This window comes from Calonectris borealis, chromosome 1 (genome assembly GCF_964195595.1).
Source record: "Calonectris borealis chromosome 1, bCalBor7.hap1.2, whole genome shotgun sequence".
In the NCBI taxonomy this organism is placed as follows: domain Eukaryota; kingdom Metazoa; phylum Chordata; class Aves; order Procellariiformes; family Procellariidae; genus Calonectris; species Calonectris borealis.
Window position 1 is genome coordinate 9,952,405 of NC_134312.1, and position 288,358 is coordinate 10,240,762.

Here is a 288,358-nt window from a genome sequence, read left to right on the forward strand (position 1 = left end):
TTCCTCTTTAGGGAAGTATTTTTAAGCAGTTTCTCATTCAACTCTTTACTAGCTGTTTTAAAATGCTTGGGAATGAAATAGTCTGCTTGCAACTAAGTGGCAGCACTTGTCCTGGAAATGAAATTCACATTGTTAAAGTGTTTATGGAATACATGGAATGAGAGCATATAAATCATGGTCTCTCTATGTATAGTTCAAAACCAGTAATTTCATATATTGCAGGCATTACAATAAGTTGTGCCGAAAAATAATGCACCATTTCATGAGGGCAGGTGGGATGGCACTGACAAAACTTTTACCATGTGTAGCAAAAAATCTAGTTTTATGTGCACCTAAATAAAGAATACACTTGATCAAACTTCACTTGTGAGCCTCTTTTAAAAACTTCAAAAATATCACTTATAACAGCACTGAGACATTGGTGGTCTGAAGATCACACACTCACAACTAGCTCTTCTTTAAAAAAAAGGGGAAATAAAACACCATATTTACAGTAATAAAAATAACTAAATTCCCACAAAGAATGACTCAGAGTGGGACAATTTTGTTCTGTTCTTTCTTTGGCAAAACTGTCAATTAGTTCCAATCTTTTCATGAATTTGGTTTTATAGCAGAAAATGAAAGCGGTCAGATGAGATTATAATTATGTCTGTTCTACTGAGTACATAAATGAATTATACTAATTTTTACCATTTCCAGAAATGGTGTAGAAAGACTGGCTTTGTGAATGCAGTCCTTAGCAGCCATAACCAGATGGAAATAAATTACAGCTTAGACTAACCCAAAATCTAATGGGTAGAAAATGGAAATTATTTGTCATGAACTTTGTATTTAAGACACTAAAAGAATTAATTCCTTTGTAGACAAATATATCTTGCTGTGGTATTGCTTTAAATAGCATAATTAGTTTATACTTTCAAACTAGAAGGTTCTGTACTCTGGTTTTGGGATTCCCCTTATCTTCCATTGTTTTGTAAAAATGGATTGCGATTTCCAGTCAAGAATACCTGAAGTCGGCTTCCACATGCTGTTCCCAATTGCTGTTAGATAACTGTGTTCAACAGGAGAGTATTTGGCTTCTCACTGTACAGTACATAAATCTTATGCAATTGCTGTTTCAATTTTTCTCTTTCCTTTGAACTCTTGAATGGAGGGAAAGAATTTCTTAAAGAGTTCAGTAGGAATGTCCCATTACGAAACATCAATCATCAAATGCCCATTGTACATGGAAAGTGAGGTGACTGTAATAAAATTGACATAACTAAGCAAGCAGCATCTGACCTTTAGGAGCCAGAGCTTATGATCAGAAGACCCAGTCTTCCAAACCTTTAGGAGTTAAGAGTTATCATCTCCCCCAAAAAATACCTCAGTAAATGAAGTGCTACATATGAATGTATATGATAAAAGAGGTGGAATAAATTCTTCCCTGACCCTTAGTAGGGGAGTGTTGACAGAACAGAGGTAGAGAGTGATTTTTGAAAGGAAGGGAAAAAGGAATGTATCTTTGGGTCTAGATGGGAGCAGCTGCTCCCCTTATCTTGCATCAGTGTTAAAGTAGTTGCTGTTCCTGCCATGTCAGCCAAGTCACAACACAGCATGCAATGCTGCCTGCAGTTGTTGCAAAGAAAAGGCGCAACGGGTACCGTCCAAATGTTGTATCCACAATGTGAACATAAATCTTCCTTGTGCTTTGTCAACCTGTTTGCTTTTGTCTACGCTCTGTTTTCCATGTAACATGCTGTCACTACCATATTATTCTTTCCGAGCTTGCCAGTCCTTCAAGTATTTCCATGGCTGATTAGAAGAGACAGAGCTACTGTGAGTTCTGACTCAGCATCAGACTGCTGAATTAATGCCTTTTTAGTGCTCTGGTTTTTTATTTAGTTGCTTCCTCCTGCTTTTCTGCTTTATTTAAGATGAGTCAACACATACACAACTGATGTAACTGATTAGTGCAAACCAAAACATTTGGTGATTTAAATCTTAGCAGAAGGCCTCCAATCATCCCTTGAAAGGATTGCTCTTCCCATTCAGGTGCCACATACTTTTGCAGAAATGTGTGATCATAGAGCAGGAGGTAATTGACTCTCTGCACACATACTTTGCAAGAATATAAATGCTACAGGGTTATATCGGTCCCTTTCAAAAGCTTTCATGTAAATTCATAATATTGACCAAAAGAAAATTACAAGAATTTTGAATGTAATATTGCCAAAAATCCTTGAGAAAGTTCTCTCCTCTCATTATGGAGACCCTACTTAATTAATCCCTGGGTCAAATATGTAAGCTTTTAATCAGATGATAGGGCATTACAGCAATATACAATAGAGTTGAACTTCATAGGGACTGTTCACTGAAAACTAAAAATTTCAAGGAATTCTAACACAACCTTATGAAAAAAAAAAAAAAAAAAACCAAAATAAACCAAAACCCAAAACTTAGTCTGTTTTTGATGTGTGCTTGACATTTATTACTTCCTTTAGGTTTTTCTGTTAGAAATACTTTGGTGATTTAGGATGACTTGACTACTGGCTTCTGGAGGTTAACAACAGACATAGGTGGCAAGTGATATTCCCTTATTAACTCTTTGATTCATGAAAAAGTATGGAGATACCAGAATGAGAAGAAAGTAATAGTTAAATCTTTCTATTATTCTATCCTGCTGTTTGTATCTGAGACACCAGTGCCCTGAGAAATATTATAAATAAAGAAAGAAAAAGGATAGTTTGCCCTCTTTGTGTTTTTACCTCCATCCCTTTGTCTCCATGCTTACATGGCCTCCATTCTTGAGGTACTACAAGATCTGACAATTTACATAACAGACTCAGAGAGCAATTTGTGGCAGACAGTTACTATGGTCTCCGTTTTGCAAACAGGAAACTGAAGCACAGAGGAACTAAGCTGCAGAGCAGGTCATCCAAGTAAGCTGCTAACAGAGCAATGCATTAAATTCTTCCTTGGTCTGTCAGTAAAGTCCTGCTTGAGAGAGCACTTCAGGAGGTGCTTATTAGCTCTCTTTCTCCTCTTTCCCCCAACACACTTTTTTTTTCCCCTTGAGCACAATGTTATAGGAAGGATCCTTTTCTTGGCCTGGCTTGCTAGTATTTCTGTTCGGGGTAGATTTCTAGGGTTCAGAATTAAGTGTATTTATAACTCACAAACAAGTTTATAAATAAAACAAAAAGAGGAGCTAACCATATGCCATCTTCCAGTTTGTGTTTTCAGGGAATATTGTTCCAAGAACACTTTGAACTTGAGACCAAACATGCGTTTTGTACTCTGCAGATGTTACAGCAAACTATAACCCATCATTGCTTCTCTGGAGTACAGTGTACTGTGGCTTTAATTCAACAAAGTACAGCATGTCAAATGTCAGGTTGTTATGACAGCAATAAACTTGTGATTCCCTTGAAGCAGATGTTTTAATTTGTTAGGTGTTTTTTAGGCAAAAAATCTGCTTGCATTTAAATAGATGTTCAGATTGAGAAAGGAATTTTCTTGAAAACATCTTTTCCACCTGTATGAAAACTTTATTAGAGAGGCTTACGACACATGTGTGAAGCAGCGCGAGAAATCATCGCAAAGATGGCCAAATTACAGAAATCTCCTTCACACCTAAAATATGACCTTTCTGAAGTCACTTCAGTATAGGAACCAGATCTGGATCATGGAAGGACCATGTTTACCATATCTGATATTACAAAAAGGACACTGAAACCAAGAGTCTGCTGAGGGTTCTTCCTCCCGGGGTGGATTTCCAGGGTGTTGATGGTCCTTGCCGCTGTGAATTAACATCATACTCTTCAGATCCTTCACTCCTTAGTGTGCTGTTGCTTTTATCCTTGTTTGTAGTGATCAATGAGGACTATGGTTTTAAAGCAAGTGCTAAAAGTGAAAACCTTTGATGGTTTTCAAAGGCAGGGAAGAATTATGTACCTATCTGAGCTGCAGGTAAAGAATGTTACAGCTGTGGGAGCACTAATTCAAATAATTAATTGATCTCACTTCACACTGAAATACTTGTTGGACCTTACTCTATCCTCAAAAGATGGCAGGGTTGTCACCAGGCATAAGTCTGATTTTAAAGTTCATAACTTGCTGGATCCATGTGGAAGGCAAAAGCTTAGGGAACAGCCTGCCCCAATAAACAGAGTACGCAGACAGATGCACTCTAAAGATCAGTCTAGGATTCCTCTTGTGCTGGGATTACACACGTCAAATTTGGTCATTATTGTGTCATATATGTTGGCAGTTAAAGTTTTTTTTCTCTAGTTCTTTATACGAGCTGGTGTAGCCCTGGTTGCTGAGGAACACATGCTGTTTAAATTTCAGACTTCTCACCTTTCTAAAGTCTGGTAACCCCAAAACAAGTAAGAAAATGTAAACCTAAAACCAGGCAAGGACATTTCTAGAGTTTCCTTGAAAGAAAAAGAAAAAAAAACGAAACCAAACCCTGCTTTGTTTAATGAGTCTTCTGTCTCTGATAATGTTTTTAGGAGTTAACTGCAGTTCACCTAGGATTAAAACGATTCAGCAGAAGCGGCTGTGCAGAGTTAAAACCCCACAAACTAACCTGATTCAGCCCAGTGTAGACTGATCCCAGCCACAACCAGCCACTCAGCAGTATTGTAGGGACAATGTGGATCCATCAGCAGTGGGAGTATGAGCATTTTTCCACATTATTTTGAATGGCTTATGTGTTGGTATGTCTGCCTACTAGATACCCCTAATAACTAAATAAGGGGTCAGGTTAGATGGTTGTACAGCAACTTTTTTTTTTTTTTTTTCTTTTATGGTTAATATTGCAGCCTATGAAAAATTTTTGCATGTTTCTTTCATCTCAAAACTTATGACCACTCGTATCTGAAAGCAATGGATATATCTTGCAGCAGCAGGCAAGGAGCCCGAATGGCAGAAGCCTTTGAAAAGAAATCTACCTGTTTCTGATTTTGAAATATGTTTGAAATAAGAATTTGGGTCATCTGTAGCACTAACATTAACTTAATGGGAATTTACTTTGGAAACTTCATTTTCATCACACAATACGGCTAGTAATATGTTTCCAAGCACAGCAAACTTGACGAAACATGGACTGTAAGTAGAGTGGACCCTCTCATTCCTGCTCTCTCCTCCCTACCACACACATACATCTGTGGTCAGTTTGAGGATTTTAAAACTTTACTAAATGGATGGCCTCCCAGATCCGTACATCATTGCTGTTTTGCTGGTAGTGTGTTTATAATTAAAAATCATGACATTTGACCTTTAGTCCATGGCCACAGCATAATTGCATTCACCCTACCTCATTTATGAATGCAAATCAGGTCAATTTAACTCAGCATTGTGTTTACTCTGCATATTTTTAAAAGACTCCTCTTGCCACGGCATGTCTTTCTCCTAGACTCCTGCACTTTGTGGTAATTGCAGAGCACGCTGTCACGCTGGAATTGCAGGTATGGATGGTTTGAGTGGTGATAGAGTTTGAGTGGTCTGGAGATGCCTTGGATCTGTCAGCAGCCAAAAGTGATGAGATAATTTGAATGGGACAACTTTGTCTTTGAACGGCTAACAGTACCCCAGAACAAGCTTTAATAAAACTAATATACCTTAGCAATAAAACTAATACATCTTCACTGAAGTTATTTATGCTAGCTGAGGATCTTACCCCCAGCTTGTTATACAAGCGAGGAGACTGCAGGTTTCAGAAGGCTTTGCCCTCAAAACTTGTCTACAGAAAGCCATTCTTCACTGTGCCTTTGAACCCTCACCATGCCTTGAGGTAAACTCCTCCCAAGTGCCAGTGGATTAAATCACCCTTGTATGGAGGTACACAGGGAGATGCGAGGGGAATTTCAACTGGTCATTATCAATCACACAGCACAAACAGTTTGGAGGAGTAATCAGTCTCTCTGTCCTTCACACAAAGAGGTTTACAACACCAGAGGAGTTTATTATTATTGCTGGTCTAAGATCATCAAAGTCATTTTGTTTCGTCCTGAACAGTAGTCAGAGGGGTTAAAGTGAGGTTAAACTGCCTAAACAAAATGGAAGCAATTACACAGTGGGATCGTGGAGGACTGTTTGCTTTAACCCTCACTGACAAAAAAGGTACTATGAGGAAAAAGTTCCCTAAGTCTTTACAATCATTAAATGCATCTGTCTGTTTAAGTTCATGCCAAACTTCTTCACCTAAATCTTTTTGGGAGTCACCGTTTTAAACACTATCAGTTTCTTCACAGTTCCCAACACAGCCCCCCTTCAGTGTCTGATCCTTGCGGCGTTGTCATCACTTTGCAAGCCGCTTTGCAGGACAGGACTTACACTGTGCTGGAGATGTGCCTGTAAAAGTTATGCCTTAGCTTTTTCTACTTGGTGACTTGGCAGGAAAACACAAGGCGATGTGGAAGAGCAGTATGATGGGGAATGCAGATTTAGCCCATTCCAAGCTTTAAATTGCAAGATGGGGAATTGACTCTTCTACTCCATTCAAGGTTATATCACAGCTGAATTGTCAAACTTGGCCTTCCAGTGACCTACATCATGTGATGGGATGAGATCTGCCCTTTGCTAGTTTTGTTTTTTTCTGTTCCTTGAAAATGGAAGGTAGTAGCATAAACAGCTTTCACTTACAGTGTAGCACTGCTGTATTACAGGTCTAAATGGAGTCTTTATTGAATTCCCTGCAGGTTCATTGCTGTTAAGCAGAAAAACACATCAAAGAGTCCTAGAAAGGTGGTGTGTTTAAAGAAAGAATAGGAAATAAGTTCTTCTAATTCTATAAGCAAGCATTGACACAGTGTTTATTGAACCTTGTCTGTCTGAAAGGAGACTAGGGCTTCTATAGATAACCCAAATGAAGAATTGCATACCTAATTTTATCATTATGTAAGATGCTTGCAAAATGGTTCCTCTGTACCCTGAAGGAATGTTACTGAAATAGCTCCTGTATAGATGTGAATCTTTGCAAAGTTAATGGTGAAATATTTCTGTGATCCTGTGTCACACCTCCAAACAAGGGGTGACTCTTTCAAAGAGTTCTCTGTATCCTGTGAAGTGTTTATCTTGTTCAAGCTTGTTGCGAGGCTTAAGGACAAAACCAGCAGGGAATAGGAGAACACTGCGTTTACAATTTGTAAAAGAGCTTGCAATTATGTGGCATATCTTCTGCTGGCAAAAAAAAATATTTTTTTTTATGCAGAGAAAGCAATAAAAACAGCTTGTCAACGGAGCCAAAATGCTCAAATACAAAAAAGATTTAATGGAGTCCCAGTAATAGAAGTGGGTTTGCACAGGGATGAATCAGGCTCTTACTTCTCAAAACATTACTGTAAATGGTAAAGACTAAATAATATTCTTACACAAATATCTGTGCATCTCTGATAATTAACCACAGCCAGTCCGTGAAGGATCATATTTCGATCTGTCTTGCTCCAGATTTAAAGCAATGGAAATCTGTCAGATTCTTTATTTAAAACTCTAAAGTTTCAGTGTGCTATTAGAACAGAGCATATAATTTATGAGGAGCTGCTTTGAAAATGTTGAAGCTATAGATGAAAATACGGGTAAAGCCATGCAAAGAGGCACTGATTTGACTGAGGTTCTGAATGGGAGGAGGGCAAGATTGGCATCTGTTATGGCTTATATGTTAAAAGAAAAAAAAGTCTAATTTTTTCTGACTTGCCTGAGAGAAGATAGCATGAAGGCTTAGTAGAAATGTGTTTTCTCTTACAATTCAGGGGCATTTGAATCTGAATAGTTAATAACAGAATGCCAGCCGACCATGTAACAGCAGTGTAGTATGCCACTTGCTTAATTAAATAAATTTCCTTTCCTTCCCCCAAATGAATGGACTACTGAACCACGGCATGATTTATGTATCCTCTAATACTGGCTCCTTAGACACAAGAAGGACATAAATGTGATAGTGCAGACACTATTTTATCAGCAAGCAGACAACTAGATATGAGAACAGAAATAGGCAATACTTCCATCATCTCATGATCACGATGGCAAGATTCTTGTTCTTGTGTCATGTCAGTGTAGTATAGAGGGCAGTCTTATTCCTTTGGCCTCTAAAAGCAGGATATCCAACGTATGTGTGAAGCTGCACCTGCGTTAGGAAACCTGCACAAGCTCAGATTCAGCAGCTTGTTTAATCACATCTGGCACGGAATCTTTATATCAAATTTCTATCAATGATTTTTCCTTGTACAGTCCTAAAATATAAATTATATTAGCCTGAATGTAACTGAAGGTTATCCTGGAAGGTAATTTAGCTTGGCAGGGGTCAATGGTGTTTAGTGACGTTCAGACTGTAACTTACTGTCACTGTCTCACTGCTGGCAGCAGAGAAAAGAACTACTGAACTGCCCTGCAAGCTTCCAGTCACCCATGCACCTCCTCCTGCTGAACCCATCTTCCAGCAGCTGCCTCGTCCAGGTAAAAGGGCACCGTGAATTGCTACACTATACCAATGAACTTAGTTCAGAGTAGGACGCACCAGGAAATATTGCACAGGATAAAGTTACCAGCAGGATTCATTTCTTCGGGCAAAGAACACCTCTGAGAACAGCACATGGGTTTCGTACTCAGGTCTCCCAAAGAAGAAATTTCCCAAACTTTCACTGAGGATGTCTGTTGGATGGCTGATGTGTGAGCTGATAAACCAGGTTACTCTCAGTAAACCCTGAGACTGGGTGTCACTGATTTTCCTGCTCTGTACGAGCTGGATATCCATCTCCTGTAAGAACGAGATCAGAGAGGGATGCTGCACTCAGGATAAGGACAGTATTTTTGTCCTTGATTCTAGCACCAAGAAGGAGGACTTATTTAGCAAAGAAAAAGAAGAAAGAGTCATTTTGTCATTTGAGGTCTTTAATCCTGATACATACTAGCTTGTGCAGAGAAGAGAGAGGAGACTTTTGGACTGCTCCCCAATAATTCGTTGGGATTTCATTCTTTCCCCTTAAATGGGCAAGGAGGATAAGACTGATAGATATTTTCAGGGCACTGCTTTGAATTAACAGTTTCAGTAGCGGGCACTATAAACAGCCAGTCTGGGTTGCGCCTTCTGATCTCACCCTCTGTTTAGATGCTCTGAAGCCAGCCGGTGCTTTTCTTTTTCTTCTTTTTTTTTTTATTTCCTTTCACAGACCAATTCCAAAGGATTCTTAAACTATAAAAATGAAATTGCTCCCTATAAAATATAATTGGAGCTGCATTGTAGTTCAAGTGACGACCAGATGCTGGAAAAAAACCCTCAAACTGTTGGTCCAATTATATACGTTTCTTAGTACTCTCACTGCACGCAGTCTTGTCCAAAGGAGATTTGCTTCTGCTAAGATCTTGCTGGTAATTTTTATTCACTCTTAATGGTCTTTTTGGTAACTTTCCTCCTTCTGTATCTACATGTTTTCTCAATAGACTGACACTAAACATGTGTGTGTTCTGTAGGCAGGGAAGCAAATTCGTAAGTGTTCTAGGTATTAGAGCAGGCTATATAAAACGCATAGCGGCAATTACAGTGGCTGTATTCCCACCACCCCTTTAAAAGCACAAGTCACCTCACCAAGCCAATGGATTACCATCAGTGTCTAATAAAGACAAATTAAAGAAAATCAAGCCACTTAAGTTTGCAAATCTGGATCTTTTTATTGACTAAAAAAGTATGTGTTTTGTGCTAATTAAATACTCTGGGGTTTTTTTTTTTTTTTTGTGGAGAATTCCAGTCCCTGGCTTTGAGTGGCTGCCCGACCCACCCAAACTCTGTTACAAACAGTGATACTGTTCCGTCTAGTCTAGTTATCTAAGCTGAAAACAGTCTTAGCAAATTTGTTTACTTCCAGGTGATTGCAATAAGCTGAGTAAAATGGTTGCCCTGTCGTTGTTAACATCACTGAGCTGGTGGCACAATTTTTTTCACAAATTTGGAGTTTGTGTGTTCAACTCCGGCATTGGGTACAGGTATCACAGGGTGCACTGAAAGGGGGATTTTTGGACTTCCCAGTGTCTCACTTTACAGGGATTTCCAAGTTCTTTCCATTGGATTGTTGTGTGAATTAGTACCTTGAGCAAGGTTAGTGAAAGGGGCTGTAAAAACAAGACTCAGCTGAAGTGCTGGGGAACGCTGTGCTGAGAGGAAACATTGGATAGACATGGGATTAGGCTCTTGCTGCCCAAGTCCGATGACGGTCCAAGTGAAATTAAAAGTCCTTTCTTCAAGTGATAACTTCAAAGTCATATTCTTCGAAAGCTCAATGGACAATATCTCTGTTTTCAAATGTCAGAACCATACAATAGTTACTCTATTTATTTATATAAAATCTTGATTTTCAGAGTTCTTGTTTAATCAGTGAAACCTGTTAATGACAGCACTTGTGAATTATGGCTTTTTGAGCCAATAACAGGACTATTGACACACATTACATAAGAAAGTATGTTTATTTTTTTTTGAACCTGAGTATCTCCTTCTGTTTCTCACAGGAGAGCACTGCACAAATGACCAGGTTTCTCCAACAATTTGCATTACCTGAGGTGAAAAATATCATATAAAAATTTAGCCTGGAATGCACCAGTTTGTACTTAGTGAATATCAACAACAAAACTGTTTCTGTATTAAATATTTCTTGTAAAGCTGCACTAGCAGCAGTTTCAAAGTGGTTTATAGGCACAGTCAGAGATGGAGGGCTGAGCAATAATTCAGCTTCAAGGTGATAAGGACATGAATAACCGTTGGATGGTTGGAGTCCAACAGCAAGTGTCATAGCCTGTGCAATAGGGTTCATGTGCCTTTTGCAACCGTTACTTCTTAAATACAGCAATGTAGTTTGCTGTGATCAATGGGCAAGTTCATAGTCCTTTGGAGGGCTGAGAGTGCCCTCCATCTCATTAACTGATAGTTCACATCTCTCTCTTGTGTCTCTTGAAGCACTCAGAGATGATCACAATGTGTTTTCAGTCCCTGCAGGCGTGGAATAAAAATTTTTACTGAAAGAGGAGAAAATGTTAAGAGTGGGGGAATGTAAAAGGAGCCTTTGGATTTTTACCTTGGGCTGCTTTTGAATGAACTTTAACCACCAGGGCTGGAAAACCACAAACATCTAGCTAACAATGAAGAAAAATCAGAACCACTTGTTTTCTGGTGACTGAGGTGCCTTGGTATCAGCTGTCAGATGTAGCATTACAACAGGAAGAATAGTTATTTTAAAAAAAAGGGAAAAAACAAACAAACAAAGGAAATTGCTTTGAATGGGCAACAGTGTATGTGACATTCCTTTGCAAGTTGTTACCATCTACATGATACACATCATCTGCAGCATGAATTATAAACAACCAAAAGCAAAATCAGGAAAACATTTGCAATGTTTTTAACAGGACTTCTTGAGTATTTTTTGATTTCATAGTTCTTAATCTTTTGAACAGAGCAACTTGTAACTAGCAGTGCAGACCAGCCTAACTTTATCAGATACTGGCACTGGAAATACATTGCGTCTCCATACATACATACCCTTTGATGCCTGGTCTGTCTTTCCATGTATCCATCCAGAACTGTATGGATATTGGATCTATAACACAGTAAGCAATATGACATACTGTTCATGTCCCTGTATAATTGTCCTGTGTCTCCCTGGGGCTATATCCTCATTAAAACTCTGTCTTTTGGGTGCTGGACTAGACGATCTTTAAAGGTCCCTTCCAACCCAAGTCATTCTATGATTCTATGAAAACAAAATCAGAAAACTCACAGTATTCAAAGCAGTTTTTTTTCTTTTTTTTTTTTTTTACAGTGACAGCATCAGCATAGACATCCAAGCTGGGCTGGAAAGGTGAAATTTAGATGTGAAAAAGGATTTTGCATGACCAGATTTAATGATCATTTTGTTTACATACTTAAAATCTGTGAATGGTGGTTATTCTTTTGTTTGTCTTTTCTGGTTCCAAAGCTGCTAATATCTTCAGCTTTCAGGCACAAGTAACCATTTGCATTGATATCTGTAGGCCTAAAAAAAGTATGAGTTATGCTCTAATGGTCCAGAGGTTTATACTGCAAACTTTTTGGGACAGGCATTGTATTTTACTTAGTGTGTGTAACATCCGAGTCTCTGAGGACTCTGGATCCCAGTGTTCAGTGAAAGCAATTGGAATATAATATTTTGCTTAACTGGGCTTTGGATGAGGCTGTCTTACTCCCTGAAATGCAAAATACAAATAGAATTAATAATCTTTTTTTTTTTCACCCTCCCCAAGAAATGCCTATAATCCGACTGTTCTTTGTCTTAAAGTCAGGCTATAAATTTTATGATAGCGTACATGCCAGAGAGCTTTGCACATAGACAGGTTTCTCTGTTGTCAATAACGGTTTGCATCACAATGGGAATGCTGTCTTCAACACTCAAACGTAAGTGGTAGAATCACAGTTCACAGTCATAATTTTATGAATAAATTTACTTTTTCTTCAGATCTGAGGGGAGTTGTTTTGTTTGGATTGAGCTTTGAGCACCAGCTCTTCTGGGTGGTTCATATTTAAATTCAAGTCAGTTCATTCATTTGCAAATATTGTGCCAGGGGCAAGTGGAGCAGAGTAGCTGGCCTCATACGTTGTTACCCAAAGACGGGTCCATGAAGGGCAGTTACAGTGCTCCGCAGAGGCACCATGTTTCCATTCATAATTAACGAAAGTGTTCCTGTAGCACCTGTCTCGGCCGCGAGCATGCCACTCTCCCACTTATAAAGTAGCTGAATCCTTCACTGCCTTCTTCTGATACACACCATGTACCATGAACTGCTTGGCAACCCTCCACACAGGTCATCTTGAAGGAAAGAGTTTCTGAAAGCCACATCCTTGTCTTGTCCATCCCATAGACTCATAGTGTAGCTCAAGCACAGAACAACAGAAACATAGTATGTCATCAAGATGGTTGTGATTGCCATGAATTATAACAATATCTCAGTACGAATCTATCCGGGATCCATTTTTTCCCCCCAGACATTCATGAACGGATCAGATAGAAACTCTTTCAAGTGTTTGCCAAGTGAATATAAATATGAACAGCTGGGGCCAGGGAGGGAATCTTTCCATTTTTTTTCTGTTATGCATCCACATTTAATTGGTTTGTTTAGTTGGTTTGGGCTTTTTATTTTGCTTGTTTATAGATGTATGAATTTTAATGAACAGAGCTCTCTAGTATGAATAAAATATCAGGTGAGAACACAGACTAGTATTAAAAGACAGTGTTGGTGTTCAGGTTATTTAGATCCCATTTCAAGTTCTCTCACCCTGGAAAATCTCTTCATTCAGTTCTAAGCATATGTCCATCACCAGTCATTCTCTCATCTTTGCTTTTTTTTATAGTGTTTTTGACAATTCTCTTTTTCCTTATTTTTGTTCCATCTTGTTTCATTGTTTGACCTTCTCTCCATGCTCAGTTCAAGTCTTTAAAAACAAAAGGATATAGGAAAAATCAAAAGCTATTCATCATTTCCCATAACCTAGGGTTTAAGAGACAACAACAAAATTACCAGGTAATATAGCTTTTTTTAAGGAAGTGTCTTTTTGCATAGCAAAAAATATAATCTGAAGTCTGTTGCTACTGGATTTTGAGAAAGCCAAATTAGTTAAGTGAAAACGGGTTCAGAAAAAACCCATGGAGGAGAGCCTCACCAGCTGCCCACTCAGAAGATCTGACTACACGATGCTGGGAGGATGGCTCCCTTAATTCTTTCCATTTTTCTTATATTATTTCCATAAATATCTACTGACGTCTTCCACAGATAGGAACTGGGCTCTTGATCTGAACAACTACGGCAGTTTTAAAGGTTTTAAGTGCAGAAAGATTAGAGTAAAAAATGCAAAGATCAAGGTGAGGAAGACATTCCATCTTCATTAAATACCTATGTTAAGAATAGGAAGAAAACTTGCAAGAAATGCAAAACAAAGGGAACAAAAATTACAAAGCTCCACCAAAAATATTCCAGTTGTCTTGTCACATAGAAGGAGTAATACCCAGACAAGGCTTTAGACTTATTCCTGCCAATAAATTTATTGTAAAGAGACCAAACTGAAACACAGATGTCCCATCTCATCACATGTATGTCATGACTGGCCTTAAGCCATGCTGGAGTCTTGCTCATAAGTGATTGGGCGTTTCAGAAATCCCTGTCTCTCAATTGGAAGAAGCAGCTTTAGGAACAAGAATGTGCATGACCGGGAGCTGCCCTTCAAATACTACTGTTTTTTTTTTTTTCTTACAAAGTACACATGCAGGGCCAACCACAGCGTGAACCTAATGGCAAAGTGCAGTTAAAACCTGAAGTTAAAACCTGCACAGCCCTGATGAAGTTGTGCCCGGACTGCGGAGTTTGATTTCACAGCACTTTTTTCAATGTTAGCAGGAAAACATATTGTTTGGCTTTCCCTGTCTGTGCTGAAGAGTCTTTGAGGGAGCTTGCTCTCACTCCCACTCTTTGGATAGGCTGAGCCTGCATCACACAGCTGACTCAGTGGCACCTATGACTTCAAATGTCTTACAAGAGGTTGTACAGGAGCAGAAAATCTTTTTTTCCCCCCTTTTTTCTGTAGTAACATGATTATCGGGGTGAACTTCTGTAGCACAAATAGTGCTTTTGTGGGGATAGAAAATGCCCCAGTAGGTTTCTCTAATCCTTCTTGAGAGAGACATCCTGGGGCAATCAACTCATTTATACATTCTCCACATTTTTTTTCCCCCTTTTTGTTGAAGAAAAGGGCTGGTTTGCTGCCAAGACCTGTTTAAGTGGTAACCTATGCAATTCATTCTAAAAACACTCATTTATCATTCCCAAATTAATCTTGTAACAGGATAGCTGCTCTTATTTTCATTGTCATTTTGCCCTTTGGATAAGAGATCACAAACACATAGATATCCAACCCAAAGATTCTAGAAAGCATATAAAAAAAAGGGAAAATAGGAATGGCATTTCTATAATTATAAGCAGAAACAAGTAGCCATACATCTTCATTTCTCACATATCACATCTATTAATAATAGAATGAAATGTAATTTGTGCTGAATATTGTTCAGAGTCTTGTGCCAGAAGCATAATTGTTTTTAATCAGATTGCTAGTTGGGAGGAAAAGGCTTTTTTAAAACCTGCAGTAAACACTCACAATTTATGCAAAATGATTAAAATATGATATATTCCATTTTTTCTGGCACACAGAATGCATTTTGACATGAAAAATTATATAAACAATGAACAGTTTGGTATGAAACTACTGTGCAGAATTTTAAAACCATACATACACTCTGTTGTGAGTGTAGAAAATAATATCTTGGCACTGGCAAGAACAGCTTGCTACAATGAAAAAGTTATAGATGTAACTTTTTTACTGCAAGCATGCAGCCTTTTTCAAGCTATGTCTTGTAAAAGCATTGCAGACAAATTTAAACGAAGGGTCGAGGTTTCTGTGGCAGGTTTGGACTCTCGATTCTTCCTTTTTTGGGGGGGTGGGTGTAAAATTTTATGGGTTCTGCTCACACACTTAGAGGCTTTTCTCTCAAAGGACTTTCTTGTAGAGGAACGCACTGCAAAATGTGTGATTTCTGACACCTCTCCTGTTCCCAGCAGCACAGGCCTAAATTTATGTTCTCTGTCCTGCATCCCACTCTGCAGGGACACGAAGAAAATAATGTCTTATTTTTCCTTCATTTCCCCACACACCCCCTTTCCCTTCATGCACTGACATACCTCTTCAAACTGACTTTCCTTGTCTTTGGATCTTGCATATCTCTCAGCGTTTTGGAAAAACGGTCCATCTCCTTGTATAGCAGGAAGGGCTAGAAATTACGGTTTTTCAAACGCACTTGAAAGTAGGAAACATTCCCAAAACCCACTAACACTGAGTCTTTCCATTGACTGCAATGAGCTTCAGACCAAGACCTTGATCTTCACTTTTCACTGTTAATTTTTTAAAAAATGGGTTTCTTCACTAAGCTGCGAGTTGTTATTCTTTGAATAGTTTATGTAAACAAATTTAAGCTCATGGATTTTTTATTATTTTTTTCTTAAATGAGAATTTGCTTTCTTTAGCCATCACTGACTGCTCACTGGTTTGTCTGCGATGGGTCGCTGAGGTCAGTGGTACTCTTTCTGCTCCATGAATGGAATGAATCAAGTGTTTGAAAGAGACTAATGACTCTAATAGCCGACAAAGGATGAATTTGCTTATGTATAAACATCCTTGTTTGTATGCCAGTTAGGACATTTATGCACAGTACATCTATTCTTCAAGCATAGGTGTATGCAAATTGAAATAAAGCTGGGGGGGAAATTGCAAACGGAGCTTACATCTCAGACGCAGAGACTTGGGAGCAGCCCAACTCCCTGGCGAGAGAGACAGCGTGGTACAGCAGGCGCCTCCGGTCCCCCTGTCTATGCCCTGGGTTTCCCACAAAAGAAAATTGCTGCAGGTCCCATCCAGCCTGCATGTCCCAACAAGTCCCTAGTTAGGATATTCGGAGGGGTAGGACTCCAGGACACAGCACCGCACAGGCCTACAGGTCACATTATAATGAGCTGGAGATGATCAGAGAGACGTAATGGACAACTCCAGTTCCTGAAAACAGCTTGAGAGTGGTTTTGGTGTGCACTAGAAAGAGAAAAAATAAACATAAAAGCAAAAACCTTTCAGAACTATCCCCCATGCCCCCGGAGTTGGAAATGTTGTAAAACATGTTTTCCTATCATAAGGATCTGCTTTTTGGTATTTTTTCTTCTTCCTTTTTTCTTCTCTCATCAGAAAGTGACCTCAGAAATCGTCTAATTTAAAAATATCATCAATATTGAGATGTTTCTGTGGAACATTTTAGCTGAAATAGGCTAGAATATATTGACTAAATTCTCTTTGGGTGAAAGCATTCAAATTATCTGTAAAAGCAACATTCTTCCAAAATTATTTTTCAACTGAAAAGATTAAATGATCATTTTTCAATTTTTTGTGGTCTTTTTTCTTCTGTCTTTGCATAGTTTGAAGTATTTTTTTTGATTTGTTTGTTTTCTCAAGCATCTGATTTCTTTTAATAAGTGTATCCATGAAAATGTTACATAAAAAAGAAAAAAAAGAGGAAATATCTTACATTAGACCAGTGACTATATTTGCGGGGGCAAAGTTAAACTTCCGTAATTGCTGCAGCAAATCACAAATTGAATATTTTCCATTGAAAAAATATTTACATTCATTCTGTCTTTTCTCTTCTGTCTTCGCTCTTCAATGCATTCTTCCACGTCTTCATCTTCAGTCTTGACTACAGCATATTATTTTATCCTAACTCATTTCCTTGGTAAACCACAAAACAGAAGCTGGAGCTCCATAGCTCACATCTTAAAACCTTCCAGGGCTCTGAGGGCCAGACAAAGATTTTAAGAACCAGAAGTAGAAGCAGCAGTGCAGGACCCACTCAGGTGAGAACATCACAGACCCCAGACCCACCTCATGCCTTCAGCTAAGGGCAACGCTGCTGAGTGCCGCTTTCTCGCAGAAACAAACTGATGCCCGTTACTGCTTAAAGTCAAACCTGCCAGATCGTAAGATCTGTCGGAAATCAAACGTCTCTTTGGAGTGGAGCGGGAGCATTTTCAGAGGTAGGCAAGAGTGTCAGCAGCTGGGACCGTCATCTCCCACAGCCCACCAGCATGACGTCTGCCTAACCTCATAATACATCCAAACTAGTGAGCTCAACACACCCGAGCCCAGAGCTCCAGTCCAGGGCAAATGTTTAATGCAGATATTGCCATAGAGCGTCTTTTCTCTCTGCAGTAGTGGTGATTCCAAGCTTCCACCCACAGCCTGCTTTAACGACAGTATTGTGGAGGACAGTGACGCCCACAGTTTGGTACGAAGTCTGTTGTCAGCTCTCAAAATTTCTCACAGAGTTTAGCTCAGTTATTTAGGGCTGATGAGATCATGCTGTTTAATAGACCAGAGACCACATACGGATGATTTACCGGCACTTTGGGGAACCACAGTTTTAAAATCGTTGAGCAAAGCTAATCCTGGGACTTGATTCTGGCAGGTAAGATCGGTCACCAGAATTGCTCCTATCTAAGAGGTGCAAAAAGCCTTGACTAAAGCAGTATTTTCCAGATTTTCTTCTGAAACACTGGTATGACTTCACTGATGCCTGCAGTAACGTATGGGAATGGGAGAACAAACACAGCCGTGATTACTACAGATCTCAGCTTTGGCATCAGCCCTTTCAGGAACCTACACTTTCTTCTTGTTGGGTACCTGCTTTCAGTTTATCTAAAACCGCCTCTTTCCTCCCAGTCTATGCTGTGTTTTGCCTGTGAATAGAGCTGTGAATTCCCCCACAAGAAGACATCTGTCCCTTCTGAGTGAATGGGTATTGGTGGCATTGTATAAATAAAAAGCTATAGGAACCATTGCGGTATAGGTGATTTCTCACAGCTCACAGAGGGTGGTCGGTCATGTTGGATATTGAGAGGAGGGGATCTGGCCTAATTCTGGTTTGTCAGTGAGCCCCATGCATGTTCCTGCAGGAACCAGGGCAGGTATCTGTGCTCCGGCGGGTTTCCTCGCAGAGGCGTCAGGGCTGGGTGCGTATAAAGCTGCACAGCCGCTGTATTTGCCTAACGCTGTGCGGTGCAGACCCCAGCCAAGGCTTGGATTTGTGGCTAGGCTTGGAGCCTGCAAAGCGAAAGATTCAGGATTTGGCCTGGATCTGTCTGTGTATTTATATAATGACAGAAAAAGCAAATTCCTTACAAGCAAATATGAGTCAAAACAAAAACACTGTGAAGGTCAGCTGAGCACAGCAGTGAGATGATGTTATCCCAGCCACACGTTCAACTCTTGAGTTGCCAGACCAGCCAGAAGGACTCTCGGCCAAAAGTCATGAGAAGATGCCAGCTGGGAAACCACCCACCGACACCCCAGCTGGCTTCTCAAAACAACTGGAACCTCAGTGTTTGACACTCCGCTCCAGGCACAGCTGCAGGGCATAGCCCAGCCACAGAGCAATACCAAAGGTTTCTCATCGAGTTTTCCAACAGAAATACTGTGTATGGGCAATACTGTCATAAATCCTAATTTGTAAGGATTTCCTTTTTTCATGAGAGGAACAGCAATGTATTTAAAGCTAAACTTTTTTTTTTTTTTCCTGCAACCTAGCTGGCATAGCATTAATCCAGCAAGTCAAACTCTGTTTTAGAGAATTTTTTTTCCTAAATATATTGTCAGCCAAGATACTATAAACAATTCACAGACACAGATCCAATCCAGAGTTAATTAAGGTTGATCAAAGCTTATGTTCAGTCCTCAACTCCTAGTGTTGAGGATAAAAGCACTGAGGTCTTTGTTAAGGATGTACTGTCCTTGGAACTATATATCCCCCCTTATTGGTTTGAATTTAATTTAATTTCATTATAACCTCATGTCTGTAAATGCCCTTCCATTAAGTAATAACAATTTCTATGTAACTCTTGCTTGGAAAAGTTTCGAAACTATCTGGAGGCATTCACCATAAATGTGTAATTCATTTTTAGAGATGTAGTAATGTGTTTGGTATAGTCATTTTGAGAAGTTACATTGCATTGTGATCACTTTTCTTATAGGAAGGCTCCGGCTTTGACCAGTCCTGTTGAGTTAGGCACCGTACTTAGGGGGATACAGTCGATAACTGGGAAAGTTTCCAGGCTACATGAACAAGACAGGCAGGAAATCCTGTCCACGTTCTACAGACAGATTGCAGAGACATCAGGGCTAAATCTAGAATTAAAATCGAAAATCCTGGCACTAGGGCTGCCTGTCTGAGCTCCCCGTCCACCCCTTCCTCACCCATTCTGGGGCAAATCCTGCATGAGCACCAGCCACCTACGCTTGCGTTTCCAGGTGAAAGAGAACTGAACCCACCCGGTGGAGGACAATTTAGCAAAAAGCAGCTAGATCCATTGCAAATAATTTACAATTTGCATGCTACATATTTGCTATTCAGTTTAGAGAAAGTCGAAGAAATTCAAATCCAGACTTCTAATAATAGCTTTGTTTGTTCGATGTCATACAGAATAAGTAAGGTGGCCAGTGCCTCCAGTGTGCACCAGCTTTGTCTCTAAACTAGGTTGCCTTTAGTAGACATAGCCTGTTATTGCAGAAACTGATATGGCACTTCACAGTCCTGGTAACAATTTCAAGTTGCTTTACTTCCTCGCACTTGCAGGAAGATTACCCAGAGGCATTACCCTCTGCATTACTGCCTAACAGGTCCTAAACCATGCTGGTCTTTATGATCTTCAAACTGTTCTGGGGCTAGAACATGCTTGTTCCTGAAGGACTATACACAGAGTCTGTGTATCCTCTACTCAGGGGAGTAGTTTTGTCTGTGAGGGCAGAATCTGGCATGGAAAGGCCCTGTACCCCACCCGCTGACAGGACAAGCTCTCATGTGCAGTGCCCCACAAAAAAGCTCTTTCATGTTACGTACAACTATGGACCAAGTGCTTTACCCTGATCGTAGCCATCTCCCAGTTGTGTTTATGAGCCTACTCACTTCAGGACAACTACTCATTAAATTGCTGTAATACAAAATTAATAATGTTGGCTGAATATGGCCATGGGAAATGGAAAATCCTAGATCCAGCCTGCCTCACTCCTCATGAATGTAGCCGAAAGCCTCTCAGAGGTTTTATGCCAATATGCTAAATTATGCAGCCAGATATTTTGCTTTTCTTTTTCTTCACATTTTTTTGTGTGTGAATTTTGCCAATTTGGTAGTCTTCAGGACAAAACTTTCTCCTTATACTATAGCATTGATAGCTCCTCACAGAACCTTCATTACACGTAAAGGTAATTACCTACTCTTTTCCTACTATTAAGATTTTGCAATATACCCCTGAGGCCATGATAAACGTCACCAGACTTATTCCAGTGGGCCACTGAAAGCCATTTCTAGGCCAAAGCAGAGTCTCCATTTGGAAATGGAATATGATTTTGAACTGGAAACCCAGAAGCAGAAGGATTTTCATTTCTATTCTTCTGAGCCATTCATCGGTCTTCAATTAGTTTTACTGTCAAGAGGAAAAAAGATTATAGTAAAGTATAAAGCAAAATGTCAACATTTATTGCCTGCCTGGTTTTGTTGTTGTAATGGGAGTTGATCAAACTGGTAATGGGTAGAAGCTTTGTGCTCACAGCTATTAGAGGGCCAAACTTCTTGTTGAACTTTGTGTTCTGCCTAGAAAAGCACTCTGGGCTACATGGCTACTATTTCATGCTCCTCTGTAGAAGTGAAACTTTTTTTTCCTTAACTGTTGAAGCAACAGAAGTATTCTCTTCCATGGGGGAAAAAAAAAAAAAAGAAATTTAAAAAAAAGGATGCCATCACTTTGTTGACAATATTTCTTTAGTTAAGAAATTGTAAACATTTCCTTTAGGCTATATTTAAGGAAATAAAGCAACTCCTTGGGCTTGGATGAGTTTGGAGTTAGAAAGAGGGATTCTGTTATTATCTACTGTAGATAAATGAAAAATCTCTAGTGGAAACATGACACAATGAAATGTCATGTCATGTCTCAAATTTGAAATAGGAGAAAATGGCATTTTTTTCATTAGATTTTTTTCCATCTAGGTTTTTCAAGGAAGATGGTGTCTGATGCCTTTAAACTGAATTTCTCGTTCCATGTTTCCTTCTAAATAGCTTTCTATCTATTAGTCCTCTCTTCAACATAATCTGTGAGGACAGCTCTATATACATTTAAATTCTTCAGGTGTTTTAATTGGAAGTGTCTCCAGTGTGGTACTGTAAGTATCTCATTTAACATCAGTGGTTTAACATCCTCTGGAGCAAAGTGAACCAATGACTTAATTAACTTCCACTTGGGCAGTTATCTGCTCTGGGAACCTGCAGGAAGTATTATTCTATTTGAGGGTGACAAATGAACGTACATGAGGTACCACACGCCACCCAGTGGGAGATCTGACAAGAAACATAATTTATTTCATTAGTGGTGCCAAAATGGTCTTTCAAGCTGAAAACCTAAATACGTAGCAGTGTCTTAGGAGAAGAGGAAACAGCATGGGCTTTGTCTGAAATAATTGATTGTGTACAGTTCATAACATATATTTCCATGGGAAAGTTTAAGTTTAGTGTCACTCTTCATCCATCATATTGTAGTTTGTAAGGTGTTAACCTAAGTGGTGTATAAAATAAACAGTCATAAATACTTTTGGATTTGGTAATATTTATCAATTACAGTATGAAAAATAGATTTAGAAGAAAATAACTAGTCTTGAGTCAGAATTAACTTTGGCATTTTAGAACATATTTATAATTGCTCTAAGTGTTGTAGATATCAAAACATGGCTACAGTCTCAAAGATCCTTGGCTTTCTTCAGATTTATTGTAATTTATAGAGTAAAAGTTAGTGGCAGCCTCTAATTACCCACAGAACCAAAGTTTCCTGAGTGAAAACTTGAGATCAAAGGGCATGAATAATAGCCTTAAAGGCATGTCCCCTTACACAGGCTACTCTTAGCCCCTCTGCTGTCCTTTGGTATAAATTAAGTACCTTAGGATGAATAAAACATGAAGCACAGAAGGTTTAGATTTCACAGAAGATGAATGGTTGGATTATTGATGGGAAAAGGAGCATGGGAAAGTATAAACCACGTAGACCTAAAAATTTTAAACTGTGTAAGCAATCACCTTTGCTTTAATAATTTTTTTTAAATTTCTTTTTTGTTGTTTTGTCCAAATCCTTTCTGTTGATAAGGCAGCTGGGTTATTCTGTGTCACTGAGCTGCACTTTTAAGCAAGCTCAGAAGCCTTTCACAGTTCATTCTGTTGATTTCAGTGGGCATACGACCAGGCCATAAAACCACAAGAGCAATCACTGGTTGTTAAAAACCATACAAGCACTTACATTCAATTATAATGAAAAAGGTGCATACCTCTTGTGTCTCATGAAACTCAGACTTGAAGGCTGTTTGCTTCCTCATATATATAGCATGAATCCAGTTCCTTCCTGATGTAAAGTTCATTGCCTTTCACTAGTGTTACACATGCTGAATTTAATTCATTTCATATCCCGTCACGGTATAGATGTACGCAACTGTAGGAATTTGGAAAGTAGGATCAAAACCCTTTCTACTGTAGATATTTGTTCATAGAAAAATGTTTTGAAGGGTGAATGGGTGCATGAGGCAAAAGCTGTGTATTTGTTTTGAACAAATTTCTGTATTTGCTTTCTATGAAAAATGTTTTCTTTGAAGGAGAAAAAACAAAAGAACAAAAAGGCAAATTAGTTACTGTTCTGGGAAACGGTAAAATGAAATGTTTCTCCATGAGCTGTAAAAACGTCTGACTCTTCATCTTGGCCATATTTTGTTAAGAATCAAAACCTTAACTTTTTGAAATTTGGACATTTGAAAAATTATTGTTTTCATGTTTACCTGTATTAAAAGCAATCACAGCAGTCTCTTTCTACTGGCAGTCAAACTCCCAAATCAGCTTCCCTTGCAAACCAGAGAGATGTACTATTATAATCATATCTCATTAAATCCTATGGCCCAGCTATCAGGTCAGTCATACAAACATAGGAAAGGGGCTTACGTACTCCTTCTGCTTGATTAACATTAAGGCTTTGAACGAAGGTCATCTGCTTTCCGGGAAGTTCAGTCAGGCTTTGTCTCTCCTCTTAAAGCTGTTCCACTTTTTAGAATACAATTAAAAATTCATTGGACTGGGAACAGGAACCCAGGTGTCTCACATCCCTTGGGACTGGTCTGACCACTGTCTTATAGAGTCATTTTCATGCTCTCTCGCTGGCTCAATAAATATTAAAGTATTTTATGCAAAGTGAAAGACCTTCTGTATGAGAAATGGAGAAAAAATGCATTCAAAGAATACTGTAGATTTTTATGATTACAGCAGCCTCAGGGGAGGTGGGACTCCTGCCTTTAATCCTTGCTCTGAATCAGGAAAAAAGAGTTTTGAATCTCTCCCGCCTCATGTGGGATTGCGCTTATTTTTGGAAACCAGATAAAAATTAAAAATTTAAATAAAAGGGTGCACTGAAAAGCCCTCATGCTATCTCTCTGAATGGGTTTTCTGATTCTAAGTGCAGAAAGAAAATAATTTAGAAAATTGTAATGGCAAGGTTGGAAGGGTGGTTTTTTTGTTGTGGGCGTGCTGGAATTTGACATAAAATTTTTGTTCAGCTCAGTTTATTTATGCCAAAAGTCTTAGAGTGACCTAAACAGCATTTTTTCATATTTATCTTTTTTTTTTTTAAGGAAATAGATAAATAAAAACTCAACTAAAGAAATAAAGCAAAAACATTTCCATGCCTTTCTAAGCTTTTGTTAATTTTTTTCTCAGTCCCGTTTATTTGAAGGAGGAGCTGTGAGTCAGAGTTTTTTTGACTGGATTGTAGCCAAAAAATTGAAAATTGATTTTTTTTTTCCCCTGTGAAGCACGACAGGAAAAAGTACCATTTTTCAAGTAGTTTTAATCTTATCTCTGAATAGGTGTAGTTATGCTTAAATTGTCAGGTTTCAGGAAAACTTTGAGCTCCCAAAGCTGATCCAAAGCCCTCTGAGTAGGTGACAGTCTTTCTGTTGACTTAAGCTGTCTATAGAGGGGACGATATCAGAGTTAAAACTTACTGACTGAGAATCTGTGTCTGTGTAATCTAGTATATTAAGACAGAGGTTCACAGGAAGGAGAGATACCTCAAAGTTATCTCAATATTACAGAAATTTAATTAATTGTGCTTTTGAAGTAAGGATATTTTTATTTATTGTGTGGGTGGGTTTTTTTTTCCTGCTACGTTACAGACATAACATATTGACGTTGAGGACACTGTAGAGGCTAATGAATTCCAATCAATACAGGCACAATGAGCCAGGCAATATGCACACTCAGAAACCCTCGGCGGTCAAAGAGTTCTAGCAAACAAAGCCATTTTATAATATATCAGCACACTCTTTGCGTTACACTGTGGAGTAAAAGGAGTAGTTAGTTTAGGCAATCATGAAAAAATAAATCTCGAGGAGCAAATATTCTCACTTACAACAGTTTTCTGACAATAAGACCATTTCAAAAGGAAAGGGAGTTCACAGGTTATTCTTATTAAGTGCTTGACTGATTTATTTTAACACAACTCTCCCTTCTGCTGGAGCTGGGAGAACTGAGGTGTATTTTTCCTCCAGAAAGGCCTGCTAATGCTGTGCTGGGCTGCTGGATGGAGAGGGTGAGCACTGCTATCCCATCACATTAGTTGCAGTATGCTTCCATCAACGTGGCCAAACTGCTCTAGGAGGGAGAATTCTCTGACTTGAATCCACTCCCTTTCTGCCTCTCCCTGACCTCTAGAGTCTGCCAAATGCCCCTTTAGGAACAGTTAGGTGGTTGCTGTGCTTGTCCTTGCAAGCTGGATAAACTGTTCTCTCTATCCACTGCCCTTTCCTACAATATTTATTTAAGGAACAGCCCAATTCTGCCTCTGGAAGCTGGCATTTTTTTATGTCTACCTTAAAGCATTTGTGATCTCTTGCAAAGCCAGACTGTATTGAATATCAAAAACATAATAGGGGATAAAATTCCTCACCCATATCATAAACTATATCTTTTGGGACTCCAGCTTCGCTTTTAATTACATCATTACCCTAATTATCTTATTAACATCTTCTGGTGTAAGCAGCCCATTATGGAAGAATAAAATAAAGGTTTTTTTCTTTGCCCCTGTGGCAGGCTCCTGATCCAATGTTCGGAAACTATTACACTAACCATAACCATTTCACTGTGATCTTCCGCTCTCCCCATCTGTTTGCCCATATCCACTTCTCTCCTGCCATATCTTCAGACTATAAGCTCTCTGAGGCAGGGTGTCTTACAGAGCTTTGCACAGTATTTGTTCCTAATTGGGATGTGTGGGTGGTGGGACAGTTACAATGATAGATTTGTTTTCCAGATTATCAATAACATAATTACATCATATTAAGTTGTAACATTTTTGTCAATGCACTTTCTTACCTTATAATCTTGGGGTACTGTAGCATTTCCAAGACAATTGGGACCAGCAATATATTTATTAATTAAACAGATTGATAAATAGCAACTGAAGCAGTTTGGGTACAATAAAGGCAAATGTTTCTTCCTTTAGTGATAGACATTCATGAGCTCAACATACTTTGCACAAGTGAGATATGAAACACTGAAAAGAGAATTTGATTATGTGTTGTCACCCCAATTCATACTTCTCATTTCTCTCAATTAGTTCAGGCCCTTCATCTGTTCATGTCATCCACGCAGCATTTCTACAGTCATTGTTTATCGCCTTCTTCATTTATTCCTGCTTTGCAAACGTAATATTTTTTCAATATTGCTTAGAAGGAAATTATAGATCAGACTAGCAAGTCACACTTTTTTTTTTTCTTCTTTCCTTTTATTTAAAGCAAGAAGAAATATGAATTGAAACCCATGTTCATCAAAGAGAGCATTGGTTTGAGAACACTGGATGTTCGTTTCAGTAGTAAAGGAGAACAAGCTGAAAATATGATACAGCTGTGCTGATCTCTTTGCGATTATTTTGAAAAGCTGGCTATCTGCCCCATCTGACAGTCTGTGAACATGGCAAATAATTTAACATTCATGCCGCTCCTGTTTTGGCATAATGTATATGAATCATGTGGTCACCATTTTCCAAATTGGTAGTAGATCAGAAAAGAGTTAATGACTAAAGTTTTGGTCATGACTTGTTCCATTGTTCCATAATAAAAACCATTGTAAAATGAAATATCAAGGCATAAAGGACATTTTGTGTTGTGATTCATAAGTTATGGAGGACCTCTTTTTTAGTACATCTTAAGAAGTTGATTTTTAACTTTGGAAGTTTCCTGGAGAATTCAGGAACTCAGTATCCCTGAATGCCAGACATGGTCCAAGTATTCACGGATTCTTCTTTGACTCCATAGGCTTCTACACCACTGAATAATCAGCCATTTACTACCGCTTCTAGCGAGTCGCAAGAGAATATGCTAAGTCATATTTCATTTATGCTTCAAAAGTCTATGGAAGGTTTGTAATCAGATTTTCTAGTCACAAAATACCCACTTATTATTTGCCTGGTTTTTTTTTAGTGTAGCTGAAATATGTGAGAAGGGCAGCCCTCATTAACTTACGTGGTGAAAGGATGATTTTTATCCTGAACACTGCTCCAGCAAAGATTGTACGGCCTGGGATCATTTCTAGGTGTGGGCCTTCATTATACTTACACCATTTGTGTTAAGCAAGTTTGAGTGTGCAAATCCCCCTGGGGAGTAGCACTCTTGATCCTAAGTCCACCTGGGCACTGTGCTTATCTGCATGTCATTTCGGAGCAAAGCTGATAACCTAATTAGATGACATGCTGGGCGATTCTCAACACAGCAGTGAGCCATATTACTTCACCAATTCTTCCTCCGTGATTCATCATTAGCTCTGAGCACGTGTGTGACCCCAATAGCTGACTTGAGAGGAGCTTCTGTGTATCAGCATCACAAATTGGCCCTGTTAGAGAATCATGAGTTTCTGCTTATCTGAATTTTAGCTTTTGTCCTTTTTTATGGCTGAGCCAGCACAAGTTAAAAGCAGGAGTTTGTGTGGAGACAGAGCTAAAGTTAGACTTAATGTCAAGTAAACTGGGAGTTTTCAGGTCAGGAAAAGCACAAAAGGGCAGCGAATACTGATCCAGCTATGGCAGACATGGCCTGTACATCTGTGCTTTGCAAGCAGATAGCCCATATGCAGCATGAGTCACATGGTCCTTTTGCTTGTGTTTGAGAATCCCTTTAAGCTGTATATATGATCACATTTACAAAGAGGGGCAGAAGGAGGTTGCCTCTATACACATTAGCATAACATCCAATTTCTTTCCTTTCTGTCCTAGTAAGCAGCATCCACAGTCTTGGTTCATGACTGCATGGAGAACAAGGAGGGAGGAAATAGTGTCACCAGCCTTCCTAGACCCCATGGAAGAGCCACCTTACATTTCACACTAAAGCCAACAAGCTCGTGAGGCAACGTGCACCAGCCTTCTCAAGGACATTGTGGGAATTCAAACATTGTCTCATTGCTACCCAAATAATAGCCTGCTTATTTCATCAAAGGTCTCTAGTTTGCTCGCTGTCAGTGCAGAACATATGTGTACACCTGCCATACATTTGGCATCAAAGGCATTGTAGAGCTTATGTTCCAAAGCAAACATGCAACTGATAGCAAAACACAGCAATCAAAAGCAGACAGTGCTTCAACTTGATGTAATGTAAGAAACATGAATTTGTAACAAATACACGGATTTTATTTTTGTCTTCTAGTGCTATACAAGAACATTCTTTTGATGATATTTTGAGCAAAAAAGAAGTCTGTCGAAACTTCTGTAGTCAGAACAACAGGAGCTGGATAACATTTTTGGCTTGTGGGGTTGTTTGTTTGTTTTTTTTGTGTTACTGGTGGCAACTGGAAATGCTCACATTACCCAAAGTGATGGGAAAAATTGTCAGCATCGCAGCAGCATCCACTGCCCCCCTCCCCCCAAAAAACCACTCTCCTTATGCATCTGTGAAAATTCATATACCTACAGCCTTGATTTCAGATTTGCAAAGTCAGTTCCTTAGGATTAATAGTGTTGCTAAGGATTGCATGAAAGGCTTAGAATCCTTGACTCAGACTTTATCCACCTAATACCCAATCTGTTTTACCCACCCAATCTACCTCTCTCTAAATAGATATGTACCTGTCATAACTAGGATAAAACAAGCTCCTAGGTAGAAGCACAGTCATACAGTAAACGTTAGAAAGATTTGAGCATAAATGGGAGCAGCCTAAAATTTAAGAGGTCATCTTAGCTTCCTAGTCCAGCAAAAGCTATGACGGACTGGAGGTTAATAAAAGGAGGTAATGATTTACAGCTTAGTCATTGAACAATTCTTTGAAGTTATCTTTACATGGAGATTTTTTTAATTCATTAGTTAGCTCTGTTAACATGTCCCTTCCAAAATATCATATTAGTGTGAAAATAACAAAGAAAGAATCACAATGAAGCAAAGTTTTTATGACTGTAAAATTAATCTCCATGAAAAAATAGAATTCCCAGATGAAATAGGTAAGAAATCAATAAAAGTACTGAAATGATAAAACACCATTGTCAGGGCAGGGGGTCTTGGAGTACGTACTCTACACAAATGTCATTCAACGACTGTAGTGGGATTTTTTGTCTCGGGATAGTAATCAGATGACTAATGTGCTATCCTATAGATTAAATACAATTGGTTTCATCTTCAATATACTACTTGGTAAATTATTATCATGTATGGATACACATGCATCATGTATCAGGTATGATACACATACACACACACATTAAACTGTAACCAGATCAACTGCAAAAACATTTTTGAAACCCTGGCTATACAATAGAAGAATGAGGAGAAGTTGTTATTAATGATCTAAAGAAACAAAGATAAGAGATCGTCAGCGATTTTTCACAGCAGGATAAAAGCTCCAGCTATGTGAACTGCAGAAACTAAGACCTGAATAATTGCTTTTGCTGTGTTTATAACACAGCTGATCTTCTGATGATGGTGGAAGTAGAATACTAGCATATTTTAGACTTTTGGATTAGAGTAGCATTTTTCAAAGCAGCAGCACTAAATATTTCTACTGTTAACAAAGGTGTCGGAAAATTATTTAGATAAATCTTTTTAAAAAAAGATTAAACGTCTGGGTGGCACACTTTTATTTTCCTGTTGCTCTGGCTCCTCTACTGCTGATGTTTTAACCATGAAATTGAGTCTGTTCATCTGCTTTTTTGGGCTTTTCTTAAAATTCACTCTCAGATGGGCAAGAGATGAGAAATAAGGATATTGCCCCTGCTATTTTATAACTTTGTTACCGCTGTATTCATTCAAAATTGCCCAGAGTCCAGATATTTGAGTAAACTGTGCACCATTTAGCTCCTGGGTTTTCTAATTGAGCAGTACTATTTATATGAGGCACCATGTAAGTTTAGCACTAGTTCAACAGACGTGAAAAGGCTTATTAGAAATATAGAATCCCATGTCTTCTTTTCACAGCCAAGCATCAAAAAAAATTAAGGATCATCATTAGCATAATACAGAATTTCAAATATTTATAACCTCTTTTTTACTTATATTTTATTCATTAGTTGTAAATGCTCTAAAGTGACCAGCAGCCTCTGACATGCTGTCCCAGGAATCTTCATGCCTTCCCGCTGGGACCATCAGTCCCATTTATTTTTGGTTATGCCGTGGTCACAGGTTTCACTGTGTCAATTTACTGCAACTCTTACCCAAGTGACACTTCCTTAGGGGAAATGACCTTTTCAAATATCTCTCCAAGATTTATAAAGTTATTACCCTTTCTTTAAAGTATGTGTCAGTTTGGAGTGACAGTTTCATCCAAAGTACGCCACTGGTGACCATCTATTCTTACAACATATTCTCACTTCATTTTCATAAAATGGTGACTTCTCTTGGTGGCACCAGGTCAAATTAAGTTTTTTTTTTCCCCTGTCTCTTTACTTTTAGTGTTGGGTCTGACATCTTATTAATGTTTTCTATTCTCTGTGGAACAAATAGCACCCCATGTCAAATTCATTGGTAGCACTCCACAAGACAGTCATCTTAGCATCATCAAGAGTATGACTCCACAGGTTTTTTATTAGGTTGGTTTTGTTTTTTTTTTTTTTTTCATTTTGGCACCATTGTCTTGCTTACTTATAACAGTAGAGATAGTATCAATTAATGGTTGAATTCTAAACCTGTACTAAAACTGCTTACAATAATACTAGCTAATCTGTGGCAGAATTTACTATGTAATAGGTTTCCATTAGACATAGAGCTGGTTTAGCAAAAAAAGATTTAGTACATATGGCTACATGTTTAGTTGCAGTATTTTATGCTAAAGTAATCTCTGGTGAATCAGCATTATATTTAACACGAGTGTATTTGTCCTTGCCAATTTAAACAATATCATCTATGTCTGCTTTCTTTCAAGGTGATGATTTTCCTTTATCATTAGCATGACTTTATCACTCTTTCACTTAGTTTTGGCTCATGTGGTAATCCCTGCCGATGTTCTTTATTTCACTGTTCGCTTTGGGTTGTTATAAAATATTTTTGCCCTTCCTCTATGGTGTTTTTGGACCATAAAATGACTTTTACATATCCTTTTGAATATATATTCCTGTAACACCTTAGAAATTGCCAGGTTGTTTCCTTTAAATAAAACCCCAGCTAGGACTGAATAGTCTCCCTTGAAAAGCTCTTGGAAAATTCTGATCCTACCATCCCATGCGGTAACTTTGATGATTTTCCACAGTGTTATCTCAGATGTAACTCTGGCAATCTCACTCCACATCTAACCCGAGACCTGATGAGTTTGGTCATGTGTTGACAACTCCATAATCTAGTAATAGGCATTGTTTCATTGCACGTTTGCCCAGACAGTGTTACTGTAGTTATTAAATCTTTCCCACTTTTTAATCAGTTTGAAAGTGTAGTTTTGTATCTGAAAAAATAATCATTTCCAGTTTCTCAAACACTGGAACGGTTTGCCAGATCCCCTTCTGATAGCAGTAAATAATGTCTGACCAATTTCATTTTAAAAGGGCATAAAAAGAGTTAGAAAGAAGGACGTGAAGCTTCTTATTTCGATTGGTTAAGGTCAATGCCTTCTTTTGAGCAGACTGAAACTCATTTTTGGTTAGTGGTTAGTGTGGTTAGTGTGATACATGAACCAGTGCCGATCACGTTCAATCACGCTCCTGTAAGTAGACTCTGCCAGAGCCTTTCTTAGAACTTTCATAGAAAAAATTAGATTTCTGCTTTCTGGCATAGTAGCTAGCATTACTGGGCTTTTTAATAAATCCATCAGTTTCAGAAACTCTTTAATCTTTTCTATGATAACCATTAGATTTTTTTGCACAGTTTAACTTAGGCAGCAAGATTTATCACAAATGTCCCTGTATGATTTAGCATTGAGAGGAACTTGGGAAACTTTTTGTTGCATCAGGCATTTTAGTGATGACTTCAGCTTTATTATAATCTGCACATATACCTAGTCGTGTTAAGGTCTCCACCGGATATGTTATGTCTATTATACAGAACCTGCATTATGGTTATTCAGATTTGGGCCACAATCTCTGTTTCTTTTCAAAATTCCAACAGCTCAGAGCTGTTGGTCATGGCTGTCTAATGTTTTATTTTGTTTTTCTAAAGCAAAATATTACTCGGGCATGTCTTGCTATTGTCTGTAGCGTAGATGTACAACTTGTGTTATATAAACCAGCTACATACAGCCTAAAGAAATATATCATTTAGTCCCTGGCCCCTTTGTATGTTTTCTCTTTTCCTGGTTAAGCTGGAAAAAGTCTGTGAGCCAGAAGGATTTCCCAGGTGATGCACTGGTCCAGGTCTCTACTTTCCTCAAGAGTCACTTAGGTCATTCTCTCTGTCATGTCATTTAATATGTGTATAATTAATGTAATTATTATTTTAGAAGTGTTCTGTGAATCCATTTTTCTCAGGAAGGCCAGTTTTAATGAGGGTGCACTGTGCTTTGGTTCTGCACTTGCATAATAAATCTGATATTCCTGGGACAAGTGTACAGTATATCTGGACAATGAGTGTAGCGCACTGAGACCTCTCATTGCCCATCTTTTAGCTGCTGGCACTACATCAGCTCAGTGGTGGCAGGGACAAATATTCAGATGTACCCAAAAAGACAGCAGGGGAAGCAGGCAGAGAGCGCCATGAATGGCATCCTGAAAAATGTACTTTGCTTGGCGTTATTCTTACAAGGGTGCTAGGGGAGTCACTCTCTTTTCACTGCAAACTTGATTTTTGCTACCCCAAGACAATGTTGGGAGGAAAAACTTAGACAAGACTTAGGCAATCAAAATATATGAACTCGGATATCACCAATGATTATTCTGCCAAAGTTAAAAACATTGGTTTTCTTCTATGTTTATATTGAAAAATCCTCCCTCACGTTTAAAAGTTTTCTGCTTTTGCTCAGATATATATGTTCAAATGACTTGTGAGTCTCACTGTGTAGGGTGGGAACATTTTATGTGAAGCCAAGTCAAGAACTCCTTCCTCCTAAGTTTACCTACTTATTCAGCTACTTTCTTCAACTGTAACTGTACTGGCTCATAGTTATTCCAGATTTCTTTGGCTCCAGTACTGCATGTGGTTCCTTTATGCTCACAGGATTTTGGGTATACATAAATGTAATACACAGATTATTCATGACAGCCTCAGAAGCTCCATGGTGGCTGGGAGGAGGCCTCTACCTCTACCCTCAAAAATTAGAAATGATTGGATGGGGTCTTTTCATGGATAGATGGCACTATTTATCACCACTTCAATAATTTTTCTGATGTTTTCAGTCTTCTTTTCAGTTCCTTATTAAGGCTACTGCTTTTGCATACGGCAGGTGTATTATTTCTCGTGAGCATAAATAGGATCAACCTTCTAATCCTGCTATTTTTTATGTCCATATCTCAGAGCCATCTCCACAAGCAAATGGACAGAGTATCCATTTGTTTTTCAAAATAAAACTGTAAGACAGCTTTTACTCAAGCAATCAGATTTCCATGATATAGATTATTAATGACAATTATGCATTGCATTAAGGTGATGCATAGAAATGTCACCTGACAGTAGTATTCCATCTTGCCACATCCCCATAGAATCACTAACGGTTCACACAGCTTTTGGTCTGCATCTAAAAAAATGTCACAGAGAGAATATATCAAAATATATTTTAAACACAGATAACTAAAGCCTGAAATTCATCCAAAACTCTGTAACACTTCTCTAACAAAAATAGTGATTAAATTTCTATCATTACTGAAAGAACTTTCTTTGTTGTGAAACTCAGTTCAGGTTCCAAAGGATGTAGGTAGAAGACAAAGATATTTCTTCAGTGTTGATTTTTTTCACCATCTGCCTCCTCAGCCCTGGAGGCTGTTCACCTGTGGTCAGTAGAAACACAGAGCAGAAATGCAGAACTGTAGAAGCATAGTAGAAACAGAGAATCTAGATATTATTTTCTTTTCTCCTGAAGTAACTCTTCATGTTCCAGAGACACTGGAGAAATTACATTTGAAAATTAGGTGAAATGGTGTGTTTGAAATGTTCTTCATAAAAACAAATTCAGTGAAGCTAAGCTAGTTTTTGAAAGGGAATTTATTACTCCCTGAAGAATGACATTCTTTTAAATACATAGAAAGAAACAGCATGGACATAGCAGTGTATACAGCAAATCTTGTCCCATTCACTAAGCTGTGTTGTGGATGCAGCTCCTTCTGGTAATACAGCATAAGACAGCCTCTGTGCTTGTACAGTTTTTGTTTCTCCTTTGACAATCAATGTTATGACAGAATTTTTTGTAGTGTGAACTGTTGCCCCAGAAAAAGTACTAGAAAATCCTTTAAATGGTAAATGCCATCTGCCTTGGCCAGATTCCTTAGCTGACCGACAGATCTGTGACTCATATTATTGGCTGTTCTGAGTTGAAGTTTGTGTTACTTATTTATCAGTATTATAACATTAACCTGTCCTGTTCCAGACACTGCTGATATTGTGGTTTACATGTGCATATCAAAGACTTTCTTCTGACTGAGAGGTGTCTTAACATAAATTGCTGAAATGAAATTACAGCATTTCCACTAACTCCCAACTGCTGTGAAGGAGGCAAAACCCTGCTTTCTCTCCAACACAATTTTCTTGGTTCCTGAAAACAGCTTTTATCTGATACTAACTATGGTAGTAAAAATTCAAAGTCGGAAGTGGATCACAGCCAACTCTTCCACTTGTGCACAAGATAAGTATGCCATTAACTATGTCTCTTAAAGTTATTTATCTCATGCAAGCAAATGAGTTCAAAGCCCTCCATTTACTGTTATATGATTGTAGATATCTGTTATCAGGTCTTTGCTGGCTGAAGCTGGGCACTTGACAGGGACAGAAGTGAAGTTTGCAGTCCAATATGGCCCATGAACATAGCTTGTTTGTAAAGTAATATATGGCAGCTAATAAAAACATATGCCCTCTTTCTCTTTTTTCTCTCACTCTCTCTAAGTGTATAAGAAGCACAATATTATCAGCAGCTCTCTCCTTTACAGGTATGTATCCTGACATTGTGCTTTCCTCCGTTAACTTGAGACCTCTCAGAGACACAAGAGGGTCTAATATACGTAATACTCGCATTGGATTGAATTTATAGCATTTCATGGGAAAGTTTCTTCACCTCTGTATCTCTATTTCTCTCATCATTTGACTCTTTCAGACTTTTTTCTCTTAGAGAATGTACAAGATATAGTACAAGTATCAGCTCGAACATTAATGGCGTTACTAATCATAACATTCTCCAGGAAGAGTTTCAATTTCTTTCCCCGCCACATAAACAGCCTCTGAACTTAGAGAACTTCCCTAGGTTTTGGGGATTTTTACCAATTCCTTTCTCTATTCTTTTCCGTCTCTGCTGAGATTTCCAACTAGGATCTTCGTGCTAGGCAAACTGCTTCTGCGGTGTGCTGCACTGAGAAGAGTAAGGCTTCAGCAGTGAATGGAGTTACTGTGCAGTGGAGGGACAAGAAGTGTAACCCATAGGTGCTTTTTGCATTGGTGACAGAGGTATGAGCTCACACATTTTCACCATGCACTAACAATAGGCTGAGTGTTCACACAGGCGGTTGATGCATAGCAACTCACAGTTACACAGTCCTACACCTCAGCCCTACGTCCTGAGCCTCAAAACACACGGCCTGCTGAGTAGTCTTAAGATGTTTCATATTTCAGAAAAAAAATGTATCTAACTATCCAAGTGCTAAGCTACCTGTTCTGCTCCCCAGACTGTTTCCATACATCCAGAGCTGTTTCTAGGCAAATAATATTAGTGCCATTAAAGCCTGATGCTCAAAGGAGCTTGCTACACCCCACTTAGCGTGAACAAATACTGCTGATGGCCTTGCAGGTAACTCCATGCCTTAATCCTTCCAAGTCTTGCTTCCACCTCAAACCAGTTTTGAAAGGCCTTTGGAGCTTTAGCTTACATGAATGGAAAGGAAAATGCTCCATGAAAGGTACCAAAAGTCCATAGAGAAAAATGTTCCCTGTAATTCCAGGTATTGAAAAGAAAATCCTTCCTTATTTGTCTACTTGCATACAGAGACCCAATAGCACAGAATTATAAATAGTTTAATCCCCAACTTTAAACCCACAAATAATGCTTTCCAAGAGGTTTTCAGAAGTGGTAGCTAATTTTACTTGCCTCCAAATATAACATTCTATGAAAGACATTTTTCAGGACACCCATTATTTGAAATTGAGGCTCTTTTAATTTGATTCAGACGGAGGCACTCAGAATTAATACACGCTTATGAAGATGATGGTACATATTGCACAAGAGCAGATGTGTCAAAGGGAGCTATGTAATACATTTTTCAACTGCCAGCAAGAGTATGTTCATGACGTGACTGTGTGCAACTACAGTGTTTCAACTTAGCTGCTCAGTGATTTTGCCTGTAACGTGCTAGGTACAACCATGATAATATGTAAGCAAGAAAAATTCTTGAAATAACAATAATAACAGCAACAGCAACAATAATAATATCACTTTAGGTATCTTTATTCTAAATGTTAGAAAAAGATAAGGAAGAACTACAATCACACACACACACAAAAGATCTAGAATGTTTTATCATACAAATCAACGCAAGATAAAATTAAAAGGTCAAATGTGTGAGGATGAAATAGCGTGCACAGAAAGCTTGCAAACTATTTCCTAGTCTCCAGACTTGAAAATGGCAGAGAAGAACATGTGGCAATTAGAGAACCATTTTTATTGCTTTAAAACAACACAGTTTAATTGGTTTGATATAAACATTGAAGCATATCTCAACTATGAGCAAAGCAGTGTACTCAATCATGTTACTTTTAATGGAAATAGTCTTGAAAATAGGTTGCGCAAAGAACGTTTGTCATAACTGCTGGCCTAGCAAGTCATGCGAGCACAACTAGATAAATAAGGTAACGTGTCCTGCCACTTGTAACTTAATCCTCCAGTATATTTCATTAGAAGGGTCTTAATTCTCATCTGAATGTCTCCGTCTTAATGAGACTTGCATTTGGCTGGAACCCAGATCAATTTCATGCAATAACAACACTAACCATCTCAAACTTATCCTTTCCAGTAATTGAGCTATATAATACGTTAAAAAAAGAAACATATAAGCAAGCAAACAAGTTAACAGTCTCTATCAAACTGTAGTTTGAAAGTTTTGTTTCAGGAGTCTTGAAAACGTGATCAGTGAAGAAATACAGCTTTTGAGGCAGTGGCTGTTGCATATACAAAATGTTGGAAGAGATTAGTGAAATAGGTTTTGCATTTTTCATGCTGTTTCCACAGGAGATGTGTTGAAAGCCATAAAGATATGCTTCTTTCTCCAACTAATTTATTTCACATATACAATAATTTGCGGTCAATAAATCTAGGATAGATTTCCATGGTGAGGCATTGGTGTGGCAAGCAGAATGGATAACTTTATCCATAATGTGGTTGTTGTATTTTTATAATCAGTTTTGTAATGTGATATCACTGGAGAGTATCATCAACCAGTGTTCAATATTAAACAAAGTTTTCCAAAGCAACACATGCTATATACTAATTCATGTCATCAGAGATCCATCTTATGGTGTAAAAGACTCATCTTGTGTGCACATGGCTTTCAAGGAGATGATAGCACAGAGAAATTTACTTTTACAGTTCTGTAGCTGGGTACTCCAGATGGAACATTTTACCATAACAGGACATTTTAACAAGAGGAAAATAATTCCTTCACCAGCCAGAGTTCTCTTGACTTAGGAAAACAAAACTTGTGGAAGGGTGGCAACTTCTGAGCTCTTTAATGAGAAATAACAACTTTAAAATAACAATTGTAGACAATATTCACAAAATACTAGTTTATTTCTGCCACCTGATGGTTTGTATGTTTAGCATCTTACAAAAAGGAAAAGATTTAATTTGAGGCAGCAATTTCCTTAGAAATATGTATTTAAGAAGGAAATCTGTTGAAATCCAGTCATTTAAACATTCCAGAGTTTAATATTTTTTAAAAATAATTTGCAGCTCAAATCTCTATACAATAGTCTACTTATACATGAAACTTTGAGATACTAGCAATCTTGTTCCTGCATCTGGCTGAGTTAGTCATCAGACTTAAGTTTAGGCATAGTCTGCCATTTTTCGAGTGTTTCAGCTGTCAGGAAGAGAAGGTTCCAGCTACACAGCATCTGATAACCTGTTCCCCTAGATTTCTATTTTTCCCGGAGCTCCTTCCTTAAAGTCCAAAGTGCGCTAAGGAACAAAAATTGGCTCTCCATGATTCTGGATTGTGCTGGCTGTCCTACTCATAACAAAATTTCAACACACATGGGCGCAGATCCAGCAAAGCATGTGCATAATTTGAAACCTATGAATAACTCCAGTTAAAGCTGCCAAAGATGGTAGGATGAACAGAGAAACCACTGAATTTCAGAACAAAAATACAGGATGAAACTGTATCCTCAAACATAAGACTGCAAGCTTTGGAAGGGTACTCACTCAGCACTTGTCAAGAAGGATGTTGCTTTTCAGGTTATTCTCATAAATCATTATGGTATCTGAAATTCATTGAACAATTCATGAGAAATATATTTGCATTTGATTTTCCTTTTCTTAAGCTTCTGCTTGTTGCGGCTTTTAACTCCTGTGGGAGACTGGACTGAATTGTATACGTAATGGTTTTCTACTTCAGCAAAATCATTAGACTTGCATAACCAAGCATTGGATACAGAGTGGAAATATTTTTAAAGGTCAAATCATAAAACCGTAAACTCCGGAGGGAATTATCTCTAGGGAGTTATATCAAGTGTACCACTCCCTTGTATGAAAACTTAATTGATGTCACTTGGTTGAAATTATTATCTTTTGAGCTGAAAGTTGATATGATGTTATGTAAGATATCAGAGTAAAATGCATTTTTCGGATCAGATTTTAAGCCCAGCTTGTAGTATCACAATTGGTCATTGTAAAAATGATTATTATGTCACAAACAGAGGATTATGATGTCAGGTGGGGAATAAGTGCAGAAGCAGATAAATTCTTCAGAAACAACAGTGATTCTGTTTTAAAGCACTGTCTTCAGAAAGAAAGAATGAGAGAAAAGAAGTACAGGGAAATACACTACACAGAAGAACGCTTGTTTCCAAATAAGATATTTCATAAAGTTTTCCATAAGGTGACAGCTGCTTTTTCAAGCACCACATTCTGTTCTCTGTTATATCAGTGTGAATCCAGAGGAATTGCATTTGAGTTGTTGTTTCTTGGGATTGACATCAGGGTAACTGAGAGTAAAACTTGGCTTTAATACATTTTCTCAGAAATAGAACCCATTTATTCCCTTCAAAATAGAGAAGGGGGAATTAGCACACATCATATGACGTCATGTATCGTTCAACACTTTGGAAGAAAAATGGAGAGCAAGATTTGTTTGAAGTCTGGGGTGCTGGTTTTTTCCTCTTCTTCTCCTTCCAATTTTCACAATTTATTGTGAAACCCCGCTTTGCTGAAGCACAATATAGACCTTTTGGGCACAAGGGAGCTCTCCTAACAGTTGGTTTTGCCATCATAATAAACCCTTTAAGGACACTAATTCTAGGCTTTGGCACACTGTTCCCTGTCGTTAGCAACATCACGCAAGGAGTTTCAAGGCTCTTTAACAGCAGCTAAAAGAGACTGTTTAGAACAAAATTGTCGCTGGTAAACTTAGGGGGAACACTGCTTCAACTGGGTAAGGACTGTGCTTTTGTGCATCAGCTTTTGCAATTTCACATAAAGTCACCTTCTTGAAGTCACCGTGTTTTCCATAACTTTGTCCCATGGCGGGGGGGGGACACGAGGAGAGTGAATTTTCAGCTGCTAAAAGCAAATGACAAGTAGCTTCAGAACCTAAGTACTCACACACCAACCTGCTGTCTTCATTTGTATTCAACAGATGCCTCGTTTTTTCCCCCTCACTGCCTAGTCTGTGCCGATCAGTATAAACAATGGAATTTTTGTCTTTATGAACATATTCTTGTTCTGTTTTGCTTGAAGGTAGAGACAAATGTGGGGGAAAAAAAAAAAAGAAAGAAGAAAAGCAACCTTCATAGACATATATTTAGAGTTTATATGATTGTTATGTAAAGCTTTAAGAAATACTCTGGAATTTGGCTGAGAGATTCATGAAACCAATACATGATGCATATAAGCTTTAAACAGAAAGAAAAAACAACAAAAAAGAAAACCTGAAGGATCCATCTGTGTGATATTGTGAAATGCCAGGGAAAATTAAGATGGCTAATTATGCTAGTTTTATGTTCTATTATCCCTGTACAACATGTATAGTCTCTATATGTGTATAGATACATAGTGTGCATGTATGAGTCCAGCCTTTTTCCCTAAATATTTTGGTATAACATAAAATATGCTTTAATTAAATTATTTTGCATGTACAGAATACCTGGCTTATCAGTACATGAATTTTTTCCTGCCTAGCCTGATCACAAGTCACTAAGGTGTTGCTAAGTAGCTAATTCTGGTCCAGAATTAAGAATTTCTCTTGTCATGGGAAATATTTACTGGCAGTATCAGCATCTTTGTCTTTCCTTCTCCTCAGGTACAGGGAACAGGGCAGGCTCTGAGAGAGCAGAAGGATGTTATACAGTGTCAGCAGATCTCCATTATCGTATGATCTCCAACAGGGTGTCAGGCTGCCGTGGTGCAGCGCTCCTCCCCACATCTGGCCGTATGTTTCCTTTACCACTTTTACCACCTTTACCACTGCCATTAGTCCTCAGTCACTGGGTGAGCTGCTCCAGGGAGCTCTGAGTACTGAAACTGCAGCTTCATACCCTGCTTTGGAGAGAAAACGGGGAAGATGGACCGCAACTGTTCAGACTTAGGTTTGACTGCACTTTCACCAATCCCAAGTGCTGGTAGAAAAATCTCATAGATTCAGGGATGTGTGTTTTATTACCTGGTGCTCTTTGTAGTTATGCTCTCTGTATGTCAAAGTAGTAAAGTATTTGAAGTATTTCTAGAATGCCTGAGAAACAGAAAACAAGCTGGGTTTTCAGTTATTTTCCTAGAGGATTGCTCTGCTGGTATATGTGTGTGCATGTGTTCAACCTACGTTTGAATTTCCACAGACAAGATTTATGTGACTGACTGGTCCAGCTCCATCCTAACTTTGTCTTGGTTTTCAGCACTTCAGGAGACAGAAGGAATCTTTCTTTCCTGTGTCTATATTTACCTGCCTAAAATATCATGAACTCTGATGTCAGAGAAACAAATAGGAAAATAATGTAGTGGAAAGCTTTTCTGAAATGGTTACAAATTCAGTCCAGAGGAGGGATAATGTTCCCCTCCCCTGCTGAAATCCCTATTCACTGGGGATTCAGAGAGGGAAAGAGAGAGTTAGTTAATGCTTTCTTAGAGCTTGTTTTTCTTTGAATTCCCCCCCTCCTCTTCTAGCACACCCTTCTACATATTGCTGACTCTAAAAGCATACGCAGAGGGCAAATTATTGAAAGTTCAACCAAGTTTTCCTAAGCTATCGCAGTTTACCTACCATTCGCAGTTTCCACAGACTATCTGAGTAGTGATTAAATAGCTATCAGTTTTGGCATCAGAAGCCATAAATTGACTCTTTAGCCCCTACATTTTGTGTGATATTGTTTGATCTTCCAAAGACGATTTGCACCCACACACTCTGTTCAATAGAATCAGACTTGTAATTTGTCTATGAAAAAATATCCTCATTAAAAAGTTTTTCAGTCCAGAAAGTCAAATAGGGCAGACGTATGAAGATGACAGCCGGTGGTTACGGTTTTGTTGGTCTTATATTTTTGTCATATACTAATGAACCACTCAGCACAAGAAGAAAAAAAAAAAACAGAGAGAGAAGAAGAAAGGTCCAGAAAAGAACAATGATCATAGCAGATGTTGCATACGCTTTCAGTTTGTGGTTTTCTGCAATTCACCTGGACTATTTAAAGGCCTGTGATGAATGGGAGGCACACAAGATAATGTTGTGTCTTTCAAGTCTTTGACAGTTGGCAGTAAAGGTTACTAAGCAAAATTACATAAGGCCAAAGGTTGGTCATGATGGATCCCAGATACAATAGAATTGGGGATTTTCTGTATACGGAGTGATAAGGAGGGACTTTTAGGTTGACTTGCATACTATGACAAATGAAGAGGTAAGGATGCGACTGTTGGCATAGTACGTGAGAAACGCAGGATCAATTTCTTGTCACGTTAACGTCTTAGTGTGTGGCCCTGAGCAAATCCCTTAGGATTAGACCTTGAAAGGTATACAGGGGTCTAAAGATGCAAATCAGAACATAAGGGGACTTTCAAAGACAAGTAGGAAATCCTGAAAACCATATTTTGATATTGATCTGTGTCTTATTTTTCTGAGTCGCAGCAGTTCCTTGGGTTTTGAGCAGGAAAATATTCTGTGTACAGTCAGTTGTTCCAATTTTGAAAAAATGTGGGTGATAAAAGCCAAAATTGGATTTGAATGCCAAAGTAATTTAATCTGTAATGCATGTGTGTGTAATACACCTTGCAAGCTGGCTCTTCAGCCAGTGGTGGGGAAAAGAACAGGACTGGTTTCTTATCTATCTTTTCAGAGATCCACCAACCATTAAATCTGTTGGGTTAGAGGAGCAAGTCATTCTGCAGCCGGTCATTTGGGAGGACACCTTCTGGCTTGATTAGACAGACAACAAAGTTCAACACATCAGGCCTGGAATAGATTTAAGGAGACAAATGCTTCATGGCTGCTGTTGCTTTGTTTTCCCCTTTATATTGATATTTCTTCAATTGGCTTTTCTCTGATGAATTAAAACATCAAATATTTCTTTGCATTTCCCTCATCTCCTGTAAAAAAACATATGTCCTTGCCAGTATTTCCTCAAGGAAGGCCCAACAGCCAATAAACATAAGCAATCAGAGGGACGGAAGTCTCTGTACTTGAAAGTTAATAGACTTGGAAGTTTTGTTCAATTTGGAGGAGTACCCAGAGCTAATCCATTGGAAACAGAAGCTACTGACCCATACCAGGAGTTGGGGAAAATAAGCTTTTCGTAACTCTTATTAATGTCACATGCCTGGCACTGAGCTATTAAGGTGGGTTTCTTACCATGGCTCTGGGTATCACAGTTGCCATACATTTGCGTATGAGATGAACATCAGGCAGCAGAGGCCAAGGGAATAGAAAAGGTTTGTTTAGGTTTGAAGAGCAATCTGAAAATGCTGCTGTTCAGACAGGCATACAACCTGTCTACAGAACAGGATGCAAAGAATATTTTTGAAGAATTTGATGAGGTGTTTAATAGACCTGAAAGCATTGTGAATAAAACACATCATACTGATACAGAGCCCATTATGCTGCCAAAAATACAAGCATCACATATAGTACAGTCTCATTAGTCCTGAGAAATGAAGGAAAAGTTGATTGTGACAAGATGGTAAGATGCAGTGTTATTGAGAGAACGCAGATACTAACTGGTGTGGTTAGCAACCCGATCACATGCAATAATAAGAAATGTTACGGATTTATGTAGATTCAGGAGATTTGAATAAGGCTACCAAATGCAACATAGCCCAAGGGAGCGCTGGGGAAAGACATGTCTAGACTTCCAACAGCAAGAATATTTCCAGATCTAGATGCAAGCCCATGATTTAGGCAACTCCAATTTGATAAAATATTAAACTCTACACCTTCAACTCCTTTTTTGCTGATGCATTTTTAACTTTGCACTGTGTTTGCTTCAGAATTTAAAAAGTGCCACTCTACAGAATTTTAAATCCCTTAAAATCCAGGTGGAAGCAGCTCTTTATAACCTCTTGAGCTAATGTGATAATCATCAACACTGTAAAAATAATAGCTGATATCCAGTTCAGCAGGTCTGGATATCAGAAGCATTTTTCTTCACTGTATAGGCCCTTTATAGGTTTCTTTTTTTTTCTTCCATAAGAAAAAGACAAGAACAACTGTGTTAAAATTAAGCTCTATGTCAAATAGATTCCAGGTTTAGATTCCTGCCTGATATAGGCACTTGAACCTAGAAGTAGAGCTTCATGACATGTTGCCTTCAGAAGCGAGGCCAACATCCAAAGTTCCTCTGCATTGCTGCTTTTCACAATTCTTTCTACTCCATTAGCTGGTGCATGCACTGCGTCTGTGTGAAAAACAGCTCTTTTCATATGCCCACAAGGATTATTTTTAAACATTCTTTTTCACCGTGTTTCTAGTATGTCCCCACAAAAAGTTTGTATCATCCCAAATGGGAGAGCGGCAGTCCGTGACATAAAAGCAAAATGTGGTAGACGATGTCTGGATATTCTTAAATGGGATTTTGCTTCTGGAGTCAATATGTTGTGAAACTGCATCCTGGGTTTCTCACACATCACATGACAAATGCACTTATAATTGGGCTCTAGACTGAGCCTCCTTTTGGGCCAATAATTATTCAGTTATTCTAAAGCATGTTACAAGTATCATTATGTATATAATTGGAACAATTTCAAAGGGACCCTTTGCAGAATTGTAAATATTCTGCTTATCAAGCAAGTCACCTGCTACGGAAGAAAATAGCAGGGAGTGTATCCGAGCTAAGATTTCACATTTCCTACAGGACTGTGTTCTCTAGGGAGGTTTTTAGCAATCAGATACAGACTAAGAGGGTTTTTTTTTCTCTGATTTTAACCAGAAATTGCACACTCAACCCAAGAAATTTTTCCCTCAAAAATTACTGGATTAGTGTTGCATATCAAAAGTGGATTCTGGTAATTCCTGTGTAGTTCTGAGAAGGACCTGATCGCATCAATGTAAACAAGTAATGACTCATCTAAAACACAGGAAACGATTCTGAAAACATAAGTACATTTTTAAAGCACACAAAGACTTTCTTAGAGCATTTAAGCTTTCAAGACCTTCTAAGTATAAAAATCACAGCAGCAGCAAGAAGGTTCGAAGTAATCATGAGTCAAGTAATACCATTTCTGAGTAATGAGAAGCACCAAATGATGCCAACTTGTAAGTGATTGAAAGAGTAATTCTGCATGGATGGTCAACAGTGAAAGCCCAGACACACCCAAGTATAACTTTTTGTAGGATCTATCAATGTGAAGTTGCTGCACATATTGAAAGGTGGTATAAAAAACTCCAAATCGTAATGCCACACAGCATGAGACCAGAAATGTTAAACAGAGCCCACAAGTGCCTATCTGGGTTTTGAGACGTAAAACACTATATAGAATGTCATATAAATGCCATTACAGGAAATAAAAATAAAATCTGCAACAAATATGGGAAACGATGCAGAAGAACTGTTATTCCTTTTGAACTTGCTGAGCAATAACGGAATAATTAATTAAGCTAATAACTGTGGTCTTCTTTTCTTCAGGGCAGAAGAACTGAGGAAAGTTTGGATTTTACTTTTTCCCTCTCTCTAAACTCAGCAGCTAGATCGCTTTCAAAAGACCAAAGAAAAAAGGTGAAAAGATTGTAATTTGAAAGTGAGTTGTTGCTCACCCTAAATTCCCAGAGTTGACGTTTCTGGCACTTGCCGTAGGAGCATTGGCCAAATCATTCCTTCCAAGCAGAGCCCAGTTTCGCCTTGGCAGAAGCAACATATGGCAATGGGTGTCTTTGAGATATAAAGCCTCTTCAAGCACCACTGAAGTGCTGCCATTGCCCCTCTCCTTATAAGGGGGTGCAGCATATGCTATCCTGACTAGCTGATTAGCACCACTTAGAGCTAAATAGCAGGAGGACGACCCACAGGATCAGTTTTTACCCTTCTCTGTGTCTTTAGACTGGCATATCTCACAGAGGAAGGCAAAACGTGAGTGGTCTCTCACATGAAGGATGCCAAAAGATAGTATCTCTCATCTCTCTTAAAATGATGTTGTATTTTGTCTCTTAAAATGCAATCTCGGATAAGTTAGTACTCATTGTGTCTAATCCATATGTTTTCTGGGCAAAATATACATTGTCTGGGGACCATGACTTTTTTTATTTGGTTGCTGTAAAATAGTCTGGAGTGTTATACATTCATTCTACATGAGAAAGATAGAATTTTAGCTTCGTACTCTCTTTTCCTTATAAGAAAAAAACGTAGTTGTGCCTTCTTTATGCAGCTAGAAGTAAATTGAGTGTAACAACATCATTGTAAAATGATGTGCTTTATAAAGTCCTGAATATGGTGCATCTTTTGTGTTTTGTTTCTAATTGTTTGCTCAATACAAAAGGGTAATTCATTAGGCCAATTCTTCAAATAATCTCAAAGTGACATGAATTCCTTTGCAGAGTGAATGTCTGTAGCAAGTAATCCATGGAAAACAGACAGGCGTCTCTTGTCATTTTGGAGCTCTAATCCACTGCCTGGAGCATGAAAATGCTCAGGATAACAAGTGTGGGAATGACCAAAATCAACATTATTTTTGGATTTTATTTTCTTAACAATGCTGCTGATCAATAGAATTGCTGAATCTGGCAGATACAATGCCACGGGATTAATGAATTAAGCTCAGGAAGCAGAAGAATTTGTTAAAGAGGAGAGGGGAAAAGCTCCTTCTTTTCCACTGGTGTGTGAATATTAAGCAATGAAAGCAGCAATGACAGAATTTTAGTCCTTGCTTTACTGTAGCACCGAGTCTTGTTCTGCATGAGTCTTTGCATTTTAATTAGAACCATACTGACACCCGCATTTTCAACTATGAACTTCAGTTTTAAAGTTAAGACTATTTCCTAGATGCTGGTTTAGAAGCTAGGTCTGAACACAGAAGAGAGATGCTGTGTTCTGTAAAATTTGGAGTGTGGAGTGGTCACCGTCAGTGGGACTAGGTAACTGTTTTTTAAGCCACAGTAAATAATGGTAAAAGGAAGGAAGAGATCTCACTGAAATACCGTAGACTCTGTCACCATAAAGCACTCACAGGCTCTTTTTCCTAGAAAAGCATAGAACAAAATAAAGAGGGGCCGTCACACCTCTTTGATGATGCCAATGTGTTGTAAAGGTCGAGTGCCAGCGTTTCTGTCAATATTGCATTAGGAAGGTAATGCAGGGTACATATCTGTGTAAGACATTACATTCCAAAATGCACATTAAATTGATATTCAGCACAGCACGGAAAATTTAATAAACCGTCACTCACTAGAAGGGGGTTGTTCAGATGTGTGGGAGGGGAGAGCTTAAGTTGGCTTATACGGTTTTATTTACAGCTCCTTAATATTTAGAAGACCTCTGGGGATTTTTTGTGTCCTTTTGTTTAAACAAACAAACAAAAATCATTATCTAGTTCCATTGCATAAACATATAAGATTATAATAATCGCACAGTCCTAGAAATTGGGAGGTTTGGAACGTTTTAACTTATAAGAGCACTTCAGAGAATACTCCAGTGTAATTTATAAGCCCCTCTAGACCTGTACATGTCTTGAACTGATTGTTGAAGTGGGCTTTACTAGGAATTTCTTTCGCTGAATTGGAGTAGTGCAGGAGGTGGGGAGGGCGGGAGGGTTAGAGCAACCTTCCCTAACAAGGCTTTAAAAGCTTCAGTGGTAAAGTTATGCTGATGGAAGACTTTGTTACTTGTTTTTAACTGGGAGAAACCTGAAGAGGATTACGTTATGGGCAGGAGATGTTATTTATGTGGGTAACAAGGCTGTGGGTTGTGTTGTGCTGTTGTTGTTTTTAAAGGGGGACGTACATCTTTTAATTAGAACCGTAAAATGAAATTAAAAAAAACCCCAAACCCAACAACCTGGACAATGACATGAAATAGCTCGTGAAATGTATAGTTCCCTGCCTTTCCCAAGCTCGGCGGAGGTTTCTGTTCCCTCCTCTCATCTCTGCCGCGATGTGTTTCTTCTTTTCTGCTATTTTTTCTTTTTTTTTTTTTTTTTTTTTTGCATGTGCGGTGTGACAGCCGGGGGAGGGGGGTCGAGCTTCCCTGCGCTCCCATTGTCAGCCGCTCTCGGGAGCGCGGGGAGCACCGCTGTCCCCCGTGCCTCCATGTGCGCGGGGAGCGCGGGGCCGCCGCCGCGCCGCGCCCGCCCCTGCCGCCCGGGACCCGCCCGCCGCGCGGGGAGCGGGGCGCCGGCCAGCCCCGGCCCGGCCCGGCCCCGGCCCCGGCCCCTGCCCCGGCCCGCGCCGCCGCCCGCCGCCGCCGCCCGCATCATGCCGCCCCCCCGCCCGCACGCCACTCGCGCCCGGGGGCTGCCTCCTTTTCCGGCCCGCGGCGTGTGCGTGAGAGGGGCTTGAAGTTGCCCCGGCGGCGGCGGCGGCGAGGCGGGGGGCCGGGGCGGCTGGCGGCGGCGGGGCGCGGCGGGGCGCGGCGGGGCGCGGAGCCCACCCCCATCACCTGTTACCTCCGCTCCCCAGGTTGCCTGAAGTTCCCCGGCGGCGCCCGGCAGGACGGGGAGCGCCGCGGCTCCGGCTCGCAGGGACCCTACAGTGGCTGCTGCAGCATGGGCTGGCTCAGGGGGATTGCCTTGCTTTCCTTGGGAGTATTACTAGCAGGAAGAGTGAACTGCCAGCACGTGAAGAATAATGTGCCAAGGCTCAAATTATCTTATAAAGGTAAGTCTGTTGTTCTCTCTTATTCTCGGTTTTCCTCAAAACCTCTCCTCCTTGCCTCGTCGCTCCCCCCTTCCCACCTTCCTCCCTGGTTTTCCTTATCTTCCAAAGGGGAAATTGGCATTAGGAACGATTTCTGAAAAAATACTTCAAGAACCACTCCGTGCTACGCTCGGTACCAGGCAGTTTAAACACAGACAAAGAAGAGTTAGTTGCATTTGCAGACAAGGACTCCGGATCGCGCTGATCCGTGGAAGAGTATTTTTCAGTCTTCTGCTATTTCATCGGACTTTACTCTTTAAAACGCTAAGACCTGTTTGGCCACCCAGCTAATCTCTCCCGTGCTGGGCATGTAGTGCAGCCACAATACCAGATCTGTTTCAAACGGCATGGAATAGATGAAGATTTATATTTTCCTTTTTTAGGCATGAAGTGGTTAATTTTCAAGTCATGAATATTCAGTTTGTACAAATCTGACAATCAGATGCCTAACATAAGCAGTAGATGGTGGGTTTGCCAAGAAACTATAAACTGAAAGGAACAGATCAGTCCAGAAAAGGAGGAAAGGACTGTTATGCACTAGAAAATACTGCCTATGGATGTTTAATGCAGTGCAATTTATTTGAACTGGGATTGTTTTCGGTGTAGTCTGATGTATTTCTTAAGAGATCACAGGGAAGGTGTAACTGAAGAAAGAGAGCTCTGAGATTACGTTTAGGTTTGGAATTGTGTAATGCCATTCACACTGCAATTGTCAGTAATTAACTTTTGTATAATACTGCCAGTATTAAAGGAGGACTCTGAAGTAGGCAGACTTTTCTTTATCAGCATAGTTCCTCTCTAAGTACCTTTTCAGAAGAATTCACCGAATCTGGAGAATGTGCAACTGGGAAAGAAGTTTAAAATGTAAGAGCTGTAGAGTATTATTTCTAAATGGGAGATCTATACATCTATGTATATATACACATCTCTCTGAAGAGCTGCCTTCTCATAATTCTCAGATTATTGAAGGTCGAGAGAAGGAGCAGCAGCTACGGTTCTGAAAGAAGGGAGGAAAAGTAACCCACTGCTGCTCCAGTGGAAAAAAAGAGAACATGTGTGTGCATGCCTGGTCATAGATGTCAATCTCAGTTTACAGTATAGTGTCAATACATCTCTTGCCAGTAGAAATACGTTTTCCAATTTTTTTTCATCTTTCTTGTGCTGCAAATGAGAGGGGGAAAAGTCCTCTCTGATACAAGGCAGACGTCATTTTCACACTCCAGATGAAAAAAAAATATTAAACACCTGCAAAACTTGGATGCACTGTGTGAAATAAACGCATGTGCAAGGTTTTATTAAAGAACATATATATGCATATTTGTGTGTGTTTAAACTTGAAAAGATACATATGAAAAGAACAGTTTAAAGGGTTCAGAAACTGTTAATTTGGTTTTCATAAGAAAAGCCATTTGTGTTTAACTCAGAATTGATTATTTTGAATAATGGAATCTGAAGAAAGCTTCTACCATAACTACATGTCGTGTCAAAAACTCATTAAAAACCTCTTAATTGCTTCCAAACTTTTACAATCATACTGAAACTCAGATTAGTATATAGAAACATAAATGCTATAAAAATATCCTGTAAAGGGGTTTAACAGCTATTTTTTTTTTTTTTTTTCACCCTTTTAAAGTTTATTGATGGCTCAAGTCTGCTACCCCTGCTCATACTGACTAAATTCACAGAAACTAATTTCAAAGGATGGCCAAATCTGACTGATAGTGGTTTTCTTTTTTTTTGTTTTTGTTTTATTTTTTCACCCCGCTGGTACTGTATCCATGTACAGTTTAGCCACATTTTGCTACTCTGCTGATTGGTTGTTTTCCAGTTCTGCGCTTGTTGGGAGAAGGGGTCTCATTTTCATTTTTTAAATGTATCAGACATCAAATTTTAATACAGAGTCAGTCCTACATGAGCAAAACAGGAAACTGAAAGGAACATTGAAACTGTTTATAATTGGCAGATCATTGTACAAAGAAAATGAGTTCAAATGGTGAGCAACCCTGTTTCCTATCTAGCAAAGAAAGTAAACGCGTAATTAATTCAAAGCAAGTTAAAGTCTGAAGACTTACAGGAATTCACACTTTGGCCTTTGATTCACATATTTGACTTGAAACACGTAATCCTGAAAATCAGATCAGACTACTCACATGCTTAATGTTGAGTACCAATGCAAATGCTTGGCCAGGTCAAGAGGAGCATGTTGCCTGTGCTGCGGCATTGATCCCGAAGTATGGGGATATCGTTATTAGTCAGGGAAAACTAAGCCTTATCAACTGGTGCTTTTCCAGGCAAATTTTGCTTCCAGCACAGTATTCTATGCACAGATCAATGTTAACACCTTGCGTAGGAACAACCTTAAGAGCTGTAGGTATTGAAAATATGTCTTTTAAGCACTGACTGAATACCTTACATGTTAATTATTATCTCTCAGGGTATACCTCACTGCTATATGACTGTGTGATAGTACGCGATTCATCTCTATTCAAACTGCTTGCAATTAGGAAAAGAAGCTACCCAGTTACTTACCCGTTCTGCCTCTCCATGAAGAGCTGTGGTTGAGTAAAATAAACTTATGATATTGAAAAAAAAATGTGCAGGGTGAAAAGAATGACGCAAGTGACTTCTCTTTTCAGTGACTGTCATTGTGCTTTCTTTTAACATGCATGCTTGTTTTTTGCCTAAACAAATAGCTTGGAGCTAATTGTCAGTGCTTTATTTCAAAAGAAAAGCAAGGTTGTATTTTAACTTCTCATTTTTCTCAACTAATTAGATGTCAAACATGGTTAAAAAGCTCAGGCATTTGCTTTAAAAGTTAGCAAAATGAGTCATGAAGGGTTAAATCCCTGCCAACCTTGATTTCCTATGGTCACTTGTTTTCAAAGGTCCAGTATTAGCTCTGCCATTTCCCAGGTTGCTGGACAGAAGTTTCAGTGAACTCCCGTTTTGCTTCCTCGTAACTTCTTGTCGCTCAGTCTTGCAGAAGATTAGAAGCATCCTACAGGGCATGTTACGGACAGGAAGAGGAAGAGAAAGTGTATAAATGCATATATTAAGGCCACATCTGCGGTCTGAAAAGGTTCATTCTGTTTATTGTAAAACAGAGTTCTGGTTATTTGGTTTATATCACCTTGATTTTGGTGGCATATTAAAGGAAGGAAATTTGAGGAGAGCACTAGGGAAATCCTTGTCCAGCTGAAATCTGTGGTGAAACTCCTGTTTGGTAACATCAGGGTTTTGCTCCGTACATTTTAAAGTTTCCAAGCATTTTCATCTTAGTGCATGGATTGGAAAGGTCTTGCATAGATGATATTTATCTCCTTATTTCAGTCAAAGGTAATTAATCTGATTAAAGGCCTGATCCAAAGTTCACTGAAGTCAGTAAGTTCTGGATCATAGCCTAAATGTGGTAAAACCAGCTGTAAAACTGAAAGCTCAGCTGAGCCCGTCAACCTCTGAGCTCCTCTTATTGTGTCCTTCAAAGACTTTATGTCCTTATTGTAAAGTAACAAGAAATGTCATTGTTGATATGTCAACTTATCTTTCCTTAAAGAACATAGGGGAGGTTGTTGGTTTTTTTGTTGTTGTTGTTGCTTGTTTGTGTGTGTTTTTTTAAACTCATTGGCTTCAATTTCGGCGTCGGTTGTAAGTCTTTATATTGTGTCACTAGGTCACAGATTCTGTTCAGAAAAATTCTATTGAGCACAGAGTTCTCAGAAACATAGTGATCAAGCTGAGTGTGCAAAGTTTAAAACAATAAATATAGTCTTAAGTCCAGATGGATTTCTTGTATCATTTATTGTTTCCTATTTTCTTTTGCTGTCCTCTGGATGTTCCTCCCTATACAGAGGTGGAACCAGCTACAGTAACCTTTAAATATAAACATATAAGCCCAAAGAAAGAGAGAGTTTCCAATATGATTCATTGATTTACAGATTTTTCCTAAGGCAACCCCGATTTTGTTCTCCACATGAGTAAAACTTGTGAACCCAACTTTCTCAAAGCCATCTGTCGCGTCCTATTTGTCTATTGAAAATTACTAAATGCTGTAAGTATGTTTTGTAAGAGTACATGTGTGGTTCTCCTTTGTTATTGTTGCTCAATTGGATACATATTACTTGAGAATAAGTAACTGGAAAAGCATTGCACACAGATTTAGCTCTATTACTCCCTGGCTCCAATTCAAGCCATATTAAAAATAAGTGTTTTGTTTAAAGTTGCAGTGATAGTGAGAACTACTCCATCCTTGATGTGCAGTTGATTTACAATTTTATAGGATGGATTTTTATACGGATGAAATGCTGGCCCTAGTGAAAGCAATGGCAAAACTTCTGTCCGTTTCAATCAGTCCAACATGCCACGACAAGGGAGGAATGACACCGCACCGAATTACCTGTATGTACGCTAGGGTAAATATGATACCTGGTTTGTAGTTTGTTGACCCAGGGTGGTTGTAGCTGATGACCTGCTGGTGGGTTTGATTGTGGTTTTTCCTTTCCATCAAACTCTATAACTCACAATTCAATACCTCCACAAATATTGGGAAAGCAGGGTAACGTGGGAGAAGGAAATGGGGAGAGAAATATTGGCAAGGGAGACTGTCTTTCTTGAGTTGGGACCAGTATTAGCATTTGTCTCAGATTTTGAGGTATCTGCTTAAAAAAACTTTTGCTTAAACTATGTTGTAAGAGTACAAGTACTGTCTGAGGGAAAGGCCTCTCTACCGTGCCTGAAAGGGAGAGAAGGGCAGTGCAGACTTGGGAAGACGACTGTGAAGGAAGGCAAACTGGTGATGTTTGCAGTCTAGGCACGGGTTTGTAACACTCTTCAGCTTCCACCGTTCCTGACGGCGTTTCTGCACGGCTCCAGTGCTCTCGGACCCTCTCCTCCTCTGGGAGGCAGCGAAGAGGTCAGATGCAGGCACAGCCTCTTCAGTCTTTTTTTTTTGCCCCAAAATGATGAGTACTTCAGATAAGCTCTGTGTGTTGGTCTTTCTAACGTTGGTTGAGTGGGGTCTTCACGAGACCTGAGAACTGTCAGGGGAGATGGTAGGACTACCCTGCTTGCCTCTGATGTGCCCCATGGGCTGACAGGAGGGAGAAGCTGATGAAGGAAGTGCCTAAGCTCAGATCTTGCCTATATAGGGAAATTTTCAGCTAGCTAATTAGGGCCTGAGACAGGCAGTGTAATTGAAACAAGGAGGGTGAAAACCTAGCCCAACATTTTCATTTTGCATTTCCAACTTTCCCATTTAATTCCAGTGGAAAAAGTGGTTTCTGGATTACAGAGCCTCCCTTTTCTGGGAAGCTGGAGTTCTCTATAATTATTTGTGCTGTACGGTTTGCAAATGACTGAATTATTCATGGAAGGTGCCGGATTGACAGCAATGGAAACTCTACTCTTTTGCTGTGGACAAGGTGTGCAGCACTTACCCATGCTGTTTGTTACAGCATCTTTAAAACTCTGACCTAGTGAGGAATTTAAACATCTGTAGTTTCACTGAGCTCAATGGATCTACTGATATGTGAAGTCTGCCTTGAAATTTACTGCTGTGCTTGAAGTTTTTTGATCAGGACTGAAGTACCTATCTGTTTGCTTAGGGTTTATTCAGGTGTGTATTTATTCCATAAGGTTCAGCAAAACAATATTTAAAATAAGAAACCCAGTCTTTGCAGGTTGCTACAATGTCAATGGGTTATTTATAATAATCTCTCCTGCGTGTGCATCTGTATATACATAAAGCATTTACATGAATTTCCACCTGAGAAGAAACCACTAAATGATTTGTATTTTTAACTCTTTCTTTTTGCTTGGAAGTGTTTCTTGGTTTTTATTTAATGCATTGCTGTACTCTGATCCTTTTAATATGGTTTTGGCTTGCCTAATCACTGATTCTGCATATAGCCTTTAATGCCCACAGCTGGTATTAGAGACATCTTTTTTATTTACTTCCTCTGGCCCACAGGCTTTTTCTCTCATGTGCTTACCTGGAACATTGTAATGGAAGCACAAGCAATGCAAAGTTGCTCCAATATTTTGAACATTTTCTACATCAGCTGGAGCCTAACTTGACCCTAGTTCAATCTGAAGCAAAATCACAGCTTCACCTGAGGCAGTGCCTAAGTGACTGAGAAGAAAACAAATCCTTCTAAGTGGTGTCAATGGTTGTGACACTTTCCAGTTGTTTGAAAGCTAAAAAGGGTAAAATTGTCTTCAGGCTCCCACACACTTATTTTTAAGCAAATGTGTGGGGTGGACCCTGGCAGCTCTACGTCAAAATTTTAAATGGAAGTCCTGTAGCTTGTCCTGGTGCTCTTGTTAATTAAGGTTACATGTGAAAGTTTCTGCTGGTGGTGTGTTGGTGCTGGTGGGCGATTCAGCGAATTCCTTCCCTTGCAGGATTAAAGCTCCCTTCAGGAATGTCTGCAAGTTCACGGTCCTCCCACATACAGCCTTCACATAGGTTAGCTGCTCTCTTCCAGTAACAGCTGTGGATGGTGAGAATAACTGCGAGGGTAGTACATTTACTTGACTTTTCCTATTTTTTTCCAAGTGGGATAGTGCCCCAATGTACAAGAGAGAAAAGGATGGCCACAGCTGTTGAGAGCATCAGAAATCTTTCTCCTGCACCACAGGAGGTTCTCTGTGGTGTCTTTCTCTTTCTTTTTGACTGACATAGTCAGCCACATTAGGCTCTTTTCTCGGTCAATGGAAGGAGAGGTACCTCCGGAGAGCTAATCTTGGGTTAGGCAGACTGAATGAGACTTTAAGGGTGCTCATGGCTTTTCAGTGACTGTAAAAGGAATTAAGCTCCCTGTTCATTCATTTAGTTTCTTTCTTTCTGGCAAGGTATCAAAAGAAGGTACCAATTAAATGCTATGGGAGAACTTAGGCTGTCTGATCCAAAGCATCCTAATTTAAGAAACTGTCTCTGCTTAAATGAGTATTTAAAGCTGTGTAAAAATCCAACTGATTAAACTTATGTATGCCCTCAGTATCTGTGATCTTGAGGTCACCTGTGACTCTATCTAAATTTGCATCATTTTGTAAGAAATATACAGTACCACCACATTCTTCATATTCTTCAAACAATTACCTAACTTAAATCTCACATTTCCCATGTCTCTTCTCCTTAATAAGCTCATCCCAAATCCAGTGACACATGCTGGAAGTGACTGTCTGGGGCTGCAGAGCTTTACTAATTTAATAGCTTAATCATTCGGAGCTTTCGATAAGCTGTCCCCTGAGCAGCTCTGTTACTTTCTGAATGTTTCTACAATTTAAAAGAAAAATGTATTCAAGACTCAGTTTCGTATAGCATAGTTTGCAAATAAAAATACTTATGCATATGCGCAACTCAGAGGACAGGTGCCTTGACCCTGATTTTCCCCTTTTTCAGCTGAACTATTTCAATAGTGAGAGCAGGATGAAACCTAATTTAAGTTCATTTCTAAAAATTTTAAACAGACTTACAGTTTGGGGAATTCTTTTCTCACTTTGGGGATTACAGATTCCCCTTGAGCTGGGCACATCTACAGCAATCCTGAGCATTAAGTGATCATTAGTCTACTAATGTGAGCACTAGTCTACTTTGTGTCACATCTAGTTTTTATCCTTTGCTGTTTGATAGCCAAACACAGTAAAGTCAGAAGTTTTCGCCATTCTTCTAATGTTTTAAAGTTGTTTGACATTTGTTGGGCCGCCTGCTTATCTCTCCAGCTGGATGTTGCAGAAACTTTAGAAGTGAGCAGTCAAATAAAATTCTCATCTCTTATAAATATTTTTGTGCAAAGTTGGATCTCGCGGGGAACAATCTGAGGAATGAAGTAGTTATTTGCTTTCATCTAACTTGTGGAAGGAGGAAAAAGAAAGCTCTCCTTTACTCTCCACCCTAATGAAGCAAAGCTCATGTTGGTTCTGACGGCCCCTCTTGGCTCCTTTTGAAATTCCAGCCTTGTGTGAGAAAAGGACACAAAAAAGCTCTGTGAGATAATTTAAAGGATTTAGAGCTGCCTTTCAAGGGGGAGGGGTTGGTGGCCTTTTCTAGAGGCAACAGACGATAAATACAGCTCACAAGCATCCAAAAGAGCTGCAGAGAGTGCAGGGTACAGCTTTCATCACCAGCTGACACCGGAATGGCAATAGCTTTCCTTTGCTAGACACAGATCCCACACCTGGCCAAGGCATAGGGTGAGGTCCCTTAAGATGAAGTGGAGATTTCAGGGTGTTAATATTACTTTTATTTCCTTCATGGATTTCCCAGTGCAATTTTACTGCTTCTGTATGAATGTATATTCTGAAATGGTTCTGACCTCTGATGAAGCTCTTTTTCTAAAAACACAAGGGTCATATCAGTGCGGATGAGTGTTGTAGTATTTGTAGGCCAACTTGGTTTCATCTCCGTCATGCTAGGTCTGTACAAGGTCCCCGTTCTGCTAGGTGCATGTGGTAAATGCCAGTTCCTGTTGAGTGATAGGAGGGACAGCAGAAATGGTGTCTGGGGATCTGGGAAAGAAAACACTATTTTCCAGATTGCTTTTTTTCTCATATTCTTTTCTACTACAGCAGATGAATGGCTCTATCAAAACTTCTTGCTCTGAAGGCCTAGCAGACAACAATATAAATGCATTCCTGAGCTACCTGCAAATGGTATAGAGAATCGCTTTATTTCTAAATTGCTGCTCTTCCAAGACGTGTCAGAGTCCATCCACCAAGACCAAGTGTATATTCAGATGCATAGGAAAGTATGATAACATTTTCAAAGAGCTCTAGCTGGCACTTCTCTGAAATGTCCTAAACATCAACAAAGCAGTATTTGCAGGATGTTGGCTGTGAGGTTATCAATACGGTAAACCTCCGTCCATATTGCTGTTCTGAATATGTATCCTCAGTCGTTTGTACTCTAGCCATAAAAACTGAGCTCCAACAAATAGGCAAGCAAGATTTTATCTCCAGTGAAAAGATTTAGGGATTTGTTAAATTTGAAAGAAAATTCCACATAGCTCTTTTTAAAGGAGTGTTATGAAATGAAGTAGTAGTAGTAATAATAATAATAATGATAATGTATATTGAAAATTTTGTTTTTTCTCTGCAGCCTGGGCTATTGAGATCAAGATTAACATAGATTTCTAATTCTACTTTTTCAGATTTTTTTCCCATCTGTAGTGGAACTATAATCTACTGGGTATTCTACTTCCTTTTCTGGCACCCATCTTTGATCATTCTTTTAACCCCCACTGGAACTCACACTCTTTACTGGACAACAGTCATGCAAATTAGGAAAGTTTTGTTATCCTCACCTACAAATGGAGGTTGGAGGTTAACAGAAACCCAGCACCACAGCTGATGATACGCAGGAAGTCTGTATTGTAATGGGAATCAAAGAAAGTACCATAAATGTGAAATCCTATTAATTCTTTGGCTCTTCTGTGTCAGCTTCTTCACCTGTAAAGTGGTATTAAGTGATCTCATGAGGAATTGCTCGAGGTCAGAGACTTGCCATGCTTATTCAGAGCTGTATCCTACTCTGAGAATAATCCCATTAATGTATACATTCAAAGTTCAGTCAGACCTTATTTTTGATGCACATACAAAGGCCTTACAGGTACTTTAAAGTGATTATAATAATTATATTCACAGCTGTGTAAGCCTGTGACATGAAACACATGTCTATTATCCAGAAAGCATATCTAATTTAATTCAATTTGGATATTCCAGACAATTCTATACAGGAGCCCTTCACAATGTTTTTTGCAGTATCCACCTCTGTTTCACACTAAATACACTGTGAAGGTGATTACAGATGACTCTGGAGAAGAAGAGCCTTTGTGTTTTGTTAGTCTTTGCAATACTGTCTACCAAACATATGTGAGTGCTTACAAGATGCTGGCCTCTCTGAGTTTAAGCTAGGCTTCTCTTTTTTTCTAATCATAGCTGATAATCATATTTTAAAATTAAGAGGGAATTAAAAAGTGTATTTTTTTCCTTGTGCTTGTCAGACAAAACTAAAGACCTCACTTTGGGCACTTCCTGCCCTTTCCACCCAGTCTGAACATTACCAGGCCACTGGTGTTTAATGCTCCTCTGCCCCTACAAGTGTTTGTGCTTTCCTTCCCAACAGATTCTGGACACAAAACTTGTATTTCTTCCTGCACATAGCCCTTTTTCTGACTTTCCATACCCAAAATGCTTCCCAACCTTTTCCAGGACGAGGGCAGCCTTCCTCAGCCACTTGGGGAAATATTTAGTAATCAGTTCAGTCAGTTATAATTGCCTATCATTTGTGACTCGCTTACTGGAAAACTGTTGCTTGACAGCCCTAGTTCAAACTTAATAATGAGGATTAACTGCTATAACAAATTCAGAAGTAAAATTCTGCATCTCTGTAAGATTCACATCCTCATTCCTAAAATAAGTAAGAAAGCACCTGTTCCCCTCATCAGCCTGACCTAGGTGAAAATAAATTTGGTGTTCATATATTCCACATACCTTAAATGCAGCATTTAAACATTAACTTCAGTGAATTAACTCAAGGAATTTTTTTTCTTTGCTTTTATACTTCCTCATGCCATCTACATGATGTAAGGGTTGTTCTGAATTACATTCTTTTCCATAATAAAGTACTAGTTTTCATGCCATTAATTAAGAAATACAGAGCAAATACAAGATTTTGTATGATTTTGGTGTACCTTTGAACTGAAGGCACAAGTTTGTAGTTTGACTTGTTAGACTATGGTGTCTTATTTGACCATGTGCTGCATAGTTTTCTGACAGTTTTGCTGGTGCTGGAAGAGCTAAGTCCAATTCTTGAGGCTGGCAAACAGACCGACAGAGACCAGCGTAAAAGGTTCTGTTTACTGGAGTAAAGAATCTTTTCCATTTGTCTTCAAAGAGATCAGTGCAAAGTCTCATGTGTATTATTATTCTATATTAGAAATTTTAAGCTATCATCAATTATTCTGGTGTAAATCAAGTGTAACTTCATTAAGTGAGTGTGACCGCAGTGATGCATGTTTAGACCACTGATAGTGCTAATTGACATTGCATCAAAGAGGCTGAGGGCAAGACCGAGCAATGCAACTTCCAGTTTTTGAACACAATTTCCATAGCTGAGACCATAAACAGCCTTTTTAAGGACATTTCTCATAACTGCCACTCTCTTAAAAACTTTTTCTATCAACATGTAGGAATATGACAAACGCTGAATTTTGTTTCACTGTAGGTTCGCCCCCATTACTATGCATAGAAAGTATTTTACCTTATGCCAGACATATGGAAGTGATCAATGTATGTAAATTATATGAGGAGAGGTGAAATACAGCTTTTTAGACTAGGAAATGTGTACTTATATCTGGTTATAAGACACTGAAACCACACCAGAAAAGGAGACTTTCGGTCTTAAGACAAGTTTTCCTTTAAAATAACAACTGGCGAGTGGGTAGAATAGCAATGATTTTTGGTAATCACCATGAAAGCACAATATTGTCCTGAGCTGAACCACCCGGTCAGGTCTCTTGGACACCGGGGTTTAAGAGACTGTTGCTTCCATGTGCAGGGCCAGACCATGAACCTGTTTGTGCAGAGGTGGACTGTTCTGGGACCCACTTATGAGTGAGTACATACTGTGGGCAAGTGCTCAGTAGTACAAGTCAAGTTTCTTCAAACATGGGGTTTAACAACAGGGCCAGCTTAAGTGTCTGCTCTTCATTTTGCTCCCCTGATGTCATGGTGTGCCCATGGTGCAATGATTTGAACCTACTCTAAAAATCAAGGGTTTTGAGGGGCTGAGATATTTTGTTGGGTTCTGAATGACCAAGGGAGGAAAAAGCAAGAACCTAAGTCAGCCTTGCCTTTCAAATAATTTGACCAGCTGGTCTCTAAGAAATCAATACTTATTTTGTGACCAAAATGCATTCACTGTGCTCCCAAAATTTTCCATTCCAAGAAAGTTGGATTTCTTTTTTTTTTTTTTTTTCATACTCAGTATTGAAGAGTAAGAACCTAATCTAGAGTCTGGCAGGGCTTTATTCTAAGGCATTGTCATATCTTTCATTCTGAGTTGAAAAATGGACAGATCACTGGGTTTCATAAATGTGTGGAGAAGCTGTCAAAGCTCCTATTTGCATGTGAATGGTCAGCTCAGGTAGGAAAGGAGATATGTAAATAATTCTCTAGCTGGCTCCTGGTAAAGATCATTGCATTTCAAAGTGCTGTGAAAAGCAGCACCATAAAACTTTAACCTATTCACAGGTATGGAAACTCCCATGCCTTAAACAGATCTGCTGTAATAATGACCACTTGGGGAAATGTGAATCTTAAAAAGCAATATCAGGTATCCCACTACTATACCTTTTCTGCTTCTTTTAATATTTCAAAAAAGATAAGCTAAAAAAGCCATCCTCCCTCCCCACCCCAGGGAAAGAAAAAAAAAAAAAGGAAAAAAAAAAAAGAAAAGAAAAAAAAGCACAAGATCTAAGCAGTAAGCAGATGTAGACCTTCACTGAAAGTCTGGCAGACAAGTGTGATAGGAGTGGAAGAAATGTAAGGGATTTGAGTATTATTCTGAATTGTGTCTGTATCTGACCCTGGAGGCACCCAAAATAATCATTACTTTAATCTGCCTTACAGACTGCTCAGCATTGCACTATTCTGCTCCGCTGTTGTACTCCAGTACATGCTGAACTGGGTAGAATGGGTGAATGCTTTCATTTAAAACTAAAAGTATCCTTCAGAAGATACTGTTCTTAGTGCATCCAAAAAGGTGAAAAAGTGAAAGTAAACAGTAGAAAAATGTGGAACACAGAGTAAAATAAAAATCTTAATAGGCTCTGAGCCAAACGATTTTCTATATGTTTTATTGTACCTCGTGTCTGCTTAGATAGAATTGGCATGTGTATATATGGAGAGAGAAAGATTTACTAAGCCATTAATGCCTGAAACAGCTCCAAGAACTGTGATTAGGCAGGCGCAAGGACTAGAAAATGTTTCCAAAGTAAAGTTCACCTCCAAAGGTGATGTGAATTACGTACCTACCTCTTAATCATGAGATAACACGAGACTGTTGCTGTAGTTTACCAATACCATTTCCCCCAATATTGTTTTGTAGTTGCCATCTACTTACCTCGAAATACCATGATGTATTTCATTCAGGCTCCATAATTCACTAAATAGCTTGTGTCACCCTTGTAATCATTTACAGCACACATTTTCTTTCTCAAAAAGCTTTTGCGCACTAATTTGATCTGGTTACATTGTGCTGAAAAGAACTCACAAAGTTAAATGCAATTTCATTCACTGAATTTATAAAGAGCAATTATTCAAAGGCTCTGGGATTTGCTCAATCACACTAATATTCCTGTAATGAAATGTGATTTGTCTTGGTATTTACCAGGAGATTAAAAATGAAAAAAAGAACAGATGTTACAAACCCCTACTCACATGAGCAGTCCCATTGATTTCAATGTACATGGCACTTGTGGCGTGAAGTGCCCTTTTGGGAGGTTATACAAGTTCTTCTTTACTTATGAAATGATAAACCAACAACACCAAGCAATTGTAAGGATTGCTTGAAATTTTTGAGCTCTGCCCAGTTAATGGGAAGAAATGACGCAAAAACTGTTCAAAATATTGTTCTGTTCCCAAATGAAAGTTTTCATTCAGTAACAATCCCTCTTGATCCTTCTTATCCCATGGCTCCACTGTGCTCTCCCACAAGAAGAGCATTCATTGCCTTGCTGTGGTTCATTGCATCCTCATGTCCAGGATGTAGGATACAATGTCAACTGGAGTCACTACGAAAGACCCTCACTCAGTCTGGTGGATCTTTGAGTCCTCTTAAGGATGCCTATCAATATGAAATTTGATCACATATCTTTGAATGCCCAAGCAAGTTTAAACTGAGTTTTTGAGCAAAGGAATGTCATCTCTTATCCAAGCCCTCTCCCATTTTCCCTGTTAATAGGTCTTTCCATTAAAACCTTCTGTGCGGAAGTCCATCTGTGTGAATGTAACATAAAGCACACATTAGACACAAATCAGCCTTGAAGAAGTTCCGCTGATTTGAGCACCGTAACTTTAGATAAGTAACACCGCAATGTTGGGATAGAGTTTCCATAATGCTGCTGTTCTGTTTCAATAACCGTTCCCATATCTATCAAAAAAGGGCACAGCATTGTGAAAATTTTTATCCTTTACTGGAGTATTACTTACTTACTGCAGCTATAGCTCCAGGCACTTTGAGTGAAAGTTGCTACTGCCTGCTTCTCACATGAGCTCACCAGAGAGGGCCCAGGAGCTCTCCCCACAGCAGGAGGCTCCAGAGCTGCTTTCCTGCCACTCCAAATAGCTGCTGACGCTAGCAGGAGAGCAAGGGATCCCTGCTCCTTTTCAAACATCAGTCTGACAAAGTGGGACAGTGAGCACGGGGCCATGTGCTCCCTCGCCCCAGACATCTTGTCAATGGGCTCTCAGTGCTCTTTGCAAAACAGCAAGAGAAATCTCAAATTGCAGCCACTCACGTGTAGCCATTTGTGCAGACACTTCTATTATCCTAAAATTTATTGTCGCCTATGTCACCTGTTAAGAAAATGCAGAAAGTCTCAAATGCAGTACGGGGTGGTGGGGCAATAAAATTTTTCCACATTTTATGATGATAGGTATACATTTAAAGAAGGAAGCAAAAAGAATGTTTTCTATTAAAAATAGGAGCGGAAACCATTTGTAGCATAAAATCCAGTAGGAAATACATTTGCACTACTTCTGATCTCTGGTGCTGTTGGCTGCGAAGTCCTTCACTAGTCTATAAGGGGCAGCAATTTAATTAATTGGAGCTGATACTTAAACTATGTTAGCAATTAGAGAACAACCCACAAAGTAGTAAACACGTCTGTGATGTCTTGGAACAGAGGCATCCTAACGCTTCTCTAGTGCTGGCCAAGGATGATGTTAAAAGGTAGAAATTGCATTATATGTTAACATATATACAAATGATTCATATATCAAGAAGGCCACTTACTGTAAGAAAGTCTCTGAGCCTGTTCAAGCGATAACTAAAGGACATGCAGACATCAGACATCTGTATAAAGTTGCTAGCCAGGGCAGGGTATGTGGAGCATAAATGCAACACGGGTAACTCCTTCCTCTGCTTTGTCCTACTGAGACCAGGAGCTCTCTCCCACCCAACTTCTCTTCCAAAGGGATTTTTGGGTCTGGCTAAGCTCAGCCTATGCCTCTGTGAAGCTAAGCTGAGGGAAGAGACTTCCTAAACTCTCTGAATTCTGAAAGTATCCTTAGGTGCATGCATGCATTTACCTACATAATGTATACAATTATGAAGCTATTTACACACCCCTACTTGGACCAGACCCATAAACAGTGCAAAATTACGCCACACCCTGCTGCAAGTTATTTTTAGCTGTTCCTCAATGTAAATGTCTAATTCAAAATTAAGTTTCAAAATAATGAATGATGTGTTTTGTGTTTCAGTGGGTATAAATGTTTGCATTGCATAGTAGATGATTTAAGCATGAAAGGTCTTGCATTCCTAAATCTGTTACAGAATGTGGGTGGGAGGTGGATCTTTTCTCCTTTGCTCATACCAGGAAACAAAGAATGAATGAATATTTGTCATGATGTTTCATCAAGACAATGTTAACATTAATTGAAGATACACGTGTACGTTGTGGAGAGAATGACAGATTGCTTACAGTAAAAATTTCTGAAAACCAGGACATTGGCTTTTAGTATTCATACAGGGTGTTAGCAGTGTTGGTATTGAAACTACCCGAACATGAGCCTTCTACAGTAGTCAGTTAATTAGGCCAGACATGGAGGAGATCAAATGCTATTTAAAAAAAACCCCCAACAACAAAAAACCCAAATCCAACCCAACCAAAACCAAACCAAAAAACCCACCCAAAAAACTTAGCACAATTTTCTTCAGCTCTGACAAAAGGGCTATCGGGAACTATGTCTTCTCCTGTTCTCATGTTCTTTCCTTAATCATCCATGGCTGGTCACCAGTAGTCACTGCATTAGACTGGCTTTTGGTCTGGCTGGATATTGCTGTTCTTATGTTCCCATCTCCAAGATCAGACTGGAGATTTCTCCATCAGCGTCAGGATTCATGCTCAGTCCTGCCCCTGGGCACAAGATGTTCCCCATGTATACCTGTTAAGGAACAGTTATAAGAAAGAAATAAGAAATAAAGAAGAAATAAGAAATAATTATCAGTGTCCCTGTGTCTTAAACTGGAAATGGAATGGTATTTTATCCTTACGTGCATTTAAAAAAGAAGTACAAAACAAAACAAAACAAAAAACCCAACAACAACAAAAATCCCAAACAGAGCTATTTCTAATAAAAACATTACTCATACTAGTATCATAGCCCTGACTTTACATTTATTGGCATAAATGCAAACTTATAAAGCTGCGTGGATGTTTGCCATATGCAAATCCGTCCATCCATAAATCAGCGTACAGACTGGAGACTGCACAGCTGAAGTGACTGTAATGGTAAATGAAACCTTTCACCACCAGGTCAAATGCAGTTCAGCATATGTGGTAAATGAAAAAGCGCTATCATACAGGAATTGATCTGTGGTGTGTGTGAAACGAGTGACTGACCAGTTCACACTGTTGGCCACCTCAGTTGGCACCCCAGGCTTGAGCTGGCACATAAGACAGAGCTGAGCTGTGATGGCAAAGCACTGAAGTAACCTGGCTGATGACCATCCTCTCTAAGTCATGCATAAACAGAGAATTTGCCTTGTGGGACTGTCTGGTAGTGTATTACAAGGATTAGGCAGGCGTTTTCCATCAAAATGAATTGTCAATGAAGAAGGAAGTTTCCATTTAATCAAAATTTTCCACCAGTTCTATCCAAATGAAAACATTACTTTGGATCGTTGTGCTGATCTAAGGCACACAATATTGTATTCATCTGACATTAACCTCTGTGTGTTCAGGGTAACAGTGAGGTTTATAAGAGCTTCGTGTGGTTTTGCTGCTTTCTTCCCTTCCCTATTCTTTCCTGCACAGGACCATAACTCCCATTAAAATATTTGAGAGTACCTCAGAAATCAGCTTAAGGCTTATACAATAGCAGGACAGCATAAAACATATAGCCCAGTCTCCAATCCTGGCTAACAGGTCCGAATCAGAAATGAGGCATGTTTATCCTTGTATAAGATGCAGTTCAATGTCAGAGGATGCCATGTAAGACAGGAGACACTCGGAAGCGTTTCCAGGTTTCTCGATTTGGGGGTATGTCCTGGCCATGTCTGGGCTGTGGAGTACGTGCACTGTTTTTCCCCATTACAGCCTGGACACCCAGACCAGAACAGACATACATAAAATGATCAAAAGCAAAAGTTATACATTCCTGGATTTCATTTTTTTCTAAGTTGTCACTCTGTGAAAAGTTCAGCATTTTGACTGTTTGTCTTAATTTGAAAACAGATGTTGGAATATTGTAATTTCCCTTGAGACAAAAAAAACAACCCTTGCTTTTCTCAGCTTTACTTATTCCTGCTATGAAACTGTGTCGTCCCAGAGAAACTGTGCTTCATAAAGCTCCTGTGTGAGTTGTGAAGCTCCAAACCATCTTGACACATACAGCTATGTGTTAATGTCCAAACATAGTCCTCAACATTTATTGCAGCAAAAACAGCATTAAAAATTGATGTCTGATTCTTTAATAGAATTTACTACATTATTAAAAAAATAGTATTGCTATTGGTTATATTTTGCTTAACAGAACTTTTGTTCTGCTTTTAAAGAATAAAGCTTTTAAGACATTGATAAGTTGAGATATGTGTTTGCCTTTATGTTTCAAGGATGTTAATAATGTCAGGAAGATTGGTCTTGTGGATAGAATTGATAGATGATCTTCAATTCCAGGATCTTACACAAACTTTCTATGTGACGTCAGATGATATCTCTGTGCCTCAGCTTCCAATCTGTAATTACTTTTTGTACACATTTGTTTTATTTTCCGTTGACATTGCATGTTTTTTGGAGGCAAGGACTATGTTTTTGCGCAATGAGATTCCATCTGGACTTTTCAGAACAAGTAGTACGACAGATAAATAGCACAAGTACTTAGTTCAAGGCTCAAACAAACATCAGAGTACCAAGAAAAAAATCTTACTCTTGCTTTCTGGTAAGAAAGCAATAAAGAAAATTAAATATATTTTTTTAAAAAACTTTGAACAATTTCTTAACAATATATCCAGCCTAATTTCACAAACCCAAGAAATTTAGTCACTTGAAAGATACCTTTCTGACTGCATTACTTTTGCAACTGAGAAGTGAATTTTTTTAGAAGCATGTTCCTTCTAATGGAGGGAAAAAAAGCTGTTGTTAGTTAAAAATATCACTTTTATAATTTCCTCTTGGTCTTAAAGATTCTTTAAGTGATTATTCCACTACACATAAAATTCAAAAGCTGACAATTTTAGTTTTCAAAATTTCTCCCTTACATGTAGTTCCTAGATATAAAGGCTGCAAAATTATTCAAGTTTGTTACATACATTCATTTCAATATGAAGACATGTTTATCTCACATTGCTGTTGAGGAGAAGCAGTTTCATTTTCATTCTGATTGGTGCTGAAACTCTTTGTGCATTCTCCTCTTTTTCTTTTTTTTTTTTAAATTTTTAATCTGCGGTTTCAGGTGTAGTTTGTTATATCAGTCGACTGGAACACTACAGATTATCAGGGGACTTCCAGGTGTCACACAAGAAGAATGACTGTTTTCCAAAACAAGCTGTGCAGTCCCCTAGGCTCTGGCATAGATGAATATATGAGTGTTACTAGGCATAGAAAACATTTCTGAAAAGTTAATCCCATGTTGTGTTTGAATGTTAAGGAAACCATCTACTCATTCTGAGAGGTTTAACCTTTCTTCAGGAGGTAAGTCTGGAACAATGGTCCTTATTTACAAAAGGTTTCCTTTATTTTCCATAAGGAATACAAAACCAGAATTTCTCCTTTGCTGGAGTTGCTCCTTTCTTGATGTAAGTACGCATTGCCATTGCTGACTCATTCAAATACGGATTATTACAATAATAACAAGTGACAAGCTATGTGTTATTTTGAAATAATACACATTATGGTTCTCATCATGTCTTCAGAGACCCAAGCAATGTGTTATTTCACATTTACAAATGCTCCAAAGTGTTTGTGCTTATGAATAAAATATTCTCCATGTAACTCGATTTTCAAGTGTGCATTGTGCAACAGCATTAGGATGTGGGCCTCACCACAGTCATCCTAAACCTCTGTCACCTTCCTCTTGGATTACTGCTCTCCCTTCTGTGGCACTTGTTCAAAGCTTTTGGAAAGACATCAGTGGACTTTGATCAGTCCTTTAAACCGGTTGTGCCTGCTTGCTACTGCCTTGGTCTGTATGAGATTCTGGATGTAACTCAAGTCCTTGGTATTGCTCTGTGGAGGTGCAATCTGAAGCCTATTAAATTCAATAAGAGTCTTCCTATTGATTTCGGTGGCCTACAAACCAGGCCACAGTCTTTGGTTATAACTGATGTTACAACACTAGTTCTCTTTCTGAGCTCAACCCCAACATCTGGCCTTACCCGAGGGGACAGGCCAAGGTGCAACATTATTGGATTGCCCGGGATTTCTGACAAAATCTTTTTACGTGGTACGTCAACAGTGTTGGATCTTGCTATGCAAGCTGGAAAGTGCTTTAACATACAGGAATGATGCAAGGGCCAATTTTTGCACAGGCTCTGCCAGCTATACGCAACCCTTGGTTTGGTCCCTTGAAACTGAGTTATTCAATATGCGTGATAACTGAGAATTAAGAATGGTAACATAAAGCAGCATAGGACCTGGTGTTACACAAACTACCTTGGGCCTTGAGCGAACTGTATTGTGTCTTTTGTTAGACTATTCGGGGTGCTGCAAGTCTTCTGGGGCAGATAAATGTACAGTCCAGGCATGCCCACCGAGCCAATTCCATCAGATGGATAGTGAATTTGTTCTCACGTAAGAAATATCCAGGACTGTGTTTTGTTGCAAAATCCAGAAAAAATGTGAATCAAATCATCAGCACATCTTTTCCAGTTCCAGTGAAATTTACCTCCTACATAACATTTCCAATATAGAAAGTATTTCAAGAGGAAAATCTCACATGGATTAATGTTTATTCGTTGCCAAGGCAATAGTTTGGAGACCTCTCTAGCACAAAACAGATAATATTATAAGCAGAAGTAGATTAGTATGAGGAGAAAATTTATTGACTTCAGGGAAGACAATGTTCTGAGTGTTTGTTATACATTTTTGAGATTATATTAATTTTGCTTTCGTCATTTTTCCATTCATTGCTGTACTTTTGTACTGTTACTTGTATGACAGGAGAAATTAAATATCCCCATGAAGACTGAATGCCACTGTACAATGCAAAACAGTGTTTCTGTGTGGAAAACCTGACAGTTCATTTAACAAGACAGCCCTAAGGTAGGCAGGGAACTGAGGCACTGTAGAATAAGTGGTCAGGCCAAGGTCATACTGTGGCTCTTTGGGACATGGGGAAAGGACACAACCACATCAGTCCTGAATTATCTAAGTTTTGAATGGGGAAAAACTAAAAAACCAAAAGTATTAATTGATTTTATTTTTGAGGAGTAAAAATAAGGAGCTTTAGCAGATGCTACTAAGATTGACAGCTGAGAAAAAACAGTTGAGAAATAAAGAAGGAAAATAAACACTGAGAATTTCTGTATCTATTTCTTTTCAGCAAATAAAGTCTTTAAATTCTCTTTTGTAATCATAAGGGAGTATCAGTATATTGGACTTTTCCAAACCAAACATGACTGTGGATCTAAGCAAAAGAAGGCATTTAAAACAGCATTCACTCTGAATCATTTCAAGCCTAGCAACAGATTACCAGGGCATTTCAGACAGGAACGGGAGCTGAATCCTGCACAGTTCTGTTCCAGAGTACATCTGTACCAGCTCTTCCTCCCTTTTTATAGTCTCCCGACCACCATCACGATCCAATCTGTGTTATGGAAGAAAGCGAGAACTTACCATGTTCCTTTAGAGCTGAACATGCCCAACTCCTTGCCAATTATTGCCAGGTTTTGTTTTCTGCCATTTTACCTCTGCAGCTCTTTTTTACAGTTCTTCTAAGAAAAACCAGGACAAAGTGATAATGAATTTTTAGATTCTTTGATTGACTGATTTCAAATTACATTCAGTTTTATCCATACCCTTTGATATTTCTAAAGCAGCTCTGAACCTTGATTTTTCAAAGGTTGTAGTCAGCAGAAGTGTTAGATGTTTAACACCTTTGAAAGTACTGTCTTTTAAGAGAGACAAGCCAAATCAAAATAATATTGCTCATTCATCCTTTAAAAGTTGTGTTCTTCTCATCTCTGCCCCACACTATACATTTTTTAAATCACATCCATAGTTCATAGATCACTTTTAATCAGATGTCAAGGTAGTCCCTTGTACTTTCTAGTGTATATATGCATATGTATATTCTAATATAACTATTACAAGGTAAAATCAAAATATTACAAGTACATTATATTATAACATCTCCTGGATACTAGAGAGAGATAAAAGTGAATCAGAAAAAAAAAAAAAAAAAAGAACCTTCTGCCAGAAATCCAAGCCAAAATTTTCAGACTTGGAAACATATTACCCAATCTTTTTTCTTATGTAGTAGTTTCTTTTACTTAGCATAGTGGTTTTCACTGTCCTGAAGAAGTAGGCCATACCAGTTTTCTGATATTTTTCACTCCACTGCATCAGGGGGCTGCTCATCTCTCTTGCCATGAGATTCTATTTACATCTCAAGTACAAATTTTCTGTCTTGTCATCTTGATTATTTACCTGAGAATCTTTCAGGTGAGATCATCTCACTGTCTTTATCAGAGAGATCTGGCAAGATACTAATGTTGTCCAACATTTTCCAAGGATGGTGCACAGTACCCTGACAGGGTCTAAGAGTGATGACAACAAACAAATTTTGATATCTAATTGTCAGAGATCTCAGATATGGGATGCTTTCTAACTCAAGGTCTGAATAAACTTTTGCAAAGTATTTAGTGCAGAGGTTTCTTAATTGTTCATGACCGTGGTCACCTACTCCTCAAGTTGTAATTATGTCATACAAGCAGGTGTTTTTTTCCTCCTGCTGCTGATGACCCCGATGAATTCAGCACATTTTTGTTTAGAATATGGGTGGCTATTTCTATTTCCATTGTAGATTTGGCTCAAGGTCATATTTGGTCAATCAGGAGGCAGGATTCCAGTGGCACCAAATGTGTATTGAAGTTAAAAGTGTTTGCACTGCACAACCCAAATGTCACCTATTTAATCACGCTACCTTTCTTAGACGAGCTTCCCAGCATGGATGACTATTATGGATTTGTGGCTATTTGCTTGTTTGCTGGACAAACGAGATGAGTATGAAGGTACAGGGATTCCAGGCAGGGCTACCAGAAGAAATCTGCATATTACAGTGGTCTGGAAAAGCAGTTTGATTTAGGATCCACTCAAGCCACTGTTAAAAACCTGAATATGCAGTGAACAGCATATTTTCTTGCATGAGTGCTAGAAGATGACCCTAGATGTTAGTCCGTCACGCTTCGTAGGAAACATATACAGGTATGTTACAACATTTGGTAAGCCCAATCTTACTATTCTCTGTGACTACAAAACTCCCAAGAAATGCATGGCGTTATGCCAACGCATTTGTTGCATCCACAAAATGTGCTCAAAGATCAACTCTGAGCTTGCTAAGATGGCTAATGCAGTTGTCAGTGTGCTTTTGCCATACAAATTGTTCAAGAATAAGGAGCTCTGTCTACTGTAGGGCTCAGCTATACAGAAAATATTCTGTCTGGAGACAGGCATGCTAGGCCCAGAGTTTTGGAAATTATTCCAGTCATACAGACGGTATCTGTTGGTGGGGCCTGATGAAGTAAGTGTTGACTAATGGTCCAGCAATACCTATTGACTGACATTGATCATCCCATCCCTGTGGGGCCATGAGGAAATGCAGCAAGAAGCAGAATAGGGAACTGGTGCTCTGTCAGAAGAGACATAGGCCTAAAGTATTCCTATGGATGTGAATATAGCTTCTCTAAGTGGGCCTTGAAATAAACAAAGTAGAACTGGATAGTGTAAACTTTGGGAACATGGCTCCATGTTTTAAAAATCCCTAATAAAGTGAATCCAGACATTTTGGTATTCATTTCTTCTCCACATGTCTATTTCTTCTCCACATGTCTATAAAAAGCAAGTACTAAAGGAGAGTATGGGCTTGACAAAGTGACTTTTCCATGGAGTTTAAAGCAGCAACCTCACAGAAGCGGAGTGCAAGGCTTCAGACCAGTTTTTAGTAAGAGGAGCTTAGTCCCCAACCATGATTTGTACCTTCAAAACCAAATTAAACTGCTTCATGCTTCAACTGTTAAGTGGAGCTAGTGCTACTAAATCATCTTTGAACTGTGTCTGGAGGCTGAAGGACGAAAAGTATTGATATTATTAATAATGAATGATAACCATGTATATTAAAGGGGATTTATCTTCAATAACTTAGGACAGAGTTATAATTCTCTTGAGGCAATTACACTGATATTAGACTTCTGTTTACCACATAGTGTTGTAGCTTGGGGGAACATTAAGTTACAGAAAGATGAGAGCATTGTGAGGCAAAATCATTTGCAGTATGTGAAAAATAAACCTCTCCACCACATTTGATAATATGCTTATGACCCAAATGCTGATTAGGTCACATTAAAAAAAAGGAAGTGTTATCACTGAAGAGTCAAACTGAGAAATCCTTAAAAGTTATGCTTCTCTACTGAAATTAAGAGAATTGCAGTCACTTTACCAGGACAAAGTTTGGCTTTGTAATCTTGCTTCTGAAAATAGATGGAATTTAGGTTTACCCTGCACAGCAGTTCTTGGCCACTCACTCACATGAACACTTCTTTCTTTTTTTTTCTTAAATGTATTGATTTTTAACAGTAAGAGTTTATTGTTCTTAAAGGCTAAGGATATAAACAAAGCAAGATCTCGAAAGGAGAGAGAACAATTTTTTACTAAAACTGGAAGAGTTGGAAAATGTGTTCAAGGCTTTGGCCATAAACAGACTACTTCAAATCTGCAATAAGGAATGAGGACTATTAAGAAAGAAAAGTATAAAGTTTTTGTCTGATTGGTTTTACAATACATTTTAGAACATTACTAGAAGCTCTGGCTTATGGTTGAACACAGTGAAAAGGACACCTTTGCATCTCTTGGATTTCTGTTTTGAATTCATATTGGAGTTTGTATTGAAAGTAAAAACACTAATAACTAGAAAATAAACCAAAATAATCAGATATGAACTTCAAGAGTATGAACCTCTTATACTGAGTATAAGTGCCTGTTTAAAGGGATTTCTGTTCATCATTCTTTATAATTCAGTGTGATATTGTATTCCATCACTAGCAACTTAATTTATTTCTTTCACCATCTGTTCTTTTTTTTTTCTTCTTCCATGCCAAAAAATCAATAGCGTTCAATGAACAAAACAAATCTATTCTGAAATTCAACTAAACTGCTTTTATGCTGTTTTTATTCAGAATATATTGACCTATTTCTTACACTGGTTTTGTTTAGCTAACCAACACTTTTGTTTTCTAAACCTGTGAAATCTGAAACAGTAAATACTGTATGTGAGCTGTTAGTGCCAGCACTTTTGTAGCCGTTACTTGATGAGACATATATCAGGCCAGTTGGTTTTTAATTATAGGCAATAGCTAAAGCTTAATAATAAGTGTGGATACCCTTGCCACAGCTCTATCCAGCTCATCCCTTGTACAGAGCAGGCTGAGCCACTTGCACAAACACAGACCAGTAGTCAAAGCACTTTCCTTGCCAAGCCATATTAATCTAGCGATATCTCCAAATGTCCTTGTGTGTTCCCTGAACCGCCAAAATAATTATGTAAGTTTTGTGAGCTCCTAGAACTACAACTGTGCTCTCATTAACACCTTCTGTCCCTGTGGAGTTATAAATATATACGAGTCTTCAGAATACAAAGTTTTAGATGAGAGCACTTTGTTGAATACAGGACCAAATGAAAACTAAAATCAGTAATGCAGAAACTCTCTTGGGGGTCTGAAATAGAGAAATGGTAAGGACCACATGTGCTTGTGCATCAAGGTGATGTCCATTCATCTGTGATAGGCTTACATAGAGGTCTTCATGCCACATACTGCAAAGAAATGATAGTGAATGAGAGAGTTTAGAAACCTCACACTGGAGCTTCAAAACTGTGATCACTCTTCTGGCCTAGATTAGAATAAGTTGGACATAGGTAATTTAGCCATTGAAGTGCCATGTCCCTCAAAGCGCTGTAGTATTTAGGCTGGGTTTGACATTAGATTTTTAAGACTAGATATTCTATAATCTTAACCTTGTTGCTTCTTCTACATAACATGATGTCACCAAATTTCACATCATGGTGTCATTAAGTCCATATTTTCATCTGACTACTTCTAAATGACATGCAAATGATGGAGAATATGATCAGCCAAAAAATGCCATGGCAAAACTCTCATAATTCTTATCAAACTAGACCCATGCTCTTCTATATAAGAAATAAAGGATAATAAAATGTATTTTACTGTGGAAAATATTGCTAGCTGTACAGAATTCCTTTCCACATGCACTTATAATTTAATACAATTCATTCTTTCTACCAAATATTATTACTATAATGCCAGGAATTATGTTGGATTTCAGGTTCATATCCCAACTGTGCAATTCAGGATATGCTTCAGACCTGTTTATTCAAATAATTTTATTCAGACTGTGGCTAAAATAAACAGAGAAGCAATTTGAAGAAATTCAATGCAGGTTTTTCTGAAAGTCTAGTAGACATAATGATTAATATTTCCAGGAAGACTGATGATTAGACAAAATAATGTTATAGAGAAGAGTTTTCAGAAAAAAGGAAAAAAAAGATGGAAAAGAGCTCTTACTGAAAATTACTGGTAACCTAAACCACCTGCAAAAATACAGTATTTGCAATAGAAGTCCTTAAAGTTGAAACAGAAGTGAAAATAATACAATTATTAAATTAAGGATAATTGAGAGATAAAACAATGTGATTGATAAGTGGCAATAGTGTGCTTGCTGTTTTTCCTCTCCGATTTCAAGCAGAACACGATATTCATTAAGGATTCACTCAAACGGGTGCAAAAAAACCTAGCAGGAAGAATATATCATGGTTTTACACAGTTAACATTATAAGATGTAGCTCTTTGTCAGCTACCAATTCATCAGCACTGAGAGTGCTTGCCTTCTGCACCTAACAACATCCTCATGCTAACAGTGCTGTTTTCTCTTGAAGTCTCATTTATCTTCCTACACAGGTCATTAAAGTTTGAACCTGCTTGCTTGAAGTTGTGTCTATGGTTGCCACTTTCTCTGTATCCACCCCCACAGTGTTCTTGTGCTCCTGAGATCTCTTTATTTCAACAACAGCAGCAGCAGCAAAAGTACTGGAGTTTTCGCTGATAGAAAACTGAGGGAAGATTTTGTTTTAGTTTCATCTGAGTTTCTAATTCTAACAAGTTGCAATAATTTTCCCTGAACTACAAGATCTCACTTTTAGTGGGACTTGATAAGTCTTAGAGTGTCTACTCTTAGCTACATAAAATGTAGTACACATATACTGCCATTATCTTGGATATTTTTGCTTGCTTTGCTAGCTCACTGATTCTGTTTTAGGTGCCATGACAGAAAACCCTAATTCATCATCATGCTTGTGCCTTCCTGCTTGAGGAAAGAAGTCTACCATGTAGTCTGCTGTAGAAGTGGTGGGCTATATCAAAAAAGAAGGTTCGAATGTCTATGTGAAATCTACATTAGCTGTTAAAAAGAGAATATGAGTAACTGTATGGGAAACTGAATATCAGAGATGTCCATGTGATCCTAAGTCTTCAGCTTTCTCCTAGTAGATGGTGACAGTGGGAAGGTGTGTCAGTTATTATAGAATCACAGAGTAATTTAGGTTGGAACGGACTTCTGAAGGTCATCTAGTTTAACATCTAACCCCTACTCCAAGCTGGGCTGACTAAGTCAGGTTGCTCAGGGCTCTGTCCAGGCAACTTTTGAGTATCTTCAAGTTGGAAATTCTACAGACTCTCAGGACCTCTGTGCCAGTGTTTGACCACCTTCATGCTGAAGAAGTTTGTCCTGATTTCTAATCAAAATTTCCTGTCTTGCTTCTTGTCCTGTCACTGGGCACCTCAGGGAGAGTCTGCATCAGCCTTTTCTGTAGCCTCCCATTAGGTAGTTGAAATCAGCAATAAGATGTGGCCTTAATAGGCAACCAGTGCAAGTGTTTAGGGATCAGTACTGAAACATACTCTAGCAGAAAATAATCGTAAAGATTATAGGACATCAGCTAGTACAGGAAGTGCCAGCCCAAATTTCTGACTGGAATAGAATAATTATATATGTTCTGTATTGGTATACCTACTCCTGGATGACATACAAACTAAATTCCTTGATTAAAAGCAGACATTTAATTTTAATATAATTTTTAGATTATTATTATTTTTAATCAAAATGTATCTGGATTCCTTGTAAAACTTGAGGTTATTAAAATTTTTTCTAGTCCTCCTGTGTACTGATACCACCCAGCGTGTATTTTGATTCCATGCTTTTTTCTACTATTGTGCTACTACAATTATTTGGCACATGATTTTTCCAATTGATTGGCGATATATATTCCACCTCTAGTTCACATATACTGTATATATGAGATCCGATTATTCTGGCAGCTGCTGAGACTGCATCTGGCTTCTGAGTAACGTCGCCTCTTCCTGCACCCAAATTGGATGGAGTGAAACCAACGTTCCCTCGGTTCCTTCATGCTATCATAACTCATTTTGACTTCTCTGCATACAGTATGACTTTTGATACCAATACATGAATAGCAGGGTGGACAGTAAGGTTATTCTAGCTAGTATATTTTGTATGGAGGAGCTTAATTCTTACAGTTTTCTCTTTTATTGCACTGCTTAGTTAGGTAAAATGAAAATAAATCTTATTAATGAAAATAAATCTTATTAATAGTAGAGACAGGTTTGTTTCTCACTCTGGCTCAGAATTGTGGAGATGCTGAAGGAAGACAGCTGGTGTAGACAGACACTCCAGTAAGTCAAGAAATTGAGGAAGAACATCTGTAAGAGACAGAAGAATATTTGATTTCAACAAGGCAGACATAGCAGTGTCATCTTCTCTTCTTAGCCAAATGACTTAAGAATAATTCAAGAACATTACTATATGTTGTGCTCTTTAGAAAAGTATGTGGGAGTAATTCAGAGGAATCTGAACAGGCAACTGAGTGTTCTGCTCTCCTCCACATGAGTGCTTATTAATTACAGGTTACTGGAATAGGCAAAAATGCATAGCAAAATCTAGCTTCTGTGGCACATATCTTTAAATGTGGTAAAGAGGAGCTCAGGTGTGCCTTATTAGAGCTCTAAAAATATTACGTACTCAAAGCATTCCAAGATTTCTTGGCTTTATGAGGCCACAGTTGGCAAACATCATGTGGAGTCAAGCTTTATTTCCTCCTGCCTTCATTTGATATCCTTTGTTCATGAACCCAGCTAAGAATGCTCGTCTTTCCTGGAACCACAGTACAATCTTGTTTTGGTAAAGGAACTTTTACTCTCTAGCAATTTGCTTTTTATACCATCTATTCATTGAAATTTCCTTTTCAGTAGGTAAAATGATCACTTGAAGAGCTATGGAGATTCCTAGTTTCTACTGTGATCTTAATGACGAAGCTAGGCCATGCCCTATTCTCTTTTCCAAAAAAAAGTCACAGATTTTGATTTTGATCAGGTCATCTAATTCCCATTTTTTGCCACACCCTTGGAATTTACTCCCCATGATTACATGGGGAAACCAAACAACATAATTTCTTTTCTTTTTTTTTTTTTTTTAAATTAGTTTGATAGAGCAAGACTTCTTGGGAGCTTCTCCAGATTCTTGATACAAGTCAGGTCAATGCAATACTGATGAAGTACAGCTTGGTTATGTGTATTCTAGACAAAAACTGAGTTACAAGGCTGGGGCTATAGACACTCAGACTTTGAGAAGCGTCTGTCTCTCAAAAATTTTCAGGGCAGCAATATGGGAACCAATCCTTTTTTTCACCTAGCACTGTACCTTATCAGATGCTAGAGGCTTTTTAAAAGTCTCTTAGCAGCCCGTTTTCAGTTGCAAGGTCACTATTTGCTCATCAACAGAACTAGCATCCATGGAAAACAATGGTAAAAGCATTTATTAACCTTGAATAAATCTGTTTCTTCAAAACATCTCTCTCTAACTGTTGCTATGAGCCATGCTTCTTCCCCACTGCTACAGAGTCTATCTGGAGTCTGAACTGTCAAAGGAATTTAAGACTGGTTGAGCCTGCTCTTCCCAATATACCTCTGTGTGTGGGAGTCAGGAGAGGGTGAGATCATCCAGTGCACAGCAGAGCCCCAACAAAGACTCCTGGCTTTCAGGGTCTGAACTCACATTTATGGGTCTAACACACACACCAGAGTGAAACTGCCAGAAAGAGCCCATTCTCAGCTGTTCTTTTGCTAAGTAATTCTTCTTTTGCTATCTCTAAGGTAACTGGAATCTTTGTGCTTTTTATCTTTCAACACATCAAATGTATCAGATAATAGTTAAGTTAGAACAATAGGAGATGAGGTGCTGTGTCAGCATGTGGGCTGCAAATGGAACAAAAGAGTCTTCTTAAATTCAGTATGTTCTGAAAATACAAAGTTAGTGGCAATGTTCAGCCATGCAGTAACAGGCCATAAAAGGAAAATGAGTTACTCTTAACGCTGCAGTTCTTTTGTCTTTCTATATCAACATTCCCTTGTTTCTTAAACAGCCGTAATGTATTACAATGTTAGCACAGTATTATATTTTTTTTTTTATTCTGAACTCAGTAAGTACCTTCACTGTTTCTTCCAGACTATTCTTCTGCAAAACAGACTAGTTGTGTTTGTGAAGTCTCACTGTGCTCTTCGTGGCTGCGGTGCACATGCTGTCCAGCAGCTAGAGTGAGATTTGGGGAAAGCTGAAGTCAAAAGGATCAAAATTTGTTCAGTGTGCAGAGATTGTTACTTAACTGCCATTAAGGTGGTGTTTACCTATGCCCCCTTTATCTGATATTTACCACATTGTCTCATGAAAATTTTTCGCAGGGACCTTTAATGTGGTAATGTAATAAAGGCAAACAACAGTAATAACAATGCGGTGTGTTCTTTCTACCTGAAGACTAAATTTAGATTAAAGAAATGGAGGACTATTTTGTAGAAAATATCAATCCAGAACAGCTATTGCCTGTTCATGTTTGCATGATTTGTAAATATTGTTACTTAAAAAGAGATTGTGTTGAGAATATATGAGAGGACGACAAATGAAAACATGGTTAGTAGATGAATATGTACATAGCTTTATTGCAATATACTTATGCTATTTGAGAATCTGGCCAAAATTACATCTGAATTCCTGCATCTGACATATCTGACATGCATATGCTACAATACAACATTTGAGATTTCAATCCTCTCTCTTTCAATGAAAGCTATGGATCCTCATTTGCCCAGTAATACAGAAGCAGTAGTATTTACACTTCACTGTATCCCTCAACTGCTCCTCAAGGATCAGTATGTGACATATCTCCCGTTGCCCATTTGGTTGCTTTCTGCTGTTGCTTACAGTAAGGAAATTCTTACCCTCAGGAATACCTCAGGAAAAATCAGCTTTAAGAGAGGTCAATGAGTTTTGGGGTTTTTTTGTTTTTAATAACAGGAGGAACATGCCTATAATGCCCTGTTGTATTTTGTTAGGACCTAATTTGTCAAAGCTAAATCAGTACACTTAATTCATAGGGAAAAAAAATTATGATTGGAAGGGACTAATTCAACCTCTTCCTATATCAAGACTATATTAAGAATTAAGTCAGGATTTTTTGTGTCTGATTCAGTCAAGTTTTGAAGATCTTCAAAGGAGAAGGGATCTTCAAAGAAGATCCAAGGATGAAGACTCCATAACCTCTCTGGTTATTGTTCCAGTCAAGACTTTTTTCTTTATATCCCATTCAGTATTTCCCTGTTGCAACTTGTGCATGTTCCCTCTTGTCCTTTCACTGTGCACCTGTGGCAAGAGTCTGGTTCTCTCTTCTTTATAATCCCCCAACAGGTAATTGAAGACAACAATTAGATCACCCCTTAGCCATCTCTTTTTTTCCACAGACATTACTTGTCCAGGCACAGTAAGTTCCAGTCTTGTGATGCTGTGTCAGCCTAAAATGGCACTCAGCATTGCAGGTCCCCACGCTTCAGATCAGCACAACTTCAGGATATTTTGCTTCACCTCATGGAGATATTCCACAGTTAGGGTAGTGCAAAGAAGGTTTAAAACATTTATTTCCATTTTGAAACACTTCTGTGCTGCCCAAATAAATGACTGAGAATGAGACTCAGGTCCTATTGTTTATTAGAGTGTGGTTAGATCTTTGTATGAAGGGTAAAGCACAGTGTAGTTAGTATTATTAGCTGTGAAAATAATAATGTTTACTAAATTGGTGTCTGGACAATAAAGTATGCTTACTTTCTTTCACACAAAATGCTCATCTTCATATTCACACTCCATGGGTAGTAGTAGTGCAGATAAACATTTCAATGAATCAAACTCTGGAGCGGAAGGATTGGACACAATTAGAGTATTAACATTAGATAGTAATTGCTGGCATAGTTAAATGTTGGTTTATTTAAATATAGCCACCAAATTATAATGGGCTTTAATGCATGGGAATGAATTGCACTCTTGTTATGTTCAGTGAATACTTAGCTATATCCTTTATGTAAACATCCTACTCACAGTAATCCAGTAAGGACATAAGGTAGAGTCTGTTTATTTTAAGAGGTAAACCACTCAGGATTATACAGGAATTAGGATGTGCATGCAGATACGGAGGTTTCCGACGTGAGGAAACTGCAGGTTGTCCATTTCACTTTGCTTTTACTCCACAGTAAAATGTGGAGTATGTTCACCTAACTATAAATCAGTCTATATTCCTGATTTACAGAAACGTTTTAGTGTATATAATCTAAATCGGGAGTTAAATGCTGTTGACTTCAGTAGGAGATGAGTGTGTGCTAATTTTCAGACTAGAAAAAGTCATACATTTCTTCATAGTAAATACCTTATTATTTGAACGCTAACTAAATGTGCCTGGTACTTCCCTTGATAACCCGATGGGTTTAGTTTCTCATAACCTGTAACAGTTTGGACCGAAAGTTTGCATGCTGAGTGTCCTGGTTCTTTCTATTTAGAATTTTTTGGCCAACACAATCACTTCTGGATGTGAATCTGTGGCATAAAGCCTGGACTGCCACTACCACTAGGTCTGAATTCCAGAGAGGAAGCCTTGCTCTCTTTGCATGACTGGGGGATCCAGCAGCCCATTTCATATTGGAACTGCAGCAACCTTTGATTACACAATTTTTGTCTATTATTTCTAAGGGACTTCTGCTTCCCTTGATGCACAGGATGGGTAAAGCAGTAAGGTTAAACCAGAGGTGCTTGTGTATAACATCCCTACTTCATTTATTGCAGAATCTAGTATCTGTGTGACGAGTGAGGCAGGGGACAAAAAGGTTAAGGTACTTGATTCCTCTCCTGGATATCTAAACTATCATCTTGCTGCTTTATCATTCCTGTGTGCTGTGTGCTAGATGGTCCCTGACCGAGAATTCATAATTTTTCTGGCTATCTAGCTACCTTCCCTGTGGATCCACAGGGATATTTCTGCACTTGGCAGGGTGTGGGGTTGTGGGTTGAAATCATGTATCTCATCATGCTAAGTATTCTCAAAGATCAGGGCTTGTTGAGTCAAATCGAATGCCTATTATTTTAGGGTACTTCTATTTTCTTTCTTCCTGTGTCTACGTAAATTAGGAATCATAATGGCTTCTCTTCCATTGAATCATGTTTCTGACTCAGATTTTTGCCACAGGAATGATGAAAAGCAATTTAATAATTCTCTCTTCCAGACCAACATTTGAAGGCTATGTAGTCATTAGGGCAAATACTGAAGAAACTCAAAAAGAAAGATAAGTTTGATGTTCCATCCATTCTGCACACTGAACAAAGTAAGGATAACATACAAAAAATATACATATTAATCTAAGTCATTAATATGACAATTAATGCATATCTACAATTAAAATACTTCAGTCCAGTTTACTGTTGATATCTCTTTTGCAGAATGAAATGGGATTTGATTCATTTAATTTAGGTTCTTAAATGTAGGCAGATTTGATCCCTTTGTGGAGATCCTCAGGGGCACCTCGTGACTTCTGCTGACCTACATACCACTTATTTTAGGCAAACTGCTTCATGACATAACCAAAACTTAGGCCCAGATCAGATATCCAAGTTAAGTGTAGTGCATACCATACTTTATTTTAGTATTACTCTGAAACAGAGTTCTCAAATAGCATGGAGACAGTAGGACATGCATATAAGATGCATGAACCAACACCAAGTCCTACTTCCCAAAAACCACTCTCAACTCACATGAGTTAAACTAAGGCAAAACAGAAAACTCCCGCTGCTTATATTTTCCCTACAGAGATCATTGCAAAGCATGTTGGATTGAACATTTAATCACAAGATAAGAAATGTATTTGGAGCACTGTGCATAAGAGCGTTACCTAGTGACATCCATCGGGACCCTGTGTTTTAGCTTAAAGTGCATACTTTTTAAAAAATATTTCTGAGGTTATAAGGGTAAATGTTTTGGAGGAAGTTCCTGAAAACACAGGTCCTGTAGGAACCATACCCTTAATCCATTGGCTTGATTCAGTTTTCAGCACAATCAGTAAAATCCCACTGCCTTTGCTTGGCTTTGGATTAGACCTCAAGGGTCATGAACTTGTTGAACTCAGCAGTGGAGCAGATGCAAGCTTCCTCAACTTGCAGACCTTTCTACCAGATTTCTGTTCAAACTTGTTAGCATCTGAATCTCAGGAGTGCTTTCTGAGATATACATCTGCAGAAACAAACATATACAGCAAATGTGTAAATTATTGTCTTAAATCTCAAAGCTTATTCTTCTAAAAAGGGCAACAGTAACTTTCATTTTAGGAAACTGGGTTCCCTACGTTCATATATACCTCCAAGCTTGAAGACCTCCTCTTTTGTGGGGTGTTTATGCACTCCTTATTCAGCTGTTGTACTACAGTTTAATTAAGCAATATGCCACTTAGACTGCAGTCAGCCGCTATGGTCAGGGTACTTTTCCTCTGACCACCGTGGAGAGTTGGCTGTTCTAATTTCATTTGTTCAAATTAATGTGTTAACTCCCCCTGAGGAGGTAAGTAGTGTGTCACAGCTTGAGGCAGGACCTCTGCACATGAATCCTTTTAGTTCATAGCAGGGTTCAGGCATGCAAATGTTGACATTTTGAAATTGTTTCCCCAGTAGGTCAAATTAGTATTAGTGCCTACAAAAAGAAAACACATCTACCCTGATGCCTTTCATAATTAGACTAGCTAGAAATAATCCCAAATGTTTGCCATTATATTAGAAGCCAGGTCAGCTGCTGCTGGAATTACATTTGTTTAAGGAAAAAATAAAACAAAACAAAATACTTATTCAACAGTACAGGAGACAGAAATAGTTACAATAACTTTTGAAAACTTTGGAAAAGTTTAGCTTCAGAAAAAGTGGTGCATTTGTTGTACACTGGTTGGTAATGCTGCATAGAGGCTCAGGATTCACTGATTTCAAGACTGTGAGATATCCATTCTTGAAGATTTTCCAATATGTATGTGTCAATAGGAAACCTCTTCATCATCAGGACAAGAAGTCAGCTATTTTAGAAGTATGAATGTAATCTGCAACAGTATGTCATGATGCTGCTTTGTAATGTCTTTCTTGGGTATTACTTAGTCTTCAAACATTATAGATATGTAGAAACTTTACTGTGATGTTAGTTTATTCCAGATTTAATCAAAATCCTGTTAGATGATAAGGAGTTTTAGAGACACACTTAGTACATTTCACTTTAAGACATTAAGTTATATCTGCATCTGCTGTAAATTAATTTGGGTTTACTAAAAGCAATAGAGCCATAGAGTTATACCAATTTCTGTCAGCTGAAATCTGGCTCTTTAGAACTTATTTGGAACCACCCAGTGTTGCTTTAATTTGGAAACACTGAATCAGTGTCCTGTTCAGTTTTAGGTGAATTGCAACTTTAAAATATTATTTTAAATTTTTTTTTTTGGCAAATCTCTGGAGTACACCATTAACCACAATGTGTTAGTGTGTGACCATCAAGGAAAAATGTGAGTTCTCCTTTAACTTTCAGTGGGAGTTTTGTGTGAATGTTCCTCATCTGTCAACAGTGACTCATGGTATCTTGGATCAATGTGGGCATTTGGAAGCCTGTGCGGCAGTTGACATACATATACACTTGAATATTGCACCCAAAGGAGCATTCTTTTGGAGGCAAATTAGCAGAGTAACCAGCGGAGCTGCTGAGAATGAATAATATCATTGGGTCTGGAAGGGTAAGTGGAAAGTGCCCTGCCTTTTCCCCCAAAACATTCCAATTTTTAATGTGTCCTTTACATAAACCAAACTCACACTGAGGCTACACAACCTGCGTAAGCAATGCATTAAACTCATTGTGCAGGCGTGGCAATTTGGTGCCAATGGAGAATGTTTCCTGAATTCAGGAGAAAAATGGTCCTGTTTTAAATCAGTCAAAGTGCAAAGAAATGTAGAGTGTGAAACAATGAACTAAATTAAAATTCACAGTACATTTTGCAGAAATTGTTCTGTTTTGGTAATTCTCATTTTACATAATAAAGAAAAGAAAGCAAACCCTGCGTTCCATTTCAGTGTGCCTGGGTCGTTTCATTAATACCTACAGTCTACAGCCTCTGAAGGCTTCTGTTCTGACAGGGACACGAAGTAAATGATATGAGTGTGATCTCTGATCTCTGTCTTGGTAAGAAAAGTGCCGGTTTTGTGGCTTGAGCAAAAAATGATATACTGATTCTCATTGATATTCCACTGGAGCCTCAGAAACATAAAACTTGCATTATTTCTCTTCCCTGTTGCAAAATTCCACTGAACTTTATTCCTGATGCTAACACTGAGGATAATGAGCTATTGTGTTGATGCAATGAATAAACTATTATTTATTTAGACTGACGAGACACCTAGGATCAGTGGTGTGGACTAGACCTCCTTTGTGCTAGTACAAAGAGAGAGGAAAAGAATAAAAAAAGATTAGCTGGGAACAGATGAATTTTTAGCATGGTAGGCAGTCACACCAGCTTCCTCCCTCCTCCCCTCCCATTTAATTTAATTGAACAAAATATGCTTGGTTTTGTTACTTTTGGAACAGTATTTTCACTTTTTCAATTGTAATTTGTATGCATGTCACCTGTCTCTTACTGACATTTGCTGCAGAAGGTGGGAGGAGATGTGGCTGGACGTGCTGCAGTTTGGCCATTTCAGCTGATAGCATCCACCAGAAACCTGCTATGAACTGGTTCAGGTGGGATTGGCCAAGTGTGCTTGGAGTCAAAACATCCTAAAGTTACTTTCAATTATCTTTGAATCCACTTCTGAGGCTGCTCTTAAATACAGCCTGATGCACCAGGTGATTCGGTGTTCAAACAAATCCAACTATATTTACACTGACGTCTTTAAGCAAATGAACTTGTGATCTGAGGTCAAGCACCACAAAGTTGTATCCAAATCTTGTCATGCATTAAGCCCAGCCAGACAGCAGGTGCTACCTGAGTGCTGATAATCCACTCACTCTCCCTCTTCCATCTCTACTGGAAATTGCTGACGGGTCTTTCTGGTGTTCACTTAAAAGATGAGCAAGTTCACTTAAAATATGGACAAGTTATTTCAAAACAAAAGGTATTTAGAAGGAATTAGAGGTTGAAATGCTGTTACAGAAGATGGTGTCAATCAGCATGAAATGATGTTGTTTGCAAATACTTCCACTCACCCAGGGAGGCCCCAAAGGCTTTGAGGAGGGGAGACGAAGTGGGGAGGAGGACGGGTCAGGGAGGCCCCATCGGCAGCCACAGAGCGTGGTCCGGGTGGAAAGGGAGTGGCAGCAGTTATTTTGCTCAATTACATTTCATGTCTTGCAGCTTGACTTTTCTTCTCCAGACTTACGTCATGGCTGCCCTTTTATCCACATGTGACTAGGAGGGAAATATGCTGTCCCCAACCACAGCCAAAGCAAACATATAATACGGGGTTCCCATAATAGGGATTCTCCATAGTAGGAGAAGACAATAGGGTTAGGTCAATCAGATAGTGATAGTTCCCCAGAATACTCCCTAAGTCTCCTACAATTTGAATTTCAGGAACTTGGTGAGCTAAAGGCTGTGTCTCTAAGTTTAATAGCCTTTTAAGGATTTCTTTTTCTTGATCTTATCACTTTGCCCCTTGAAACTATAAACAATTTTACCATCTACAACAGCCCATGTCAAAAATTTCCACGGCTTAACTGTGTGTTGTGTGAAGTGGATTAAGACATTTTTGGGGAGATTTTAAAACTAGTTAAAGCACCTTACACTATAATTTCCTAGTGTTATCAGAATTACAGTTCAAAGTTTGCTTGCATGTAATGAAATTTTAGGTAGAAACGCCCTCCTCCTACCCCCTTTGGAGTATGCCCAGAATCCAGAAAATTAATGTAAAAATTGTATTTAAGGTTTATTTTCCATTTTGAATCTAGTGGTTAATTAGAAATTTCTTGTTCCCCATTTGAGTGTGTAATAACCAGAAAAACATTGAAAGTAGAACTAGTTTGGTTTGTGTAATCTGAAATAAATCTAAAACTTTGATTGATAGAGCAGCATAAAGCATAAGAAAATTCACTTTGAGTTGAAAAATGGTATTGGGGGACATTGCTGTTGTTTGATTATTAATTATGTTTATGATATTTGGATGGAAGGGGAGAACTGGAAATTCCTTTTTGATGTACAGAACCTAACCTAACAGATTGTACATACTACTGGAAACATTTGATAAATAATGGTAACTAATTTGAAGTAATATTTAATGTACTGGGCACTAAATATATTCCACACATTTCGGAACCACAGCAATCAGATTCTTTTATCCATGGTGTAACTCCACTGATTTTCATTAGGGTAAATTAAGAGCAAAATTGGGCATCATCACATACTCTGTTTTGGCACTGAATTCTGTGCAAGGAGCGTCAGTGGTTAGAGGAAGTCCCTCCTTTATTTTGCTGCGATTAAAGTGCATTAGCAGAGCTCTGTGTATCTGTATGTGAGCTACACAGACTTTAACTGCAGTCAGTGCTTTCAGCCCCTTGCTGAAATTCACCCCAACCCTCCTCCGTGGATTAGAAGAAACAAGAGCTATCAGAAGAGAGAAGGATGTAAATCCAAGCATGAACTCATCCATTCTACTAAAGTGAAAAGACAATTCCTCAAAGTGCTGGATATGTGATCAAAGTGAAGGGTGGATCCCACTCTGCAAAAACAAATTTTAACAGAAGGAGTGTTGATAGCTATGTCTGAAATTGAAAATATGAGGTCACTGATTTGTACCCATATAAGAAAAGCTGGACACAGTCCATCTAAGCCAGCTGCTATGTAAAATATAATGATTTACCTACAAGCAGAGCTACCCCAAAGTCTACTTGCATCTTATTAATCACAGGACTTTGAAGAGTTGTTAGACAGATAGACACAAGAGTTTCATACATGATTTTCAAGCATAAAAAGACCTTTTCTTGAAGCAGGTCAAATGCTTTTTCCATCATAAATCTGTCCCTGAAGTTCTGAAAACTCAAGTACTACTTATTCTATTTTGCAATTTTGCATATGCAACTAAATTTCCAGGGAAGCTTCCTAACCCTACTGTGCATATTAACTAATTCACCTTAGTAAATAATTTATGCAGTTTTGTATTGTCAGCTCAGTAATAAAAAAAAAAAAACCACAACCAAAAAAGACTTGTTTAATTTCACACTGAATCTACCTCTGCTGGATTTTCCCTTACATCACAGTATTTTAGGCTGTAGAGAGACACTCTCTCATGCAGCCTCTTATGCCAGTGAAAGAATTCATACCTTGACTCGCTGATGGCTGACCCGCTGCATGTTACCCTCAGTCTCACACTGTCTCAATTTTGACATCTAAATCCTTCACGGACCTACCCCATAAGTCTCACTAAAAGTCAGAGGTAACTTGGTTGTCAAATACCAAAGTCACACTTGAAAATAGAACCACTGGGCTTTTTGAAAATTTCTGCTGATATCCCTAACAAACTTAGCACCTCATATTTATTAATTCTTTTAAATGAGCTCACTTGTTTTTGAAGTACATTTGTTTGGTACCTGAAACCATGATTTCTTGAAGAGTTAGAAAAAACTTTAATACTCTTTGCCCTGAAAAAAGTATAGACTTGCAGGAGGAAGGATTTTTTTTATCACAACTGCAACTCCAATACATTTATTGAAAACGTTGTTGCTTTTGACTCCTAATTGTCCATGATACATGTATCGTAAAGACACTGACAGGATTTTGGACTTTCAGGTTCAATTGTTAGGAATTTAGAATAAAGGACAGTGTTGTTAAGAGATGAATGAGAAAAAAATGAACTAATCTTCTCACTAGGCCAGCTTTTCGGAAAAGAATTTTCTAAAATAATACGGTATTTTAAGTAGTTTGTTGCTTAATAGTCCCCAAATATCTTGACAGGTTTTGACATTACCCAGTTAGTTTTATTTTCACCTGAGAATTTTTTTTCAGAAATAATGGTTCTTTGGAAGAGGAACTGACTTTAAAAATAAATAAATAAACCTAAAACTTCTCAAATTGTACTTGTGCAAAAACCAACATGTGGACATTTTCTCTTTGCGTTGAGTATCTCTGACTTTCATTCATTATCATGATTATGACAAAGTATAGTCATATTCCCAAGCTAACTTCAAAGTAGCTTGCCTACTTAGCCTGATGTAACACCCTAGTTGTCCAACATGCAGCTTCACTGAGGCACAATTAGATGAGGAGCAAAATCAATTAATCTTTGCTGGCCTCTTAGCCAGTGGTTTTAGACACCTCAAGTACATGAGTTTCAAGCTAGCTCGGTGTGTCTATACTGCAGCATGGTCAGTATTTTGAGCAAGTAGGTGTGCCTATAGAGCAACAGTTCCTTTCCTGCTTTGCTTTTGTTCTGGGAGAAAAAGTTCATGAATTGGAAATCTGTATCTTGCTTTTTTGGGGAACAGCCAATGAGTAAAAACTGTGCTTTATGCTACACTTGGACCCAACGTTTGGATAGGTCATGCAGAGGATAGGATGTGACAGTCTTCCCATCTCGTCCCCACGTGGCGAAATGAAATACATTTGTGCCCTGGGAAAACAACTATTATCTGTGTTGTTAGTCATTGAAAAGGTGTTCATGCCTCTGTGATATGATATTTAATAAGACAAGGATGGTACTGTTTATAGATAAAGTAATCCTTGAAGCGACAACTACCCACAATTTCACTTTCTTGATAACCAGTACAGGTTCTGCTCGTTGAAGACTAACTTTCCAACAGTATCATACAAATAGTTGAGAATTGATGAACTGCTAACTAGATCGGATAACTGAGTTACTTAATGAATGGGATTTAGCTGGCTGTTTACCTGTGCTAGCTCAGATGGTGCAATTTGGGGTCATGCAGTGCCACGTTGAGCTAACCAAGCTCCCTGAGGATATATTACCCAAGGCAGAGGACTGAGTTAATATGCCTACAGTGTTTCTACTATTTGAGTTAGCATGTTCAGAAACCATTCTCATTAGCTCAGTATTTTGCCATATTATTTTGCCACATTTTAGAAAACCTTGAGAGTTATAGATGTTGTCCTTAACAGCTGGAGGCTCATTGGTACAATGCATCATTTCCATTATTTCTCCTGAGCATTCCTTATACCAGCACAAATGGGAGGTAGCAAAGACGTTACCTACTCAAACCTTAAGCCAGATAAATTTTCCCTTAGACAGATAACTGCTTAGTAAAACCAGATCCTGGTCTCTTTTTGGCATCATATATTTCTGCCTGATTAATCACACACAAAAAAATGTTGTAGGTAATATTTATTGTCTGTGATTTTGTAACAATGTTTTGCTTAAATACCTGTGAAGTTTACAGTTAAATATGTGCCATAACCTTTCTCACAAAGCCAAATTCATGATATGGGATGTTACACTAATTTTACAAATATATGAAATCAAGCTTTACAAGTCTTTGTTTAGCTCAGAGGTTAATATTTCTCATGTTTTATAAGAAAACAACTGAGCAATAGGGATAATCTGGATTCACTTTCAGAGACAAAAAGGACAAATAATGCAAATAATAAAGGGAAAACAGGTTGGCTTTAAAAATCTAAATGTTTTCTGTCTTTGAAATATCATGTGACCCCTTCAATTATTCAAATCAAGAACACTTTAAGGGCTGTCATGTAGCTAAATAGCGCTGACATTAATGAGCTAAAATCTTCTTTCAGTTTTACAGTATAAAAAACATATGCATCAGTATTTTGAAGTCAAAGGAGTCCATGCTTATGCCGGTGCAACTGAAACAAAACATTGGTGCAACATTCCTCCTTCCAAGTATCTGGTTTTAATCAAACTATACTCATGGCCCTCAAGTTTTCTTTGCTGCAGTGGAAGGTAGGCAGGAGTGTTTCATTTAAAATGCTTGGTTTACATCATGAGTGCACTAAAAACTGTTTATCTTGTCCTAGCTACTTCTAATTGATAAATTGTAATTGTCTACATGTTCTTAGAAACAAAAGTTTTACAGCAAAAAAAAAAAGATTCTGTTTTTTTCTCCTTCCAGTAGGGTTCAGTGAAACCAGGTGATTGGCAACTGTTATGATAAGGTAGATGAAGAGGATGAAAGCTAGGACTGATTGAACAGCTGTGAGAGGCTCTGTTCCAATTGTATTTTGATTACTGATAAGATAACCCTCCCTTTTCTCCCAGTGATTTATCTCATTCAGATTACAATAACACTGAATTGCCATCAACAACAAATGCTGTGTAGTTTCAAGTTTATCTGGCTCATAATGTAGCAAAAAACTGAAGGTGCTGATTACAAAAGTTTTCATGTTACATTTCTAAAAATGGATAAACCACTTATTGCACTATATGATCTCATACACTTTATAAACCTGTTTTTTGTTTCATTTCAGATAAAACTGATCACTTTCTGATATTCCTAAGCAACGTAATTCTAAAATTATGTGAAAACATTTTTTTTTTTTTGGGGGGGGGGTTTGATGATAATTTTTTTGTGTCTTTTTTCTTCTGCTCCTAATATGAAATCAAAGGTTAATTGCTAAAAATAATTTGGAAATATTGGAACAGTTTGAATGTTACTAAAAGACTGATAGCCTGACCAGTTAAGGCAAAAGATGTAACAAAACAAAGATTTCTGCAATTTTCTTTTTAAATTTTTTTTTCTTTTTTCTCAGATGAAATATTAAACAATGGATAAATTAGCTGTCCTTTGTTTTAATTAATTACTTTATAGAAGTTTGAATTATACCATAAACTGTTAGCAAGATTCTTATTTTTTCTTAGAGTGGGCAGCTGAACCATTCTCCTCACTAAGGGCTAGATCCTAAGGTCCCAGTGATGTCTGAGGTGTGGATGAAAGAAAGTGATTGAAGTATAAAGTAATCAAATCGAGGATGGAGGGGAGAGGAGGGAGAAGTTATCCTTCAGGCCATTGGCCACATTACTGAGCATTAGACTTGGGATGGGGTCAAGCTCACCTGATTTCAGACACCTGACAAGCACCCATCTGAGTTAGTTCCTGTCAACTTTTATAACATATGGAAGTACCCCACTGAAATATCCCACTGTGTGCATGGCAGCCATTGTCTCTTTCGGATGGGGAATGGACTCACAACAAATCTGGTGTCTTTCCCCTGCTTCTATCCCTGGTTTTGCCAAACACGTGCTGCTGGCTAACGCCTTGCAGGAAGCTGTCTTGATTTCCTGCCAGTCCCTGCCTTTTCCTTAACAGTTTGACAGGAGCAGACTTCACCGTCTACGCAACAATAAAATGGGGAAGCTACAGGGGAGGTTGGAAGTTAAAATATCCACTTCCTTCCTTGCATGGTAGAATTAATATCTTAGAATTCAGCAAATAATCACTCAAAGAGTAATGACTAATTTCTACCCAGGATTATTTAGACAGATATACATGCTGATATACAGAACAGGCACAATATGCATCTGTGTAAGCAACAAATGCATGTGCAAACATGCACCCACCTGATACTCTGTAGCCAAAGTAAAAGCCTGGCGAGAGAAGAAGGAAATGTTCTAGCATGACATTGTGGGAGGCATTGCTCACAATTCAGCAAGATCCTTGTTTGATGGCATAATACACATTGACTCATCTTTTATCTACTGCTAGGAGATATACAGGGAGATCTTATCGCTACTGGCAAAGGAACGAAGGTCGAGAATTTTGTGCAACCAGCAACCCACTCATTTGATTCACAAGCGTGTTATGACGAGCAGAATTGCCTGTATAATCCAGTCACCCTGCGGAGTCACCAGGACAGGGCCAGATCCGAATCCTAGTGAGGGAGCTGGGAGACCTTTCCTCTGATTTTTCTAGAAATTGATATGGCCCTTTGATCCTCATCAACAAATATAATCTTGGCTGGCATGTTATTGTGAAGTCTGTAACAAGAACACAGGCCAAAGCTCACGAATTTTCTAACTTGTTACACAGACAAACTTCCTCTCACTAAAAAGATAGTTTGCCTGGTAGTAGACAAGTAGAAAAATAAGATGGTTTTCTTTTGTTATGTTCTCCTTTTGACAAACTCCTCTGAAGGAACACAGACATAAAACAAGGTTTACAGTGGAATACCAACCATGGATAAAGCAAACCTCAGGATCTGCCTGACTGTATTCATCTTAGCTATAGCTGTGGTTTTCTGGCTTATTCTTTAATGAAAAAAGTGTCATAAAAATAAACCAAATCTACATTCCTTGTGCATGCATATCTCCATGGATTTCACTGCAGGAATTTGGCCCTCTGTGTGTATACATACTGTTAAGTTCCAATTCCATTAGCAAATTAAATAACCATGTATTAAAAGGAAGGCAAAAGTTAGGGACTGGTTTTCTTCTGTAAATTTGCCAGCTTGGTCTGGCAAAGTGAATGTTCTGACACAAGTCAGACTGGATCAACAGAAACGTCAGTTAATAGAAGAAAGACCATGCAGAGTCTACAGAAAGGCACATTGAAAAAGGTCAAATACTTCAACCTTGGGCACTGGCAGAGAAAGGAGAGTAAGATGGCGCAAACAAGCCAGGACTGTGAATTAAAGGTAGTTGAAGTGAAGTGGTTAGTAAGAGAATCTGGCCCACAAACCTTGAGAAACTCAACCTCCGGCTGGTTTCAGTGATCATCACAAGTGAAAATTCATTATGATACGATTTTTTTAAAGATACAGGGCATTTCAAAATGTTAGTTTTGGTCACCTGCAACACTCTCAATAAATGTGGGAAGCAAGCACCAATAACAGAAGCAATGAAGTCTTTATTACTTTCAAAATATCACCACCCATTCTAAATCTATCTCATACAACATTTTATAGATAATACTACAGTCATACTGTACAGCGGTTAGCTTTATAGGGTTCATTCATTCCTGTTCAAAACAACAGGCATGACTACAGCTGAGGATGTGTCAAAAGGAAATAAGAAAATGCTTTCTGAGCAATTACTGAAGAAATGGTACTTGGCTGCGACATCTGGTGGAGTAATGTTACCATCTTTGCAATAAAAATAACTGGACAAAGCATAGAGGAAGTAAAAAAATGACTTTAAGTACAGGCAACCATTATCTATCTGCGTAGGTCATGGATATGCCAAACTTTAATAAGAACAACAGCAACAAAAATTGGAAAAAAAATAGGGTGTGCATAGCAGACAGTATTAATTTCATTGACTTACTGAAGGCATTCATCATTTTCCTCTTGGCATTGCAATGCAATCTTTGTTGTAAATCTTGGTTTATTTTAGCACTGATCAGCCATGTACCTTGCCATCTGACGGATCGACAGAATTGATGGATGTCAGTGCCCTTCTGGGAATGTGCCCTCTCACTGCTGTTTCTGTCATTCTCTCAGCTATAGCCACCGGTTGGATACTGAAAGGACACTGGATAGTAAACACTTTGAAGCTAATTAATTTGAGGAAGTAGAATACTTAATTTGTATTGATTGTGCAAATGCCATTGTTTTGCTCTTCAACAGCCCTTTCCAGAATGTCATATGAAGCCATATTCATCACTGGAGAAATACATGTAAGTTAGAATCAACAGCAGAGAAACCGAAGAGATTATTTAGGTTTTCACCTCTTAGTTGTGATGTAACTCAATCCTAACTGAATTAGTAGTGAATGAGAATCATCAGCACCCAAATGACATTTTTCTCCTCAACCTATATTCTCAACCTCACTCCTAATAAGGAGAAACCTGATTTCACATGATTTGAAGTACACTGCTTGGAATATGCTTAGGCCTAATTTTTTGGGTAATTAACCCTGGAAATGTGGTCATCTCCTGCAGAAGTGAATAATGGGACAGTACGACCAATACTGTATTAAAACCCAGGAGAAATGTCCTAATCTGAGAAAAGACAATGGGGATTTAGCTTTTCATTTGACTTTAAATTGCAAGTTCACAAAGAAACCTACCGGTGTTACCTTGAACATTGTTGCATACTCTAAAAAGTCACAGAAAATGAAAAGAAAAAAAAGAGATATATATTTCCCTGCACAGCTACACCTGGTCCTTTTAAGTTATACTGTGGAGACATATGAACAGTGAAGATGATGATGTAATTTACTCTTGGCCATAATAAACCTTAGACTCCAATGTTATGATCTGGCATTTTTCATTAATATTAGAAAGAAAAGAAAACATCAGTCACCATCTGTAGATGTGAATATTTAGAACTCTGCATTAGCAAAATCATATCAGGCTTGTTTTAAACCAAGTAGCTGTGTGCCTATCTTATTTCCATTTATATCAGTTTTTCATTTGTGTAACATTGACTTCAGCAGACACTTGTCTTTACGCCGCAGTCACAAAGGGCAGAATCATACCTGTGCGAGTTCAAACCAAGAAAGATGAAAAAATTAAAAAGGTTTTTGACAGCTATATTATAAGAAAAATGATCAGATACAGATGACAGCAAAGCATTTCTAGCCAAGAGAGTTCTAAGACAAGTTAAGCAATCAATCATCTGCATCACTCACTATTCAGTGAGTCGACATTCAACATCTGAATCAGTCATTACAATGTAAAGAGAATTAGTAAAGTCTCTAACAAAATGCAAATAAGTGAACTGGAGGACAATACAGTCAAATTCTAGAACTTGGCAGGAAGCCAGAAGAATTATTTTGACAAGACTGCTTGGGGTGATTTGATTTCTTCTTGTTACATTAAAAAAAAAAAAAAAAAAAAATTGAGAACCTAAGTGTCAAGTACAAGTTTTAAAAAGTATTCTGTAATACAAATGTATAGTTATATTTAGCCAGAAATAACAGAATAAGTAACAAAATATAGTTCATGCTCTGACGCTTCGCTACACTTCTACGTAAATTAACTCTTTTTGGTGCTAGTGAGAGCTTTTCCAAATAAGTGCAAAGAATACGGGGGCAAAGCTAGCCTGAATGGTATGCAACTCTTAGTGTTATCTTTACCTTCCACAAATATGTTGCCTACTAATTCTTGTCATTATAGAGTATCAGCCTACTTCAAAATCCACCTGGTATAAGTGAATGGAAAAAATAAGTTTAACATCTCTGGACTACTAAGCTGCAGGTGCTGGAATTCTGTAAAATCATAAGTACCACTGTTAGGTCCAGAAAAGCCCCACCTAACATCTTCCTTGTTCTAGTTAAGATAAAAGAAGGTGAAAAAAAAGAAGGAAAATTAGTTTAAAAAGAAATTTAAGCAGAAGCTTCTGTTTTAACAGCAACTTCACCTTGATTTTTAGCAGTGTAGGGGATGCTATCTTACGCTCACTCATCAATTGGAGTAATGGTGGAAAATGGGAGTGATCTTACTGATAACCAAAAAGTCATAGAAGGTAGCTGCACTGTTAGGCAAATCTTAGACATCTAGGCATTGGCAGCTGTTTTGAGAGGAGTGACACATGTCTTTGGCTGCACATATGGCAGAGCTAACGCAAACGTTAGATGCCTGAAGGCCTGGCTGTGCCCTCTAGCCATCAGCCGTTGGATCCCCAGGTATTCGCTCCCTTCTCATCTGTCCTCATGGGTGCTGTGTGAGGGGCGGCACTGCCATCGATGGAACGGCTTCTGCTCCTGCTCCTAAAACTGTGTGTTTGCCTCCATACATCACAATGTCAGGGCTTGAACAGTGTAGGATTTGTCATCCCAGGGAAAGTTTCTTATCGATGACTTACTAATGCTGCCATGCCTTGAAATGATAGAGATGGTTTGGCTTTGGTCCGAATATGAATGTAGGTAGAAAGGAATAAAGAAAGAGTGTTTTCACAAAAGTTGATACTAATATGGTCTGTATTATCTTATGGAAAAAATATTTTAAAGCGGTTTCAGGAAAATGTGTATGTCTTTGTTAATGTTTGTGAACAGCTAAGAGGACTCTGTGACTCCTTGTACTTAAAAAACCATCCTGTCCTTGGCAAGTGCAATGTCTCTGTGAGGAGTATGAGAACCAGAAAATTATTCTTGATTTTAAACAGAAGCAAAATTACCTTCTCTAGTTTTGTTCTTGTGATGGATAAATACACAGTTCCAAGCAAGGGAACAACATGCTGCCTGTGTCAGTAAGCTGGAAAGGTAATAATACATTAAGAATAGATTGTACATGTTGTTTTATCTCATCAACTCATCATTCTTATCCCTTTTCTCATAACTTACAGATCTGTATGAAATAGTTGTGTATGCTGGAAGTAGGAGATTTTGTGTTTAATGTGTTTTTTATCAGCTGGTCATCCTCATGTTTATCCTTGTAAATCTCATTGATTGAACAAAATTGAACTTTATCCAATAGTTGATGAGTTACATGCATATAATTTTACCACCTAAAACCTCATACAGGATTTTAATTGATTTCACTGATGTTTTGACCTTTCTTTGTGTAGAGCTGAATCTCACAAGCAGTTTGGGCTTGGCTACTTGAAATAAAAACATTCATGGGCCCAGGTACATAACGCTTTCACTGGTTTCTGCTCCATAAATATAAATTCCTAAAATGAAATCCATACAAGGCAAAATATAAGTCTGTATTTTACTTGACCATATTAACAAGGAAAATATTACCTTTATGTTACAGAAATGTTGGAATCCAACAATATAATCAATTTCAACGGACTAGCTAATAGCTCCAGTTACCATACTTTCCTCTTGGATGAAGAACGGAGTCGGCTGTACGTTGGAGCAAAGGATCACATATTTTCTTTCAACCTGGTTAACATCAAGGAATATCAAAAGGTACTTTCATTTCTTTTTTGTATGATGTAAATATATACTTTTAATGTTGCAGAAGTGTTATTACTCAGCCTATATTGGGCACTGTATGAATTATGTAGTAAGTGTTTGGATGTCAGGAATACTATTACAACAAAAATATTTGCTCACTCTATGAAGAGAAATTTATAATGAGCCTATAACCTATGACTGTGTAATCTACAAAACTTTCTTCAGACTATGAAAAAGTAAACGATAAGTGAATAATCCAGCTATTTCCCAAACAAGACATACTTTCATGTTTACTGCTAAAAAACCCAAACAACTCTTATGACAGTTTACACAAAAAGGCCTTATTACTCTGTATTTGCAGGTAAAAAGAAGCTGTTTGGGAGACCGAGTGTTGATTTCTCTCCTTTAATCCAGCACTTGTAGGCACTCTGCTTCTGCTGCTTTCAAACCAAAATAGATTCAGCATTAATAAAAGAGGAATAGGTCCATAAAAGCTTGTCATTCTTGATGGAGAGTATAATTTTCCAGTAAAAGTTGGTGACAAATTAAAAGCTGACAAACAGTTCAGTGATGTTCTTTTGTTGGAGTCTAAATAAATAATTTCATTTTTCACTTATTTTAATAAGACAAAATGCTAAAAAGGTAAACAATGGGATGGAGGTTTGATTTGTTACATTTAAGCATTTTGATGGCACATTTTAAAATCCAGAGAGTACCCTTTTATGAGAGAGATATTGCTTCAATACTCAGGGATTTTTTTTCTTGGTGTTCCTGACCTTTTGCCCGTTTGACTATTAGCTTCCTAAGATGATAGCAATAAATACCTTGTGTTTTCTGTTCAGAGGGAAGACAGGCTATTCATTTGTATTCTCTAAGGAAAAAGGATAAAAGGAAAACCGGGTATTTTCTTTTCTATTCTCTTTAGAGCAGCTATAAAGGAAACTAGCTATTTATTTGAATTCTCTCAGGGATTGATAGCTTAATGTGCAAAACATCTGGAATAATTAAAGGAAAGAAGGTGTTTCCATTGCAGAAAACAGCTCTGCAAAATGGGAGGAATTGTATCTTACATACTTATGTATTCAGATACCTTTAGAACACTATTTGAAATTATATACAATTATCACTATATTAAATAAAGAAATGCTGTTGATAACATGGAACTGAATGTTGGCCTCAGACTTAAAAAACAGACTTAGACTTTAATTTTAAAGTTAGACTTTAGATTTGAGAATAGACAAAAGGTTTAAAGAATTTGGGGATCTGCTTATTAAAGACAGGATGGTCACTGAAGAAACATTGATCAAAATCACAATGCAGCCAACGCTGCATTTCAACTCGAACTTCACCAGTTGTTGTTTCCACCATGTGAAAAAGAACTAAGGTTCCTGTCTAAATGCTGATAGCATCATATGACTCCAAAGGAGCACAACTCAAAAAGCCCAACTTTCCAGTCTATTAAAAATTATTCAAATTACCTGACTTTTAAACCAAATTAGAGGAAAATATTGTGCTGTGAGAATAAGGGAAAAGAACATCTAGCCATTCATTTTATGGATTAGAATGCTGGTTTGCATAATATAGAAATCTTTGCCTAAAACTTGAACTGAACTTGAACTGGTCCTTTTGGGAGATCTGAGAAGTTTGGTTAATGTTTTTCAACCTAGTAAATTTAAAATTTCACATGTGTCTGCACATTTTAAGCTGAGAATAGAAACAGGAAGCAGCAGGAATCCTTTGAGAGAGAATGTGCTCATAAAATTTTCAGCCTTATTTTATAGACTTAAGATGTTCGATTGCTGTTTGGATTTCATTAAGGTTTAAGAAAATTTTGAATTTAAAAACGTGATTGCAAACTATATTTTCGACCACTTCTGTCATCCATATTCATTCTTTTTTCTTTTCTTCTTGAATACTTTGCCTTTCACTTTCTTTTAACAAACTGTATTGAACAACCAAGGCTGTAATCTAGACTTATGGCCATTCATATTGCATTATCTGAGGCTCCCAAATGAATAGCCTGGCATTTTATGGGAAGATCATGTTTTATTCTATATGTAATTCCTAAAAGCTTTTCAAAAAAACATGAATAATTGACTGTGAGGGTCTCTGGATTTTCTCTGTATGAGGTGAGATCCATTTTCTGCTAAGCAAACACTACAGTAAACGTAGATTTACTTGTGTTAGGGTAGCTCTATAGGAACTGCAAAAAAATTTCTATTTCGATGGTGTGATACTTTTCAAATACCATGGCTTCTTTTTTACTATTTAACTACCTAAACCTAGTAAAAGAGTGAACTAGTAGATACACTGAAGAGGCAAACACCTCATTTCTGATGCTGTAACTCTAACATGAGATTGCATTTCACATAGATCCGATTTATTGTTAGTAAGCATCTGCAATTTTTTGCTCTCAGTCTCCATTCCATTACATCAGATTTAAAACAGCGCAAGAACACTCATTTAATAGTCAACCCTCTTCTTGTTAGTATTCAAGATTCACTGCTGAGATTCACAATACAGACTATATTTCAAGACTGTTTTTGCTGTGATTCCTATTATGTCTATTTTGCTCCTATCATTTCATTTCTTTATCGACAAATTTTATGGAAGAAAAGGAAATAAGGAAAAGAATGGGGAAAAGAGAAAGACATGGGTAAAGACATGCTGTAGCATTTGGTCTGCAATTTGTGATTATCGAAGCATGAAATAACACAACGTGATTTTTGTTCTGTGTCTTTAGATTGTTTGGCCTGTATCTCATTCCCGAAGGGATGAGTGCAAGTGGGCTGGAAAAGATATTCTGGTAAGTACAAATCTTTTTAGCATTTTTCTTTCTTTTATAAAATGTTGTAAATATTTTATTATGTCTTATTGTGTTAATTCTTAAAGTATTTTTCCTCCTCTGTAAGGTCACACATCCGATCATAATTTCAGTCTTGAGTTATCTCAGCCTTCTTATTCAAAATAATGAAATTTTGTCTTTATGACCAAGGGTTTAAATTTTTAAATGGGAATCATGCAAATGAAATAGAATTTATCTACTAAAAAAAAAATCAACAAGAAAGAGAAGGTAGGAAAGACATGAGAATGAGAAATAGTAACCCCTCTATAATTGTCTCCTGATGTCAGGATACATAATATTTTGTCCTATTTTCACCCTGCTCCAGGTCCCAGTCCTGGAACAGTGAGTTCCAAGAAGTGCTTTCACTTTGTGGCATTTCACTGGAGTCAGTGGGTTTCCCTGAGCTCTTTTCTGTATGGAGTTCACAGCAAAATTGAGGTCAAAGTGTTTTTAACATTCTGCATCAGTTTTGGTGCCTCAGGAAAGACGCTGTTACACTAGGCATAATTTTCTGTACATTTTCCCTCATTCCTGCGTATGTCTTATCACCTGTATTTATGAGGTAGAAGAGACATAGCCAGTAGCTTCCAAATAATAATCATTCCACACTGATAATAACTGTCTTCTTTATAAGAACAATATGGGAAATGGGAAGACAGGGCTGAAGAAGGGAAAAAAAGATAAAAAATACATATATGCAATAAGCCAAACAAATACTTGCATAGCATAGCCAAATGGGAAATCACTGTGGTTGCCAAGGTATAACTGAGAGTGGAACTTGGCCCCGTGTGTATATGCTATTGGCCTGATTTTCAGAGATGATTCTGTAAAATATTCATAATGCCAACCATATGCCTCTAGAGAGCTCCATTTGAATAATTTCCTAGGTCATAATAAAAATAGTTTCATCAGTCTTTACCTAGGCCATAGAGGACAGTTGTCTTCATAAAAAGCCATTTGGGAACAGTAAAGGTGGATTAGGTAAAAACTAAGAAATATGGGCTAAGCTATATATGTGAAAGGATAGCTAAAGTGCCAGATACTTGGGCTATCTCATTACATAGAAATAATACATTTAAATTAATCCATCTTTATGTTCACAAATAATTTTCAGGAGTACATTGCAAGGTGAGGACTAGAATATCTGATATTCAAGGTTAAAAAAAAGAATAAGGCTAGTGTTAAATGTCTGAGCAAATTAACTAACCTTACTAACTAACCTTGATCTTATACCATACTAAGTATTATGATATTACATTAAGTAGATTTTTTAATAGCTGGGGTTGAAACCTGGAAAATTAATAAGAGATTCAGCACCCCGACTGAAAGTATACTCTTTTATTTTTTAATAATTATTTTTAGAAATTCACAATAGTAAGAAAGAGTATGTTTTATACATTGCACTAGGCTGATTCCAATCCATTCATTGTAAATAGAGGCACTATTATTCTGGAGTGATCTGGGAAGTTCAGGTCCCCATTCTCTGACTGCTGTAAGCTTGAGAGGACTATTTATGCTAACTACTTTATTCACCTTGATTCTTTTGCTTTCTGTGATATTAAGGCAGCTACACCTGCTGATCACAAGTAAAAGGTGAAACCAATACCACACTCCAATGCTGTGTGTCCCTGGCACATTAGCTGCCTGCCCTGATCCTGTGCATTAGAAGCAGCGCTCCCATGAGCTGGTGGAAAAGAATAAGGCAGAACAGGAGCACAGAGTTCAGGACACAGTGCAGCCCAAACTGAGGGTAACAGTAGTACAGCACACTGTGGCTAGAACCAGATAATTTGTTTTGAAAAATATTTTTCACGTATAGGGCATGTTGGGCACGGTTTTGCTTACTTTTTTTAATTTTTAGGTTTCTGTACTAGTGTGAGTGAGAAATAAAAAAAATGCATAGGTCATATTTAATGCGGGTCCAGTTTTGGTAGACAGCTAGAAAGATGGAATATATATCTTGGTGTGTTCAGGTCAGGTCTCATCTTTCAATATTTACAGCTACCTATTCTTGTCATAAAACAATACATTACAAATAAAGTATTTAATGTAACTGCTTTAACTGTATCTACAGATAAAGATTACAGATCATTTAAGAACCTTATTATTCCTCCCTCATTTATTCCTTAAAGATATTGTCAGTACCTTGGGAGTGTGAAATATAAAGGCCATAAAAATAACTCAACAGACTCTCATTAGAGGGAACAAGAGAAATAGAGGACAAATAAAGTGACATATAAACCAGACTTGATTTAATATTGCTTTCAGCGTGTACCACAGCTAAGATATTAGATAGTTTTCACTTGTGAGGGTTCAAAACTTTCTACATGACAGTCTATACTTCTACACTGAGGTCTTTTTTAAAAACTTTGTTTTAATTATTGACCTCCAGGGGAAGTCAGTGCTGAAAATGCGAGTCCCCACTAATAGGCCAGGTGCACTGCAGCAGCTGCAGCGCAAGCATAACCCCGGCTCTGCCCCGCTGCTAACCTCAGCTATGACCTCCGAGATTTCCTCTCATAATTATAAGAGGTAATTTACTGGCGTTTTCGCTCCTTCGGAGGGATTCCTTGCACTGATGCTGTCAGTCATGCCAATCTAGGCGCAGCAGGTTTGTAGCTCGGGACAGTCCACACGGGATTTGAGGAGGGCGGCCGGCTTAGGCTGTTCCCGCTCTCCTGATATCCCTTTGTTCCTTAAGCAGTCATTTTCATTTCTGTTTCTTAAAGGGCTTAGTATATGTTAATTAGTTAAGCTTTGCTCACTGGATAGGTAGATAAACCTTTTAAAGTATGCTTCGGATGTTTTTTTTATATGAGTAAGCTGAGAAGAGAGGCTGAAAGACTCACCCCAGCAATGCAATACTTACTTACAGCAGGACTTCTCTGATGGAAGTTAACTGCTACGCTTTCCCACAAAATACAGATTTTTTTCCAATAAAATCGTAATTACTGTCCCATGCAAGTACTTAGTATTACAATATATTTCCATTTCCTCAGTATAGAGTATCACAAGCACCAAAATAACATTATTCATGAAAAATTAAAGACTATAAATAACAAGTAAGATATTTGCTTATGTAATTCAACTAAATGAGCAATTCTGTAAGGATTTCTTGCTATTCTGGACTTCAGCCTCTCATTTGATCTATTCCGGTTGCTGTAAGTCCTGTGAATATTTCTCACAATTCCTGACCAGACCTTGGTAATGATCAAAGAAGACAAAATCTCTACAGAATACTTCTCAGCTTTTATACTGAACTTACAGTGCAGGCATGCTGCTAGTCATATCCCTCACTAGTGAGTCTCAATATTTTGATTTTAAGATCTCACAGGCACCTGGGACCCAACAGAAACACATGGCAACCTCTGCACTGCATATGGGTTAAATAATAGGTAACTGCAAAAAAAAAAATGTGCCTACAATTTCAGTCTGACATTCCTGGCATGTTATAAAGCAGCAAAGCGAAGCTTGGGTGAGTTACAAAAGTTACCAGAAACACTAGTTAGTTTTGCAGGTAGGGATAGGGTAGGGACAGCTTCTTGGCTGGAAAGCTCATCTAGTCCTTAAACTATTAATTTACTATTGTTTTAAAAGTTTGGGCTGCTGTTTAGTCGATATATCTCTGCACTAGATTTGGCTGAGGCACCATAGCAGCAGTTCATGTGGTACAAAATTAATCAGAGAAATCCCTATTAAAGGTTATGATAGCTTTCTGCAACTTGAAAGCTTTAAAGATGTGTTTCTGAAGGGCACCTTAGGATATTATTTTCAAGTGTGATTTGACTATCTAATTTATTTAGTCACTTTTAAAGATCCCAGCTCAAATTAAATTGTTGAAATGGTCCCTTCTGGCCTTGACATGTATAAATCTTGAAAATTTTAATGGGTACTTTAACAAAGTCACATAGGACAAGCTATATGATGACAGATACTATACATACTTTCTATGCTTACTCCCTGGATGTTTCTGGTGAGAATTAAATGTTGATATATAAATAGATACAAAGAGTACCAAGTACTTTTACTTGGTACCAGCGAGCTTCTACACGTGTTCTGTCACATGAACAAACAGGTCCATACAGAGAGTTACACTTTTGTGTCATTTCCCTTAACAGCTAAACTGTATCAGCGCAATCGTGTGTGTATTAGCACTGACTGTATTACAATTCATAGGAGATAGACATCTACTTGGGCTATTTAGTTACCATTAAATTTTACCTGGTTATTAACTCTTACCTGAATTCAACTGCGGTTCACTTTTTTATACTTGATACTTCTCTTGGTGGTAATTTGGAATCACTGTAGCTCAGAAACCTATTCCCAGTTAAGAAGAAGCGAGACTTTACACTACACACGACATAGCTATATTCTGTGCACACTTCTTTGCATTTAAGTGTGGCTGGCACTTAATTATTGAGTTTATGGTTCATGCAGGTAGAATCACATGGCTGTAATTTAATTCACCATCTCATTTGTTACGATAATACTTAATTTAAGCCAAAATGTTCATATGCCATCTCAGTTTATGCTTCCTTTAAAATTTTCCAGCCCCTCCCTAAAACATAGGAAGATTACCAATTCCATAAGCTTATAGATCCATCAGTGTGCAATGATTTAATTTGGAAAGCAAGAAGAAAAAGAAAAAAAAAGAAAAAGTGGTGTGTAACTTAGCAAGTGTCCCTCAGCCATATCTGGTGATACTTTGGAAAAACAAAGTTGGCAATAAATGAGCACCATTCCCTTTCACTCATTTTATTACTGTTGTTGCCTTAGGGAAAATAGAAGAACATGGAGGCAGAAAGTAAATGTAATTCTTTTCATCTGTTATTGTAAACAAAGATCTGAAGAGGGAATCTGAAAATTAAATATACAATGCTGGCTGGATCTAGAAAGCCTGCTTCTAAATTCATCTGACAGGCACAGTTTTTCTGGTCAAATTACCTCTGGCCCTTTCTGTCAGGGTTCTTCCTCTGGAGGACATCTACAGCCAGATTTCCAGCTTTTTTATCAGCAACCCTCACCGCCACCCCCACGCCTTTTCTGGCTCCCTGTCTCCAGCACAGCTCCTTTGACAGAGCCTAAAGACTCAGGACCCCCATCCAGGCTGGGGGAAAAGGGAAAGATCCCCTGGGAGTAGGAAGGGGTAAAGTGAGCAAAAATCCAAAGCAATGGACCTCCAGTGGGGTTAGGGACAGAATTACCTCTCAGTATTACCTACTACAAGAAGAAATGTGACTTTTGAGTTGTTTGTAGACAAATAGTGTCACTGCATATCCCTTTCACCTCTACCAGCTGGATCAGTTAATATGCTGGGATTATTCGCTTGAGGCCTGCCCACTCCTGAATCATGTCCGTAATCTTTAATGTTGGGCATGATTTCCTACCAAAGCATTTCTTACCATTTATGAGATGAGAGAGTGAGACATTTTGTGTGCTGCTTTAATATTGCTGCTGCGTAAAACTGCTTTGCATAGACTACAAACAAAACAGAAAGACACATAGGGGAAAAAAAACCAAAACAAACCTACAACCCCTTCACTTAGAGGTGAACTGAGCTTGGTAAAAAAGAAGTATAATACACTGGAGTCTTTCAAAGTCCTGTGGAGCTCTCTAACAGAATTCTTCCCCCCGGGAAATTCTGGCTGCGCTAGCTCCAGTTCTTGGATGGACCCCCACAACACACTCACCAGCATAAAGCCTCATTTGTGGCTCTTAGTTCAGATGTTGATCCTACAGCTTGTGTTCATTTAAGCATTTGCATATATTTCTTTATATGAACTGACCAAGGCAAATCAGTTACTGTAAGGTAATAACTTGTGTACTTGTACAGAGGAAGAATTAAGTTGGCAGTTGTTCAGATTTTCATATTTTACCCACTAATGTATCATGGGGAGTCATTTAAGTCTTTGAGTATGGGGAACAAATTGATATAGATCAAGGAGAAAGCTAATTTTCCAATTTTGGGCTTATTTTTCTCTTTATAGGTGTGACTATAGAAATTTGCCTCTGAAGGAAACTTAATATTCATCAGATTTAATGCAGTCTTGCAGAAATGTTTTCTTTGTTGTTTTTGAAATACAAAGTCACAGAGTTAGCAAAGGGGAAGTAAAGGAGAAATAAAGGAAAAATCGTTCCCAAAATTATGGGGTTTAATTTTTTATCAATAGGTGTTCCTCATGAGCCCTAGTTTGGACTTGGTAAAGTCTGAGAATTACTTTTATTTATGGCTGAGTTACCACCTATTGCTATTTCAAAATTATGTTGGGTAATTCCTTGTTGAGATTTATTGCATCCCAAGATGGACAGAGTAAATTTATTCTTTGTACGTTTCTTTGCAGAGAAACACATTAGCTGGATAACTAGTAAAAATGATCGATATGTTTAGTCCCTGTTTTCTTTCAGGGCTTCAGTATGAAGCTCATGAAGTCAGAGAAAAGCCTTTCTCTTGATGCCAGTCACATCATCTTTTTTTTTTTTTTTATGAATTTGCTTCACGTTTTTTCTATTTTAGCAAACAGACTGGTTTTTTGTTGGTTTGGTGTGGTTTAGTTTTTGGGGGTTTTTCTGTTGCTTTAGTAAAAGGAAGGCTAGTTTAAAAATTAAGGATAGGTCTATTCTGAAAGATCACATATCGCAGTTCCTTCTATACTCAAGATGTGGTCACTATGTCACTATTAAATTAGTCCACAACTGATTTTCTTTCTGTAGTGTTGTTACTTACATACACCAAAAATAGGTCTACTAAATTCCTCCCTGCTGCACACAAGTCTAAAATGTTTTCTTTTTTTCTTTTGTAACAAGTAAAATAACTAAATACTAGTTAAAGAGAAAATTCTTAAAATAACCTAGGAAATAATATGCAATTATTTCTTATGTCAACGCGAATGCTTTGTTCAGTTTCCACATCTTCATGTCAACAGAGGATCCTTAAAAAAAGCTTTTTAATGTAAAGAAAGTTTTGTATTCTGAAGATGGTGGAAGAAGAAAAGTAAGAACAGTAAATAAAGGGAGAATCTATATCTTTTGCTCTTGCTTTTGTTTTTTTGTTTGTTATTTTTCTTCTTCTGAGTGATGTGATCTCTGTTGGATCAAATCATCTATTGATCTCTTTTTCCCTTGGGTAATTCCTTCCCGATTAACATCATCCAAAACTTCAAGTTACTATGCATGTAACATGAATATAAAAAACCAAAACCAAACCAAAACAAACAAAAAAAAAACAACCCACAAAACCCAACCTAACAAAAAAAACCCCAAAACCGCTCAGCAAACTCTCATTTCAACAATTTCACTTTGGTGTCAAATTTTTACTGAGTAGGAATTTTAGGCTTCTACACTTAAGGTTTCTCTGTTCAGCATCTCTCTGTGGTGTCAAAATAGTTTAATATCCACACACAAATTTCCGGATTCTCACAGTAAGGCACATGTAACTTCATAGTCTAGCTTACAGAGTATGTTTATTTACAGGCACACATATTGCTAAGCAACTGTCCCTTATAGATGCAACAGTCTTTGCTTCCTTTCAACACTTCATGGTTTTACGTTCACTTTCAACACAGAAGTTTTGAGTATATTTATCTTAGGTGGCTGTGAGTGGAAGTCATTCCAGGAGATGCCTGCAATATGCTGAATAAAGGCAAGCTGAGTGATATGGAGTCTAAGTGCTTTATGTGCCTACAACAGGCTTGACAACCTGTTTGTCTGAAATACTCCACCCAATTAGCAGGTGTTGATCCTATTCGGAAAGGCGGGGTGTAATCTGATTTCTCCAGGAGACAGGTGATTACCCCACCCAGATAGAAGAGATAGACAAGAGAGACTCTTCAGATCTAGACTGTGGTCGCAACTTAAATTGCTGCTGGGCTTGGTGAGACTGCTTGAGCTGAAACCGAGCAGTATTGTTCATTTCTTTGCTAATAAAGCCATGCCCAAAATGTGGGACAGGTTTACTCTACAGAGCAAAACCAATTTTGTTTTAAAGTTATGGTCAGAAAAGAACCGGCTTCTGCTTGACCTCAAGGCTTCCCAATGTTTTGAGTTATTCCTGAAATACTCTTCTGTTCCTTAAGTAAATTCATTCTGTGCTGTAGGAAGTACATACTACTGAAAAACAACAATTCAAAATAAAGGAAGCTTGCTAATGCTCATGGAAAGGTTTAATATACAACAATCATGCCGTGGCTGCAAAATCCTGAAAACCCACTTCTTTGCTGGACTGCATCCGCAAAAGACTCTGGTTTGTCTTGTTAACTATGCATTAATCAGATGTACAAAAATATGAGATGGTCATTAAATCAGGTATTTAGTGTTGCAGCCTTTTCTTGGCATCCCTCTAGCTGTTCACAGGTCCGGAACAATTATTACCTGCATCTGCTGAATGAAGATTTAAGGACTGGAAACACGTCTTGTAATTTGAACATACTGAATAAAGAAAAGTTTGGAGAAATTTTACTTCCGAAGATCGCTAGGTCAGAGGGTTAGTGCTAATGACAAAGATTTGAAGGCCTGATGTGTTTAGTCTGTGCAGTCAAGGGAGGCATCTTTAAAGCATGGCTTCAAATGACTTCTAATGGCTTTCGGTTTACATCTGTTTTCAGGACAGACCCTAGGGAGTATCCCACCCGGCTTAGCTACCTCCATGATTGGCAAAAATGGTAAACTCTGGGCCAAACGACCAAGTACCAGTAGTGACCACCAGATTTGCAACTAGGTAGGTAGGCAGGCAGGGAGACATTTTGTGTTTCACCCTCACTAACACAAAGGAAGAACCAGAGGAGCTTTCCATCTACCGTGCAAGTGTGATGACAATACAACTGTTTGCTAATATGGCATGCAGTTTTGTGGCTTGAAGGAATCAGCTTATATCTGCTTTTTTTCTGTGGCTTTTTTTTATCATATACTTTGTTAGTTGGCTTCTTTTTTCCTGTCTTGATGCTTTAATGTTTTAAATTCATGCAGACATCCTGCAACTTGAGTAAACTATACATTTTAAATATTCTCATGAACTCTTGTCATATCAAAAAATCAGAGAGATAACAGGCATAACTTAATTGGAAAGATAACTGGAAGTACAGTAAGCTGTACTAGGCAACCAAAAATGTCTTATCAGCCCTCATCAGCACCTTCAGTCTGAAATATCTCAGGGCACATCTTGACAGCAGAGGAAAATCTAAATATGGAATTAATCAATGGTTCCTCTGTAATGTTGGCAGTGGTCACCATGCCTAAGAGCAATATCACTCCTGACATCCAATATAAAGTCCTCTAGATCACGATCCAGTATAAGGGGCACTGGATCTGGGGATCTGTCAGCTTCTTCAAAGCTCTGAGGTGGGAGGACAAATACAATTAGAATTCAGTCCACAAAATAACATAGATTTATAAAAGAGACTAGGTATTTTGTTTACCTAGACATATTCTAGGTTTATAGTGGATTGGTGTGTGTGTGTGATGCAGTACACGCTGCTTATAAGGCTTTGACTAATGGGGATATAATCCCCAAGAACCAAGTTAATAGAAATCCCTTTCTGTAAGACAGACCCCGATACTTCAGCTGCTTAACTTCACTCAGCACTGCAGACTGATTCTTTTTCAGAGGATAGGACTATAAAACATTGATCCTGTTAATTGCAAGGTACAATAATGACAAAACAGGGATGGAAATGATGTTATTGACCCAAATTGCAAGGGGTACACAGTAGTAAATCATAGTCTGCAAATGTTTTCATGCCAGCTGGCCTCCCCCGCTCTAAAATCATACACCTGCCTATACAGGTTCAACTGGAAGGTTATCTCATTGAGTACAGGTGCCAGGCATCAGTTCCCCACCCATTAAGGGCTGTACGAAGCTGCTAGTACTCGGGGACTTTTACTGCCAATGCAGCACTTAGCACAGTAGCTTTGCATCAGTGTTACCAACTAGTTTACTCCAATAAAATAAAATTTAAAAAGATCATTGCATTTTAACAGGACTGGAATAATTTGCTTTGTTCCATGGCTATTCTGGGCCTGTTGAAGCAGACTGTGCTCTTTTACCAATGTTTTTAAGTGCTACTGTAATAGAAAGAGGGGAACAGTAACAATTTTTAAATAGTCTTACTGCATTTTACAAAAACTTGCACACAAGCAGCAAGAGCTGTGAAAGCATATGCCGTGTAGAGCTCACCCCGAAGAGGACTTCCTTGCACATACTTACTGACATGCTGAAGGGTTTCAGGATCTAGCTGAGAATCGATCATCTGTGTACATGGCAATCACATATATTTATTGCACTAACACTCCAGAAATATTTTCCTTGAAACAATGCTGTTGCATGCTGAAAAAGATACATAGCCGATACAGACTGAACTGATTGCAGCTGGCAGTAGTCCACTAGCAAAAGAGAGAAGTTAAAGAGCTCCCTGATAAGTCCGGAACATCTTTCAGCATTGTGATAAATTTGAATGACAGCAGTAATATCAGGGATTACTTATTCTCCATGGATATCCCTGACTTCGTCACTTGAGAATTCAACTAATTGGACAGAAGAAGAAGAAAAAAGTAAATATATTAATTAAACACATATATGGGACTTTATATAGAAACTGTCCATCCACTTTGATTTGAAAGACAAAACAAGTATTTATTTTGTTTGTCCAGCTGTTAGACGATAGCTTTAAATCCCTTTGTCCATCCAGGTTAGACAAAACCTTCTGATATTTTAATCACTTGGCTATGTGGGAAGGCTGAAATAAAGGAAGAATGTATTGCAGGGTCTGATCCTTATCTGGATTAAATCAGCAGAAAACTGTTGAAGTTAATGATACTGTAATGCATTATTTAGCCTTCTACTTAGTGCTCTGCATAATCTGGCCATTTGCATTTGCTGTAATATCTGAGAAGCAGTATGGACATCAATGCTGATTAAAAAAAAAAGAAAGAGCTTTCTTAAAATAAGGAGAAAAATCTGGATATTAGTTGGTCACAGGGACTTACCCTTTAACTTCCACTTAAAAAGATGTCATTAAAAACTCTTCGCTGCGTCAGTAATCCAGATCGAAGGATGTAAGTTCCAGGCTTCTGGAGGAGAGGTAATTACTGGAAACTCATAAAAACCACCTAAATTCTGTTTTAATTTTCATATGCGGAGCAGATGTTTTGACAGATGGATGGACTTTATTTTTGTAACTGTCCGGGAAAAGTCTGCGTAACACAGCCTAATCAGTGTTATGTGTCTCTAGTGTTTGTTTTTCAATCTTTCTGCATTTGGCACCTATGTTTTTCATTGCAGACATTTTCTTTGCGATTTTTTTTTGTGGGGGGTTAATCTCTCTCTGCATAAGCCCTTCTATCAATTTGATATATCAATAATAATATTTGGAACTGAAATTTAGAGTTAAGATCTCTGTCTAGCCACACTGGGCCTCTTTGACTTTAATTCACAGTCTAAATGTAAATGACAGTCTAGTAATTTCTCAACTCGTTCTACAAATAGGAGTTTAGTACAGCAGAATTTGCAGTGGGGCTGGTGCTTTGGCTGCGTTACCATAGTATGATGCAAATGGTTTTAGCCACTTTCATTTCAATAAACTGTCAGCGTGGAGCTGAGGTTCTGAACACCAGGACCTCCTCAGTCAAGTTTAGAGGAGGCGTAAACATCTGTAATGTACCTGAAATTAAAACCTTTTTCTTACTCAGGAATGCCCAGGAAACTTCTGGGGCACTGTTCCTTCCAGGTGGCCGAATGAACCTTTAACTGCTGTACCCAAGGTAGAATGGATTCAGCTGGATGTCCTTGTGCCCTCACATGCCAAATCAACCCCAGGAAAGCCTGTAGTGTCTGCCTGGGCTTTGGCGAGGGATACAGTCCATATTCCTTCAAGCAGAGAAACAAACTGGATTGTGCTCCATGTTTGGGGCGAGTGCTTCAGCCACGGCACATGGCAGAGCCAGGACAGGGCACAAACCGTTTCTTTGGCCATGCTTTGGAGGATATTGGCAATCGTGCCATCACAGGCTGTTTGCAGAAGCAGATCCAGCAGTTACACTGTAAAAACAGTAGCTACCTGAAGAAGTCCCCTCTGCCAGGACAGAGACAGAAAGACCTTGCAGGCTATGCTAAGAGGTCTCAGACATGATCTTAGCTGCTCGGATTTTAAGACAAAGGTACTTCTGCACAAGGCCAAAGGCAGAACCTACAGCTCTTGGGGCAACCTTATACCATTTATTGAAATATAAATGAAGATTAATCCTCTCCAGGGCTAGGCAAGATAAATGAATGGGGGTTTTGAGGACTGCAGTAACTCCCACATGATGTACCTAATTTTCTCTTTGAATATCTACCTCAATCATTCTGTACCATATGCAATCATTTATGCTTTCTGCTGTATGTATGTATATATAAACTCAAGCTTTAGGGCATAAACCAGTGTTTAGCTTTATATAGACAAGAAAAGTTTCCTAATATTAAGCTGCCCATTATAATAAACAGGATTATTAGGTGGAAGAATTTATAATGATTCACTATGGTGGTTCCAGTGCTCCTCTTCTTTAAGGTTTATTTTCATAACCCACCTGAGTAATACTTTCCTGCCTATGGAGAACTTTGCAAACCTTGCATTCATTTTCATTCACATCATTGGGCTAAAAGTATTTTAAATTCCCACTCCACTCTGCTTTCACAAATGAAAAAAAAAACCTGATTTACACCTTGAAAATAATTTTTAGAAGTCCAATTTTCTTCCTTTGACTGTTTTTCTTGATGAAAAACAGTATTCAAAGGGTATGGATATGTCCAGAATATGTTCCCTTTAAACAACATCCCTTTCCCAGGAAAAGTGAAGATGGGTACAAAGGTATTGGGGGGCTGAACTCAACATGCAGACACAGCATTTAAATTCCTTGAATTTTGTTCCTTACAGCTTCTGGGTCTGGATTACTTCCTCATCCTCCGGTGGATATTTTCTCCTGTCTGCCGTATTTTACTGAGATACTACATTTCTTTTGTTGTCTTTGTCTCCTTTCCAGTGCCTTAGACTCTGAGATCATGTAGTGAAATGCCTCGTTCTGCTGGCACAGGCCTTTGCACTAACAATATAGCACTGGCCCGGGGGTCTGGCAAGGGGACACGTTGCTGCCAAGTGGGACAAGCCCAGTTGGAGACACCCAAGTCATTCCAGGCCTCCAGCCAAGGGGGTCAGGGAGCTGCTTTGTAGTTGAGTTGACGTAGTCACCGGTGTCGGGACCGGCAGAGCCGTCTGCCAGGTTTCACAGCTGGAGGTACCACTGGAGGAGCCTTGCACTGCGGGCAGGACTGGGGAGACAAAGATTGAAAATAGGAGCTGGTCACCCGAGTCTCATGTCGTGGCAGACCCAAGTCACCTCACTGCACACACACTTTCCCTGATCAGAATATCTTCTTCAGCATACATCTGTGCTGAGGTTTGGTGTCTGAGCAAATCATTCAAAGCTGCTAAAGTTGTTACAGTATAGATTTATGGGAAGCTTTTTTTCCCATAGCCACGTAAACTGGGAGAACCTAATATTCACCATCACGAAGTAGACTCTTGCTAAGTTCAGAATATCACTCGCAAACGCACAGGTACAACATTTCCACACATCACACTCTACCTGTGCAGCTGTACTTGAGCACAGTTAGACAAAGGAAGGAATTTGATTACCCTGCAATTGAAATCAATGCGCCTGTTGCTATTGTTCCAGCGAGAATAGCACCGCATCCCAGGCAGGGCAGAAACTTCACTTTGAACTTCCTGAGTTGACAAGGGCTTAAATCAGAACGGTAACTTTACTTTGATGTCATTTATTGTGGTTTAATACCCCTCTTTATTTATTTTTTTACAATCATGTAAAATATATAAGGAAACCTAATCTGTTAGGGAGGTATATGAGAATTTACTGAATAGACCTTAATGGTTCCTTTATGCAGCTATAAAACACAGGGAAGCTATAAGAGCAGTCTGAACTGGACTAGGAACTTTAAATGTTATATAAATTTATTTGTCATAGTCAAAGGTTTATTGTTGTAGGTATTTACCTTCCCCATTGTTTAACTAGGTTGTGTATTTCTCAGACATCTATGGTAAAAAACATTTTGTACAAGGAATTAAGGAGAGCTTAAAAGCAGGGATGAATAAGCCAAATCTGGTTTTGGAAATATATTATAAATCTGGAATAACTTTACTTATATTAATGCAGTTACACTACTATCAATGTTAAACACTTAAAGCGCAAATATGGCTATGGTAGAGTTCATTCCCCCCCGAGACTAATCTGGAATAATTCAGTGAAGCTAATGATAGAGTTTTTCTTAACTTCCACCCATAGAAATCAAAGACTCCTTTGCCCCTAAACTAAGTAGGGTTTTCCATCTCACCTTTAAAGTATTAGCTATCTAATACCTTCTTGCTGTATACTATAGATAAGCAGCTGACAGTATTTAGCGAGTGCATATAGAGTCACAGGTGGTGTGTTGCTGTAAATCAGAATAGCTCCTCTGAAATCAAACCTGTTTTGATTCACACTGGCTGTAGATCTAGCCCAGGTACTCACAGCATTTTGCAAAGGTACATGTCCACTGGCCTCTAACGTTTCAGAGGCAGGCAATTTTTGAAAAATTTAACAAACCATAGTAGTAGACCACAAAGACATTTTTTAAATCATGATACATCAAACCAGACAAGGCAAAGCACAGTCCTACTGAAACAGTGGTGTGATAAAATTTGGCCAGGTACAACTCGTAAGAGAGAAAATTCTGAATTATTTAATGATGTACAAATCATTGGTCAGTTTTAAGTTATGTAGAGTCAAAGTCATCCGAAACACAGAATATCAGAGTTTAAGAAAGGATCTATTTCAATTTTGTTCATTTTTAATGTTACACGAATTTGCAATATTTGCCCATTTTTATTCTTGCAGGCATTGAATTATTAACACACTTTCATGTTTTTTCCATATTTCTTTTATTAAAAGAAAAAAAAGACAACATCAAGAACAATATTGAAACATACATTGTAATTTTGATGATTTATGCCAGGTATTTGCTTAGTACTCTACCACTGTGACAGTAGAAAGCAGTCTGTGGATACATATACATATAATAAATGTATGTTCATGTTTATACATGTGTGGGAGGAAGAATACATATGCACCAGAAGTTGTGTGTGTTTTTATTAAGAAAGGTCAGAATGGAAAGAATTAAGACAGACCCCTGGTAACATCCATCTCTTTCTTTCAATTTCCTCTTGGATTACCTTAACTATCTCTATGTTTTCTCTTCCATCTCAGTTGGAAAGATAACTTAAGTTATCAGCAGTAAGCCCAAGACATAGTATCATTCTGTATACTTTTCTCTGGGTGCTCTTTTTAATACATTACCATTATCTGTTATGTAAATAAACAACAAAGTTGGAAGACCAATGTCGTTCCAGTACAGTTCTTTGTGTATATGCACAGTATTTTATCTGCGTAAGTTTGTTCCTTTTCCCTGTGGTGGCCTAAGGCATGCCTCAAATTGCACATGCATTTTCCTGGCAGAGCCATTATTTTGTGTTTGAGAGTATCTGGTTTAATTAGCAAGCAAGTTACAGAGACGGATGATGCCAGTCAATGAGATTTCTGTGGAGGCGGTAGCTCAGGTGGTGTTTCCATGGGCCCTGGTCCACTTGGAGAGGTACAGCTGAATGCCGTACCAAAAAAGTCATCAAATATGCATAGAAAAGTTTCTTTCATTTTTAACACCAACTTTACTGGACATAGCTATTTTGTTTCAATGTTGTTATTTTTCTCCTATTTGAAATGCATTATTTGTAATCAGTAGACTGATTCACAGCCATGGACGTATTTCTTTTCATTGTTAGACCTGATTGAAACAAAAATATTAAATAAACAGAAAAAGTCGACATCTTGACTATCAGGTTAGACATTTCCATTTTAATAACATTAGGCATTAATAGTGACATTTTTGTTAACACACTACAGATAATGTTTGTACTAGGGACTGTTAATGTTGCTATTAAGTTTTTAATTGCTGAGAACTAGAATTACTCATGGTGGATAATTTACTTAGGTAGAAAATGTACAGTCCAAGTCTTGCAATGCTTATGTTCTAGAGACTGTCAATAACTGCATTCAAGTTTAGCATATTTAGAACATATTCATCTTTGTAAAACTAGCCCCTAAACACAGACAATGGGGGTGAGGCAGCATTCATATTATTGTTAGAAATGTTATATCAATTATTTGTTTTTCATCAGCTCCATCCATCTGGCCCATCTTTCTTCTAATTGTTACTTAATTGAATACAAGCAAACAGTTGGTCCATTTTTCTTCATTATTTCATGCTGACACATTTCTATAAATGGGTCTTACAAACATGGCAATAGCATAAATTACAAAGATGAAGCGTGTCTGAAACAAAAATTAGGATCTTTTTTTGTGTAATATTTTCTTCAGGGGTGGATGCTTTATTAAATGACAACCAAAGATATTTAAATGAGACCCTAAATCAGTCTATTTATTAAATGCTTAGCAATAAACAAGCTTATAAACAGCATGAAATGATCACACTTTTAAAATCTGTTCATTCAGCCATATATCCCCAACACAGAAGAGCTCTCATTAGTCATAATCACTGAACTAACTTTGTGGATACATTTTTTCCCCCCTTTTCTTTGCAGAGAGAATGTGCTAATTTCATCAAGGTGCTTAAGGCTTACAACCAAACCCACTTATATGCCTGCGGAACAGGGGCTTTTCATCCAGTCTGCACCTATATTGAAGTTGGAAGCCATCCTGAGGTAAACTATCTTAAAACAATATTTTTCTTTTTTCCTCTTTTTAATCTTTAGTGGTATTTAGCCACAACATCTTCCTGCCAAAATGTACTCTCACTAGTTGCTGTGGCTGCGTGAGTGGATCTGGTAGGACCTGCTCCTGGAGCAGGTGCTGACGTGCTGATTGATAAATCACAGCAGAATCTGCACTCTTCTCCCCTACACAGCATCTTTTCCTCCAGGGGCTTAAATAAATACGAGTAAGCCCATTCTGCCAGGTTCCTGAAGTTAAAAGCACTCTCTTTTTTTGGTCAGGACAGATACCACCTCTAAGAGGGGTAGTTCAGCCTGTGTGCTTATTCTGGGGCCAACTCTGTCCTTTATTCTCCTACCAGTCAGTACAGCCTGACACCGTGACAACTTTGTCCCAGCTTGAAATTAAGATAGTGTCACACATTCAGAAATCCCACTTCTCAGATTTGTCCTAACACATTGACAGTTTTCAGATGTGACCTAGGTTTTGTTTCTTTACTTTTTAGTGAAAAATAAATCATTTTTTCCTCTCTCTTTCCCCCATTTTTTTTAATCTGCAGTTTACTGATTTTTGCTTAGTGCTGCAGAAAGCTTGCAGTAGCTCTCGTACTGTTTTGTCAGTGATCGTCATAACTAAATAGATAAGCATGGTCTTCCTTGTGAAAAACAGTATCACTCACAGAAAGCAATGGGACTATGCTGGTTTTCCTGGCTGAAGATTTGACTAGAATGTCTCTGTGCTCCATTTCAATCCTTTTTCTCTCCAGAAAAGCCAATCTTTTATTTTCCTATTGAGTATGTAATATAAATTAGTCCACTTCATTTTCAGTCTGGCTTACCTGAGTATTGCTCCATGAACAGTTTCAGTTTAGCAACCAGACTCTTGACGTGTTTTCAGCAGTCACTTACTTAATTTATGGATATGTTTTACTGGTGAATCCATAGTTGTGTTACTTGTAGCTTCTGTGATCTCTGAAGAACAGCTCTTTCAAGTTACCTTATGGTTTTGCAATTCAGGTTTGCAGATTTCCTTGAAAATAAAGACACCATTGTTAAATGAATGAGGGCTCAGGTATTTAAAAATCAGAATTCCTTCTTGTAGAAAAATTAGCAGACCTTTTGAGTGTTGACTTTATAGTCTGGGAACATTTTTCCCTATAAAAATGTCTTTTGATATTTGAAACATGACTCTTTAAAATGTTCTAAGCATAAGGTTTTGAAGGGATAAGGGAGCTGCAAAGTAGAAAGGGTTTTTTTTCATATTCTTTAATGCTTTATTCCAGAATGCATTCTTGGCAATTAGTAATTGTCTCTTGACCACACACAGTATGTCATTGCTTACTGCATTAAACAGATTCTCTGCTTCCTGAGATCCATTTGGGAATTGGTAGACATATTAATTAACTCTAGTTCCGTAAGATGTGTGTCAATCAATTCTTGGCTATCTGCCAAGTGAATCTATCTGCAGAGAGATAGCTGGTATGAGGTCATTTACTTCTACATTTGGCTGTTTTATGACTGTACCATAAAACTAACACACACTTTATCAAGGATTTATAGAAAGGATGATCAGAGACGAGAGGCCAGATCCAACCTTGGTTTAACATTCTGGATTTTGAGACACTCGAGTCAATGATGTGTTTGGCCCTGGAGCTGAAAAAGGATGTTTGTTTTAGCTTCTTTTTAGCAGTCCCTAACTATCAACAAATACTGAATTGTTGCATTTTTGGTCATTTATGCAGTAAGTTTGTTAGTCCCCTGAATCATTCTCTTGACCTTTGGTTTCATCTTCACAAACCAGGGAATTCAGGAATATATTTATCTGAACTGCCTCGGACACTGTTAGCTTTTCATACTTAGGCTCTGAGTGAAATCACCTTCACCTGCCCTTCCAGTGGCGCAAGTTTCTGTATCCTCTGGACGGTCATGCAGGAGGGGTCACTGCCTTCTCAGCCCAGGTCTGCCCATGCAGAGGGAAAGTGGGGCAGGCAGGAGGCAGCGGTACCCACCTCTTCTCAGGCTTTGACAAATCTGACAGTCAGATTTGTCCTGTCCCTTGCAAAGGTGAAAATCAGATGAATAAATGAATTTATTAGGTTTGCAATGAAAAATAATCTGGCCTGTCTCTGTCTCTCAGCTAGAGCCTGCTCCTTCCTTTCCTATACCACGTAGCCAGGAATTTCAAATGTGCTTCTCCTCCTGGAGCTGGGGAAGAGGAGGGTGCTTGATTGACAGTAGCTATTAGAGACACCACGAATCGGGGGGGGGAGGGGCGTGATACGATATTAACCCCCACACCCCTGCACACTGCATCTGTGAGAGCCAGATGGTTTACGTTGTCATGTCAGACAGCAGCACTGGACGTGTCAAAGGGCCATTGCTTCTGTATCATGTATAGTTTATATCTCCCTAGCATACTAAAAAAGGTAAAAAGCATAAATGAAGGCAAGTGGCTGATTTTGAGTTAAAAAATTGCCATCTAAAACATTTCCTGAAGATTCATTTTCTGCCACAACACTTGTGGAAAATTAACTGACTTCACCATCTGCTTATTTATTTTTCAAGCACTTGGAGGGGTAAATGTGAACTGATTAGGGGAATAGTCAGGGAATGTACCTACTGTCTAATAAGATTGCTTGTTTATGTGAGCTCTGAATATAACCCACCTGCCTAGTCTGGTGGAGGAGAGGAAATCAGTGTGTGCTAAACTGAAGAGGATGGAGAAGTGAAATTTGAAGAAACAAGTGGCAAGCGATAGAGGAGACACTGGAAGCAATTGGAGCAAGCTGCAGGAGGCTGGAATATGGTACAATTTTTATGATTGGGGAAAGGAAATAAATTACTTTGTGTTACAGTCATAAAGTAATGGGAATATGAATTGTTATATCTGTTGAATATCTCTTCGATATGAAGCAGTGTATAGCAGCCCCATTCTGTACTTGAAGAAAACCATTTCTAGTGATGAAACTAGGCAGGTCTAATTGAGTTTGATGAAGTACAGTATCAGAAATAATAATAAAAAGGTAAAAGGATATGAACAGCATGCTGTGCATCTGATTAAAAATGATCTGCGCAAATATATACAACCTAATATGTTGTGAATTACACTGCAGTCTAAGGAGTAAAGCAGACTAATCTTCACTGAAATCCATTCCAGATGTGTAAGTGAATAACCACAGTATTTAGAGAGAAGAATAAAGTTAATGTTTGAATAGACTTTAAGCACGTAAGCCATGAGTAAGCAGGAAAGAACATATTTAGAGAGAATGTAGTATGTGTATATGCAGAAAATACCTGAGGAGAGCCTAATTTAAAGCTCGAGATCATCCATTGGAGAGGCTACATTTGTACCTTCACTGAATGGGGCAAACTGGCTCATATGCAGCTGTCTATATTGTTTGTGCCTGAGTTTAGGTGGGATGACCTAACACAGACACCTACACCGACTTCGGAAATCCGGGGTTAGGCAACATGTGGCATTCTCTCCACATAACGCAATATAGTACAAGAAACCAATTACCAGACAAAACAAGAAAGTAATTAGTAAAGCTATGTTCTGCTCCCACTGACTTCTGAGGAAACAGGATTGAATGTGTAGGAATGTTGTACTTAACGGTTGCAAAATTACGCGAGTCAGATCTGTGCTTGAAAGGAACAAATCCAACTGCAGGGAGACGCAGAGGTGCATTAAACCCACTAGAAAATCACAACAGGATGCAGAATGCACCTGCCTGTGCATGCCTGAGCAGGGGGAAGGAGCCCTGCTCCCTTTCCCCAGGGCTCCCTTTGGGGTAGTTTGTGTGAACCAGTGGGGAACAGTCCTGTTTAGGAAAGAACAGGATTTTCCATTTACTTAACCCTTACATACAGGTGGAGGTATAGAGAATGCCCTATAGAACCTTTTTTTAACGCTCAGACAGGCATTGCAAGAACTGTACAAAATTGTTTGCCAGATCCTCAGCAGGAATACATTAGGGTTTCTTCAACAGAGGTAAATCAATAGACACTGTCTGAAAAACTAACCCGGCTTCTTTTATTGTCTCCTAATTCCAAATTTCTTGTCATTGTCCAACAGATTAAAACTCATTTTTAACTGGATGAACTTAAAAGATCTGGTATCACTTTACTTGCAGGTTATTTCTCATTCTTAATCAATAAAGAAGCTCTAAATTTAGTTCAGATTTATGATGTACATAAAACATTAAGTTATTGCATATGAAGTTATATAACGCTACCACCTGTAACATATTTGCTTTTTCCGGACTCTGTGTATTTTAAAAATCTTTAGTTCAACTCATAAAATTTTGCTGAATTATACTTTCCACTTTTTTTATCCCTTCTGTACTTCACATTAGAAGAGGTCTAGAGTGCATTTTCTGAGTAATGGACATCCTGTTCTGATACATTTAGGCATTTGTCTTTTTTGTCTGTCTGCATATATGTCTGTATATATTATATATATGTATATAGTGATGGAAGAGCAGTTTTTTTCCTAAGAGAATGACTTTGAAGGAACACATTACTTGAAGGACTAGTGTTACTGCTGGTAGAAAACATGTTGTGTTTCATTATCTAATATAAGATTCAGGGTGAAACATTGACTTCAGTAGTAGCAGATGTGGCATAAATTGGCCTAACTTCATTGAAGACAGCAGAGCTGTGTCAGTTTAAATCGGTTAAGATTCTGACCTGTGGTTTTTAAGTGAAACATTTGAGCAAATTATTTTTTAAATTAAGAATCACCTCAGGCTAATTTGCTTTCCACCTAATTAATTATATCTTTATATGGCATTTATATGCTTACCAAATATATAAACAAAATATGAAGGAAAAGGATACTATTAAAGGATGATCTTCATTTGTGATATAACAATTGTGTGATGTAACAATCATTTGTGACATACTAGTTCTAAGCATCACTATAAACACTGAGAAATGCCAATAAAGGAAGAGCTAGTTTACAGACTTTAACAGCCTATTTTAGTTCAGAAATGCTTTAGCCTTTCAAACCACTAGATATCCTGTTACCATAGTACATGAAAATAAAACTGAAGAGCCAGATCTCTACCTTATGTACAGTGTAAGCTCCTTTTAGAGCACTTCTTTCAATTGCCTGTGTAGTTTTGCCATGGGAAGAAAGAAAACATCTCTTAGATGTTTAAAGGCTGATATATTTCACCTTGTTTCATAAAAAGAGGGATAACGATTTCTGTTGTATTGGGAAATCCCAGGTACTGGACCTTTTGCTGTACTGGTTTCTTGTCTGTGGAGGATGGCAGGTAACAGGGTAGTCAGTGTTAGGCACACATCTGTCCAGGCATCTCACAGGGTCAGTGGCCAAAATCACAAAATAAAGGGCTTGATTCCTCTGGAGGTTGCTGGGTCTGCAAACCGTCACTTCTGCTGCTCCACATGACATCGATTTCTAGTCCCTTAGGCTATGCTGTGTGAAAACTCTTTGCATAAAATCAGGCTTTTCACACATGTACAATATACCTCCACTTGTTAAAAAGAATAAATCTTGGCAAAGCTATAACCTTCCTAGCATTTTGGAAGTATGTAGTTTTATATACAGTTATATGTAGCTATATATAGCATGTAATTCTTTTTCAAGCCATAATTCACTGTGTCATTGGTTGGGAAGGGATATGCTATGGGAACTTTTCCGAAGACAGTATTTACAAGAGGAGCACAGGGAAGGGACAGAGAACATGGCAGTCCTTTCTCATCAGGCAACCTAAGCGAGTCATTTGTTCTGGTAAGGGCTGACATATATTTCTGTGAGGAAACCAGGATATGTTGTTGGAAGGTCTACACATTTTTAAGCACCAACATGCAGAAGCATGTATTTCTTACAGGCCGAGGGCTATGTCCCACATGGCACCTTTTGTTATGTGGTATCATTTTGTGATAAAGTTGCAGAAATAGAAGGTCATCGTAAAGAGGTAACCTGATTGCCATTTAAAAGACTTTTTGAAAAACTCCATAAACCCCTTTGTAAACAAATATGAATCAGGTTCGTGGTTAAATGCTATTATTTATGAAGGTCTGTCTTCGAATACACGTCAGATCTCCTTTGACTTTAGCTGTATTTTGAACAGTTGTTTGCTGAAAAAGAATTTAAACCAGGAAAACTCAGATTTTTCAAAACTTCATCCTGCCATGCCCAAACAAAATATAATTCCAATAAAAATTTATTTCCAGAGTAGATCTTTTAAAGTAGGACTGTTAGTCTTTATGTGATAATTTAACTGTCAGAATAGTTTAATTTATGAGGCAAACTTCTCTCAGCTGAATAGCACACATGGTAGCAATGGCTGACATCTTTCCTACCCCTCACTGTTGGGAAAGCCTACACAGCTGCTATGGATATTTCATCCTCAGCAAAGTGAGACACTGAAGAGAAAAATTTTGAAAGTGATTTTTTTCCAAGTATCTTATTTTAACAAGATAAGAATCAATTTCCTAATACAAATTATAATGCATACTAAACTTTTGATGTAAACCACACAGTTAAAAGAATAATACTTTAAATTTGCAGCTAGTGTTCATTATCCTGACATACTCAATTAAGAAGGACGTGCCTTTATGACAGTTGAATATTTGACAACTAGCTGATCCATTTGATCTTCCATTTACCAACATAAAAGTATATTTGTAAGAACAGGACTATTCCAAATCATATGCATACAAAGGATCTGGCTCAGTATCTTAAAATTCAGATGCAGTACAAATATCATTTTTTGGGGGAAAGTATTTAGGAAAGGGGTCATGCTTTAATCATTGACAGGAAATGTGAACTTCGTAGGTTTTCAGCTGTCATTTAATGCATTCAGTCCTGCCCTTGAATATTTCATAATTACACCTAAGCAATTTGGAATCTATTTATGTCTAAAGTGACAGAAAGTCAGTAATTATGTCTGAGGTTCACTCTGAGATTTACAAGTTGAACATTTACATGCAGGAAATGAAATCAAGTTTTAAACTATCACAAGTCAAAACAGTGCAGCTGGCTATTTTATCTCTTCACCTTTATTCCTCAGTCTACAGACTTAAATGGTTTAGGCAAAATGGAAGCAAGGTTCTTTAGTAAGTCATACAGAGGAGAGGTATAAGATATGATGAGAAGCAGAACAAAGATATGGAATTTACAACTGCAAGGGCCATTTGTTGCACAGCAGAAACCACTAATGAAACCCCTATTACTATTCAAGTCTGATCAGTTCAGCTATTCAGCAACCAACCTTTGTTTAGGACTTGATAAATATATCCAAATTGCTATGGCAGACCTCCCAATTTATTCTTAAATAATTAAAAAAAAAAAAAAATCAACTCCAGAACCATATTACTTTAATATTACTTTATACATATGTTTTAAAGACAATGTAAATGAAAGTCACTCCGCAGGTGATGTTCCAGCACTCTACAGTTTGGTTTTAGTTGAAAACTTCCCTGAGATGAGAGAGAACCAGTAAAGATACGGTCTGTGCAGAGAATCAGTGTTTCCGTGGATCTAGTCTGATCACTAGAGACATGCAATGACACAAAATGAAGCTTGATAGTAACATGTTCCTCTCCACTGTTAAGAAAACCAACTCACACAAAGTAGGTGTTGACACATTTCTTTTTTTAGATTTTCTCAGTGCAAAAGGAGTCCAGTGTGAAAGATAGTGTCAAATTTGAACCCCCTGCCTCCTAATGAGAGGAATCTATGCGCTAGCACGCTTCCACTGAGATAACTGAGAAGACCATTGTTCCCTCACCGCACATGGCTTTCGCCTTCTGTGGCTAAGAAATGCTGGTTGATTACAGTGGAGAACTGCATACAGTATGCCACAGCTGAATGACTTCCATGAATAAGAAACTAAAGCCAGTCGACATATTCATTAAGTTCAAAGAAATGTGTTTCAGAACTGTGGGAAAACTTTTGTTTATGCTGCTGGAGGGGAGAAAAAAAAGAATGAGATAGAAAGAGACCTCCATGGCAGTAAATTTGCGGAGTGGAGCATGCACAGGCGCACATGCAGCACCGTTGAGTGGATTTTCCTTATACCACATGCAATGGCTTACTTTGTGAGTCTGTGTCTTAAAACCCTGGGTAACTTTGAATATGCTCAGATAATGAGTGATTCAAGTTAAAGACACTCTGAAGATCTGGGTTTAATTTCTTCTGTTAAAATGTGGGGTGTTTTTTCCTTGTACTAGTTGTCTTCAGTGGAGTTCTCTATGGCTTATACTGGTGTAACTGAGGTTCACTCTTCATTTGTATAGTCACAGAAAAAACATTAAATTCTAGCATTGTTAGAGTGATGACTCAGAGCTTTATGACTGCTTTAAGAAAATTAATTTTAGCGATGGCTACCAGAGGAGCTGAAAATACACCCACTGTTTGCATTTGGATGTTCATTGTTTGTCCTATCAATTAAAGGATGTTATGATGAATTATTTATTTCCACAATGTACATATTCCCACTGGCACATGATTACCTTACTTTAACATGAGATGACACAGTTTTCCTAATTCATTACAGACTTGGATTGTACTTTTAAGAGAGATGGCAATCCTATTAAGACGTTGATCCAATTTTCTGGGTGGGAATATTATGTTCGTTGATCAACAGAGCCCATAATGTTTCTAGTAGCACAGAAGTTCATCATTTGCCTCTTGTTAGAGTAACAATTGAAAACATTAACCCAACTTTATGGTCATGCAACAGGGCAACGAAGCTGGTGAAGTGTCTGGAGAACAAGTCTTCTGAGGGGTGGCTAAGGGAACTGGGGTTGTTTAGCCTGGAGAAAAGGACGGTCAGGGGAGACCTTATCGCTCTCCACAAACACCTGAAAGGAGGTTGTAGTGAGGTGGGTGTTGGTCTCTTCTCCCAAGTAACAAGCGTTAGGACAAAAGGAAATGGCCTCAAGTTGCTCCAGAGGAGGTTTAGCTTGGATATTAGGAAAAATTTCTTCACTGAAAGGGTTGTCAAGCATTGGAACAGGGAAGTGGTTGGGTCACCGTCCCTGGATGTATTTAAAAGATGTGTAGATGTGGTGTTTAGGGACATGGTATAGTGGTGGACTATAGTCCACCTATAGTCCAACCTAGCAGTGCTAGGTTAAGGGATGGACTCGATGATCTTAAAGGTCTTTTCCAGCATAAACAATTCTATGATTCTATATGCAAAATTTCATCCACACATCTCCCAAAACAAAAGACAAGTATGGCTGAATCCTTTGATCTCTCGACCAAGATGGGGGATTTAAAAAAAACCAACCACAAACCACCATCTGTTGGGAAACGAATGTAATAAAAACAGTGGAAAGCCATCCTATAGTATAGACTGACTTAATTGAGGAAATGACTTATGAATAGAATTATTTCTTGATTTAGAGGTACAGGAGGAAGCAAAACTGAAAGAAGGAGTTACTGAGCACAGATTTGGATAGATGAGCATCAAAGCAACATTATTCATTGTGGGATCACGTCACGAAACTCCAGTTGACAGGGGCTGACCTCATGAAGAAGAATCACATTTTAAGTATGATTTCTGCAGCTGAAGGAAGTGACTGTATTGTGTTTGTAGCTCAGTACAAACATCTTGTCAGGCTTTAAACAACCAAGGTCATGATGCAGCAGGTTTTAGCTGTGGGCGATGCTCCACATGCAGGCCACAGGGTTGTGAAATGCAGAACAGCAAAGTAACCAGAGTTATATTAAATATTCAGACATGAGAACCTAACCAAGAGCGTATTGATGTTAACCAACTTCACTGGACTTTGTCTAAAATTTTATGAGAGCTGATGTGTTGTGAAGTGTCTTTCAGGCTTGATTTTTAAAGGCTATAGGATATATTTAACCCTCGGAAGTTACATGCAAGTCTGAAAACACTGCCTATTTCCATGCTTTCAGACCAACCTAATATTTATCCTTTCTACATGTTCATGTTTGTGGTGGGTTGACCTTGGCTGGATGCCAGGTGCCACTCTATCACTCCCCCTCCTCAGCTGGACATGGAAGAGAAAATGCTCATGGGTCAAGATAAGGACAGGGAGATCACTCAGCAATTGCAGTCACGGGCAAAACAGACTCAACTTGGGGAAAATTAATTTAATTTATTACCAATCAAAACAGAGTAGGATAATAAGAAATAAAAACTAAATCTTAAAACACCTTCTTCCCACCCCTTCCTTTTTTCCAGGCTCAACTTTGCTCCCAAATTCTCTACCTCCTCCCGCCGAGTGGCGCAGGGGTACGGGGAATGGGGGTTGTGGTCAGTTCATCACATGTCGTCTCTGCCACTCCATCCTCCTCAGAGGGCGGACTCCTCACACTCCTCACATTCTTCTCCTGCTCCAGTGTGGGGTCCCTCCCATGGGAGACAGTCCTTCATGAATTTCTCCAACGTGAGTCCTTCCCATGGGCTGCAGTTCTTCATGAACTGTTCCAGCGTGGGTCCCTTCCCCGGGGTGCAGTCCTTCAGGAACAGACTGCTCTAGCGTGGGTCCCCCACAGGGTCACAAGTCCTGCCAGCAAACCTGCTTCAGCGTGGGCTCCTCTCTTCATGGGACCACAGGTCCTGCCAGGAGCCTGCTCCAGTGCGGGCTTCCCACGGGGTCACAGCCTGCTTCGGGTGCATCCACCTGCTCCGGCGTGGGGTCCTCCATGGGCTGCGGGTGGATATCTGCTCCACCATTAACCTCCATGGCTGCAGGGGAACAGCGTGCCTCACCATGGTCTTCACCACGGGCTGCAGGGGAATCTCTGCTCCGGCGCCTGGAGCACCTCCTCCCCCTCCTTCTTCACTGACCTTGGTGTCTGCAGGGCTGTTTCTCTCACATATGCTCACTCCTTTCTCCGGCTGCAATTGCTGTTGCATGCTAGCTTTTCCCCTTTCTTAAATACCTTATCACAGAGGCACTACCACTGTCCCTGATGGGCTCGGCCTTGGCCAGTGGTGGTTCCATCTTGGAGCCAGCTGGCATTGGCTCTATTGGACAGGGGGGAAGCTTCTAGCAGCTTCTCACAGAAGCCACTCCTGTAGCCTCTCCACTACCAAAACCTTGCCATGCAAACTCAATACAATGTTGTGTGAGCTTAATGGTACATCAACATGGTGACTGGCCTGCAATTAGTCCCAGGAAGGGGCCCAGACAGGCTGTGTACAACCATGGTGCAGGCTGCTCAGCAATGATGGAGAAGCTCATGCATGAGCTTCTCCCCAAAACCTCCTCTTGAGGTTGCTTCTGGCCGTAAGAGTCTCACTCATTCAGTATTCCCAGAAAAGGGGCATTTCCCCGAAGGAAAGATGAGAACACTCATGGATTTAAAAGCAATCTTTCAAACAGATTCAGGAAAGAAAAAAGTCACTTTCCACAATGGGAGGCCTCCTTGGTGTGCTTCCAAGCTGCTTGTGCATCTCTTTCTTTCATCAACAGCTGCATTTGGCATGACAAAACTGGCTTCTCCACAATGATTAAATCTTATTTCTCCTTTGATAAAAAGCAGAGCAACTGCAGGTGAAGCTACTATTTCTGTGAGTAAACAGCAGTACATAGGTATTTCCAGCAGTTGCCTGGTGGAACAGGAAATAGTTGTTCTTCTCTTGCTATCTTGACCATACCCATTTTTATGTACAGACTCATATTTATGTGAAAATGCTTTCATAATACTTTCCAGATGCCTCCTTGCTTTTACAAGGTTTTGAAACTGAGTTTCTTCTCTGCCCTGTGTTACACAAAGAATGTCTCAAATTTGTTACTATCTAAGTATGCTCAAATCATAAAACTCCACTATTCTTTTCACTAAGAAAATAATGCTAAATATTGATGCTTTGGTTAGTAATAAGTACTTTGCTTCTTGAGGAGTGAATTAACTGAACCATGTAAGAAAGTAAATATGAATTAATCCCATATATGCCATACACACAGAGAAGATGGCTGCAAGAGGAAGGATCTCTGCAAAGCAAGAGCAGATACAACTTAACCATTGTGTCACTTTCTAACTTTGCTAAATACCTTTACAAAGGATAAATAAAATGGTTTTTATCAGTATACAAACTTTCATCTTTTTGCATCACATGTTTTGCTGGCATAAGATGACACAGATAGATTAACAATCAGGTATTTCAAGATCTTAAAAGTCTGACAGGAGAGAAAATCCTTCATCCTTCTTTAAACAATACTTTTATATGAATACAAGACCCAGTACAGCAATGTATGCTTGATTGCTGCAATAGTACCTGTCCACAGGAAGAAAATCAAGTTTTAGGAATGGGTCATGGCTTAGACAGAGATTGTATTTTGTGCGGGGAAGGAACATGGGACTGTGCATAAAATTATCTAAAAATAACAGGCATGAAAACAGTGCATAGGCATAAATAATTATCTTCCTTATACATTAGTCCATATCTTTTGCCATGAAGAGTTAATCAATTTACTGCAGAAAGACTGTGGAAGACTAAGAATAGTACTGAAACAGGCAGTGTTTTAAATATTTGTGCTTGTCCCATATGCCTACCTCTTGTGTGATGTTGGAAATCAGACTAAGTGATCACAGCAACTCTTTCTGTCCTAAAAATCTAAGAATAAAACCGCTTAAAATCAGTGGGGAAAAAAAATATTTACGTTTCCATTCATTCTCAGTTCTAGCTTACATAGTTTGTAACAACTTGCTTTCTGTTTGTGGCACTCAGTAAGTCTGTTTGGAAATGTGCTGGCTCCTCTTTGAGCTCCTGAGCATAAACCATACAGAATCTCTGTATCTTCCCTCAAATACCATTCCTGTGAGGGAAATGTACTGTGCCCTTCTGTTCCTTCTTTCACCTCTCCCTCGTTTATGTAAGACAAATAATTTAGTGACTATGACCTGACTCAGATGAAATACATGCCTGTGACTCGTTCATGCCTCTGCGGACTTTGAGTAAATTAGTTATTTCCTAAGTAACTCATTTCATTGGAAAAGGGTGACTAACTTTCTACCATTACTTGGGAACCCAAAGAAAGACGAGCTAAGACCTGCTTTTTTCTTTCTCTTCAGCTTCTGTATTGTTTGCCATAGAAAATTCACGTAGGGTTATTTTCATTCATTCCCAGAAGGTTTTTAAAATGTGGTTTTTCTTTAGCTCAGTGAGTCAGAAAAGAGTGTGAGAAACACATTGGATGAAAAACCGATCGCCACTGGAAAACTTAGATAAAAAGAGGTATTGTGCAGAATGAATAAATGTATCGTGATGAATTCATGCCTATTAGAATCGGCAGTGACTTGCTATGTCATCTAATCTATTCTAATTTGTGTACATCTACAGTCATCTGCAAGTCTGGACTGTCTTCTCACCTGTAGTGATATAAATCACAACTAGTGATTCTTGCAGTGCAGCATTAATTTGCATTTTAATTCTTTCTTCTATAAATATTGCACAGCTAATCATAATTATATACATTGTCCAGCCCTAAGCAACTCTCTTCTTATTTAGTGTATGTATCAAACAGTTCCAGAAGAGCTGTCATATAACTTTTCCCTTGTATAATAGCGTATATTTTAGTTAAGAAATGCCACCTGATTTATGAAAATCTATGGATTCCTTTGAGTTGCAACATGGTCACACTCAGGGAGATATGTTAATAAATGTTCGCGAGTACCTAATCAGATAAAAACACAATACTCTCCATTAATGAAATATGATCCATAATGAATCTTGCATGGGAGTGCTAATAACTACCTTTAGGTTAAAGTGCTCAGATGTCACCATATAACAAGATCTGTCTTAGATGTGTATCATTACAGCAAAGTAATTAAAGGTTACTTAGCTGTTAAATGGTTACCTTGGAGGAATCCTTCAATAATGTGGCTTCAAACATGCCTTCACAATGAAATTAATTAAGCAAATTAAATATCAGCCTTGTAGTAATCTATTTCATGTGCAGAATATCTGGCATACAAATGTATAATAAGATGGGTGGCAGAAAGCTGAGGAGTTGAAGATAGGCTCATTTCTTTTTAAACCTAAAATAATCTTGGTTGTTCTTATATGTAAAATAAAGTTTATGCTAGTGGGTTAAAAAGAACAGTGACAAAATTGCTGAAGAGAAATGGAATATCAAAATCATTGTGTGCTGCATGAGTACAAAGCTCAACCAGCACCTCTCAGGATGAGAGAAGTATTAAAATTCACTCGATCCTTTTCACACCTCTGCACTACATGGAGTAAAAGCCTGGTAATGAGTGACTAGAGTTTTGTTAACAGCTCAGTCTGACTCATCAGAAGGATGCTTTCAGGGATTACTAGCTTGCTGCCTTCTTCTGTATTAAATATAAACCACACCAGGAAAGTTGAGCAAGAGGCTCGATTTGGATATAAGCATTTCTCATCACCCGTTCCAGTGGGAATATGACATGGGCAACACCAGTGACTGAGCGGAGCACTACAGAAACAAGAGAATTTTTTTTTTCCCCATAATTTCCATGCTGGATTGAAAGCTCATTTCATAGATTTTGACTTAAAAAATAATATCCTAGTATTATGCAAACTGGCAGTGACAAATGCACAGTATATTCTGCTTTTTTCTTTGTTTAAAGAGAAACAATCCACTAGATAAATAGATCATTCATCTGAGACCTTTTCATATGTAAGCAAGAAGGTGTAAAGTTCAGACCTCTGCTGTCCTTCTGAAACATTGGCCTTGCTCCAGGCAATGACATTATTCACATTCCTTAAGTTTACTTTTATTTAAATGTTTTGCCTGATCACATCTTTTGACAAAGCAGAAAAAAAAGAAAAAAATAAAACCTGTCTCATGCTGCAGAAATCTTTGCTCACAACACAGCTAGGAAAGTATTGGCAGAAGAAAAGGAAAAATGAAGAATTCTTGATAGAAATCTGCTTTTTTCATGCTATGATATGTGTTTTTATGCCAGTGAGATAATTAGCAGTGGTGGCACCATCTTATTGGTAATATGCAAAGCTGTTGCACATTTCAGCTGAGGATGACACCAGTGTTATGGGTTCTTCTCCAGTCTTCAGGCTTCTGCCCAGGCCAAGTGATTCAACCTTAATTGGTTTTACTCTCTGCAATTCAGATTTCTTGAAAGATGAAGTTTCAGTCATTGTTATGTGAAAATGATCTCATGTCCCCGGGCCAAAAAAAAATCCCCAGACAAGCTAAATAGCAGTGATAGAGCTATCTGTCCACTGAACAGTCTTTAGATGCTCTTCAAAGACCCTCTACACGAAAAAGGGCCAAGCCTACACAAATTTATAACATGTAAGTGTAAAAAACAAAAAAAGGAAAAAGTCTTAATACCAGGATTCTCAAATAATTGGTTAACTTACTGTGCTGCAGCTTCTCAGTTAATACAGATTTTTACTTCTTGAGCACAGTAAAAGCATGTATACTGATTGATTCAGCCTGATTCCAGACCTGGAAACAGCTTTTGCAGCGAGATTAGGAAAAAACAGTCTAAGAAAGGAAGACTCTCTTCCAATGAGTTCTTTTGCCCTAAGGTATGATTTATTTTTTTTAATTATGAACCGGTAAATGTGTAATCAGAAAACAAATGGCATTGATTACTTTTTCAAAGCAGTAACTCTCTAATCATTTCATCCTATACTTCCAGGTTGTTTGAAGTACGGAACAACACGAAACCGGAAAGCACATTTTGCCATTTGTATAAATCAACATTACTCTCTGTAGCTAACATTTATTTACAAGCTTGCAAAGGGTTTCATAAGGGATATGAGTGACCTACAATACAAACCATGTGTCAAACAGCAGAAAACTGCAGATCAATAGTGCTGTTGTTTTATCCCTTTACTTGATCCAAGTTTCATTTTCTGTCTGGCTAAGCATCAGTGGTCATGAAGGTGGTATATCAACAATAGTCATGGTGGCATATTTGATTTAATTATAGCTGGTTGAGGTGCTTAACTGCATTTACTTTTTCTGAATAACAATTTATTTTATTCTGCTTTAACAAACCTTTCTGTTTATGCATTTCATCATCTTTTGTTATAAGAAACAGGGATCTGGTTTCATTATTCAAGTGTGGGAGTAACGAAAGAGTAAGTCTTCATCAGCCTACTGTTGCTTTACCTAGGGTCTTTTCCTGGAATACTTACTGAAGAACAAATCCCTTGAAGTCAGTAAAGTTCAGTCAAGACCGTGAATTTCGATTCCTAACTAGAAAGCTGTGAAACACATACCAAATTTAGGACATGGAAAGATTGGGCATCACTTAACATGGAACAAGGCCACAAAGATTCTTCCAACAGGCAGAATATAATAATAAATGATTCAGACACGAGTACAAGATTTATGTATTCTCTTAAAGATTGATGGGGATAAATAGAACAGTAATGAGGAAGACTGACTTTGTTTAACCTCAATCAAGAAAGGGAGACAAAAAAAGGAAAGTTTGGACAAGGCAGTGGGAGTTTTGATGGTGGAAGAGCTCTCTCTGCGTGACTTAAGCCTTGTCCATAAGCAAGCTTGTGAATGTCTCACTAAGGTAGTGCAAATCCCTGCACAGGCATTCTCATTTCAGTTAAAGTAGTATTTCAGGTCTGGTTTTGGCTGCCTGAAAGTAACTGAAAATAAGCTGCTCTTAAACTGAGCTCACTGCGTCGACATGGAGTGCATGTGTTTACTGGAATCTCATTACATTCAAACACAGTGATACAAGTCTGCAGATTAGTGCTTGCACTGAAAAGGCTGTTTAGCCTTTCAAAGGATTTTGCAGGAAAGCAAGCTGGAATACAAGCCCTTTCTGCTTGTCATTTGTAGGTTTGTGAATTTGGCTTTTATTCCTTTGTGTAAATGTGTTTTCATGCAGACATTGAAAAGCCATGACCCACTGTGAAAAGGATTACCTTGAAGGGAGATAGTAAGAATACAGTGTAAAGGATGGTTAATACAGAAATGCTAAATCTCTCTGTGCAAATATTATAGCACAATAAATTTAACTCAAGGTACTTTCCTGACATTATAAAAACAGTCACATATCAGAACCACAAAATAAAAGTCTTAAAGAAAGAGCTAAGAGAAAATAAAGGAAAATGTCTGTTATTTTTTGTAGAAGAATGATATAGAATCCCTTAAAAAATGTGATTTATTTTAGCTGACATTGTAGCAAGTAGTTTAGGTAACACTTAATGACTTAGATATTATTTTTACAATCAGTATATTTCATGGGGTATTAAAGATAATAAATAAGGAAATACTTTAAAACAGATAATAGAAGACAGTATGAAAAGCTGGAGATTTCAGTTACTTACAAAAAGCCTGGCATCTTACTCATATGAAGCAATGACTTACTCATGAGCCACATTAGCCATCTGAGTAAGAGGAATCAAATCCAGGTCCAAAATGATTTATTTGCTGGAAAAAAATACGAACAACAGGGTTTTTTTTTTCAGTTATACCTACAACTGCTTTCTTATTTTTCTGTCTGAGTAGTAAGTAGCATGGTCAGAAACAAATCCAGATTTAGACCTTCTAAAACTTCCCAAACAGACAAAAGTAATATCCTTTGGGGCTAACTAGGATTTAAATTACTGCATGAGTTAAACTGGAGTAAAAATGGATTGCATCTTTTTTCATTGGTGGCTTTCTAGTTTCCAGTGGTCTTGAGTCAGGAAAATACCACATTCGCAATAGCTTTTATGGATTTAAGAATACATGATTAGATGTTGTGCCTTAACGGGGACCATATTTAAAAACAGGCTCAAGTGCTTTCATTAGTTTTGGACTTAAGATACCAGAAAAACAATTTTAATCTACTTCTGAAATTTAGCTACCTAAATTTAAATTTTCATATTTACATACCTAACTAGTGGAATATAAATTAGACATCAAAGGCACCATATTCATGGGTGCTTATCTGGCTTAGTAACTTCAGCCTCATTTTCAATGGGGTGCTTAAGAACCTAAATGCCATTAAAAGTAATTGTCTAAGTTTCTTTGAGGAAAATAAAGATGGAAGGATGTATAAAAACAACAAAAAAAACTTTTAATGAAAACATGTCTCCTTAATCTTTCCCGAGGCCTTGAATGGAAAAAAAATTAAAAGGAAATTGAATATTGTACCTCAGAATAAACACTGAAACTATTCTTAATAATAATAAGATGTAATAATTTCTAATGGACTTCAGTCTTTTCAAGTGCTTTCTAAGAATTTCTATGAAATTCTTTTTTCAAATGAGCATACCTTATTTCAAAATTTGTAATGTTGGCCAATTCCAAATTTTAGGTACTACAGAACAAATTCATTACTGACAAGATTGGTGTCTATTAACTACATCATAATATAAGTGAGTTTTTATTCTCATTTTTCAAATTTGTGTTCTAGGAAAATGACTTTTTTTGATCTTCTACTTGAAAAAATAAAGTAGTCAAATAACCATGATGAGTATTCAAGCTTCCCTACCTGCTTTTTTCTCTTTTGGGAGTACTACTTCAAAATCACTTGGACACCTCCAGGCTGACAAGACTGAAGTAAAATTTGAAAAAGAGGGTATGAGAAACTGCAACAAAATTCACCCAAAGACTTGCTAAAAAGCAGAAGCAGTGTTGTAGTAAAAGCCAGTATGTTAAGCAGGGAAATAAAGGTTGGATGTGAAGGTTAGTGCCTGCTGTAAGGAGGATTTTAAATATATTAGCCGTCTGATAAGAGCTGAGATGAGGAGGGCTATAAAAATAAGCACGAATAACTACTGCTATCTTTACATAGATGAAGGAATGAAACTTAATGCTGAATTTAGTTGCAGTAGCTGAATTTTCAAATGATTTCATTAAAAAGAGATCGCAATATTTTTTCAAGAGATTTAAGTGAACGATTGGACACAAAGGGAAAGAATATAGGAGCTGCATATTTGTTTTCAGAGTTGTTTTTAAGGCCAGATCTCTCATGTACTGTGATCACTGGCTACTTTTTGATTTCTGCAGAGCTAGGATTAGGCTTTATGTGTTGATCTGTCAAATTTGGGCATTAATTACCTATGCATTTATGGTGCCTTTATGAAAAGCAGTCTCAGAACTCCATTCAGAAGGAAATTAAGTAAATTATTTCATTGTCTTCAGGGCGATTACTTATATAAGTAAAGTAAAGCCAAATCTGAAGTCTTTCTGCATTTAGATGCTTCAGAAGGACAAACTGTTTTTCAGTCTCAGCTCTTCATAAGCAGCACCATAGAGAGGACACTCTGAAGGGGAAAGGGAGAGAGATTTGGGGTTTCTTGTAGTGCCAGGGAACACTGGGTCATGAAACGGGGAAAAATGACAGTGAGAAAGATGAATAGATGGCAACAGGGAAGTCTCAGGAGGATCTGAGACTTTCAGTACTTTACTCTTTCCTGGTATTAGATAATTTACTCCCTCTAGACTTAGATTACAGCCTAATTTCAGAGGGTAGAAGTTATTTTGCCTGATTTAAATCACTTGAAACATAGTCAGCTGGTATAGTTATCCAGCCTTACCCTTTGTCAATGGAGAGAATTATGCATCTTCAGAAATAGTGCTTATCTTTCACACCTATCATCATATCTGGGATGTTCATGACCATGAAATAAAAATAATGAAATAAAATGAGGCAGTCACTCAGAAGCAATGCATTTCAGAAAAGTTCCTGGATATCGATTTAGATTTCTCTGAACTAGAAAGAATAAAATTATACAAATTGAATACAAGAAGGGAGCTCAGGAAGCAGTATGAAATTTCAGATACAATTTAATTCTAAAAGAATTGAGGCAAATTATTATCCAGCTAAAAACAATTCACACCAGCCTTCAGAAAACCATGAACTTAAGTACTGTTGTTAAATTTAGATTTTAATGTTCAGACTCTTGAAATGTAACAGTGCACACATGTATGTCTGTTAGAAGCATTTAATGTTCTTCCTTAGACATTGTCATCTAAAACAGTAGATCAAATTCGCATGCTGAAAATTATATAAATGGCTAAAAACAAACATGATGGCAAAGTAGAGGTGGTAGAAAGTTAGGAGTGCAGCAGAAAGAAAAAAGCATCTGGACTTTGTAAGATAGAGCAAGTCTGGTCTATTTTATATCCTGTTATTGTCACTTCATTTTCTGTTTGCAGCTTGTACTTACTAACTTTCTACCAGGAATCTTCTACTGCCCTTTAGCTGTTCTGTGTAAGGATGTGTCCTCATCATGGCACAATTTGTAATAAATGTGGTTTTAGCTTCTTATATTAGTTAAGAAGATTAACAGTACAGAATTTAAAACCTATGACCAACATTTGATTAAATGACTTAAAATGAATGACATTTAAGATAGAAAGAGGCTTCTGAATACCAAGAGACAAAATCCAGACAGCAGGAAAATAAGGTTAAACCATTCTATCTGAAGCCATTTCACAAAAAGAAGAGGAAACGTGTGACATATGGTATCAAGTGAGGCACTTGAAGTTGAGTCTAAAAATGTTTAAAAAGACAGCTGTAAGTTTGCATGATTAAAAAGCAAAAGGAAGGATATTATGATACATCAAGAGACAAGGAAGAGTTATGAAACCAGAGGTGGACTTGTTGGCTGTTTGTTTGCTTTTCTTATCCAGTGGTTTCTAATGTTTTTATTCAATTTATCTTCAAATTCAACCTCCACCTCTATCTTCCGTTCTGTTTCTCCCAGTGACATCAGTACTGGCTATTAACACAAAAACTGGGTGGATCTTTGAACCTTGAAACCAAATCAAAGAACAATTTAGGGAAAGAGATAATTGTGTATCAGTTTTTTTTCCCTCCAATATGCTTAAACAGATTAGATTATTTTAATAAGTGTGGGAACATTTTAGAATAATATAGTCACGTGAATCTCCACTGACTGTATTTGAATCATAAAAGTTAGTTTAAAAAAAACCCCAAACTTATCTGTCTATGAAATTGTGTGGTATGCAGTATCTGATCTTTATTCTAAGTTAAATGACCTATTTCTTTTTAATTTTTGTTTATATGTTTGTTTAGCTAATTAATATTAAGTTGCTTTAGAGCTGGTAATCTGTGAGAGGGATTTTTTGCTTCCACTGCTAATTCTTGTAAAACCCAAGTGAATAAAAACCAAGCGGCTATTTGCATATTGCCATTCGTCTGTGCATTGGGAACCCAACAGAGGTATTCCTTGGGAATCACAGGGAGACCGAAGGCTAACTGGGCACAAAGACTGATGCACTCTCCCCATCACAAGCGATCCTTACCAATTTTACTTGGCACATTGTGTGCAGCTTTGCATGTGCTGAGTAAGCTAAGTTGCCATTAGCTTTACTAGGATTTGAGGCAGGACTATATACTTTTGTTTATGGCACTGGACAAGGCTCAGGAACTAGAACATTAGCTTTTTGCTTTGGCATCGATTTCCTGGCTAAATTACCTAATTTCTCTCTGCCTCATTTCATAAGAACAGTCAAATCTGTTCAGACCAAAGGCTCATTTAGCCCAGTATCTCGGTTCTCACAAGGGCCCATAATGGGTGCCAGTGGAAGAGAATAAGAAGGCGAGCACGCAGCAGCGCTTGGTGATATAGTTAGTCTCCCAGGCTCCAGCACTCGTTGTTCAGGGATTTCCTGAACCAGGGGTGGAATCTCTGTGTTTAATGCTTTTCAGTGACTTGGTTTTGATGAATTAGTACTGGCATTTCTTCAGCTCATATATCTTTTAAGTATCCACAAGATCCCATGCCGTACAAATTGTAACGTGTGAGGAACAGCCCTTTATTTTGTTATAAACCTTCTACCTGCCAGTTTCTCATTTTAGAACAAACTGAGAACAGTCGTCTTTTCTTCCTACCTCTTCCAGTGTGCTGTATGCTTTCTAAGTTAGAGGTCTGTAACTTCATGCAGTACTGAAAATGCAGGAGTGCCATGCATTTACAGAGGGAGAAAGACGCTGTTGGTTTTGCTCTTTATTTGTTTCCTTGAAACTCCTAACATCAAATTTGCTTTTTTGACTGCTACTGGGCATTGACCTCATTCATAAAAAATAAAATAAAATTTAAAAAAAGCTACTGTGACTTTAAAAGCTTGTTCTTGATCTATAAAATGAGGTACTGTAATAGTGTGTGCAGAATTGCTTTCTGTGGAAAGATACAGAAGGAAACAGTGAACACAGCTTTACACAAAGTGCCAGAAAGTTCCTTGAAGTAAATACACAAGTTGTTCTGGTTTATTCTAGCTGCCTTCCATCAGTAATATGAGATTTTATCTCTAACAGTGACAAATAACACATTTTCAGGCAGAAATGTAGTTTTAAAATTCCTCTTTCTTTAATCTATACAAAAAGTTATGCTTCTTCTGGTCTTTTGAGGCCCTAATCAGAGGCCACTGAAAGATGAGAGGAGAGTGCCAGAGACTGAATGGGCTTTGGAGCAGATGCTTAGCCACTGTGATATGAGAATAAAATGCCAATCCTGCAATTTGACTTCTCTGCTACCACTAACACCTCCTGAAACAGGAAGACAGCTGAGCTATTATATTTCAGAGTCCATTTATAAGTGTTAATTTTAATGCCTGCAAACAAAAGAAAAGGAAAGGGGAAAGACGGATTTCATTCCCATAGTTTTTCTGTGCATCTCTAAATGTGCAGTGTGGGACTAGCGGACCTTGCTAGCCCTTGTGAGATTTTTCTTACAAGGAAACTCCAGCATCATTGCAGATATTTGGTCACTTTTCCTGCAAGACCATACCTCTGAGTTCTTCCCTTTCCGAGGGACTTACATTTCGACAGGAACCAATTATAGTTGACAAAGTTTCAAAAACTGTCTCCTATTTCTCATGGGCCTGTAATCAGTGTTCAAATCTTAGGTAAACAGAGTTTCATCTATAAAGAAAAGATAAGCTCAGCAGAGTTCAGAAGGTGCCTCAAACAGCACAAACACCTTCTTCTGTTGAAATGTTTACATCCAAGGTGATAGAAAGCTGAGCAGCATTATCTTGCAGATGGTCTGAGAAGATTTTAATAAGGAAATAGAAAGGCATGTGTTTCTTCCCTACCAATTAGGATCGAATTTTCTGGATCCAAGGCTATCCTACAGTAAGGAAACACTCCAGTTGTAAAACTAAGACAAAAACCTTCTAAGGTTTAGAAGCAACTCAATGACTTTAAAAATTGCATTTGTATTGCGGATGTACAAAACCCACATGTATCCTTCTGATATTCATCCTGCTTGATAATCTCCGAAACTGACTTTTTTCTTTAGTTATATAGGCTTTCATGGGGGTTGCACAAGCATCGCTGAGGAGAGAACTCAGCTCATTGTCTAAAGGTGCTTTTGTTTATGAATAACAAATTAAAAGGGTGATTTGGCACAGCAGGAGAGATGATTAATATTTCAAGTCTTATTATTTTTGTTTGTGCGCGTATGTGTTTGTGTGTAATTATACATTTCAAAGAATAGCAGCTAAGTGCGGTTAAACATTTGACATTATCTGCATAAATGCAAATGAAGCTTGCACTTCTAAAACAAGTAATCAGTATGGATTAAGAACACACATGATTTTTATTCTTAGTGTTTATTGCCATTGCTTTAATGATGACAAAAAGCAGAAGAATGACGGTACGAATGCAAGTTTAGAAGTCGTATATTCATCAGTTCAAACCCTTTAAATTGATGGTGATGGAGAACAACTGTTTTAATTCATAGTCATTTGGAAGGATTTGCTGTGACCTCGAGTTAACATGTAAACATGGCAAGGGATAGGAGAAAGATTCCTCTGGCGTTCACTGAACTTGAGGGGAATCTTTCTTTGACTTCAGTGGGCTCCAGGCTGAAGCTCTAAGAGCAGGGCCTGAGAAGATATGCACGAAGGTCTCAGGGATCACGCCACATTTGGGATGGCATCGCCCTTAGTTGCAGTCTGTAAGGTTTATTGTTACAGTCCTTAACCCTCCCTGGAGCACAGAGACAGGTCCTCCCTAACTCAATTCATGACCATAACCGCTCCATTCTGTGGCTGTGATCTGGTGGTGGGTGATGAAACATGAAGTAATCTGAATGTCATCTTTCTGTCTCAAAAAAAGCTGAATAACTTAATCATTGGGAATCCATTAAAGTTGACTGCAGAAAATTATCCCAGAAATCAACAGAACTTTAAGGAAAACTACTTCTTTCCTGTGAGAGGTTGGTGTGTTTGTCAGTTTGCTTTAGTCAACAAAGTTGATCTGCATTATACTGTACAATAATATTCTATACTACGCTATGCTATGCTACGCTGCACTACATTATAATATACTATGATCTTACTGGGTGAAACAGCCAGGATTTTGAGCCAAAGTTCTGTTCAATGAAAGGCAGCATCTCTTCTTCACAAATATGAATATCAGTAATTGAGTTATCTGATTGGATGCTGATTAGTCCCACTGACACTATACATTCCTATTTATGAGGGTACATATATAGACATATGAGCTGAGTGTATTACATATTTTTGCCAACTTTGCTGACTCTCTTCCCTTCTGGGGACTCCTGGGTGCTAGAAAAGTGGGCAAGATAGTGAATAAAGAAGAGAATTTTAATGTCTTTTTTTCAGTCACCCTGAATCAAAAACACTTAAATCCATCTGTTTCTGTGTCAGCAAAGTTTTTGTTGCACTGGGAAAAGAATATCAAACATTCTTGACTTTTTTAATAAAAAAACCAACCTGTATGAGAAATGCATTGCTCTTAAACACAGTGCCATGAGGAATAATTGCAGCTTGTCACAGAGAGAGGTTATAATTATGTCTGCTGTTAGTTATGTCTCCACGTGCACAATAGAAGTTAGCTTTTCAAATGCATTGTTCTCTAATGCAATACCAGTTATTAACATGTTGAGGATATTATTTTTTGCTAATGAAGACAAATAAAATGAGGCTGCAGAAGGGCTGGGTGGTGTCACACTGAAAGCAAGTGGAGGGAACAAAGACGAAAGAGAAGTGCTTATTGCAGAGATTTCAAATCTAAGCTTTGCCTCAGGAAAAGGAAAATTGCCCAAAGGGTCAGAATTTCAGCTTCTGTATTCCAGACCTTGTTTATGCTTTTTTTAAAAATCTGAATACATATCAAACACTGGGCTAGGCCTGACACTTTACAGGCTTCTCTGAGTGAAATGTTACAGACAGATTGCAGTATCTTATAGAAAAAAGCAAAGCTTCATAGTTGTTACGGTAGATGCTGTGGGTGTAATTCTCTCTCCCTTCTTTGTTACTTGCAAAAATTCTCTGAAAGCATGCTCAATAGGTCTTATTTTAGGGAAAAAGCTAAGTTCATAATATTTTTCTAGGCTTGCTCCTTATTCTGTCACTCATTTAGAGTCAGATTTTGGAAGCCTTTAGTTAGGATACATGCTCATATTAGAGATTTTTCCATACTAGGAATTAAAAAGCAGGTAGGCTAAAAAGCAAAGGCAGACATAAGCCTTAATTTTCAGAAGTGACTAACAGTTTCAAGTATCAGAATTTTAAATTGCCCTAGAAGGTATTCGGTGAAAATCAGAGCCCTTGAGCAAGTCTTAAATTGGGTGCCCAACTCAGGAGCATGCAAAATCACTTGGGAAATTAGAAAATCTTGGCCATATGCTTATATGTTAACTCCACTTGACTAAGTCCTTTCTATATGTTGCTTCCCCAATTTGCAGTCTTTTTTGTGTTGTAAATAAGATACCCTTGACTCAGACATGAAAGTTCCCCAGGAAGGCTGGAGAACCTTTCTCTTGTTAAACAGCACCCTAATTATAGAAGCAATTTTACAAACAATCCCCCAGGGGAAGCATTTTCATTCTCATCAGGAAGGCTCTTGAATAAAATAACACCTTTGCTAACTTCATTTATTTACAACAGGACACAAGTCTGAGACTGGGTTAGATTTATTGCCATTACATCACTGATGCTCAGTAATTCATAAAACATTGGGTCTAGGAGTTAACACTGCTGTTATTTCCTCTGATGCCTGACCTCACCACAGTCTAATAACATACAGGAAATCCAGAAGACAAAGGGGGAAAGCAGTGGTCTTGAATGCTAAAAATAACCATAGAAAACTAGTACAATCGTGTAATAGAGTATGGCCCAATAATTTATTTAACATAATAGTAGAATCTGCTAAAGCAATTAGAATCTGTTCCAAATGTTTTTAATGGAAAATATGTTGGGGGTAAGAATACGAACACTTAAAGAATTGGGACTTTTAGGTTATGTAGTTCAGTTACATGTACTGGTTTTAGGTTTGTATATCTTATTGCTTACATATGCAGACCACTTAACTTGACTAGAACAGACAGTCATTGTATGGTGGTTATATTTCCAGAGGTCATCCTATATGAGCCAGACGGTGATCTTAGGTGATGTATTACACTTGACAACCCAGAAAGTTGCAATACAAAGGCGTTCTAATTCTCAGTGTCCTCTGAGAATTGTTCAATATCCTTTATGATATCTAGTGTCTGGTATGCCATTGGGATGACATTTTTGGTGTCTTTACTAATCAGTGAAGGTTAACATGTCATTCATGTTAACTGTGTGTTTGATTTATTTTGTGTGTTTTTTTTTTTTTCCTAATCACTCTATATTTGCAGGTTTTTCTAAAGGGATAAGGAGTATAATGACACTGTAATGAAATTCCTTGATATTTTTCATGTCTGCGCATTTATTTATGTTATCCAGAATCAGAACAATATTTTATCCAAAATATAAATCTAGACAGTGCTTTAAAATTGGTGCAAATAGGTACATGATATCATCAAAAAAAACCCCACCACAAAACCCCACCAAAAACTGTTGCATGAAAGTCAGATAAGTCTGATGTCTTTAGCTTCTGAAATATTGCAAAACCAAGTTCACAAACATATACTTCTTTTTTGAACAGCTGCTCAGTTTGACTGTGCCTGCCCTCCTTTTATTTACATATGTTGCACAGTTATTTGAAAGAGGCCATTCTTCATATAAATACCAATATTAGTATGCAAACTAGTATGTTCAGGTGTGAACAATTCTCCACTATTTGACATTGACACTTGGTTTGTCTTCCAATCAGAAGCAGAAGCACTTACAGATCATAAACTAGGAATAATGAATAGATTGAGCCAGCTGTTTCTGAACAGCCCATTTGGCTATGTTTTCCCTTTCATTACGTTCATTGAATTATAATTATGTAGATAGATAGATAGGTAGGTAGATAGATAGATAGAAAACATTTCCCTTTTTGCAAAGGTTTATGGTAACTTAATAAGTATTAATTCATTTAATTTCAGAAGAAAGCAGAAAAATGTGGGACTTCTGCTATTTGACTGAAAGAGAGCTATTGAGAGGGTTGAGTTGTCCAAATTCAACTTAGTTTAGGGAGACAAGTTTTCAAAACTAGTGCTTACCAGAGTTGTCTACTGCATCTTAAGGCATCTTCTGAACATCGTAAGCCAGGAAAACTTTCCAGTAGGAGTCACATATTGGGATAAAAAGACAAACGAAATCAAGAGCTCTGTTCTGTTTTCTTTAATCTACAGAATGAAGCATGGAGCTGGATGACATCTCAACAGCTCTTTAATCTCAACTTCAAAAATAAGATTTTCAGTAGAGTGGCTCAGTGGAAAGATTATTTCCTGGGTCTGAAAAAGAGGACACAGATTAATGCAGAGACTGTTTGTGAGGTCTTGCAGTGATCAGGAAGCTGGGCAAGCTGCCTGAGGGCAGGCACAGAGAGGTGGGCAGACCTTCTTAGGAGCTCATGATCAGTTTTGCAGGTAAACGCTTTTCAATAGAGTTCCTTCTCCGTCCCCTTTAGCACAGCAGCCCAAGAGAGTTTCAGTTCCAGGTCCTACAGAAGCTGAAGACCTTTCCTTGGGAACAGCATTTAACTAAAGATCTGTCCCTTAGCATGATTTCCCACAGGGTTTTAAAACTGGTTTCCGATAACTCAATTCTGCTAATCTTCAAGTTCGAAAAACAAAACATAATAAAGGTGTTCCAGAGCCCAGTATCCCCCAGATGTGTGCAGGTAAAAACTCTATAGCTATGGATACTGAACACTAAAAATCGGAAGCCCATTGTATGTATTTATTTTCTTTTTTCTTTTTTTCTTTTTTTTTTTAATAATTAATGATTTAAAACAGTTGCATTATTGCTTCAATCACTTTTCACCTATTTCCCCAATGGTTACCACTTGCCTCAACATTTACATTTGTTTTAATATTTGTATTTTTTGCATAATTTCTCACATTATATTTATTTGCACTTGCACTTTTTTAAAAATCAAGCATTCCATGGGGATGACTTTAATAAAAGTTTCTTATTAAAAGTTCCATAACAACATGATTCCCAAACCTGAAACCAAAGTCCTCATATTTAACAGTTTTCATGACTCAATAGATTAAGTGTGAAAGAGGAAATATAATAACAATAACAACGTAGCCATATCCTGCACAGTTGTTCCACTTAAAATTATTCTTGAAAAGTAACACAATTCATAAATAAAACATTTCTCATAGAGTGAAATGTACTTAAAAGACTCTGTGAAATTTCCTTGATATAGTCATAAAATGTGTGCACAGAAAGTTGTATTGGGCAAGAGGAAAATCAAAAATTCACTGAAATTATTATATTGGAGAAAAAAAAAAAAAAAAAGAAAAAAAAAGGAAAAAACCCAAATAGCGAAACCATCAGTGTCTGTTTTCAAAGTCAGGTGTCTCCAATCAGCTGCCTCAGCAGTGTTCATTTCAGAAAGACTCTTAGCTCAGACCTAAATTCATATGAAGCTTTCTCTACGGTCAATGAAGAGAGGTCTTGCCCTTGGGAACTGCCGTTCTGAGTTGGTCTGACTCATCAGTCAGAGAAACCTGTTGCTTTCTGCTGACTGTGACTAGGGCAGCAAATGTAACATTCAACATTCTCCTCATACTCAATCCAAATCCGATTTTGTTATATCGCCAACGCCGAATAATAATACAGAGAACACAATATTTCAATGCCAGCAACTTCAGACTCAATTAGGAGACATTACCATTGGCCTTAAAGTCCTCCAAATGGATACTCCTTCCCAGTGCAATGCCATACTCCAGGCACTCCTCTCTGGCCATCTTTTAGGGTTATTTTTTCTGGGGTTTTGGGGTGTTTTTTGTGTCCCCCACCCCATAATCTATTTGTCTTATAAAATGCTTCATGGTAGCACAAGAGTTTGCAAGAACAGCAAGGGAAATGTTAGTACCAATAAAGCTCACAGCTGTGGCCAACCCTACCTTTTTTATTAAACAAAGGATGTGTTAGTTCCTAAGGCTCTTGGCATCTTGAATGTTTCTGGACCATCCCATGTTATTGTTCAGCAGCTTGTTGTGGAGATCAGCTAGCCAGGAATATCTGGAACATACCCTGGAGATGTGCTCCTTTCTCTTTATGGTTTGGGGGTTACAAGAGTGAGGATATGAGTTCCTTCAATTGCAGTTGAACAGCTGGGGAGCATCACTGTTGTCAAACCTCTCTATGTCTTCCATGCTTTATAATTTAAACCAGTAACACCTTCTTAGTAGCTGTACACACTCCATCAACACAGCCTCTTCATTTCAATTACTTGCACTGCGTTGATTCATTATTGACCGGCAGCGGTTTCGCTGTGTTAGGCTCTGCAATTCTGGGACAGTTTCTGTGTGAATTGCCAGAAAAGTTTCAGGAAAAAAATCATCCTGAAACTTAGCAGTCACTGCTGTCCATTCTGCTAGGTTAGCTCTTCCCCACTAACCACACATTTTCTCACAAGCCAGAAAGAGTACTAAACTGGGAAAGAAGATTTTTTTAAATTTTTTTTTTTACCAAAACCAACTAGTGTATGCTTTCATCTTTCTTCTTCTTGTTTTGTTGAGACACTTCTGGATGGGCTAGCTGCTGACAGAGATACAAAAATGGTTTAAAAAGTTATCATACCAGTTATATACACACATATATATATATGTGGGTATACAGTTGGTATATATATGTTTATATTTATATATAACATTATATTGTATTGGTACACTGGCTGACAGAAGCTATCCAATAGCAAGATACAAAATAAATCTTGTCAAATAGCAATGTCTTGTCACCACTCTGTATCATGATATGGGGCATTATTTCAGCCATATTTCAGCCATTTGAAAGTGAATCTCTAGAGCCTTGAAATGGCCAATCATCGGTCCAAAGAATGGGAATCACAGAAACTTTTATGTTCATTTCCATGACTGAACTGTAGTTCTTTCTGGCTGAGTCTTGCCATCTACCACACTATATGCTACAGGAAAACATGCCTCAAAGCATTTACTTAGGTGAAACAATTCATGCCACACCATGAGCCAGCAGTCGTGTGACTGTAACTTCAGCTTGCAGTCAGTTGTTGTCATTATGAGTTTGTGGAATTTCAAGACCTCAATAATCTTCATTTTCAGTGTTTCATTATGGATTATAGAGAAGCATCAATGAGATATAAACCTAGAGTTTAATAACCCAGCACCAACTAAATAAAACATGCTACAGCAAGGCTTTTAGCTATGAGGATCTTTAAAGACGTTTGAGGTACATTGTAATGTCTTTTTGGGCTGCCAGTGCAACTAAAGAAGGTTTTGGACAATAAATTGGACTCGTTGAGTTACAAAGGCCTTTCTTTGAATATCTTTTTTTTTCTTTTTGTATTTCTAGAGAATTTCCTCCAGCCTGGCAAGCTTGCTTTGTCACGAATTCCTGTCTTTGATGATATAATAGCCCTCACAAAACTTTGAAACAATGAGCATTTGGTGAATACACAGTTTTTCTTGCCGTTTATGGCTAAGGTATTTGCTGACTCACTGCAGTATCATTCTTTGCATTCAGTTAACTGTAAAACCCAAGAGGCAGCAAAATTGTAAACTGATCAGAATTTTTTCTGAGAGCAAATAATGTGCATTCTTCCCAGCTAAAAGCTCTTGGCTGTACTGTGCAAGAGAAGGCCACACTCATACAGTCCAATGTCCCCCTAAGCCTCCGAACAGAGCCTTGGTGTTTGGTAGCTCCAGGCAGACTGATTTTGGCCCTGAGTCATTACCCAAGAGCTGCCCTCACTCCCTCTGCTGCCTCCACACAGGTTTTCAGGTGTAATTTAGGTGGACAGGACTTATAACACCAGCAGCATAACCTGAGTTTCCAGTTTGACGCAGAGGCTAACTCTCTGGAAAACAATCAAGCACACCTTTTATAAAAAATGAAGAGATGAAATTTTACCCTCATCTCATCTCTTGCTCTTATGGCATCTCAGGGCAGAATTTGGGTGCAAATGTCACAGACAAGTGACTAGTATGATCAAGTACCTATCATTAGCCATATTGCTTTCTAGGCTTTTAAAATTGGGGTGGGGAAGTACATAGAAAAGAGTTTATTCCTTTGTTGCCTGTATTTATTGTTGGTTTGTAGATAGAGGTAGTTTAACTTCAGCACCCAAAACCCTATTTGGGCAAGTTGCCTTATTTGTGACAGGTTAGACTTCCTATAGCATGTTTATCAAAACTCCTTGGGGCCTCAGACTAACCATGATACATTTATTTGGCACTTAACAGTGATGTATTTATTGTCATTATTACTTGCCTAGACATTTGGAAACATATAGTACATGTCTATACATTGCATTTTAACTGAAATATGAAAATGCCATGGGATTTCCCTGTCATGTCTTCTATTCCAAATGTTTTATTCCACAAAGACAAAAAGAAGGGTAGATCATCTCTGACTTGTGTTGACCCAGTTCTCCTCTCTTTCTTGCCTGCTACACACCAATATCAGTAGAGTTACAGTGACATAAAGCAGAAGAATACAGTAAAAAGTCAGATCCTTTCTACACCAAATCACTTTCCACATCTGTTTCCTATTTGTCTTATAATGACACACGGGATTATCTTGGGAATATATTCTGTTTTAACTGTCATGCCACTGACTTTATAGCCTTATCAAATATCCATTGGTGTGCAGGTTGAGCAATTATCATCTACTAAGAAGAAATCCCAAGAAAACGTATATTGATAATAACATTTTTCAATAATGGCTTGTAGCATTAGTGCCATTTTCTATTATTGAGGTTGAGGTCTAGCACTCTCCTCAATTTACCGCTTTTATTTATTGTGCAAGATCTAGATATGGACCCTACAGCAGAATTTCAAAAACAGTTTTCTTATTCATTATTTATTCATTTCTGTTTAGAAGGAGCAAAGTCAGAAAATTGGATAGAAACAAGGAATGTGTCTGGACTATTAAGAAATGGAAAAAAAGACAAAGGGAAATAGACATTTAATACTGTGCAAGATATTATAGATATGGGATGACTGTATAAACATAATCAGGCAGGCTACATCTACAAGAATATGCCTTAGGAGATTGAGCTTGAATTCTGGAATCAAACTTCACGAAGTTGTGTCCAAATTTTTTGTTTTACTGTGCAGTAAGCCCCTCCAGATAGACCATTCTGCTAACAGTCCATTTTCCCTTCATCTTTTTCTCTAGTAAATGGAGTGAAATGTGAAGTCCTTTTGATGTTCCTTTGACAATATGTAATACACACACAGAGATATATGCTTGCATGATGTAATTAAACAAGTCTGTAATAAAAACTATAGGCTGTGACCCACTTAAAGAAATATGGAACTCAATAGGTTTAAAATAATACCATTTGGAAGTATGTTTGCTCAGTAGCCTGGCCCATGCCTGGATTCAGTATGGACAAGCAAAACAGGGAAGGCAGGGTGCCAGGAAGAGCGCTGCTTCCAAATACTTGAATTCACTGCTCATGATAAAGACATCAGCTATTTGCCTGAATGATCTTCACATTAAAAAAACATTACCAAAGCAATTGCTGAACAAAATTTGAGTTGTTGATTTTTTTTTGCATCCTCCACAGCACTGTGGAGTGCCAAGTCTCCAGCACTAAGCACTGGAGCATTGCCCTTGAGGGTGAAAGTATTGTGCACAATTTTGAGACTTTTACTTGCGAGCACACGACAGTGTAAGACTCTAGAGTTTACACGCTAGTTAAGCTTTCATGAAATTCTAGCCTGAGACTTAGTCTGGAGAATGAAGCTGAACAGGCAGCTTAGGAACAGCCTATAACTGCTTGAAAGGTAGTTATGATGGATGCTTTTGCCATCTATTTGCATCTTTGCCATCATTGCAGATGATATAATAAGGACAAAAAGTCACAAGCTGTTCCTTGGAAGGTTCAGTTTAGAAAAAAAATTCTTCACTAAGACGGCAATGGAAGTTGCCCAGAAAGGTTATAAAATTTTCATTCCTGGAGGTTTTCGTGACTTGGCAAGATAAAACCAAAACTGACCATACCCTGCATTGACAATAGTCTTCTTTCAAGTCCTCCTGGACTTAATGATATCTAGAGAGCCCTTCCAGCCAGCAGCATTATGATTCTGTGTTTGGAAAGGGATGTTGAGAATAAGAAAGGGGGGCTTGAGATAGTCCATAGAAGCACTAAGTGCTTTAGAATCAAGGTAAAGAGCTAATCTGTTATAAAATAAATAGGAGAAAATACTGTAACATCTTCTTAGTTGCTTTCTACTATCAACACATATGCTTTAGACATATATGCTGATATTTATTTTTTGTTTATTTTCTTAAAACAGATGACTGATCTCTGATTAGTCGGTCAGAAAAAAAGAGGCTGTATCAAGCTGTAGTTCCTATTACAGCTAAGCTACTTGGTCCTGCAAATATTGGTTAAAGGAAGTCCTTCAGCATCTACCTCATAGAGAATTTTTAGGTATAAGCAACTGAGAACTGGGTACAAAAGCCTAAGTAACCAGAGAAACTGTTAAGGGTAGGGGTTGTCCCAGCTTTGGGGCTCCTTGACTAAGTTAGGTGTCAATGCACAATTAACCACAGTGGAGGTGGGAAATGGAAATTTCAGTTTTCGGTGTGGCCTCCCCAAGTCTTCTGTCCATGTAGAAGTCTACTGTGCAAAAAACATCTATTCTTCTGGTTTTACCCTCAGTGCAAAATGTAAGATAAACACACTATTCAAATTGATTGGCAGATTTGGTCCCCCAGTTAAAATTAAAGTAATTAAATGTATTGAAAAGCCCATTGCTTTGGATTTACCAACTTTGATTTGGTTGGTATCGGCAGAGGCCCTTTTTAATTTTGGTTTATATCCCCGTATGCTTTGCTCTCAGCCTGTATATTTTAAAAGTTTTGTTGCATAGTACTGAAAAATAAAAAAAAAAAGCTCTCCTGATGCAGTTAAAATTGAATTTGAGGACGCATGAAACAATAAGTCACTAAATACTCAAATTAGGAAAAGCAGAATTTAGCATTGTATTATGCACTAATCTACACTTGCAGAATATTTCAGAAAAGTAGAGTCAGTGAAAAATAGGTTTTGTCTTTTTTCAGACAAAAGTTTCAAATTCCAGCTTCTTCAGTTACTATTACTCACACATATTCTCAGTGAAAGCAGAAACAATTCAATGAAGCTATGCAAATTATATCTGAAGTAGAATAGATGACACACAAGCTGTGCATGTGTATTTGTGCTTTTGCCTAGCCTTCAGCACAATACTGATTAGAAGGTGGGCACTTTTGCCAGATCCTCATCTAGAGTAATTTAACTTCCCTGAAGCCACAAAACCCAGTATGAATCATATATACTGCACTCTGTTTAGTTCAACTTTTTTTTAGCGTTCTTTCATCAAATAATGTTGCTTTTTCTTTCTTTTTTTTCACCCCACAGGACAACATTTTTAGAATGGAAGATTCACATTTTGAAAATGGCCGAGGGAAAAGCCCTTATGATCCTAAACTGCTGACAGCTTCTCTTTTAGTAGGTAGGTGCCACAATACAAGTTCAATGAGACGTGCATTCACTGTAAATAATTACCAGTTTTCTGCTTTTTTTCTCCTTGCAGCAGCTATGGCAGGGCTTTGTTTTTACGAATTTTATTTCCAGGCTAAAGTCATTCTGGTTTCATTTTTAATAGAGTTTGAAGTTGAATATACATTAAATAAGGAGCATAATTATCATAGAATCATAGAATGGTTTGGGTTGGAAGGGACCTTAAAGATCACCTAGTTCCAACCCTCCTGCCATGGGCAAGGACACCTTCCACTAGACCAGGTTGCTCAAAGTCCAGTCCAACCTGGCCTTGAACACTTCCAGGGATGAGGCATGCACAACTTCTCTGGGCAACCTGTTCCAGTGCCTCACCACCCTCATAATGAAGAATTTCTTCCTTATATCTAATCTAAATCTACTCTTCTTCAGTTTAAAGCCATTACTCCTTGTCCTATCACTACACGCCTTTGTAAAAAGTCCCTCTCCAAGTTTCTTGTAGGCTCCCTTCAGGTACTGGAAGGTTGCTATAAGGTCTTCCTGGAGCCTTCTCTTCTCCAGGCTGAACAACCCCAACTCTCTCAGCCTTTCTTCAAGGGCTCCAGCCCTCTGATCATTTTCGTGGCCCTCCTCTGGGCTCACTCCAACAGGTCCATGTCCTTCTTATGTTGGGGGCCCCAGAGCTGAACGCAGTACTCCAGGTGGGGTCTCACAAGAGCAGAGTGGAGGGGCAGTATCACCTCCCTCAACCTGCTGGTCACGCTTCTTTTGATGCAGCCCAGGATATGGTTGGCTTTCTGGGCTGCGAGCGCTCATTGGCTGGTCATGTTGAGCTTCTCATCAACAAACACCCTCAAGTCCTTCTCCTCAGGGCTGCTCTCAATCCATTCTCCGCCCAGCCTGTATTTGTGCTTGGGATTGCCCCAACCCAGGTGAAGGACCTTCCACTTGGCCTTGTTGAACTTCATGATGTTCTCATGGGCCCACCTCTCAAGCCTGTCAGGGTCCCTCTGGATGGCATCCCTTCCCTCCAGCGTGTTGACTGCAACACACAGCTTGGTGTCGTTGGCAAACTTTCTGAGGGTGCACTCAATCCCACTGTCCACGTCGCTGACAAAGATGTTAAACAGTGCAGGTCCCAATACCGACCCCTGAGGAATGCCACTCGTCACTGGTCTCCAGTTGGACATCAAGCCATTGACCGCAACTCTTTGAGTGTGACCATCCAGCCAATTCCTTATCTATCAAGTGGTCCATCGTCAAATCCATGTCTCTCCGATTTAGAGACAAGGATGTCATGCAGGACAGTGTCAAATGCTTTGCACAAGTCCAGGTAGATGATGTCAGTTGCTCTTCCCTTATCCACCAACACTGTAACCCTGTCGTAGAAGGCCACCAGATTTGTCAGGCATGATTTGCCCTTAGTGAAGCCATGTTGGCTGTCACTAATCATCTTCTTATTTTCCATGTGCGTTAGCATAATTTCCAGGAGGATCTGCTCCATAATCTTGCCAGGCACACAGGTGAGACTGACCGGCCTGTAGTTCCCTAGGTCTTCCTTTTTTCCGTTTTTAAAAATAGAGATTATATTTCCCCTTTTCCAGTCAGTGGGAACTTCACTGGACTGCCATGACTTCTCAAATATGATGGATAGTGGCTTAGCAACTTCATCCGCCAGTTCCCTCAGGACCCGTGGATGGATCTCATCGGGTCCCATGGACTTGTGCACCATCTGGTTCCTTAGATGGTCTCGAACCTGATCTTCTCCTACAGTGGGCGGCTCTTCATTCTCCCAGTCCCTGCTTTTGCCTTCTGCGGCTTGGGTGGTGAGGGTTGAGCACTTGCCGGTGAAGACTGAGGCAGAAAAGTCATTGAGTACCTCAGCCTTCTCATATCCCAGATAACCAGATCTCCCGTTTCATCCGGAGAGGGCCCACATTTTCCCTAGTCTTGCTTTTGTCACTGATGTACCTACAGAAGCTTTTCTTGTTGCCTTTGAAATCCCTGGCCAGATTTAATTCTATCAGGGCTTTAGCTTTCCTAACCTGATCCCTGGCTGCTCGGACAATTTCTCTGTATTCTTTCCAGGCTATCTGTCCTTGCTTCCACCCTCTGTAGGCTTCTTTTTTATGCAGGCCTCTTGGCATTTTTGCCTGACTTCTTCTTTGTTGGGATGCGTCGCTCCTGAGCTTGGAGGAGGTGATCCTTGAATATTAACCAGCTTTCTTGGGCCCCTCTTCCCTCCAGGGCTTTGTCCCATGGCACTCTACCAAGCAGATCCATGAAGAGGCCAAAGTCTGCTCTCCTGAAGCCGAGGCTAGTGAGCTTTCTGTGCACCCTCCTCACTGCCCTAAGGATCTTGAACTCCACCATTTCATGGTCACTGCAGCCGAGGCTGCCCTTGAGCTTCACATTCCCCACCAGCCTCTCCTTGTTGGTGAGAACAAGGTCCAGCACAGCACCTCTCCTTGTTGGCTCCTCTACCACTTGGAGAAGGAAGTTATCATCGACGCATTCCAGGAACCTCCCGGATTGCTTATGCCCTGCTGTGTTGTCCCTCCAACAGATATCGGGGTGGTTGAAGTCCCCCATGAGGACCAGGGCTTGTGAATGTGAGGCTGCTCCTATCTGTCTATAGAGGGCCTCATCTGCTCGGTCTTCCTGGTTGGGTGGCCTGTAGCAGACCCCCACCGTAATGTCACCTGTCCCTGCCCTCCCTTTAATCCTGACCCATAAGCTCTCGATCAGCTCCTCATCCATCCCCAGGTGGAGCTCCATGCACTCCAGCTGGTCATTGACATAGAGGGTGACACCCCCTCCTCGTCTTCCCTGCCTGTCCTTCCTAAAGAGCCTATATCCCTCCATCCCAACATTCCAGTCATAAGAGCCATCCCACCACATCTCCATGATGCCAATAAGATCATAGCCCTGCAGGCGTGTGCACATCTCTAACTTCTCTTGTTTATTCCCCATGCTACGTGCATTTGCATAGAGGCATTTGAGTTGGGCCCCTGATGAAGCTGACTTACTGCTTTTCAGGTGCTCTCCTGCTGACCTGTGATCCTTCTCTAGGCTCTGGGCAGCTCTTGCTAGCTCTGGCAACAAACTAGTAGGAGTGGGATGGATTGAGGTCTCCCTCCCCTGGCAACTTTAGTTTAAAGCCCTCTTCAGCTTGGCAAGCCTATGACCGAAGATGCCCTTCCCCTTCTCTGACAGTTGGACCTCATCAGCCCCCAGTAGACCAGGTTTCTCAAAGCGAGTCCCATGGTCTAGTAGTCGAACTCCTGGCTGTGGCACCAGTTGATTCGCCAGGTTCGACTGGCCCTTTCAAACCCTTTCCCTTTGACCGGCAGGATTGATGAAAAAAATACCCGTGCTCCAGAGTCCCTTACCGTCGCTCCCAGGGCTCTGTAATCCTTCTTGATACTTCTTAGACTGCTCCTGGCTGTATCACTGGTGCCCACGTGAAACAACAGCAGCAGATAATAGTCAGTGGATTGTACGAGGCTTGGTAGTCTCTTGGTGACATCCCTGATACAAGCCTCTGGTAAGCAGCACACCTCTCTAGAGAGTGCGTCAGGTCAGTAGATGGGTGCCTCCATACCTCTCAGAAGAGATTCGCCTACTACTGTCACCCATCACCTTTTCTTAGATGCGCTGTTTGTTATACAGGGGGCAGATCGGGCTGCCTTACTCGGCTCCAGCGTACGGAGGGTCTTTCCTCTTCAGTCTGCAGGGCAGCGAACCGGTTCTGCAAAGGCACCTCAGGCTTCGGGGGAAGTCTCTTCCGCCTCCTGGTCCTTGCCGTTCCAACTGTCCATTCTTCTGCATTACTGGCCCCGCTTCCTTCTGTGTGTGCTGGTGGGGGAGTTTTTGGCTGTTGACCCAGGTGTGTTGAGAAACAAGGTGTGTGTAAATCAAGAATCAATTATCACAAGAGCCGCTTTATACCTCTGTAAGACCTTGATCCTGCAAAGTGTTTCTCCTCCCCAGAGCTAGGTGACTCTAGAAGTACTTCAATCATCCAGTTTACAGGCTAGCCTCACCGACGGTTGCACCAGTACAGCTGAGAGCAAAATGAAAGCAGGAATAAGTAATTTCTTACATCAGTTTTGCTGCCAAGGAAGGTCTATCACCGAATTGTATCTACATGTGAGTGGGAGAATCACAAGTGTTCACAGGTCTAGGCCTTAAGATGATGTTTCAGCTGAAGAGAACTATCTGAAGTGAATACAATTAAACTCCTGGCCAGAACAGAGAGATTTCAATAAATTAAGTATTTTTGAGTTAGTAATACTTAATTGAATGGAATATGTAAGTATAGAGCACCTGGACTGTGTTAATCTAATTGAACTAATCCAATTGATTGAATTTATCTAATTGATTTAACTTATCTAATTGAATTGTGTTCATTGTTCTTCCTGCTCCTTTATGAAAAAGGCAAAAAGATGTTTTGTAAGAAGAAATTAAGAGTGAAACAAATTAGATTCTTCTTTCAGAACAACTCTGCCCAGGTGTAGCCACTTTGTCCTTAACATGTAACTTTCTGGCAATTTATTACAACTTCAAATCCAAGGGACAACAATAGTTTCAGAAGATTGCAGATTCTCTTATCTCAGAAGTCTTTGGGAAATGACACATAGCTAGATAACACTGTCTTCTCCAGGACTTTGTCCATATTGCTAGTCTATGGTCTTGCCTACCAGCTACCTTTATTATATTTACATTACATTTAAAAATGAAGCTATTCAAAATAGACAGCTACAAAAATTTAGTCTTGATGTGCCTCGTTTCCTGATCTTCGAAGCCCCTAATGATCACAGGTGATGAGCTACCCTGGGGACACGCGCTTTTTAACAGGAAAAACAAGAAAGACCTCCACATCTTGCTCCAACTTGTACCCTGTACAAACAGAAAGGAAAAAAAAAAGTGTGTGTAAAAGGCCAGTGTATAAATTAGTGCCTGGAGCGACTTGAATTTGTGGCACAGCTACTCTCAAGGGAATGGCTTTACTATTTACTTTAATACACAATAAAGAAAGAGAATGATGACAAGCCAGTATTACATGGTATACCCGGTATGCAACTGCACAAAGTCAACAGTGTCTAGCTTTTCACATTCCTTTTTTTTTTTTTCACTCAGTCCAGCACAAATATGATTATCTTATTTCCCTTGGTTTAGATTTCATGTCTTTAAAACATCTTTGCTTTCTTGAGCCCACTCCCTATCACTATAATTTTCACTCCATGTATTTTTCCTCCTAATAAACAGTAGACTGAGCATAATATTTTGTTTTGACTCAGGCTTCAATTACAGCCATGGGTGTATTAGCACTATAGAAAATGGCGCGAATTCAACATTCAAAGCCAGTGACTAATTTCTACTTCAGTGACTTATACAAAACTCAGAGTGCAGCTAAAATTAACATTCCTGCATCCTGAGCACGAACACCCTTTCTTCTCTGCCTGCTCATAGCTACCTCACAGTCATATTGTGTAACTGATTATAATGTTGGATTTACTTCAGTCCTTTACTGCAGGGGTTCCCCTGATATTTCAGAAAGTGTACACCAGATTCACCACTGGTTCACAATGACTTACTCTTATCTTTGCCAAAAAAAGCATAAATTTTATGGTAAAGTGATGACCCAAGGCAAAATAATTTCCTCCCCCCAAAATAGGTGAGGAACAGGGAATGGACTGGCCAAGCAATGACTGCATGGAGAAGTTTGGTCCAGCTGCTCTCTGAAGTAGGTAGCACTGGAGTGAAGCAGTGAATAGGTCTATGAAGGCCAGAGGAGCCTCTTGACCAGAAATGCCTCACACCAAGAAGAACATGGGTGGACTGCTTCTTCCGTTCTCCTGAGCTGAATGATAGCTCAGCTACTCCTGGCCCCTCGTGTGCCAGAAGTATTTGTCCTCACAAACAACCATAGTTTATCTTAAGAGAGCAACTGTGTAAAACAATTACCCAGCACTCATTAAAATGCAATGTTATCATTAGTAACAAAATGTAACTATCAGGAAGATAAAAGAAGGCTGAGAAGTAAGAGTAATTTATATGGTTAAATACAGGAGGGAAAAATAACCTGTTATTCATCAGAAACACTAAGCAGAGATTTTGCAAACTGTGGAAGAAGAGTATGTTCTTGACTCCATAACTAGAAGGTAAATCTTAGGTAAGTGAAATGTATTTACCCAAGCTGGAATTTGGGCAAAACACCAAGGTTAATTTGCAAAAAGTAACTTAAGATCTTTAATAACCATTAGTGCTATTAAAGGATTCTTATTTTATATTTCAGCTGAAAGAAACACTTATAAGTGTAAAAAAGATCTTCAGTTTTCCCTCTCTCCTAAAAAAAAAAAATCAATAATATTTGAAAAAAACACCAAAAAACCAAACCAAAACAAACAGTTCATCATTATTAAATTGTTCCAATATTTTTCCAGTATACATTCCTTGTTCCATCCACCTGCAAATATTTTTCATTATTTTTTTAAGAGTTGTTCATTAAAGGTAGTTATTTCTACTCTACTCTAAAGTAAACGCCAGCTGGGAACATGATATAACTAGTTCATAGTAATGTAAGACATTATTCAGCCATTCCCATCTATGTGCTACTAACTAAACAATCTCCATTTGAGTGGGCTAGTGCATGAAAATGTAGAGACTAACCAGTCCCTGGGCACCACTAGTGTGTATTCCAGGGCAGGAGGAAAATGAGAGGCAGCAGAATGTAATCACAGGAGAAAATTGTCACTGAATGTATAAGTCTAAAGCAATTGTATTGGGGTAGTTGAAAAAAAGTCAGAGAAGGAGACAGCATTGTCCTATTGTCAGTCAGTTGCTCTTTAGGAAATGACCCGTTGGGATTTTCAAAAGCTCTGATGATCCAGAATCCTCAAAGCTATTTATGTTCTTGTATATCACTGATTTAAAAAAAAAAAAAAAAAAAAAAACAACAAAAAAAACACCACCACAATTTTTAAAAAATTATTGTTATTTTTTAAATCAGTTTAGGTGTCTTAATAGTCTCAAATATGGATCAATGTGATCCAAAACACAGTGGCTTCTCACCAAGGAAGAGCTTTGCTATCCTATTTATTAGAAATTAGCTACTAAATACATATGAGGTTCAGGATTTTAGAGTTTATTCTACCTTCTGGGAAGATTTAGTTGTTGACTTTAAAAGGAATGAAGTCAATCCACTACTATGTATGTCTGAAAATCTTAACTTTAGTGAATAAACCTACTAACCAAGAATAGCAGATTTCATTTGGGAACCCTTTTATCAGTGAGAGCAATCAGGGCATTCAAGGCTTGGTTTTACCTATATTCCCCATCCATTCAACTTTCTTATTTCTTTCAAAAAGGAAGCTTACACTTCTGTACTCTCCAAAAATATTTTTTTTAAGAATGCAGTCTTCTTTAAAAGCTGAATAGAAACAATTCAGCAAATAAATGTATACTGCTTAGTTTTTAACATCTTTGGATTTAATGAGCCTGGGGAGGTGTTCACAGATTCATGCTGCCTATGTACAATATGTGGGGAAATGGTTCCTCCCCCAAAAAAACATTACTATGAGCTTTAATTGTTGCCTCTTTATTTAGTAAAGTCAATATATGTAATTCTGTTTGCATTCATATGTCAACATGCTGCTCCTTTAGAATAAAGTGGTTTGTGTCCCAAACATAAAGCTTTTTCCTGTGAAAACAGCTGAGGGCTGTCAGCTTGTTCTGGACAGTTATTGCTTTATGCTGCTGGACTAGAAATACAAAGGGACAACTTTTTTCTTTTTTCCTTCATTCTTTCCCCTTGAGAAATGTTTGCCAGTTTTCAAACTGTTCATTTCCACTTTCTCCTTAAAGTTAATCAAAACTGCTTTTAAAACTACTGACAATGGAAATAGCACAGTGAAGGCTATCCATGACATAAAAAAATCATTTTCTAGACCAGCAATGAGTAAATTTCAGTCCAAAAGAAGGTCTGCATAGGGAAACAAAGATGAATGTACTTCTATCTAGACAGGAGGCAAAATCCTCATATAGCTTTTGAATAGTACTAACTCAAAGGATGTGCACATCTGGGACATGACTTGAGGCTCACCCTGAATTTAGCAAAAATTATCATCTAAAGCCTTACAAAAATACATGGTATCCCTTGGTATTTCTGTCTGAGAGAAGCCAAAATTTGCATGTCTACAGCAAATCAGTTCAAACTACAGACACTGGTCTAGGTATACTGAAACTTGGAGGAGCTGTAGTAGAAAGCAAAGAAAGGTCAGCTAGTTTCCTACAGACTCTTTCTCCTTTAGAACATGCTGAAGCCCATTATTGGCAAAACCTTTACACTATCACCACTGACAAAAAAATACCAGCCACAAGAGCCTAGCAGCATGATATAGTCTTGGGTTGAATTAAGTCAAACCTGGAAGACATGTTACTTTCAGTGGTGTTTATATATTGAGTTAGAAGTTGAGGTGCCAAAAACCCTTACAATTCTAAATATTGCAAATATATGATTTTAATGAGTTTTTGAGTTATATTTGCTTTAATTTTAATAATGTAGTATTAAATACAGAATTTTTTTCTTTCTTGATTGACCTTTAGATCTGTTGATAACTAGAAGGCAAAACAGGGCTTGTTGGTTTTTTCTTTGCCCCTTTGATTTATATTGATTTATCAAAACTCACTAGGGACTGAAAGACAAGAAAATGAAGATAAGGTTAAAGAAAGGTTAAGCACAGCATCAAAGCCCTTTTCAGAAGCAAAAAGGTTTTATGTTCTTTAAAATCTCAGCTGCATACCCTGTACATAATAATCACTATAATTAAGTGATTGTCTCCCCTTTAAAAAAAGTTGAAAATAACATAGAGGAATGATAAATTGTTAATTAATGATATGCTGTTCTGTTTCACTTCTGATTACACCTCCTGCTGCACGACTGGTCTATTTGCTTCTAATCTCTGCTGTGAATTCATTCAATTCCACGCCTTTCTGCTATCATGTTTTCACCCTTCCTGACTTTCATGACTACCATATGGTACTGAGCCACTGTAGGTTCAATTGGTAATTTCATGGTGTCACTGTTCTGGGGAAAAGATGCCAGTGATATCCAGTAGGCATGCTTGGACGTGGTTGTCCCACCATGGAAATATCTAAAATTGCCATGAAAATGATGAACTTGTTCCTAAAGGGTGTTTTAAAATGAGGATATGGTAGAGTTCATCATGACCATGAAAAATTTATTACCTTAGCTTAAAGAAAGAGTTATTTTATCCTCAAACTTGTCTTTTTCACAGAAGACCCATTTAAGATGGGTAGCTTGAAAATAGCAGTTGGAAGGAATAATACTTTTTAATTCCACATTAAAAATATAGGGTAGAGTATCTCATTTCACACATGGGTGTAAAAGGGCACAGTCCTAAAAAATGCATTTTTAGCAATTTGAATTCAGGGTAATTTCATGGACACGGTCTACATTAATGCCAGAAAGATATGTATTGTTCTTTGATCCCTGGTTGTTTTCTGTGGGTCTGATTGCTATGTACTTATTATTATTATTCTCTTTACCAGTTGGCAGATATTTAACTTGACCTGGTCCTTTGAATTTAGACTGTGTCTCTCTCTGTCTCCTCCATGATACTTCTAGCTGGCTGAGGAGGGGCACTCTGGAACTCTAATGTTATGAGTTTTTTCTCCAGATAGGCTGTGTGTGCCATTTATGGGCTGAAGTATCACAGGTCAATTTTTAATTCACTTGTTCACTGTGATATGCATGGGGTCAAGGTAGCAGGGAATGATCTCATTTATTCTTTCCCTTAGCTGTTGCCCTTTGCCAACATCACAGTTACAAAGGTGACACGAGGAGAAAGGCATGTTCTGTCTTTCCTGTAGAAGATACTGTTTTCAGAGGATTTGCTTGCTCAGAAAAAAAAGCAGGGGAAAAAAAAAGCAAAACAAAACTGAAGATCAACCAAAAGACAGTTTCTATATGAAAAATTCAAGGGACTTGATGATTTTCTGAACCGAGAGTGAATAAGCTGGACTCTCCAATTCCCAACACAGAGTCACAAAGACCCAGTAGGTTGGGAGGAACCTCTGGAGGTCTCCAGTCCAAACTCCTTTTCAAAACAGGGTAACTTCACAGTTAGGTAGGTTTTTTTGGGGCTGCATACTACTGCCTGCCAGGGATAGGTGTACAAACTGTCATTATTCCAGCCTAAGAATCCAAACATATTTTTGAAAAGTGGCTGCACTAGCAGTCAGGAGATACAGCTTATTTGAGAGAGGTTACAGTTAAACTCTGCAGTGAGAAAGTGAGTCTAATTACATATTTTCAATGACAATACATTGCATATGGCTTATTGCTTTGTAATTTTCTCGTTATCCCTATTAGCGTAATATAAACATAGGACTGACAGCTTTCTCTGACTTACCATGACTGGAAAATTGAGACATGTTGCTTACAATTACGTCTTCCCACAGATGGAGAACTGTACTCTGGCACAGCGGCAGACTTCATGGGCAGGGACTTTGCCATTTTCCGAACTCTGGGGCATCATCATCCTATCAGAACAGAGCAGCATGACTCCCGGTGGCTAAATGGTATGTAAAATGTACATTTATCCAGATAAGTTCATCTAGCCATTAAAGACTAGCACACAGCTTCGTTCCAGCAACATCTGTGACATATACACCCTTCTTTTATTCGGAGCAGAATTTTGTCTTAAACCAGTTAAACTAATCAAAAGTGATTTATAAAGAAGCATTTTCATTTTAATTACGTTGAGATTTGTGGAGTGTGATTAAATTTAAAATATATACAGACACTACAGCTAATGCAGTCGTGCCACAGGAGCAGATTGCTGTAGGATGCAAGTTGGACTGAAGCTCAAGGCTTGTGGAGGCACCAGCCACACGTCAACACAAAGTAGCTACAAAGCCTTGGGTAGGACTGTGCCTTGTACAGGGTTTAATTTTTGGCTGGATTGAAGGGAATCTGACACTGGTCACCAAAGTCCAGCAGAAAGTGAATCAACAGAGCTTCCTGAGCAGGCCAGAGTTGTCAATAGTTTGGAAAAAGTGAAAAGCATCCTGGGTATTGCAAACTATTGGGTTTCAAAATGTTCAATAGTTTAACAAGGGAAAATAGCTTACATTATTGTATGGATATTACTAATCAGGCCTGTAGTTGGTTGTTTGTGTGTATGGGGAGAGGGGGATGGTTTCAGAGAAAATTTGGTTTTGGCTTCATGTACCAAAATACTTTAAAATGCATCCGAGTATTCTATCCAAGTTCTACTGAAGTCAAAGTTCCAATAACTTAAATGGAATTACACTTGGCTTTAGCTGTACAAGGATATGAGCATTTTGGAAATGAGAATTCATCATTTGAAAAAGCTGACATTTGATTTAAGTGAGCCAGTAATGCTAACTGTAGTTACTCTGAGTTAATTTATATTTTAATTTTTGAAGAGTTGACTAGCCACTTTTGCTGTACATGCTGCTTGCATCTGCACTCCTGATTTTGAATTCACAAAGTATTTTGTTCTTAGATATTTTTCACTCCTAGCCACATTATTTATGTCTGTGCTGAGGTCCACGTTTTCTTATGTGGTTTTGCAATTTAGTGCAAACTGTTCACGCAAATTTTTAATGTGTAAGAGCAGACTATGTTTTAACAACACAGTTTCTTATTGGCTAGTCAGGAACTTCTAGTATCGTACTGGTTATCATATTAGCTGTATATACAATCCATAACAAAACCAATCACTGACTCATAATTAAAACCACAAAGTGCTATTGCAGGTTGGATAAACAACTGTATATGATATATGCATTCGATATATGTATCAGATAAATGTGTATATGACGAGTTGTATGAATCTCTATTTTAATATGACAAGTTGTATGAATCTGATTTTTGTCCTGTTAAATTTAGTTTTGTCATAATTCATATGGACTATTGTGAGGACAGATTCAGGTCTATCACGTTTCAGTCCTGCAGCCCGTGCTTGCCCAGTAACCCAGAAATATTGTTCATTGGTTTATTTTATTGTAATAATAGACAAGATTTCTGGACTTCAATAGATAGTAAAGTACAAGGGTTACAGACATATCCATCTATCTTGGTACCTGGTAGAGTAATAATGTGTTAAAGATAACACAACACCCACTTCTGTTATGATAGTCATGATGACATAAAGTCCAATCATGCAAGCAAAATCTGCTTTTGTGCAGTAGATTTGCACAATGACAGCTGAGTCAGGAGAATTTATGCAGTGGGAAAGCACAGCCATTGTCCACAGCCCCTGTACTTCATCGCTGAAAATGTGTCATTCCTTTGTGGATTCGGTTATCAGTCTTTCAGCACTAAATGTGAGAACTTTTCCCAAATTAGCACTAAGGTTACATCTGACAGGGTGCAGAAACCACAACTGCTTTGTGCTCAAGATGGGGAGGAGAAGACTGTTGCACATAAAGAGCTGACGAACCTCAAGCTCTCTAGAATTAAAGTATCATCCAAAATGAGCATAAAAGTAGAAAGGCAGCATTTATTGTAGCACAGGGTGAAGATGAATTTCAATTCTATGTGTAGTTTTTACACATATTCCTGTATGGAAAATTTCAAGCTAATTTAAAAACAGGTAACAATCAAACTAAGGCCTTTAGAAATTATTCTTATAACTGTCTATAATTTAATAGAGAATGATCCTTAAGTACATTTTTGAAATCTATCTCTCCATTGCAATTTAATAAGTTTACATTCCTAATAGGGAGAGGTTGGCTTAAAATCTGCACTACAACGTTCCTATTAAAGGCTCTAAGACTTGACTTTAATTTCCCAGTGATAAGGTCCTGGCAGCCTTTCCACACAGCATTCCTAATTTAAGCATCTAACAGGGAAATCCAAAAATTATGATTGTTGGAGTTTGAAACTCTGCAGGCATGCCAGTCCTTTGATTATTTTTTTTTTCTTTTGTCATTTGGATCTTTTAAATAAATTGTAAAAGAAGCTTTGTGTTTGCATGTATTTAAAGTGGATATACTTTTAATGAAATAAGCTCTTATTGAAGGATGAGGTGTACTTTACTTTCTTAAAGATCTGTATAAACTAGTTTTGAACCTTATGTTTGCAGAGCTTTATGCATTTTTTAGTAAAGGCATGGATTGCTATGTAGTGGTGGGTTTGCTTTTCTAGTTGCTTTCTGCAGTGTGCTCAGCTTCAGGTTAAAAACCAGTGTTCTAATGGACATATACTAAAATCTGGGTAAGAACAGCCGTTCTGATCAAACTCACAAAGAGAAATCCTCATCCCCTTGGAGTTTAATAGCTAGACGGTGAGACATCCAGTTATAAGTCCTTGCTAAACTTTACTTCATTCAGAGCAGGAACTTGAAACTGCTTTTCCCATACCAAGGCTAAGGTCAGAGCTGACAGGGTGGGGAAAAAACAGCCATTTGGTACCAAAAATGGAGAGGAGAAGACATTAAGAGCTTGCAAACTTTTCCTAGAGTTTAAATATCATCCTGAACTGGCATAAAATTAGGACAACACTGCACAGAGCGATTAGTTTTTTGGATTTAAGTATGAATACAGAGTTCCTTTTTCACAATGAGAACAATCAGCCATTGGAATAATCTCCCCAGGGAAGTGGTGGATTCCTCAACCTTGGACGCTTTTAAGATTCAGCTGGACAGGGTGCTTTTGCCAAGACAGGTTGGACCAGATGATCCTTGAGGTCCTTTCCAACCTGGGATTCTATGGTTCCATGATTCTATGAGATCACACAGTCACTTTTTGGAGATGTTCCACCTTTCGTAAGAAGTTAAATGTTGCTGAGAAGAGAGCTTTGAACTGTGCCCGGCCCAAGGGAAGGTGCTGACCAGCAGCTCTTAAAGACTTTTTAAGTCTTTTAAAGGTATTAAATACTCACAGGCTTCTAAAGACATTTCATTTTGTATAAATAATTAAACAGTCACCAAGCCAAATAAAGCAAGGGAGACTGATTCTATAGCCATGTAGTTGGGGCATTCATCTAGAAGGTAGGGGACCATACATCAGTCACTGTAGCAGTGTATATTTAATTATTGATGCAGAGTTGGCCAGATGTGACACGGAGGCATTTGCAAAAACACAGTAAAATATGTTGGTGCTCAGGGAAGTCATCTTGGATATGAAAAGCTGCAGTTCAATACCCCAGACTGAATCATGTACTTTGTTACAAGCCATGTGCATGCTCACCCTGGACATTATTGACCCCCCTGCTAAGTGTATGGGGTTTCACTGCACGAAAAGCTTTGACAGTCTTAGTTGGTCCCAGCGAAGGTCAAGAACAGTTTTGAACTCTCAGAAAAAAAAAAATCTTGAAATTGAAAAACATCTCCTGTCCAGCTTTACTATAAGTAGCAATGGTTTTAATGTTACACATACATCTTAGAGTCTTGCCTATAGGCAAAACCCATGTTTTCCTTTAAATGTGCCATTGCCTCTTACAGTTCAGAGCCATCAGAAGCTAGTGTTATTTTAAGAAAACGTAAATCAGGTCCTGCTTCTACGAACTGCTTCAGCAATAAAAAAAGATGAGTAGGAGGCCCGAGCAGGTCGGAACAGCTTCCCCTGGTACCAGGGAGTTCCCCGATGAACTACACGCAGCGTTTGCTGTACACCATCCGCGGCAGCATTCATGGAGGGGCTGAGGGCATGGCTGGAGGCAAGAAGGCAGAAATGGCAGTGCAGTGTACCAAAGCAAATGCTAAGCAATGCAAAAGCAATGTACTGAAGGCAGTTTTCAAGCTGAAGATTAGGGGAGTGGAAGGAAAGCTTGGAGCCACTCTCATCTTCCCAGACTTGAGCACAGGGGATCTGGCCTTAAATTGTTAACATTTTGTAAAATGAATAACCATAAACATTTATTTTAAAAGCAAAACAGAGTTGGGCTGCAGAAGATTTGAAAGGAAATTAAATCACAAAAGCTGCATTAAGGTAGTACTGTGAATCTGGTTTGCACCCCAGAAAAGTGAGGGAATACTGGCCTCGCTCACCCTCATTACTAGACCTCGGGTTAAGAGAGACTGTCAGTCTGGATTTCCAGCCTTGGCTTGGAATTTCCTTGCTTTTTATGGGTTTAAGCCAGCTCTATGATATTATTTTAGCATACTTTCCATGGCTTAATTTTTAAAGTGGGGTAGTAGCTGTGCTTAGTCCCCTGGGGTTATTGTCCTTGGTAATCTTTACTTTACGGCTACATAAACAGCTGAGAATTATAGAAGCTGAGCGACTGTTCAATAAAAAAGAAAATGCCCTCTTAAATTTCACAGGCTCCAAGGCAGGAAACGTGGACTTGATACTCTCCTGGCATTCATACAGAACTTTAGCCATCACTTTATGTTGTTTGTAGGATGTCCCAGCACTGGCCACATACACACATCATTTTGAATATATATGTATTGCACAGAAGAGGAATGTATGGCAAAAGAAAGACAAGATTTTAGCTAGTTTATAGGATTTTTACCTCTCTAATAAAAAAGTATTAAATGTGTCAAGATGTTTAGAAATGAATAATTGTTCTCTTGCAACTACTCTTGCTGAGAGCTGGATGTGTTCATTGCTGCATCCAAAATCTATAATTTGTCTTTGGTCATCCACACCAAACCCTATTCCCACCTATACATATCCACTGATGTCCCCCTCTTCTGTGCCACTCCCTTGTCCCTAAATGCCTTCCTAGTTTCACACTTTCCAGCTCACCTCCTACACATTCCCAGTCCAGATATGGAGAAAGCACTAAAATACATGCCACCAAAGGTAAGCAGATGTGGAAGATGGCTGACCTGCCAGCATAGGCAGGACCCAGCATAGACATCCACCCTAGTACCTGGGGATTATTTCATAAAGTACATCTGAGATATTCTTGGAGAAAGGAGGTGATGGATGCTACAAATACAGTAAATCTCCAGCAAGAAAAGAGCTATTTAAATAAAGGACTTTAAAAAAAAAAACAGGGTATGAACTGCATATGAATATATTTAGTCTTCAAATTAGAAGTCTTAAACCACCAGGGCAATGAAATTAGAAAAAGCTGCCCAATAGAAGTAGTCAGTGAGGCAGCCTAGCTGCTTTTAAGAGGAACTTAGATAACATTTCATGTGTTGTCATATACATGCTTGGCTGACATCACAAGGGACTGCAGTGAGTAGCCTAAGAAGTCTTTCCCATGAAGGTCTGCATTCCCATAAGTTTACAAGGGCATACTTAAACAACCTTACCAGTGAAAACAGTGAGGGGATTTTTTTGTGTGTGTTTTTTTGTTGTTGTCCTTTTGTTTGTTGTTTTTTTTTTTTTTTCTCTGAAAGGATCTCTTGCATTTAAAATATGCATTTCTATATTTGAACCAAATTAGTCATCTGATATCTCCTATCATGCAGGCCGTAGTGTGCACCAAGTCCCGCACTTTCCTACCACTGCTTATACAGGCATGAACAACTCCGACCCTTGCAGGAACAAAACATGTCCATATATGCATGTCTCATTTCTCACTCAATACACCCTCCCACCCCCATTCCCATTATCTTCATTGCTAAGAATAGTAATAAATAATTTCACAGTGATAAATTCCATGTGTGACAAATGCTAATGTCACCTAACAGAGTGCTAGGAAGTACTCAGAAACTATGGTGACGGTGGCATAATAATGTGAACAGAATGGCATACAAACTCAATTTACAGGGTTTTTTTTCTCCCTTAAGTCTTAGATCCAAATTTGAGAGATTGAATATGAATTTTAAATTGTTTTTCTTATTGCAATCTAACAAGTCTTTTCTCTATACATTTTTATTACAACCCGTTCTTTTTCTCTTGGAAGAAATGTAGAATTTCTGAAATCACAAAATAATCACTTCTTTCTTAATGGTATTACTTGACATTTATACTGTTACTGACCTGAAATGGTTACAACTCAGGAAGCCATAAGTCCAGCTGAATACTTGATCAGAAGATACTTGTGTATTTGAACCAGTTGACTCATCCTGTCTGATAAATGCTCTCTGTATCTTTATAGCATTTGATTCAGAAATCAAAAACCAAGTAGCAATTAGAGAATGTGCTTTACAGTTCCTCTGGATTTGAGGGCGATCATGAAGATGGTGGGTAAAGATAACCAGAAAAATTATAATCTCCCATCAAGTGGCCTGAAGGAAATTATTTTAATCCTTCTAGGAAATAGATCCTCTCTCTCTCTGTCTCTCTCCTCCTCTCCCCACCATAGTCTAGGATTAGGTCATTTTCTTCATTAAATTTCAGTGTTGTGGATGAGATTTTGTTGTGTTTAGGTATGAAAAATTGGTAAAAGTACCAAAGGATAAGTTTTGAGGCTGGAGTGGAAAAAGCGGGTAGGAAAGATGAAGCAGAAGAGGACATTTCCCTGGTTTGACCACACATTTTGAGAACGTCCTGACACTCCAGAGAATATGACCTGGAGCAAAAAGACTTCCATCAGTAAACATATTGGTCTGAGCTATAGCCACAATATGCTTGGGGAAGTTAGGATACAAATTAGTTCAGGAACACCTCACCTAGGATATGTGTATATTACATGGTTAACCGTGGGCTCATTTATGGGTTTTAGCTTGGTCAGCCTTATTATCCACACCAAAAAATAATAGCTGGGAGTGTAGATTAGAAGGCATGCTTTGCTGCAATTCATACTCTGACTGTCTTTATAGAGCATGTAAGATCAAAAACAATGGGGGAGCTCAGAGTGCTTTCTGCACTGTTTCCACTGGAGACCAGAGAATTTTGTCTGCTGCACACAGTACAGTTTTAGGAAAGATGTTCATAGCTCTCAAAACAAGCACTGTGGGATATGACCCCAGTCCCAAACAGATCAGTGCATAGTCTCTCACTAAACAGAGACTTGGAAGTGATTGCCAGATTGGGGTCTACACTCACTCATGCACACTGAATTGATCTATTGGTGATGTGCCTTAGAATTGCTAAATTTTAGGGTTTTTATGTCAGTGGTGAATACGATATCAGGTCAATGACCCAGTAAATCCTGGTAAGCTTCCTGTCGGGGAGACACCTGAGAGTGTAGCCCTTCCCATCACCTATAGTCTGACTTTTTTGGGGAGGAAATTGAACGAATGAGCCAGAACAAGCTCTGGCTAAATGCTAGATGTGGATAAATCAGTGCACCTGGCTGTACAGGACAAATTGGGTGATCTCGCTTGAGTGTTCAGAATCAAATTTGATGACCCAGGTGAGTTGCTTTTTATAGAAATAGCTTTAGATAAACAAATCTGAGTCTCATCTGCCACCTCCAGCAGCAGGAGCTGTATAAAATCCCAGCTCCAGGAGTCACACTCTTGATCCTGGACGTCTCCAGCTCTGTACCCTTCTCACACTGAACAGTAAAACACCAGCAATTGTCTGATTACCAGTAGTCCCAGTGATGATTTATGTTCTCTAGAAAACTGTTTTTTTTTTTTTTAAATTAAGAAGGATTGTTCATTTTTATGTATACATATATGTATAAATATAAACTCATTACCCACATGCATCAGTTCATGGGAAGCCTCTCCTCTTGCCCTGGAGATGAATTTTAATAGGGAGAAAAAGGTAATTTGTCCAAGGACAGGTGCAGTGTTCAGATTATAAGACTGCGCTTTGCTTTGCTTTTGGTGTAGGCCCCACTTTAAATTACACAACATGGGTTTCTTTATTATTTTTACAAAGATCCGCATCAGCTTAAGGAAAAAGAAAGTTCAAATTAGGTGGCAGGATGCCAAAGACAAAGCCTATGTGTTATAGACCTTGCAATTTCAAGTAAGTTTCCCATGATCTCTGAGATCTCTATGGGCGCTCATCACAGCTCTCATGCTTGGAAAAGTGACTTTTAGCTACCAGCTTATGCCTCCTTTCCTGTTCACGAAAGTAACTAACCAGTTTTTCAAGAAAAGTTAACCAGAAATCTACTTGTAGGGAATCACACAGCAGAATACTAATTGATTTAAACAAAGCTGGAATGGGTCTGTTACAGCCCCCTTCATTGGGATATGACATACATCTGAATCTTTTTTTTATGTTCTTGTGTTTGGGTTTTTTCCTCTTCTGCTCTAGCCATCAATTTAATGAGTGTTGACCCTGTCAATACCAATTTCCTCTTCTCAGGCCACCACGTTCAGAGTTTGGTGGGCATTCAATAGAGATTTACTGTTGACTGGGTAATTTGAGTTCATGTGTGTGGTGAAAAATTAGTGAGGAGAATTACCCAGAAAAGTGGATGCCATGACAATGCATGTCACCATGGTGTGACCAGCTCTGCTGACATAGGTTTCAAAAGCTCTCCCCCTGTGAAAATGGGGCCTGTTTGCAAATTAATTAGTTTCTGGCAGCAGCTTGATTGTTGACCCAAAGTTTGTAGAGTGGAAAAACAATCAGATTAGTGTGTTCAATATAAAGGCCCAGCGCGGCACTCAAGTGCAGTTTGCCAAACTGTTGAAGCCGTGAATAGAGTGAAACAAATTCTTTTTTGAGAAGCCAAGGCAAAGGTTAAGTGTGATGTGACTAGAGCATGCTGGCCGCGGGGCGGTGGGGGGAGAATTAGAGATTTCAGCCACACAAAAATGGAGAGTGCTGAGCGAATTGCATTGAATTTAATGAAATTCACAGCTTCAGACGCAAAACTGTTTGGCAATGGTTTAGTCTGTGTTAAAGGGAGAAATAAGATGGCTTTGTTTTAAGAAGTTTTCTTTGTACAGTCATGCGGACACCAGGGACTGAGCCTCTAAAGGGTGTTAGAGACACTTCCTGAGCCTTCACGCTGTTTCTAAGCACCTGCAGCCTTTGAGGTTTGCACCAGTTCCTCCCCCTCCCCACCACACACTAACTCCCTTTATCTCTAAAGATTCAGTCCAAGCCTCCCATTCATCACCTCCAACATTTGGGCAGGTTTCTTCTTTTAAATAGTGCTGGTGCCGCGATTCATGGGCAAACGTATTAGAAATCAACCCTTGCAAATAAATAGACTAGCTAAAACTTGTTATTCTGGTACTGAGACAAAAGTTAGATACTCAAAAATACCACAGGCCAGATCTTTAGCTGATAATAAATAAGAATATCCCCAATGCAGCCAAGAAAGATCTACTGATTTCTACTCACTACAGTGCTCAGCTCATTTCATTAATATGCTTTATTTCTTCAATGGCTGTTTTTTATATATATCTGCCCTTCAACATCCATTTATGACATTCACTGTTATTTATGCCCTTATAATAATTCCTTTACAGCAAACAACCCCTATCTATTTTTTTATTATTATTTTCCCAGTATGCAAATAGAAAGAAGGAAAATGTCAACAAATGTGGAGAAGACCATGTTCATGGGCCGTTGATGTAGTTTTCTCTTGAGCCAATGTCTTGGCCCTGTTGGCCTTTATCAGAATACCTGACAGAACCAGGGGAATGGGAGGACAGAACTGCTGAGCTGAAAATATGAAGGGCTCCACCACCACATAGCCATTACCCCATCAAGTAACAGATGCCCAGCATCTGTTAATGACATGAGGATACAGCCCCTTAGTCTGTTCCTACCTCTTTCCCCCATTCCATAAAATTACAACTCTTAGTTTGCAACCTATGCAAACTTTGTGATTTGTTCTTGGTAATGGGGCTGAACCTAACCCCTTTACACTAACATTCCTGAACCGTGAATTGCTTGTCCCAGAAGGCATTCAGTGTTGCTTGCAATTAACACAACTGATTGCTCAAAGCCAGCACCTGATGTGGCATGTAGCCAGCTGGAAACATAATTGGCTCCTTAGATGGAGAAACATCCACTTCAGAGTGGAGTTTGCGATGACGGAATTATTAGTTCAAAGTAAGCCAGGTATGTGAATACCTGGTCTATACATTAAAATCTCAGTTAGCACTAGACACAGCTGAATTAAGTTGCAGACTCAAAGCCTCCCTCTCTGTCTGTCTCCATAACTTCCCCTTCTCTTTGTTCATGAAATCGTGTAAATTCCAGTCTGAATGCTTGTAAGGCTAAGTAATTGCTTTTGTTCTTTGGGTTATTTAATTACAAATCTCAGTAGATGACAGGTCCTCTGCACTAAAGGAAGACATCACATTTGCACAGTTACAGAATCCCAACACAAATGTGTGTGGCAAATCAGTGACTGCAGATTTATTCATGCCCTTTGGGACCTGCACTGCCTTTTCAGCTTAGCATGCAATATGATTTAAATTACAGCTTGTGCAGAGCTGCGCCTTGGGATTACACTCCATGTTTCCAACTGTTTATAGTTCAGTGAGCTTTAACCTCTGTGATTCTGAAAATTAAATAATGTCACGGCTGATATCAAACTGATGGCTGGTACTAGATTGCTAAATACTGTCTTGTATTGAAAGCCTATTTTTAGAACAAAGTGGAAACATCAATGTATTTAAAACATTGATAACACATTCAGATAGTTCAAGAGCACAACTCAAAAGTCAACTAGCAAAGAATTGCAATGCTAATATTAAGCTCCATTCTCAAGGATATACTCCGACTTCTGTATTTAGCAGAGTTGTGGCTGTTAACTTTACTGGAGCAGGACTGGGCCTAATGCAATACTTTGTGACTAGATAGACACAAAGAGCGTGTAACATCAAGAAATGTAGATAGAGCATCTGTTGTAGTTAAATTCAGATTTGGTAATTCCTTGTAGATTTTACAGTTTCATTATTTCTGAAATACTGTCAGGTCTTTTGTGCTGTAACTGTAGGATATTTTAATATCTCTGTAACCTTTAAACAGGGAAGGAGACATAACACTTAGTTGCGAAACTGCATATTTAATATGGCATGTAATTTCCCAGCAGATCAGTTCTCATCCTTTTCAGGGTTTTAATTAATACAAAATCTTTTAGTAATTTTTCTTCATTTAATTCTGTAAACCCATGTTTCCATGATAGATACTGCTCCAGTCCCACTTGAGTCACTTCACTGGGTTCTTCTACAGGTTCCACCAGGCAACACCTGCAAAACAAAAGGGTGAAACAAATGTTAGCACCAGCACCATTTAGCCATTTTGTAGAGCCTTATTCATGACCATGGTGTAAGGAAGAGAGAACAGAAAGAGAAAAGGGCAAATGGGAGAGACAAACGGATACTTATTTTTCACTTGTAAAGGTGGCATGTTTGACTAAATAACAGAGAAAATAAACAAACAAACAAGAAAAAAGCTTGACAAATGGTTCCTCATTTGAAGCCTTTAAATTTTGACAGAGCAATAGATCCTGAACTTCCCATTTTGTTGCATTGCCAAAGTGCTACTTCTTTTTCCCCTTGATCTTTGGAGCATCCTATATTACTTATCTCAGACTTCAATGCCGAGCTTTTAGGTTTCAAAGTGGTGTCAAAAGTATCCCATTCTTTGCTCTTCCATTGGATTCCATGGTTTTATATCAATATCTATCTTTGTTGAATAGCTGGCTGTTAGATTTTATTTTCTAAAAAATGGTGCTTTTATTGTATGATGCTTTTACACATCAACCAGTAAAAAAGAAATGGTAAACTTTATGGTAACATATAAGATATGTCAAGGTATACAGGTATTCACCAGCTAATAGCTGATACTCAGAAGCAGTGAATGTCTCAGATAATGTGATAGTGTACAGATAAATGACTATATTATTGAAATGTGGTAACACTGCTTTTAAGAATCTCAATCTCAAAAGCAGCAGTGTTGTCTGAAAGTTTCCATATCCAAAAGACTCTTGAGAGTAACCCACCAAAACTGAACTCCCAGCTGATACGCCTTTTTTAGCTCTTTTTTCCCTCTAGTCTCAGGTCCATATCACTGGTGGCTATAGGCCGAATGTTTCACATGTTGGGAAGGCGAGACATCCTGCAGTGTTATCAGGGAAAATTACCTCTTTCAAAGACAAGGGTTAAACTGTAAATCTTTGAGACCACTATCTCTTGTACAACATCCAGCAGAATTTGATGTTCCTGGGCTGCCCAAACCTTCTAAATAAATAAAGACAAAACTGTTCCCTTTCTGATTTATCTTTTAAAGTGATAGGCTGGCCTGTGTTTTGGTTAGATTCCTGGATTATGGAAAGGGGTATTTTTAACATATGTTTTTATATATAAATTTCATTTCCTGTTGGTAGGTTTGTAAAGTTTTCTGTTCACGTAAATGCAGCAAGATTTGTAGGACGATTTTATTAGATGAGTTGGTATAAGAAACCACATAACCTTTCAGGAACAGAGCTTTTTTACAAATGATCATTCAGAAAAATAGAACAAGAGTTATTTTAAAGACTGGATTACATATTTTTCCTCCACAGCTCTTATGAAATATTTGAAAGCATTCATGACAACATATTATCTGTAAATATGGCCATATATCTGTGGATTGGTGTTTATTGATTCTTTTGCTGCCATTTGAGCAAAATTCAATACCCTTATAAATAGTAAGAAGTGTTCCACTGATGTCAGTGAAGTTAATCATATTTCCTAAGCTCTATGATAACATTTGACACACTGTAAAATCTGACAGTCACAGGGCACAGCTCTCTTCACTTCCCCACCCCTTCGGTCTCTGTTTCCTATTCTCCTGTTTCTCTGAAGGAACTTCCACTAAAGGCAGAAAAAGCTCCATGAGAAGGAAAGGTGCAAAACCTTCCTATGAGATATTTCGTATAGACTAGTGAGTCATCAACTTTTTTCACAAGATTGTGTAAATAGGTTGTTGTTATTAATACTCAGTTCTGCTCCATATTTGACATACTTTCAGCTTTTTTTCTTTTTTTTTTTTTTGCCAGACCTGTTGGTAGAAAACATTCTTTAAAAAAATATTCCACGTTTTCCCATTTATTACAGGACTTATATTTTTTACTGCATTTCATTCTTTTACTACTTTTTAAATACTTTTGCTAAACTTTCTGCTAATTCCTCTCCTGTATCGCAAGCATGTGTGCTGTAAATTCCTCCCTCACTGCTTTTAAAAAATGTTAACATTTTGAGTCTGATACAATGTTACTCCAAGAAGGTTTTCATTCTTAAAAGTCACAGTAATTACATAAAATATTTCTGAAACGCTGTCAGTGAATAAAAAAAAGGGAGGGTTTGCTTGTACAGAATAAAAGTACATACCAATTAAACAGAGTTTGAGAACAACTTTCTGACAGAGCAGCGTAAGTTGCAAGACTTTTCTATCTCAAGCAACTCCATGGTTTTCATCATACCTGTGCTATCAAATATGTTCTCTTTTTTATTTTTTTTTTTTTTTAATGAGCAGAACTAAGTTTCACATCATATTTCAGTTGGGTAAAATCCTGTTAATACCTTATGTTGACTGAAGCTAAATTAAGTTGGAATCACATATTATTCTCACATGACTACTGAAAGAGATTGTCATAACTGATGTTATCATACTGAATACCTCAGGTTGTGCTGAGGGGTTTTGTTTCCGCTTACAGATGCCTTACTGCATTTTATGTTGCTGGGATACATTGACAGATCAGTTAAAACCAGTCATTCACCCAGCCCTTTTTTCAGTCTTTGCTGCCATCCTTCATTAATCTTACTTTAATGGATTTTGTGTCAAGTTGCTTTACACTAGCTGTAAAAGTTAATTATAACAACAAAACCTTTTTCATAGTTTGACAAAATGACCTCAGTTTTGTGGCCAAATTTAAAGGATTTAACAAAGAAATTAAATTACAAGAGATTGGATAGGTTAGGAAATTGCTACAGGAGTGTTGTCTGCTGGATCATTTCTTGGGAACCGGCTCTGGCTGATGATCATTTCCCGATGAATGAACATCTCTCACTGAGAATTGAGATGATGGCAGAGTCCTGTCCAGTTTTATGACATGACATCAGGGAGGAGATTGTTTTTACAACTACACAGCCTCTTCCACACACTTCAAATTGAACCTGGCAGTATAAAATTTGGAAGTTTTCTTCCTATTTTGAAAATAGATTATTTTTGACACAAAGGCCATATTTGTTCACAGTGTAGGCAGAAAAAAAAGTACTATATGTGTGGACAAAGGGTCCTGCTGGAGACAGGGTTGTGCACAGATTTCTGACAGAGAAATCTTAAGAGTTTAGGTTTCAGGAGATTTATGGAGGGTGAAGACATACTTTGTCAAGCCACTGTTGTTCAGTTTGGTGTTTCATGCTTTTGCCAATCATACTGCTGAAGGCTGTCCCACTTTCCCTTCAGTGAAATGTGTTTGCCTTGTTAATCCCCAGCTATTCCTCACACTCAGCCAAGGACTTGTCTCCTGCAACGTGCTGTGTCAGGAGTTTGGCTGATGATGTTGCTGCAGCATGTTCTCTCTGCCTTCAGGACACTTTCTTGTACCCTCTAATTTCCAAGTTGCAAAGATGAAGAATATTTCATCCAGACATAATCACACGTCTCTTAGCATTCTGGAAGGCCTGAGAAAATCACATTAGCGGAGAGGAACAGGTTTGGTCTCTGAGTTTTGGGTCATCTACCATAAACTGCTTGGGCATCTCCAGGGACTTGTGTTCCACCTGTGAATCTTCAGAGCTTACAAAAGGCAGGCCCGTAGCATGGCTTTGATTGCCAAAAGTTTGTAACACCCCAAATCAGAAACATCTTTTGTTTCAGTGTCTCCATGCTCCACTTCCTCCCCTAATACATCACTTTTTAACATAAAGACTGTGATATTTAGGTTTTGTCACTCATCCAGAGCTCTGAAGATGTAGGTTACACAGTTAAGGCACAGGCTTTCCAGTGTTTTTATTTCCAGGCATCAATGTCAAAAACTTCAGATAAATGACCGAGAGAGGAAGAAACAGGCTCTTAGCTGGAACTCTCGTTAGCTTTTTCTGCAGAGAGGTTAAGAAATACAGAAAATTGAGATTAAAGTATTCTTAAATGGAGACAATATGCTGCAAGCCTTCCTGTCTGTTCTGTGAAGGACACTAGTTTCCTCAGTTGCCCAATTATTCTCTCTGAGGGACAAGTAAATCAGTTTAAAATTAACAGTGTTGATAGATATACAACACCTTAAAACATAGTCAGCAATGGAAAAGAGGTGTTAATTTTGGTTGTTGTTCTGTAAAGAGATAATAATCACCTCTTTTAAATTAAATAGGGTGGGTTGATCATAAGCATTATTTTGTGAGAAATCTAATTTACGTTGAGAATTAAGCTATAATTTTACTGAACTTTTGTATTCACTTTTCTTCACCATATAATTAGTCATTACAGGGAATCAAAACTATTGTTGTCTCTTTAGAACAAAGGCTTCAGCAACTGATAATTGCATCAGAGATCAACAGTTTCTTCCTTCTCCTTCCTGAATGAGCTCAAATGTTACTCCCAAGAAATAGTCATACCGAATTGCGCCTCTAAGGCAGGGGAGGAGAGAGATCTCGGGGTAGTGGCACCTCCTAGAGATTTAAGCCTTGGCTGGTGCTCAGAGGCTCATTTACACTACTTTAGAGGAGCTAGATACCGCAAATTAAGGCTGTGTTCCCCTTAAAGTCACTTGGTACTGCAGCACTGGAGCCGGCTCTCTGAAGCTCGGTCCCCTGACTCAACTGAGTAACCCTACAGAGTTCTTCACGTCTCCTTATAAGCTACCCAGCCAGCCTGAGCTTATATGCCTTAGTATGTTATTGACACTCAGAACTGCAGTTCCCTTTCTTGGCTTTTGCCCCAACTATGAATCAGTAATTCCTTAAAAAAACCCACCACTTAATTCAGATTTAACATCTCTCACACTGAGAGTGATCCATTGGTGACACTCAAGGTCAAAGGACTGAAAAGCCAAAATGACTAGATTCCTGTTGCTGTATATGTAAGATGTGGAGGAATTTACTTGTGTAAAAGCTTTGTGCGTCTTTTTTTATGTGTGTCTTTTTGCTTGTTATGTTGCTGTTGCATCCGTGTATTGAAATGATGGAAGAGTGATATGTTAATATTATTTTTAATACCTTTCATCTTTGAAAATCTGTAATCCCTTTATGTCACAAAAAAATTCACACAAGTCACCAGTGAAACAGAACAGCCAGAGTCTGCAGAGAGGAAGATTTTTTTTCTTAATTCTGCAGAGTTTTGAATCAGAAAAAAAATGAAGACTATGTATGAAATTGAAATTACGAGAAGCCTTAACTAAACCTTGAACTTATTATCCCATATTATAATCTGACTATGTCACCAAAACTACTTTTACTAGTCTTTGAAAAATAATTAAAAAAAACAGGATATGACTTCTAAGAAGGAGAAACTAACTGTCATAGCTAACACAGTATTTTAAGTTCCTCAGCATCAGTCTGGCTTGACTCAAACAGCTTGATAAATATCATCAGTCTTTAAAACTCTTTCTGATGAGAATTTCCATTGCAACATCAATGAGTGACCATAGCGCTTCTTACCCTGTGATAGCTGCTAACATCTCAATCATGCATGGCCTGCGTGTCACACATCCACCTCTGCCTACCCATGGCTTTGAAAACTGTGTCTTGAAATCACATCTCTACTCTGTGGTCTGTCCCTGGTACTCTCTCCATGTCAGCATCTGAAAGCAAGTGGCCACAAAACTCTCATATTAGCTCCATAATAACCACAAGTTATCCCTTGTGCAAAGAGCATTCCCACCCTGAGGATGTGGTCTGATGCCATCTGTATCATTGAGGAGCTTCACTGTAAGCGGTGAGTCCATGACAGCTCTGCTGCGTTTGCCTGAGTCATTGGCAACAAGAGGGATGTGAAAGTTGAAGAATTAAAATGAAGGGACTTTGGAAGAACATCAGTAAAAGCTTTGGTGTTTTGTAAACTACATTCGAGTGTGTAAAACCACAAACCAGCTTAGCTCTCTCATCACCATGTATTAAAAGCTTTGTCCTCTGGTGACCTTGCCGAGCGTGCCCGTGGCAGACGGCTCTGCTGTGCACATTTGTGACTGGAGCTGCAAAGTCCTCGTCTCTGTGGGTAGTAGAGCTCGTTGTGATTTCAAGTTCAGATTTTGTGAGGACAGTGCTTGCTTCTCTGTGCTGGGTCTCAGTGGACGGGCACTGTACGTATTTATGAAGTCCTGAGTAGCTGTCTATTTTTGTTGTTGTTAAATTTTTAATTTCATTTTCCCTAGTCTTGTTCCTCTCCTCAGGGCCCCAGTCACCGTCCAGTACTTTTCATTAAATTACAGCAATTGCAGTTTTACTGAGCATAAAATTTCCCTAGTTTCCTAGAATTTTCTTGCTGTGAACTGATAAATTAGTCATTTTGACCGTAAATATACAATAATAGGGGCATCTAGTTCGAACTCTTTACAAAACATTTCCTGAGAGAACTGCCCTTTGGCTCCTGTCAAGCAATGAAGAGATGACCCCAGCTTCTGTTCCCTCAGCTTACTCAATCTTGACAGCTAAAGGTAATTTCTGTGCCTTCAAGTTTATAGATCTTCATTAAAATGCTAATACAATTCAGTTAGAAATCCAATTTCTGACTTTTATTGTTTCTTGCTATTGGGGGGGGTGTGTGCTTGTGCAGTTGTTGCTGCTAAAGAGCAACATTTGTAAAAGAACAAATGCGGATTGATTTTCCTTAGCTTTTTCTCAACCTGAAGTGCTGAGACAAGCAAAACATGTTTCCATTACTTAACTAAGCAAACAATGGCATATAAATCATAGAGGCAGCTGGACCAAGGTGTCGTTTTCATAAAGAGCCAGATTTCTCTTGAAGGACAGTTTAATGGGCTGCTGCCAGTGAAATGTCTGCAGAGCTGGTAATTGCAGGCGGGCACACAAAAAGTGGCACTAGAAAGGTGTCGTGTGGAAGCTGAGAAATAGCCCTACAGCCAAGACAACTGGGAAAAGGAGACTGAAAAAGGTGTGTGCTTTAATAATTTGCTTCTCAAGGCTGATTTTTTTAAGTAAAAATCTAAGTTTTTATTTTTAGCTTGTTCACATTGGCTGCAAGATCAGAGAAGTGTTTTTAGCTGTAATTTTATTTTGATCATGTTTATGCTGTGGCTTTGTTTCTCCTTTGATCATGCTTAAACATGTTTCAGACATGTTTGTTTGATGTATGCTGTTTTTTAAAGCACTCTTCCACGTTGTCTGCTTGTGTTTTTTTAAAGCAATGAATCATTGCAAAATATTTGCTGTCAAATTATTTCTTAAATTAATTTTCCCAAAACATGCTTTCTGGACTTTTAGCCAATGGGAGACTGCTTTTAAACAAGAAAGTGTTGAACTATTGTAACAACATTTCTGAGCACTTCACAGATTTGAGACGGTTTTAGGGTCGCAGAATACCCGATAATTCATACACAGAAATTTGAAGTCATCCTATCTACTCACAATAGCTGCAGTGCACTGACTTTTACAGTTGTCACCAGTGGGTTTGGATCAAAGTCCCACTTTCCATTCAGTAAAACTTGCTTGAATTTCATTCCAGCACTTCTTCTGTGGCTGTGTTAAATGTATGAAATAGGTCAACCCTAACTGAATTATTTTAAACTTCCCATAGGGACCCCTTGATACCGAACCTATTTAATTTTGCAGGGTAAGGCAGGGCAGTCTCAATACTTGAATATACACATTCATGGATGACATTCTTTCTTCTGCTGCATGGGTGAGCAATTAGGAGAATCAAGGAGAAGTCCCTTGTCTGTGGACAACATCTCCCTTCCCTTCCTCACAGAAGAGCAATAAAAAAATGCTACATAGTCCATGGAGAGTGCTATGTTGCGTGACTACTGGCCATCTGGCTGATTGATTCATCATGACCCTAAACAGTTAGTTGTAAGCATGGTCTGAAGCCCTGGAGTTAAATGCAAGTGTGCATCAAGCCTCAGGCAAGTCAAATAGCTCCTCCGCTAATGAAACAATAAAGAACACACTACAGATCACTAGTTCACACCACCCACTTCTTAGCTTTATAACCTAAGAAATTATCAACCACATTTCTTTCCCTCTCTCCACACATATAATCATGATGTTGCTTTTATGATCATTATATTCATTCTGAACAGAAATGAATCTATTTCTATATGCAACAGAACACATGTGGCCTGTTCTTCCTTTATTTGTTTCATTGCATAGACATAGATCTGTTAAATAGAAGAGGGGAAAAAACCCAAACACCACCAGGTAACAAGAGCAAGGGCCCCATAACATGAAGAACCACTCTTTTATTGACTAAAACATATCAATTTAACCAGATAGCAAAATAATCTGAGGTTTGCTCAGTAAGAAACACCAGTATTATTAAAAAAAAGCTATTCCATGATGTGCAATGGACGTATTCTGATATGAGGTTGTGTGAACTGCTTTATTTTCAGGGATGTAGTTAGGATTATTAATCACTAATCGAAAATCTGGATTTATCCCAGATGACACTGGTAAGAAATATATACAAAGCATATTCACATGCACTCTGGCTATGGCGTTAGTTATACCTGCTTTCCTCACACCCTTCTCCTCTGCTATCACTCTGGCAGAATTATTTGAAATATATATTTTCCACTTCTTAAACTATTTTTCTATCATTCTTGTATCATTCCTGCTTTAATGCCAGACTCTCTTACTGTTTCTAGGTTCACTTGCAAAATTATCAGAGGGAAAGAAAAGAATAATAACATGCTAACCGAGGGCAAGTTTATATAACCCATAATATATCAGCAATATTATTGACTCAAATGGGACTCCCCACAGTATCTTCATAGGCCAATGTAAAGTTAGATTTTTGATGCCTGATAATAGAGTGATTTATTTTAGAATTTGATATCTTGTGATTTACAAAACCCATTGCGCTAAAAACAAATCATTCAACCATTTGGGAATGTATTTAGGTTTTGGTTGAATTATTTTTTTTACCCTTTTCATTAAGACCTTAAGATTGTAAAAACAGTGTATTCAGACAAGAGATTCTCCAGATCCAGTAGCCCAGACCAGTGTCTACTAATGGGTATCCTCTTTCTCTGATGTATCCTTGCACAGGCTGTGATACAGGAATTTTCAAGCTGAAGCCTTGTGTTTCTTGTGATACAAGTTGTGTTCAAAGTCCTCGCAGATCGTATATAAAGTAACAGATATTTACCATGGTACAATATAGTCTAGATATTCTTTATCTTGGACCTTGTGTCAGTGTAACTTGAAGGCTATTAAATGCATGCTAGAAAGAAAGGAAGTGCATTTAGTAGCTTAATTTACTGGGGTTTGGGGTGGAGAGCTTAAACTGCTTACAGATTTTTGATGTTTTCAGATGTCTAAAAAGATTTATTTTAATAAACAATAGGTAATAGACACATTCCACAGAGATCTGTTCTGTGGTCTGTGTTCTTCAACATATTCATAAATAACCTGAAAAAGAGGTTGAGCAGCAGGATGAGAAAATTTTTCACACGATACTAAGTTATTCAACATAGTGAGACAAAGGAAGACTGTGAAGAATTACAAAAGGATCTTATGCAACTGGGTAGCTAAGCAATCAAATGACAAATTAAATTATTCTTGATGAATGATGTAGTGATAAACCATGGGGAAAACCATGAGGAAAACATGCCTATCTTCACATATAAAACGATGGGTTGTGGACTGAGCATGAAGAGTGAAATTCTGGGGTTATGGCAGATAAAGTGCCATGAAAATTTCAGATTACTGCTTAGGAACTGTCAAATCCATATTAAATGTTAGGAATTAATAGAAAAAGAACAGAGAATTCAACAAAGAGCATTGCTATAGCCCTTATATAAGAGCACAATTGATCCACATCTTGAACACTGTGGCTATTTCCAACACAGGAATTAAGAAGCACCAAATGAAATTAGTAAGATCAATGTTCAAAACACAAAATCAGAAGTAGATTTTAGTTCATTAGATTGTGTACATGAGGAACAAATTGCAAAAGGACACTATGAATGCTGGAAATTTGCATGGGTTCAAGAAGAGTCTAGACAGATAACTGGATGAAAAATCTATTGAGAGTTACTAAGCATGGGGAAAGCAACCAAGCTCAGGGAATCAGCTACACTGAAAATAGTTGGAGGAAGGGAGATTATTCTGGGAGAGTATTATTTGTACTTAACATATTCTTTCTTTGTCCCAGATAATTACTTCTGGACAATGTTGGAGTCTGTATATTGATCTAAGTAAACCTTGGTCTAAGCCAGTATGGTCATTCTCGTGTACTGTGTATACACACACACACACACACACACACAGAGTACACAAGAATATATATATATATATGCACACATATATATATATGCACACAGAGTACGTGAGAATATACACATACACACACAACAAATTATGCAGTATGTACTCATATAATAGAAACATCTAAACACATACATGCATATATATAAATATATCAAAATATGTTTCTTACAAACACTGCCATCTTTAATAAGGCAGTGTCACAGGACAGCTAGTGCAAACTGGCAAAACAAAGTACAGTTCATTATTTCCATGACTATATAGCAATAAACATACACTGAAAAGATGTTGATGCATGACACTAAAATAGCTTATAATTTCACATAGGAACAGGACTCTGAGTAGTTAAATATAGTTTACAGTTAATTATCCCAGCGGGATGTAAAATGGTTATAAAACAGATTGGTAAATCTGTTGGATATGCCTTCTTTTTCCAAATATAGTGAAATATACCAGCTGAAGTATCTCTGTAAAATACAGTGATGAGCCAGATTCACCACTGGTACGAATTTACTGTTAGGATTTCTATAAAATTCTCTCCCAAAACTTCTTTCCAACATTTTTTACATAAATCCGTATACATTTTATGTATTTTCATTTGTTGATGTATCTTCTTTATTACCAAATAATGTTGTCACTCTAATTGTCAAGAAATAAAGGTTTTACAAGAAAAAAAGTTTTTTAAAAAAATAACAAGACACAGTATTTCAACAACTTGAATAGAAATTCACAAATGCATTTCTCTTCTGAAAACGAGACAAAAATGTTGGGGTTTGTGGTATCATAGTGTGAAAGTAGACAATATCAATCAAAACTGTATTTTTAACTCAATTTTTTTGACAGCAACACATTAATACTTTTCCAGATGTAAAATACTTTCTTCATATATTCTTCATTATTGTTAAAATTCGGAATATTACATTTATCTCAATAATTCTCTCATTTTATGGGCGACACATACAGAAAGATTATTGACCAAAGTAAAAACATCCAAAGAAACAAGAAAAATGTCAATAATACATACATGGAATTAGGAAGCCATGCTGTAATGTTATACAGCCATTTCTAAAGAGATTTCATGAATGTTTAATTGCTCCAATAACAAAGTTAAGATCTGTTCATTAAATATCTGTAGCAAACACCTCTGTGTATTAAAGATAAGAGGAATGTAAATACTTGTCACATGTTAATGGGTGATGATGTACCCAACATAGATATATTTGCCATTTGATGCAAAGATTGATTCTTGGGAAGCAAAATCACAATTCATTTATATAAGGAAGGCAAGTGATTCAACTCATGGAGTAGTAACATGCACAACGGCATTGTCTTCTCAGATCCTAGATTTATTAGTGCTCACCTGATACCAGAGAGCGACAATCCAGAAGATGACAAAATCTATTTCTTCTTCCGTGAAAATGCAATTGATGGAGAACACACTGGAAAAGCCACTCATGCCAGAATAGGGCAGATCTGCAAGGTAAAATGATGATTTCTTCGTGTGAGATTGAATACACTTGCAGGACGCTTTGCGAGTGATTTTAGAAACTACCTTTTCTTGCCTGTAAACTATTCAGTATTAACACTGGCGTTGTACTAAAGCAGAGACCATCCCAAGTGAAAAATAGTTAGGGGATAACACACCCAAAGGTATACTACTCCGTGTTTCTCTGTTTGGGGAAGCTTCACAAACTACGTTGTTTTGTTTAAAAAGTCATAGGCATCTTCAGAGGCTTAGAATGTGTCTGCAAAAGAGAGAATCTTTTACAGGAAATGTGATACTTCCAGGTAGGCCAAAAACATTTGAAGAATTTACTTTTTAAAGAAATGTTAATACCTTTCCATTCCCACATTAGTGAAAATCTTTAAAACAGAGGCAAAGGAAGATTTAACGAAACAGTTGTTTAAGCTTAGCTGTAGAAATGGGCAACCATTCAGAAGACCCTTAATGGCTGCAGGTTGAATTATTCATCCACGTTGATAAACATCCAAATATTTTTCTGACAGACTTTTAAAAAGACTGTTACTAGATATTAATGCAAAATACTTTTGTTATTAGAATGACTTTGGTGGCCACAGGAGCCTTGTTAACAAATGGACAACTTTCCTCAAAGCACGTCTGATTTGTTCCGTGCCAGGACCCAATGGCATTGACACACACTTTGATGAACTACGTAAGTGGCAGAAATGGCTTTGAATACAGATATGTTTTCAGGTATTATCCATATGAATTTAACTTAGTTTTCTTTTCTGTCTCTTGTTATTGTTACAGAGGATGTGTTCCTAATGAACTCAAAAGACCCTAAAAATCCCATAGTCTATGGAGTGTTCACAACTTCCAGGTATAGAACGTATCATTTTACTTGCATGGAAACTTGGGGGGGTTGCTTGTTTTAAAGAGGTCTCTTTGTTAAAAATGTTTTTAAGAAACACAAAATTTTCCTAACCTTTGAACTGAGAAGTCAGTGGCAGTAAGAAGTAATGAATTAAGTTTCTTTTCTTCTGAGCAATGTACATCATCACTCTGAAGCTAGTAATCACAAAGTATCAGTTTCTCAGGCTGTTCTTGCTGTTGAATTGGCTTTTTATAGTGGGGATCAGAATTTGTAGCCCTTTCCACACAGAACAATGCGAGCATAAATATGCTTGCTTGGGGGCAGGGAAAAATCTGTGGTGTGAGAAATTGGCTACTCAAGGAGATATTAGTAAAAAATATTGCTGAAATCTGGAAAGTTTAATGATCTTTCCAAAGTTCTGTTATTAAATCACATACAACTGTGATTTGAATGTTTTGGTTTCATTGCGCTTTCACCAAGAACAAAATTGTACTTGTAGCTTTGGCCTGAGGAAGGTTTGCAGTACTGGTTGCATTGCCACATTTATCTGTGAAGGACAAAAGTTTTAGTTTCTAAACAGAAAGAATGTTTCTGGTGATAACCAGGCATAGAAGAGGGAGATTTACAAGTCCTTACTGTCTTCTGTAAGAAATCTCAAGGTAAGAAACAACACTGAAGTTTACGTGTGTGCTGCCTAAAGGACGGAAGAGACTGCTAAAAAAACAGAAAAATGTGAAGTGTAGGAAAGAATTGAATAGTCCTCTAGGGGCAGCCCCGTTGAAGTTTACTCAAATTGGGGCTTTGGCCTTCTGGGGACAATATGTTTTAAATAGTGGAATAGCAGCCATCTGCTTAGGAAAACGTCTGAGAGATCGTATCGGTTATGCTGAACTTTCACAGGAGGTGAGTTAGGATTGCTCTGAGAGCATGTCAGAGTTTTGATAATCAGCACATGCAATAAATTAGAAAGCAACAAGCTGCTATTCCCATAGCTCTTCCACTCGATTAAACCGACTGATAATTTAAAGAACCTGATTTGATTTCTTCTCCCCTCATTTTTAGTAATATCTTCAAGGGGTCAGCAGTGTGTATGTACAGCATGACTGATGTGAGGAGGGTATTTCTCGGTCCCTATGCCCACCGAGATGGCCCAAACTACCAGTGGGTTCCCTACCAAGGGCGAGTACCATATCCACGGCCAGGAACTGTAAGTACCCTAAGAAATATAGTAATCTAAAAAGGGAAAACTATGGAAAATATTTTCACACATTACATGGTCTTTGAGCTGAGATCCAGGAAAAAAACTGAAAAAGATAATGAAATGGATAGGGTGGCAGAAGGGAAAGCTAACAATTCCTCCAGGTCCGAAATGTACTGATTTTCTTGTAAAGTATGAAACTGCAATAGCAACTTCATTTGGATTTTAATTTTGGCATTCATATTAACAACTTCAGCAGAAGTTTGAGCAGTGGCTGGAGAGCTTTACTGAAAGTCAAATGTTTAATAAATTACTCTGCATTATCCTTTCCTTGGAATTTGTCTTTGTTCCAAATATTGGCTGAGCCATTCTTAGTGAGAATGAACAGAAAACAGTGCATTCGCCTGGCTGTTAAGAAACTTTCAATTGTTCTCGACGCTAAATCTCGTACAGTAAGAAAGATATTTCTGCAATGGATGATAGAGTGACTATAATAGTTTCTAACTTCCACTGGTGTTTTTTAAAATCTATGCTTCTACCTGTTTCTCTGTTTCTATTTTATGAATGACTAAAATATCAGTGTATATAAGACATCCATATTTACAATTCCCAACTGATGTCATCACATTCTAGAAATATTTAAGTGCCTCTGAAATTACCAGTAGCTTAAGAAAATGGGACATTTACGAAAAAAACATTAATTGTATACATTGGGGTAGCTCCTTAGCTACTATAAATCAGCTTGGCCCATTTAAGTTCTGAAATATCATTGCTGAAGTTTAAATTTATGTGTACACATCTATACCTATAAACACATAAATGTAAATGTAAATAACGTATCTGTCTATAATATTCTTTTAAAAATCTCCTTAAATATAAGGCACAAAACAAACTAGGAATAACTTTGATCTTTTCTTTTAAATCATCAGATTTTCTACTTTTCTGGTATGTTTTGAAGTTGTTCCTTCAAACCTGATCTTTCAACTATCTCCAACAGTTAGACAATATATATGCTCAGCCTAATGAAAATGACTTCCTAAGTAAAAGAAAACAGTGGCTCCCTGACAGCCAGATTCCTCAGCGCTCCTCACTCCCTCACTGCGACTGCTAAAGGGATTCCTAATTTTTTCCAGAGATAAAATACAACCTCTGCAGCATAGGAGAGGTTTCATTTCTCATTTGATGCTGATCTTTTTTTTTTCTAATTGCTATAGTTAATGCTGATATGTCAGAGGTTTTTTTTTGAAGTTGTATTGTTTTACATCCCTGTGGAAAATATGAATGAGTAGATATTTTTGGTATTTCTTGTATAGCTAATGTCATCTTTTTTTCAGTCTGACAGACTTAATAAGTTAGTGTTCATTATCCTGTTTATTTATATTCCTTTTTGATTCCAGGATTGATTAACCTTCCTAAACAAAAACAAATAATAGATATTATGTAAAAATACAGACAAAGAAGAATGTTACATGTTTCTATCACAGAAATAGACTGAGATAAAGAACTGACTACTACACAGTGGCTCTGTTACATTCATTCCTCAGCACAGATCGGACGCAGCTCTATTGAGGTTCTGAATGCACAGCTCAAATATTTGCCCTAGAGACTGGCAACACAGCTCTGCCTGCCTCAGAGCCTGTGGGTTATTCCAAGACTTGTCTGCGGGTCTTGAACTGAGATCCATATGGGAGAAGAATAACTTGATCAAATTCCCAAGAACAAGCAGAAAAGCAGGGACCCGAATCCAGCCCCTAAGTGGCTAAGTGACCTAAGCCACCAGATCTTCAGCCAAAGTAGAAAAATACAGTTCAGTTACATATACTTTTTTTTTTCTGGCTATCCTTTCAGAATGGATTTTACGCTTACAATTTCACTATAGCATACTAAGATTCACAAAGAAAATGTGAAGATGTTCAGATTTCATTGTAAACATTTTTCTTGCCTAAGGGCAAATGTGATCCCAAATTATACAATTCTAGATAGCCCTGCAGTCACATCATGTAGTGCAAGAGGCCATGCCACTGTAAATGATCTTAATTAAAGAGCGACTGAGGCTATCAGTTTTTCCTCGCCCGCTGCCAGTGACTCTAATCCTGGTGTCTACCACTTGGAAAAAGGTTTTATTTTCCCCTCACAGTTGCTAAAATCATTCTATTGTATTAGTAGGATAAAACTGAATTTTAAAATGAGAGACATTTCTGGCTGAAAAGAAGCTTTTTGTTTCTAAAGTGATAAAAATGGATGTATTTTCAATGGCTTTGAAGACCTGTTGAGAATAAAGAAGAAAGGATTTTGAAGTTCCTTTAGATGTCAGGCTTGTGGCTTCCTTTTCCAAGAAACGGGGAAAGGGAAGGGAGAAACAAAGCCTGAGCTTCTTACAATGATTCAGTTTCAGATCTCATTGCAGTTAAACAGTGCTGAATTATCTGAGGAATTTAATAGGTGAGGTGCCAGTAAACTTCTTGAGCATCTGGTGGCTTGCCCAGTACGAGTAAAGAAAAAGGAAAGTTAATGGTTCTTTTCAAAGGTCAGAAAACTTTGTAAACAATTCTACATCAGCTTCACATTTAACAAAGAAGTCTCCAGGATTTTTCCTTTAAGATCTATAGAACTTTTTCTTTTTTTTTTTTAACCTTTTAATAATATTTGGGAGAGGAGGGAGGATTTTGGATATACCTCATCTTGCATGTGGTACCTCATCCTGAATTCATATCTGACTTTCTGTGAACTCAGCTACAGAACTCAAGTTTTCTCTGCTTCATGGTACCAACAGTCTATCTTCAGTTATGAGCAAAGCACTTTTTGATCCTACCAAAATGTAGCTATTGATTTATTCTGTTGGATCCCCTAATAGGCCAGCTAGGGGATAGCCTAGTTACCTCCTCCTGACGGGTCAAAACCCCTGACATAGCATACTGGGGGCCAATAATTGGAAGTGGATGTTAAATGCAAGACTTCTTTGACTCTACTTGAATCCAAGATCAAGCTCATTTCTCCAAACATTTTCAGGATATTTGTATTCATGCCTATCTTTTGGCACCTGAAAACTTCCTATTTCCTTGTTATCAGTGGGATTGATTACGTATATAAACATGAGTTCTGATGAAGTGCCTTGCCGATTAGCTTGACCTAGGCCCACAAATATCAAAAGTCATTAGCATCAAGGATAATGTCTTTGTTGTGTGTCCTGGTTTTATGACCATAACATAAGTCAACATGACAGGACTTTCCTCCTCAGGACTATTCTATTCTATTCTATTCTATTCTATTCTATTCTATTCTATTCTATTCTATTCTATTCTATTCTATTCTATTCTATCCTATCCTACCCTATTCTATCTCTGACTTTATGTGAGTTGAGATTCCTCTGCAAGCAATTTGCACTATGGATGGGCTAAATCTCACCTACTGACGGTGCCCAATTCACTCCATTGAAAAGGGAGGGAGTTATAGCAATGAGAGTTTGATTTCATCTCAGACAGTTTTCTAAAGTGGGGTGGGTACTTGAATGAATGAATATGAGCCTAGTCCAGGTATGCTCTTTAAACATTAGACGTAAAGACACCAAGTTACTGTCATTTTTTTATTCTCAGAAAAGCCGGGGATCCAAGGAGTAATCTGGCTCTTAGAATTGGGAGTCTCATTTAAACACACAGAATTATGACACTAATCCTAGTTTTGTGATTTTTCTGCATAAAATATATCTTGGTCAACATTGCTGCAAGTAAAATCATTTGTTAGAAAATGATCCAGAAAGTAACTATTCAAGCAATTGAAACACAGCTGAAATTAATTTACTTAAAATTGAAATGAATATTCATTTACTGTTTTTTTCAGTTTGCCCAGCTGCAATTAACAATACTTAGTTCTTGTGTAGTGATTTTTATACTTAAAGCACTTTACATATATTATCTAATTAATCATTATCTAATTAATCTAAGTAATGAATATTGAACTGTAGTTAGACTATTAATCGAGATGTAAAGCAAACTTAAAATTGAAGTGTAGAATTTTAAACACAATTTTTGAGACAGATATGGTTTGGCCAATGATTACAAAAAGCCTATCTGATTTTCTCTTTGTAATATTTCTGTACAAGAGAGCAAGAACATACAATAATAAAAAGGCTGAAAAATGTTGACACAATAAAGTAGATAACTAACTTGTTTTCTGCTTAGTCTGCTCCACATGCATTAATCAAATATTCTCCCTCCCTCCCTTCCTCCCTTCCATACTGTGTAATGGAACAGAATGAGGGAATTTGCTTACTAACAAATATGCCAAAAAGGGACAATTTTCACTTTGTATGTCCATGCTGGAAGCATCCCTTTGCTGAGTATAACAACTACTCCTTTTGACAACATTGATTTTTTAATTTCGTTTCTGATGAATTATTAATAATTTGGATCAAGGTGATAGCAAAGACAATTGATTTCTTCTGCTGAGCATCCTGCAAGGTCTGGATTCTTGGTTAATAAATGTTATCCTCTAGGTTTTTAATTTAATTGGAAGATATTCTATATGTGGATATGAAGGGCAAATTATCTAGAGCATTTTAACACCAGCTGTTTATATTTCAGGTTCAAATGCTGCAAACATAATTATTGTCAACTGGGTTTCAGAGTTTTATATGTCTTAAATAGGTATCTGAACAGATTGGGAGTGGGGGACACCAAGTTCTTTTCTGAGTATCTTTGGACTGGTGATTTAATGCCGTTGTAGCTCATTTTCTTCATCCATTCAACATTACTAACACACTACTAATGCTTATGTTAAAGTAACCCTAACTGTTCATAAAATACTTACCAATTCTACAGAAGAGGTGAGGGCAAATGGTGGTGATTAGCCACAGTTCTTGAGTCTCCCCATGGGAACATGTGGTAGGTGAAAGTCGAAGAACATTTTTGTGGCTACCAAAACCATGGTCTTACCTCTCCTTCCCTTTTCAGCCTCTATTTTTTGCTCACAGTGGGAGAATGTGAGCAAAATGTGAAAAGCAGAACCCTCTGCTTTCACAGATTAGAGGCAAAACTGTCTGGCCCACCCATGGCTATACAAGGGGGCAGAGGCACTCTTTACTGTGTTACTTCCTGGGGACCAGATTAATCCCAAGGGGACACCAACTTTTCTGTTACTGCACAGTACACAACAGCGAGGAGTTATTTCAGTTCTTCAGCGAGACTCATCTCACCTAACTGTTCACATGGACAGTACATCAGCAACACTCACAGGAGGCTTTCTTTAGAATCAATGGAGAGAAAAGAGATATACATTTAGGACATGACTCATTTGATTTGATTTAGTGTAACAGGATCCATGTTATCAGGACTACATGGATGACACAGGCTTGTCGAGACAAGCAGGAGTTTGAAAGGTCAGTAGAACAGGGAATTGTCCCAGCATTTAATGATTTGGTTCCTCAGAGAGGAATTGACTTCCAGTCAACTTCTGAAGACAATACTTTGAAACTAAGATGGTGGCATAATTAATTAATTTTCTGTTGTATACATAACCAAATACTGAAATTGCTTGTCTCATATTGAATGATTTTAGATAATTCAGGATTTCTTCCTTCTGCCCATTAAAGACTAATACTAATCAGTAAATGACTGACAATCCTTTTGCACTGCATAGTAGTAAGAAAAATGATGTATGAAGATCATTTACATTCTGTTAACCATATTGATTTAAATCCAAAATGAAAAAAAAAAAGAAACTTTCAGTAACAGAATTAACTTTTGCTGTCTGTCATGAAACACTTAAATCCCCTGTCATATTTAATTATAGACTGCAGTTGTTAGGATGATTGTAATGAAATGGATTTCTAATGGGTTTCTAGTGATCGATAATAAAACGTAAAACATTTTCTTTTTTATTTCCAGTGTCCCAGTAAAACATTTGGAGGCTTTGATTCCACCAAGGACCTTCCTGATGAAGTTATAACATTTGCAAGAAGTCATCCAGCCATGTACAACCCAGTATTCCCCATCAACAACCGTCCAATCATGATCAAAACTGACGTGGATTACCAGTTCACACAGATAGTAGTAGATCGAGTAGATGCAGAAGATGGCCAATATGATGTGATGTTCATTGGCACAGGTGAGAAGTCTTGAATCCACTGTATGCTCCTCCAAGCGTTATGGAGACATAGATCAGATAAAATTTCATAATCTGAAAGGCAGAACACTGACAGAACTGTGTATACCTCTGAAAATTTGGGGCAAGACTCAAAACTGTGCACGTGGGGAGGTCTTTGTTACATTCGCTGTTACAGGTTCAGGCTGTAGCCTGCATAGCTTAATTCCTTAGGAGCTTTGCCAACTGGATTAAGATCAAACCACTCTCTTTTCAACTACTGTTATTAGGGAATTTTATTAGAAATATCTTGCCTTATTAATTATAATTTAGTATTAAAATAAGGGTTTTGAGGTACCCATTTTGAAGTGCAGCATAAGAAGTATTAACACGAATGAGGCAAGTATCCAGGTATGGGAAATGTCTTGTGTGCCTTTCAAGTATTTCAAGTATTGCCTTATGATGCCCAGCTCTTTAGCCAGAAGAGTGCATCATTTTACTTAAGATGAAGACACCTGGCACATACAAAGTGTTTTAAGAAGGTTGGTATTAAAATAGAAACATGATATCCTTTCCAAAGCATTTGCAGAATCATACAGCTTGGGCATTTTATAAAAGTGGAAATATGAACTCAGAAAAGACATTTTTTTCTGAAAGGTAATAATGAGAAATAACAGTGGCCAGATATTAGCTGATATGCATTTGCCTAAGCTCAGGATCTTCAGAATTCTGCTGATTAGCTGTTGGTGGATCTGCTTCTTCACCTTTGAAGAATTTCTATTAGTTGGCTAGTGTTTCAGTTATGTTGAATAAAAGTATTTTAAACTTCTGTTGAACATAATTGCTAGTAATTAGACATTGGCATCATGAAGCCAAAACAAAGCAAACCCAAACCCCACTGTTTCTTGTCAGCTTTGGACTAAAAAATATCTGTCTCGCTGTCTGTCTTATAACAGTCCAATTTTTAACTTGCTTTAAGTACAGTTCTGGTACTCTAGACCTGGGGTCAGATTTCCAAAGCAATAAATCTCAAGGTCTCTTTCATGTTGATACCTGAAATATATTATGAGTAAGCTGAGAGCTGATGAAGCTTTGTGTACTAAACACAGTGCATGCGTAGCGATTCAGAACATTTACTGCAGGAAATGCAGCTCTGCAGAAAGTGTTCCAGCTCTTTATAGCTGTGAACTGAGTTATTAGATACCAGTGCTACAATATGTTCTTGCATAAAACACTGAAAAGTGGTTTCATATGATTTTATACAACACATATATTTTCCATCACACATTAGAGACTTTAATGCCATCTACAATTGGCAGTGTTTTGTGCCTTTCAACAAGTCTTCTATGACCTGATTCAGCCCAGAAAATAAATTAATGGCAATAGTCCCCTTGGCTATGATGTGAGGGAACGAGCCCTTTAGCATCCGGAGTATGATGCTGAATAAACATAAGGAGCTGATTTATGTCTACATCTTGAACACAAGAGGTGGCATTTATCTCACCAAAGTTTGGCATTCAGTCTAAGAAAGATGCAGAACCCTTCTGCAAGGGAAAGAGATAAGTACTTCCAGAGAGAGATTCATTGTACTTTCTTCGAGACATCTACTAGAGTAAGATGAGGAGTTATGCAGAAATTCCTGTCTGTTTTCAGACAGTACAGGAAGACTTGCTTAAACCTGAGCTATAGCTTTTAGATAGTTATCATTAAGTATAGAGGTTCTTATCTAAATTAGACAGGCAAGGTCTCCCTCTGAAAGAGTCTTAATGATACGTAGCTCTTACCTTTGAGTTGGGAATTTAGGCACTCGCTTAATTCCCTAAACCACTAATATTTGGGTGTGTGGTAAGTGCTCTGGATCCCATCCAACATTGCTGATAGTTGTACCCAAGAACTGTAAGAAAAGTATTGAAAGATTATTAGTTGCACTTGCCAAAAGAGATTTCAGCACCAAAACCCCAGCTTTGTAAGTGCAGAGTGTTATTATTTCTTGAAATATTACTTTTGTCCATAGAAACTGTTCTTTTTCCAACAGGAGGTTATACCCTCATGGGACAAGAATAGGCGTTACAACACCTGTGCTTGGAGCTGGGGCACAAAAGATCCTCCGTGTTCCTCTGAGCTCACTATGCTTATTGCGGTTTTCAGAATGAGGAAAGGGGCGTCTTCCAGGCAGGGGTAAAGGAAAAGAGGCAGAACTGAGGCCCTGCCTGCCTTCTGCCAGAAAGCTGCACTGAGCCGGCTGGTCAAAGCCAAAAGAACCAGAAACAGATACACAATCAGTGCATATTACAACTTCCCCAAGCAAAGAACAAGCCAGGGAGCAGATGAGGGACTCTAGTCACAGTCCAGTTTCCCAGTTGATGATCTGAACCTATGACAAAGCCAAAATTAAGCTCTCCGGGGTATGACTGGATTTTTCTAGCAGGTCTGTCCCATCACTTTAGATATACTTCTCTGTATTTTCCCATTGCCGTTGCAGCAATCTACATTATTCCCACACGCTGCTGAACTTCAATATGTTGAAGAAATACCTTTTTTTCCCTTTTCGTTGAATAACTGATGATAATTGAACACAACATAATTAATAGCCATCCAGTGTGGTCACATTTTCCTTTCCTGTGGGTGAAATCTTTAGCTGAGCAGTTTCTTTCCCACTGTGATTGTACCAGTGTGTTTCACAATGGAAATAAAATCATATCGGCATGCTTGAAATTATATCAGAAAAAAACAGGATTTAAGATATGCACTTAATGCATATCCTGAGTGTCTGATGTTTGGGATCATTTGGCACAGTCAAAGTACATCTGTCAGTAAAGCAAATTAATAACAGTAATCTTATCTTACTGAGCAGAGCCTATTGATCCTTAAGGAGAAGCCTGATTCCATTTGTGTGAAATTGTTTGAAATACTACTCTGTAAAACTTGATCTAGAACTCAGATAAAGCCCCACTTTGGTACCTGTGGCCTGACCAGAGTCGCCGTAGTGATTAACACAGTGTATCTTTGACCTTAGAGGCTTTCTCGAGCATCAAGCGACTGTAATTGTTGCAGAATCCACTTGAAAGTCAGACCTTTTTTGAAACAACATTCTGTGGCGAACTCCTGTCTGCCCAGTGCCCCACGCAGGCTCCACAGTTTCCTTCGTGCTGTTTTATCAAAAATCCCCCTTTATTTCTAGATTACGGCATTTGATGGACTGTGACTGAGGACAGCCATAGTCCAACACAGAATACAGTCATGACACACTGTTACACTGTTATATTTATTAGATCTGAGTTCTCCTTTTCACTCGCACAATGTATTTTCCTCAAAACCACAGTCATCAAATTATCAGGATAATTAAGGAAATGAACTCATCCATTAAATTACAAATATAACTAACGTTAAATTATCTGTTGTTCTGAATTACTCTGTTGTTCTGAATTACTCTTTTGTAGAAATGTGGATTCTTTTTCTTCTTTTAAAGTTTAGATTGCATTTGTTCTGTATTGTTCTCAGTATTTCTTGAATTAAATATATTCAACTAGTAGCAGTAACCATAATGAAACAACTTATCTAGTATATTTTACTAGCTTAGTTTGTATGTGTAGCTGCCTAAATAAAAAGAAAGTTGTGCTTTGCTTTGTTGTTGTTGTTGTTTTAAGAAAGAACTGTTTTTTCTTTTTAAAAAAGAATCTATGAATTTGTGACTAATGAAAGAAAACAGTGATGTAGATATTCTGTGGAAAAAAATCACATCTTTCTAAACTTCAAAAAATACGTACTTAGAAACCAACATCTGCTTAAAGGGAAGCAGATGGAAAAATGAAAATCTCAGTTCTACAAGATATTCTAGGATTTCTAGAATATTTTAATCCGAATTCCTGTAAAGAAGTAGAAATACCAGAATTTTCTTGTGAAATCAATAGCTTTTGAGATAGTCACCTTATAAAAATGACATTTTCAACCTGTGTAATCTATTTGTTTCAATTTTGTCTGTATTTTCAATATAGAAGTGGTGAGTTGTCATCTTTTTAATCAGAAGTTTCACTAACACACAAATATATATAAGTACAAAATATGTTCTGATTTTTGTGTAATTGTTGTTTAATTCTTGTTTTGAGAATGTTGACCTTATAGTTCTGTTACTTTGAGAATTTTAGACATTTTAAAATGCCTTATATTTTCCTAAACTATTACTGGTATAGAATGGTGCAACATGAGGGGTCCTCAGGGACATAGTTGTTATTCCTATGATATATTTACATAGCACTACACTTGGCTGGTTAAAAAGAAAAGTTGCATCCAGAGTTGTTTCCATTTCAAAGAGTCTGCAGTGATGTGTACCATCCTAGAAATGATCCTTTTTTTTTTTTTTCCTCCTGAAAATTCTGTTCAGGAAAACAAACAAATAAATCACAGATGTAGAAGCTGTAAAACAGAGATGGTCTTAAGTCACAAACCATATTCACAAAACCAGAGGCTGTAGCTCTGGAATTTCAGGCGTTGGCCTTGTTCATGTTAAAGCCAATTGCAAAACCCCAAGAATGTAAATGGATACAGAATTAAAATGCTGGCACACACCTATTTCTGAACAGAAGATACAAGTTGTATTGCCTTTTACCCCTCAACGAAGACTAGCATCTAACACACAGAGAAATATATATGCCTTAAGGGGTTTATACATCTTAGGTACTTTGTTTGACATGGGGAAGATCGCCTGTACTTAAGAGATCTAACAGCTTCATCTGTCTAACAACATTTGTCCAGATGTTTTTATATCCATACTGAGCCTTCTGACAGCATCTTCACATGCATTTTAAGAATGACAAACATCATATTCAAAATGGACAATAAAACATGCCTGGGTAAATTTAGTGCATTTCCTTCCTCAATTAAATGACTGAAATCTGTCATTTTATTCTGTCACTTAAATAGTATTTCAGTCCTTTTCATTCTTTAATAACTATAGTAGTATTTATCTTCTTTGTTGCATTTTGATAATTGAAAGGCTTCAGTGAATTATCCTACTGAAAGTCAATGTTTTTCTGGGTTATTTTAAATAGCCGTTTGTATTTTGAACAACGAGCGCTCAGTGATATGTAGCTTCACAATCTTTATATGTGAAATAATTATATATTACAAGAACCTCTGGCTGCTCTGAAACTGAAGTAAGCTTCTTAAGCACCTGAAAACTTTTTTTTTTTTTTTTTTTCCTTTTCAAGATATTGGAACAGTTCTTAAAGTGGTTTCAATTCCTAAGGAGACTTGGCATGAATTAGAGGAAGTCTTGCTGGAAGAAATGACAGTCTTTCGGGTAAGTGCAGCTAAATTTCAAGTGTCAGGTTGTAGATTTCTCTGTGGACAGCTGCAAACTAAACTTCTTGCAGTGTAGCCAAGGAATAGCCTGGCATACCCCTCTAATTAGCTTGTCATTTAGAGACCCAGACACTAGTCAAAATAAACCTTGAAACATTCAGTGTTAGCTGGAGGTTAATGATAAAAGAAATGGCATTCTGGGCTCTTGTTTTGTGCTTTAAAAAGTAAATTAATACCTCTGAATCTTAGTGCCGTTACACGCTGTAGTTAAATATGTATTTGTGCAAGTCTGGGAATAATGCCTGTCTGTTTTCTCCCACAGAGATATGCGATACACAAATTTTATAGATGCATAAACTCTTAACAGTATTCAGACTATCAGCATAATGTAACTCTAGGAAGATACTTTAGGAAAAGCAGTGGTCTGCACAGTTTTCTTATGCTCAATAATCTGAGAAACAAAGATTTATATATTATATATTTATATAATGTTTATATTTTCAAAGGTGACTTTAGGGTCTCATTTTCACGGTTTGACACAAGACACCGTAAACACCCCCTAATCTTTAGTACTTTTTTGTGAAAATCAATCTCTTCCAGTTTTCCCATCTGAGCCACCTAAAATATAAGGCATCCTATAGGCACTCCTGCAAGTCGAGGCTGAGTAAACCTTTCAAACACTTTCCAGACAGAACCCAGGGATGTCTTGTGTTTTGTACACAACGAATCATTTACATTCCCCACATTATTCTTTTTGTCAGTGCCATTTCATAGCACCATTTCACAGGCTCCAGGCTTTCGGGGAGCTGATACCTAGCTGGGAGGGTGAGGTTAATCTGACAGCGTGAAGATGATGCTTGCATGCTCGGAGAGCCCCACGTCGCGTCGTCTTACTCCAGATGTGCTGACAAGGACTGTGCTCCGAACCTGCCACAGGGGCCCAGCCACCATCTCCTCATCAGACGCAGTTGCCATCCCTTTATCTTTGGTTTCTGAACAGACATTACATATCTAAACAGAGCTTGTATATCTTTTTATTACTATTTTCAATACTATTTTTATCTTTTTCTTATGAGCAATCTTGCCTTTACTGGTACTAACCTTGCACAGCAACCACTGTTTTGAGTGCAAGATACCACTGAAAAATGGGTATCTCTGTTTCTGCAATCCATGTTTTTTTTGAGGGCAGAAATGTAGGGTTTTTTCTTTCTTTTTTTTAAACAGAAGAATAAAGTAGAAACTATGAGGAGAAAATGAGACAAGTAATTTGTGGCTCCCAGCTTTTTTTCTTTTTTATACTTGCAAAAGTCATTACATTAACACAGGGTAATTTGGCAATTGTTGATAATGTATGAGTCTCTTCCCTAAATCAAGTAGAAGAGCCAAGTTAAAGGAGATCAGAGAAATATAAAAGTGAAAGAAAGAAAATAAATGGAGTGAAAGTTTTAGTTCAAAAAGGCTTTACAGAAGTAGAATGGTTAATGGCAAATTCAAATCTGGTATTTTACTTACACATAAACACATGTGTATTTATTCGTTACACAAAGGACTCTGGTGTTCTGATTTACTTGAAAGCTCATTTATCTCCTTTGGTATGTATTCAAGCCTTAAAGAGGGCATTAACGTGATTCAGCGTAATAGACAGAATTTGTATGCATAACGTATGGATCTTTCAATAGGGAATTTGCAACAGATTTTACAGGTACCTTAACCAAATGTAAGCTTTCTTTAGTTACTGAAGAGTCTACATGCATCATAAACAGTGTATTTTGGTTTTGTATGTTTAAATGTATTGCTTAAACTGCAATGTGCAGAACACAATGCTTTTCATTTATAATTCCCTGAAAATGAAAGTCTTCCATATCTGTTACACTGATAACACATGCCTCTTTTAATCCCATTTGTGCAATATTTCTCTGAACAGCTGAGCAAACACACTAATGAGTTCAATTTTCATTCAAATGTTACACTTAATTGATGTTTTCTAATATAAGGTCTATTAACCCATTTGTAAAGGCAAGTCCACATGCTTAACATCCACTGACCCATATCAAATTCTCTCAGGAAAAGCAAGTTAAAAGTTACACAAGTGTAAAAGCTTAATAAGGACTTTATTAATGTACATAACCAAAAGTATGATGCGTGGGATCAATAGTAGGTTTTTAGATGGAATAATGTTCATACAAAATTGACTTGCACACTTTTTAACCAAATTATGCCATTTTTACTCTCAGGATTCAAATCCATTCAAGCTGCTGGGCCTAAAAGGTGTAACAGTCTTTTAATCAGATCTAAACTTACCTATTCTGTTAAATATTTCCTACAGTCTCTAATGTAAGAAAGTAGATATTGGTTTGACATCTACTTGCTACAGACAAACATAATTAAAAGTAGACTTAGCTAGGAGAACAATAACTCTCCTAGTCACCCATTTGGTTGATTAAATAATGGGTATTCCAGGGTGCAAAAAGCCTCTTGCCAGTTTTAGTTCTGTGTTCTGCAAATATGAGTAACTTTTTTGTACGTGAATGTGGTGCAGTCAACAATATTATGCTTGGGATTAAGGCTTGTTCTTATGAATAAAATTTTGCAGGAGTGGATTTTTCACCTTGATATGGTTCAAACATGTTGCTTATTTCAGTGTTACCACCTTTAATGTATAGTATCTATGTATTTTGATACAGCCATTATTATTTTCATATTAGCGGGGAGGTTCTTTAAATGTAGTTTTAATATTAAGTGTAGAAATTAATTTCAAGATGTGAAACTAGTAACAAAGTAATCACAATGAAACTGTAATAATCATAGAAAATTATATGTCTACAATCAACATAGCAATCAAAGATGCACCCGGATATGTACATGCATTCTAATTCACTTACAGCTAGAAACTATTCCACTGCAAAAGACAAGAAGCACTATTACTAAGGAATGTCTAGTTTAATTTCAGGGTTTCTAAGTTGGGCAAATAGCATTCTAGCAGAATTTTTATGTTTATAGAGCTCATTTTATATTTTAACTCTTTTTTTTCCCCTAGGAACCCACTGTTATTTCAGCAATGAAGATTTCCACAAAACAGGTACTATGTGCACAAACTTTAAATCACTTCTAAATATTTATTGGTCTCTGTCTTTTAGAGACAGTAACTTGGCAGTCAGTAGAGACATATTAATTACAGCAGCAGCATCTCATCCCTTTACATAAACATCAGTAGTTTCTCAGGAAAATGTGACATGCAAAGGAGAAAGGAAAAGTCTAGTTTGTGTTACTTACTGGTAAGGTGGAAACTAAACACAAACTAACCAGCTGTCTGGAGGCTGTCAAGAAAAACAAATTCCACATTATGGAATGTTCTCATGACAGAGAAACTGTTCAAACAGTTCAAACAGAGTGGCCAAACTTGGTCCCTTGCCTTAATGGGACTAGTTCTAGTCTCTTGTAGGAATAGTCTAGTACAAAATGCCGATAGCGAAGGAAAGACTGGAAATGAGACATTCTCCTGTCTTTCTGTCCAATGCTCATTCCATTCCTGGATGTGCAGCATTCAGCTTTAACAAAGAGGGTAGATCTGATTTAGTCCAGATTTTCTATGGCCTTCTGGTTCAGTGACATAGTTAGGATATGGGTTCCAGACTCCAGAATTTATATTTCCTACTTTCTGTTGAGTTCATAATAACTAACTTCTTAAAGAAAAGATATGTATTGTAGCCTTCGTTGTAGACCAGACCATAACTAAAATGAACTGGACTTCTTCATGGATGGAGGTAAAGTTTTGTCTGATTTACAGTAAAGGTGATTCCTGCATTTCTGAGCAATTACGGGCAATCAATACTAGGCTTCTTTGTGAAGCTGCTGATGAATTATGTAGTCGTGCAAAAAACATTGGGTTGCACTCTGGGAGTGAAGTGGGTATTAGGGTCCTATCTTCCAGTTCTGCCTGGAATTAGGTAGATGGATCCCAGCCACTGCCATTTCCTGTCTCAGAAGTCTGAGACATAAAATTTAGTGTCAAATTTAACATAATAAAACTTTTTTTTTTCTTTTTCGGATTTGTGTTAATTTGGAGCCTAATTCGGTAAATACAAGCAACTTGTTCACACTCATTTTTCCATTAATGTCATTGTCAGTAAAGAGGAGATTTGGTATTACTTCCAGAACTGGGTGCACTAAAAATTGTGTGTGTTATAAATAAGATTTAGTTAATTCATCTACCTCACTCTATACATTATTAAACAGAAGTTGAATTAATTCTGTAACAGAGAGAGCCCAATATTATGTTTAAAGTGCTGCATATTTAACTCAGAATTCACTGTATTTCAGAAAGTTGTCTGAAAACATTCATGTATTTGACAGAGAACATTTTGTTTGGGGACACTCTTCTAACATAGTTTACCACCTAAAACAATAAAAATGGCAGGACAAAAAAAATGTACTATTGAATACTGGGATATTTAAAAACAAACCTGTCAAGTTGTATATATGTTCACATCATACCAAAATGCTCTGCTTTGGATTATTTTTATAAGTACATTCCCTTAAAGCAGCCAATCATATTTGATAATGAACCATGCATTTTCATACAACTTCTTCTTCAAAGCAACTTCAGTTATTCAGGAGAGATTACATTTTTCCCTGAGTCTTTTGAAAACAAATTTACACTGCTATAATTGTCTAAAGCTAAAAAAGAGCATAAAACACAAGTTATTCAGGCAGAGTTAAGCTCATGAAAAATCAACCAGCCTCAGGCTAAAAATGACAGAATCATGATACAGTATGACAAGCTTTTGGCACTGTGTCTCTGTATCAAGTAAGTATATGGCAACACTTCTCCATCTCTTTGTCCAACTTCTGGGGAAAGACTGCATTTTGGGCAGCACTGTGGGGCAAACAGAAACCACCGGATTACTTAAAACATTAGTCTCCTCAGCTTTTCTGGAGTTCTGATAGGCCTGCAAGAATTTTTAGAAGGCAACTTTTTTTTCCCCCTCTGGTTTGATCTGATAATCAGCTGATTTATTAAATTAACAACCTCTTGGGAAAGACTCTTTGCCCAAAAGGCAGTTTGACTGTCTATGGCAAAGTAAGGTCAGACCATTGGTGCAAATCATTCTGTTACTATTTTCTGAATTTCATACTGCCTGGATTTACATATTACTAAGTATCCAGAATAATGACCACCAGCTGGAGTCTAAAACCATGATCAGAAGAGCAGCAAACAGGGCATCAGCCTTCAGGCTGTGCAGCACCTGAAACACATGCTATAGGTCACTAACTGAACTTTATGAACTTAGATACAAGGAGAGTCTTTAAGTAACCCTATTTCGGCCTCACTTTTTTTTTCTTTTTTTTCTTCTGGTCATTCTTTAATTCTGAAGACATTTATTAGAAATTAGGAAAGGTTTTTTGCCAAAATGAAATTTGTTACAGGGGTGCATAGAAAACCATTACACCGTTCTTTATTTTCCCATGTGCATTCTCTGGGTTGATTTTTATATTAGTTGCACCACACGTTGCTACATGCTTATATAGATATTAATGCCCCAATTACATAGGACTCAGATCAATACCATCTGGACATTTAAGATACTTAACTGAAGCTCTAATTTGACCTATGCTGCCTCCATAATCAGTAAAGAGAAAAGGCGTCCCTTGAGAAATGGTTAGGTGACCTAAGATTTGAATTGCTGCTCTTTTTACTGCAGAATGTACCCCTAAGCTGGGTACTTCATTAAGTGAGCTAAGTTAAAGAGAATCAGCTTATGTCTGCTGCCTGTCGTCTGCTCCTCAAGGATACAGCACTAACTGGGGACTGGTGTGTACAGTCAAGGCTTTGTGTAGAGCTCTTTGTGGCCAGGGATTTTTGCCCAGAGAATGTGGTTTTACAACCCAGCTATGGCACTATAATAGACCGAAGCAGCTGCTTAGAAAGGGCTTAGTTTTCAATTTACCAGTGAGTTTTCCTTTGGGTGCTTTCCTTGTCATATTTTCTTTGAGAAAATACTGATGTTTGTATAAATGCACAGGATGTTTCTGTTACAATTAACATGTCTGTATAAACTGCCAAGCTGCTGTCTCTGAAAAAAGTTAACGCAACACCTTTTACGACTGTTTTTGGTTTTGATGTCCCTGGTATCCAATGCTCATCATTTCTAGTAGGTAGGTGACCTCAGCCACCTTCCATCCCCTAATTCTCTGGAAATGGTATCTTTGGGACATCACAATGCAGGAGATAAAGAATTTTGATAACATGTCTTGAAATCCTATTTTTCACACCAGCCTTATGTTTTCTAAGAAAGAAAAATGAATACAAATTTGTGTTTTCTTGGTGGGACTTCATGGAATGAGACCTTGGAAAGACATGTGTTAATTGCTCCACCGTGGGTTCTGGGTAACAATGTTTAAGCTTTTGATAGCAAAGTGTCAGTGTTTCCAAAACAGAAGGATTATGCCATTTAATTTTTGTTTATCTGTTTTAGTTTTCCCCTAGTTTTGCATCTCAGAGGGAACTTTATTTACTTACTACACTCATACTTGTTTTCTTTGTGAATTAGTGCTACGCTGGAATATCTTTGGACTTTCACATAGGATCAGTAGTTCAGTTTCCTTATGTCCCTCTGGGGACCAATTTCCCTAATGGACCACATGAATTTGATATCAGAGAGGAAATTGAGAGAGACAAGATATTCTGTTGTGATGCCATACAAAGCTGTAGTTAATTTTGTATGCATGTTTTTTTATTTACTTCATGGCTTCTCTCTGCATTTGAACTACATCTTCCACTCAACACTGCTTTTTATCCAAAATAAAGTAAGACATCTTCCCTCATTAAAGATATGTTTCAATTAGAGCGTGTGATCTATAGAAAAAAGTATGAAACATCAGAATTATCAGACATGCAAAGAAGTGCATGCATGGCAGCACTTCCAAGCTGAAATATCTTAGCATCAGTCTGAAATAATTTATTTTAGGTTTCCCCCCACACATACACAAATCAAAGTCATATATAGGAAATTTATGTTAAAGTTGTTTTTCTTTTTTTTAATTCAAAAGCATATTGTGCATTGTGTTCTGTCACTGATTGCAGTGCTTTTCCACTGCAGGGATCTGAATACAGAAGAAAAAATGGAAGAGTACTTTAATTTTTCTTACTGTTTAGAGAAGCCACCAAGAGCTTCATACAAAAATCAAAGTTTTTCCTATTTGATTTTTTTAACCCGAGGACAATTCTTTTCTCATCCCTTTAGTGTACATCAAGATCATGATCCTTTATTGTATTTGTAATGGTCCTAACATATTGTTATATAACTTCTTTTTATACTTTCCTAGCAAAAACCTGGTAATTTGCTTTTTTTTTTTTTGCCTTTTTTTTTTTTTTTAACTTTTATAACAGCAACAGCTCTACATTGGTTCAGCCACTGGAGTTTCACAGCTTCCTTTACACCGCTGTGATGTGTATGGAAAAGCATGTGCTGAGTGTTGCCTTGCGAGAGACCCTTACTGTGCCTGGGATGGTTCATCTTGCTCACGTTACTTCCCCACTGCTAAGAGGTAGGGACAGTTTCAGATGTCTGCGTGATTTGCTATTTGTTTTAACTGATGGTCTCTATATGACCAGAGGGCTTTGGAGATTTTTCATGGGATGGTTAACTGGAGCCCTTTCTCTTCCAAAGAAAACATAATTGTTGGAGTTACAAGCAATATGAAGTCTTGGTTGATTTAAAGTGAACACTGCTACTTCTTGAGCTGGCTTAGAAAGCTGTTGTAAAAAAACATTCAGAAAAGAGTTGTCTCTGAAACGTATTCATAACTTTATATTCAGTAATAAACAGCAAAAGGAAAAAAATCACTTTCTCTGATATGAGGAGGGGGCTTGATATTAAAATAAAAGAACTTGTCCAAGTAAATTAACCTACATTTTCATGAATTCTAATTCAAAGGAAATATTTATAAAGTGTTTGAACATGAATGGAAAGTTATTTTTTAGTGGCATATAACATTATTGTTATTATTCAAAAGTATAACTTGTATGCGTTGATGTGTCTCTAAATGCTACCAGATCAGAACAGTCACTATTTTACATTCACTCTGCACCGATGCTAAAGATTTTGCAAGGCAAAGGTTAAGGGAAAACAGATCTGCAAGTAAAAAAATATCATTTTTATAAAAAATCTACAAGTCCTAGCTGCCTGATCTGAAGATTTGAAATAATATTTTCTTTGCCTGCCTTTATCTCTGAAATTCTTTCTCTTAAAGTACATAAACTAGTTACTGAACAGCTCTTAGCTACTGAAGTAGAAATTAGGAATAGCTGAATTGATAATCACTTGCAAATAAGAACACATATTGGTGTAGTGTTGAGATTCCCATGACAAATTGGCTAAAATGATAAAAACGTGCTCATATTAAATCAAATATGCCAAACATCTCACACTTTTAAAGAAACAAGGAGTCCAAGGGTTTATATGCATAAGGAGCCTTTGTCTTTATTTTTAAATTAGTAGCAAATACTTAGCTGAGAATGTAGGGATTCCAAATTCCAGATTTGGATTGGTTGTTGCAGGAGGTGAAATGTGGTAAAGGGTAGGAAGTAGCATTTGTGTCACAGACTTTTCAGATGGAGGGGATTAAAATTTCAAGGTTTGCATTACAATGCATCCTAAACAAACACTGATGACAAAAGAAAAAGCTGCTTATGGAACATCAGGTTCTGTTTTGCACCAGGAAACAGAGTTAATCTGAGACAAGCTTTTTGTGAAATTCTTTAGAAAAGAATTAGAAAGGAGAAACTGAACCCATTCCAAAAGAAGAGCTGGTCAAATTTTCTCAGCTGCATGGGCTAAATTCAAATTTGCGGTGGGAGCATGGCAGTTTCTCTGTAGGTTGAGGAGGAAGGAAAGGGGAGGGAACAGTGAGGTTTTCAAGGAGAGTCTGAGAGATTAATTTGATCTGAAAGTTTTAAGGGTTGGAAGTCAGTGTGGTTGAGTACTGCCTCTGAGTCAAAGGAGACAGTAAGGTCAGCAATCACTGAATCACTCTTCTCTGCTACCTCCCTACTAAGCTTTATCCTGAACCTCATCCTTTCTCAGAATTCGCTAGCACCCATTCCCACTCTCAGCCCATCTCAAGACCCATAGAGCACATCATCCTGTCCTTCATCTGCTTACACTGATGGAAGAAATAGGGCTCTTTGCCTTTTCCTTATTCATCTCTCCAACTTATTAAACAGCAGACCAAGCTCACTGTTGCCATCAGGGGTAAAGGGTCTGGGACCTCTTCTTACAGGGATTAAGGGGCAAGGTTACTGGGGCTAAACTGGGTTCCACAGCTACAGGAAAACCTTGGGGTGCAGAATTTACTCTTCTTGAGGCCACTATGAAAGAAAAAAGTCAGTCCTGGGTGGCTGGGACCCTGACAGTGCATTCAGAAAAAGCTGCTGTCCCCATAGTTCCCCCCATATTTCCCTTGGCAGCAGCAGCAGAATAAAGGTCTGTGTTACTGGGGGAGAGGATCCTCTGTTTACCTGGTACCTGCTGTACCCACTGTCTCAAGCCAGCTTTGAATGCATCTATGACAAAACCAGAATTGCTGGAAACAGCTTAAATGTCAACATTTTCCTAATAATGAATCCTTGTAATTTTAGGCTCCAGAAATATTGGGAAAGTTAAGTCTTGAGGCAATTGCACAGATGCTTTACTAATAGTTGGTTTTGGGGTTTTGTTTTTTGTTTTGTTTTGGTTTTATTTTTCTTCTTTTTCAAAAAGGAGCTTTTATGAGACATGATTTTAATTTACTTTTCTTTCTTTGTGTATTTTACAAGTATAAATGACAGTTCAGAGCTCCTCTAGTGTGACCACTTAACTTTACCCCATGCAGATGTGTTCTGGTTCACATTTCATAAATCATTGTGTTGATACAATGGTGATATGTGCAACATTTTCCTGAGATTCTAACTAAACATCTCATCCAAACTCCATTGACAGTAATATGAGTCTTTCCACAGACTTCTTTTCTACAAATAATATCCTATAAATATGCTGCGTTTCAAAATTTAGGAAGAAGTAACAAAATTTTATGGTTCCTTATGTCTTGGGTGTATTTTTATTCATTGGTAATGAGTAATATGAAGATGATATCTGAAATTAGGATTAGTACGTTTTTTGGATCATATATTAATCAACAGAAGATTCCTTCTTACTAAAGCATGCTAAGATGTCTTAATTCATAATTTTAAAGAAGTTTTATTCAGAAAAATATAAAAAATACACATTCTGACTATTTTTTTCCAAAAAAACCCCACCTGTTGCCATACTTCACATAACTAATTTCAGGTTTAACATTTCAGTAATTTTCAGTAGAAAAAAAAATAGTTAAAATCTTTCAGCCAAGAGGAGTCAGCTGTGCAGCTGATGCCTCTGTGAGAACCCTTAGTATGGGCTGATGCTGGGCTGTAGTGAGAGTCTGCAAACAGGGCTAGTGAACAGAAGAGAGATGGTCTCTGTACTGCAGAACAATGGCTTTTTAAAAATGTGGGCTGTTGTCACAAGGGAGTGACCAGCAGTGCTTTTTACAAGACTACTTGACTTTTGCATATCCGTTGCTGGATGCCATAATCTGAAATCACAGCATTGTTCAGCAGCCTAATCCTCTTTGTTCTCCTCTAATTTTGCAAGCCCTCAGGCTTTCTCCGATTCCTAAAGTAAAGTGCTCACACTTGAAACACATCTTTGTTTGCCTTGTTCTTTTTTCTTTTTTTTATATGAAACGCTTTTCTCCGGCTCAGTTGAATTTTGTGTCACAGCTATTTAAATAAAAATAGGAGCAGACAAAGAGAGAACAACAAATGCAAAACAAAACTGTATTAAAAAGCTTTTTTTTGTAAATACAGCATTTTTTAGCACAGATCAATATGTTTTCCAAAAGAGCCAGTGGAAATAAAACTGGGGAAATAATATACTATGAATGAACATGCAATAAAAGCTAGAACCCAGACTCAAGCTACAAAGGATGGAATAAATGACTTTTCAAAATCTTCCTATCCAAGTGTTTTATTCTGTTTATTCTAAAGACAAAGCCATTTGCAACCGTTTTGAAAAGATTTTGTCAGAAATGTTATGGTGAGATCTGTAGTGTCTGAAATTATCTGTGTTTTTTAATTTAGATTTTGTAGAAAATACAGCACTTTGACATTCTTTCAAAGCCATCCATCCTAACATTTCATTTATCTAGAAGATGCCATGATACTTAAAGTATTCTGTAGTTGCAGAAAAGCTGTAGCTTCTTCCTGGTTTTGGTGCATGTTAAACTGTGTATACTTTGATCCTTTAGAAGTCCTTGTGTCTATGAATCAAGTAATGAATTTGTCTGTGATCAATATTGCCAACACAGTTAAAATAAACTTCATAGGCTCAGTGCAAGAGGTATGTATTTACCAGTTTCTGAAGACTTTACCTATAAGATAAAGGCTGATTCTACAAACTGTGGTGACGCATAGAATATAGTAGTAACAATATAATTTCCTTCCTAGTGTTGTTTAGGTGCCCTTGTGATCTATGTAATTATATATATGTTGCTCTTCAGTCATGGCAAATGTAAATGCTGACCACTGAGAAGGTCACTAACAGTTTTCAAATACAATATTTGCAGACGTACTAGGCGACAAGACATCCGAAACGGAGATCCGCTTACCCACTGCTCAGACCTGCAGCATCATGGTAAGTTATGGGTATGACTGAAGCATAACTAATTTGTATGTAATTTACAGACTGTGCATGAGTAGAGTAGGAAGAACATGAATGATTTGTTGGTGAAATTGTCTTGAACATCTGTGAAAGATGAATATAATACATCATTATCCCAATTTAGATTGCTTACAATGGCCTGGATCAGACACTAAAGACTGGGTTGTTTGGTTTTTTTTTTTCCCCTCAAGTTGACAGTTTTAAGCATTTCCATTTTCAGGCTATGCATATTATGTCAGAGAAGAGTCATATCTACTTCAGAACAGCAAGAAGTATGTACATGTGGCTTCATATAGTTTGCATAGGATGATAACCAAATGCATAATTAACTAACTTGGGTTAATATGGAACAGTCTTTGTTGTAGGTGCCAAATTAGCAGCCCTTAAGGTCAGGATGTTCCTTGTAGTAGGCCTGTCCCATGTGTTTTCAGCATGGGTTTTCTTTGACATCTTTTGGTTTTGTTTTTTGTTGGTTGTTTCATTTTCACAGTGTATTGGCCAGATCTTTCTTTCTTGAATTGTTTGGCTGATAAACTTCTCACAGTTACTAATTTGTTGTCAAACTCTTCAGAAGATCTTCACTCAGAAAATGAAAGATGTCCATTTTGCTGTTAGTGAAGAGAACACTTAGGCAATACTTCCCTCTGCTGGAAAAAAATGATTACTCATGTTTGTGGTACGTCTATAATAACAGTTAAACCACTGGACAGATTTCTGGGAAAAATAAAGAAGAGGTGGCTGAAAACGGAGATACCTCAAAACCCTCATGTCCTTCCAGTCCTTGTAATAGCAAGAATGATAAAGAGTCCAAAGTTGTACTTTTAGTCAGCTATAATTCACCACCACTACATTTCAGTAATATCTCCCTTTTAATCATTTGAAACTCACAGCTAACATTACTATAGCTTTTTTATTATTATTTCTTGATTGTCAGACTCAGGCCAAGCTACTCAGAGGGGAAAAGGGTTTGGACAAGTGCATGAATAGTCTATGATCAATATGTAAGTTGTCACATTTTGAGAACTCATGAATGAACAACTAGTTTAGATCTGAACTAGTCTAAGTGGATTAGTAGAAAGTCCACAAATTTCCAGTTGCATGATATCTAGTAAATGCTTATACAGTGCAGATGAGACCATCCATATATTGGGGCTGAGATGACATTTTCAGTTCCCCAATAGGAAAATTTCACCAGACACTAAACATGGATTTTATTACCAGCAGAAGCATGTCTTAGCTTTACCTTTTTACTATCTGGACATTTTACTCATGAGTAAAATGGTGATCTGGGCTACCACATGTCCAGTTTCTTTAACATTCTCTTGCCCTTGCTAGCTGTGCTATATACAACTGCAGGTCTGTTCTTTACCTTCGTAGACAAGAAAAGGATTTCAAAACACTTTGTTTTTTATATCTTCCCATATTTGGTAAAAATATTTGTCTGAAAAGATATCTTCTGTCCAAAGGGAAGAGAGTAATCTAGCGCAGTTTTTTCATGACAACAATCATGAGAACTCAAAGTCAGGAAAAAGCTATTATATGGTACACCTTATAACAAGGAGCTTTAATACCGCTTTGTCAAAATGAGCAGAGCAAGTATGAGACAAGATATCACTGCAAATTTTACTTAACGGTGAAATTAAGACAGCATGATTAGAAGAATCAGTAACTTACAAAAAATACTGAGGGAATGCAGTTCTAGGTCTTAGACTTTAAGGATGCACTGTCAAAATACTTAATGAATGTTTTAGATTGTTCTTGAGTGAAATTTTCTCTAAATTAATTCTGAGTTGTAAACCTATAAAATTTTCCTATATTTACTTGTCATTTACACATGATCTTGCATTGTACAGACAGCTGCATGGCCCATAAATTTCCTATGCCAACTTATGCTGAATTTTTTCCTTGGTTATGACTAGTAGTTTCCTGGACAACAGATGAAGAACTGGGTTTGTCTATAGCCAAAAATAAGCTCCAGCAAACATTTACTACTTGCCTACACATTCCTTTGCAGTAACTGCCAGTTAATTCTCCATGTGAACCAACAAAAACAAGAAAAAAGAACAATCTCTTAATGTATATCTCACTTTTAAAGACATTGGAGAAACTTACTTTGATATCAGTCTGAAGCACTAATGCTTTTAATAAGATTTAGGTAGCTCTTTCAGTTGCCCTTTTGTGCAAATGTATAAGAAGTAGTATAAAATGACTACACAGCAACATTAGAGGGAGCTGAGGATCCTTAGCTGTACAGGTGTACAGACATTAATGCTTAAATCTAGAAGCAGGATCACCTTTGTGTCAGCTAAAGAACAATTATTTTTTAAAGCGTAACGTACTAGTACTATCAAGAAATTAATTAAGTTCTTTTTTTGAAGAATTTGTAAAAGAAGAGGCACCTTTTTTTAGGTGATTTATCCCAGGGGAAGCTCAAAGAATCACTCTGAATTTAACTGTGTAGTGAGATTCATTCATCTGCAAAGCAATCTTAGTATAAGTACTTAGCCTTTCATACTACTTCTGAATTTCTGTCAGAAATTATGTATTTAAAGAATATTTATCAGGGTAGTAAACTGATACTGCTGTTGGGTTCATTTTGGGAATTACAGCTTTCAGACAGGATTTTGGGTTGAATTTCATAACCAACTTCATGATTCCTATAGTTTTCTAATTCCTCCAGCTGCTCTTCTGAACTTCCCAGACTTTCATTCTTCCTTCTGGTCTCTTCAGCTTCTCCCTCAGTCCCAGAGCTGCACTCTGATCCTGTGATTATTCCATCACTCTGCTTACTTTCTTGCACTCCACGTGCTCAATATTACATGAACTTTATAGACATTTCTGGACCTGCCTTCTGCTCCCTTAAATCATGGAAATGGAATTTGAAGGATCTCTTAAATCCTTCCTCTCTTACTGCATGACTGTCACCCATAGTATATTTTCTGGAACTGTGAGAAATTTAAAGGGGGCTTCTGCCACTTTCCATGGTGATCTCTAACACACTAGAATGCCATGGACCAGATCCAAGAAAACACTCAGAAGTTTGAAATGGCATGAGAGCACCCACCTTCAAGGTAACTTCCATGAAAACTTGTGACTAGCTTCTTAGATACTAAGGATATCCAAGGTACCTAAGTTTTCCAGCAGAAACTTCTCTATATACTTAAAAATATGCTACTGCTCATGGGCAGTAGGACCTTTGCCAAAGAAATATCTATTTTTGTCCTTTGTACTGATATTTAGGATCTAGAAGACTGTCTGCTTGGATCTAATAAGACCAGTGTTACATGTGCTCTGCTCCTGTATAATTCAGTTGGACCATGTGTGTGTTCCTTTGTTCAGGAAAATATAGTCAAGTGGTACTGCAAGCCACCTAATGAGTAACCTGCTGGTTAAATCAGCTATTTAGGATGTGGGAGAAGAGGACTCAAAGTCCACTTAGGCTTAGGAGATTGACTTGATAGCTCTACTTCCAATACAAGCACCCGAACTATCAGATTGCTCGTGTTGAAGTTGGGCCATTCTGCAACCATGAGTCAAAGTTCATGGAGCCTGAGAGAGAGGAATTGAAATAGATCATGCATCCTAAGGTGAAATCCCTGTGTTTCCATCCTTTATTCTGGAAGCCTGTAAATCTCTGTTTCACAGAAACACGTTGCTGGAGCAGTAACTTATGTGTCCCAGGCTATAAAAGGGGACATTTCCTACTGATCGTCTTACGCTGCAGCCCTGCATGTGCTGTCTGTTGTGGATCCCAGTTCAGATATCAAACTGCCTCTTGTTGACTATGTGAGGATCTTTGGCTGCCAGCTCAGCCATGTGAATTCTGTTCCTAGGTTAGAGTACCTAACTTGAAACAGAAGAGTCAGGACATCAGTCAGCCATTCACAATGTTGAATCTGGACCCATGAGTTATTAGCCAATCGTTTCCATTTCCAATCTTTATCTTATCACTTCTAGTTATATTCAGTTAATCTCTTCACATACTTCCAGTTCCTCTGTTTCATTGACACAAATTCACCCATGCTCCACCTCAGACCTTACAACTGGTACCCGTGGCTACATTCTCTTCCAGCCGTCTTACCCTTCTCTTGCTGCTTTGCTTTCTAATTAATTCCTCCATTGCTCCCCATCTTTCTGGCCCAAAGCTGCACTGACATTCTTCATAGGGATGTGATTTCTGAGAGGTGTCATAAAAGTTGTTTCACTTAGTTGTTTATATAGCACCCCACTTACTTGCTGGAAAGGTTCACAATCCAGCAGAGGAAAGCAAACTAACCCATTCCCTATTTGTTTAGTGTTAATAGGCCATTTGATGTTTCCTTACTGAGAACTGGGCAAGCACCCGTTCCTATTCTGTCCCCCATCCCTTCTCCCATCCTCTCTCGGGGCTGCAAGTCATTATGGAAAGACATATGATTGCTGTATCAACATAAACCAGGAGCTCAATTTTATTTTTACCTTTGGCTCAGTCATCTAGCAAACAGCCTGTGTTTGCTAAACAACATGGCCAATATGATAAAGGCACAGCGAAAGCAAACAAAACTTGACAAAGGATTTCTCTGAGAGGATTTTAATTAGACATCATTTTCCTGTTAAAACACATCAAAAGAAGTTCCTTAAAGATTTCCAGTGCTAAAGATCAAAAATGGAAAATGGAAAGAATAACAAATAATGGCAAAGAGACAGAAAACCCCATGAGATCCACACAGCGTTAAATAGCTTACCAACCCCTTCCTCCCCATCTACTCTCCAGGATTATTGTACTGTTGCCACTTAAGTCCATAACAGCATTTTAAAGAGCTAAGGTGGAGAGTTGAAATATGATGCCTAACAGCCTCTGCGGTATTGGAGAAGAATCAAATGCCATATAAGTCCTATAGCTATGTGATATTTCCAGCAAGTTGATGAATATCTTGAAACATTGTTGTTACAAAAGGAAGTAATTTATTTAACTTTCTTTTTCCCCTCCCATTATGTCTGGTTTATTAACCTTGTTACATTTCCATAAATTATATCAGTATGAGAGGAAATGATTAATTGAAGATTGTTTCCTCAAAAACATTATTCCTGGTCATTAACAGCTTCAGCAAACTGCAGTGCCATATAATCCAACACATTATACTACTTTTAAATAGCCTCATGTTTTATTACTTTGCTCTAAAGTATTATGATCATAGAGCCCAGGAGACATCATTACAGACATTCCGCAACTACACTCTGAGTTTTCTCACTGCATACAGTTTGCTATTAAAAATTCTTCTCATGTCCTAGATGTTTTCCTTGATGAATAATAATGAGGTTTACACAAAGTTTCACAATGAAATTCATTAACTTCACATATTGAGATGTTAGCAGCTGTTAGGATTTAAAATACAAAAATAATAAAAAAAACCCTACCAGGGATCCTTACAAAGATAGAGATGTTGACGGAGATTTTCCAAATGGCATACTGATATGGGGATTTTTTTTCTTTTAAGGTTTTTATCTTTAAACACCTTGAGGGAGCCCAATTGCTAAACAAGCAAATTCACTTAGCAATTAAGATTTTTCTTTCCTGGTAATTTTAATTCTTTTTTTCTTTTTTGTTCTTGCTTTACAGATAACCCAAGTGGTCAGACCCTGGAGGAAAAGATTATCTATGGAGTAGAGAATAGCAGCACTTTTCTTGAGTGCAGTCCAAAATCTCAGCGTGCCGTAGTCTACTGGCAATTCCAGAAGCAAAATGATGACCGCAAAGAAGAGGTACAGTAGAAAAAATTAAGAGATGCGACTAGTCTTCTCTAGGAAGATATACTTGAACCTGAGTCCTTCCCAGAGTAACATCCATCTGTTTAGCAGAATTTCTCTGGAATCTTACAATTTCTGTTGTTCTTCGCCATATTCTTACTCTTATCACCATAAAATCCCATAAGCTCTCTAATACGTTTCACAGACTGTTATATCAGAAAATATCCATATCCTCTCCCTGGTCAGACCCCCTGCAAAATACACTGGTTTTCCTGTAGATATCTCAGAAATACAGAAAGGTAACATGCTATATAAGTGCCACCTAAAGCATCATACAAGGATTATATTTAACTTAAATATTACAAAGACCTTTAAAATGCCTCTGAAAAAAAATCTAACTGCATTCATCTAATTATAGTGTTTGACTGAAACAGTCTAACAGGAGCATTTCTTATGTACTGCATGCTCTAAGACTTTGCTGCAGATAAGACAGAGACAGAATGAAGAACTGGGAACACAAGGGTGGACGCAAGGGTATGAAAACTTGTACTTTTTTTTTCATCAAAAGCAATACTCAGAGGCAAAAACACTGACTTTCCCCGCTTGCATTACACTAAGCTGATACTTTATTTTTCTCCTTCTCTTGTCACCAACATTCTTATGTTATTACTCACCCTGGTTCTCAAGTCATGTTACTATCAAGTTAGGTCACGCATATCTTAAGAGAATAATCTACTCTGGTAGGTAGGGAGATCAAGCTAGGAAACAAAAGCTTGTTTTTGTATTGAAGTATTTGTAAATATACCCAAATTACTCTGAAGCATATTTTTTTTTTTAAAGCATGTACTACATACTTAATTACATTAACAGCTTTAGATATTTTTGTTGTTTGCTTTGTTTGCATAAGTAGTGAATTATTTAGAATTTATTCTTGGTGGAGTGAGCAGCAAACAGGTTTGTGACCTTTCTGTCTGCAGTGACATGTGCATTCACAGAATGAAATTGTGTTCTAGATACTAATTAATTCAGAAAAATACAGTATTTTGGATAGCTGCTTTTTGAATATTAAAATTTTGAGATTTAATCCTTATTGTTTCTTTGTAAATTCTCCACTTATGCAGAATCCATTTCTATGCATAAGAGCTTTTGTAGTAAGGAACAATAAGAAGACAGAGAACCTTTCTCACAAGTATATCTAGGTTTGACTAAAAGATAATGATAAATGTGACCTTGGTAATATAGCCGAATGCATCCGTGTTGACTCTGCTGATTACAGGCTTGTATCTTCTGTAATCTTACCAGCAAGTCCATCTGACAGAGTTGATACAGATCTTTGTTCAGCAGCAGCAGGGGCTAAGGAGTAAATTCTTAATCCCCCAAACTCTTTGCCGTACATTAGTAGTTTTTTTCAGAGTATTTGAGCCTTCCATAACGACAGATGACTGGCAAGGGGTTTTCTATTCATGTGGTTTTGGGGATTTTTGGTCAAGTTTTACCAGCTTAAAGGAGCAGTACTAAGGAACTAGTATGGTTAGAGGATAATTTTGCACATATATGAAAGATAACTATTGAAATTACAACTTTTTTCCAATACAGATAAAAGTGGATGATCGCATGATCCGGACAGAACAGGGCCTATTGCTACGAAGTCTTCAACGGAGAGACTCTGGTATTTATTTTTGTCATGCTGTGGAGCATGGCTTCATGCAAACTTTGCTCAAAGTGACCCTGGAAATAATTGATACTGACCATCTGGAAGAGTTGCTCCATAAAGAAGAAGATAGTGATGCCTCCAAGACCAAGGATGCTACCAATAGCATGACCCCCAGTCAAAAGATCTGGTATAGAGACTTCATGCAGTTAATCAATCACCCCAATCTCAACACAATGGATGAGTTCTGTGAGCAGGTTTGGAAAAGAGACCGCAAACAACGCCGGCAAAGGCCTGCCAATGCGCAGGTGAATACAAATAAGTGGAAGCACCTACAAGAGAATAAAAAAGGTAGGAACAGGAGGACCCATGAATTTGAGAGGGCACCACGGAGTGTCTGAGCTACATTACCTCTAGGAACCTCATCCAAGTAGAAACTTGTATAGACAGATAACTGGAAAAAAATGCAATATTCATGAACTTTTTCATGGCATTATGTGGATGTTTACAAGAGTGGAAAGTTCAAACAATTTCCACCGGGTTTAAATAAAATCCATTTCTAACTTTCCTAGTAAGTCCTTCCTCTCTGCTCTAAGACCAGAAAGACCAGAGTTTCAAGGATGATAACTCGCCTGGATCTAGCTTACTGCTCAAAAAGTTCTGCAAGTGTTCAGCAGGCAAGTTTAGCTTTCTCTTTTGCCTGAGATATAAACAAAATGCTGTATTTCATGCTGTTATCTTAAAGAAAAGAAAAACAAAACCCACCTTTCATCATCAGCACTACCACTTCTAAACTTATATATAAAACTGCATGAACTCATTAAGCTGATGAACATCTAAACATGTGATTGGACACAAGGATTTTGTTCTTGTTTTGTCTACCAGTTCTCCTGTTTATATGTATTAGAAGAGGAAAAACAATACTGAATGAGATTGATTGTGGAAATCTGAACAACATAAGCCATCCATCATCTGGAAGAACAAAAAAATATGGAGTACACTGGCCTACTACTGATGACTTCTTTCAGCTTTGATCTAAAGATGTATTTTATTAAAACTATAATTTAAATGTACCATGAAAAATATGCAGCAAACATTAGCTCTTTTCTAAAATAGATTAGGCTTTTTGTCTTAGAAATATTGTACTTTCTAATTATTGGTTTAGAGGAAAAAAAGACAACTTCCAATTATGAGATGTTTTACTCTTTTATTTGGAAAATCTTCCAGGGGAGCTAGTCACACTGCAGTTAACCTCCTCCCCTTTCAGTAATCTGTATGACATGTAACTTCAAAACAATTTTAAACCTAAGCTATTTTAACATGAAAGTCGCTGTATAGCATGGAAGTCTTCTGCATTCTTTTTTTCTAAGTATGGCATTTGAAATGATTCAACTTGTATAATACCTTGCATTAGATTGAACCAATGAAGAGGAGAGCATTGATTTTCAGTTGTATATTTTTTTTAATTAAAAAAAAGTAAATAGCATTAAAATACCCTCTACTAATTATACTCTTGCTTTCTTGGTTCGTAAATATTTGTGAATGCTAATATTTAAATACTGTGGTTCATAGACTGTCATATATCCATGAGCAAAGCTCACATTCAGTTTAAGGAGTTTTGTTCCCAGCTCAGTGGTAGAAATATGTCTACACTACTGATTCCCAGTGCTCCATTCTTTCTGTGGGCCAGATCACCCAAATGCAAAGAACCAGCACTAGGCCACGTAAATAGCAACCTCAAAGCCAGCTCTCTGTTTTAAGATCTAAGGGACAGTTTTATCTGTGGGTGAAGTCTGCTGCAGTAGTAAATTGGTGAAGTTCAGCTTAAGACTAGTTTATACCAACAGATAATTTGGTCCTGCACTTCTGTCTTATTCTATATACAGGAGAGCAACAGGGTAAAGCAGACAATGTACTTGCACCATAAGTGTCCGTTTAGGGTTATAAGTAGTGGATTTATTCACCTCAGCACAGATGTGCCTTTGGTCCCCAGTTCTATGGTGTCCAGTTCTTTTGAGGTCATCTTTCTCCAGCCTCCCATATTTTATCTTGGTAGAGTCCGTAAATGACATAATTTCAAGTAATGTCATTGTGGGGAAAATTACTAGAACAAAGTCCTTCGTTTGCTAAAGGAGCTTTTTTATAAAAGTGTGTCTGTATTGATGACTGATCTGTTCTGTTGTTATTCACTCCAGATTATTTAATTTATCAATCACTACACTATCAGCCTTATCAGATACAATATCACACAACTGCTGTGACAGCATGTCTCACAATATGTCACAGTCTCCTTGCCACTCACCAATTCAAGTATCCTTCAGACTAGTGAAGCCTTGGCTTTTTGCCTCCATAGCAATTGGACTTTTACTAATGGTCCAGTCACTTTAGTCCCCTTTGAATCTTTTGCAGGGGATGAACTTGTGAGGTTTTTTGTCATGTAATTCTTTAGCAAAAAATTCATTGAATAGACCAAGACAAGGCTATAAGGCTATAAGGCCATGATTTAGGAAAGCACTTGGGCATTTAGTTTTAAAGCAACTTTAAGTCTCTCTTAGGTTTAACTTGACTCCTCTGAACTTTAATATGCCATTAAATTCCCATGCTTTCATGATGTGCTGAATAGGGATGAATTAAAACATAGGTTGAACTATGTGCTTTCCTGTAGAAAAGTATTAATTTTTCAGCTCAGCTTATGATTAATTTCTGAGCATTGTTGTCAGCTGAATTATTTAATTGTAATCACAAAACACTCTTTAGCCTTTTGTGTAGGGCTATTGTCTACCATCAAGTCATTAGAATCCTCTATATTACAAAAGAAAACAGTTTTTAAATGAACCTCAGAGAATTCAGTGGGAAAAATACAGACTGATTTCAACAGACCCTAAACAACTTTGTTTCCTTTTTTACATATTAATGGAATTGATATCTAACTTTTTTTTTCTCTACCGTGTTCATAGCAACTAGTTCTATAGCAACTTGCTGCAAAAAATCAAACCAAAACCAACCTCTTTCACCACCCCTGAAGAAGAAACAGATTAAATTATGTCAGGATTCTAAGATATGTTTTTCTATACAGAGAAAGATAATCTGTGGAAACAAAATTACAGAACTTCAATGTTTTTACCATAACCTGGCAGTCTAATTGGACAATTGATATGATCAGATCTTACAAACTTTTATCTAATCCTCACTGACATGAGCAGTCTTGTTTATGTCTTTGTATTTGCTTATATAAATAAGAGGGCAGAAGGTCAAGCCAGCAGTGGAAATTTTTGATTTTCAAGTTCATATTATGGTCAAGAGAAAACAACATTTAATACTGATATGAAATGAACTTTTTTCAAAGAACATAGACCTTAATGAATTAATGTATAGAAAGATGCCTTGCAGCTTCAGCAAAATTCATACCCCCATTTGTGTCATTGTTTAAAGCAACATCAGGTTTGAAGATAAAGGTAAAATTGGTATTTCTGTAAATCATCAATAAAACCCTCTACACCTCTAGTTACAGACTTCAGAAAAAAGTAAGTAAAAAGTTGTGTTTAAGCTGGAGAGAAATAAAGGATTTCGTTTATAACCAGAAAGATCTATTTTGATTTGTTTTAAGATATCCATTTGCAAGGAACAAAAATGCATTGAATCTTAATCTTACTCATCTACACTTGGTACTTGCATGGATCACTGAAGATGGGAATTTGTTCAATGGCTCCTAAAAACTGTATGGTTATGTTCAACTATAACATCAAAGTGAGAAAATGTGCATCTTTGCAGAACAGAGTTAAATCTTCATGACCCAATAAAGTCACTATGTAAAAAATAAAAGTAAATTAAATGCATGTGAATGCGCATTTACTGATCCTTTTTATGTATTATTTAGTGAATATCAATGGTATGTGTTTAATAGTTCAGTTTTTGCTACCTACACATTAGCCAAAAGAGATGTAAATATTTTTGACTAGATAAGGAGGTACAGTGTAAAGTACTGTTATCTAGAGGTACTCCATTTCAGTGTGTTCAGCATAATACTAAAACGCAAGATTTTGCCACACAGGTGATAAGGTGGTTTATTTGCTATACCAGTGCCGAAGTTATGCATTTATTCTTTAAGCGCATTCCTCACTGGGTAGTAAATAATTCTACTTCTGTATTTATCACTTCAATTCAGATGGGAACTAGAAAACTGGAGAGAAAAAAATGTAATGAAACTGCTGCTGTAAATTATTTCTTTTAGCATGTATTCAGTTGTTAAATAAACATTTCTTCCAAATATTTGAAGTTCCCTGTCTTGACTGTTTACATGGAAATGTGCCCTGTAACCTTCATGAGCATATGGAGTGCATTGTTACCAATATAATGCTATCAATGTATATGAGCTCTGTTTACTAGGCCAGAAGGGTTGCTATTTTTATTAAGGGCGTTTATTGTTTCTTTTTGAAGACTACAAACTAATAATGCCTGAAATGAAAGCTACAAACTTATCTTCAGCCTATCTTCTGGCACAAGTGCCTGGGCTTGTGCAAATAAAGCCACACATACACACCACCCCCCACCCTCCCCACTCTGCCCATGAACCAAACCGTAAATCAGCCTGGAACCCATGTGAATGCTACCAAGTTCCTGTCCTTGATGAAATTCACTCTGTGCCATGCTAATGGCTTAGTACAGTTATGCTGCTTCCTTTTGGAAACTGGCTTGCATAGACAGCAAGTAGAACAAATCAGGTTCTGTCTGTTATTGACATACCCTTGTATCCTTAGGTAAACTTAGCAGCTGTTTGGAAGTGCCTAAGGGCTCTATCTAAAAGTAATATGCCACGGCACTAAGCATTGTGCAAACAGCTAATGAGACAAATACTACCCTGGAAAGCATGAAGTTTAAATATACCAGACAAGAAGTGGACAAAAGAAAGTACCATTATTTCCATCTGACACATACAGAATTGAAGAATCAACCAGTAGTACTTACTCATCACTAATACATTCAGCTTTTCCTGTGTTCCTTCCTGTAAAGCAAGGATAGAGGTGTCCACTTCAAAAGGATGTTGTAAGGATACTTTATGGTTACTACTGTCTTCAGAGAATGAAAATAAGCCCTCAGCAGCAGCCAGGCAACTCAGTGGGATACAAAAGATATCTGCAAATACAACAAGGACAGAATGGATGTGGCAAGCCGTGAATCCACTAACTGAAAGACCAGAGTAAATTTTTTTTTGTCTGTCTAATGCAGGGATTATAAATACTCACAAAGGATGACCCTTGTTTCTGGATGTAGCCACGCTGTGTCCTTTGCTAGAACACCCTGCAGAGCACAGTTAAACTGATTGTCCTTTGTTACTACTTTGCTATATTGCCAGGAATGTCAATGCCTAGGGACAACATTCATTGACATTGAGTAGGAAGAAAGAAGAAACATTTGGATTTTAATGCTTGTTTATTCATACATATATATGCATATAGTTATAGATACACACACACACACTTTTAAACCGCCAGCTTTCACTGAGATTCAATCCCCTTTTCCCTGAAGTATTTGAGGCTCTACATGTAATTCTAGTGCATCTCTGAAGAACAGGTTTGGCGGCCTCAGCTATAAATTGTTATAAATGTTTCCTTTGTAAAGACTGAAACACATTATTTTGTTTCCTTACAGGTCACATTCACTGAGCTCCCCATCAAACATACATTTAATGGCAGGCAAAGTTATGATGGCTTTTTCCAAAGCCTAAAACAAAAGGACTATTCTCCCCAGAATGCTCAGTAACAGGATACAAGTAGATCAGAGTATTAGTCAACCAGACAGCTTCTTTGCTCCCCAGAAATACGCAAGTGAAAGCTTGGAGGGGCTTCACAGAAAAACTAGAAACTGTGGAGAACAGGCTTTGTTTGGGACTTTTTTGTCCTGGAATTTATCAAAGGTTGACATTTTGGAGAACTTCAGGATGATCTGAACTAAATCCCAAAGCCATAGTGAAGCAATTTCCATACTGAAAAAGTTTCACTTAGGTTAACAAAACAACTTCTCTTCCTTTCATAGCAGTTTTTCACCCCTTTAGGAAACGGAGCTCCTCTTGTCTCAACATTAACCCAGAAAAGTCATTGAATAGGTTCTACAGTCCTTGTTCAAGGCTAATGTCTTCTTCAATACAGATGTGGAACCCCATTTATGATGACCAACCCTCCCTGAGCTGCTCTGTGTCCAGGTGCTCCAGTCAAACTAGCATGCAGCCTACTCTTGCCACATCCATTAGTATTAGACCTAAAAATGTTCTGTTCTCAACAACAGGGATAAAATCAGGCCTCGGTGGACAGTAAAAAACATTCTTCATATTACAGTTGAACTATGAGATTCAACACAAAAAGATGTCTATCAAGGAATCGCGAGGGATAGCAGCTGACTGGGCCGTGGAGGGGCAGAGGCAGCAGGGCCCGACCTGGCAGCCAGGGCCTGTCCCCCTGACCAGGAGCAGGGCAGGCCGGCGGGCAGCCAGGGCACCTCCCTGGGGATGGGGACTGAATGTCAGCCCGCAGGTGGACCTGGCTTGGCAGGGCCTATGGTCAGGGCTGTGGTGGGAATGGATGTGGCATCCTACAGCCTCACTGGGCAAGGACTGATGGGCTCGGGGGTTGGAATGGGGGTTAGGGGAGCCCCAGGGGTGGGAAAGGACATTAAGGTCCCTGCGTGCACTCAGGCGCTGACAGTGGGACAGTAAACATCCTTGTAAGTCTCGTGTTTCCTCTGTGGAGACTCAAGAAAGTGGGGCTGTGTCAGACCTGCCCTTTGAGGCAGTAGGTCTTAGCAAACAATACAGATGCTAATGTGGTGATGAAGGCTAAAATATAAAAACCCTCAACAAATTTTAGGTGTGAGGGAGGTTTTGCTCCATACTGCTCTACACTGCTACAAGGCTCTCTGGCCATGAGCTGGAGCCTGGTGTTTGCAGCTAAAGAGGCTCAAACAGTCCTTCCTGAATTGCTCTTGATCACCTGAGGTTATTTGTCTTCCAGATTTAGAGATAGTTCTCTGCCTTCCGAAAGCCTACAATAACCAACCATACCCCAACAGTACAACTCTGTTTTATTTTAATTGACCCAGTTTAGTTGATGCTGAAAAAAAAAAGGTAGAATGTACACCTAAACAGTTACTAAGAATTAATGTGCACAGGATTATAATCCTTTTTCTTTGAGCAAAGAAGACCTCATGAAAAAAAAGAGCTAGGTCTTCAATCCATGTATGAGCCTGCCATGTCTACCAATACACTAACACGTACCGCTGAGCTACGTCTGAGGCATTTTGAATAGGCTTTGAAGGATGAATCTTGTTTCACATACAGGCCCAATGCTTTTTCAGGACATTCCATCTTACAGGCTGGTGTAAATTAAATCTGATGGTCTGCCCTGGGAACAAAACTCCTCTTTACACCCTTCAACATGGAGTAAATCTGCAGCCTGTATTACTTTTATGCTTCATACAAATACATTATATTCATTTCTGTGGGAGTTTCACGGTCATCTTTTCTTGTAAATGTGTTAGCATGAATTATGATTGTTTATGCAGAGGTAAATGGACATGCATGTTTCTGCATAGAAAAAGGATAAAGAGACTACGGTAATTCTGCTAGATCCAGTACATTAAGTAAATACCAAATATGCCTCAATTTGAACTTCTCATTTCTTGCTATAGCTGGGGGCAGGAGAGGAAAAGAGCAGACAGAGGAAATGCAGACATTTCAGCTATGTTTTGCAATGACCATTCCCTTAGGCCCTTCAGTTTCACATGTCACTTTTTTCTTGGTTTGTAGCACTACATAGAAAAAAATGCATTTCTATAAACTCTGCTTTCACTGAACAATACCACATTGAATAGCTCAGTAAACCAGGACAAACAGACAGACTGTGCAAGTTCCTCCAAAGAAGGCTTAACTTTCCTCTTCTGTTTGTTATTTTATTATTATAGTAGGGCCACTGGTGTTCTTTTCGTTAGGGTTTTGTCAGCACTTCTATTATAAAGACCTATTTTTAAGGCTTTATAGTTTTGTCTAAGGTAATTCACTACAGGTTAAAGATTTTAAATATCAGCTTTTAATCGAGAAATAATTTTTACAGTTCCTAAAAGAAAATTGCTAAAATACGATGAATTAAGTTTTGAAAACAAAATTTAAAAAATTACAACTTCAGTCATGTCAGGTTGTTGTTTTAGTGACTATACTGCAAAAAAATTGGGAGCTGAGTAAAGCTCAGTGAGCATAATGAAAATCTTCTCACTTCACTGGACTTTGTGTTTGTTTTTGAAACATCTGCATGCTCATCAGAGGTCCTGAATCAGATATCCGCTTAAGCACATTCTTGTATAATTATTTGTGACTTACTCACGTGTTGCTGTTCCTATGGTACGTTCTGGAGCAGAATGTTTTCTTGCATCATGCCTGAGTCTTTTCAAGTAAGTTAATTTTTAATTACTTTTCTATGTAAAGATCATGTAGGCTCAACTCTTGCCCCAGTTTAATAGCTGTCTGATGTCCAGTACAGATGAAAAAGATTGCTTGTGCTGCTTTGGATACTAGATAGTTAAGGAGAAGTGATCTTTTTTGTTCTGCGGTAATTGAAATTTAGAGGATCTAGCTTTGTTAGAGCACCGTGAAATTTTTTACTGTATTTCCCTTTATTAATCAACTATGTGCACACACCACTCTTGTATACATGCCAATACTTCTAGAAATCAACAAATTGTATTTTTTGTCTTTAATGCTAACCAGTATACTGAGCTAGGTCCTCACCCAAATAAATAAAGCTGTTTGCTCCACAACCTTTTTTATTGACTGGAATCTATCAAGCAGTCAGGGTACTGAAAGGTATGAATTTCAATCTTTGTGCTACTCACTATGGCTCAAAATGTTAGTTATGAAAGTTAAACTGTTCGATGCCAGTGCGAAGTAATTGAATATAACAGGGCTTCAAACTATGATAAGTATTCCACATATTATACTTCTCTGTGATCTTCACTAGCTGGAGGGGGAGAAATGGTTGAATGTAGAAGAATTAAACTATTTATAGTTCACTGTTGCATATCAAAATAGCAGACACAATACAGCTGAAAAAAATCTTCTTTAGCCACTGCGTGGAACACATGCATGCTCAGCAAATAATAGTTCTTTGTCTCCTAGAAATTCTCCTGTTTGGCATTCACTGTGCTTCAACAATATGTTGGCAATTGTACATTCTATTGCCTGATAGAAAAGCATTTCTGCAAATATTTGGAACTACTGTTAACGCTAAATCCTTTTTTGTAACTCTTGCATCTGGAAGAAGCTGAAACCTTAAATAAGGCTCCAGGGATACTCCCAGGTATGGTGCCCTCACAAATTGCAGTTTGCATATAATCTCCATGTAAATCATGGTAAAACTTTCTGTGGCCACTAAAAAGGTTAGGGGTGGACTGTGGACAGAAATGAACAATACCAGAACATAATATCAATGCTTTTTATTGAGAAAACATGAAAAAATATTATTTTAATATTCATAGAAAATAAGATCACAAAATGGCAGTCTCTATTCAAATCTCACTGTCTCTATAATTTTGTTTCATTTTCAAATCTAGGTATTTAAAGTTAAACACATTATTTCCTATTTTGTCACTAGTATGAAAGTTACTTCTATTACAAGCATTGAGTACTTTTGAGTTCCTTGTAAGCCAGTTGAAAATACCCACCACTAAGAAAAGAAATGTTTATCAAGGCCATAAAATGGACTGTATAACTGCTAAACCTTGGCTCTTAGACTAGTTGGGTCAGATTTATATTGTAGAACCAGCACATATATCACAAGGAGGTAATGTGATCTATTGAGGAGTACTTATTCATTCTCCCAAGGCAAGGCAGTGTCCTAGTATTTACCCCCCTACACTGCCTTCCCAAAGTGGAACTTAATTTAGCAGTGCCAAGGAACTGCATCCATAATGCATTATCTAGTATTCCAGTAACTCCTAGCAGGTAGATGATCCTGAATAAAGTCTACCATATTTTATCTCTGTCACTCCTTTGGACTAGCATTTTACCCCAACACCAGAGATCTCCAAAAGGATTTATCCACGTCATCAGAATAGCATTGAACTACAATGCTAAAAGAATTAAAAATATGTAACATTTTCATAATAAATATAAGAAGTGGTTACAATTATTGGCAACCTCTAAAGCCCCAGTTTTCTGTTTGAAGGGTGAATGGGTAGATGCACATGCACTGAGCTCTTCCAGTTCATTTGACTGTAACAGACCTAATGGACTGCTAAAAATCAGGAAAAGTTCTCGGAAAGGAATGAAATCTGCTTCCATTGTCGCTCTTGGAAATTCTACCATTATATTTAATGGAATGGGATCAAGCCCAGGATTTGCATTTCCTGCCATGAGTCACTAAAAGCAATGGCTTGAGGCATTCAGACAAGGTCAGGCCCTATATGGAAAGCTGTTTTGGTAGTGACTGAGTAGAAGGGGGTGTAGAAACAGTGTTGCATATCTAGTATGATGAAGCTGCTATACATGTTTTAGCCCTGATTTTGCATTTGGCTTTTAGGTATAACATCAAGAAATGTTAATTTGATCTCACTATTTGTTTTACATAAAAGTTTACATTTCTTTTCTACCTCTGGAATTATGTGTCAGTCTGTTGTCACTCAGAAAGGTGAGTGACATCATTTTCAACACCAGACAATGACTCTCCAGATTTCTGCAGTAGATCTTGATGTTTGAAATAGACTTGCAGAATAAAACTAAATAGAACTGTCAGATTTTCATATAAACACCTCTAGGGGGTATAAGCTTCTAGTATTACCAAGAAGGATATTTTCACATCATAAAAAGAGCTCAGCCTGAATTTTAAGCCAACTGTTTCGAGTCTGGGTTTTCTTTTTTCAGCATCTTTCCTGAAATGATACTTTATAGGAATGGATTAATATAGAACTGCAATACTGGCCTACAAAATTGATGTGTGTCATTCAGTCCCATGTTTCAGAAGACAAGAAGTACTAGCTGCCTCAGAGGAAGGTGTAAACAGATTTTCAATCAGCGGTAATGAGATAATCTGCTTACAGAGGAACTTTGTTCCTAGTGCTCATTGCTTAGAAGATACCTTATGCTTTAAGATTTCAAAGACAGTTTTCTCTCTTCTTTCTTGAGGAATGAGGAAAGTTAAGTTGTTTGGAAGAAGCATTTAGGGTTGCTCATTCAATTAGAGGTAAACACAATCATGATAGAGCTTTGGGAGGCTGAAATAAATCTGCACTACATTTATTAGCTTGCAGGTTATTACCAAGGTACTGTAAACCAAAGTTTCCTCATGCTTGACTGGATATCTTTGTGGATGATGTGGTAAATTTCTGTATTATTTTTATGAAGTGTGCGTGTCTTTATTTATCTCTTTCATCCTGTGCTCAGCGTTTCTTAATGGCGTAAACAAAGCTGAACTTTGCTGACTAGAAAGAGATAAGGTTAGTCAAGCAGGACCTGCCTTGCATAAACCCATGCTGACCTGGGCCTGATCACCTGGTTGTCCTGCGCGTGCTGTGTGATGGCACTCAAGATGATCTGCTCCATAACCTTTCCCCGCACTGAGGTCAGACTGACAGGACTGTAGTTCCCCAGATCCTCCTTCTTGTAGATGGGTGTCACATTTGTTAACCTCCAGTCGACTGGGACCTCCCTGGTTAGGCAGGACTGCTGATAAAGGATTGAAAGTGGCTTGGTGACCACCAGCTCCCTCAGTACTCTTGGGTGGATCTCATTTTTCAGTTGATACATAACATAATAGTCTTCAGGAAGACAAGTATCTTCACATTTCAGAAGAAATAAAACCACTGAGAGTCCTGCTGTTCATAAACTGTGGTTAGACCTTACCCAAATCCTTTTCCATCAAAACCCAAATTTTCTGATATCTTTTTTTGCTTGTTTTCAGTAACTATTTTGTTCTTACAGAGTTTCTGTTTTCACATAAGAGGTTTTCCCAAATATGACATGAAAGAATGCTCTTTTGCTATGTGTAGCTGAGAGAATGTCAGTAAATAATACTACTCTTGTGAGAACTCTTATTTTGTTCTGAAACTGTCATTTTGCAGATCTAGGAGTTTGATTAACCTTTGATAACATTTAAGATAAGAGTTTCTTAGCTAAACTAAACTTGAGAGTTCTTAAGAGTTTTTTGTTGACCCTCGAAGAACAGGCTTCATACTCCTTTAAGGAGATCTATTCTCTTAAATCTCTTAGATACTTTAGAAAATCCCTCTGAGAACATGCAATCATTATTAATTCTTCATAATATAACAGCATATACAAACAAGTATGCTGAGTCAGACCAGAAGTCCATGTTGCCCAACTGCCTGTCTGCAACACTGGACAAACGTCAACGTGCACATAAGACTATAACAAGCAACTATAGTGACAATTCCCCAGAATAATCTCCTAGCTTTCAACAGTGTGGAGCCCAGGAACCTCGTGGTCCAGAGGTAGTTCCTCTGTACCTCTATTAATGCAATCCTCTGTTCCATGAACTTTTGCAACCTCCTTTGAATCCATAAAAAAGATTACCATCTACAATAACATTTTTGTAAGTAGTTTCAGACCTTAACCTACTGTGTAAAGGATGATACATTATTTTGCATTTTCTGAGTTTGTTATCTGATAACTTCATTTAATGGCACCACTCAAATTTGTACTGGGGCAGTCCTTGAGTTATCAGTCTATAGTCATAGATTACCTCTTTTAAATAATTAAAGTAGAAGATTCACTCACGCATTGTTTTCTGCCACACACGTGGTAGTTCCAAAATCTAATTGCTTTTGAAGTTTGCTAATTACATTCCATCTGCCTAATATTCTCTGTGTATTTCTGCTTAGATTAAATGATAGTTTGGTTCTTGTTTTAACGTTAATAGCATTTGTTGCAGTTCAACAACTGTTCTGCTTCAAAGTGAATAATCTAATTCTTGAATATAAGACTCTAAGGTACACTCTCTGCCTCCACATTAAGAAGTATTTTGCAGGTAAACAGCTCAGACTAATAAATACAAATGTTCCTCTGCATAGGGATTCCAGTTAGACAATAAGAATCATTATTTGTAAACGATAAAAAAATTCTGTATATATATCAGATATTAAAAAGTCAATGGTCCTTAAAGAAGTATTTAAAAGTGATATGTAGCATTCAGTACTAGTTTTTATTTACTGGTGTATATTGTAAGATTGTAAAAAGACTTATGAATTACAAAGTTTAATCATACAATACACAAATAAGAAGATGACCTGTACAAAAATGTGATTACAGCCTAAAACAAGAAAGAGCAGTTCAATATGGCAGTCAGCTGGGAGGAAGCACCAGACAATATTGAGATACAAGTGGTTAGTCTAATAAGCAATTGCTTTAGCACAACAGCTACCCAACTATTGCCGAGTATTATCATACAAAATGAGAAAAATGCCAAAGACATTTTCACCGAAGATTTTGTGAGAAAACCAATTGCGCAGCTGAACTCTGTAGAACAATGCAAAAAATAGGAGTATACTTCTTCTATCATTATCCATTTTATTTTTGTAAGCATCATGGGAAACCAATTATGATGACAGCTGTGATAAGTCTTCGTTAAAAATTGTACTGATTATCACTTGTTTCAGATTACTCATATAAGGAATAACTAGAAAGAAAAATAAACCTGATTCCACATGCACAGTACAGCCTAGTGTCTTCTTAATTCATTCTAACAGCTCTTTAAAAACAACTGAATTCAGTGAATAATCAAACGAAAACTATACTGATAAGAAATACGATTTGTATCCATAGAAGGATCAGGATTATTTTAAGTTGTTTATTATAGTCATTGCACTTCCCACTTAAGTAACTTTCAAAACAGCTTCAGGACTTCATTGTTTAGTGTATGAACTTCTGTGTCTTCCATGGTGGGGATGGAGGTTGCAGGGGATGTCAGTGTATATATGTGAACATTTAGCACATTGCCCACAATCAGAATTCAGTGTTGGAGTGGAATAACAGATGACTGAAAGAGGAAAGACATTTGTATATATTTGAAACCACAGTGATTATTTATCTCAGCATTTGTTCATAACTATTAGATTAAAAGTACTTCTTCCATAAAAAGTCAACTAATTTTTTAAACTAAATTGAAGGATTATTTATCAGATCTTTATCAAACATTTATCTTTTTCATGTATTGTAGAGACAGCTAAAGTACCTCCAATACTTAATTAAAAAGCATATATATTTTTCCTAATCTTCTTTTATGAATGGTCTTGCATTTAGTGGGCTCCTTCGAATATTACAAGAAATGACACAGCTCTTTGTAAAGAAAGAATAATCAATTGAAAAATCACTTCTTAAACCACTTGGATTTCCCCTAGAAGTTGTCTTAGTAAGTATGTCTTATTTTGACCAAACAGTTTGGGGTTTAGAGTTATCCCATCTTGACAGAGTTAACAAAGCTGAATTTTTATTAATTATAAGCAATCATAGCAAAATTTTCAGGCATATAATCTGAATGTGACTTGATCTACAAAGGCTCTTAGATACCCTATATCATCACATCTTCATTAGCAGATTTCTTTCTTCCTCATGACATGTAGGAAATGTGCTCTCACTGCTCTACAGCTGAGAACTCAGCCCAAGGATAAACAGAGTGGCTGGGCAACATTACCTGAGTGCCTCAATCAGAAAATGAACCCAGCTTTTCCAAGTCTGAAACCACAAGACTGTCTGCCCGTCCTAGATAAATGGCCTTGCAATATGTATTTCCACATGCTTTGTGTTTGTACTGCCCCAGAATTATTCACAAAATATATGACATCTACAAAATAACCAAAATTCCTTACCACAATTTCTGTCTGATATGAAACTAACTGCTTTTTTGGTATATAATATAGCCTTTCAATCTTTTTTTCATATTCTCACTCCTTTGAAAACATATTTTGTTCCATAGCAGAGGTTATATGTGGTATGACTTCAAGCCAGCTCTGTATAAACTACACAGTATCTTTCAAACATATGAAATATATTTGATCAACTATCTGGGAAATATGATTTCTCCATATGGGTTAGTTTTCACATAAGGGAATTTAGTGTTTCTATGGAGAACATAATATGCTCAGACAAATATAATAGGTAAAGAGTTGCAAACCGCAGAGTGGGAGAAGCAGGTGTCCAGCTGGATTTTCACATAGGAAGGTCTTGAAGGTCACTGATGGTGATGAGGTCTCAGAGATTCCCAAATCCTCATAAAGCTATTCCTTCCTTTCCCAACACACTAATCTCCTACTGCCCTTGATAATCCAGTGACTCAGGAAGTAAGGCTTGTTTTTTCCCTTTTATTTGTCAGAAGTAGACTAAACGACAACAATTTTCTGAATTACCATTTATTAGGGCAGAACAAGAGTATTCACAAAGGTAATCACCCAGAAGAATATTCATTCATTGATGTATCAATATTTGTCTTCCTGCTGTCAAACTAGAATCTCCAGAGAACAAAAACATAATGGTAGTAAAATTTACAACCAGGTATGGCTTTCCCCACTGTCCTAAAATGGGAGCACAGACAATATGATATCCTTGTCCGGCAGAGAACTGAGTGATGTCAGCCCATTATAAAGGGAATACTTGATGGTCACTTCCTTCTGCTTTCCATTTCCCACAAAGTGATGGCTTCCATCCAGATGAGTTGGTTGATCTTTGTCAGTTGTGTTTTATTCTCTCTTACCTTTCCTTCTGTTTATATGATTCAGTTTTGGTTATGATTCACAAAAAGGATTTGCTTGGTGTTTTCCTCCACCTGGAGTTCTCTTTGTAAATTATCCTTCACCTTCTGATGTCCCCAGTTCCCTTCAATTAAGGATTGTTTCCACAAAAGACAATGCAATCACTGCAGGGAATTGTCTGAGTGAGAAGATCCTGAAAACAAATAAAATAATCTTCTTTGATCATTTTACTACTGTTATTTCTCATTCTTAATGCAACAGACTTGGAATAGCCTGTGAAGATTAATGAATACTAAAGTTACTATGTTAATTGAGCATTGTAAATATTACTACTCTTTAGGTTCATAAGGTAATATATTAAGAACACTGTACAGACGCACAGTGGTTTTCAGATAGTCCCTTCAGTTAGCAGCATAGCCATTTGGCAGGCTTTGATGTTTTCAGATTTAGCCTTTGGTAAATCTGCATCTGGTTTTTCACAGTAAAAAATGGCTGAGAGGAGGAACAGTGAATATATTTTCTCACATATAATCAGATAACCCACATGCCTCCAGAAGTATTGCTCTTTGAAAGTAAGATGAGCAGATAACCCACATCTCAAATCAACTGGGATGTGAGAAATCACAGGCAGGGACATTGTTGGGGGAGAGGGAGCAGGTCCAGGATATAAGAAACAGCAAGATACTGCTGTAAATATCTCATGCATTAGCTGAATATGCATGTAATTCACACTGTGTCTGTTGTTAAGAAGTTCTGCTGTTAAGCAGCTCTAAATGGCAATGAATGAACGTACAGCATCAGGTTAAAAAATACTTTCAACTTCAAATCAGAAGAGAGCTGAAGTGGAACAGATTGGCAACCAGATCCCTGTAAATGAGGAAACCTAGCTGATGAGAGCCTTTGTTTTGTGTTGGCAGGACTCAAGAAAGATGTGCAAGATGGTATTTTCTGTTTCAGAATAGTTGTTCACTTCCACATCTTGTTACAGGATAAGTATACTAACTGCCTTTCACTTATGGTAACAATAAATTATATTTAAAGAGAAAAAGGAAAAGGAAAAGGAAAAGGAAAAGGAAAAGGAAAAGGAAAAGGAAAAGGAAAAGGAAAAGGAAAAGGAAAAGGAAAAGGAAAAGGAAAAGGAAAAGGAAAAGGAAAAGAAGGAAAAGGAAAAGGAAAAGGAAAAGGAAAAGGAAAAGGAAAAGGAAAAGGAAAAGGAAAAGGAAAAGGAAAAGAAGAAAAAGAGTGTCATTCTGCCTCCTTCAAATTTTTCCTCCAAACAGAAAATATCCACAGAGCTGTGAATTTGGTTAAATACTTGAAACAGGACGGATAACAAAGTAGTGATTTTGGCTGTGTTGGTCACTATGGTCACTATTGTTACTTGTACAGAAGAGATAAAACATGCTGGGTGATCTTGGGGGCATGTGGCACAACATGGTACCTGCCACACAACTGAGCTCTCTTCTCCACCTGAGCGGGGCACAACCAAATTGCCTATTGGAAACAGCATCTTCTATCCCCCAATCCATTCCTGTAAGTATGGAGAGCCCTAGCGGACAAAGGGCCAAAACTGTAAGAGGGCATGCATTAACAATTAGACATTGTGGAGAACTGTGAGCCAAGACCTGAGCCCAAACCCTGGCTCTCGTTCATTTACTAGCACAGACTAGCAAAACCCCGTGAGTCCCAGGTTCTCAAAGTAAAGAGCTGTAGGTGGCCAACTCAGTTTGGCTGAGCAGAATAAGAGCAACTAAGATGCTGCCACCCTTATTTTTGAGTGAATAGTTCACTCCAAAAGAGATGAAGGCCTGAGGTCAGATCTTGAAATGATGTCCACTCCAGTAGCCCAGTTCAAAGAGACTGACCTGTGTCAAAAAAAGAAAATTGAAGGCTGAACCTTGATGTTAGTGCTAGTCTCCTTCAGAGGTCCTAGGCACTACACAGCTGGCTCAAAAACTTTAAATTAGCAGCTCTTCACAAAATAGAGATTCTTATATTCTACTGGATAGTCATTGTAAACATATTTTATTATGTGAGTAAGAAAAACAAGACCGGAAGTCATAACTACTACTAATAAAATCTATCATATAAATTTTTATTTACCCAGTTTTGTGTCCTGTATAGTCATCACCGTTGCCACAGATGGGTATGTTATTTGTCAATGTTATATGAATTCAAGAGCATTGTAACTGTTTTTGTAACTATTTTGAAGAAAAAGTTGTCTCTTAAAACTGCCAAAGCTTTTTCTCTTCTCCGACTGGACCCAGCTGATGTTTATAGCAGTCTAGGATATTAAAGGCGGAAAGAGAGTTTTGCTGTTATTTCCTTAAGAGTTTATCACCTATCTTATTTATAAATAGAAGGTTTGCTACAAGGCAATGGCACAGAAGTTCTGTTGAGATTTTTTTAGCCTTAGGCAGGCTGCAGAGTGGATGAGAGGTTTGCCTCTTCAAATACGGTGTTGACGATATATATCAACAAAGTCGCTAAGAATGTGGACATCTTTCACCAAGCACGATAGACATGAGCCTGAAACAGTGACAGTGACTCAGATTTCCCTTAGCACTTCTTGTACACCTTACTTTCTGGTGTGCTGAATACTTGGAAAGAAGTTGGTATGTGTTTTGGCCATGTGTCAGTGGATGGTTGCTGCTGTCTGGGGATGTATTTCAGATGTGGTAATTGCTCTTTAAGAAGTGTATTTTTGTACTTCACTAATGTAGAGTTAGGCTCCAGGGTGGCTTGCGTTCAGATTCCATTGATAAAGCAAAAGAGGATTGTTTGCTCTCAGTCTCAGCTGTGCAGAAGGGTTGTAGTAACTTCTTGTGGAGGATTTTATCTTCATCTGATTGTGTTTTCTATTGAGGCTCCCTCCAGAACAACAGAGGGTGATAGCTGCATATTCTACAAGTAAACCCAAAGCTCTCGAGAGGCAGACACCTGGTAGGGCTTGAATTTTTGAACATGCTACATCTGCAGTACAGTGCAATACTTTACCACGTGCAAAACAAATGTACAGGAACAAGAAAATCAATAGATATCGCAGAAATATGCAGTGTGATTTGGATAGAAACATTCAGATCTTGACATCTTAATAAAATATGTGAAAAGGGAAATATTCTCCACACTGTAGCTTTAGGCATCTAATTTAGGGGACTAAATGATACCCTAGGCGCTATTCTCCACTCAGCAGAGCTCCCTGTCACCAGTTCACCGCTTCAAGCACCTCATCTGCATAGTTCAGCTGAAGTGGTGTGAATTCTTTACATTGTCTCAGGCCTTCACCTTGTATGAGAATTATGAGATACGGGATGACGAATATGCTTTTAAAATTGCTATGGCTCTTTCCCAGTGATAGACTTAGACACTTTGTTTTACAGACCTAAGTGAGTGAGGAACATGCTTGTGTAGGGCGCACACACTATTTTGTGGAAACATTATTCTGCTAAGAACTATGCTTTTGTGGCAGGGGGTTGCCGTAAACTGGAACAGGTGTGCATGCAGTAATTTCTTACCTAGACTGAGGCTTGGATACCTGTATGCCAGTTCATCCTTTGATGCAGATTCTCCTTTACTTGAAACAGCAGAGAACGATGCTTTTGGAGCAAGATTTTTTCAGAGGTTCATAAACTAGCAGTGACAGTTTTGCTTGGGATTTTTCATGAGTTTGCCTTTCTAAGTGGTGTGTACTAGCCTTGTTGTGTGGGTATCAGTTCTGGAATTACCACCGGTACCAAAATATCTAATGAATTTCCTTAACATGGAAAGGTGGGTCAAGAGCTCATTCACAAGCAGCTTACTTGTTCCTTCAGTGGGAGATGGATGGGGACACAGGGCAGCAGTTTCCTTATTAATCCTCACTGATTAAGCAGGGTCCTTGCTCTGTTGTTAAAAAGTTCTTCTGTTAAGCTCCAAATAGGAATGTCAGGCCACACAGTGACAAGCAGAAATCTTTACTGACCATGGATTTGCTCTAGTATTTCACAGAGATGAGAAGGTTTCAGAATAGGCTCTACTTCCTTGAGGCTGAAATGCCAAGCAGCAGAAGGTCAGCAGACAGCAGCGTCGTAAATCACGAACAGTGATAATATTTCTACTTACAGGGTGACAGACACAACAGGGAAAGCTTCTGTGCCAGCTGGCAGAAGCAGGTCATGGAAGAGGGATACCTTGGGCCTTGGCAGGGGCATGGCAGGGGAAAGCAACTAGGGAGTGGTAACTGGATCTGCCACGTGTCCAAGGCAGTAGAGATGAGATTTCTTCAGCTATAATCTTACTGACATATTGAGAACTGTACCAAGATCACATATGGTACTGGGGCACCTGGATCCTACAAAAAATTTGTATTTGCTGCATGTTAATCTACCTACTTTGACGTACCCTTTGCCTCTGTTTAACCACCTGGAAAAAAACATCTCAAAGAAGCATGAACAAATCTAACTATTGTAGAAGCAGAAGATTATTATTGTTTCAAAACATATTTGTCAGGAACAAAAGATTAAATCCCAAACTTAGTAAGGTAAAATTCCACATTGATGTCAGCAGGTTTAGGGATAGGACTGCAATAGGATACAGGGCATCTTGGCAAAACTCCCCAGTTATTTTAAGGAGAAAGTGGCATTGCACAGGGAACTTTCGGTCAGCTTTTTCCAAGAAGTCTGGAGAACTTATTCCCACCTGGGGGAACTTGGTCCTACCAACTAATTTGGAGAACAGGAAAAAGGAAATTGCACACTGGCGGGGTTTATGCTAGACAATGGAGCAATCTCCTTATTGCTTAAACACGCAAGCTGCATACTTTTTACTCTACCTCTCTTTTGTTGTGGCACTCCCTCCCTCCCCGAAAAAGCTGAATAAACATGAAGGATCAGCGGACACATTACGTTTTACACAACAGAGCACGGCTTTATAGGGCTTTGTTACATCTTGAAAAGATTAAGTGCACCTGCATGTGAAGAATCCCTATCCCTCTGAATAACCAGGCAAAGGCACCTCCGTTACTAGGGCACAGGCAAAGGACACGGTTGGGCTGCGGGTTTAGGACAAAGCTTGTTTCGCCAAGACTGGATCCTCTAATTTGTGAGGAGCAAGGCTGCCATCCAGCGGCTTTTCTCCAGTACAAAACTGAATTTAGCAGCAACAAGGTGGAGAAAATGTTCATGTTCTCTTGATTCAAATAGGGATCTGTTAATTTGCTAAGTTCTTTTTTTGTGTGTGTTTTAATCTTTGACCTAGATAACACACTAGGTGCAAACTACACAGAGAAAAGAAAGGTTATTAGTTTGTTTTAAATCATCACTAGCTTTTGTTCTTGTTGACTTGAATTTTACCTGTATAACTTGGTGATCATTCTGCCTACATGAAACTGTAGATAAGCATAAAATAATTTAAAAAAAATGCCTCATAGCTGAAATAATAGTGTTTTGTTAATGTACACATCACATTTTCAAATGGAAGACACATTTATAAGCTTAATTCAAAGCTCATGAGAATCGTTTCATCCTGCAACGGGCTTGGAATCAGGCCCTGTTTGAAGAAAAAGGAAATTTGAAGTTATGCAATCTGGAGGAAAATTATCATGCATATTACATATATTCATCTCTAGGGACTGACAGATCAACAGGTAGCATTAGGAGGAAATTTCCTGATGTTTATCCCCTTGCAGATCCCACTCAAACATAAACGTTTTTATCTACTGGAAAGCCGAAGCTCAGGCTGGTGAATAAGGCAGAAGGGTAATCTGCTCCTGAGGCAAATCATTTAAGTTCCCTTTGCCTCCATTTCCCTCTGTCTAAAACAGGGATAATGCTCATCTAGCTTGCAGGCAAGATGTGAGATTCAATACGCTGTGAATTACAAAGGATTTCGAGTTCCTCAGAAGCAAGAGAGTATTTGTGTACTTCTTGATACTGTTTATACAAGACATAAATCTATCAAAGGCTTGAAGGAGGCTGCATTGCCCAACTTCTTCCACTCTGCCTCTCCCCAGCTAATACTTCTTAGCAGCCCCCCTGGCTCTCAGGGCACCAATGAAGATGGGAGTCTGTCCTTTCTAAGTGTTATTATTAAGTTCAAGTACTCTTGTTTCAATAAACTCTCTAACAAGGATGAATCAATTTGTTTAGTTTAACCAAAAGAAAGCAAAGGGATACTTTCACCACAGTTCAGTGGCTTTTTATTGGGAAGCAGAACTCACTTAATGAAGAGCTCCAGGCTGCAAACTGCAAAGTTTTAGTAAGATTCAGTTCTTAAGATGAAATGGAATAAATTCAGATGCAAACGAGGGCACGAATGCCAACAGTAAGAATGCTTAAGAAGCAAGTGAGCAGGAGTTGTGGTAAATTCAGAATCAGGGCAGATGTTTAAATCAAATTTAGATATTTTTCTGGAAATAATTTGTTTGGAACATGAATTTACTGGTAGACATCAGATAGTTTGTTTTACCCCACAGATCAAACTGGATTATCAGATTTTCGCTGACTTTAGAATGTTTTAATATATGGAGTCCTTTGTAAAAATTGTTTCATTTTTAGAAATACTTGTTAGGAATAGTAGAAATTGTTACAGCTGGTGAAAGGGAAGAAGAAAAACATTTGAAGTGAGTTTAAAAATGGGAGTACTGTCTAGGAAACAGCTGCTCACTTTTATTGGAAAATACTAAAATGTTAACACTCAAAATGTCTCATATGTGAAATGTCAAAATATTTCAATCAGTCATATATCTAGTAACACAATTAGGAATGGTTTTTTTGGTGGGAAAAAAAATTACTCCTAAAAATAGTTTTGACTTTTTTCTTTTATATTTTCTCTAGAGGGTTTTGCCTTATTTTCTTCATACAAAGTTACAATATTAGAACCCCTAGCATTTTCTGTTTATGGTGAGCAACACCCATCTCCCATTTCCTGCATCATCTGTCCGAGCCCTTCAGATGGAAGAATCTGTTCAGAGAGTGGACACTAACTGAAATGAATGCAATCTTTGGCTTCAGGATATAGGGAGGATAGACACTTTTTCTGGGTTTTGGTCATTTTGAGTGAATTAATCTTGCTTCACTTTGGACACCTAAAAATCAGACATTTAAATATGAGGCAGTTACCCTCTAAGGTTGTTCAACTCATTTATCTTAGACGCTTATGCTAAGATGAGCTGAATCACCCTCTGGAGGTGCCTATTTCTCTTCTTTGACTATGTGAAGAGCCTAGTGTGACTAGCTCGGTTTTAGACACTTAGGTTTGACAAATGAATTTTGCCTTCTGTTTCCAACATAATCTAAACTAGGACCACCTAGGAAGAACAGAAGTCTTTTGCTTTACTCAAGAGAAGATTCATGATTACTTTTAAAGATTTTAGTCCATTCTTATTCAAATCCATTCACAACCTTTACTAATGTTTTTTTTTAAAACACATTACAATTATTAAACGTAAAAGCAAAGAAAGAAAAGCATTTTACATCTTGTCAGTGACTAACATCAAAATCCAGTCCATTTTACTTGAAATGGTAATCCTACTAATGAACTTGTTTGAGGTCATTCAAATAGAGGCCTTCCAAAAGACCCTCTTTTGTAGGAAAATTTAAGTCAGAAGAATGAAGCAGCTGTATTTTACATGTAATTTCTCACATCTGAAGTTTACTACTAAAGACTTACCTAACAATTGCTGTACAATCCGAAATGAATGTTTTATAGATCAGACATTAAGTACCTATGTAAGTTGTGAAACACCAACGCTGCTCTAATTTTGAAACATAACTTACATCCTTAAACACAAAAACCTGTTTAATAACATGCTCTTATGCATATTTTCATTGATCATGATACATTCATGTTACAGTTCCGTAAAATTAACAAGTTGTTTGAAATATGTCACTTTAAAGATTTTAAGGTTTATTCAGCAAATAATTCCACAGACACGTGCTCTCTATACTGATAACACAAACAAAAAGAAAAAGTAGAAGATTGAAAAAAATAAAAACCACAATCAATCCTGATCTCTGCACTGTAAGGAAAGTGCAAATTGCCTTCCTTACATGAAGGCCAAGATGACAATAATGATCTCATTTTCCTTCTAATATTTCATGAAGTGTCAAGCATCGTTATATCTGTCTATTCCAGTTGGGCTCTGGAAACAAGAATGTGCACCTGAGTAAGGACAGCTGCCCTAAAGCAGATCCTGGTTTAATAGTACGCAGAGTTTTAGCTGCCGCATGGAAGCTTTTCAGGTCTGTGCAATAAACAAAACTGTTGACAGATGCAGCCACACTTAGATATTTTTTTTTTTACTGATTTTTCCTGATTTTTTTTTCCTGATTTTTTTTCACTGATTTTCCCCATGACTTCTGTGCCTGATATGAGATAATCTCAGCTGGCAATTACTGTAGTGAGCAAGAATACCCTCTAGTGGTAATCTGTAGCCCGATATAGACCTATGCTTGTTTTTCATTATCTTTTTTCCATTAAGCTTTATTTTTCACGTTGGCACCAGGGAACCCTTGGTTGTTTACAGGTACAGAACTATCACATCTTACCTGTCTAAATTCATACAACAGCCTCTGCCTCTGCTCTGTGGCACCCCACAGCTAGGACTATATCTCGTGCATGTAGCACAACACCATGGCATCCATGATCTATCATCTCTGAGGTCATGAAGCAAAGGATGCCCTGTGATACATCCTCCTATAGCTGGGAAGTACACTGCCTACCAGCCTCTATGTTCATAAAAAGGCACTAAAAGGTGCCTGTCCCTTTTGCAGCCTAGGACTATGTCTTTTTATCCACTATATCATCTAATATTGCAGTTTCTCGCCCCATGACATGACTCACTGTATGAAAGTTCGTATTTAAGACATTGCTGATCACAGACTCCAAAAAACTACAGGTGTTGAACCTGGCCATACTTGCAGGATTAGCCCAGTGAAGACATCAAACACTAAATCTGAAAGCCCATTTAATTCTGTTGTAAATCTCAATATATAGCTGACATTTCCCTCAGAGGCTAGCTGGCAGGGTGCTTCCTAGAAGACACCTATGACCTATTGAAGAAAGAGCATGGAGACCTGAGAGGATGCTCCTCTCCTATTGGATTTCCAAGGGTTTGGGTACTTAACAGATTGATGATTGTATAGTGGTCAGATGCCATGTCTCTCCTAGTCTATAGGTACTCATACAGCCCTTCACAGTGTAATGAACAGAATCCCCAGCTGACTTGGAAGGAAATACCACACATCAAAAAAAAGTTCATAGGAAAGCCACGTGGGGTAGCACATGTGAAACAATCCGAATGTGTTTGAAATGTAAAGCTATTCCAATACATGTAAGTGACAATAAAAGAACTATTTATCTTTGGGTAAAAAGAGCAGCTGTGAAAACATTAGCTTTTCTCAACAGGGGCTTCTTCCAGGTGAGCTCAAATATTATCCATAACCATATCAGAACTGAACATTTATTTTTTGAGATTTACCAAGTAATTCCTGTGGTTATTATTTATTATTTTTAGACTTACTTGATTTTTTAGATTTTTTTTTAAAGGCTGAAAAATTTAAACTTCTGTTAATCTAAAAAGGAAAGCCCGTGTTTGGGGTTTGTTTGTTTTTGTAAAATGTAATGCAAAATATCTTAAGAAGAAACACTATAAAAAATCATTGAACTATTTATTGGAGCCTTTTTAAAAATTGTCTTAAGTGCAGTCAAGGTGTAAATGTGTGAAAAAGACAAGTTTTATAAAGATGACGTTCCATCTTGGTACTTTCTATTTAATAAAAAGCTCATTTTCATGGAACAGGAGGTTTGAGCAATTTTGCCCAATTCTGATATCTCCTTTTACAGTATTGTTTAGAGATCCTGGCTGAAAGCTGAACTGTACAAAGGAATATATCGGTTTACAATAAGTGATCATCCTTTTAAAAAAACACTCCACCCAATAACCCAACAAAAAAAAATCCCTGGCAATCTGAATAGGCATAATATATAATACATAAGAGAAGAAGAAACGGCACGATCATTTACAAACAAGGCTTCAAAAACAATCCAGTCTCATTTTTCAGAACCTTTGAGCACACAGAATTCTCACAGACATGAAATGGAAAAATGGATGCTCACATTTTTTGAAAATTAACACTTATGGGATTTACCCAGTCCTTCACAAAATGTATAACTGAGTTGAAACTTAAGTCAAATATTCTGTATCCAGTCAAGTATCTTAAATAAAAAATGATCATTACTCTATAAAGATAATCATTTATCTCACAGTTTGGCTTGATCCTGCTTTGCGCACTGAGTAGTTGTTGCTCCTTTGGTTTATGTACTTGAGTTTATCCTTTTTTATTACCATGTAGTGCCACATTAACTTTCCCTAATACTGTAGGCTACTTATTCTGTTCTTTTTAGAAATATCTTATTGACACTAGATTTTGTCTCAGTGGCCTGAAGAGTTTTACTTTTCTTTCTCCTGGTTTTCTAACCATACTGTAAGGAAGAGATGGAAAGTAACTGAATGCCACCTGTCTTTTGAATGTCTCCAAAGCTTTTATCTGTTCATCCAGATGGCTCAATTTGCATTGACAGTTTTTGTGGCCACTTCAATTAGCTTAAGCTGCTTCATGGTGCATCTAATTATTCTAGTATGCATTTAAAAAGAACCTTAAATTCAAGAGCAGATTTTAAATAAATACTGGAAGAAAAGAAACACAAAAAAAATCCCACACCAAAAGAAGCAAAAAACCCCAATCCGTCCAAAAATGTTTAAATATGTGGTGATGAATTTCCAAACTTGTAGCTTAGATAATGTTAGAAGACGGTAATATTTTTTTTTTTTTTTAATATATTGAGCTTGCTCGGGTAATGAAAGGATCATTCATAGAATAGAATAAAATAGAATAGAATAAAATTCATATTTTTTGTTGTTTTTCTGAGTTATTTTTTCTTTTTTCTATTAAATTGTAGCACATTCTGAAAATTAATATTACGTACAGACCATTATTATGTAAATACCAATATGGAGCAAATTTTGCTTTATGAAGGTTAATGTAAATAGGTTAATTCTAGACCAATTTTTACTAATATAGAGGAGACTATTGTTTGACTGCAGTTATACATATTTGCTTCTTGAAGTTCAAGGAAAACAAACTGGAAATTTTCAATCACCTTTTGAGGATCAACCCAATCCCAAACATTTCTATCAAATAAATTCTTCATGGAAGAGGAAAACAACCTTCTTGTTTTTTCTTGTCTTAGAAAATAAATAAATAAAAAATATTTTGGATTAGATTGATCTGGAAGACAATATTCCATTTTTAACATGTTCAGAAAATATTTTTGGTGTGTCCTACATACTGAATTGTTTGTCAGCCTGACTATGCCTCATTTACACTTGTTAACATTGACTAATATGGCAATTGTTAAACTTTGTCAAACTTAAACCATGTCAAATCTACTACATATGTGGAACTGATCTGTATCATAAGTCCATCACATCCTAGACACTTCAGCTTTACCACACATGCCAATTAGCCAATTTTGTGATCTATATAGAGGTTTCTTCTGGAGATCTGATCTATCACCTGCTAGAGATTCCTGCTCAAAATTTTAGCTTACCATGCAAATTGCTAGAGCTGGTATGTTGCCTCCTGGTAACTTCAGTGTAACATTCCACAATTTCTCTGCTTTATTGTCCTATTTCAACTACAGCTCTCCACATTTCTAGATTAAGTATATCTTAATTGTAGAAATGCTACTTGAAGTTTTAATGAAGGTATGCTACTGTATTTTGTATTCATAAGCAGTTGGAAAAGGAGAATGCAGAAATGTAGATGGAGCAGGAAGAAGAGATAATATAGTCGAGTTGTTTCAATTTTATTCTGGTTCAAGCCCAAAAAAAAAGAGAAAAAAAAAGATCAAAATTGCAGTTCAGATACAACTCCAGCTCAAGGGAATAGTCTGATTTATTACTTGATTCAGCTAAAATTTGGTTCCACTGTCTTAATGTACTTGTTTGTGTTTTTGTTTGTTTTTTGTCAACCATGACTCTGCCTGGGTTTTACCCACATAAAATGAAAGAAGTTATAATAATGAACAGAAACTGTTAAAAAAAAATACAAGGTGGGCAAAAATAATATCTTATGTTCGTAAGAGTAAGGAGTAAATAATGTGACTGGTATTTTACCCCTCCATGATTCCAAAGCACATTTTACATGCTTTCAGTGAGATTGAGTCATGTTTTAGTTTGTGATGAATTTGACGAAGCTCCCTGACCTCTGATTTCCACTAGAAGGTGTCCTCTCCTTAGTGATATCTATGTGACTATTGATGTATATGTCATTAATGTGACTTACTAAGGTATTGTATTCCTCCAACTTCTAGTACAGAAATCAGATAAACACATGGAAGGAACTATCATTTTTCAGGAAAAGCCTAATGTGACTGTAATTAGCTGAAGTAATACAGTTGTGCCATTTTACAAGAGGTCTGTTTTAACAGTCATATTTTAGGTCTCAGTTTTAAAAGCCCTGCCTTACTCTTTAAAGAGTCCATCATAATGTTTTTCTTTCTTTTACAGTTTATTCATTTTTATCTCTTCCAATTTTCTGAGCCTTTTGGTGTCAGACACATTTTGTATTATCAGGTTATTAATATGTAACAAAACCAGAATTAAGCACATGGCAACCTCCGAAAGAAGATTGGTCTGGATTGAACCACAAGTTCTTGATTCATTGACGAGCCATGCATAGCCTCCCTGTGTAAATGTGAACAAATCATAAGATCTTACCTTCTTTTTCTATTTGGAAATGGGGATTATAATATCATTTTCTACCAGCACAGGGTCACCACAACATTCACATACAGAAGTCCAGTGTTTGTTGGAACAGCACAAATGCTCATATTGCCACTTGCTGACAGGTTTTATAATGTTTGTGCTGTGCCAGTTCAGATTCATATGCAGCCAGTGGATGTTGGAAGAAATAAATATTAAAGAAGTCCACTACAGTTAATAAAAACAAGTCCCTACTTAACATATCAGAAAACAAAATATGTTCCCATAAATTAACAGGCAAAAGTGTGACAGTTTTAATCCCTGTTTAATGTGCAAACACACAACAAAAGCAAAATAATGCAATTGCAGTGAAAATAGCTTAAGTAAAGTTACTTGATATTTTGTTGCTATAGGCTAAGAACACAGACAATTACACTGGTTCAATGCATGCTCAGAAACTTGTTGAGCAGTGGTGAGTTGAACATGTGTCTGAGCCTTCTGTGTAATTATTTTATATCTCCCGTTGCTGGTTGATTCTGACTAAGCAGTTTTCCATTCTGTTGATTTGTCATGTGCATCAGTTTGTGTTCATTTTTCTGTGTTTTCTACGTTACATTTCTTATTCCTCAGACTTCTTTTCTTCAAGGTCCACACTGTTCTTTTTCAAAATTTCTGTGTTTTTTAACAGTGTGTTAGCCACAGCAACAGACTAAAGAAGGCAACCTCTTACACAGCTAAATTGGAAAAGATCCCAGAATAAAGAAAATATTAAATAGAGCAGAAAAAAATCAGCATATGGATGCTATCGATGCAGAAGGAAAATAGCCAACTACACTGCAGAAATTCCCACTCGGAAGAGACACAAGGAAGCAGTGTTTGTTTAGCTCATACTGCTGCCAATGCAAAGGACCATCATGACCTGTAAAGTAAACCCAGGAGGTGGAAGGATTGTCTCATAAAGGAAAGCACAAATATTGTAAATTCAGTTTTCATTGTGACCAAATGTACATGAAGAATGTATTAAAAATTTAGAGAAGACCTCTCAGTGCTACCATATGGGAAAGTACACAATCAGCCCGAGATCCAGGTAATTCTCAAGGTTATGAGGCACCTTTAGTGACAGACATCCTCAATCTAGGAAGAATTTCTGTAGTCAACAGCTGGTAGGAAGGCAAAATCATATCAACTTGGACTTGATCTGTACACTTAAAAAACAATCAATCATCATTAACTACCTTCTGACTAGCCATCACTAATCATATTTTAATAATACTGGTGCATTTGAATCTCTGTGGGGACCACATTGAAATCATATAGGCTCCATATTGAACTTAGTAGTGAAATATGTAATGAACTCTGAAAAAATCACAGTAAATCACATCTTTGAGATATAGCTTTAAGTCTTTAGGACTTGCATGGAGGAATGAATGAGGTATGAGCCCATGAAGATGGCAGACTCTGTACTCCAGTAAGCAAAAAGCCTGAACTTTCTATTAAAAAAAATTGGGAAAGAAAATTGTCCAGAGAAAAGAAGAGAAATCATAACAGCCTGTGAAGCTGGAGCTGAAGAAGGAAGACTTAATCTTTGACTATAGTTTACCTGGGTAGATTAATTTACAGTAGATTTAACTCATTATCATATTACTCAAAAAAACCCACCTTTGAACAAAATATTCTATTGCTCAAGAACACAGACTGCTGAAAGATTATGCAGGAGCTAATTCATGACTACTATCAATCCTTGGAAATGTGTATTTTCTCCAAAGCACTGGATTTTATAACTCAATGGCTTGTGCGTTCTTCATTCCATTCATTTGCTTTCTGAAACACAGCCAGGGTGAGGGTGTTTTGATAATGAAAGATGGACAAGGGTAGAAACATGGTAATCTGTGGCTAGTGAATCACAGTCAATACAACACATCCCCTCCCCTGTATTGAGTCTAAGTTATAGAGATCTCAGAGGGTTGGTAGAAGATAAAATTTTGGACCTTTTCATATGCATTATCACTTTTAGCCCAAATACTGAATTTAAGAGTGTGTGCTTCTGTTGCAGTATTCTTGGTTTACAACATAGGATTTTTTGTACATTTGCTGAGAAAAAGAAGGTCATTAAAGGAATTTTGAAGTTGACTACACGTGTTACATTAATAGACAGGGAAAATATATATATACGTTCTAGCATCTTTTTTTCACAACTTCATAACTAGCTTTTGATATTAAGTAACACCTCAAAGTCTGCTGCTAACCTAATACTTTAGCAGAATCTTCAAAAAATGTGTCATACCATTTTCTTAATGAAGATCAAATAAAAATCTCACTCTCTTAGTCACTGAAGAAGTAGAAGTGGTTTGTGTAAGTGCATAAATACTGCCGATCATAAAATAGTGGCAAAAAAATAATCTTATTAAGCTTTTAATGAACAAAACTAAATGCGATCTATTAAAAATTAATCATATGGATTCTTGCCTTGATGACTACATTCTGTCTTTTCATTAGTTGTCAGACTACAAAAGTCATCTGTTGTACTTCCCTGCATGAAAAACATCCACGGAGAGATGTTAAGTCCAAAATGATTCATAAGCATATGCACACTGCCCTATTCTGCCTCATGGTATCCTACAATCCACAAATCGTTCCTGTTGAGCAAGGACAAGTCTGAAACAACTTATGTGTTGCCCCAAAGATCAGGCATTAAATAAAAATTGAATACTTTCAAATTTAGTTTGATTAAAACATATAGATAATATACTTCAGTCTTTATTACTAAAAGACTTTAATGTTGAGAAACGATTTTATTAAAATTTGAGCAGACATCATTTACATTCTTATAGTTTTCAGAAACATCATTGTGCACAAGAGCTGCAAGTAAATGAACCAGCAAATACAAATAGCATATGGAATGGCTAAGTATTGAGTTATCTTGCTTGGCAGGAATAGGATATAAGTAGTCTATGGATAGACTTAAAGCAGCACAACAATTTATATTGTATTAATTCTGCCTGTCAAATGCAGAACAGTTTTAAACCTATTTTATTATCAGTTAATATTTCTGTTGTTACAACACAAGTTAACAGTTAGGACATCTCTATACTAGGCTCTGTGCCTAAGAGAGCCCCTATAATCCAAGTAGTCGAAGGTTCAGGTAAATAATGAAGTTAGGACATTTTAATAGGTTACACAAATAGTGACTACTACACATCCTTTCTTCAACCGTGGTTAATGAGCTGTATGAAATTGTAACTTAAGTCTCTTTTCCTGAACTTTATGTTACTCCATTTAACTTCATCTTTGCTGCAGTTTCAAATAAATCAAGTATAGAAATATCCATTCTATACCAACTATGTAAGAATTCAGTTTCTGAGAATTTTGTTTAAACTTGAAAATTAATTTCTGTTGTTCTAGAAATAATAACTTCCTTGCCTGGACATATGCTTAAATCCCTACTTGAGTAGTTCTAAGTCTTTCTGAAATTATGTAGGGAAATTCACTGTGGCTGCTTTGGCATTCTGATTTAAATAAACGCCAATCATTATTTGAGGAAGTTTACTTTGCCCACTTCCTTTCTGTCAGCTGGAAGTCAAGAAAGCCAACAGTTCTTTGAAAGATGAGATTTAGAAGCTGTTAAAGTCTAAATGGTTCTGGGTTCATATTCTTTTATTATTTCAGAAAAGAATGTTAATGATTAAACATCCATATTAAAACTGTAATAATTGTGCTATCTGAAACATGGTCAAAGTTTCAGTTGAAAGTGTTGCTCTGTTGTATAATGTAAAATGTACTGATTGAAAAAATATTTTCTTTTAATTTCATATATTTCTAAACATATCTGTAATTATAACATACAGCATACTGCCCCAAATCTATTTTTATCAGACTAGTTAACAGGCTTAATTTGTTTGCCAAAACTGGAGTTCTGACAACTGTTTCCCATTTTGATTCAAATAATTTCTTCCAAAATAACTCCTTAGGAAAAACATGAAAAAATGGAAAACAAGAATATTTTTAATAAAATCCTTCAAGATTTTGAAACCATTTCTGATTTTCTGAAAAGCTCTAACTTTCTTCTGTTTAATGACAAAATGGTAGTACTAAATTTCTCTCTAACGAGACTTAAACATATGTTCAAACATATTAAGATAAAATTTGGTATCTGTAATTGAAGCTCAATGCATATGGATCACTGTTCAAAGTATTACAAGGGTTTATTTGTCTTTTTTAATTCCACTGCCCATGAATCACTTTTCTTTTACACACTACATAGATGTTAACCCCTTTACAATACCGAAGTAAAAGTTTTATTTTGTTTTATTTTAATTTTATAAAATTTTACGTTAGCATAAATTTATGGAGATGGTAGGATAGAAGTGGACTCTGCGTTCAATATTCTTAAATGAAAAATGTGTTCCCAAAGGTATTTGTCAATAAGTAAGTTTCATGGGGGTTTCAAATTTCCTAGGATGTGGCTCCCAAAGCATTAACCTGCTATTAGGATACAACTCTAATCCAACCACTCGGTTGGTGGGTCCTTTTTTCCCTACATGCAGTACTGTAATAGTCTGTGACCTAAAATATTTCCTCCCTTGTTTACTGTCAGACATCAGCCTGTTCTTTGCAGAGGCAGAAAGATGGGGTTTGTTTTGTTTTGTTTTGTTTGGGTTTTTTTAAGATTCTTATTATAAATAAACAGAGAATTGGCTTAGATCACTGAGTGACCTTTTAAAGTAGGTCTCTTGTAGCTTACCACTAAGAAAGCAACATTATTATTACCTTGTGGTTCATAAATATGATATCAGAGAAGTCTTAGTACTATAGAAGTGAGACAAACTTCAGACCAGGAGAGCCCATGGCCATCAGCAACTCTGGCTAGTATGTCTGACCTTTATTGTCAAGTGAGTCTTTCAAATTAACTGTCATTACTGGTCAGACAGAAGTTCCACCAGGTGCTATTTCTCCTATAAAAAGCTCCTCAGAGCAATAATAAAACCATTGAAGTTGCAGACAGGTTTTCTGTTTGTTTGCGTGTTTTGTTTTTTTTTTGTTGTTGTTGGGTTTTTTTGACATCTTGAAGCTGTACTTGTAAAAGTCAGCCAGTAAAACAGAAGAGAATTTTTCACTTGCCGATGTCAGTGTTACACATGATGTGGCTGATTTGTGGATTCAGACTGGAAGCCAGAGCATGGACTGCTGTAGCTCCTGCTTGCAGGGCTATGCAAAAAATCTACTGCTCACCCTCTAGCCACAGTAATCATTGATAATGACAGCTTTTCAGAGGAAGTACTGACTGGGAAAGACCCTCTGTACCTCAGCAAGCAAGGGAAGATGAGCATCCTACCTTTTGTCTTTATCACCAAGGGAAGGAAGCCTTTTAACTGGACTCAGAGTACTCCGCATCAGGCGTGTCTCAGGAAGATGAACATGCTTAAATCATACGACCAATATCCAAATCAGATTTCTGAGGGATGTTTTTGCCTTTTCTGCCAAGGCTTCCACAACCCCTCACATAGAAATTTTAGTGTCGATCATCCACCGTGCAAAAAATAGCAAGGATAACAAAATTGATGAAAGATCAGAGCAGGCTATAATTGGTACAACTCTGTCAGAGAAAGATGTCTAAGACATTTGGACATGAAGATGTAACAGGTTATTTAACTGTATTTTAGCTCCCAGAGAAACACCAATGAAGAAGATGTGAGTAAAGCAAAGACTCCTGAGTAGAACCAGGGAGGTGATATTACTTTTAATATTCTTACGGCTGAAGTTCAGTGAATGAAAAAATTCAATGCAGTGTGCAATGTGTTGATGTTATTGCTTGGAATCGTGCAATATTCTCACAGAGACACAGAAAACACTGATGGGGAATGAGGTTCACAGTTTCATATCAAGTGATGTAACTGAGCAACTAGCCAAGCAAACTCTCATTAAATTGGCTGATATCACTTGAATCCAGGGCTCTGAGGAGACACAGAAGAAAGATTTTAGGTACCACAAAGAACACTGATATAACTCAAAGAATCCTTCAATGTGCTGAAGAAATGGAGGTAAGGGCACTGTAAAGGCTTTATTCATTTTCAGAAATCGTAATATTTCTGGTATTACCAAAATGAGTTATTTGAGAAATCATGTGCCATTAATAAATTTAGCATAAACAATAAATCCAATGGCCATCCGTCTTCCAGTTCATAGTGTTAAGAATTCTGGGAATTCTAGTGGAATCTTCTGGGGATGTCAGAAGAGCAAATCCAGTTACCATGAGGTTTCTTTCAGTAAGAAGCCTTACACTCTTGTCCTTTATTTCTGCTTAATATCAATAAATATAGAGACAAAAAGGTTTTCCTTGAATTCTGCAAAACACTAAAAATGAATGTTTGCTTCTAAGCAGCTGGATTACTTAGAAGTCATATCTATGGGTATGTTAATGCCTTTTCAATGTCCCAGAGATGCCAGTCTGTAGCCCACAGTCCAGCAGACTGTGACCCAGCAGTGCAGCCTAACAAATACCTACTTAGGGAGAGTGGTAAGAGGAAAATTAATGATTGTAATGCTTTCTCTAGTGCTTTGAAGGATTAAGGAGAAAAAAAAAAAAAGGAGTTTGGTGGGTTTTTTTGCTGTTTTTTTTTCTTCTGTCTTTAAAAGTCATGTTCTAGTTTAAATAAAAATAACCTATGGTCTGTGTTAGGAAGGAGGATACACTATTACAATAAATCCTTCTGGTTTGATAATCTGTGTTTGTAGAAATAAAGTACAGCATTTAATGATGCACACATTCACCTCTTTCTTTTGACACTTACAAACCTTTGATCTATTAGTTCATCCATTAATGCAACAAAAAGGTATTAGTTTCTAAATATGTACAGCTTAACTTTCTCTTTTATTATTCATTAAAATTTCATTTTCCTTCCACCCAGCCAGCCTCTTTTCTTGATTCTGATTGACTCCTGCAGTGCTGTAAAAATGTTAACACAGAAAATATGTCATTGCTTGAGTAATATTTTGTAATCCATGGAAAGCTTTTTATATAATCTATGGTTTTTTACAGTTCAGCTACAGCTTCATATGAAATGAAACCTACACTCTGAAGGCACAAGACAGAAGAATGATACACCATTTCCCTTCAGAAATTCTATATTTAAAATTCTGGCTTAGGTGGTTGCTCACAGGTTACATTTATTTGAAAAACAAGTTACTGAAAAAGAAGGAACAGTAGCAAATTTGAATCTACCTGTTCACCAAAGACTTTGAGATCTCTTTGTCCTGAATGATAGTAATCAGAAACACATGTAGGATAAAGAGCAATTTGTGACCAAGTGTTCAATAAAAAAAGTAACTCAAAGAGCTCAGCTTTCATGCTTCACTTCACTGGATGTGGGAAAGTCCCTTAAGCAGCTATCCTTAGTATAGTATATCCTGAAAATACCTTTTTTTATGAGAAGAGCAATAATCCCATATCTGTTCTTCCTTGCCTTTCTTTTTGATCAGTTTTAGACAGGCTAGAGGGAATGATTTTCTGGAGTAGGACTCAAAAGATTTCCTGTATGAATCAGATTTCCTATGTTACTGTAAGCAAATCACTTAAGGGATAAACAGTGGGCGAGTATTAGCTAAAACTTTTTGACAGTGACTGCAAGGTACGTACCTCTTCTTTGTACCTTTGCAAATCACTCTGTATCTCTCTTGACTGTCAATAATATGGATCACCAACATGTTGCAAATATCTTGCACCAATCAAGGATTACATGTGAACTAAAATGAGAGCCATTTTGTGTTTCTCATCCTACTGTTTCTTTCTGCTCCCTGCCTGTAATACAACTTTGTGACATAGTGCAATTTTCTGGGGATCCCCAGACAGACAGTCTAGTCATACTCTGATCTCCTCCAGTAGTCTGTTCTCTCACCCCCCTATAATGCCAAGCAGCACATCAACAGGCCTTGAGTTATTTCTTCATCTCCATGCTTGCCAGGAATTTTTCCTAGGATACAATGTATTTTAAGAATATTTCTGGTTATTTCAGACAGTCTCTAAACATTTAGTCATAGCTGTCTTGGGATGGTAACCAGACAGAAATGCAAATCCTATCTCCTATGACGGTGGAGAATCCATAGTCAGCAAAGGTCTAGATCAACCGGGAGTCTTGTTGATGAAGCAGAAACAGGAGACTGACTGAAACAGCCTCGCAGGCCACTTTATCAAAAGGGGACTTGCTCAAATTACATTCATTGCTGGTAAGAGTCAGAGTTGCGAGGCACCGTAGGAACAAATGACAGGTAGGATGATGCCGAGAAGGTGCAGAAAGGTTCAAGCTCCCATAAAGACCTACAGAAATGGCTCCTTGAATAAAAATAGTGTAACATCAGCATTCATCTCAAATCCTTAGGTGAACAGGATCTCATTGTGTGGAGATACCATCCTGAGCTCAAGAACTTCCTATAATGGAGAGAGAGTACTTAACCACAGTCCAGATGAGGATCCAACATTACCGGAGGCAGACTTGTTGTCCATCTGGTTATTCTTTGTAGGTCTGCAAGGGCTCTTTTTCCTTGCCAGCCTCAGCCTGTAATCAATAACATTTCCTACTGAGTGCCTGTGTTTGAATATGTACAAAGCACGAGTATGTCACAATTGCTGTGGTGGTGGTGTGGTTTATTGTTCTTTGTCATGGAGGTGTATAGGAAGTGGCTGGATAGCATAACGTGTACTGAAGTTATCATCTGGTTCAACCAGATGCTGCTTCAGAGCGTCAGGCAGCTATGCAACATATGCTGTGCACTGAATAGTCTAAGTGACTGGCCCATTGGGAAAGTAATCTTTGTCTGACCAGCGGCAGACACATATCTTTTATCTAGTCCAGAAAGAAAGAAGAGAAACAGTCACATTTACCTGGTATTATCTGCCAAGTCACCGTAAGCAATCACAGGATTGTCTTAATTATGGCAATAATATTTTTTTTTCTGTTATAATTACACCTGTTCTCTTTTCATCTGTCTAGAATCATTGAAGGGTTTTTTCTTTGTGTGGTTGGGTTTTTTGTTGCTGTTTTGATTTTTTTTTTCCCCTCAGTTTGATCTAGCTGGAAAATTCTTTTTTCAAGATTGTCTCTAAGCAACTGGGTATTACATTCATTGTAGAAACAGTGTGCATCACCAAGTCAAAGCGCATAATGAAATTCAGCTTTCTCTTGAAACCACAGTGCAAAACACACCAGCTTTGATACACTAATATTTGTTTAGATCAGATCCTGTTTGTCTTGGAGAGACAACCCTGATCTTCTTGCTTGTTAAAAATAAGGCAACAACAAATGAGATCAAAACAAGCAACCAGAAACATCCAAAAAAGACTTAGGCATAGTCTGAGTGAATCATGTGGAAGTATGGTCACACTCTCCCGGCAACCATCACCCTGCTTTTCTTATGCACTATCTAGAAACAGAGAAATCCAAACCATGATAGATTACCAGAGCAGCAGGGCACACACCCAGCAATAACATCTTTGCAGATGTTCTTCACAAGTCTGCCAGTACATATCATGCAAGTATAAAGTGTTTAGCTATACCCATGCACAGCTACAATTTCATTCATATGTAATATATAGTCCGTATATAAAATTTATTATACATCTCCAGTGTTCATTAAAATGGGTTAACTAAAGTCTGTGCAAGTGGTTGTGACAGGGTCAACAACATTTTTCAGTTTAGCTATAATAGAACCCGTAAGTTTAGAAAAGGGTGAAGGTTTTTTGAATGAGAAAGCATTTAAGAGTGCTTTTGATGCAGTTAATGTTCCTTTTCATTACCATTCTTTCCTGTTTCCTGATACTGATTTACATCTTCAGTGACCCTCATTTGGTACAAGTCAGCTATTTCTTGCTGCAGCTGTCACTCTACAGGAACTGTGTTGCACATCACAGATGTTGGATCACTTTTCCAAGTTATCTATACACTGCAACTTAATGTCATATCAGGCAGAGAAGGATACATGGGAAATAGACTTCAGGACTCAAAAAAGTCTTTGGATTCCTGTCACTCCACATAGCTGTGATGTTGATTTATCTGACACTTTATTTCAGATGCAGTGATTTTTCTGCTTGCAAAACCTTTCTTCATAAGGTAGCTCAGCTTGATAGCTCAGAAAACTCTGGTTGTTTGCACTAAAAAGGGCATAAGATGTTCTAACAAATCTTAGAGTCACAGCAGGAAATGGTGAACTTCAAAACTTTTAGCATTTGGCTTTGATTGAGGGAAGAATCAAAAAGCTTGGATAGATAACTGAACTGGTCTGACATCTTCAGTTAATGGTATGAGGTTGGTAGTTTCCATTTTCAAGCGTTCTCAAAATATTTTTATCCCTTTGCTGTGTTCCTGGCGGAAAATTGCAAAAGAACAAGCTCTATTCATGCAAATGACAAGGCATCTGTGATTTCTTTGCTACAAAATATTATTAAGGCCAAAATATTACATGATTTAAAACAAGACTAGACATTTATATACAAAGCAGAAAAATTCAGTCATCCCTCTAAAAATTAACCCTAGTGTTCTGGAACATACCAAAAATTTGTTGGAAAGGTAAATCTTCATCATGACCTCCATAAACCATCCCTTAACAAAAAGTGATTAGCAAGAGTTGCCAAAGGAGCCACTAGGTAATACCACTAGGTATACTGTAAATACTCTATTGCAATATTTCTTCTGTTTTTTTTCTCCAAAGTTGTTTATAAAGGTGATTGAGACAGTTTCCCACTATCTTTTGTATGTCAGTTACACTAATTAATGGAGAAGGGGTGTGGGAAGAGAAGTAAAGAGTAGAAAAGGACACATCAACTTCCCAAGGCCATGGCAGATCCATCGTCAAAAATCCAAGTGAACTTTGCTCAGGACAGTTCCCTGAAGACTTTACCATGGGAAAAGTTCAAATATTAAGCAATTTAAGAAAAAAAAAAAAATCCAGTTCAATATTTTTCAAATAACCTCCCTCTATAAGAAAAAAAATTCTGACCAACTTTATTCAGTTCTATCAAATCAGTCCCTTTCTTAGGGCACCATACAAGCATGATTCCTCTCTTTGCTGTGTTAAATAGTTTCTCATTCTTTACACTTTTAACATGGTATGTCATATATTGATCTGAATCAGTATACAACAACAGAAACAAAAATTCATAAAAGCGTATGAAATTTAAATTCTAAATTTCATCATTTATACAGCTCCTACTTTGTGATAATGAAGTCCCAAAGAGCTGGATTAGTGATTAAACTTTTAAAATTCACAGGCGACACAGAAAGGGTGGGGGTAAACAAGGGAGCTCAGTCAGTTTTGTTCTTCTCTAACCAGAGTCAGAAGAAACCAAAGAAACCAACTCTGCTGGTGTAAGATTAGAATGTCTCTGTATTTTTGGTGATAATTCAGACCTAGACCACCATTTAGACTCTGTCCTGTGTTGAGATAGAGTTGAGATAGACTGTTTCTTACACCATTTTGCACCTGAAGTAAAGCTTCTTGTTCTGCAGACAAGCCCCTGCGTGTAGCACCTCTGTGGAAAGCCGCAAACAGAAAGCTGGCCATTGAGCCTCCCTTCTCTTTCTTCAGCTAAAGGCATCACCAAAGTATGCGTGTCTGTCCCTCGTGGTGTCATACAGACACTTTACATCGTTTACCTGGCAGAAAGTCAGTGATTATGATAAATGCAAACATTCTTTTTCCAGAAAACGGGCTTGAACTGGAAACTGTTCATAGACGCTGTAGAAATGAAAGCTGTAGACATACCTGGAAATGGCAGACAAAAGTGTCTGTACACAGTATTCATTTTCATGCTAGATATTTTCTTGCTTCTCCTTTTTTGATTGTCAGCTCCACAATAAAAGTTTTGGTTGATTTAAACAAGTAATTGGATTAATTTAAGAACACAAAGATCTGGGATGAATATCCAGAAAATCTCCTGAATTATCAACAAAGTGTCCCAAAGGAAGCTGTAGAAACTCTGTTACTTGGGACTCTTAAATTAAAAGGTACTCTGGGGAACAGTTTTGGGAGATAGGCTTGATAACTTACTAGGACTTTCCTATCATTAAGCCTGGAAAGGCAGTCATTATCACCAAGAGTAGGAACACAGTTCATTAAAGTTTATAATGAAAGCTGTTACCTATGTTACACTTACCTATGTGATGTGAATGCTGATGAAACAGAAAATAATATAAACACTACCAGACACTAAGGGAGTCTCAACTGTCCTTTAAATAGTGGGGGAAGAATGGTGCAATGTGAAGTTTTGTTCTTTTCACTGGCCTGTGTGGTTCCTGTACACCTCACGTACAGATTGACCCCAGGGTCTAAGCGTTTACATTCCATTCACCTTAGTGAGCACACGAGGCTGCATGTCCATATCATTACATTTCCACGCTCCTTAAAAAGATAAATATATTTTATATCAGGGATTTATAGCCAGCTCAGCAGGCAGTAAGACACATTGCAAAATAATGTGAAGGAAAACAGAAACAAAAAAAGCAATTATGAAAGCAACTCAGTGAAAGTTGCGGAGCAGTCATGTATATTTTTAAATTTACAGGCCACACTTGTCTGCTTTGCCCTACCATCCCCTCTTCAGATTTAGGTTTTCTCATCCGGGACAACTGAAACTGGTGAGATTAACAGCATCTCATGTCAGCTGACAAAGAGTGGCAGGGTCCACTTCCAAGAGAGAAGTCCCTTGTTTTGTCTACTTTAAAACACTACAATATTTCTGGACTAAGAAGAGTGGATAGGGCATTGGTTTAACATTCAGGATAATACACCCAGTCACAGCTTTTGTAAGAGACCCCATAAATCATTTAAGCATTGTTCCATAAAGACATTTAAGAACATCACTTCTATAATTTCAGGCAGAAGTAACTGGCTAACACTCTGAAGGATCAAATATTACTTTCTTTGTGCATAATTCTATATGTAGAATGGGGATAGTAATACTTCCCACCTCACAGGGTATAAATACATCAAGATTAAGACATTTCAGCACTGTGTCAATAGAGCCATAAAGTCCCTAAACTAGTTAGGTTGTGTAGTGCATGCTGATACACACCAGAGACTCTGGCCCAGTGACTTTAATTCTGCATTGCAAATTGTGATAACAGGCTCATTTAACTCAAGGAGAATTTTACTTAGACACTGTCATGTACTTAGCATACTACAGAAATATTAAGCAAGACTTAAAGAAGGTTTAAAGCAGAAAATATTTCATTTTGCATGAATAATTTAAAATTAAAAAATGATTAAAATGTCTTAAAGTAATGAGTTAGTCAACTCTGAATCCTGCACTAATCTATAATTAAAACTACCTGCCACTACAAAGTCTTCAGTGTCCAGGTACTGTTTATAAAGTACATAAAATCTACTTTTGATTTGATTACTATTTCATTTTCCACCTTAATTATATCAGGCAGGGTTAATCTGACAGTTAGAAAGCCCTATGTGCAGTAATTTTATGTAGGGGATTTAATTAAGCCTAGGGTATGGTGTTTTAATTGGCGACATAAGATTTACTTGAGTTGGAAATTCTTAAACTGACTGGTGCCAGAAGCTGTTTGACATTTGTGTTGTTATCAGCAAAGAAGGGCACGGTACTTGTTTCGGAGCAAATCCTCACTGAAATCTAAAGTAATCTGAAAATCTGTGCAGTGTTGGTTCGATACCTGTGCCTAAAAAGATGCAGTTACAAGAGGCTTTCCTAACTGGTGGGAGTTATTTCAATGAGGAGGCAAGAGAACAAGAGAAGGGAGATTTGGCATGTGAATGCTTAATTGTTAGCATGCCAAGTGGCACTCTCCAAGACAATGTCTAGACACAATTTAGGGTATAGTTTGCACTAGGGACTATTTACAATAAGCAGTATGGAAAAAGCTGCTGCACTGGTTTTGGCTGAAGAGAACCCATGCATGGCCACAGAGATGCAAGGATGCGATCTGAGCCGCAGCACTTGCTCACAGAGCCAGAGAACAGTCCTTGGCCCGTTTTCCTTACTACTATGAATGTATCTTCTAGCTCTGCTATCTGCCTCCTGTCTCCCCTTCATTGAGCCTGGGGAAAGGGCTGCTGACAGTCAGAGCATGTTGCTGAGTGAACCTGGCTCTTGCGAGGTCTTGGCAAGAAAGGAGAGAAGACTGGCAGCAGCTGCAGCCCTGACTTCATTGCCTTCATCCTTTCTGGTAGACCAAGAGTGTAACTCCTTTCTGACAGCAGCACACTGCAGACTTGCAGACATCCTTCCCTGCCATAGGTTCTAAAAATGTGCCTACAGGACCTTGCTATACCACCTCAGTTAGTCGCTCCTTATTTTCCCAATAGTTCTTCAGTATTGCAGCAGCTGTTCCCAGAGCTCCCAGGAGCCCAATGCAAGTGCACTCATCCCCCATCACTCTTGGGGACTACTGACACCTACTCCATTACAGAGCTCTTCATCAAGGAACAGGGCACCTGGAAGACATTAGTCAATCATTTTTAATATATTTCTGTCCAGAGAGCTGGAAGGACTAGTAATTCAAGTTTATTTGGATACAGTAAAGGGATTCTTGCACAGGTTTGCTAAAGGCTTTTAAAAAAAAAAATTGTTTAACAGTTCTGCCTCAAGCTAAGGTGAAATACTGTAAGCTATTAAACTTATCAGTGCACTTATCTGCTGTTACCAGGTGCGTTTTTCGAGTGAGGCTTAATAACAAAATGGAGACTACTCATTAAACTCACAGTGACAGCCTTGACATGACCACATTCTGCTCTGGATGTTGAATTTTACATCCAGCAATGCAAAAGGATATATTTTTGAACTTATTATCCCAGTATTCCCCTGCTTAGGAAACATCCTTCTGTGGATTGTAAAGCCCTGTTTGAAAATACTTTGTGCAATTGTAAAAATGAAATGTATCTGAAAGAACTTCAGATACTCTGGTCTGACAAAGAGAGAAACTTTGCAGCCACATTAATTTCAGCGGCCATCATCGTAGATTTCATAGTCTGAGTCTAATACTTGGAGGAGAGATTTCTAAGATCCAACTATGTAGGAAGGAAATTAGAAATTCAGTAAGTAACACTATAATATTTTTTTTTGCAGTAGATGCTAAGAAAACACTGTGTTTCTTTTATGCCATCTTTCAGAAAATATAGATCTTGACTGTAAAAAAAATCAAAAAAGAGGTCATGGGATATATTTGCAGAGCCTTTTCCTTGATGACCTAGCTAAATTCTCTTTGAGTGATCACATTCTTCCTATGCAAAATTACCCTGTAATTTCATTTGTTTACATTACTCTTAATTTCCTTTCCTAAACATGGTATGTAATGCTGATGGCAGAGGGGAGATGTCACATTCACTATCCTTATACATATGGAGAGATACGTAAAAAACTTACAAAGAATTTTGTGGTTCTATAGAGTGAAAGGTATGTAATAAAAATAAGGTATTATGTTTTGATGTGATTCTCACAAAATGTAACTTCCAGGAATGATGTCACTTTTTTAGCTGGAAGATCTTGGCTGACCTGGTAATGCCATTTCTGGAAATCCAAAAGTAAGTAAAACATGCAAGACTACAAATAATTCAACAGCATTCGATGGTTTTGTGATAAAGTAGATAGGGCATGCATAATTCCAGTCTATTTCCTGCCAAATGTTAAGTCATACTGATGTTAGCTAAGATAGAACAATGGATTCTTAACTCATTGCTTCATAGGATTATTTCTGCACTTTATCTTTGTATAAGTTGTGTGTGTATCTTTGTGGTAGACTTAGTTCTTGTGAAATGTGTTGCAGTGATCACACCAGACATTATTAGCAAATCCTGCCGCATCCAAACAGTTCTGAGTTGAGTCTTCTGGTCTACAAGCAAGCAAAGATTTTTAGGAACATAGTTCTGTGATATGTTTTTGTGTTTGTACTGTATTTAGGATCTACGTTCCCGAGTAGGACTCGTGTGTGCATGTTACAAATAATAATAATGTTGGAACAGCCAAGGTGTCTGTGTTACTGTCACTGACAGTGACCATTGCTAGCTGCTTTTGTTGATACTATGGAAAAAGCTCCACAGTGAATAATATTTAATAATCTGCCTATGAAGAAATTTTCTTCCTGGTTTCCATTAGTTTACTGAAGCTTTAAAGATGGTACTCCACTTCTTCATTTACTTGGCTTTCATATTATCTCTTCTAAATAAATAAATATTTGTATAATATGTTTTGACTTTATGAGTTGGATTTGTTCCACCATAACTTAGAAGGAATAATGCAAATGCTAAGATTTTGGAGAGGTATCTGAGAGGTATTCTGCCATAGCTTGAGGCCTTATTTTTATTAGAAAATGTTTTTTGTTCCTATTTGAAGAAGGTTTTTTTCCTTCCTATTTGCCTTGGAAGTTTCATATTGTTCTGTTATATGGAAAGGATAATGTGGTTTTATTATTATTATTATTATTATTATTATTATTATTATTATTAAAAATAACTTTATGAGAAATTCTCAGCATGAGGATAATCTTATTTACACTGCAATAAGTTTGCTACTGGTCTGGAATCCTCAACTTCTGCTCTTGTAAAAGGCCTCGTTCTCCTAACAGGAACCTTCCTTGTGGAGATACTGTCTGATCCATACCAAGCAAAGGACTCTGAAGTAATCTTTTGTTTATCAATACTTACCATCAGAGCCAGCTGTAAGAATAGGCAAAAAAAGGTTATTTGCCTAAAAAACAGACCTCTGAGAGCTCTAAAAAATCCCTATGTTTTCTGCAAAGCTGGAGTGACAGGTCAGGGTTATCAAGTAACCCTTCCCGAATGCAGTGTCCTCCTTCCATACAGTAGGCAGCACAGCCGGCAGTATGGCTACACCATTGGGTGTAGGTGCACTCAGACTCCACACTGATACTCCATGCTGACAAGGCTGAAGCTGTTTCTGTCCAGATATTAAATCTTATTACTGCAATAAAAGATTTGTGCTATTAAAAGCTGAAGAGGCAGAGTGACCTGTAGCAACGTGCTGATGAAGATACTCAGCTTCTGTCTGCAGAGCCATAGCGAGTGGTGTGAGAGGCAGTGGCTCTTGGTCCCATTTTGAACAGGACAGGGTAATACAGGGAACGTGCTGCTCCCAGCTCAGCGTGATCCTCACACTCACCAAGCTGGGGTCACAGAGGTGGGGAGGCAGTAAGGGTAAAGTACAACAGCACAAGCCAACCAGAAAAGGGTTGCCGTCTACCTCCTTAGTGTATGACTCATGTGGGGAGCTAAAGCTCACCTCTTTCTGTGGGCTATGAAAAACAAGAGAAAAACTGTCTGGAAAACAGTTGCATCACTTTGTTAGAGCAATAAATTGTTTTCTGAAAGTAGGGTCTGAAACAGCGCTGGGTGTGGTACTGGTGCCTTCCTAAGTGAACATCCTTCCACCCAGCAGAGCCAGAAGCAAGCAAGAGTCATTGCAGATTCACGGAGGGCATACAGGAGGTGGACTGCAAGAGGGGATGGGGAAGGAGAATGTTTTTTCCATGCAGAGGACAGATTTATACATGATAATGACAGAAAAATCTTGATAATGTCTGAACTCCAATCATAAACAAATGGAGAAGTCTGATCACATATTTGTTCCTCTGAATATTTCATGTGCTTCAATGACCTGAATAGTTAGTGTTTACATAGTAAAACTCAGCTCCTTCAGCATATTTATGCTTCTAAAACCTTTGAGGATTTCGGCAGAAGTGACCATGTCTGTTTTCAATAGGGGTCAACAAAATACCTTCAGGGGAATCAGTCTTGCACATTAATCTTGTTGAACCTTGCTTGCTGCTTAGACTTCCCTGTCTTTTAACAGCCAGAAAGGAATTTAGCATTAAAATGTCCCCACCTTGATCAAGTTATTGGAGACCTGTCCTTATTTTCCTTCCAATCTTCCTTTGCACAAGTGGCTTGGTCTCCCATGCCTTTCTTTGTCCTGTCCTTCTCTCAACCATGTAAGCAACATGGGACCCCAGCCCTTCAGAAAATCCTACCGAGGTTTCTGCAGCTGTGGGGCCCTACGTTAGGGACCAGATCTTGCAGGATATGGGAGCAGTAGCAGCTGTGGGTTTTGCTGAGCTACTCTTCTCTGCATCATTCAACATCAGCATCCTAAGAAAACCAGGTGGCATCTCTGCAGATATGTCCTGTTACTGGACTATAGCATGGCAATATATATGTTTGAAGACGTATAGCAGGAGTATTGACTTTTTGGTCAAACACTTGCTGTAACCCATCCTCTCTGAGAAGATCACTAAGCTAACAAATACATCTTGTGAGCTGGATGTGGTTCTTCTATCATCAGCTGGACCACTTCAGTTTATGCTATTACTTGTGTTACTAGGCCTAATATTTAGAATCATAGAATCATAGAATCGTTAAGGTTGGAAAAGACCTCTAAGATCATCGTGTCCAACCATCAACCCAACACACCATGCCCACTACACCATGTCCCTAAGGGCCTCATCTACACGTCTTTTAAATACCTCCAGGGATGGGGACTCCACCACTTCCCTGGGCAGCCTGTTCCAAGGCCTGACCACTCTTTCAGTAAAGAAATTTCTCCTAATGTTCAATCTAAACCTCCCTTGGTGCAACTTGAGGCCATTTCCTCTTGTCCTATCGCTAGTTACTTGGCAGAAGAGACCAACACCCACCTCGCTACAACCTCCTTTCAGGTAGTTGTAGAGCGCGATGAGGTCTCCCCTCAGCCTCCTCTTCTCCAGACTAAACAACCCCAGTTCCCTCAGCCGCTCCTCATAAGGCTTGTGCTCCAGGCCCTTCACCAGCTTCGTTGTCCTCCTCTGGACACGCTCCAGCACCTCCAGGGATTTTGGTAGCATTAGTATTATGGGTTATGTTTTCAGAAAGTGCTGAAAATTAGACTTCAATTCACAGTGAAAATTGCCCAAAAATTTAGAGACATTTTTAAAAATCTTTGATACGAAGAACAGTAAGGAAGAAACTGCTTCCAAAATTCAGGGTATCACAGAGGCTAGAAATGAAACTAAATTAAGTTACTGTTTTTGTCAGGCCAACAAAAAGAAGATCATAGCAGACCTCCCAAGAGATTAGCTGATGTTAGTGGAGGCAGCCTCTCTTGTGTGGATATAATTAGCCTTCTCATTGGAAAGGCCCAACACAGACAGATCTACATTGCTTGTGTGGCAGAGTGGTGACTACATATGGATTTAATCTTGCCACCAAACCTAATGTGTGTCTGTATCAGATGTTAATGTAATTTACCATATCAATTCAGAGTTCAGTGAAGCAAGTTCCCCAGGAAAACTTAATCTTCATCTCTATTCCCTTTATGTTTTATTTCCCCCCTTCCCCTTCAATGATTTTTATCTGCCTCAGATTTCAACACCTCTGTCAAGCAGTCTGCAATGTTTCAGATTTAATATCATTTTACCTTTCAAATATAACTACAGTGGAGTGATGTATTGGGATTAGCTCACTAGGCTTGTCTGATCTATGTGACTGAAGCTTTGCAAGTATCCAGTTAACCAACAGCAATGCTAGATGAGAGAGGCAGTGAGTTTTTTATTGATCCAGGCAGTTCTGCCTTACAAAAAGAGAAGCACACTCTTGCAGGCAAATGTGTTCTGATACAGTCTTCTCTCATCTTCAAAACTCCACAAATGGGGGGACTGGCAGTGGGGAAAAAAAGATTATTTATTCATTTCTTTATTCCACTTGAGGATGTATTGACTGATTTCGTTGAAGGAAAGAACATGACTTGAAGATTTCCATAGAACAGAATCAAATCCCAAAGCCTTTTATTAAAAAAAAGTTTGAAAGCCTTCAGTTAATTTTTATTGAATGAGTTATATTTATACTTTGCTATATGCAGGAACTCAAGTTTCAGACTGCCAAGAACACAGGATGGGATCATGTGGTTATTGGCTGGTCTACCCTTCAGCACAACAAAGTAGTCATTGAAGCATTTACTTTTGAAATGGTTCAGTGTATCCGCATTGACCAATGGTTAGTGTAAATGGCTCAGCCTGCCCACACATGCCACTCACAAAATTCCAGACACAGTTCCTCCCTTTCTATACTGTGCTTGGCATTTTTCAGGATATTACCTTTTTTTATAGCTTTTTAAGGAATAAAATTAAAAAGCGGGGTGGTGTTCTGTTTCTCTTAAGTGTTATATTTGTAAAGAAATTCTGAAGATTCTAAGTGACAGTCTAAATAGTTTCAAAAGGTTCAAGAAGACAAAAGAATGACTTCTTCCTAATTTTTTTCCTGAGTTAGACAACTGCTTAGACATTTGCTTATGATTTAAGACAGAGGTTCGGTTCTCTTTGCTAGAGAATTTTTTGTATGACTTTAAGCAAATCATTTAGCTGCAGTGAAAAATAAATATACAACTAAAGAATATAAAGGCAATAAAATGAAGCGAGAATAATTATATCAAAGATTGTGACATATCACAAAAATATTGTGGTAGTTATCAATATGTGTCATACCGTATTGAAGACTATGTTATAAGCAAAAACAAAGATTAGCACTGGGAAGCTATTTCAATACCAATCACTACAAAATTTCTGGTAATCAAATATGTTGCATCTTTCAAGATTAAGTGCAACCAAAAAAGCTGAGTTCTTATGAAAGCTGCATCGTACCTGATAGTTTGAATTACTATCTTTGCTAGCTGTTGAAACAGCTATTGAAGGGTAGTCACTATGAGACTGCACAGTGAAAACTGGTTGGTTTAGCATTGATAATATTTTTGTTTAATGATGCTTTTCAAATAATCGAGAAGCTCAGCTGAGGCAGACTTAAGACACTATAAGGCTCATTCATTGAAGTAATAATACCTAGACTACTTAGCATTGCCAGAGAGTTTGAATGCATGTGAAACATTGGCATCTCCTGTACTTGGACTCCAACAATAGGATTCCTCTCTCCGGATGTAGAGTTAGTCCTGTTAAGCCCCTTTCTGGTTAATGAAAAGACATAGGCACTTCTATCTCATGTTATAATAGTTTTCTACATCTTCTAAGCTTTTTTCTCTCTGGTGTCTTTAAAGGACAATACCAGGCTCAGAGAAAAAGCCTACATTTTAGCTACCTAAATTGAAATTAATTAAATCCCATGCTTTCCTTGCTCACAGATCAGGAAAGGACAACTGGAGACTATCACCAATAACAGTTTGTAACTGTCTTGCACAGAGTTGACAAAAGCCATAGAGTTTATGTACTTGCGCTAGTGAATTCCCATGTAAAAGACTTTCAGATGCTTTAACTGATGCTGATGGGATACTCTAAGTAGCAGAAATGTTACTAGAGAACAGCAGCAAAAAAGCAGCTCCAAAAATTCTACTTGGTGCCTTTTTTGTATGTCCTTTCAACATTGCATGATAAGTCAGTGTTGCAACTTTTGTAACACCTGTTTTATCTCAAGCTATCATAATGCTTTGTGACAATGGATTCAGTTCATTGGGACTGAGAATATGTCCTCCTATTTTATCTGAAGCATCATGTATTTGAAATCATTGTTGTACTAGAAAAACCTACTAGGCAGCTGGAGTGGTCTCATGCAGCGTCTCCTTTATGTCTCTCTCCAACAGAATGTATCTGCAGGCTCCAGGTAAAGGACTGCCAAGGTAAGCAAGCAAACCAACTCCATCCAATCTTACAACCATCAAGAGAGGTGCAGGGACTTCCTCTAACATGCCAGGAGGCTTCGTTCCAAGCTTTATCTAGATCTCTGGCCAACTGCAGCTATGTCAGCTGATCTATAAAGTGAAGTTTCATTTCATCATCCTAACCAGTTTTTTGACCAAAATAGGTCAACAGTTTAAATAGTAGACCTATGTTAGTCTTAAGGGTCCTTATTTTGTCTGAAATGAGTTAGTTCAGTTGATAGTTCTGTGGAATGGATAAAGGACTGAAGAGAAAAGCAAGCGGGAACAGGCTAAAAGGAGTGTCTTTTCAGGCAGTGTGGGTGAAATTGAAAGAGAAGATAGGAGTAAATTTTTACTAACTAGTGACTTCAGCAAAACTTTCTGCAACTCTTTCCACTCATTTTCAGCCAGATAGGGAAATCAGCAGTGGTTCTGGCAACATAAACTCTCAGAGGGATCCTTCAGTGAAAAATGTATAACAGCTTAATTTTGTTCTCACTAGAATCAGTGTCAGACTGCTACAGGACTGCAGGGATGTGTTAGGATGTATTCATTATGCAGATAACTATTCCATTAACATGTTCAAAACATAACCTCTCCTTGTAAAAGGAAACCCTACTGAAGGAAACGTGGCAGTCTTCTGTAAATTCCAAATAATAAAGGTTTTTTTCCATCTGTCTCCAGTGACTCCTTTCTCCTATATGCATTTCCAGTCCTTTCTAGAAGTGTAAAGAGAAAGTAATTTTGGCTCATCTTAAATTTAGCTAATATCATCCCTTAGGGCTTCGAAAAACCTTTGAAAATCTGTACCAAAGTAGAAACACGAGAAGAGTTCTGATTCTTGAAACAAGCATAAACAAGGAAATCTTGATTTTTTAATACAAACCTGTTCAGCAACATATTCTTGATAAGGAACTAAGTTTTGGGTGTTCCAGTTGAATTTCAGTTGAATTCCTTTTGGATGCATTTAGTAAGTTTAGGGACTATGTTTGTTTTCAAATAATGTGTTGAATGTCCCTTGGTTAGTTCTGTAGGTGTTAAAGGAATACAAATAATGAACAACAATGATAACTACCTGCCAATCCCTGGAAAGTTTTATGAAGCTCATTTTGTTGAAAAGAGCTGTAAATAAATCTCTAAGAATATCAGCCAGCATCCAGAATATGCCTGGGGACTGTGTCATACGAGTAACTTTTTCCAAAACTCTTCAGTAAGGTTCCAATAGCTGTTTTCTGTTTAACAGAACACTGCTCCTCTGTCTTCAAAATTAATTAAGCTTTCACTAAGCCTGACATTTTGCTCTTCTTCATTTGTTGTCAGACTGAAACTGTACTTCATTTCCTACAGCATAAGACATTGTCATTTAGAATCAAAACTGGATCAGCATTTTCTTACTCCGTCCTTCTCTAAAATAAATTCCAGTTATAAAGTTCTATGTATGCACATAGCTGTGACATTATTTCTTGATCCCATGGGTAAAAAGCTTTCCACAGAGTCTCAACATAGCATGTAACTCAGGTTCAATTTCTGAAAGACAATAATATCGTCTGTAGCTACTCCAATCATTTCATTCTGGCTAGTAAGCCTATCAAGCACCTCTAGGTTGGCCTTGAACTGAGTATCATTCTCAACCATAACTCACTTCAATATGGTTGAAAGGAGAGATGCTATGTTTCAGTGCAAGGTATTTCTTTCTCCCACATCTGAATTATAGAAACATTTGGTGACCCACAAAGTGACCATTCATTGGTCTGAAAGTTGATTCTCTTCTTATATTGCTATAATAGCTCCTAAGCTATATGAGGGTCCTGCAAAAGAAAATTATCCAGCTGGTCACATTTCACTTGGAAATGTAGTCTCAACATTTTGTAGAGGATGCTGCACGTTTTGGAGGAAAATGTCTTGTTATTCTGGAAATTAAACTATTTTAAACTACTCTAGGCAATGTCAGTCTCCAAAAATGTTACTGTCAACATAGGAAAACCAAGGTAATTTGTTCTGTACATAAATTGATGGCAGAGCTTCAGAGCAATTTATAAGGGAAGTAAACATCCCCCTCCCTTATATGCTATCCTTCAGCAGTCTTTTTAATTCACAAAGAGCTCTTTCAAGTTTTCTGCCACATAACCTTCCGTAAAGTGTCTCTGAAAATGTCTCCTTTCTCTTATCTCGTAACTCTATGGATGAATTTAATGGACAGAATAGCAGTTTTGTTTAATCTTGTTTTAGACATTTGTTTTGAGTCCCAACAGGTATACAATTTTTTTTTCATGTGCTAGGGTTTTTTTTTCAAGTATTGGCACTAAATTGAATCTGTTCTTCCAAAGCAGCATAAGCAATATTTTTCCTATCAGTTCTGGCTGCTACTTTTTGTGTCAATTGAAGAGACATTTCACAGGAATGTCTATTATCTACAATCTACAGAAAGCCCTGACAGAAATTTGTGACACAAAAATGTGTAAAGTCAGTCCTAATTTCTTCCAAAATCTTCAGCGTACTGTGTTAATGACTGCAATAACCACTTAACTCTTATGCTTCATTCTTACAAACACTAGTTAAGTTTCCATCATATAGTATAACCTCAATGAAAAGTGATCCATGATTGATTTCACTGTTACTCAGAAACACCTTTGGCAATTGAATCAGTGCTTCTGGCAAGACTTGGGTTCAGAACCTGCTTTGAGCAGGGGGTTGGACTAGATGATCTCTGGAGGACTCTTCCAACCCCTTCCAAACTTCTGTGATTCTGTGATTCTGTGATTCTCTGAACAGTAAAAAGACCCATCAAATTGTATTGATTGTTAGAGCTAGAAATATAAAAGGGAAAATTCACAATCAGCTGTATGTCTAATGAAGAAGGAAGAAAAAAAAATTAACATCTTACTTTGGAAATTTAAAAATAACATCATGTTGAAAAATATACACAAAACTTACTAAAGCTTTTCTACTGAGTTTTTTGTATTTTTTGTTTAATTTAATTAAAAAAAAAAAAAAAGAGAAGGCCGTAATGGAGAAAAACAAACCCAAAGCTATGCTTTTTCATAATATAGGAGTATTTTCAGTAAAACTTTATTCTCTCCTAGCAAAAAGCATTGTATTTATCAGTCTTAAAATCTTGACTTATGAAGAATAATATTTTAAATTGCTGAAGTCAATTTTCAGCTCTTTTTTGCAATGGTATTCTGCAGTAAGATAACAACCATTAGAACAAATTCTGGACTGGCAAGAGAATTTTTTTTTTTAAAATATTTTTTTTCTTTTTTTTTTTCTTTAAATGTCATTTCAACGTAACTAATGTAGAATGTAAGCATCTGTAATTTTAAAGACAGAGTGCTCATATTGCTGCTCTGTTGTTTCTTCAGTGGTAGTATATTTTCTATAGTTTTCAAATTCTATAAACTCTTTTGGGGATACAAGATTGTGTTTGCCCAAAGGACATGATTTTGTCAAGAAAAAAACAGTCCTTCAATGATATTTGATTTTAGTCCTGAAAAGAAATGAGTATGTAAGATTACTTGTTACATAAGACGACTGAGGCTGAAATCACTGATATGTTCAGAAAGCTCATTTCTACGACAGCACATCATGCAGTACTGAGTTAACTACACTTCTTACTGCAAAATAAAAGTCACTTATTCTTCATAGCATAAGTGAATATCATACGAAGTCAAGGAGATGAGTGGTTTTTCTGTAAGTGGTTTGTTGTTTTTTGAATTTTGCAGTAAACAAAATTATGATTATCCTGTTTCGTATTGTATAAATAATAGAAGGCTCCTAAAAATAATCCAAAAGGATAATGATCTATGGTAAAGACGTGAAATCTGAAAGGAATTCTTCTGAATGCTCATGCTTTTTTAGGAAATGAGAAATATATTAATTGGGAAACAACCCGAACCAGCTTTCATTAGGCTAAAGGAGTTTGTTTTTCACATAACTTAGAAACAAAAGGAGAGCTAAAACTCAAAATATGCCTTGGGTATGAAGAAGAAATAAGAAAATTTTAGCGTATTGCCAGAGGTTGCAGTATGAGAAATACTGACAGAGACATTAAATGAAGGCTGAACATTTCATTCAGTCTCATAATCTGCTTTTCTCTTGCACATGAAGGCAAAAGTGAGTGGAACCAGAGACATAAGAAACGTTTAAGATTTAGGTAAGCAGAAACTGATGTGTAAATGTTTTTGTCATTATTCTGCTTGCTGTCCCTTTAGTGAACATACCCTAATTCTGAAAAGGCTTCCTTGAGTCACTTACTGAGCTAATGTGTTTAAAGGATAAAGAGACTTGTTGTGTTAACTTGAGTGGGTAATAAGGGCTGCTACCCTGGGATCCACTCCAAGAGTAGACTGCAAAATTGCGAAGGAGCAATCATGCTCTGAGAGAAGTGAAGGAAACCTGTCATGTCAGGGGGGCCATCAGGAGGATTAAATGGGATCTCCAGAAAAACTCATGAATGATTCACTTCTTGATTCATCAGGTTCAAACTCAGAAAGGAAAATACATCAGTTTGAGTTGGCCCCTGCCCAAGATATTTCTGTATGTTTTTTAATCAAAATGGAAAATAAAATTGATTTCAGGTTCAAAACAAGTTAGAGAAATTCCCCAATGTACTGGGGAACTAACTTTCTTTTCTTCTTTTCTGAAGATGTATTTCACTATTGAGGAGTTTGCCTTGTTATCATGTTATCAGGGGTCTATGTGGTCCTGCTTGAGTAGGGGGGTTGGACCAGGTGACCTCCATAGGTCTCTTGCAACCTCAACCATTCTGTGATTCTGTGCTATGATACAGACCATTCTGCAGTGAATTGTTCTCCATCTCCCATCTTCTACTTTATGTGAACACTTATCTACTAATTAGAGGAAAGACTGAAAGCAATCAGTAGAATTGAGCCACCTAAACAAAGCCCTCTAACTTTCATAGAAGCTTTCATAGAATCATTAAGGTTGGAAAAGACCTCTAAGATCATCGTGTCCAACCATCAACCCAACACCACCATGCCCACTACACCATGTCCCTAAGCGCCTCATCTACACATCTTTTAAATACCTCCAGGGATGGGGACTCCACCACTTCCCTGGGCAGCCTGTTCCAAGGCCTGACCACTCTTTCAGTAAAGAAATTTCTCCAAATGTCCAATCTAAACCTCCCTTGGCGCAACTTGAGGCCATTTCCTCTCGTCCTATCGCTAGTTACTTGGCAGAAGAGACCAACACCCACCTCTTAGCTATTCTAGGCTTCTACCTGCTTTCCCAGAAGGTTGTGTTTCTCCTTTAAACTCTGTATCCAAATAATAGCCTCAACAGATGTCTTAGATATGTTGTGAGATTACAAGTGCCCCTCAAAAGCTTAGTTACCCATCCTGGGTATCGCTTGCATTAACAAGTCTGTAATCTCATGTTTTATTTCCCCCAATTCAGTCTGAATCTAAATAACTATTCAAGATAAACAAGTACCATAGGAGAGATTGAGGGCAACCTGTCATTAAGTAGTTGACAGAATCATCATCAGTTACTTGAATATATCTATTATTACTTTTCCTCTGGTCAAAACTTAAAAATCAGTCATGAATGAAGTAGTTTTTTGATGACAGAGATGAGAGTGGAATGATGGTTTAAATCTCCAAGGGGTCTTCCTCTCCACTCTGTGTAGGAGCAACTGGTTTATCTCCAGAACCCAGCACTTACCCATATTAATTTTTGTTCTCCAGTAACTTTATTGCCTACCTTTCCAAATCTTACTTCAAATTGGAAGCACTCAAAGGTACTGAAAAAATCATGTCATTATTTGCTTTTCTTACTTCTAGAGCAAGAGGATGGCTAACATTTAACAAAGTCTTCTGACAAATGAAAATTCTTCTAGCATTTGATATGTTTTTGAAATATATTTTTTCTTTTTTTTCTGGAGCTGGTAGCTTAATAGGCTACAAGGAGGTTTTCCACCTGGTGTTATTTCTCGTTTGTTAAACATGCTGTACAGCATATTGAAATCGGTAAAAGATTCATATTGACGTCACAGGATTAAGTTTTACTAATGTGTAATTTCAGTTATTATTGTAAAGGTACGTGTACCGACTAGCAACCTTATCACAAAAGATATTAGATTGTGCAACATGTTTTGCAATGGCTGAAAACATTAAATATGCAATTTCTTTACAAAGAATCTGGAGCTGCAATTTCTGTATTTAATTTTTTAGTATTTTTTAATTCCATAACCGATTTTTATAAAAAATAAATAATCACAGTTTATATTGAGCAGAATTGAGCCAGGCTATCAATCATTAAAAAATGAACATGTTGTTAAAACAAAGTCTCTTATGTTAGTTTTTTGCCAAATTCTTCTAGGGGCATTCCTAGCTTTCAACTTTCTTCTGCTTTTTAACCTGTCAGGACCAATTTCAGAGATGTACACAAGCATAATCTGAAGTGCTATTGTTATTACACTACAAAGTTAGTCTTTCTACATTATCAGTATAAAGTGAGTCTGAAAATTAGTCATATCATGTATATTTGCTCAAATGTACAAATACTTCATATTTCCGCCATTCAAATTAATAGATCCATAATTACTATAAACTAGTTTTGTAAAGTAGCATAGCTTTTTTAGGTTAATCATGTGAAGCTGTATTTCAAAAGACTTTCAAGTAATATTCATCCACGTCACATCGTGCTCAGATACTGAAAAAAATCCTATACTCTCAACAACCTCTGATGTCTGTCAGGTGCTATTGAATGTATTAGTTCAGGTTGTAATCATATTTACTTCTTAAAGCATAGTTACAGTATTAAATGGACTGTTACTTTTTTAGATACAAGTAATTGCTGAACAACACAAATGTGAGGATATATAATAGACTGTATAATGTAGGCATCATGTTAGAGTTCCTGTGTTAAATGGTGAAGATAAATCTATTGTTGGAGCTTAACTAATAATAGGGATACATCAAATGTTCTATAAATTCGGTAAAAAGAAGTACCTAACTGAGCTCTTATTTAAGGTAAATTAGTGTTCAACTCCCAATCAAACTCCTATAGATCCTTAGCATTTAAAAGTTGACTTCCTTTTCTTTTTGTATTGCTCAATTCTAGTTCAGTTGTCAATCACTTCTTAAAAAAACTAATTAAAAAAATCATTCTTTATTTCCTTTCCCTTCTTCTTCCTCAAAATGTTAAAAGCTGTGTACATTCATAAAATAAATGACTTAGGCAAACAGTCAGGGGGAAAGAAGGAAATCTCATTAAGTAATGCATTAAAAAAAAAAAAAATCAACAAAAAAATCCCAGACTTCTTAAAAGCTACTGCCAGAAGTGGAAGAAATTGCTTTTGCCTAAGGCTGGATTTGCTGCTTAAGGCTTTTCTTCCTCCATCATTTCCTCTGCAAAGCGAAGATTATTTCACCATCAAAAGCAACACATAGTGTGTGTTTTTCCTTTTTTTGGCATTCTGGAATAGAAATTTTACTACCTTCCTGAAAATGTTCATGTTTTTACTTGGCTGTTTCTTCTTAAAGTTCTGAAAAGTTTCTCAGTGGCATGGGACTTCTTTCCTGAAGTTTTTGTGCTATACAGGTAGCAAAATAGTAACATAAAGATGTGGGAGCTTTCATTATTTGTCAAGAAGTTTTGATAATTAGTATTTTCTGGAGGTGTTCTAGAGGAAAATTATGGTCAAAGTACAAGATTTAATTTTATTGTTCAGCAAATAAAGTATGCTTCATCTTTTCTATATTTGAAATAATCCCTTTTTGAAATTATACATCAAATAAGCTGTTTGGATTTATAATACTCTAGTGACCTGGTACCTAAACTAACTGGAACCATTGGAGTTTATGGCATTAAGTCAGGCTGGGGAAGAATTAAGGACTAGATCCAAAAACAGGCTAGAGGCAGAGGTATACTGCACATTATCAGAGTTTTATGCACTAACTTTGGAAGTGGTAATAACATGCCTTACTATGGGGCTGCACTCACACAGATGCAGCCATGCTGGTTTTGGGGTGTGACCTAGATGAAGTCCTTAGATCAGTTTCCACTGCAAAGTTATTTTAGGCTACAGTGTGAAGTAACGAGAGGATCTGAGTATGACCCTTATTATTTGATAGAACACAGAAGTAACATAAGAAGGAATAAATATATTTCATAACTGGGTGCAACTAAAACTTTTATAAGAGATACCTAATTAGACAACATTAAGGTTGTAGTCCTAAAATAATATTATAGTTCTTATTTTTTCTTCATTTTTAATTAACAATACAGCTCATTTTCTCCAATAAAACTTCCATGAAGTGTTTGGTAAATCTAAACCTGCAGATTTGGCCAATTTGGCCTAACTTGTCCCAGGGTAGGATTCATCCTACCATCTTAGAATTCCACACATGGATGTTATTACCCAAGACTGACATCCCAGGATCTCTCTTCAGTAATATGAGAGAAGTGGGGATCTCCAGGAAGGATTCAACTTTTATCCTAAAATAGACATGTAAAATTAGCCAGATGTATTGCACTCTGGAGCTGCCTCTTTCTCTCTCTACCACCCTCTGGTCCTAAATTAAATTCTTGTCTACACAGATTCAGCTTGGAAGCATGTTCTGGCACTTCTAGGGTGCATTTTATCTGATCTGTCTTAGATGTCTTCTTCAGAGATGAACCATGCCCTGCAAGTACCTACTTCACTCCATTGACTATAAACAAGATCTAAATGACTCCTTCTGCAGGCAGCTACATTTGGCCAGATGATTCCCATACACTGTCTAATGTAGAGCACATAGCTGGAGGCAGAGTTAGATCATTTCAGAATAATGAATATCCCCAGTGGTTTATATACCCCCCCACCCCTGAGGTTATATATAACTAAGCATTTGTTGAAGCTGTTCTGATATTTTTTAGCAGCCAAACTGGCACTAAGATCAAGGGAGAGCAGAGATACACTAAACCACATTTCATATTTCTACTTCTGGCCAGTCCTGAGAACAGGTCACATTCATTGAATCCATACTTTATGAGATACACATCTGAACTCAGGATAAAGCTTTATCCAAACCCACATTTTGTCACAGGATAAATTCAGTGTTTTGTGCCAGACCTAAATTTGATGACATTCCAGCCTGCGGAACACAAGGATGATTTTGTGCAAGTTTGGCCAAGTTAGATATGAAAGCCTAAACAGTATAGATGTAATATATGTTTGTGGTGTTTTGTGAGATGAAGGGAAATTTTAGGGGAAATCAGACTGTCTTTTCACAGAATTACTTGTGAAAACTATCAAAGAGCAGTCTAGCCACTTGCTACTTATTTTCGTAATTTGATAACACTAAGCTGTTAAGGAAGTTTGAGACACTGACATAATGACTCTTATTAGTCCTTTTTTTTTTTTTTTTTGACTTCTCATCCCTTATTAACTTCATCCATAGATCTTAAAGCAGCATAAAAGACAGGAGTATCATCTTCATATTAGGCAGATAGAAAACAGAAGGCATCAGAATGTTTCCTAAGGATAACCAACAGGCCACTGGAAAATTCAGAATTACAGAACCTGTTTTTTTAAGCTCTAGGCCAGGCTTCTTTACATGAAACAACACCCCTTACATTGGAACTAATATAAAGTGTGTGCACATGCATTCAAGCATGTCTAAATCATCAGGATGTTGACATGACAGCATTTAATTTTCCAGACTAAATTATATTCCGTTTCCATTGCATGGTGTCTTAAAAGCCAGTAGAGAATATGTTCTCAGGCAATGAATTTGCTTTAAGTGAAGTGGAGACTCAATATATTCCTGAAAAGTTGTATTGGTCACAAGGGTAAGCAGATCCCAATGCTGCTAGCTGGCCTGAGCTGTTGCTGAATTGTTCTAATCAGTGCTCAATATATTGCATGGCAGAATTCAGTGCTGTAGGCTACATCCTGATTAATTTTTCCTTGATATTACATGTGTAGGCACAGATACAAAATAATATAGTGTTGTGACTTGAATCCTCGTTTTAGTTGGCAATGTTCAAAAGCAGATAGAGAATGGAAACCCAGCTAAAATTAAGTGCTTAGAAATGAGTGCTTAATGAAGAAATAAATAAGGGGCCAGATGAGAGCGTACTCTGTTACAAACAGGTAGAATGATGATTATTCTCTGAAGAATGAAATGATTCGAGTAAGAAATATAAGATATGAATCATGTGGTATGGTGGTAATAAACTCAGAAGATTACGCAGTAAAGGAACAGAACTTAAATAAACACTCTGTATTTACTGGGGCCCAAAGCTTTAATCTTAACAGCTCAAGAGCTTTGTATTTCACTTTTAGAGACTGCTGAACCAGTTAAAGGGAAGTTTGGAAAAACATATTTAAAGAGCATTTAAAAAATGAGAGCTTGCATATGCCAAGCATTACTCCATGGAGACTTGGAAAGGCCAAGAAATAGGCTCTGCAGAGAGGCCACCTTGCACTGTGAATATTATGCACTGCCCCCAGGCTCTGCACACAATCCAGGCACTGTCAGTGACAGCTCCACCAATTCTGTCATAAGGGTAATGTGAACTGCTTTTGGCTGGGGCTGTAATACTTCATTGCTTCCATGGCTTTCTCTTGTTTGAGATACAGCAAAGAAATGAGGAGATATTGACTGTATTTCACTTGTCTATATGTCCTGGAGAAGTTCAGGGAGGATGAACAGAGGATCCCCCTCTTCTTATATGTCTTCCAAATTACAAGGCAGTCATTAAAAAGTCATTCTGTCTAAGGTAACTTAAGATACAGCTACACTGTCTTTAAATTAGGCTTGCTTGCACTCAAGGTTTGATTTGAGATTTTAGAGCCGAGTAGCTTGAATATCTTTAACCATGCAGCCTGTACAGCTAAGGCTTGACGGGGACATGCTTGGCTTTCCCAGAGTAGAGTTAACATATAGACCAATACATGGGCAATGGAGTAATGAGGAATTTGTATTTGAATATGAGCTGTAAACTAACGTGTAAACTAACATGATAATGCAGATATATTCTTAATTCTTCTTTATCACTTTTAGATTTACACATAATATCATTACAGAACAAAAATTTCATAATCATAAATTTGTTATAAGGAAGCTTTAGATACACTTTTTATCAGAGATAAAATGTGTTTATTGTATAGAATCCAAAATATATAAAAAATATATTTTATGTCTTTGTATTGTAGAAACAATCTTTTCTCTCTAAACCAGAAAGCTTCCATCTGTGTCAGCTTTAGACAGACCTAAAATAGATAAAATAATGTGTAGCCTTTCCTGTTCTCCATCAGCAATGTCATCCTTCATAGCCCATGTATCTGCTTCTCCACTTTCTTTAACGTTGTCTCCTATATACTGTGCTCTGCAAACCCATCCACAAAAGCATCACTCTTTCTCCACTACAGTTACTCAGCCACTTCTGCTGTCAAGCCTAATGTCTCCAATCGTTTCCCTTACTCAGCTGTGCCACACACAAGTGCCTGTGGGAAGCGTACATAATGGTATCAGTGTTTTTCCTGCCAGGTGCTCCACCCTCACCTATTTCCTATCCTTCTTGATTTATGTTAGTCTTCTACATTGCTAGGTTAACGATTGTGTCATTTACAGTAGTGCTGACCTCAGACACTTGAAAGGAATGTGTTAGCCCCTGAATACTAATGAACTCGGTTTTAAAAATATATATTTGCATGATCATGTTTATACATTTTATTTGCCCTCTGCAATTTTACATGAGACTTTACAGTTAACATTTTAACCATGAAGGCTACTGTTTTTTTTTTTTAATATGAAAACTGAGATTCTTATATAAAAATATTATTCTAGGAGCTGAAGGTTGGAGAAAATATCAGATATCCCAGAAGCTGTGATTAAATTAAAATACAGTATTTATTTATGTTGTGGAGACATCTGTTTGAATGCTGAAGTTTTACTGCACCATTATTTATCCTCCAGGATCCTGGAGCTCAAAGCTCTCCTTTTGGCTGAATTCTTTGTCTACTGATCAAGAGATGATAGATTCATAAAAGCTGAACCTCTGAAGAAATTCTCCACCCTTTGAGGAACAGGAAAAGAGACCAAGACTATCACCCTTTCAAAGTTATTTTGTACTTTGGCAATTAGATATCAAAGGGAGTATTCACAGCAGTTTACCAATCTTTCAACCTCTTTTCTTTTCTTACCACAGCTGAAACAAGAACTTGAAACTGGGTGTACAGAGAATGAGAGAAAGAGAATTCCTGACTAAGACTGAAAATTTTGTTGCATGAAAATCCTGTGATGCAGGTCTCTGAGGGAAGACTGAGAGGTGGACCTGGACCTTAGATGTGATATGAAAATACTGTTGTATCTGGAGAGAATGAAAGTAAATGGAAAAACAAATAGCTTACATGTCTGATTCCCGATGAACATAATACTAACTAGTAGCAAGTGTGTTCCATTAATGTGCTGTATCACCATTATATACAAAGGATTTAGTACTGGAAATCTGGTGCTCTGGTGCTACCAAGAATTTTCTTTCTGGCTTTCCTTTTTAATGCATATGGTGGGAGGGAGGGAATCTAACACAATGTATTCCTGCAGGTGTCTAACTAAAAGGGCAGCCTGGTAGATGTGGTTGTAAGCAAATATATTTTATTAATTCCCCCCACCCATCCAAATGATAACCATAAATGATTAAAATTTAAATTTGGATTTTTCTTTCAAGTTCAAGTCAAGTAATCCCAAGTCTTTCAAATACTTATATCTATGATAAATATAAGTAATAATACTTTCATTAATTTTAGTGGCAGTATGCTATGCATAACATTGAATACCTTCATGACTATGTTATTGATAGGTTATTATTTTATTAGGTACAAAAGAATAAATATGAGAGGTCAAATCCAAATGGACAGATTTCAATTCTTGGTCAGGAAAATCAATGTACCAAATTTTGTAAAATACATTTAGGACCTTGTGTTTAGGACCTTGTTGCATTTATTGCATTATGCAGCAAAAGTTAGTGGAGGATATCTATGTGGTGCAAAGCTATAGACTAAATATTTCCAAATAAAGATCAAAATGTACAATTGGTGAAAGTCTTTAAGTTCACCCCAACTATCAGGTTGTGCAAAGAAAACATCTGTTTGAGCACTCTAGATGGAGCTCTGGCATGAGAACCTACACATTATCCTGAATGATGAACAGTGAAGAGATTCGCAGTAGTCGAAAGAACATCTTTTTGTAATTTTCAGAGAAGAATGGCTAGCTGATGTTTTAAATGATGATATGACAAAATGGTTAGATTGAGTGGAGGAAATTACTTCCAATATCTGGCAGTGGAATGCAATTTCAATTCAACAACAGCAACGCTCTTGTGAGATTTGACCAAAAGGGAGTACTTGAAAAAGATAAAGATCAAAGTATGGTGAGCTAGGCTGTGGGAATCATGTAGATAAAATTCCAAATCTGGATGAGCAGCATCCGTTGCTCTCAGCTTTTTGGCCTCCTTTCATTTCATCCAAAATACAGCTGCAAAGATATTCTATCTTGCTCTTTCCTTATTTCCTCACATATTAAGTTCAATCTTCCTCATTTTCAAAACACTTCACAGGTCCACTCCTGGTTGCACCACTGCCCTCCTCACCTCTTCCTGCTCTCTGCAGCCTGCCAGCTCTCCTTTTCTGACTGCTCTCTTTGTCTTCCAGATCCACTGAACATTTTGCACCTTTTTTACTATGCCACCCTGTAGGTCTGGAACAGCCTTCTGATTATTCCAGGCCAAACTCAGTTCCTCTGCTGCCCTCAAACCCTTCTTTAAAAATCCCTCACGTTGATATTTTGGTATGTCAGGGAACAGACTTTCTTCCCTTGATTTGATGTATAGAGGGATAACTTCCACATGTAATTTCTGGCAGCCCACATCCACACAGGAAAGAAGAGGAGATAATGAGCCAGATTTCATGAATGAAGGTATAAGGGGTCTCAGTACTTAGCAAACCACCGCAGCTCAGGAATGGAGGCAACTACATGATTTTAAACATGTGGAGGTAAAACAAGCTGAAAGGGTGCAGGAACGCTCTTACTTAGTTGGTTTCAGTCTTGATTTTATTTAATTTAAACCATAGCTTACTTTGAAACCAGCATAAACTACTCTGATCAATATGAAGGTGACATATAGCAGCTTGCATGAATTAATAAATTACTCTTCTATAGCACTTTTCATCAGTGCATGTGAGAGCACTTTACAGGGAAGATGGCTGGACTGTTCCCACTTTGAAGAAGACCGAAGTACAGAAACTTGAGATTCATTTCCAAGGACACAACAGTCAGTAGCAGAGAGGTAGAAATCAATCCAGGTCCTCTGAATTCCAGCTTTGAGGTCTATCCACTACAGCATGTGACCAACTGCCTGTTGTATCCTACTTCCTAGCAAAACTTTATAACTGTAGTAGGTAACGAGAGAACAAAATTTAGTGGTCAGACCACGAGGTCAGTTTTCCTATCAGGTCAGAAGATGTTTGTGAACTGGGCCATAAGGTTCAGAATAGCCTTCTAAAGTAAAGCACACAAAAGCTTTTTTCTCCCCCCCCCCCCACTGCCCCGCCCCCAACTAATTGAATTCACATTTTTGTTACATCTGGGTAAGTAAATCCCCTAAATGGGTTCTTTCCTCTAAGAATGAAAAAGAAGTCAGAAACGTTTCCTCATAAGACGTTAAAAAACAAATATCCTTCCCTTCAAGGATGAAAAATCATTATCCCCAGTTAGTGGCTCATACCCACTGCTTTCTAGTTCGTCTGGCTGGGTTCAGCAGGAAAATAGTTTTGATTTGAACACTTCTGGAGTCGTCAGGAAAAAAATCTCTTTGGAAAATGGGAAAATCAAGTAATGTTTAACTTGTGCACTCACTTGTATTCATTTATGAATTCCAGTAACATGGGCAGAAGACTGAAATAAAAGCATCCATTTTAGGCAGCTATAAATAAACTGGAAATGCAGTCCTGCTGACAGAAAGAGCTCATGGGGCTCTTTATTTTTGGTTTGCCACTGAAAAGAAGCTCTTGCCTTTCACATATGCTTTACAATGAAACTGTGTTCAGGCTAGATAGTGCTATAAGGTCAATATATATATTTGGAAAAGAAGACTTCTAGAATACATATGAACAATTTCTTTTGTTTAACACAGAGGGTTGTGTTGGGATCTCCTAAGAGAATGTACTGGTGGTTTGCTTCAGAAAATGAATAAAAACATGACCTTTTGAGAACCAAAAGTTAATCTAACAAAACGGCATCCAGAGGAGATGTTATAAATACTCAGAAGCCCCACAGAATAGCCTGAGGCAATAACTCCCAAACAGTGAAAAGAGTGGCCCAAATAGGGTAAAAACTTTTTATTTTTGATAAAAAATAGATTCCTAGCTGGAATATAGATTTTAAGTCAAGGTTACATATACTGTCAACAAGTTACATATAGGTTCTGTGCTTAGGTTCCCCAGATTCTCAGGCACTCTGGAAGCAAAAACTAGCCATGCTGTGAGTTTCAGGTTTTTTATTAAATTTAAAAGGAACATGAATAGTTCAGTCTACCTTGTGGTTTTTATTTTGATGTCAAAGACATAATTATTAACTTTTTGCTGTTGAAATGTTAGCTTGTAGAATATGCAATTTGTACCATAATTCACGTGGAAGAGTGTGCAGAGTCCCTGTAAAAATTGAGCAAATCAGAGTGTACGTACAACAGGAAAATCCAGTGGATTATATTTTTAACTAATGTTAATTAATTATATTTTAATTAATATTTAACAATATTAAAAGTTTGTGATTCTGAAACATAATAACACTGGTTTTGGTAGTGTGATGATACCAGCTAGCAATCTTGTCCTCCTAAACAATCAAGAAGAGATTATGAATGACAATAGTGTACAGTTTCCTCAGATACTTCTTAAAACTGTAATGTTATTTACTTATATATGATTTTCCTTTTAGGGTGCTCAGAAGGTTTTCTTTACAGCCATAAATATTTTTTTTTTTGCACAGGTTTTCTACAGAGGTAAATTCTGTTACTGTAGAATCCTAAAATATTGATGATTGTTGCAGGATCTGATTTATACAGACAGAACAGAAACTACACATCATATTGGGCTAAATAAATGGTTTTAAAATGACTATAATATAATTTTGTGTCCTGAAATTTTCTGAATAAACACTTTAAAAACCTAAAGATTTCATGTGAACTTGAGGTTAAAAAAATCAAAACTTACATAAAGTTAACCAAGAATTTTCTTTGTGTAGCACAAAAAATTACTTGAATTCCATCTCTGTCCAGCAACCCTTTGCAGGCTATTTCATTACTAAGAAAGCCAGTAGTTTGCAGTCAATATTTTTTTCACAATGGTGCATTTTATAGCCAGGCTGCTTCCATCCCTGCATGAGTTACCTCCAGCTGGAAGAGTGCCACCTCTACTCCTGACTCTTCTTGCCCTTCTTCAGCTCTTGGCTGTATACTTTTAAAAAATGCCACTATAGACTGTGATGTAAAAGAAGACCATCAGCAAAATGATTAAATCTAAGTAAAGGAACAGATGTTTGCTCTCTGGAACAGCTTAATCATTTGGGATTGGGTAAACCAATTATTTTGTTTTTCAGTTTTGGCTTGACTGCAGTTCTTCAAGAAACTCTGTGATTAGTCTTTCTATGCTATATTTCCATCAGTAAAAAACTTTACTTCCTGACAGATGTTGACAGGAAATATCGAAACATGAATATAGCCTGAAAGTGTCTCCTGCTATTTCTAGCAAATCTGTATTAGACACCTGATTTCCCAACTCCTCTTCTTTCTTTTTCTTTTTTTTCTTTTTCTTTTTCTTTTTCTTTTTCTTTTTCTTTTTCTTTTTCTTTTTCTTTTTCTTTTTCTTTTTCTTTTTCTTTTTCTTTTTCTTTTTCTTTTTTCTCTTTCTCTTTCTCTTTCTTTTTCTTTTTCTTTTTCTTTTTCTTTTTCTTTTTCTTTTTCTTTTTCTTTTTCTTTTTCTTTTTCTTTTTCTTTTTCTTTTTTTTTCTTTGAAGTACCTGCAATATGTAGTTTGAATTTCAGAGTTCTTTTTAGTAAGTACTTATTTTTGAATGTGCAAGAATAATAATGCAAATTATTTCCGGTATCTTTCCCAGTTTACAACATCATATTGCATATCCGGGTCCATTAATGTTTAATAATGTTACTGTATAATTTTAGTATACAATTATATATAAATATATAAATATACACTAACAATGTTAATATGTAACTATAGAACAGTGTTAGCATATAACTTTTAAAAGCATCCAAATGACTTGACAAACTGGAATGAATGCTAAAGCTGAGCACTAAAAATCCTTAAGAAAAAGATTCTTGAGAAAAAAAAAAATTCTTGAGAAAAAAATTCTTGAGAAAAAACTACTTTAGTTTCTAGTTTAACTTACATAAAAATGTATACTAAGCAGCATATAGTAAGAGAATTTGGCATAGGGTTTGGAAATACAAAAATAACAGGCTAGGAAAGACTGATCTTTTTGTATGTCCCATATTCCTTCTTCCTCAGCTGTGTATGTCATGTAGGGCATTTGGAAGTAAGGCCATCTAAACAACTTGCACTTATTAAGAACGCATTTACTTCACAGAAATATTCCTGAAGAACTTGAGAAAATGGGAAGTGAAAAACATCACCTAGTATGGAAAGTGGCTGTATGTTCATTATTGACAAATCAAGGTAGATGGAGCACAGCTTTCCCGTCCCTAACTCACTTACTGTGCTGTTGGGCTTCTAAAATGCACTCTGTTTCTCTCTCCACACCTTCCTGGAGAGAAACAAATCATGCTGACTGCAGTTCTTATGTCTAAGCGGCGTTTAGGGTCATTAGCCTCCTCGCTATATTTAACTGTCTCATCAACAGGAAGGGGGCAAATGCACTTGGCTGTTCCTTTTTTAATTAATTACCCAAGTGAATTAGTGCCTGTGAAAGAAAACCAGACAGGCAGCAGAGTGAGGACCTCTGTTTATAGGTAAAAAAAGACTTAATGCAGCTCCAGGACCAATGCTGTGGAGTGGTGTATCTGGTCTTCCAACAACACAGATAACAGGGATGAAAAGAGCTGGTGGAAATAGTAACAATTTCATCTATAGCTTTACCATATTACTGAAAAGCTGAACCCTTTTTCTGAGTTTCATTGTAAAGGTTGTAGGTCTCTACCAGACTATCCTTCTGTACGAAACCCATCATAGCACATCTTTAATACATTTATCAATTTGTCAGATTCAGTTGGAATTGGTCAATGTATTCCAGAGTTTTTCAGAGGGCACATAGGCAGACAGATGCATAGAAATATATCTTTTATTTCCTTAGAAATCAGCCTAAAAATAGGAGCTGAAGTTGAGTTCCTTACTTTCTCTTTTGTTCCAAAATAAATGACCCCTCTATCAAAAAGGTTTGAGTAGATAGGAACCTTCATTAAATCAGAAATGTGATGCTTGGGGGAAAAGAGTAAGAAATATTTATGAAGCTATTGAACATCTAATTTAAAAGAAAGTCCCTGCTTACCATCCACAGGTAAAGAACTAAACCTACCAGTACTGTCAAGCTAATTGCCTGTGATTTAATGTACCAATTTTGCTTTTAATTGTATAGATAATCCTATATGCCATATCTCTTTTGTCTTCTCCTGGGACTCCTGGGATAGTATTTATTCCAGGTTTCAATAGGCTGTGTATCTATGATACAGATTATTGTGCTTTCTCTGCAGTTATATCAATAAATCATTTACATTAACACTACACATATAAACGTCAGCAAACAGTTTTATGGTTTGGGGAATCAAACAGCAGAGTGAGGTTCAAGAAACAAAGACATGTTAGAATAAAATCACTTGTTGTGTTACCTTAAGAAAACTACTGCCATTTTTTTTTCTCTCTAAAATGGGGATAATGATACAAGGATTTCTCTGTAAAGTGTATTGGGACTTACAGATAAAGTGCAATAAGAAAAGAGTAATGCATGACTATGAAATTATTTATTCAAGTGATTATGTTTTAATGTTCATAGAAAGTCATAGAAGATGTTATGAATAGAAATTGGTCTCTTCTGCCAACACAATCACTATAGGCATATCCAGACTTAACAAGCTGGTTGAAAAAATAAGGTGTCATATACATGAAAGGTGTTACATTGCACAGTTTTGTGAAGTTTAAAAAGTTTTGATCCTTCCAGCAAGTAGGAGAGGAGTTTAATAATCCAATATTATTACTCTTTAAACATACGTTCCATTGAAGCTTTAAAGAATAACACAAGTAGCCTAACTGGAATAAACTTTGATTATTCATACTGATAAATTGGAATTGATCTGAACTCTGTCTGAATGTAAGATGGAAGGCTAATCCTTTTGCCATATGGTTTGGAAACAGTATTACCCTTACAGTCTCAGATGTTGGTCTCAAGTGATCAGTATGGTTGTGCAATATAGACTATCCCCTGTGGCTCATTAATTAGCTCAGAGGTTAGAGAGATAACTGAACTGTTAATAAAACAAAAGACTTGAGAATTGCCCAAGTAATAGCAAAAAGAGAGATCTGGAAGGAATATGATGTGCCTTCTGAAAGAATTGGTAATGGGATCTAACAACTTGAGAACCATTAGAAAGAATCGTGTTCTCTAGGAAAACAAGTGGGAACAATTTTGCACAATTTGGCAAACAGTCATTAATTATACTGAAGAGACAGGAAATATAGAATAGACTTTTAACTTTATGTGGCTTATACTATGGTAACTTAAGGAAAAATTGTTTAAATAACTTTAAGGCTTGGAACTTAACGAAATAGGAGAAAAATGGTTTGAGGCCAGGGTAAGCTTGACAGCACAGAACGCTGGGGCCTCTGCTGACTTATCAAGCAGACTTGCAGAAGGCAATATAAAAAGATTTTTTGACATGTCACTTGTCATGACTGGTGACTATTAGGAGATTTTGTATCTATATTATTAAGCACTCTCTAATCTTTCTATTATATACAAATATAAAAGTGATATCTGTGGCTCATAAGCTACTATTCTTCAACAATGAACTCTGAATAGATATTATTCATTGGAGTATCAAATACCAGAGATATTGCTTATAGGCCAAAATTTATTTTAGCCTGCATCTATTTTAGGAATAGAACTGAAC

General features: G+C 37.7%; 1 protein-coding gene across 1 annotated transcript; it reads left to right on the forward strand.

Moving 5' to 3' along the window:
• The first annotated feature begins 48,554 nt into the window (after positions 1-48,554).
• On the forward strand, positions 48,555-218,828 carry SEMA3A (semaphorin 3A). The gene is given in 19 exon segments (XM_075144381.1): positions 48,555-48,742; positions 79,500-79,611; positions 81,956-81,959; positions 97,276-97,433; positions 100,165-100,227; positions 116,943-117,062; positions 151,756-151,849; positions 162,343-162,462; positions 185,396-185,538; positions 186,118-186,232; positions 186,331-186,400; positions 187,457-187,601; positions 193,475-193,694; positions 198,878-198,969; positions 202,009-202,050; positions 206,362-206,519; positions 210,615-210,682; positions 216,309-216,451; positions 218,033-218,828. Coding segments are annotated over 19 exon segments (2,439 nt in total). The 5' UTR covers positions 48,555-48,626; the 3' UTR covers positions 218,489-218,828.
• The last annotated feature ends 69,530 nt before the right edge of the window (positions 218,829-288,358 follow it).